We start from the raw sequence: 288,358 nt of genomic DNA, 5'->3' as shown, positions 1-288,358 counted from the left end.
TGAGGGGTCTTCCGAGGTGGGGTGCAAAATCAGTTGAAGAATGTATCTGGGGTGCTGGCTTGCCTTCTAGGTCATTTAAAATCTTTCTTTTTTTCATCTATACATATAAATTAGGAATTGCAATTTTAATGTAAAGTTGTGCCCATTAGCTTGTTCCCTGTACCCTGCAACACCCTCAGGTCACAATCTTAAGTATATGCATAAACAACTGTCCAGCTGACAGTAATGACACTTTATAAGTAATTAGCTGGGATAGGGAGCTATCAAAAAAGCATGCAGCAAGCATTCTAAACTGGTCTAGATTCCAAGGTTTGGGGCAAAGCATGGCTGGTATGCATTCTGTTTACACTAAGTGGGAGTAAAAATGTTCCGTTTTATAGATGTTCACTTTTGGCGATGTAAAAGCTCAAGGGGATTATCTTTCTCTGCATGCACAGTGGGACTTTATTCTTGCTCTCAACCTTCTGACAGCCTCAGAATTCCAGTAATTGCCAGAGCTAACATCATTCTTCATGCAGTAGTGCTCCGGAGGAGATGTCTAATGTTTCAACCATGAACGTCCTTCTCCTGCCCCAATTCTAGTTTCTCACACCTGGGATAACAGCACCTTTTGCTATCACTGAGGCCAATTTCGATAAATTAATTTGCACTGGACTGGATTGATTGGCTCATGCATGCAAAAATATCCAAATGTTATGGTTGACAGTGATCCTTTCACCCAATGTGAAATTAATTTCTAGGTCTATTACACACAACATTTGGGAGACCAATACTGGGTTTGTGCTCTGTATATGGGAAATTAGAACTGGCTGTGACCAAGTCTGAACAAGACTGAGACATTCCACTTCAGTCATGGAGGGGCATGCTTTTCCTCAATAGTTATGCTATTTGCCTGTGCTGGAAAGCAGTGTGCTTATTTGCTAGTAACAGGGTTAAAAAGCATTAACACTAAATCAACTATTATGGAACGGCAACGGCCTTTTCTATTTTTCCGCCCGAGATTAAGATATAGGATGCAGAGAGTCAAAATGCATTTGGTATCTTGCTATTCCAATCGCTGGGTATATTAACCAATTATCATGTCATACAGTACTGTGACTTAAGACGCTTGCACCAAGTCACCTTCAATTCCTTCGCTTTGCAAGAGACGCATACATATATTGGCTGCTCAGCATCAGCAGTTGTTAAAAAATTACTAGGGTTGAAAATTGCATGGAAGCCTTTCCCCTAAGCAGGAAGCTCTCTTATAGCAGGGCATACTATTTGGTCATCTAACTCAATATTGCCTATGTCTGGCAGCTGATCTTCACAGTCTCAGGCAGAGAGGTCTTTCCCATTGTCTGGAACCTGATCTTTACCTGCGGATGCTAGGAATTGAATCTGGGGTGTCAAGCAGATTCACAAGCACTGGCTACAGTTCTGCACTGATGAATGGTTCTCCTCTTTGAGGAGAGTCATTCAGAAGTCCAAACATGAAGATCTGGACAGGACCAGCCTTACTACAAATCAAGGTGCAGCAGATTGCAAAAGGCCACCATGTCCCAGTCTCCAGTTTCTCTTGCAGGAATCTCAGCTAAAGCATCCATGAAAGATGGCCATCCAACCTCTGCTTAAAAATCTCCAAGGAAGGAGAGTCCATCACCCTCCATGGGAGTCCGTTCCGCTGTCGAAGCGCTCTTCCTGTCAGAAAGTTCTTCCTGATTCCATGAACCCATCCCTGTACTTCTTTGCAACATACACAGTTCAGCAGCTCAGAAGCTTTGGGAAAACTAGGAATAAATCAAGAAGATTGGAGACTGGATTTGGAGACCTACCGCCTAAAAGTTTGCACTCTCAGTTTTCTGAAGAGGCATTTGTCTTATCTGCATGGCAGGGCTTTTTGATTTTTGAGAAATGGAGAAACAGCCTGCTCACCTGGAAATAACCCTCAGCCCAGAATATCTTTTCTCACCCTAGCAGTGAAAAACCCAGCAGGCTTGCTGGGTTCACACACACCTTTTCAACCACTATATAGCAAACATGGCAAAAGCAGGTGGAATTGTGGGAAACACTTCCATGCCCTTTAATTGTTGCACCGTATCTTGTAGTCCTGTTGTTTAGCGTAGCTTGGGAAGGTTTGCATCAAGGCAAGCAATTGCTGCAAAGATTTCCATTTGGCGACAGCAGTTTGACAGCTAGTGACTCTTCTCATTATACATTGTGTGTGTGTGTATTGTGTAAGGAGAATTGTTTGTGCACTTGCCTAAAACAATTCTTGGGGTGGAGGAGAATCTGAACGGAGGTAGGTTGTTTTTTTCAGCAACTTTGCAGACACAAATTATGATATGAAAGTGGTTTCCTCCCAACAGGTGCTAGACCAGTCATGTGCGCACAAACTTACGTGTATAGTTTATAGTCTTTTTGAATTATGGCATACAGCCTTGAGACTGATGTTGGAGGAAGACTGATGCATAGAAACATTTTAATAAATGACACATGAGGACACTTTACCAAATTTTTGTGCAAGGGCTTCAAATACTTAATTTACCTTGCTTATCTGGATAGAATGGACGGTAAATATTTCTGTTTTTTGCCATCTAGTTTTTGTTGTTGTTGTGAAATATGCACAGAAATAATTCATCTACCTATGTAACCAGAATAGTAGTTATTAAGACACTTGCAGAACAATCCTATTCATGCTTACTCAGAAGTAATTCCCATGGCATTCAATGGAGTTTCCTCCCAGGCAAAGGGCACCTAGGCTTGCTCTTGATGCATTACACCCAAAGGCCACAACCTGCATAGAGTTAGGAACCCTTAACGTATCTGATTTCAGCAGGCTTAAACATGCCACGCTCTGCTTTGGACCATGATCCAGCACAAAACTGTCTCCACCAGCTCCTCTAGAGTAAGTGCAACCTGGAAGTGTGTTGGGAAATTATGTGGGCCCTTATTTTTCAGGATCAGTTAGTTCAGCCTTGGGAAAACCTGCACACATCCATCTACTGAGTGAACTATAACAGCTATAATGTTCCGTGTGAATATACTCTTGGACTGTGTTGTTAGCTCTCCCTAATGCAAAACGTGAAAATAAAAATAAAATAAAATGTCGCTTTCAGCCACCGTGTTAGAGCATGAGGAAGAAAAGACGGAAGAGGCTCAGTAAAAAGCGCCACCTGGAGGCTTAATTCAAATTCCACACCTGACAAAGTGGAGTTATGAAAACTTGTTCCATAATCGGTGTGTGGGTCTTTTAAGATGCCATAGGACTCACTGTCATTGTCCTCCCCCACCCCCAACCACAGAACCTTTAGCACCCCAAAAACAGCAGACTTCAATTTCGTTCAGACCTTTGTAATCTCGTTGCTGCCCTGTTGATTTACACAGGAATGCTGGGCTAAGTCCACAACAAAACATCACAGTATTCATTATAGGAAGTGTTATCTATCACACATTATGTGTACAATATTAATTACTTTTCAGTGGATCACTAAGAAATTTTACTTTTCTTTGCTTTTTACATAACAAATTGTATGGAGGGAGACAATCTCTCTTATAGCGTACAGTGGTACCTCCGGTTAAGAACTTAATTCGTTCTGGAGGTCCGTTCTTAATCTGAAACTGTTCTTAACCTGAAGCACCACTTTAGCTAATGGGGCCTCCTGCTGCTGCCACTGAGTGATTTCTGTTCTCATCCTGAAACAAAGTTCTTAACCCGAGGTACTATTTCTGGATTAGCGGAGTCTGTAACCTGAAGCGTCTGTAACCTGAGGTACCACTGTATTATGTATTTTGAAAGATTTCCCCCTCGATGAAGAGCCACAGTTAGAATCTTAGAATTGTAGAGTTGGAAGGGGCCCCAATGGTAATCTAGTTCAACCCTCTGCAATGCAGGAATCTCAACTGAAGCTTCCACGACAGATGGCCATCCAATCTCTGATTAAAATCCTCCAGTGGATTGTAACTTGAAGCCATTGGTTTGGGTCCTGCCCTCTGTGACAGCCCTAAGATATCTGAGGATGGCTGTCATATCCCTTCTCAGCCTCCTCTTCTCCAGACCAAACATACTCAAAGTCCCTCAGCCGTTCCAGACCCAGAACCGTTGATCATCTTGGTTGTACTTTGGTCACTCCAAGTGCGGTCTGACCAAGGCAGAATATAGTGCCACTGTTACTTCTTTTGATCAGGACACTAGACTTCTATTTACGCAGCCTAGAATTACATTAGCTTTTTGTATTGCTGCTGCATCACACTGTTGACATGTTAAGCCTGTGGTCTGCTAAGACCCCTAGATTCTTTTCACATGTAATACGGGCAACCCATTGAATATTTTTGTAGCTGGTTATTCTTGCCTAAGTGTAGAACCTGGCATTTGTCCCTATTGAAATTCATGTTACTAGTTTTGGCCCAGTTCTCCAGTCTGTTAAGCTCATCTTGAGTCCTGATTCTGCCTTCTCCCAGTTTGGTGTCATCTGCAAATTGGATGAGCATTCCCTCAACTCCTCCTCCTGTCTCACATAGAGAAAACTAGAGCAAGAGAGCAAAAAAGGTTCATGTGACACCCACATCCACACACCCATAGATGTTCAAAAAGCACATGAGGGGGCCGTAGAGCCTTTAAGGCTAACCCTGGCCTCTGAAGGGCATGTGCACCTTCACCAGAAACTTTCTTTGTTAACCTCAACCTGCCAACTTCCACAGATTTCATCCATGAATAACCACCAGTTTCCTTGCATGCATCACATTCCCGCACATACCTTGACCAAATCCCATTCACACCCAAGAGCATATGCCAGCTAACATCATCACAACCGCCTCAAGGCCTTGTAATTGTGGGTTCACCTCAGCAGTAATTTATTTGTGCGTTTGTTTAGTAATAAAAGCACTTACAGAGCATCCTTCATTGGGTACCAATACCAGGGAGGAACACAGCAACAGCACTGCTTTAGGGGGCCACATTCCCTTGTAGAGGTTCCTCAAGGAGCTGCTTACCAGTGGTGGACAGGGGTCAAGAGACACAGGCTCTGCTGAGTTTCTCCTTTGCACTCATTGTTTTTGTCTATGGCTGCCAAATTCAGTCAGTTTGTCTCAATGGAGCCATCTTCTCAAGATGACTGAGGGAGCCCGACCCGACATCTTGACGTTGCAAGATGTCTTGACGTCACATGTGCAATGTTGGGAGGAGCCAGGGGGCGGGGCCAAACACCCTCTGAACATTGAGGGGGCCTGGCCAAAAGTGCCTTGGCCCCTAGGAGCGGGCGCCTATGGTTTGTTTTTTGATAGGTAGCATAATATAATATAATATAATATAATATAATATAATATAATATAATATATGTAATTTATATGGTTTGGGTGTTCGCCATCTTGGGGAGCTTTTTTAAAAATAATAATAAAATAAAACAAGACTGGATGCAAAATCTGAAAATGCATTAGGAAATAAAGAGTTTGCACCCGTCTTGGGAGCATTAGCAAATATGCTTGCCCACCTGCAGACTGAGATGGTACAGTCCCCAGGGGAAAGTACCACACACAGAGAGAAACCTCTCCTTGAGTTAATTAATTGGTTTAGATTTTTATCCCACTCTCTCCCAGAGGCACGGGGTGTCTTTCAATTTGAAAGCAAATTCTAGAGCGGGAGATAGAAAGAAACCAGCACAATGTTTTCAATTCTTAAAATTTTTTCCCCCTTAGGAAAAATAAATACAAAACCTAACCACAGAAACAACCCATTGAGAATGTTAAAAAGAGACTGCTGGATTAGGCCAATGGCCCTTTCGTTGTCCAGCATCCTGTTCATCATCCCGCAAGCAGGGCCTGAGAGCCACAGCACTCTCCTCCTATGCAGTTCCCAGAAACTGACACTCAGAGGCATGCTACCTCCAGCAGAGAAAGTAGCCCATCCCCACCACAAACAGCAGCCATTAGGCATCAATCTAATCCTCTTTCAAAGCCATCCGAGTTGGCGGCACCACTGCATCTGGTGAGAATGGCCCCCCATCATTGTGACTATGTGCTGCATGAAGGAGTGCTTTCTTTGGTCTGTGTTGAACATCCCGACATCCAGCTTCATCGAATGCCTACGGGTTCTAGCGTTGTGAGAGGGGCGGAAAGGAAACTTTTCTATAGCCACTTTCTCCACGTTGCGCATGTTATGTATACCTCTATCATTCCCTCTCTTGCTTGTCTTTTCTCTAAAGTTCCCAATTGTTCAGTTGGTTAGAGCGTGGTGCTGATAATGCTAAGGTTGCAGGCTGACTCCCCATATGGGGCAGCTGCATATTCCTGCATTGCAGGGGGTTGGACTAGACAATCCTCAGGGCCCCTTTGAACACTACGGTTTTATGAAATGTTGTAAGCTCTCCTCAAAGGGGAGCTGCTCCGGCTGCTTGGTCATTTTGGTTGCCTTTTCCCGAAACTTTTCCAGCTCTGCAACACCCTTTCTGCTCACTCCCATTCCTTTCCCAACCCCTTTCGGTCCCTCTCTCCAATCGTCTGCTTCAACCCACACAGGGAAGGAGAGCGACACCTCCTCATCTCTGTCCCTTCCGCAGGAGTGACACGTGTCCCTTCCCTCCGAGCTCAGTAACTTGATTGACGAGAGCAGCACAAGAGCAGGTGAGAGCACAACAATTAAGCCATCAATCAGCCTGTGACAAGCAGGGAAGGCAACGGCTGCAAACAGTCTGAACACCAGTGTTTTTATTCTATGTCGCCTGGGGCACGTACGCACCGCCGATAGATAGATCATCATTTGTAAGGACAACATCTGGGGTGCCTCCCAGACTGCCAGTGTTTTGCAGGAGGGATTCAAACGCACGTTGCAACTTAATGGTTTGAGTATTTCCAAGTGGATTAAGGCACTCTGTCGCCTTCGTGCGGCAAATTCGCTTTTAAAAACCTGCTTTTTGAAAACTGGACTTTTCGCAGTTTGGAAAGTGGTGGAGAAGTGCATTGATGGGCAGATGTGTGACCACTCTTCAAGTCAGACAGGATGGGTGTTCATTATTATGTAGCCTCTCTATAAACAAATCAGAATAAACGGTCGGTGAAGCCATAGTCTCACGGTAAAGGTAAAGGGTAAAGGGACCCCTGACCATTAGGTCCAGTCGTGGCCGACTCTGGGGTTGTGGTGCTCATCTTGCTTTACTGGACGAGGGAGCCGGCGTACAGCTTCCGGGTCATGTAGCCAGCATGACTAAGCCGCTTCTGGCGGACCAGAGCAGCGCACGGAAACGCCGTTTACCTTCCCGCCGGAGCGGTACCTATTTATCTACTTGCACTTTGATGTGCTTTCGAACTGTTAGGTTGGCAGGAGCAGGGACTGAGCAGCGGGAGCTCACCCCGTCACGGGGATTCGAACCGCTGACCTTCTGATCAGCAAGTCCTAGGCTCTGTGGTTTAACCCACAGCGCCACCCGCGTCCCAAGTAGTCTCACGGTACCACTGCAAAAGCTTAGTGCAAGCAAATCAAGAGGGATGCTGAACAATCTGGTCCCCCGAAAGAATCTTTGGCCTTTGCACCATTAAAAGGGAGACATTAATGTTTGTCAGTTGCTTAAGCATTATGCAGATTAGTTAACACGCCCTGGCATGCCGGCTTGGCCCACTCTTGCGAAAACACAGTTATATCCTCCTTCGCATAACTGTGTGATAAATTAGGCAACTTCCGAAGAGCTTTGTTCCTTTTTCCAATGTAGTCCAGCAGAGCAAAAGCTTGCCTAATCGGGTGCTACACTCCTTCACCATCTGTTTGGGAGCTAATTACGGATGCAAAAAAGAAACGTGCTTTACAATTGCACCCGTAAAAAAGCTGTAAATGATTTAAGCGCATGCATATGCTCCCTGCAGAATTCAGCATGCATCTGCGGCTCCTTCTCCTCACGTTACAGACACAAATCAAGGGGAAAGTACCCAATGCTGACTAGCAGAATGTCCCTTGGATAGCGATTCCCCCCCCCCCAAAAAAAAAATCCGCTCCGACTTTCGTCTTCTTGGGAATGGTAAACAGGGCTGCCTTGAAACGATCCATTTGACTGCATTTTCTTCGCTTTGCTTTTCAAAACCGTTCACCAGCATCATGTAAACATTGCCCAAATCATTCCATGGAACAGACAAAAGGAAACCAGAACCTGGAAGGCTGAAGGTGACTCTGCAGCTGGGCCAGCGAGATTTCAAAGCAGTTCCCTTCACACATCCTTATTCCCAAGGCTGGAGAAGATAAGCAACAACATACCAAGTGCCTGATGCCCAGGGACACCCCTCCCACCTGCCTCTTAATGCTCATGGAAGCAGTTGCAGTATCTGTTTTCTGCTAAAACAGGTGGGAATAACTCACCCTACAGCTACCAGAGTTAATAGCTATAAGGCTTATTGTTTAGGTTGGTCCTGCAAAGCTTCTGAATGCCCAGCTGAAGGGAACCCATCAGAAACAGACAATGACCACTAAGGGCTCAAAATCTTTGGTTCTCCCTGGTTGTCTGGGGTTGCTAAGAAAGGACACACCACCAACCACTGTCCCTACCATACTACAGGACAGGATGGTTTAGACTTGGCTTGGTGGATCTCAAGATGCATGTTTGTGGATCACGTAGACACAATGTGATTCCCAACTCCTGGCTAAAGTGTGAGCAACTTTAGCCACAGAAGGACCCTTCCAAGAATCACGTTCATTGCATCTCCTGCAAATGAGTGGATTTGATAATGGTCGAATAGTACACAAAAGCTGGCAGGCTCTGCCAAGTAATCGAGCAACTAAGGATGTTCCTGGATGATGTTGCGGGACTCCAACTCCCAACAGACCCAACCAGCATGGCTAATCATCAGAGACAATGGGAACTGTAGTCCAGCCTTGCCCAAGATGGGAGGGGCTTCCCCTTCCCGTTTATTGTCAGGCATGTTCATTAAGCCAGCACAACAGCAACATCATGCCAATCCCAGGCCAGAAACGTTTAGAAACCGGAAGGCAGGTGGAGAAAGAAAGATAGGGTTAAGCATGATACTCTAGACAAATGTTAAGCACTTCTAAATTCCATTGGTTTCAGTGGGGCTGTTAAACACATGCTTAAAACTCCTTCCACGGAAATTGGTGGGAACTGAAAAGTGATGGACTTTCATAGATGGATCATATTTGGGATAGCTCAGTTGGTAGAGCTCAAGACTCTCAATACCAGGGTCGTAGGAGGAAAAGTTGGGCAAAAGATTCCTGCATTGCAGGGGGCTGAGCTCGATGACCCTTGTGGTCCCTTCTAACTTTATGATTCTATGACATTCTAAGATATCCGAAGTGCTTTGAAATGTTGTGATTTTGAGGTCAGGGTCACCAGCTATTATCTACTGGTTTGAAAGTGACCACCAATAGTCTTCCTTCCACCTTGAAACTGCAGATAGACCTTGGAAGGGGATACAAGCCTGTCGGTCTCACTAAAAACCAGCTTGTTGTGAGCGATATCAATAGTAGGTAAAGTTTAGTTCAAAGTCACTATTCTTAAAGAGAATAATGTGAGTTAGATATTGCATCATTAAGCAGCATGAAAAGGAGGGAAGAGGGAGCACTGACAAGGAAATTTATGCTGCCGTTTCAGGATTCTAGCATCACGGATGTAGTCTGAAAGACTGATGCGAAAATAAAATCAGAATATTTAATTTTCTCTCACATCTCAGTGCAGGAAGGAATGAGACTTGAATGTTTTCTTTAAAAAGGTTAGCAGGCTTGAAGCCATCTTGAACTTTTTACCTTGCTCTTCTGAAGGCTAGAAATAAGTACATATTTCAAGCAAATCAAATGTTTGTGTACATTGCCACTCAGTAATTCATTTCCTCTAACAGCCTGTGGAGTCTCAGAGGCAAGTGTTAACTTCTCCACCCAGCCACCCCGTCTCAGACATTTAGCCTTAAGACCTTTTCACTCTTACGCAACACTTTTTCTAAGATGTTCAGTTGGGAAAGGATGGCAGAACTCCGATACCTTCGACAGAGAGGCAGAAGAGTTTTGGCAGCTGCTGTTTTGACCTGAAGAGACGGGAAAAGCTGTGCCAAGATGACTTCCTCATCTCTGCAAAAGATGCAGGAGCCTTGCCTGTCTTTGCACCAGGTTGTCTTAACTTGCTTTGTTTCTCTTTCCATTATCTGCCACTTGCATTTTGTATGCAGAAGACTATTTCTGTGGACACTGCCATCAACTTCCAATTTTCTAATTATCTGATCTTATTTACAATATAAGATTCTACTCCAAAAAGGCCACTAAACACTCAAGTCTACTTCTCAATTTCATATTAAGAGCAGTTCTCTATGAGTGAGATTAGACCAGCTGCTAAGGTTAGTTTGGGAAGCGAATTCAATGCCTTGCTACAAGCACTTTCTACGAAAGTACCTTATTACTATAAGACCTTCATCTAAGGGGAGATGAACTATCCAACCTTTTGGGGATCCAGGCTTGCTGTAAAAGACCTCTTTCTTTCACGTATAGTTGTAAAAACTGAATTTGTGACCCGGAAACAGTGACAGGCTGGAAGTGCTCAAAAGTAATCCAGAAGGTTGCTGCTGTGTTGGGAACCCCAACATCTAGAAAGCCACGGGTTCATTGCCCCTGGGCAAAGCCTCTTGACAGAATTAGGCCAATGGACCTTCTTTAGAAGGAGTTCCATGGTTAAGTCTCTACTACAGAAAAGGTCCTGTTCTTAGTAGAGACTGCAGGCAGTGGGGTACAGAAATGGCTCTTGTGGTGGGGTGGAGTTGCCCTCCCAACACTGGTATTGGCACAATTACCTTGCTGGTGTGGCAGAAGATTGGAGGCAAGGGTGGGGCTTCCTAGGTACATCAGTGGGAGTGCGAGATGAGGGTTGCACAGCAAACCAATCTCACTGCTGCCCTGCCCTGGTACGTTGCAGGGAGGATGGCTCGACCTCACCACTTGGGCTGTCATTGGGGATTCCCCTCGGGCGGTGCCACCTGCAGTATTCTCACCATCTAAGTTTAATGCAGACCAGACACCAAAATACACCAGCACTTAAAAAAATAATAATTCTCTTTTATTAGTATTACTAAAACGACAAGGTTGTGTTTTGAAAAAAATGCTGTTCATTTAGGTTTGACTAGTTCACAAAGAGTGGCTTGCAGTAGAACCCAAAAGACATGATTTACAAGCATATAGTGTTAAGGAAAACCTGGGTGTTTCAAGGCAGGAAGTGCAAGAGGAAGAGCTAGTGGATTTGGCCTGTGATGGGATGGGAGTGCCCATCACCTGCCAGGGATTGGGGGCAGGAGCTAAAAACCCACCAAACACTTTCAAACACACAGAGACATGTATTGGGCTATCTGTTCCAATTAAACATTGCAAAATGTTTCCAGGGTTGAGAGAAGGCTCTGTGGTATGCAGGTGCCAATGCTGTCAGCGTTGGACATAGCTGCCTTCTGTGGCAAACTCACAGGACCAGTTTGTTAAATCCAGGAGAGAAAATGATATACACTCACAGAACACGGTCAACACATTTCCAGGGTAAGCCAACAGCTTAAATGATGGTTACTTTGCACGCAGTCAAACAGAACTGTAGGTCAACCAACCATTTATCTAGTCTTCACCATCTGGAAAGGAAATATTTCTAGTGTTTTAATTTCCTGAAAGTAGTGCAGTCAAGAAGGAGAGTCAAAGCAGCTCTGTTTTCAAGGAGACCGGGCAACCACAAATGCTTGTTGCTGGCACTGTCCTCATACACAGGTCTCAATGCAACAGGTTGTAGAGGAAAGTGGTTTTGGCCACTGCTTGAGGGCTCAATAAGAACACTGAACAGGTTTGCAGACAGTCACATACTTGACAGCCAGTGATAAACAAAACTGTCTCCAAACAGTTAAGGTTGGTGGCTTTTTTGCCTCTTTCAGACCACAAATAACTAGCAGAGTTACACATGGACTGGTGGACTACTAAGAATAAAAGGCTTATGGGCTTGTGACTTGTGAACATCTGTAAATATTTGCTAGGCTGATGTTAAGAGTAACATCCTTACTGACGGTTGATGTTAAGTGTAAGTACTAGAGAGAGTATCTGCTACCTTATGCCACTGCTGCAGGGATCGGGTGATTCACTGAGCATTCATCCCCATCTGTTTGCAGGGAGATCAGACTGACACAGGCTATGTAATGTGCATTCGCCCTAGTTTGTTTGCAGGGAGGTTACACAGCATCATGTCACATCCCAAACTTTCCTTTGCTTTTTCCTGTCACTTTCCCTACTGCAAAGGGAAGTGGGTCTGTAGGCAAGACCTCCCAAACAACAACAAATATTGCAACCTCGGCTTGCTGGTATGTTATTGAACCCCACCTGAAAACAGTGACAGTGTGGAAGTGCTCATAAGTTCTTTAGCACTGGCTGAATCTGCCAAGGTGCCACCTTCAATGGTCCAATTAGATCTGAGCTATGCTCTCCAGGAATGAATGGGTGGTCTAGCATTCTACTGTAGCCACACCAGAAATTTGGGGGAGCTGGGAAGGGCAGAGAGAAACTAATGGAGAAAACACAGCTTTGGTCTTGTTTATATATTTCTCCACACACACAAACACACAGCTCATTCCAAAATGGATGAATGTAGGGATGCCTCTGAACCTTTTATCTGTGCTATTTTCCAAGTGGAAAAGCGAACAGGAAGTGTGAGACTAATCAAAGCCAGTCAGCCTGTGTCATAAATCCATGCAGCAAAGACCCAAGGATTTCCTAATGGAACAAGTATTCACTTACGATTTCCAGAGTTTACACAATGGCATATCACAAACCATAAAAGCTGCAGCCCCTCCATCACATGCCTAGTAAATTTTCTGCTCCCATCTGGTTTCATATTTATTTCTAAATCACCTATAAAGCTATACTCTGTGTGCATTACTAGTGATCCCAAGCTAAACACTGAATGCACACTTAGGGTGCTCCATCCTCAGTTACTGCTGTCAATCATGTCAGTTTACTATCTACTAGCTCTGTTCTTTCTTAGATCCAGTAATAAAAACCAGCAGGAGGGTGTGTGTTTTGGGATTTTTTGTTTTAAAACACAGCTATCAGATCTCTTAAAACAACAACAAGAACAACTTTCCTGCTCGTAACAGATGCCATCAAGCCCACATTCCCACACATGATGCGTGATATGGTCTTTGGTGACGAGGTCAGATTATTTTCCAATTAGCATTCTGTCAAGTGTTAAATAACAGAGCCACAGAGAGCTGCGCTTTTAAGTCCTTCTCTAATTCATCCCCCAGACAGACCTAGCATTTGACAAATCTGCCACATCTTAAGCTGTGCCAGTGGTTCAGTCGTACAAATCAGCCCCTGGGAATCTTTCCGGCGTGACTGACACCCTGTTGTTCTTGTGCAAGCAGAAAGTAATTCTATGGACCTTGCACAGGGGAGGGTCTTGGGGGTGGGGGTGGGACTCACAGTGCTTTAACTACACATAGAAAGAGGATGCCGACTTCATTAACAATGTCCTAACATTTAAAAGTTATGCCTGGCACCCTCCTCAGTCTTCTATTTGCTTCCCTGCAGGCATCACAACATCTTTTGAGCAGACAAATATCTGCCCCACCCCCACTGCACGTGCAATGAAACAGATGTGTTTGGATTCCTTACGAGGACCAGTACACACACAGGGTTTGGGGGGCATGTAAATGTCATGCATGCAAGACATTCTAAGATGTGAAGAGGTGCAAGACAGTGAAACCCAAAGCAAGTATTTTCCCTGCTTAACGAGTTACATCTTTGCCTGAAAAAATACATCGGGTGCTTACGAGTTACATCTTTGCCTGAAAAAATAACCCTCTACAACGGCACATTGCCCGAGTTCAAATGAGTACATACTTCATGATGTTGAGATATTAGACACAATTTTGAAGCCTACTGAATTGTGCAAAATCTCCTTCTAGTCTTCCTTTTTGGCTTATACATAGATTGGTAACTGCAGTTTTGCTTTCTCCCTCTCACAGCTCAATCCTATACATGTCTACTCAAAAGTAAATCCAGATATTTTCAGCAGAGCTTACTCCCAGCAGGCCTGTACATTCTAGAGGACCACAGCCTGAAGCTAAACCAACCAATGATGACTGTGATTAAGATAAACTTCAAGACATTGAGCCACGTCTGTTCTATTCTATAATGCCTTTTTTTTTGCCCAAACATTTCCACATATTTCAGAAGCCTTACTCTTCAAAAGCATCCAGTCCCTTTAGCTAAAGAAACAATGTTCACCAGCATGGGAACATTATTGTGTTATTTAACCACTGGCACCCTGTTGTGCGCTTTGAAGAAAACTTAATAACCATTTGCATTACTACTTTATACAAGTAGAAGTTAGCACTGAATTCAGTTCCAAAAGGTGTAACTCAGGCTTCCTCAAACTCGGCCCTCCAGATGTTTTTGGCCTACAACTCCCATGATCCCTAGCTAGCAGGACCAGTGGTCAGGGATTATGGGAATTGTAGTCTCAAAACATCTGGTTTGATGAAACCTGGTGTAGATCAAAGATGGGGAAACCTCCTGATGTTGGACTACAACTCCCATCATCCCTCACCACTGTACATGCTAGCTGTGGCTGGTGGTATTTGGAGTCCAATGACATCTGGATGGCTACAGGTTCCTTCCCCATCCCTGGTTTACATGGAGCAGGATTAACCTAGCAGTCACTGAGAGATCCTACAGAATTGCTCAGAGTTCAATGGGACTTACTCCCAGGTAAGAGGGTACAGGATTGCTGTCTCAAGTCAAAGTAAAGGGATGCTGTCAGATAATAAATGACACAGCCAAGACCTTACTTCTTCACCAGTTGAAATAAAAGCATGGGCTGTAGCGGCACGTCACTTTTGTCAGCTGCCATGCCATCCCTCTGTCAAATTTTGTTTGCAGCAATAAACCTGGCAAGCTGCATCTCAAAGGAAAAGGTGCAATGCAAGTGCTAGGATGCCTTTTCTTGTTGAAAGCATTTACTTGGAAACCCTAGTTAGGCTTTTCTGGCGTTTCCGCCTTCTTAACCATATGCCATGAACACCTTTCTGCGAGCCAGCGTTTGCCGAGATAATGTAAAGGAAGGATTGGAGAGTGGGAAAGAGGCTGCAACAATCTCCTGCTTGCTAAATACTTCCTCTACAAATGCCTACAGAGGCCATTCGCCTGTTGCCTTTCAAGCTGTCTTCCAGTTTCAAAACCTTTCACGTGGGGAAAATGGGTTAAACATGGCAGTGGGTTTTGATAGGTGGGGACATTAGGAATTGTCATCCTAAACACCTGTAGGTCACCAGGATTTTTAATTTTGTTTTTTTTACAAAAGCCAACCAGTCTGGGTAACAAAGGATTATTATTATTATTTTCCATAAGCCAACCAGTCTGGATTGGTAGAACTGTGAAACACCTCTCCCCTACCAGTTTCCTTCCCTTGCATTTACTTTGCAAAATAAGCCTCTTCCATTTCTATTAAAACGGCTGCTTCTGCCCTCAACAAACAAAGCTCGATGATGCAATGTCATCCCCCAACCTCCTCATGACGCAAGGAACAATGGCGTCCTGGACTAATTCTGCATACATTTACTTCAAATCTTTTGCCAGTGGTTAAAATGTAAGAAGAGCCTGCCAATAGCCCATCTAGTCTAGTACCCTGTTCTCACTGTGGACAAACAGAAAAACCGATGGCACGCCCACAGACAGGAGCCAAGCACAAGAGCAGCACTCTCCCTTCTTGCAGCTTCCAACAACTGTTGTTCAGAAGCCTACTGCCTTCAGCAATGCAGCTAGAACATAACCATCGTGGCTATTAGCTGCTGATGGCCTTAACCCATGAATTTTAAGCTTGATTTCCCTGCTTTAAATGGGGATTTCAATAGCAGCCATGATTTAGGTGCATTTTGAGAAGCTGGGATTGAGAGCGCATAATGGCTCTAAGGCCCCAGGCAATTAATAACCACACCTCTACAAGTACACTCGGTGACATGAGCAATTCTTACCCTGCTCCTCATTTCGGCTCTCTTGTGCTTTTTAAAGTTCTGGTCCCAGGATGAGGAGTCTTTGCACTCTCAGTTTCTGGATAATCAAGGTTCCTTGGCATTTGCCCTTCACTCTAGGGACTTGGCTAGAAGCACATGTTGAATGTTGCTTAATGACACCCTCTTTTCACCTGGCATCATTCCATGATTTCCCCTTATTAAAAACAGCTGCTGAGAATTCTTTCCACCTGGTATGTATATTTGCTACCTGTTCCTATAGCATGAATACAACAGAATCTACTCAAAAGGCATATCCCCCCCCCCAAGGGTTTGCATAAGATGCCTCTCAAGAAACATGCAGCAAGTTAACTGCTCCTTCGCAGAGTTTTTCCATAACAATTGCTATTATTATTATTTTTAACAATTTGTAGATTTCCTGCAATAAAAAAAGTCAAGAGTTCAGCATTTAATTTCCCAGTATCCTTGGCAAAATGTAAGTGGTTCCTTTTCCCATTGATCCTGTAAGGCAAAATATGTACAAGTACCAAAAACATTACAAACAAACACACTGTTAAACATGACACAGGAAATGGGGAAAGTCTCAGCGACACATCGCAAGCGTGTGAATTTGGCCCCTGTATTTTGTGATATGCTTCTAAGCATCTTCCCCGCTGCTACAGTCAAGAGAGTTCGGATCAACTCCTGAAAAACAAGGAAATGGTTGCTTTCTGAACATGATTGAAAAATAAAAATAAATAAAATCCTAGTACAGTTGTACCTTGGAAGTTGAACAGAATCTGTTCCGGAAGCCTGTTCGACTTCCAAAATGTTCAGAAACCAAAGAGTGGCTTCTGATTGGCTGCAGGAAGCTTCTGCAGCCAATTGGAAGCCGCGAAAGCCCCATTGGACATTCAGCTTCCAAAAATCATTTGAAAACCGGAACACTCACTTCCGGGTTTGCGGCGTTTGGGAGCCAAAACGTTTGAGAACTAAGCTGTTTGAAAACCAAGATACAACTGTACCCCAAAGCTCAGGGGATGGACTTGAATCTTCCCCTTGCTTGCTTCTACATGAGGTGGACAGCAAGAACCGAGAAGATGGATCCCAAAGCCAGCCCCAACTGCAAGAACATCATCATCAATACTCCAGCTGCCTCTGACAGCTCTTTTGGCGTGACTTTGGGGCCATACATCATGGCTAAAGTATTCAGGTAGCCGTTGCTGAATCCGAGCAACACCGTGAAGACCACCGGATAGGCATCCTGGGTGAAGAAGACCTTCGCGATGTGTTTCCGAGGTTGGAAGTTGCACAACATGAAGACTGGCACAAAGAAAGTTCTCAGCAGAACCAGAGCTGGCAGCAACTTGCTCTTTGGTCCAGGGGCCTGGATCCAGACGGTGATCTGCCGTCCGCACCAGTCGGCAAAATTGTACAGAAGGAAACTAGTGAGGGGCGTGAAGTACTTGTCCGTCCACAAGCTCCCTGGGACCTTGTTGACTGACTCTATGCTGGATGAGATTGCAGGGAAGATGATGATAGAGATGAAGTAGACGTAGAAGACGCAGAAGCCCAGCACGCCCATCTCCTTTAGGATGGATCCTAAGGGAGGGATCCTTCCTCTTTGGTTTCTGTCTGGGGGAAGCAGGCTGGTGTTGCCTGTGGCTGTATCACCATCCTCCAAATAGTCACTAGGCAAGACACATGGTGGCTGCGTGCCGCCCTGTCGCCTTTCCATATAGTACCTGAAACAAGAGAGGCACAGAAAAAAGGCTAGTGTCAGGAAGCCCAACAAAGATGGCAAAACTAGGGACTGAAACGGAAAGGAGATACTCATCAAAGATGACAACAGTGCCAGAAGCCACGGTTTGTATATGGTTTGATTCTTTGGCAGCAGCTGAAGGATCTTAGGCGGCACAACAAATCTCTGGGTTGCCACTGCTAGTCAGAGAAGACTAATACTTTGTTTGTGTTGTGAGTCATTTATTCAAGGTCCTGTAGCTTGGGGAGTGTATGAATGAGTCAGGAGTGTCTGAGCAGAGGCGACAAAAGAGGAGGCTGGTGGACCCTATTCCAATGATCCCTGTTATGGAGCAGCATGGAGATGGGAGGGCTGGATGTATGGGAGATCTAGACAGCCACAGACCATCTCTTCTACATCAGCCCCCTGCCAGCATGGTCAACGGTAAGGGATGATGGGACCCATAGCAGAGCAACATCTGGAGAGCACTACTTTGGCTGCCCCTGCTTTAAAGGCACATCAGCATTCCAATCCCTACCTTGCAGATCTGCAGTGAGGACTCAAGAGATAGTGGCCTGCCAAGCAAGACCAGAGATCTGACAACTTGTCCTCTTAGCCACTACAACACCAGCTGACAGTGAGTCTCTGGGTGGCAACAGAACTACCTCCCTAGCTGTCAGGCGGCTGCCAGCAACTCCCAAGTGGCTGGTTGCCCAGGAATACACAAAGACAAGGAAATGATTCTTACCATCCACTTTTTATTCAGTATTCACAGAGAGTGCCCTCTACCTTTGAGCTCTTTGCTCTCCTACATTCAAGGCTCGCCGGGTTCTGGGAGAGGGGGGTCTGGAATGCTTTCTAAAGACACTGTGTCTGCCATCTCGTCCCCCTGGTGTTTCCCCTATCTCTTCCCCCTTTCCCATTATTTCCCAACTTTCCCCCTCATCTGCCTGAGCTGTGACCTCCCTTAAACCCCTCTTCCTCTTCTCTGGAAGATTCAGGCTGGGGAGGCGGTCTCCACCATTCCTCCTCTGCCCAGTCCCTGATAATAGCAGAGGCAGGGAGGCGATATAGACAGGAGCAATTCTGCAGAGGTCAGATAAGAATCCACATAAAGCTCCTCACCAAGTATCCTGCATCATAGGAGACTACCTCTAAGGCAACAGCGGCCTTAATTGGTACCAGGAAATTAGCAGGCAATGGCTCACAAGCTTGTTATTTTCAACCTACAGCTAGAAAACACACTGGGACTGGCCTGCGTCACTTAAGCGAGAGCTACAAACCATAGTGATTTCAAGAAGTCTCGTAGCAACAGCGTGAATGCTAGATTCAGAAGCAGCTCTGCCACAAGGCTGATACAGCTTGCTGACCCCACGGTTTTAGGGTTAGAAGCCACAGTCACCAGCACTATCTAAGTGGTTCATAGCTTCTCAAGTAACCATGTTTGTGTGTGTATGTGTGTCTGTGTGCACAGTGGTAAATCCCACAGTTCCTGTTTGGTTTTCTTTTTAATGAAATCAGGAAGTTCAGCTAGAGAGAGCAAACAGGGGGAAAGAGTCAGCACATTTTCCACTTAGGGCAGAAGGGGACCTCCACCAAAAGGCAGGAAGCATCGAGAGGAAGCTGTTTTGGAACTCAGCCATTAAGGTACACGCTGCGTGGCAACCTGATGGTCCAAGGGGATTTACCTGGAATACTCCAGCTTGGGAAGGATCAAGTACATCCCAATACAAAGAATAACGAAGAGGTCTGCTGTCAGGAAGTAGGCCAAAGCACTGTCTGTAACATCAGGTGCCGCTGCCAGATCCACCACCAATGCCACGGCGCTCACTGTTCCTCCCATGGCCTGACCTACATGGCGAGGAAAGAGGGCGAGGAAGGAGAACAAAAGTCAACGAACTGTGAAATAAGCCCTGGCCTATACTGCGTCTGCCAGAGCCAGACACTTGCAGGAGGGAGTGGCTCTGAATCAGACAAGCTGGAACTGGGGAAAGCGACAAAAGCAGTAATTAGGGAAGTTCGCAGTTCAGCTGCATTTGCTCTGCAGTGTTATCTAGCCAGAGATCCTGTGATTTTGGTTTGTTCTGCTCACAACGGATTTACCTTTGGCCACTTGTGTCCTTGCTCTTGTTAACTTGTGGGGTTTTTTTCTTCATCCCAAGACCCTCTTCTCACATGCATGTCTTGGATTAACAATGGTAACATTCCATTGTGAGTTTTGGGAAGGGTTAGCTTTTGTTTCGCAGCAAAACCACACAGAGACACACACAAGTGTTGAAGGATTTCTGCATTTGAGCAAGGACACTCTTGCAAGAATCGTCAGATTCCCTTCCCCCCACCAAAAAACCCCCACACATTTATGTAAAGATGGCTTCATGTAATTGTTTTTTTCACACAGAAAAAAGCAAGTAAACCAACAGGGAAATGTCACCAAGAGACTCTCATCTGCCATGCTTAAAAACCACCCGAATTTCTAGAAGGGCTAAGCTTAAATTGTTTTGACTGAGACTGGATGAAAAATGTACGGGCACAATTCCACCCCGCCTTGCAATTCTGCGAAATAGCGTTTCTGTGGTCTGGTGGGTAAAGCCTTTTGGCCTCCTGGTTTTGTTGCCAAATTGTTTCTTTTATGCAGGCATAGTGTGGCTTTCTTGATCTGCACTAAAAATAAAGATATGCTCCAGTACTCTACAAATACTGGGAGGTTTCCAACAGGAGGTCTGGTGAAAGTCTGCACAGTGGGTCAACCCCCCTAATAACATTCTTTGCTACGGCCTTGGAAAAAAAAAAAGAAAACCTGAAACCTCTGTATTGATTTTAGCATCTCTCTTCCCACCTCGCCTCTCTCAAAGCACATTTCCAGTGTTATCAACGTCTGCTAAACCTCGAGGGGCCTCATCATTCATAGCTGCAAACTTGGAACTCATCAGTTATGGAAATGAATGTTAATGCTGAATTTGAAATGAGACAATGCAAAGTTTCATATTTTTTTCCCTGAGATATAAACAAACACAGAGATGAATGCAGATGTTTTCTTTTTGTACAAAAAGTTAACTCCGTTTTCCAAACTGAAATACTGAAAGGCTGGACCTCGGAGGAAGAAATAAGGACTAAGGAAAACGGGTGGAGGGGGGAAATCCACACAAACCGGAGAGTCGGCTTGCTTAATCTGCTGAGCTTCCTTCAAAACTTCCGTCCGACAACACTGTGCGGTTCTTTATTTTCCAAAAGTCATCTTCTGTTAACTTCGTTCAGAGTGAATGCATCGTCATGGGACTAGGAGCTGCCAAAACCTCAAGCCTAAAAGGCAGCACATGCATCCTGCCCATGAAGAAGATTAAAAGCAATTGGAAAAGCCCTGTCTCATGAACTAGTTTCCAGCCGGGGGCATCACAGGGAGGAGACTTAACCTGAAATCAGCGCTTGGGAATTCCGCATGGGAAAGCTTCCCGTCAGGCCGAAGACGCTGCTGCTGAAGATGGTGGCAGCGCTGCTGGAGACAACCACACAGACGATGGTGATGACGAAGAAACCCGAAGTCCAGGCGGAGGTGTCCACTTTCACCAGCACCGTGATCACCACCAAGGCAGCCAGCATGGTGACCAAGGAGGAGAGAATGCGCACGCTGACGGAGACCCTGGAGGAGAAAGGCAAGCGGGGTTATAGCATGTGGCTTCTGTGCAAGAAGAGCCCCCTGCTCTTTTCCTTCTCTCCTCCTGACTGGGTGTTGCACAGCAGCACCAAACAGAAGGACACACGAGGTACAGGAGACGTCCCAAGCAATGAGGAGGTGGGGAAAGGCAGAGGGAAGGGGAGGCACGTTGCACAAATCAAGAGAGAATACCAGTGGCAGAGGCAGGAACCGAGGAGCCCTGTTCTGGCTTCTCACAGCTGGGTGTGCAATGCGCCGTCTCCCCTAAGAGCCAAGTGCTCAGCCTAACTCATCAATTTGTGCAGAAACCTACATTAAGTGGCAAATATGCCAGTTAGCATTGAGATGTTACAATGAAAGGGCACGCTGAGCAGGTTCACCAAGGGAAAACGGGGCTTTTGAGATCTTTCCTACGTCCAAAATCAAAACAAGGCCAAGTGCATACCAGAATAAGACTGCTAATCTGTCCACCCCACCTGCTACCTGCTATAAACAAATGGGCCCTGCGTTTAACACTAAGCCTTCCAGCTCTTTTCCAGCTGAAAGTGCCACAAGAGGTGACTCGCCTTTACACCCAAGCCAAGAGAAGCAGCAGGCATGACGCTACCCTTCTCACATCAGTGTTGCTGCTGCTGGTGGAATGGGGGCAGTCACAGCAGAAGCACAGGACTGGCTCCTCTGTGCACCCACACAGCCCCAACCTCACCCCGCCCCATTGCCACACCATCCAGGTACGCAGCAAGAACTCTGGTGCTGGGGCCCTCACCTTGAAAGGGCCATTTTATAGATCACACAGAGAAAAGTCCAGGTTTGCTAGTAAATGCACACTCATTAGCGGGCTTCAGCCAACCACAATTCCATGAGGACCATACCTAGACAATGCAAATATTCGTCACATTTGCATTTCAAAGAGTACTCTTGAGCTTCACTCTTAAAAAGACAATGTGTGATATGCTTCACTCCACCTGTTGCCTATCACAGTTGCCATTTCCCCCATGTGAATCTGAAGAGGATTCTTCGTAGAATTGAGATTCTTCATAGAATTCTTTATAGAACTGTAGAGTTGGAAGGGACCCCATGGATCTAGTTTAACCCCCTGCAATGCAGGAGCTTGCAGCTGTCCCATACAGGGATTGAACCTGCAACCCTGGCGTTATCAGCACCACACTCTAACCAACTGAGCTATCCAGGTGTAAAGTATTTTTTTTAAAAAATAGGCAGGGCCTCTCAAGCAGGGCTGCAGGGTGAAATGGACCAGTAGCTTTGTTTCTGGGATGGACTTTGGCTTTTATGCATTTACCTTAATTATGGAGCATCTTATTATTACAGCGCCTGAATGCAGTCTTTTTGTGCAGGAAATTCAACATTCTGTCTCACGTCAAATGGAAACTTCCTTATTTTCCACGCTGCTTTGTCGAGTTTAAAAGAGTTGCCTGTGCTTCTCTCTGGCTGACTCCAAATCTGATACTCGCTTTAATCGGCGTTTAGTTGCAAAAAGGGGGAAACATGGCATTTCCTCCATGCCTCCCACAATGCCTTGCTACAAGCACTGTCCACGAGCCGCCTAGTTATGCCTCCTGTTTGTAAGGAAGGCTGCTGATACGAGAGCCCTGGGGAGTTCTCCAATGACTTAAAGGAAGCCAGGTAACTAGAGAGATGAACCAGAGTATGCACTGCTGCTCTTAACTAATGTTGCAGAGATGGCTGAACCACTTACAAAGAACTTAAGGCAAAAATGGGTGGGTGAGGAGGGGCTTGGAACAATAAGCATTTACCCCCCCCCCCATTTATATCAAATGTACAGATTCTACTTTTCTCGCATCAGTCTTTTCTTGATCTGTTGTCTTTATAAACCCTGCCAAGTTGGAAATGCCCATTTGCAACAGAAATCACAACAGCAACAGGCAGCAATAACAGGAATGAAGCCTGCCTGGGGAATACTGCAGCCTGGGGAATAGCAATCGCATGCTTATCACTACAAGATAATTAGCTGCCTGAACAGGGAGGTTACTTATTATAGACACTGAAGACTTGACTGGCTCCCTTTCAGCAGAGAGGGCAGGGAAGGAGGGGGGAAAAAAGGCAGAAAATGAGCAAGATTCTAGCAGCGGATGGGCACTCTATTTCTCTTTTAGGGATAAGAGACTGCAGTTCAAATATCCTCCTTTTAAGAGGCTCCAGATGGGATACGCTTCATGCCACGTCACTGCACAAGTTAGAAATGTTGTCTGCCTGGCTCAGGGACTCCCTGAGAAATGCAACCTGTTTGCATGCAACAGTTCCAGAAAGACACAATAAGGAAGCAAAATGGATTGGGCAAACAGAAGCACCACGCCTTGCACACTGAACATGCTAGTTTCTTCTTTGCTCTCTTCTCCCCTCAAAAATGTCACCTTCACCCACACAGTCAGGAAATCCATTTCAAAAGCATCATCATATTTTAGCCAAGAGAGCAGATGCCCTTAACAAGGGTGGAGCACAGAGTAGTCATAAGTTACTCTCTGGAGGCAACTGAACTACAGGGAACCGATTTGCTCAGGAGTTTCCATAAATGCAAGCCAGCCTCATGTGTATTTATGACGCCGAAAACTTAGCATAATAAAACACTTATTGATTATGGATGTGCCACTCAGCAGAATCAACAATGTGCCAAAGATAAATGAATGCTACATTTAAAATGTAATGCATTAAGCACATAATGGCTTTTGCAAAATGGTTTTCCAACCTGGAGAATATTTAAGAAGAGGAGGAGGAGCAGGCATTCCTATCTCTGGGTGCCCTTCCTTTTTTGCCTTCTGCTTCTTTTCACTTGCAAGGCATAATTTGGAAAACAACCACTGTCACCACCCGTGTTTTCTGTTTTCTGTATTCTGCAATAAAACAGCAGTAGCAATGCAGAACATTTGGGCATTAACATTCAGAGAGCTCCATTTAAGCAAACGAGGGCTTTCTCCACTGGAAGATTCTGGAGAACAAGTCTCAGACATACAGCAGGTGCATTGCGCGGCCACCCCTGGGATTTTCAGGTGGCTTTCCACAGTTTCATTGCTGAAGTGCGCAAAGAATAAGGAAGATGAAAAAGCATCGGCATCCCTAGAACATCACAGGCACAGAAACTACAGCTCCTGCTCAGCAGGGAGCTGAGGAGCTCCAGCACTGGAGTCCTAGTGCAAAGATTTTGACCCAGGAGGTGGGAAGAACTACATAGTGTTGTTTCTCCAGTTCTCTTGGCAGGGGGTGGTGGATATGAAAGAGGAATATCCCTCTGTGCCAGACCAAACCCTGGCCTCTGTTTACTAGACACAAGAAAGTCCGCATGCAAGAGAGATAGGCCTGATGTAGAAAAAGGGAATCGCAGGAAGTGGTCCCTCGAGGGAATGCAGTGAGTGAGATGCAAGCTTCTAGGCTATGTGAGAATTTGAGGTTTTAAGTTTGAACAGAAGGGCAAAAGCCTTGAAACTTTATGTGCAAACCTCTGTCTGTCTGTCGCTCTAGCTCTCTTCCACACCCATACCTGTGAACAGATGCTGAATAGACTGTACCGCAGTGGTGTCCAAACATTTTTCAAAGAGGGCCAGATGTGATGAAGCGAAGGGCCGTGAGGGCCGACCAAGGGGCCAACCAAGGTCGTTAACCTTTTCTTAGGATTGCAGTTGTTGAGCTTTTTTTAGGGTTGAAGTTGTTGATTTTTTTTAGGATTTTACCCCAGGAGAAAAGCTGCCACAGGGGCTGGGTTAGGTCCCCAAAATGGACGTTGGACATGCCTGCAGTACTGCAATTGCCTCATCCTGGGATAGCTTGGCTGTCTGCAATATCCTGATTTAGTGGCAGGGGGAGCTTTAAATTGCCTATCAGTGTGTAGTTAAAGTGTAATACGTGGCAATGGTCAGCTGTACGAGCTCATTGCTTGGATGCTGATCTGCCCATTGAAAACAATCTCAAGCTGCTAAACGTTTATCTTCCCTTCCCCTTGAATGCTGCTACCTTGGCTCTCATTCTCTTCCTACATTAGGCTACAGGCACATCTGTTCAGGATGAAGTGGCAGACTTGGAAGTCTGCTAGCCTCCGGCAACTGGAATCGCCAGAACAATTTTGGATACTGCCTGCCATCGTCTTGGGACTAAATTACAAGATGTGACCGCTCTGAGAAGCTTCTCTGCTTCTCAGGGTTTTCTGCCTAAACCGATTTGCCCATCAAGCATTTTTTAGCCCACTGCTGTGCTAAGGCTACAGCCTCGGGGGTGGGGGGTGGGGGGAGAGGTGGCGTGGCCAGGATTGCACAGAGGGGAGAAAATGGTCATGACTAATGCAGTTGCACTTACTTGTTGACTAGCAGGAAGTTCCCAATCAAGCACAGCACAGAAGGCACAGTGGAAGCCATGGAAATGTAGCTTTCAAAGAAGTCCTAAGGAAGGGAGGAAAAGTGTGTCAAAGAGGGTTGCAAAAGCTATGCCTCAGAAACAACAAAAAGACGTGACATGGCTTGTCCCCGAGTCTCCCTGTCACAAGTCGCAGGCACAGCAGCCCAAGGTCACGGCTTCGCAGCGTCCTGAAGCTTGCAGGGCTGCAGACTTTGCAAAGTGATTAACCCCACACCACTCAATTTGTTTAGCTGAGGAGCATGTCTGCTGTTGGGAACCTCAAAAACACCTCTTGCTGCATTACTGGCCACTCCACAGTGTGAATCTCATTGTGACCTTTTTCTTAGTTCTCATTAAGGAAGGTTAAAACACATGGGGGGGGGGAGGGCTCTTCCTCCTTTTTCTTCTATGAATCGTGCCAGCAGTCAAGATACACAATGTGAACCCTTTAATCTCCACATGGGGCAAAATTCTCCGCCACAGAAGGCCTGTAATTTAAGATGAAGCCTTTTGCCTGCGATAAGAAATGGCTGTCCCAGGTGAGGGCAAATGTGGCATTTTTTATGCAAGAGATTTCATGGGAGAACAAGAAATGAAATGAGACAGTGGGGACAGGAGTCAACGTTACTTGGAATCTCTGTGTTCATTCAGAAGACGCAAAGTTTTAGCACTTAGGAAGGTAGGTTTTAAACCATGTGGGCAAAAGCCTACAGAAATCCCATAGTATCTTGCCTGCCTGCCCTGCATCCACACTTGTGCCTCTTTTAGTAATTTGTGGCATGCTAAATTGCTGTTTAGGGGATGCGGGTGGCGCTGTGGGTTAAACCACAGAGCCTAGGGCTTGCCGATCAGAAGGTCGGCGGTTCGAATCCCCGCGACGGGGTGAGCTCCCATTGTTCGGTCCCAGCTCCTGCCAACCTAGCAGTTCGAAAGCACGTCAAAGTGCAAGTAGATAAATAGGTACCACTCCGGTGGGAAGGTAAACGGCGTTTCTGTGCGCTGCTCTGGTTCGCCAGATGCGGCTTAGTCATGCTGGCCACATGACCCGGAAGTTGTACGCCGGCTCCCTTGGCCAATAAAGCGAGATGAGCGCCACAACCCCAGAGTCAGTCACGACTGGACCTAACGGTCAGGGATCCCTTTACCTTTGAATTGCTGTTTACAAAGACTACCCTGTCTACTCATTTGGAAGTGACCAGGCAAGGAAGCTTTTACAGCCTGGGAAAAAGTTACCTCTCCTCACTTTTTCAGTCTTCCAGTGTCCCACAAATTACTAATGCGGGCATGTGTGGATACAGGCAGGCTGGCAAACACTTTTATAGGCTAGTAACTTGTGTGGACTTATTTATAGGAAGTGATTCAGCCGCCCTGCAAATCAAGACGGTCTTCTATTTTACTGCTGCTTAATTCTCCCAAACTTCTCTTCTCTCCCCGCATACGAGAGAACAGAGAATCCCGACGAGAGCTCATCACCTCGATGTGAGCTTGTGTGCACAGAATAGGCTCTGGAAAATTCCAGACAAGCTGGGTGCATTGATCTCAATCGCATTTTCAAGATGTATTTTCTTTGATCTCCTGTATCAGCCCAATAAGCCTTCGAAATCAATGAAACTGAGGTTCATAATGAGATGGTGGGTGGAGAGAGAATGGCCCAGTATTAGCCACAGCTTCTCCAGCACAATGCAATAATTTCAGGCAAAAATACTGGATACTTAAATATATACGTATTTGTCTTTCTTCTAAAGGGGGAAAAATTGCCCAGTGGTGTTAGCAAAAAGTCTGCCCGGTGCTGCCAAGATGCTTTTGCAAAGTGGCTTTTTATTCAGCTTAAACTCGGCAGCAGAAGCAGCTGGGTTCCTGCTGGGCTAAAAAAGCAGTTCAAGCCCTGGGTGACGGAGCAAGGCACTAGAGCGTTACCTGGATCACAGGGCATGAAATTAGCAGCAGCCAGCAGGTTGGAGCCAAGAATAGCTTGCAGTTGTGAGCTCATCTTCAGATAGCCGAGACCTGCTTCTAACGAGTCTGTGCGGGGCCAACGAACTCTCCCCCCCCCTTTTGCTGCTCACTCATCATACCCCAACACCGAACGCTCGGACAGAAGCTGACTCCCAAAGCAAGCTGCTCTGCTGGAAATTTCAATAGCTGTGAAAGGGCAACCGCACCCATCAGTTGCCCAGATTCACAGTTCTGTCGGTCGGATTTTGAATGATGGAACATCCCTATTTTGTTTCGTTAGCGCTTTTTAGGAGGTCATTATAGTCAAAGAGGCAGAGCTATGCATGCCAAGGTTTGTTATTGGCTACAGATTGTGGTTAGCAAGGAAAGAGCTAAACCATGAGTCTGGATTCAGGCAGCACGTTAAGTCAAACCTTGGCTTAGCTCAACCTGGCATGGGAGTAGAAAAGGCCAGGGAGGAGCAAAATGTCTGCGAGCTTCTCTCTTGGAGACCACCCACTCATGTGGTCCTGGGTTTAAGTCACAGTTTGGCTTAATGTGTCTTGAGACCCTGCTCTCTGGCTGCCAGTTTGTTTCCAGGCAGAATTCAAACAGCAGGTCTGGGTCTCTAGAGCACTGAATGACCTGGGATCGGAGTAATCAAAGGTCTGTCTGCTTCCATACTATAAACCTCCTTAACTGATGAGATGTCCGTTCTTCTGTGTGGACCTTGTGGTGGAAAGGTGGGGTATAAAATATTTTTGTGTATATATTAAAAAGTGGGAATCTTATTCTCCAAGGCTTCCAATATTTCATACGGGCACCACCCACATATTTCCTAGCTTATCTTTGCATCCTTGAAAACAAAAGAGCTTAAAATATAGCCAAAACTCCCAGACAGGCGATTTCAGCACACCATGTTCTATATATTTCTGTTCTGGCATGGAATCGGGAAAGACACACAGCCCTGATCACAAGGCAGGCTTAGATAAAGCAGGCCCTTGTGCAGGAGAAGGTTCATGGCTCAGTGAAAAGGACACATGCACTGAATTCAGATGGCCCCAGGTTCAAAACACAGTAACTCCAGGGCTGGAAACATCCCCTATCGGAAAACCTAAAAAGCCACTAGCAGACACTGCAGGCAATACTGATGGGCCACTGGCCTGATTTAGGAGAACAGCATCTTCCTATGAGACCCTGCTCCTATCAAATGCACCATGCTATACAGATACCCACAGTGTTACGATATAGAAGCAATGCAGCTGCAAACTGCTAGCTTGAAAAGTAAACATGATGGGAATGTTGTGACTGTCCGTGGGAAACAGAGGGACAGTCAGCTCAAAAGGCAAGCACCGGAATTAGCTCAGAGTGTAATATGAGCTCTTCCTCTTGCTCTTGTACAGGAAGTACAGGAGGTGTTTGTCACTCGACTGCTGGAGCTTGAAGAGAGCAGTCATGTCTTCTGTTATGCTTCAAAGACAGAAATAAAAGCATGTAAAAACGTTTCTATCTCCTTTTCCCTGCCAGGAGAGCAGGAGGGAGGGGTGTGTTCTTCTCACGCTGAGAAGAATCGCCTATCGCGACCTAGCCTGGATCTTGCTGGGAATGCAGCCAGGGAGGTCAACAGGAGACCAAGCCGGGTGCCTGGGAGTGTTGCAAGTTTCTCCTGATAAAGGCTTGATTTCCGACACACAGAACATCCAGCTTGCTATGTGCACCTGCCAGCATCACCTTTGCATTTCCTGATTCCAAGGTATATCCAGCATTAGCCTAAGATGCACCTGTTAAGCACCTGAAGTGTGCAACCATTGGCAGTGAAAAGAAGGGAGGGTAAAAAGAACAGACTCCATCACCCATGGTGACCAATTTAGCTTACTGTACAGGCTGAAGGAAGTTAAGGAAACACTATGCAAGGATGCCATATAGCACTCCAACACCCAAGTCATGACACTCTCCGCAAAAGGCCAATGGTGATGTGGTCTAAAGTTCAGGGGTTGTCTGACACCAGGTTAGGTTGGATGCCCCACCTTGTTTCCTGATCAAACCTTTAATCTCCCTGTGCCTTGATTTCTTCCTCTTTGTAGAACTGCGGCATTCGCACCAGTTCCCCACAGTCATTTGTTATTAGGAGAAATTACTGACTGTGCTGCACCCTGAGAAACCACCAGATGGAAGGAACTATAATTAAACAGCAGACTGCAGGAGATTGCTCTGCTTTGCAGGGCCTGGTTCCAACTGGTGCTTAATTTTTAGAAGAGGAGGCAGAGATGCCAGGGCTCCAGCCTCTCCAGAAGCATCAGGGCTTTTCGATCCGGAAGCCCTCCTTCCTAGCAATGCGCAGCCTGAGGGGGCTCTCTGCACTTTCTGTAGTGCTGAGGTTACTCCATGCCTGCTCAGAGATCTTTTCAATTATTCTTTTGCCACACGTTTCAGGGCCGAGCGGTTCAGAGGATGGTTAGAGACATGGAAAAGCAAGTCCTCTGAGGAAAAGGTGAAGGAACTGAGGTCGCTTCCACATCATACACCTGGGAAGTGTAGTTTGTTATGGGAGCTGACCTCACAGAGCTACAATTTCCAGGACTAGTAACAAACTACAGACCCCAGGATTCTCCATGAATGTGGTAGAAGAATGCTTCAAATATATGGCATAGATGTGACCCAGGTATATTTAGCTGGGACAAGAGAAGACTAAGGGGGAGGGGGATGTGATAGCCCTCTTAAAATCCCCGAAGGACTGCCAAACAGAGGGGAAAGCCTTGTCCACTAGGTACCTCATTGGATAGAACTAGATTTAACCTGCTCAAGTAGGGTAGATTTGGGTTGAACATTAGGAAAAACCTCTTGAGAGTAAGATGAGTTGGGCAAGGGAACCAATTACCTAGAGAGGTGCTGGGCTCTTCCTCACTGCAGGCCTTCTGGAAGAGGCCCGGCAGTCATCTCCTGGGCATGTTCTAGCTCTGTATTTCCTGCACCCAGCAGAGGATTGAACTAGATACCTACAAGGCCCTCTCCAACTCTATGATCCCATATGTAAGAGTGGAATGGCTGGTGAGCCATTAAGATCAGGCTCTAGTCTTGGACTCCTGAAAACGGGTTATCCGTGGCACCAAATCTGGGCTGCTATGACAATACATTAAAAGGCAACAACAAAATCTTCTGTGACTTTACTAGGCCATTAGTGCAAGCCCGTGCTTTCTCAAATAATAGGTCAGGCCTCCCCAGCAGGCTGCCAAGGCTTCTTGCTGTGCAATCAACTTGGCATGTTGGACATATATGCACATTAGGCCCCTTTTGCTGGCGTTTCATTTTGCTTGCGCATATCTGGCAATAACACCGGTGTTATTAAAATTCCTGTGCAATGGCAATTCAGCTACAACCATTCTTCAAAGTGTAAGTGCCGAGAAATATTTAAAGCCTCCATTTTCCATTGTTCTTTAGGAAGAGCAGACTCCTTTGGCTTGATCATTCATCCACTTCGAGGCAAATCATGCAAAGCAGAGCAGAGAACAAAGCTCTGGGCTCTGGGTACAGGGAGTTACTGAAAGGGCAGGCTTCCAGACCAGAAAAAAATGCTTGACGTTAAATGTTCTTAGTGCATTCCACTCAAGAAAACATAAGGAAATGCAAAGACTCAAATGATGTGCAGGTGAGAAAGGAACCCATCCCTAGTACAAAATAGAAGTTCATGGCATGACCCAAATTCTGCATAAAGAAAAGCCACATTGTGCACTATTGCATTTATTTTATTGCTTGTTGCATGCAGTGCATTCTGCTTCTCCTTAGACCAGGGATGCTGTCCAAATGTCTGCCGGCTCCAAACAGCATGGACCCCAATGATGAGACTTGGAAGGTGCCATGTCAGCCATATTTGTAGGGCACTGAATCCCTCATCCCCAGTGTAGCAGAAAACCTATACAGGAATAAATTCAGCTTCTGTGATTTACTAGACACCACACCCTTCATTTTCAAGTCTATCTTTATACCTATAAGGTTTAGAAACTTGTTTTTGTCACATACACACCCCTCACACCCCGCAAAGGTTTTGGAGATGCTTAACTCTACCTCCAATGACACAACCTGCACTCAAAAGAGTGTTACCGGCAGCGGCATACATATACATGCGACACCTCCAACAAGTCCCACCAAAGTGCACAGTAGACTTCTCTAGGGGGAAACGAGGCAACATGCCTCTTCCTGACTCTGCAAAGCGATCCTGTCTCTTGCATCAGCTAAAAACCTGTTCCTTCCAAATGTCAAAGGGCAGGAGAGGAGAATAAGGGGTTGTGTCACTGCTGACTTAGCTGTTTATGTCGCATGGATAAAGCATTCCGTTTTTCAGGGTTAGCAAGCCAGCACTTTCCATAAGCAATAAAATTCACTTAGTGGTTTCCTTAGCTCATACTTCTCCCAGTCCAGCCCCCTCAATGCCCTTGTTTAAAGTAGGCCATGTTGCAAGATTGGCTGTATTATGTAAACCTGAGGCCGGGGTTCCATATGTAACTCTCAGTAACAGCATTTCAGATACATGACCACATTTACTTCTTCCTGCGTATAGCCATAAAAGCTCCCACACAAAAATAAGTCAATTTTACAAAGATGCCACTCGGGAACATTAAAAACAACCAACCAAGCCCACTTGTGCTACTTTGGCTCATTCTCCAAGGCAAGCGTTATATATTCAAGATTGCACTAAAACCTAAAGACCTTTTCTGCACTGGTAAGAGTTGCCCTAAATGCAATAATAAACTAACAAACCTGACGCCAGCCGCGCTGATTCACGCTAGCCTGCTGATTTCAATGGGACTTTCTAAGCAAAAATAGTTAACATTGCAACCTGGGTTGCCTTTAAAAACAAAACAACTTTCCAAACTTAACACCTCAAATTCTAGGGGAATCATTAACAGCCTGACTCACTCATTATTTGCATATCTTAGCATTCTGAGACGGAAAGCATTTAGACACATCTCTGCTTGCAAGACAGTCACGGGTATATGTCACCCAACTCCCAGGCGAAACATATTCCCATCTCTCTCTTCTCAGGCACAAATACAAGATGGGTGACACCTGGCTTGAGAGCAGTACATGTGAAAAGGATCGAGGAGTCTTGGTTGACCACAAACTTGACATGAGCCAACAGTGTGACGCGGCATCTAAAAAAGCCAATGCAATTCTGGGCTGCATCAATAGGAGTATAGCATCTAGATCAAGGGAAGTAATAGTGCCACTGTATTCTGCTCTGGTCAGACCTCACCTGGAGTACTGTGTCCAGTTCTGGGCACCACAGTTCAAGAAGGACACTGACAAGCTGGAACGTGTCCAGAGGAGGGCAACCAAAATGGTCAAAGGCCTGGAAACGATGCCTTATGAGGAACGGCTAAGGGAGCTGGGCATGTTTAGCCTGGAGAAGAGGAGGTTAAGGGGTGATATGATAGCCATGTTCAAATATATAAAAGGATGTCACATAGAGGAGGGAGAAAGGTTGTTTTCTGCTGCTCCAGAGAAGCGGACACGGAGCAATGGATCCAAACTACAAGAAAGAAGATTCCACCTAAACATTAGGAAGAACTTCCTGACAGTAAGAGCTGTTCAACAGTGGAATTTGCTGCCAAGGAGTGTGGTGGAGTCTCCTTCTTTGGAGGTCTTTAAGCAGAGGCTTGACAACCATATGTCAGGAGTGCTCTGATGGTGTTTCCTGCTTGGCAGGGAGTTGGACTCGATGGGCCTTGTGGTCTCTTCCAACTCTATGATTCTATGATTCTAGGCAGCATGCTAAATCCTCCTCACGGTGCCACTTCAGACACTGCGCTCTCCTGACCTGAGAACAATGAAGTGGGTTTCTTAGAAAATACTGAACTGGAAAACAAGAGGACCATTCTGCTATGTGAGGAATCTGCACAGAGTAATTGTCAGTTTGTGCTGGGAAATTTTTTCTGACGTCCCAGCAAGTGATCTAAATCAACAAGCTTATTTTGCTTGCATTTAATAAACAAAGATACAGTGGTACCTCTGGTTACATACTTAATTCATTCCGGAGGTCCGTTCTTAACCTGAAACTGTTCTTAACCTGAAGCAACACTTTAGCTAATGGGGCCTCCCGCTGCTGCCACACCACCACCAAGCAATTTCTGTTCTCATCCTGAAGCAAAGTTCTTAACTCGAGGTAATATTTCTGGGTTAGCGGAGTCTAACCTGAAGCGTATGTAACCTGAAGTGTATGTAACCCGAAGTACCACTGTACAAACTTTGAAACTGTCTGATCTTGCTCAATAGCTATTTGCAGCCGGCATCCATTCATTTTTACTAATGAACTTGTGAAAGACACCCCAACCCCCCATGGAAAAAAATTAAGCACTGGAATGTTTTTCAGAAACTGTTCAGTCGCATGTCACTGCATGAGAACGTACTGTGGAAAAATGATACCACTTAATTTTCTAATCCTCCCCCTCCCCAAGCACCCCCACCCCCCCGTTTGCTGTTTTGTAGAAATGGAGCCTTATCCACTATGAGCCAATCAGCATTTTCTCAATCTTGCTCCATGCAGCAAACATGGATTAGACTGAATTAGAAACCTCTCATCTTGGATATAATTTAGTTGGGGACTCAGATATGTGGTCCTCACATACAAACAACATTACGTAAGTTCTAGATCAGGCTAAAAGCCCAGGAGTCCAGCATTCTGTTCTCAGCAGCTACCTTATCTTTCTCCTGAACAGCTCAGTCATTCCTCAGCTTATCTTAATGGCCCATTTCAAGTACTAGCCAAGAGATCCTTTTAGGACACCCAAATCAGAATCTAATCTTGTTTGTGGGGAGTTCTGCTGGAAATTAGGTATGGGGCAATGAGCTAAACGTTACATATTAATTGAGCCGAGCTCCAGATAAAGATAAGTTTATCATCCATCTGAACCTGGGAATCAGGTCAGCATGCCCCAGGAAACCACGAGTGGTGAAGTCACCTGTCTTTTGGAAGACATATAAACATGAAAAATGTTGGGTTTATTTTGATGGGGTGGGAACCTTCTTCTCCTCTCTTTGCTGATGAAAGACTGTCTTTTTGCTGTGAGGTCACAGAATGGGAGAGTCAGAAGAGACCCTGAGGTCTAGTCCAACCCCCTAAAATTCAGGATTCTCAACTAGATAATACATGACAGGTGGCCATCCAACCTCTCCTTAAAAACCTCAAATGGTGGCAAGTCCACCGCCTTCTGACAGTCCATTTCACTGTCAGACAGCTCTTACAGTCTGAAAGTTCCTCCTGTTTAGTTGGAATCTCCTTTCCTGTAACCTGAAGCCATTGGTTTGGGTTCTGCACTCTGGAGCAGGAGAAAAGAAGCTTGCTCCAACTTCCATGTGATAGGTCTTTAGATATTTGAAGATGGTTATCATGTCTCCTCTCAGCCTCTCCTCTTTTCTAGGCTAAGCATACCCAATTCCCCCAACCATTCCTCATAAGGCTTAGCTTCCAGACCTGTTATCATCTGTGTTGCCCTCCTCTGCACAAGGTTCAGCTTGTCGATATCCTTCTTAAATTGTGGTGCCCAGAACTGGACATAGTACTCAGGTAAGGTCTGACCAAGGCAGAATAGAGCTTGATCAGAACACCACACTTCTGCTGATGCAACCTAGAATAGCATTAGCCTTCTTTTTTTGGGCTGCTGTTCCAGACTGTTGACTCATGTGAAGCTTGTGGTGTACTAAGACCAGGGGTCAGCAAACTTTTTCAGCAGGGGCCAGTCCACTGTCCCTCAAACCTTGTGGGGGGCCGGACTATATTTTTTTTGGGGGGGGGAATGAACTATGCCCCACAAATAACCCAGAGATGCATTTTAAAGAAAAGGACACATTCTACTCATGCTGATTCCTGGACCGTCCACGGGCTGGATTTAGAAGGTGATTGGGCCAGATCTGGCCCCCAGGCCTTAGTTGGCCTACCCATAACTAAGACCACCAGAGGAGGTCAGGCAGCTGGTGGGGTGGGTCTCTGAAAGACAGCATTGCTAGGGGAGCATTTTACCTCAGAGAAGGGGTGTCCAGGGTTTCCAGACATGAAGCGGCTGTGGAAAATAAATGTTCAATCTCACTATTAAAATAAGTCAAGAGAAACAGGTTCAGAAAAGTGAAACCAGGTCAAAATTCACAGCGCCAAACCCTTCAGTGTCAGATCTTTCCTTGAGGGCACCAGGAGACAGCCTGCTAGTGATCAAATACTTCTCACCTAAAGTGTTACGCGATATCACAGGAGTGGCTATATTTGATGGCTCAGTACATTAATCCCTGCATATACCCCCACATCAGCTTGTTAAATCTGCACGGTGCTTTGTGACCCTTCACGACGAAGAACAAATATCCCCAAGTTGCTGTTATGTCATGGAGAGATTGATGCAGTGTCTAGAGTGGGTAAACAGCAGCGTTTCTAGGCTGCATGAGCTGACGTTAGACCACCATTGCTGCACTTTGTTGGACTAATGGCAATATAGCATCACTGCAGGGTTTCCCCGCCCCCTTTTCTGAGCAAAAGGTGTTTCCCAATTAGAGAAACACTTCCCAATATTGGGATGCATTTATAACTGTGGCCAAGTATATGTCAGGGTTCTATCCCAAACAACATTACAATGAATACTTTCCCCTCATGCCTACTGGTACAGAGCTTCCAGAAGAGTCACTCTCTGTATCACTTCCACTCATAGCTGTCAACTTTTCCCTTTCCTTGTGAGGAATCCTATTCGGAATAAGGGAATTTCCCTTTTAAAAAAGGGAAATGTTGACAGCTATGCTTCCACTATTATTGGTAAAGAAGTCAGAGTGTTGACATCTTCCTACATGTCCAAGTCAATAGGGTGGCAATAGTGAGAGGTGAGTTAATAGGTGGGCAGCTCAATGGGGCGAGTTGTCTTCTGACATCCATGTCACTACTAGCACCAGAATGACGTGTCAGCGTTGTTGCTTTGAAGTCAGCTAAGGTTGCAAGCATTTCAGCTGGGGCAATTAGAATAAGATCCAATATTTGACTATTGATTCAAAACCCTAAAATGTATTTTATATAATTGACTTTTTAATTTTTATTCTTTGTATATTGTATTGTTGTTTTCCTGCTATGGCCGATGGCTGACACAAATAAAGATCCATTCATTCATTCCCTCACTTCGGTTTTTGCCTCATATGCTACACCAGCTTTCGTAAATAAGCTCACTAAAGTTACTAGCCTGCAACTGTTTTAACTAGCTTGCTGCTGGTTGGGCAGAAGAAAGGTGGAGAATTCTGTCCCTTCTCTGGCAAGCTGTTTGGGTTTCCATGCTGGGCCCACCGCTACCAGCAGCCCTCTCACTCACGTACATGGTACTCCATGCACTTGCCTGAACTCGGGTCCTGGTCACCTGTAGCTAAGAGGCTAGTTCTTAAAATCATGGCTGGGCTCCAGCAATTTACATGGGTGAAGCAAGAGTTGCAAAGCGAGAGCTGCTTGCATTTCTGCAAGTCCTACATCAAATGTAATAATCAAAATTGGTCGTTAGAGTATACCTCTTTAGTTCTTCTGTCTGTGTAAACCAGTCCATGCCAGAAGCAGCCATGAAACAGAAGTGGTAGCATTTCTAAAGAGAGGAACTGAAATTATTTCCTAATTTTCCTGGTGGAAATAGTTGAGTTTGTAGGAATAATGGTATCTTTGTTTGTTTTTGTGAATGCATCGATGGCAATAATTCAAGCCTATGAAGGGGAATCACCAGCAAGAAAAGAAAGTACAACTCAAACTGATCATGCATGAAGTTTGCTGGATTGCCTTAGGCAAATCAAATCAGTCTCAGCTCCCTATTTGAAATATGGAGATACCAACACCGGCCTTACAGGGCTGTTGCAAAGACTGCAGATAAAAGTACTTAATATTTATATTTCAAACCCTTCTTCTTATGGTTTTATAACTGCTTTTAATGGTGGTTTCACTGCTGCTGATTTTTAGGGTTTTACTCTCTCCACTGAGTTATCTTAAATGTTTTGAAGACACAAACTAACAGAGCATTGGTACTCAAGTCTCATTGGTCCAATCTCAGAGCAAGATCCACTAGCTACAGATGCCACATAAGCAGAGGTCCACTGGCCCCTTCATACTGGAAACTCCGGTGAATCATTTTGTTTTGCAATCCACTTATATGTAAACTTGGCCAGCGAAGCACTAGGCCTTGTCGAGAAAGTGAGGATTTTCAGTGGAGCTGCAAAATCAAGCATGTTAATTTTATTCGTGCCGGAATTTCAGAAGCTTAACACTTCAAAACAGAAGCTTGCATTAAAAACAAACAAACATGGGAAGCCCAGTAAAATTTGAAGTTGCCCATCATAAGAGACGTGCCAATGTTCTCTTGGGAGAAGTTACCTACTTTGCTAAAGAGAAATAAAAAATCCAAGGGAAGGAAAGCAACTAGGAATTAAGGAGGAAAACAACAGTGCGGGACCAAGATGCCTAGGAGGCTTCCTCCACTGGAGCGTTCGCATCAAAACGCCAATCCTGTGAATCAAGAAGCAACAAACTTCTAAGCTTGCACGCCAAGACAAGAGGCTCCCTGCTGCAGCCGGCAGCCTGTTCACACCTGCCAGTGTTTTGGAAAAAGCCATAAAGTACAGCAGGCAGCTTGCAGAATTCCAAACAGGTGCTAAGAGGGTTTTCACTTTGGAAAAGCTGGACTATAATGGGCACCTGTAGACTTCTACTGCCATGCCTGCGTCTCCACTTTTTAAACACCTGCGTCATTGGCGTTGTGGCAGCACGGAATCCCGAAGTAGGCAGACCTAGGAGGGTCATACATTTCAAATTACTTGTCAGTAATTACTGTTGATTGCCACTGTGCCCTCCCCTTTCCTGAGCCCTCTAAGCACGCAATAGCAAAACAGCAAAACTAATCTTGCAGATAACATAGGCATGTTAAGTCTCTCACTTCATGCTGGGCTATGAAGAGGAAATGCAAGCACTGTAGTTCCCACTTTCTCCAAAACCCAAGCCAAACTGAGACAACAGACACACTGTCTTCTCCTGAGTTGTCTGCCATGGCAGAGGCACTGGGGACAAGCAGGGCTTCCCCTCCCATTATGCAAAGTGTTGACAAAGGCAAGAAGAAGCAAGAGCGTTTTTCACTGCTTATTCTAACAACCTCCAATGTCTGGAATTAAGCAAGGCAGGCCAGTGTTGGGAAGGTGGTGCTAGGCTTTGAGAACAAAACAGAAGTTTGTCTATATTTTGTATGGCTCATTCCAATTCATAGAATCGTAGAGTTGGAAATGACCCATGGGTCATCTAGTTCAACCCCCTGCAATGCAGGAATATTTTGCCCAATGTGGGGCTCGAACCCACAACCCCAAGATTAAAGAGTCTCGGGCTCTACCAACTGAGCTATCCCAGCAGTCACCATTACCACATTCATAACAAAATTAATGCAACTGTTGCATGTCAGCATGGGGTTGTCATTGCTTTGCAAAATTCACAAAGAATTAGAACCGATTCTCAAAGCACTAAGCAAAAACCTCTGGCGTTGAAAGAGAACGTATTAGGTTTGCTGCTCACCGTACTTCATTGAACATACCTCTGGGATGTCCTATCGATGAACATTCCCTCCTTCCCCTTTCTCACACTGATCCCTTGTGCAGAAACACCTGCACACAGACTATAAATAGCTAATATTTTCAAGTGACATTTCGATCAGAAAGCGGAGTAGGCCTTCCTGCTTTTGCAGTTTAAGGCCCTATGTTTACTCTGTTCCCTCTGGGGTCCCCTTTGCGAGATCAAGGTTTATTTATTTATTTTACACTTTTCTCAATGTAGTGTTTCCAGCAGCCAGCCATCATCGCTCAGCCTGCCCTATCAGAACTCTGTTTTAATCCTCACTATAGTACTTTGCAATCTGACAGATAGGCTGGTAAGCCTCTGTTAGAGCTTGATAGCACTTGCGAAAATTGGTTTTCCCAGACAGCTGTTGCAACCCATTCTGCAGGACCTGGGCATGTAGCAAATGCTGGAATCATCGTGACATTCAGAAAGGACTGGGGGAGAAGCTGCTGCTATGCAGTGGCAAGGCAACTTTTTCAACTTTGAAGGTTACAAGGGAAACAAGTGATAAGCCCAAAACACACAGCTAATTTGCAGGTGCCTTTCCCCCCCTTGCATGCAAAAGATCCATAGTGTGTTGAGAGGCCTGTGATATCTTGTTCTATATTGCTAATTTTTGCGGAGGTTTGTCTCTTAAGGTGTGCCTTCTCTTTTATGCAGGCTCCTTTGGTGCAAAAGATCTGTTGATCCACCTCCAGGATCTCCATTTAGGGCTGGGAAGGACTCCTGCCTGAAACCCTGGAGAACTTCTACCACTCAGTGCATATGACAAGAAGCTAGATGGATCAAGTGGCCTCACACTGAATAAGGAAGCTTCCTATTTTTATGTTACTTACCCTAAAGTGAGAAATGAGACAAGCGTCAGACAAAGTGGGGAAGACACGTGTGATTTTGGATGGAAACTGGCATTAAAGCCGAAACTTGCCAAGCAGTTCTAAAGTTAAGGCAAGCATCTTGGAGGCTATCCCTGTAGCAAAAATAATTATATGGGGAACAGCTCTTGACATTCACTGGAGCTGCAGGAAGCATCTTAGCCTGCAACACCCTAGCAAATCCTCATTGGGTCCCGTGAGAGGTTACTGTGCTAAAACCATTAAAAAATTATTTTTTTTCAAAGACAATGCCTAGAGGTGGGCTGCTACTGTTCGCACTTCACAGGCAAGTGTAAATGCCATCCATTCATCCATCCATCCATTTCTCATGTAGTACCAGAGTGATCCAGTTCTGGTTTTCCCTGATAGGAGACAAGTAAATACTGAGTCCATGCTAGCCCTTTTTACTTGATAGTTAATCAAACCTCCAGAATGTCATTCCTTCATCCTACTATTTCTGAGTTACAGTTTATACAACATGGCAAAAGTCTTGGGAGTAGTATGCACTGGGCTGCCAAGAGATGCAGCCATAATCCCATCTGTACCTTTTCAAAAAGGTGAAAAATTCCTAACTTGAGCTGCAATACTGTGATGTGTGTGGATCTTTCATTGGACACTAAACAGCAGCAACAATTATGCAGCTAGACAATTGTCATGCCATGCGCATTACAGTGAAAGTCCCTATACACCTGTGAGATTAATGCCATGAGATGCTGGCAAGTTTCGAAAGCAGCGTATTCTGTGTTATCACACACAGCCAAGCCTCTTATTTAGAGGTTCTGCAATTCATCCCCTTCCTTATTCCTCACATACCTTTACAACTATATGAATTAGAATTCCCTATGCAATGATGGAAATTTTTATCAAATTTCCAACAAAACTATTTAAAACTTTTAGGAGGCTGGCTAATTTATTTAAGGAATAAATTAAGCTGCCTAATTTATTTTAAGCACTGAATTGAACTGATTGACTCATAAGTTCCAGTGTTAGCTTTTTAGGAGCCCGGACAAGTACACTCTCAGGGTTTCCAATCTGCCCCCAGTTATGAAACCAGACTTTGAGTCCATCAGAGCACCTGGATAACAAAGGCCTTGAGAGAAATTGTGAAAAAACATTTGCTGCTCCCCTTGTGAGAGAAGTGTGAAATAGTCTCATCTCCCTCCAGTCCCAGCCTAGCCTGAGTGGGGGTGGGGGTGGGAGAGGGAAAACCACACATAAAATATCAGAGTGGCAGCGAAATCCAAAAATTACTTATGCACTGTGTGGTGAAGTACTTTCTTTTGTCTCTCATGAGTCCTGCAAATCATCAGTTTCACTTATCAAACCAACAGACGGTTGGAAGTACTGGGATCCAACTCAGCTTGCACCGAAGGCTGACATGTGCATGGAAAAGAGGAGAGTGAGGAAAAACCCTTAAAGCTTCCTAGACTGCCCTTTCTGACCTAACCTGTGCTGACCTTCCCTCCGGTACTAGACTGATACCCTTAGGGTTGCTGACCTCATTTCCTACTTCCTTCTCCTTCATCCTCACCTTGGAAAAGGAGACATCTACTTTTGGATCTCTCTGCATGCAAGATGCAAACATAGCTTGAGACGCAACAGCAAGCATAGCTCACTGCATCTCCCAGGTTAGGCAGAACCAGGATCTTTCCTGGTAATAAACAGAGCTTTCTTATTTTCCTAAACTCAGAATCTTAGTGTGACTATATCCAGGGTAAAGTGTGCTCCTCCAATAGGGATTCAGTATTAAGTTTGACTTCTGCTGAGTGTTTTAACTCCAAATGCCAAAATACTTAGAAACCTGATTCCCACACTGGACAACCACATGCCTCTGAGAAGCCCACAAACAGGACCAATATAGTGCAAGAGGGATGAAAAGAAGATGTCCGTATCTCTTTTCTTCACTGTCATATTTTCTAAACTAAAAAAGCACTAAATGCTGGATTATGGACACCACGTGCACAACGTATTTGCAAAAACAAACCAGAGCTCTCTTCCATAAGTGAAAGTCTTGTCCTCCATAAGGATTAAGACATAAAATTCATGCACTAAGCTCACAGATAAAGAGAAGGGTTAACACAGCCGAGTTAAAACCTGAATTCCCAACACTTACGCGAACATCCGAAGTTCCCTGCTCTGCTGGAGAGATTTCTTCTGAGCAGTTCTGAAGTTTGTACATCCAGTAATTCTTTGCAGTGATGATGAAGTTCAAAGGCAAGAGAGAGCTAGTCCCCAGAAGGAAGAAAATAATGTAGGTGCCATTGAAGTGATCTTTAGGCTTGTGAAAACCGTGTCTGTTTCCCTCTGGCTCCTCGAACAGGGGTGTCTCTTCTTGGGTAGTGACATCCACTGGTTTGTACAAAGAGTTCGCACTGTGGTGGTAGTCATCTTGCTCCTCCAAATCAACAGCCACTTTTAGGATAAATTGAAGATGTGTGAAAGTTATGGTCACATAGCATGACATTGTCACTAGCCCTTTGACCCCTATAATAATACCAGTCTCTCTTACAGCGATATGGTACACTGAGAGAATGTGCATCTGAACACTTCAAGCGAGCTATATAAATGCTTATTAATATTAAGAAATACAACCCATCTGGTTGCCACAGAAAGCTGCAGCAACCGTTGCAAGCATCCCAAATAAATCTGTGTTAAAAGGAGAAGAGTTCCTGAATTCAAAGAAACTCCTTCGGTGTTCCAGAAGAGAAGCAGTTAGTGTGTCCTTATGCATAATGGAACACTGAGGCCCGCTGCAGCCTAAACAAGTCTTTAGAAGGGCCTGTGCAAAATGTCCTTATTTAAAATAATGTTAAATATATTCTGAAATATTCACATGGTTTTCAAACAGTATTCATGGAGTTTGCTTTTGCTTTACTGTATGAAATAGTTGAACTGGTAGCTGCCGCGAGTCTTCAGGGAAGGCAGGGTGAAAGTTTGTTAAAATGTTTGTAAGAGAGAGAGAACAAAGTGAAGGGACAGAATCATGTGGAAGTAGTTACCTTAGAATTAAATTTTTGATCAAATGACTCTTGTTAAGTTTTTAAGCAATCTCCATTTTCTAAGCCCTCCTGTCCAGGTCATCAAAACAAGAATTAATGGACTGGGGAGAGAATAGAAGAGGTTCCCTTTTGAAATATGTGGCTGAAGCATGTTATTCCTAGGGGAGCTGGGGAATATTTTGAGGCCAACCCACAGTGAAGAGAAATGGCAAAATGACATCTTTCATTGGGCCAATCAGTCGCTCACTAAGATGTGGAAGCTTTTTAGTTACACAAAAGCGCTTTGCCAGAAAGCAATCGATGCTTAATGTATGCTTGGTATGATTAAAATAAAAATAAGATATGCCACATGGGCAAATAAACTCTGGGAGCCAATCCAGGAATTTCCTTTCCTTTCAAGAAAGGTGGGCTCTCACGGAAAGTCCCACCTACAATACAAACCTAGCTTCACTGCCTAAAAAATATGAATTATGGAAGACATCTGTAGGTCATCTCAGGACTTGGGATTTGCAAAACACAGCATTCTTCACACTGGCCTTTTGACACTTGAGAAACTTATTTTTTTTAGGCCCCACTCTATTCTTGCGACTGCAATTTGCTTTAAAACGTTTGAAATACTGTATTTTTAAATTGCTGTCACCTGCCTTGGGACCTTATGGTAAAGGATGGATAAGAAATGAAATTAGTATCATTAATACTCAGTGCCCTTGACCAGCCTTGGATACTGGGCAGCTGAGGAAGAGGCTATTTGCTGTTCTCTCAGAAAACACAATGTTTTGGCCTGGCTTTGAGGGGGACCCACAAAATGCATGTTGGGTCCCCCTCAAGCCTCGCAAACCCTGACAGGCAACAATAAGAAAGCCAAAAGTAAAAAAAAAAAAGTCTCAGTGAAGCCTCTCCGTGGGAAAAATCCTGGTCCCCGTCCCCCCCCCCCCCAAGTGGCAAGAGAGAGCGCCTTGCTCTCGACTGAAAAGGTGCATCTTGCGAACGGGAAGCTGCCCGGACCCTCCATTCCAGCAGTGCGTGGCAGGAAATGCACTCTGCACATGCTCCGTGCTGCCGCCGCCAAACACCCCAACCTCGGATTTCACGGCGAGTTTCCGAGACCGAGGCCGAAACAAAGTGCGGCGGGAGGAGGAGCAAAGGCCGGGAGGAAGAGGAGGAGAAGCAGCAGGCGGAAAAGGAGTCGCAGGTAGAGAGCAAAGGCGAAGAGAGGCGCAGCCGCAAAACCCCCGGCGGAAAGGTCCCCGTGGCCTGAGAGCCCCGCGGAAGAAGGCGCCACTTACTGTCGCCGGCCCTGCGCGCCTCCCCATCTGCTCTGAGCCGGGCCTTCCCCAAGCACAGGCTCCGCCGGCCCTCGCGCCAAAGCCACGCCCGCCGCCGCCGCCGCGCAGCGCCGCCTCCTCCGCTGCTCCCTCCTCCTCCTCCGCGGGGCTTCTGCGAGGGTCCAGCAAGCGCTGCTCCTTTCATCCTCCATCTCTCCCGGAAGGTGCACCTTAGCCCTTCTTGGAAATAGGCTAAAAATATATTTATAATACTACTAATGATAATCATTCCTTTTGTGCGCAATGGGCACGGATCACGACTGCTGCTCTGATTCAGGAATCTCTATCTGGATCTATCTAAGTTTATCAGACCAGTTCCCCCTAAAATATTTCAGGGCACCACAAAATTGATGGGCATGATATTGCCATTCTAATGGGGTGCGCGCGCGCGCACTGTGTCATGTGATCATACCTACCCCCCCCCCCGAATATTTTATATAAGTTGGCACCCCTGATTCATTTCCAAAGCCCCTTCCCCACTTCTTGCCCTCGCTGTACCTAATACTCAGTTCAGGAATCCCATGTATTTACAGTGAGACTTCCGGGTATATGACGATATAATAATAGTAGTAGTAGTAGTAGTAGTAATAATAATGAAACGGGTCCCGCAGATGCCTGGTGCCAGACTCCGCCTATAGATTCTTGGGTGCTGGGGACGGGGGTTTATAGAATCATAGAATCATAGAGTTGGAAGAGACCACAAGGGCCATCGAGTCCAACCCCCCGCCAAGCAGGAAACACCATCAGAGCACTCCTGACATATGGTTGTCAAGCCTCTGCTTAAAGACCTCCAAAGAAGGAGACTCCACCACACTCCTTGGCAGCAAATTCCACTGTCGAACAGCTCTTACTGTCAGGAAGTTCTTCCTAATGTTTAGGTGGAATCTTCTTTCTTGTAGTTTGGATCCATTGCTCCGTGTCTGCTTCTGGAGCAGCAGAAAACAACCTTTCTCCCTCCTCTATGTGACATCCTTTTATATATTTGAACATGGCTATCATATCACCCCTTAACCTCCTCTTCTCCAGGCTAAACATGCCGAATATTATTTATTCAGCGCTGGCAGGCTGGGCTTGTTTTTCTGCCAGGCAGAGGGAGGTGATGGCCCTGCCATTAAGTGACCTACAAGACAAGATGTGATTTGAAACGCAGCAGGGGAAAATAGGCTCCCTGCACTTTGGGCCACTACTGTGTGGATAGCCTTAGTGTCACCATTTACTGCAATCAATGGACTCTTTCAATACAGGTAGTACATGTCCTGCTTTCCCCAACTGCTTCCTCTTTAATCTTTAAGGATCTTAATAATTTCTAGACAACCTGCTGTGTAGGGTAATTCTTTACACATACTCTTACACTGAGCCCAAATGGGGTTATAGATGTTAAGAAGAAATCTTTGTTTTGTTTTGTTTTAAACCTATTTCTCCAGTCAGGTTCCCTTGGAGGTGGTAAAACTACACCTAGGCCATTATCACTTCAGATTGATTTTTTTTTAATTACTGCACATGGAAAATTAGCATCTCAAGGGAAAGGTTGGACTAGAACCTTCCTTCCTGAAATCCAATTTTCTGTCTAAAGAGGATTTTTTAAAATGCCGTGCCTGCAGTCTGATATGGTACAACCCAGACAGGTTTGCTCTGTGAGAATTAGGCCTCAGTCCACACTTTTTAAAAAAATAGCTGTTTCTCTTCCTCTTTAGGATAATTTCCTCTCTGCTGGTCAAATGATCTGAATCAGCACTGTCAGGAGGTATTAATATTTGTTCTAGATGGGTTGCCCAGCTGTGGGTTGATGACGCTCTCTAATGGTACAAAAAGAGGTTTTGTTCAAATCGTTGGGTGTTGATGGTGTTGGCCGCAGCCAATAAGAGGAAGATTGTGACTCGCATCTTGTCTGCAAACACTCCTAGGCAGTTCACTGGGAAATAAGTTGTTCTGATGTAACGAGACTGACTCCAGATTCTTTACAGACAGAAATTAAGGTTACAAACCTGACATATGCTTAAACCTACTGGTTTAAATGGGCTTGGGCGCCCCCTAATCTTCCATGAGATAGGACTGAAAATGAGTGAAATTTCATGGCATAGAGATGCAATGATGGGGAAAATTTCCCGTTTTAAGTTTCAGATACGAAAGCAGACTTAAGGTCGATAAAGGCACACACAAAGTTTGATTGCGATTGACAGCATATTTTTGTATGAGATGATTATACATACAAAACGGCACAGCTTGGAAACCAATATACTGTATATAAATGCTCTGTATATATTGTATATAAATGCATTGTTCTTTTGGAATTCCCCAAAGCCAAATATAGCTAAATAGGTTCAGATATATCTGTGTCATGGTTATTATTGTTTTTCATTGATAATTAGGTAGGGTGTCACAATGTCCTTCTAACATCTGGAGCGTACATGTTGGGTAGCCAACATGGTGCCCCTCCAGATGTTGTGGACTACAACTCCCATCATGTCTGGTCATTCTACATGCTGGCTGGAGCTAACAGGAGTTGTAGCCCAAAGCAAGGAGTGAGAGCCATAGCTCAGTGGTGGAGCATCTTCTGTGTGCCAAAGGTTCCATGTTCATTCCCTAGCCCTGACAGCGAGGACTGATTAGATGTACTCAGTATAAGGTAGCTTCTTATCTTCTTTTTCCTATCTGGAAGACACCAGGGTAAGAGACTGGGAGAAAAAAGGAATGCTCCAAGGTGAGGGCCCACCACTTTCTGTGTGAGACCAGGGTTACCTTTAAGAGAGGACTCTGCATTTTCTCTTTCTGTGTTTTGTTTTTATTTAGATTAGTTTCCTTTAACGTACTGCATTTTGAAATAGCTTTAATTAAATCCTTTTTTTTTTTAAAGTCTGTGTGTGTTGGTAGATTCTAACACTGAAAGCATCTGTGAACGACAAATACCAACATCGTCTGCACTGTACACAAATGCATAGTGGATCAATACCTGTGTAGAAAGGGTATAACTTGCCCTTACTCGCCTCCTTCTTTGTTGAAAAGATATCTGAATGATTGGCCTCCAGAGCTAACAAAAATAACTCAGCAAGGCTACACATGGTTTTTGTTTTCCATTAAACAGACAAAAGAGAAACTTCTGCATGCCCCTAAAGCAGGTTACCAAATGGAGACATGCGTAAAATTAGAAGAAATCCATAAGAGCACAGTGGCTTTCTTCAACGGCATGGCCAACCCAGGCCATGAGAGCACCCGAGGAAGAGATTGCGCGGCCTGTCCTGGCCTGTAAGCCATCAGCTCAGAAGGGACAAGTTTGATATTTCCAAGCTGCTGTGGTCGATCATGTCAGAAAAGGCACTGTTGAAAAAGCACCTCAGATCAGATTAGCACAAGAGACTGTGACAGCCTGCCAGGGTAAACAATACAATTAGGGTGGGTAGCTGGGAAAACCTGCATTTAGCTCAAGCTGTTCTGGTCCATCAAGTAAATATTACCCATTAAAAACTGCTTAGAAAGCCAAAAGCTGGATGTATTCAATCAGTAATACAGATTTGTCTGGTGGCCGGTAACAGCTTTTGCAGGCTTTCATACACTTGTAATATGTATTTTTCCACTGATAATTTGCTTTGGTTTCCCTCACATTCTTTTCCTTAGCCAGCTATGGCCACTGTTCACAAAGTGTCAGAGTCTTTTCAGTCTTACTACTGATTTTAATTCATTTTGGGCTACTTTGAAAAAACCCCAAAACTTCCTGGTTTCCCTCTCAGCAGATCACACACATTATAAGGCTGAAAGCCCATACAGAGGTTCGATAATCTGTGCTAAGGTTCTGCACACGGAGTAATGTTTGCCTAAGCAAACCCTATTTAGATGAGTGGGACTTACTCCAAATCAGGTAACTTGTGTTTCTCCTGAGAGCTGCATTCCCTTGTGGTGAACAAGGCCAGGGACAAAAGTGGGCAGGGCAACCATTGCAAATTCTACATTTCTACACCCTTCCTGCCTTTCATTCAGACGAGCAAGAGGTGTTATCAGGTCTTAAAGACACATTCCAGCCAGGCAAAAATTCTTGAGATACATAGCAGGGCCAGTGAGGGGCGTGACCTAGAGAGAAGGGGTGTGGCCTGGGGAAGAGTGCTGAGGGCCAGATGGAGGTCTGCATTTGTCTCCCAGGGCCTGACATTTGCCACCTGGTATACAGTGGTACCTTGCTTTACAACCATAATCTGTTCTGGAGGTCCGTTTGTAAACCAAAACAGGTTGTAACCCAAGGTGCGCTTTCACTAATGGGGCCTCCCAAAAAAATTTGTAATCCCCCAAAATGGGTTGTAATCCAAAAAAGGCTGCAAACCGGTACACACACTTCCAATGTTTCACGTGTTTGTAATCCAAGACATATGCAAACCAAGGTACCCCTGTATACTATGGGCAGGTTAATAGGACTGCAGCCAAAATGGACAGATGCAGTAGTACAAAACCGGCTGCTTCACTTAAATAACAGAAACAGGACGTGTCATGTCTGAATGACCTTGCTGTACCTGTTAGGAGGCATACAAAGGAAACCACTCATGGTTACTGTCGAATGAATCAGTGAAGAGGTGTTTGAACCCCCTCCCTGAAATCTAAAATGGCACCCCAGCATGCATCAGAGACTTGTTTCCTTCCCTTTTGCCCAAGGACGTTAGTTTACTGCCAAAGCCCCCTTTTGCACACCCAGTTCTCTGCCAGAAGAAGAAAACAGGCAAATGCCGTCCATTATTGCAAATGGAATTTGGCTATTTGGTCTAATAGCTCAATCAAGCTTAATTCATTAGGTACCATTCATCAAAAACGGACAATCTTCTCTCTTCCTGCTTAGGCCTACATAAGATGTTGTGTCCTCACCATATAGTTCATAGTAAAGGGAAGGAAAAACAAAGATCATGAGGTATTTGAATCAATAGGGCTGATCTTGAGGGCCATAAGGAATGTGAAGTTGTGAAAGAGTCTTTCACCTTTGCATTCTGCTGCAGCCTTTTTCCTAATTTTCCTCACTTTTCTCTTTTGTCCTCCAGACTTGTATTCGTACTCCACAAATTTCACCCTGAAAAATTGCTGAAGCACCTGTATACGTGTTCAAGCATTGCCTAGCCACAGACCAAACAAGAAGAGGTGGCACAAACTTAGGTTTCCCTTTATCTATAGTCACTGATTTATCCTTCACTGAAGAGAAATATGTAGGTAATACTTGCTGAGCAAATGTGCACTGGGGCCTAGTAGTTGTGCAAATTGAACTACGGGTTTCTGTCACACTTTGCCATGTTTGCATCGTATCTTTAAGTATTGGTGCTTAAGGGACATTTGGGTATTGCTGAAGATTCAGCCACTGACATTTTTAGCCACACTGTGGTCCACTGAGATACCAAAATTTATTTGGCAATTTATTGTTCGTGGTCCAGACCCCCCCCCCCCCAAGGCTCAGGGTCTGGGCCTCAGCAATTTTGTAGTCACCTACATGCAGAAGGCCTCAGGTTCAGTCTCTGGTGTTATGTACTGAAGTTCTCACCCTGGGCCAGCAGGGGGATACTGTAGATAGTTTTCACTTAGGTCCACATATGCAAATAAGGGATTGAAAGTGACGTTCAGTGATTGGATAGTTACAGAAAATGGTTACTGTTGCGTTCTAGTGGAGCTCTATATAAGCAGGCTGGCCGAACCCTTCAGTTCAGTTCTCTTCTGGCCTGTGAATAAACAAGAGCTGTTTGAAGAATCGCTGTGTCATCTGATATGTTCACCCACAACCTAACATCTGGCATCTCCAAAAAAGACTGGAGGAGACTCCTAACCTGCAGCCAGTCCGTATGGAAAGTACCAGTCTGAATGGACCAGTGGTATACTGATGGACTTGATATGCTGCAGCTTGATGCTGCTCTCTGCCTCCCCAGTATCTGCCGCCTGAGGCAGCTGCCCCACTCTACTGAATGGCAAGGCAGGTGCTGGGTAATGGTTCAGATATTCCCCAGGATCCTGCCCTCAGTGCTAGTAGTTAAAAGCAGTGCCTATAGCAACTTGTGGCTCAGAGGTTGTGAACCTGTAGCCCCTGCTCCAAATGCAGACTCTGTAACAGAGGCTTCCCCTAAGCTGCCGGTGCAGTGGAAAAAAAGAGACTTACATTGTTCTGTAAAACAAAACAGGGTTGCTCAAGAAGACAATAACCTTCTTGAACCACCATTCCCAGGGAGCTAATTTGAGCTTTCCTCAAGAGCTTGCTGTGATATCTTTAACACAAGATCATTGCACTTAATATTACAATAGTTGTGGCCATCTCTGATACATTAAGGAAGCAAATATGCTTCTCAGCCTCTGTTAAGAAATGTCAGACCACACCTAATGTTAGCCAAAGTATTAAGCAGCTGGGTAATATAATAAATGTTTAATAGATCTATGGCTGTGACTTCTGATCAAGCAGGAGTGATGGAGTTAGCCCCCTTCACCCTATCCCAGCACAATAAACTCACTGCAACTGATCAGTGGCGGAAGAGTAATGCTGCCACCTTATGGACCACTTGCATAATGGCAAACTGCAAAGTGTTTCAATCGGATCCTCCCTGTTCTATGAATTAGAAGGGAAACACCATAGGAGCTGATGGTGATATAGTACAGTATTCGTGTCCAGCAATACTTATGAGAAAACAGAAAAGGAAATTTTAAATTGCCTTGATTGAAGCATAAGTAAGAATGCCAAAGGAGAGAAAAGAAGGAAAGTTAGTTGGAGTTCAATAGTTAAGCCGGTTTTATTTATTTAGAGCTAAGCTGAAATTGCTCGGTTTTTTTAAGCAAACAATTTCACCAGTGCTGAAAAACAATGTGTACAAGCAGAGTTTATTAGGAAGTTCCCTATTTGCAAAGTCTAGCTGATTTCAGGAGAGGGAGAGGACTTGCACACTAGCAGAATTCATAGTTTGTCTATCCCTGCCTCCTGGAAAATCAAAATGGAAAAGTACTCAGAACAGTTCTAATAATACTATTAAAAAACTGCAGCCTTGAGGAAGTACCACTGCAATCCAGAGGTGACTTCATTGGAAACTACCTGTGAGAATGTTGGCTTCTGTGTAACTATGGCTTAGCTGATAATTATATTGAACACCAACAATATGAAAGATGACCACTGAGGCTGTTTAGGTGCTAATATTGCCCTCTGCCTAAACATATGGCTCCTGGCCTGTATCCCTCAGCCTACCTGTCAGCACTAAAAGTGCCACCCATGTCCCAAATCTTACCTGTGTAGCAGGGAGCTTTCTTTTTTTCTTTTATTTTGACAAAGTATTAAAAATAAAAAAATAAAAATAAAAATGTGCACCCCACCCCCGAGACCATTCCATTTTAATTATCCAACCTCCCAAAATTTCAACACCTCTTGTGATGGTTTTGACATCTTTCCATTTTAGCAGAACAAATTCTACAGACACCTTCCATATCTCCTCAAAATCATTTCTCCTGCATATTCCCCATCTTACATTAATCACACATGTTAATTTATCAGGGAGCTTTCTGTCCACTGGGAGCTAAACTAACGAGTCACACACAGTTGGTTTTAATTTTAAACTTTTTATTAGACTAGGAAATATAATTTATTGCATAAAAATTAATTTGTTACAATAGGAATGCTAAACCTTATTTACAGTTCTTAGTTTACAGAATAAACAGACACGTGTTTTGAGGATGCTTCCGGACCCCTCCCCCCACCAAAAAAAACCCCCACCTGGACGTATAAATATGAAAACAGAATGGAGAGCAAGAGAATGAAGGACACTCTTAAGGGGAGAAAGGAAACCGTGGTTTGCTTTCACCCAAACGATGGCATAGGGTGCCCATGTCACAAAGCTCAGTGTGACCACAGAGAGCACCTTAAGAGACAGTGCGGGAGGGAGAAAGACAGGCACAATTCTCCTTTGTGTGAGCAGAGGGTCCTTTCCAGGCAAAAGGGCTCCCTACTTGGTCAACATACACTCTTCTGAACAAGAAGCAAAGAGAAAGAGGGTGAACTCTGCACACTTCCTGACGCTGCTCCCTATTGCACACCCACGGATCCCTAATCTGTTATATAGTACTGATCTCTCTCTGTCACCCATACCAGATTTCTACTTCTGAATTCTCTCTCTCTTACACACCTGAATGCACATATCTGTACACCCAGTATCCAATTCACACAAAAGCAGGTTGGCCTCTTAACAGACCACTCTTTCCCCACCAGCTCCCTCAGTTTATATGGCAGGCCCACCCATGAGACAATGTGAGGTGACTGCCTCAGGCGGTAAGACCCACAGGGGCAGCAGATCTTGATGTAGATCTTCTTTCACTCCTTCTTCCCTGGCAGGGAGGGGGATGCCTTTTTGTGGTTTGTCTCAGGTGGCAAAATGTCTTAGGCCTGTCAGTGCCAACATGAATTTACATCACTATGTGTACAACTGAGTTTCATATATCTTCAACTTCTCCACCCACCCATCCCACAGCCACACGATCGCATCGGCTTGCAGAAGATACACAGTGAGCAGGAGCTAAGCACATTCACCCCAGATTTGCGTTAAAGGTCTTAAGGTACATTCAGACATATAGATGAAGTGGGCTGCTCACATGAACTGGTCTCTGGATTACTGCAGGGATATGCTTATGCGACTGAGAGAATTGTGAATGGGCAGAAACCTTCTCAGATTCCATGTGGCCACGTGACACGAAACAGTGACAACAACAGAATATGAGAAGCAATATTGGGTGGGGGGTGGGGATGCAGAGAGAGATGCATGCACTTTTAACACGCTCTGCTCCTGGAATCTAAAGGCAGGTAATTTTAAAACTTATCAGCCTATTTCTACAGAAAGTAGTAACGTTCACTTACTTAGCTAAACATTTCAAAGCCTAAGTGTCTAATTGTGTTTCCAGCCTGAACCTTTAACTTAATTGACTAAATGCAATTCTTAAACAAATCACCCTGACGTACACCAAGAGATCAGGCTAAAGACTGGAGCCTTCTTTTTAAATTTCTCACAAACTCCTAATACAATCTCCCTTACGGCCTCACTTTTATAAGTGGAATGTGTGGATGAATTTATTCTATTAAATTTATCAGCAAGCAGTTCAGTCATATAATATATAATATTCCAGCTAGCTGAAAATGTTACAAAAAAAAAACCTATCGTGCTCTCATCTGATGCCATGTTGAAGGAAAGCAATGCCTGCAGCTCTCCCCAAATACCTTGTGGTTAAATGATTACAGTATCTATTTTTGATTGAGGATTGATTTTCTTTTCTTTTACTGCCACACAAGAAACAAGCACTAATAACTTCGCTCTAAAAAAAACACAAAAAACCCCCAGATGCAATTCTCAGAAAGTTCATCATTTGGTTCCAAAAATCTGGATATTTTTCCAGATTTGTATATTGCATATGAGATCCCTGACAACTACGATGTGAAAAAGAAGAAAGCATGCCCTACCAATGGGTATATAAACTCTACAGACGAGAGAGTTACGGACCCTGCATCAAGCAGGTCTAGTCCTTTAAAAATGTTTGTCAGGTACAGGTAAAGATACCCAAGGTCTCCAAATCCATGGTCACTAGAAGCGCCATCAAAACCCCCAAATACTGACATGTTCTATCTTGTATAGATTGGACCATACTCTTGAGAGACCTGAGCTGCAACAGGAACGTTGCTTTGGTGTAAAAGAATTTGAAGAAGCGTATAGTTTGGACTAGGAGGTTCTGTGCACCTGAACCCTACAAATGACACAAATTCACAAAACATCCCAAAAGGTTAGAGAATAGGGCTGCAGAGCTAGCGAAAATGACTTTTTGTCTGAGGAAGAGAACGAGTGAAGAAAACTTCACACCTTGAAAACAGGCCCTGCGTTTGCAGCGCTTAACAAAACACACACACACACACACACACACACACACACACACACCATCCTCCCCCATGGATTTGCCTTCTGTGTAGATGTCCAGGCTCCAAGCAACAAAAATGTCTTCTTGAATTAAGAGTCCACGTTTAGCATTCTATTTGTTTTCTCACTGTAAGTGACCTCTAAACAACGGGGCTATATATTCTGGTTAAGCAGGCATTGCCTGCAAACTATTTGCAGTCTCTGGGTTCCTGTATGAAATGTTTACTGTCATTACAGGAACACGAGGCAGCAACTAGCTTTCGGCGCCTTCCTTGGGCACATAGATAAAAAATTGCATCCTGAGAAACGACTGCAGCGATGGGGAAGCTGCTGTTTCCAGATGTTGTTGGGCTCTCTGTGCCAGGATAGGCAAAGGTCAAGGACCATGAGAGTTCAGCCACATCTGGAGGATCACAGCTCCCCCCTCCTTGAACTACTGGTTATCAAACTGCCACATAAAGACATAACGTTCCAATCACGTTCCCGCTCCCTGAGTAGGTGTGCCATTCAATTTTTTGTTTGTCTTCAGCACCTGTCTTCCCCCAAGAGCATGCTACCGTTTAAGGAGAATGAGGTAATTGCGAGGGTCTTCTGGTGCAAGACTTGCTATGTCGTGCCATGTCTTTAAAGTTATTGCCTACGAACGTGTCCTCGTGGGAAGGGAGAAGAGTTAGGAATGAAAGGATCAGCATGATGAGGCAGTACTGCTCTTGGTGCCATGCTATGCTTTATGGAAGAAGACAATCTTTTTAAGAGGTAGTGACTATAAGAAAAATACCCTGCAACTACACAGTGCTTGCAACAACCTGAAGAATAACGGATAACCAAAGGCCAATGCAAATAGAAATATATACATATATAAATATATACGAAAGTAAGGTAATACGGGTGCATTTGCATTAGAATTTTACTGCTGGAACTACCCTTATACTGCAAGGTTTGTATCCCTTAATCTTGGTTCTGTACCAAATCTAATTTTCTCATGGTGGAAAGATCTGGCAAAACAGAATAGGCAGCAATGGCGAAACTGAGACCTACATTCCTACTGCCAACTCAAAAATCTGCTCCCTATTAGTTGTAATTAATATCCGAGTACACTGCAGACGTCTAGCAAACACTGCCAGCTGCTTTCTCCTGTGATAATGAGGGCTAGAAACCTCATTGAAAGGAAAGTATGAAGAACTACCTGAACTGGGCACTGTGTGCGCAGCAGCTGCAAATCTTTAAAAATATTTCCTGCTAAGAGGAAATGAACTTCTGCTGCATTTCCACCTAAGATCTTGTTGCCATACATTTAACAAGGTTTTTTTTAATCATTACGCCTGGTGGCTGAGTTTATTAATAACTTATTTCAATCTGGGGCTATTCAAACAATATCCTTTCCTCTTTTCAGTAAGCTATCACATACAAGGGAGCCATTTGCATTGTTCACGAATACTCATTTAACATTTTTGTTGTTGTGTAATTTACTTCTCTTCTAAAAGAATGCCTGCAATATAGAGAAAAAGGTAAGGCACTGCAAAGCATTACCGAAAGAAACAAAAATTATCACAACACCACCCATTATTAGCTTTGAGTCCTTGTGGAATTCTGTAGCTAAACTGTCCGGAATGAGAGTCACCTATAACAAGCTCAGAGATTCCAAATCTCCCTCCCTCCCTCCCCCACACGGATGGGCTGCCGCTGAAATTGCTGGCACTTTGCTCTTCTTCTCTGGCTGTACTGCCAGCAACCCACCACTGTCTGGCTTGTCATATCATCCAAACCTGGGACAACAGTTTGTTTTCCTCCTAGCAAATCACAGACAGAAACCAAGATTTGTTCTTGGTGTACCTCTTGTGGCTTGTTTGGAGGCAAGCAAACCATTATCCTGGGTTCGTATGTCAAAATTCAGACTGTGGCTTGTTTCTTGGCTGTGTGGTAGTAGCAGCAGCAGTGGTAGAACCAAGTGCTCACAATTTCAGCAGTGTAGGCTTGTTCACATTCAACTATGGCTGAATGTGGCATGCAAACCAGGTCTTTGAGATACTCCTGGGTAGTGGCTGAAACAGTTTTCTCAGATTTTTTTAAAAAATGTGACGCGAAACACAGCTCAAAACAAAATTGGTGGGAAGTTTCTGCTCCTCCAGTTTGAACTGTCACCATTAACATTTCTTATTTCTCTTGAAGAACTACACATTAGGCGTATCTTTGTTCAGTCCTGGATCCTGGATCCTGTCCTGGTCCTATCACTAAAAACAGTGGGACTTTTGCTCATGCTTTCAAAAATTCAAAATGGATGTGATGCAGACACTTGCAGATAACTTTATCCACGAGTGGAAGCAGTAGCACACATTCATCTCACCTAGCAGGTGTCATCTGCTTGATGCCTATTCAGACACTGCAGGGAAGTTAGTACAGTGGTACCTCTAGTTACGTACTTAATTCATTCCAGAGGTCCGTTCTTAACCTGAAACTGTTCTTAACCTGAAGCACCACTTTAGCTAATTGGGCCTCCTGCTGCTGCCGCGCCGCCGAAGCACGATTTCTGTTCTCATCCTGAAGCAAAGTTCTTAACCCGAGGTATTATTTCTGGGTTAGCGGAGTCTGTAACCTGAAGCGTATGTAACCCGAGTTACCACTGTACTACCTTAAACAGATACTATCTTTCCTACGAAGAAACCTGGAAATAAGGTGCCTCCTATTAGGAACAGGTTCAGAGCGCACAAGTTGTCTGAGGAATGTTCTGGGGCATATGAGAACATTGGCTGACATTCCCCAAGGAAGTGCCCGTGCGCACTAAGAGCTGTTTGACAGTGGAGCGGACTCCCTCGAAAGATGGTGGACTCTCCTTTCTTGGAGGTTATTAAGCAGAAATTCCTGCACTGCAGGCTAGATAACCCTTGGGGTCCCTTCCAACTCTACGATTCTATGATTCTATTATTTCATGACCTGGATATGGCATTATGAGGTGGAATCCCACCCAAAATTAGTGACAGACTGAACACACCCTTGATTGCTAAGCCTTCACCATCTCAGTTGGGATTTTTGAACTCCAGCTTCCTGGGCTGCATAGCATAGCAAGAGTCCTTGTCTCAACCCAACCCCCCTTTGGCCAAAAGTCATTCTGAGCACAAGAAAACCTTTTACACATTCCTCAATGGAGCTATCTTGATTCTGGCCTGAGACTTGTTCCTTGACTAACTGGACTTCATTCTACTGAAATGGCCCACACAAGGACAAGTAGGTTAAGCAAAGCAAGAATGGCTCCAAACACAACTGAGACAAGACCAGAAGCAAATACCAGTGGATATTTGGTCAGGCATATGTGGGCACTTCACCAGATTCTGAGGTGGGCTGGAAAGAGTGTGAAGGGTTTGTATTGGTCTGTCAAGAAAGCTCCCCAAGAAATTTCTCTCAGCTTCTTTTCCAGAAACAGGTTAGTTCTCCTGTGAGTGAATTTTCAGACTTATTCCCATTCATTCTGCTATAGTCAGAGAAAGAGATGCAAGCAAAATGTTAAAGAGAAGAAAAAGTTTTCCCTTTAAGACACATATGAGGCTCAGGTCAAATGATCAATCCTACCTGATCAAATTTCATAGGTTACCACATAAATTGATATTGTTTAATTTTCACTGAAACATCATTGCGTTTTCTCTCTCCCTCTCCCTTTCTCCGAGTGTCATGATACTCTTGCTCTCACATACATGAAAGATTCTTATTGAATTTTTAAAAAGGATGCATCCAAAGATCTGGATAATAAATTACTTGCGTTTCCTAAGAAACTGGTTTCCTTTTTTTCCCTTTTCCATTTTTTAAATGTGTCTTAAAGCTGTTTGAAGCTTTTGACAGGAGTAAGCAGTCTTTTCTAGATTGTACTCGACTCTTCAAAGCATAAATTGCCAGCAAAGAAGAAATAAAGGGAGAACAAGGCAGGGAATGGGAAGAGGACAGGAAAAGAAAAACAAAACAAAACAACCCCAACCCAGATTCTTAGCAGCCCTCAGAAGCCACACGAGGCAGCAGAAGCTGAGGAGACCACAACTGCCACAGGCTGCGGTCACGGAGCAATGATACACTGCTTTTGTGCCCCGGTTCAAAGGCTTTGAGGAGAAGGAGGAAAGGAGTCTTTAACACTTGGATTGCTTGTAAACTGCGCAATATGGATCTCTAAGGCTGATTGTGATTTGAGGAGGGAGAAGTGCGAGAAGGGAGAAGGAACCCCATTCCAATCTCTTCAGAGTTACGCTACGGCTCTGCTTCTTCCTTGCGGTCCTTTCCCCATCAGTTCCCAAAAGGGCTGCTCCCGCCATTTTCTCTCACTCCACCTTCCGCTCGGCCATTGCCAGAAGTCTTCTCGAGAGCTGCATCAGCAGTCCCCCTCTGTTGCCATGACAACCAGCATCTCGCTCTTGCCCATCTCTTCCAAGGCACTGGCCAGAGTATTAAGATCCCCGTCATCTTGGTGCTGGGCTTCCCATAAGTCCAGGATGACTCCTGTTGGGCTGGCTTTGGTGGCAAAGAAATTCAGATACCTGTGCAGGAAAGAAAACAAATGAGAGAGGGAAAGAGAGGGAGAGAGATGGTTGGCGTCAGTGTTTCCCCTTAAGATCTCTGTGATATCACGGGGCTCATAATAAAACTTGTTGATGTATTCCCACACGTGAGATTACAGATCCCATGAGAGCACATAAGGCAGGGATGTTGGGATTCCCATTAGCTCCAGCCAGCAGTCCATTAGCATCTAGAGAGCCACAGGTCCCCATCCCTGACTAAGGGCTAGGCCTTTAGTGATGACTGCGTATGACCAGTGGAAGGACGACGACACAAATTCAGAACAGGACTTGAGGGGGAAAGAGAGATAAAGTGCCTGATTTTGGTGAAGCAGCTTCTACCAAGTCTAAAACATAACATGTAAACTCACACTTTTAAAAAGCTCTTTGGAGCAAGGTAGAGCACGGCATGATTGTCATTCACCTAAGGACACTGGCCAGAACACTGCTGAAGGAGGGATATTATGTACTTCTTTCTGAGTGGATAGCTCAGTTGGTAGAGGATGAGACTCTTAATGTCAGGGTTGTGGATTCAAGCCTCATGTTGGGGGGGGGGACCCTGCACCGCAGGTCGTGGTCCCTTCCAACTCTATGATTCTGTGATTCTAAAATTAGGCACAACGCTTTTTTAAATAAAAAGAAAAGACAAACTTTTAGAGGAGCCTGGAATATACACGAGGAAACCAGGAGTCAGCAGGGTGGGGGAAAATAGATCTGCTACAAATTTTTACTGACACAGAGGAGCTCAGGGTTTTTGCTGACCTAGTTTCTTTGACCTTTTCTGGGATGGTACCCCAAGGGCCCCCGATATCTTTAAACCAAGGCCAATGACACTGACAAAGTCTCCGCAGGAAAGTCGCTCAGCAAATGAAGGCTGCTGCTTTAACAGAAAATGGATTCTCTAAGTTGCAGCAGTATGGAACTTACTGCTCACAGTGACCAGGGTGAAGCCAAGTGCCTTACCTAGGCTACATGGTATAGAAGCCCTTGGCTTGGCAGTGGCTTCCCAGCTCCTACATCTTATTCTGGGGAACCTCCAACTGGCACCCTTTTCACTGTTTGAATGAAATATACATCCATGACAATGTTTCAGCAACTGCTTAGAACACCAGCAGACACCAGTCATTTGGGAACTGGCAAGGCACCCAACTGTTTGGGCACATAGCAAGTTCTATTTTATTTTATTTCTGCTCTGAGCACCTGGGCCTGAAGACAAATGAGTGAATCAACCTGGGTGGCTTTCCTAAGAGAGTGGCTGGGCTCTGCCTCCCCAGCTAGAGACAGCAATGTTTCTGAATACTAGTTGCTGGAAACCACAGCAGGGGAGAGTTGCTCCTGTGCTTGCTGTTTTCTCTCAGGCATCTGGTTGGCCACTGTGAGAACAGGATGCTAGATGGGCCATTGGCCCGATCTAGCGGGCCCTTCTTATGTTCTTCTATCCTGCCTGCTGGAAAACTCTTCTATATTTTTAGTAAAAAGTAAAGGTACCCCTGACCATTAGGTCCAGTTGTGGACGACTCTGGGTTTGTGTGCTCATCTTGCTCTATAGGCCGAGGGAGCCGGGGTTTGTACGCAGACAGCTTCCGGGTCATGTGGCCAGCATGACTAAGCCACTTCTGGTGAACCAGAGCAATGCACGGAAATGCTGTTTATCTTCCTGCCAGAGCGGTACCTATTTATCTACTTGCACTTTGACATGCTTTCGAACTGCTAGGTGGGCAGGAGCAAGGACCGAACAACGGGAGCTCACCCCGTCGAGGGGATTCGAACCTTCCGATTGGCAAACCCTAGGCTCTGTGGTTTAGACCACAGAGCCACCTGCATCCCCTATATTTTTAGTAGGGCAGTAAAAATGTTCCCCTTCTTACAGATATTCGATACAGGGAGCGTTTGGCTGATAGTTAATGTTTAATGTTATTTATGTTTGCTGTTTTATGAGGTTTTCCCTCTCTCTTCTAGTGTATTGCACTATTCATTGTCTTGAGCAAGGATTTTGATCCAAGAGGCAGCCCACAGATATCAGAATAAAGAATTAAATAAGTGCAAACAAGCAGCTCCTTTGGCTCTTGTGTTTCCTGCAAGGATGGCTGATGGCAAAGCGCTGAAACAAAACCCACCGGTCCATGGAAAGTTTCTGAGCAAGGAGCCGCCAGTCGTTTCCTCTGGAGTTGGGGGCATCAAGGCTGTTGCAGATTTTCTGTCGTATCGACAGAGGGATCTTGAAGGCATACGGCCCCAGCTGAGTCGTCAGGGCACTGCCAGGATAGGAACGCAAGGCATCAAAGGAGTTGGAGTTCTGGAAAACAAAAAAGGGCGTAGGCTCACTGGCATCTGTCAGATTTAGAGGCAATTTTTTTTTTACTAATTAAGCAAATAAGTTATAAGCTGCCTTTTAGGGCCCAATTTCCCTCCCCAATGCGTTGTAACAAAATGGCAAATATACAACATACAGATAATTAGGCAACCCGGCATGCATGGATGGTCAGAAATAGAAACAATGGGAAAGAGAAGGGTAAATATCATGCCTTTAAAATATGTATCATTGACTTGCATAGTGGCATCACATTCTTCTGCTTCACTGAACCCAGAGAAAAATCACCCTTCGGATATCAACATGCATGCTTGAACAATAGCGGGTATTGGAGGGTCAGAGCATGTAACCAGGACAGAAGAATTAGGTTGTTTGCAGACTGTTGTTATTTTGTGGCTGGGATTCAGTGGCAAAATCACACTGTGCAATTAAAATAGTATCGGCAGTCTTGTTCTCTTGTGTAAAAGACCCCCTCCCCACAATTGAACTTTCTGTAGTAAGGGAAGTGATGGGAAAATGGAATAACGACTGCTTGATGCAACACTGTAGAACCTCCCTGCAAACAAATCAAAATGAATGTTCCATAAGCAGCGGATGCCATATGGCTTCCTCACAAGTGGAAGGAAGGTTGCATTTTCCTCGGTAGGGAACTTAAATGTGTGAGATAATAGGTTCTGCTCTACATATTCCTGCAGACTACAGTGCCACATCCATGTCAGAGAAAGCAGGCAAGAAGAATGTGGCCTTCTTTAGCAAGTTCTAGGAGTGAGCAATGGCTCACAATGTGTGTCAGGGAAGATTTTGCCAGTTAATTCTAGCCAATAGCTCAGAGAGGCCACTGGGATTCCTGTTAAATTTTATTCTGCTCCACTTGTCTTCTACCAACCAACCACACAGCCTGCTTGCTTCTGCAGCCTGGATCCCCTTGGCTCACCTCTCCAAGGGTAATGTGCAGCTGAAATATCTGCCCTTCTCCTTCCACTTGCCGGACACAAATCTTGCAGGTAAGTTCTGTGGAAGCTGGGCTGTGTCTCTCCAGAGTGAAGGTGCAGTGAAGTGCCCGCTGGCTGCCACTCCAGATATGATAGAAGGGGATTTCCTGCAGCAAATAGTAATAACAATAAATTATTAATAAATAATAGTAATAATGATATGTCAGCACACTGGGATGCCATCACACTGGAAATGTGACAGTTGCATATTTCAAGGAAGGAGGGGGAGTAAAGACTGCTAACAGAAGAGATCTCTGATAAAACAAGACAAGTCGGAGGAACAAGTATAGATTATGAGAATATACGCCAAGACTCGGTATGGTAAAGGGACTGATGACTGATGGGGGAGGTGGAAAAAAAACTTTCCTTTCTTTCCTTATGTGATTAAACAAGAATCCCCTCCCCTTACAAGTCAGAAATGTCGTTTTAAGGACTTAAGCTGTGGATTTAAGGCTGTGTGGAGATAAACTTTCGAACCAAAGCATGTTTTAAGAAGAGCGTGGAATGTATAAGGGCTTTGGAATGATGCAGTTAAAAATGCCGTCGCCATATTGGGAAGTTCTGTTGGAGGACTTAAGTCTGGAATGGAGAAATAGAGAAATAGAGCTGTTTTTATATTGTGGGTGAAACTCCTCAGAGGGACTTAAGAACGACAGTTCTGTAATTAACGATGGAAAGAGCGATGTTATCTATGAAGGTGATGATATATGGAAACCATCTCGATTTGAGGATTGGAAGAACGGAAAAATTCACACAGGATTATTATTGGTCTTTATCGGCTTAAGGAGACTATCAGAAGAGATCATAAAGAAAAAAGAGAAAATATATGAACAAGATGTGATGGGGAAACAGCAAGATAAGACTGGATAGAATTATGAACTCTGTTTGGACTGATTTGGACTGATTTGGACATTAAAGCAGTAGCAAGAAGATGATCAGAATCCCCCTTCGGATCTTGAAATATGGGTCCCCTCAACAACAAAATTTAAAATTCGGCTTTGTAATTTGGAATTTATGTGATGTGATTTAATTTGATTTGATTGGCCGGTTAATAAAAATTATTTTTTAAAAAAGGAAATGTGCCAGTTGGTCACTGTGGCAATGGAACAAGTCTACACAACCAGAACAGGTCTGCATGCCTTTTGGTCCTTCAAGTGAAACGCAGCCCACCAGCCAGCTCCTCAACAAAGCACGGATGCATCAGCAAACCAGTTCCAGGCTGGTGGGGAGAAAATGGATTAAGGCGCTCCTGGTGGGCTGTATTTGTTTGGCTCGATGGTTCTTAAGTTACAGCCTTCAAGTCCTGCTTGTGGGTTTCATGGAAGCATGACTTTTGGTCCGGCACAGCAGGAGTCTTCCTATTCTCTTAAGATGTTCAGGCCTGTTCTGGAAAGCATTGTTGCTTAGTTACAATGATGTGTGCGTGTTTAGGCAAAGAGGTCTGGCTGAGATGTTTTTGTGTGTCTGTGTGTGGAAGGCACTGTGGTCTATAGGTGCTATTCATATCTTTTGTAGGACTCCTAAGCACAGTGCACCCAGGGATGGGCCCATTTAGGGTCTTCCATTCATAGGATAATTTGGGTCTCACACCTGCGTGAGATGGGTACCACAGGAGACTGGAGAAATGAAAGGACGCCCAACCTTCTGGTGGAAATCATGAAGTAAGGATGTGGGAGAGGACAGAGCAGTCACAAAGTCTTTCTAAGGTATATGAAATGTATCTTCCCCAAAAGCCAGTGACATAATTCTCTTGTGGTACCATTTCACCAAGGATAAATCTGCAGATGAAATATTCTGGAAGAGAACAGTGATGAACAAAAGCAGTTTTGCTGGTGGTCTCATCGAGGCACTCCCTCTGTTGTTGGTATGCTGGCAACCCAGCCACTCACCTGGTACTTGGCCAGGAGTTTGCTCCTCCAAAGTGAATGAGGGATATCATGGATGGAGAGGCGCAAGTTGTGATAACTGTCCTTAAACAGCAGGGGCTTGGGCTCTTCCAACAGGTAGCCACCAAGAGTCCTTTCTAATTCAAGTACTTCCTGTGAGACAAGAGGGGAGGGGAGGAGAGGAAGGACAGATGTGAGGCCCAAGGACAAATGATGGCAATTTAACCAGCGAGCATCTCCTATGCTCCCAGATTGTCATATGCTGCCAGATGGGGCACTGATAAGTCTCTATTTTGCGCAGCAGCTCCTGAAGCAGAATTGCTCCTGGACAAACACTGTATCTCTTCCTTTATCACATTTACCTTTACCACCATCACTGCCACCAGGGCTGCTTGACATGAAGGGGAGAAAATATCACAGGCACTTTAAGCTGCAATAATAAATAGCACAGGCAACTCATTCTGAAAGGAAGCAACTAGGTTCTCTATGTTTCCAGGCTGCTTGCTGGTGGTGGCTCAAGCACTGGATTCCCTGACACTCATAGGTCTAATGCAGTTTACTGGTCATTTGTGGCACAACCCCAGATGTATCTTTCTGGCCATGGGAGCTGGACTTTGCCAGCATCTGGGCTTGGGTGCCTGGAAGCACCTTGTGCTTTCCTTGTGAACATCTCCTCTGCATCCCTCTAGACACTGTCAGCTGGAATTAGATGTAACATTGATTCAACCCAATGTACCGCTATTCCTTTGACTAGTGCCGTAACAGGTTGCGACTGATTGGTGCTATAATTCAAGCCAATCAACCAGAAAAAAAATCCCATCTGGAAACTCATACTCTTTTGACTTAAGTCATATACTCATCTCCGTTTTGGAATTCCAGTATTTTCCCCCTGTATCGTTTTCTGCAGCGATCCAGTATTTCAGCAGACAAACCAGCTCAACAATCCTTTCAGCCCTCACAATGACATCTTGGGGGAAAACAGCAACCCTCTACTTCCTGCACCACCCTGACAATAAACATGACAATGTGAGAAGCAGAAACGCAGAGTCTTCTTCCCTATGATTCACTGGTCATATCCTAAATCAAAACCTCAAAAAGCTGATTTCTAGAGTCCTCTTCTGGCTCTTTCAGTGTATGAAGAGAAGCTAGACACCAACCATGACATCAAGGTTAAAAACACACAATGCGGCAAGATCGGAAACACCAGCTTGATCACTGGAACTAATCACTCTTGTAGGATGAGGGCAGATGGAGATTTATACTTCATTAAGAATGATGGGTCGCTTTCATTAGTCATGCAAAGCAGCGCTACTATTATTGATAGGCTTTGGAAATAACCTGAAAAATAGATATTTTTCAGATTGAGAGCAAGCAGGCAGTTTTCCAGTGGGTCTTTAATCCCTCATATTTTAACTCTGATTGCAAGACAAGCTTGCATATGAAAAATAATGGGTAAGCCTCTAAGGCCTGTAGAATTTCTGACCCACTGTCAGAGCCAGGCAATGCCACGCCTGAACCCAGAGATGCTGTCCTGATGAGCAAGTGAAGGCCAAAGGCCCAGATCCTAGTACCTACACCAGACAGGCCAATCTGCAGGCTTTGTACTGCCTGCCAATCATAATGGGGAGCGTGAGCATATTGCACACCCCTGTCTGGTTGTGTGGGCTCTGAATGTGCACAGCATGCTAACATGAAAGCTTCCTTGGAAGTAAGCCCCACTGTGTTCAGTGTCTAAGACTGCAGAGAGATCATTTGCCATAGCAGCAATTGTAGGGGGCGGGGGGAAGCCCTTGTGTTTTATCTTCAAAACAGGGCATAGAACAGTCTCCTTCAGACACCCTTCCTTTCCCTCCGGGGACCTCCATTTAAAGCAAGGAGGCTGGTCTCTGAGGAATGGGTTAAGGGAACCTATTACTGAAACCAAACTGCAGGTCACTTTTCATGGCATTGCATCAGGCAGTTTTGCTCCCCAGAGCAACCCTTTTCCAAGTTGCATCGCACACTCCTTTGACTGCCAGCATGGCCATTTTGGGCAGCAGCAGTCCAAAGTAACAACAAATGGGGAAGTCGGACAAGTAGTGGTGAACATGCAACTTCTGTGCAGTTTTTCCTACCCTCTCTGAGGTATGGCCCCAGGCATAGTCCCAGAGCAGGAAAACAAAGAGGCTGACATTTCCGTTAGCTGAAGTTTTATTCCTAGACACTTAAGAGGTGCAGATTCCAAAAAGGTAGGTCATGTTAGCTCTGGTTCCTCAATGCCCTAGTGATGACTTGAATGCAAGGATGATACTATAGTACCAAAGCAAAGAATTTTCACACCACCTCAAACACAACGCTTCTGAGTGGAGACAGTTCACATGTTCAGTTGCATGTCCCCAAGTGTATAGTCAGCGCAGAGAAATCAAATGAATAAGGCTTTAGTCTGCCGCAGCAAAGAATTCCAACAGAGAATTAAAGATGAGCACACTTTTATTGTGAACTTAGTTTAATGTCTATGACAGCTTTTTTTAAAGGTACCGTAGGATGTTCAGAGCAAATCTAGGCGTAAAATATAAAATAGGAAACTGCCGTATATGAATCAAACCACTGATTTAATCTAGCTCAGTACTGTATGCCCTGACGAGCAGCAAATCTCTAAGGTTTCAGAGAGTGATCTCTCCAAGCTCTGCCTGGAGACATCTGGGACCTTCTGCTCGAAAAGCATGCACCTACCATTGAGCTACGGCTACTACCATCATTCCAGGGAATTTCAAGAAACAAGGGTGGTTCAGACGTGTATGTATATCACTTAATGGCTTGCAGATGGATGCCTTAACAACCCTCAGTGAAAAATACTGCTCTCAAAGAACTATGGAAGCCTGGTCTACAATACTTATTTGGTGATGGCTATTTCACTTATGCAAGGCGCCACTTAACTGCATTACTGTCATCGAGTGGTGATTTCACCCTTAGACGTGCCAAAGGAGAAAAGTGCTTCTAGGAACCCTTTGTTGTTGACAACTCTGGAGCATACTAGAAACATGATGGGTGTAGCCAGGGCAATTGATGCTTAATTGGCCACAGGTCACCTTGTCTTTGCTGAAGCAAAGACTATAAAAAAAAATGGTGCTGATTGCATCGCTGCCTCATGTATGACCCTCAGTAGCCTATTCCTTTGAATGCAGTTGGTTGTAATTGGTTTTAATTTCTGAAAATTAAATTGCTGTAATTCACCCTGGGACCTGCTGGTGAATGGCAGGTAGTAAATTTAGCAGAAATAATAATAATAATAATAATAATAATAATAATAATAAAGAAACATGATTTTTTTTTTTTTTAGTAAGTCTGTGCCAAAGTCTCAGCTAAAGTGGAGTGATCACTGTGAATGTTAGGATGAGTGAATCAACATTCAGTGTCATGAAGGAAAACGCCTGGGAGATTTTCTTATTGGGGCCGTGGAGTGCAATCTAAAGTCAGATGCAGTTTGCATTCAAACCTATCAAATTTGCACCTCCCAAAATAATATATGAACTGAAATGCAGGCTTTCTTCAAGATTTGCACTTAACCGAGTTCTGTGCTGCACTTCTCCAACCAAATGATGTTTATAAAAATGCACATGTTAAGAGAAAGCATGCATAAAAATGAACATATTAATAAAAATTGGCATACAAAGATGCATTACATTAGAGGAAATGGCTTCCAAAAAAAGAGTGTATATAAAAATGTGCTTATAAGGAGAAATTCACACTGCTAGAGAAATGCGGAGAACTGAATTTAAGATTGGTAAAATTGATTTATTTATGAAATTTCTATGCTGCCCTTTGTCCGAGGATCACAGGGCAGTTTACCATTCAAATAAATAAAACTGAAATGAGAAACCGAGAGAAATGAAACGGACATATTCCATTTCAACCCTACAAGAATCCCGCCGAATTTTTAAGTTAGCTACTGGGATCACGGAGACTATTCAGAATGGAAAGTTTTCCCATCAGAAAAAAAACTTATCTGCCTGATGAATGGTTTAATTAAGCAGCCAGAAAGGAGGAGGCGTGCAAGTCAAGTGCAAAGAAATTCAAGAGGGGCAAACTGAGCAATGTTACCTTCAGGGCATCCGGTGTGTCTTCCAGGCAGTATACTTTGACATTGTATTCCAGCGAAGTACAAAGGGTGGGGGCAAAGATGGCGAGCTGGAGTCTCTTGATGGCCGACCGGGAGTAGGACTCTCCCACGAGGACGTATGTCCCAAGCTGGTCTAGCAGAACATGGCAGCACTTAGGTTCCAACTGGCAGTAGCAGGGCGTGTTTAAAGTCTCTTCATCCAGAGTTACAACTTCCTAAAGGAGAAGAAAGGGGTGGGCAGAGCAAAAAACAGAAGTAAATTTCTTCCTGGTACCTACTTCCATTGGCTGGAGGCCAGTTGGTTAGCATGTCAGATTTTTATTGTCTGTATTCAATGTCCATTGCAACGTAACTCAGAAAAACAAAAACTATCCAAGAGTAAGTTAAACAAAAAAAATTCAGAAATACAAGTTGTCAAAATTTTAAATAGCAAAAGTCCCCAAATCATTTGCATAAAAAAGAAAGAAATCCCATTGGGCAGTCAACACTGTTTTGGATCAAAAGACAGTGACTTTCTTGCTGCTGGTGCACATGAACCAAGCTGAAATTATTATTCAATAGATATGTCTCTCTGTTTACTAGCACCAGGGTTGAGGGTGCTCTGTTTAACAAGAAGTAAAACTACAGTATGGTCACCTAAATTCTGAAATTCAAGAAAACTGAATCCTGCAGCTTGCATAAACTATGCCATTAAGCAAGATTGTTTATGGCTCTTCATTTTTTTGCACAATCTGTTCTGCAACTTTTAACATTGTTTAACATTTTCTGAAATAATTTTGCCCAATTTATTCTGCCATTGTCACTCATGGCAAGGAGGTGAAGAGTTACATAGGGCACTAAAGTCATGCTCTCTTGACGACTGGAAATCTATTGCTCATGTGAGTTCATCAGGCCCTTTCCCCATATTTTCAAGTATATCTTCCCAACCATAAGGGTTAACATTTATTTTTATTTTTTGTGTGAAAGCTGTGATTCTAGGCGAGTTGAATTCTGTGGCTGGTACAACATTCCAGGCTGCAGGTTTTCAGCAGAACTGCCATCACATACACAACCCTGATTTATAATACTTCCAGGAGGGCAGCAATGCAATACCTGCAAGGTCTCACCTGCCTTGCATAAATCTGGTGCTGCACTGGCATATATTAGCTTTTTATCGACTTTAAAAATGCTGCTATCCTGACTTTTCACTTCTGCGTTGTAAACTTCCTAGATCTCATGATTCTAGCAATACGTGTTTAAAAGGGGTTTCTCTATCATACAATTTTTGAAGGGAAAGTTCATCATTTTGAGCATAGAATCATAGAATCATAGAGTTGGAAGAGACCACAAGGGCCATCGAGTCCAACCCCCTGCCAAGCAGGAAACACCATCAGAGCACTCCTGACATATGGTTGTCAAGCCTCTGCTTAAAGACCTCCAAAGAAGGAGACTCCACCACACTCCTTGGCAGCAAATTCCACTGTCGAACAGCTCTTACTGTCAGGAAGTTCTTCCTAATGTTTAGGTGGAATCTTCTTTCTTGTAGTTTGGATCCATTGCTCTGTGTCCGCTTCTCTGGAGCAGCAGAAAACAACCTTTCTCCCTCCTCTATGTGACATCCTTTTATATATTTGAACATGGCTATCATATCACCCCTTAACCTCCTCTTCAATGGGGTTTCTAATCAGCAGAGACTGATTGACAGGAGATGTTATAGAGTTGTGTGGGGAGGGAGGGGTGGACGAGAAAAAAACCAACAGAAACCTATCAATCTCCTTACCTTAAAATGCTTTATAACTGATAAATAACCATACATTTTTAAGTAACTGGCTTGACCAACAGATTGCATGCGGTGCCTTCACCAATGGAACAGCTGATTCTGTTCCCAAATCATGTCTTACCTCCCAGTTTCCTTGGTGGGACTGGGTTTTCAGTTGCAGCATCCAGTCTGGGGAACTGACTTCTGCACAGTGGGGGACGGTGAGGATGACAGGGCGGCATAAGAGCAGCCCGGTGGGGCCACAGGTCACCATGGGGCTCAGCACCGTCTGTGTACCTTCGGATGGAAAGCTAGAGAGGGCAAGGAAAAGAAAGCTAAGTTGTCTCCAGTGACACAAAGGAAGTCAAAGAACTGGGCTGTGGCACCTCAGAGGAAATGGATGGCTTGAATGAAATGGGGAATGGCTTGAATCTAACCTGACGAGAGCAATATTTGCTGAATAAAGCCCCTGAATGCAGTCTGGCTAAATATTAAATTAGTTAGAATTATCCACCTGCCACAATCTCCCCTCCCTTTAACTTCAATAGGGTTTTAAGCAACTGAATGGTGTCCTGGATTGCTGTCTTGACTTAAAGAATAAATACTAGGAATATTTGGTGTTACGTTGGCGGGGATGCCAGAAAACCGGGACTTATGGTTCACATGTGGTGGGGGTGTAAATATGTACTTTCTTTTTTTTTTTTTTGGCAAAGGGTGTTTAAGGAGATAACAGAAATCACTCAGTTGAAGCTGATCAAAAGTCCAGTGGTAGCATTATTATCAATTTACGATGTGGTGGAAGGTTCACAGGCTATGAAGGACTTGCTCACAATTTTATTGGCAGCTGCGTGAGTTATTATAGCTAGGAAGTGGAAGGGGCAAGGTGAATATAAAATGGAAGGATGGCATAAAGAGGTGTGGGATACAGCTATTAATGATAAATTAACATGTGCTATTAAGGTAAGATGGGGAATGTGCAGTAGAAATGATTTTGAGGAGATATGGAGGGTGTTTGTAGAATTTGTACTGTTAAAATGGAAAGGGGCCAAACCATCGCAAGAGGTGTTGAAATTTTGGGAGGTTGGATAGTAACAATGGAATGGTCTCGGGGGTGGGGTGCACATTTTTATTCTTATTTATTTATTCTTATTACTTTGTCAAAATAAAAAAATAAAATAAAAAAGAAGAAATACAAATGGTAAGTCGAGTGCAGGCAGATAAGAAAATTATAGGCCTTGCGTAAGATCCAAAGCAATACGTCTAAGGTGGCTTTGGGTTGGATCCTGACTTACAGCAGAATCCTAACTGTGTCTACGTTGCTCTCTATGAAATCAATGAAATGCTTAAGTTGGTCATGACTATCATGACACAGTGACTTCAATCAGACATTAAGTGCAATCAGCGGAGTCTGGATGCAAGTTTGTAGTGTTTCTTGAACGAAACACAGTTTGCTGAAATCAAGGAGACTAATGAAAGCAGATTGTGGAATGAATGGGAGTGGGGTAGGGAGTGGGGAACAGTTTACACTGGGCATGCTCAAGCCTTTGACCATGCCTAAAGCAGATCTCCTGGATAACCTCTGATAATGCAGGCCAGATTGAAAAACACAGCACGTTTTCTGCTTTACTTACAGGGTGTTTTCTGCTTTGTTGATCATCAGGTACATTTCGTAGAATTTCCCTTGAGGAATTGCTCCGTGTGGCACCAAGAGGCTCACCCCTATGGACCAGAAAGGGATGGTAGAGGAGAAGAGAATGAATAAAGGGTTTTACTAGATTTAAAAATGATACAACCCTCAGCTCTGCAGTACATCTTCCCTTCTCTCTGATCTCTCTTCCCCCAAGTCAGTATCTTAGGCCGCAGGCACAGAGCTAATGAGAAGATGCAGTGGACTCACTCTGCATCACCAGCAACCCTCTGCAAAGCCCCCAAGCAAGCTCATCACCTGGTTTCTCACCCATTACCTCGAAAGCTGTGCCTAATTATTCCAAAAAGAAAAGATGGCATCTCTGGACATTGTTTTAGTAACTGTCAATACTGTATATCACTTGACCTTCGGTGCCCATTAGCTGCTTCTGCCCAGACGATGCCTGGGGAAGGTGCCCCTCTCACCCACTTTGGTTTTATTTAGCACTAGAGTTAAACCAAGAAGCTGCTTCTAGCTGTGTGCATTATGCGTTCCTTTTCGCTCCCTCTGCAAGAAAACCTGTGGCAAAGGAAGAGATGAGCCATCCCACAGCAGGTGAGGCCCATAGTCAGGGATCTTCCCCTTGTAATAATTTAAGATGATTGAAAATTCCCAACCATTGCATCCTGGAAGAACATCTAAGTGAACAGGAAGCCTCATTCCTGAACGACTGCCTGAGGTCAATAATAGCCTGGATGGGGGTCAATAACTTGAAACTCAACATAGGCAAAGATGGAGGTGCTTGTGGTATGTGGACTGTTGATGGCAATAAATATCTCTGCTCTGGATGGAATGACACAAACACCCCTACAGGAGCAGGTTCAGTGTTTAGAGGATACTAATGGATCTGGGCCTCTTTCTGGTATTCTAGGCGATGGCAATGCTTTTTACCAGCTGTGCCCCTTTCTAAAGTGCCTGGCATGAACAAGTGGAGAGGCGACAGAGCGTGGTGCTCTAGGACAGATTAATATCCCTTTAAGGTTCTCCACTCACCAGTGAGGGGGAGAAACCTGGAAGAGATGGTCACAACTAGCAAGTACATAGGAGCTCAGTGGGTTCCGAGACCTCCCTGGAGCAAGGTGTCAGCTCAGAGCTGTTCAAGGTGCTGCAACCCCAGCTTGACCTACTACAGACTATGTTTAGGTCAGCCTGCCCATAACCGCTTGGTTCAATAGACTCTCAGATAAAGTCAGGACAATAGAAATTTCCCTTCATGCTGACATTTACCTGTGCCAGGGATGGTGAGCCTTCCTCCCAGGCAGCCGAACGTCCCAGTGGCGCTGTTCCCAGGCTCCCGAGGCAGAGTCAAGAGCTGCTGAGACCCCATGGTCTTGTTCCTTAGGTTCATGAAGTGATTATCCCTGAGGTTCTCCCCTGGGAAGGTGCCTGAGGGCATGACTCCCAGCAGGTCTGTCCCCTCATGCATCCCGGGTGAGGATGATGTTGTGGAGGAATTGTACACTTTGATCTTGAGGTTAGGGAGCGGGTCAAGCAAGGGAGAGTTGGTCATGGGGATCTTATCAGAGGAATCTTGCAAGGCATACATGGGGCCGCGGTACACACCAGCATTGGCTGTCAGGTCGGGCTGCATTGAAGGGTGCAGCAATTGGGGGGTGTCTGCAAAAGAGAAGGTGGAAAATGCTGAATGGTATGTTTCTCATAGAAGGAAATAGACACAGACAGCACGGCTACTCCTTGAAAGCTTGTCTGAATGGTTAAAAACAAACTTTAAACATACACTAGAAAACATGCAGGGAGATTTTATTCCAAAGCGTGGGCCTCAACTTGCAATCTGAACAGCTTACAGTTCTACCACCTCTTCCTGTTGGATAATGTGTCAGATTTTGACAAATATCTGCAGGCTAACAGATGTAGCTTTCTTCTGAATTTAAGCCACTTTCTTCTGTTTATTTATTTGAAACTTCTACAGTTTATTTCACACTTTCCATCTTGTTTAGTCTCACAAATGATTTAGTTAATTGAGAAAAAAGAAAGCACCCAGAGAGTTCCAGGCTAGCCTGGATTTGAACCCAGATTGCCCTGGACCAAGTCCACCTCTTTCTCCACAATGGGTTCTAGCGGCCTTCAGTTCAAATGCTTGGTTGTATCTGTTTTCTTCTTCTGCCTTGTGAGGTTCAAGGACGTATGAAAATGGATGTGAACCTTCTGAGTAAGCTGGGGTCTTACCATGTCTGGAGGTCTTGAAATTGACTGGGTGGAAGCCTCCTGTCAGAGCAGCGGAAGAGTCTGTTATGTCAGTGTCAAAGTCCCGGCAGCTGCGCCTGTACACAACCACCCCGACAGCCATCAGGATAACAATGAACACAAAGATGGCAACCACAACACCAGCGTACAAGGCCACGTCACCGGTAGCCTCCAGTACTAGAAGGAAGAGAGAGAAAGATTAAAACAGAAACTGAAAAAAGAATTGCCACTTTCTGCTTGCCTCTTTCTTTATTTAAATGATGTTAGGATGCCTTTCAGTAATATTATCATGATGGCATGACTCTTCCATTCGGAATTCAAAACCAAAACGTTGTACCACATTTCCGCCACCTATTCTGATTCCTCCCCCCTCTGTCTCAGGATTTTTGGAAAGGCAAGGAGGAAACAAGAGAAAGTCCAGCTGAAGAGAACTTAGAAACAAAAGACAGAGATTGCCTTAATGTCTGAAGCCCTCTGGCCCTCAGGTTCCTTCAGTGAGACTAGTTAGGAAATGTTTGCTCAGGCAAGTCTTTGCTTTGAGGGACTTTGCATGCGACTGCCCCTCAGGAATGTTATCTCTTAGTAGCATGTTCCCTATTGTCATTCTTTACAGCAAGGGTTGGACACACAAACCACCAAAAGCCTTTCTCTTTAGGTTACGGAGGTTACGGAGATCAAGCTGGAAGCTTGACTGATTTGTAAATGGAATACAACACTGGGACAAAAGTTATGATGAGATCATAAAGTTGTAAAGTTGGAAGGGACCCTGAGGGTCATCTAGCCCAACCCCCTGCAATGTGCCCAATGTGGAGTTTGAACTCATGGCACTGAGATTAAGAGTCTCATGCTCTACCAACTGAGCTATACCAGCTACAATAACCACAAGTCCTTTTTTTCTTTTTGAATTGCTGTGTTGGGCAAGTGGTGCAAGAATTAGGCTCCCTCCCAGACAAAGGCAAGCTTATTTTGGTGGTCTGGAGAGAAGAAAGAAGATAGGCAGAAGCCAGAAGGAAAGAAAGGTTAGCATCAAAGAGGGAATGGCAGGAAGCAGGAGCCAGGGGCTCGCAAAGCTATAATCTGCTGTTCAGGAAAGAAATTTAGAGAAATTTATGGTATCCAGAGCCAGGAGCCAATGAGGAGAATAACTTTTATTGCATTAGTCCTTAGACCATACTAGCACAAAGCAAAACAGGAGCCCCTGAATTAGGATGGGGCAATGGGGGTGTGTGGGTGCAATAAGGCCTATGGATCTTTGACTCAGTGATAAGGGAAATGATCACCAGCCACAAGGCTGCTGTTTCAAGATCAGCAAGCCTGAATGCAATATTCTTAATGTACACCTGCCTATGCTTTAAATGACCTAGTCAGAAAACCTTGGGCAACCTTGGCACAGTCGCGGATCCCTAATTAACATTGCCTCTGGAGCTATCTATTTATACATGACGCGTGCTGTGACTCCTTGGTCTCCCTTGGTGCGCAGAAAAGAGGACCGTGATAAAAGTCATCTACCTTGAACTTTTAAAAATGTGCACACGCCTGAGGAAAAAACAACAACACTGCCGCTCTGTGAGACTGGATGCACAGAGATGATCAACAGTCCATGAACCGAGTCAATCTCTCCTGTAGGTTCGTTTTGGTAGCAAACAAGTCCTAGATTGCTCTGGACAACAAGGCAGCATCGGCTCCTGAGTGGCTGAGCTCGCAAATGATGTTTGCTGCCTAGTGCTTTCCCTCTGCTCCCAACCTCTGCTAACTATGTTGAGTTTCATCTTTAAGATCTTCTTGGCTTTATAAAGTTTATTTACGTCAAAAATCCTGGGCCTTGGATTCAACACTTCCAAAGTTCTGCAGATCAATTTGTTCAAACATGCCCAGGAAGACCTTTTTGGAGGGGTGGGGTTTGGCCATATAAGATGATAGAAAGAACTGAAGCCTCATCCCATCACTGCCTCCAAAAGAAATGCTGTATGGATTTGCTAATAAAAAAGCATGGCTTTTTTTCTTCAACGTGCAATGTTTAGTTTATTTTTTTTAGTTGCTGCTTTGTTAACAGTTTTTTATAGATTGTAATTGTTTCACTAATGCTTTCTTTATTCTGTATGATTCATGTTGTATTTGTGATGTTCTATTCTGTTCTATCATGTTACTGATTATTTGCAAGCCGTTTTGGGATTCATTTGAACGGAAAGAGGCATAGAAATATATCCAATCAAATCGAGAATTACTCCAGATATGCCAAGAGACTGGCATTTACAACGATCTCCTCCCCCAACCCCTGTTTTTGATTTAACTGTTTCCCTCTTCTCCAAGCTCCCCCCATTACCATGCCCTGTTGTCACAGGTTCCTTCTTTCTGAAAGGGACTATGTGGAACTGAATCACGGTGTTGTTGTTGTTGTTGATTTTTTTAAAAAAATTGTAATTATATCTGGACTACATGTACAATTGTGTGTGATCCACTGGGAATTTCTTCCCTGAGGCTACTACCGGAAAAGGCACAAGGAAGAAATAACGGGGAATTTACAGGCTTTGAAGTATCCAATCAGTGCCATTTCCCAATCTATAGGGATTGCTAGGGTAGACAGAGGAACGCTCCATGCCAAGCTTCCATCATTGCTTGCTACAGAAGTAATTTCCCTCCCTCTGACTAGAAGGTGAAATACAACAGCAAGGAATACTGCTAAAATAGTTCGGGGCTTGGGAGGGTTGACTCCCATGCTAATGTTATTTATTAAGGTGTCACCATCAATATGCATGGCACTTCAAAGCAGGAGCAACAGGGAGCCCCAGGGAGCTTGCAGCCTCAAGTTTCACAATGGAAATAAAACAGAAGGGAGGCAGCAGGCAAGGGATTTGCGTGACCAAGGCATGGAGGCTAAGGTGTTGAGATGCATAGGCTTTGCAAGAATAGTTTTGAAATATCTTTAGAATAAAAGGGGGGTGGCGGGGTAGAATAGAGCATTCTGGGAGGTCATTGTGGGCATAAGGAGAAGCAAGGGAGACTGAGCAAAGGTCCTTTACAACAGCAAGAGAATTTTTAGGTGGCAGAGAACGGCAGAATTGGAAGAGTAGCAATTACTCTGCCACCTTTATCCTCCCTTTATTTGATTTTCAGTCTGCATTACAGAAGATAAGCTATCACTGATGAAGCTAATAAATATTCTGCACTGGATGCTACTCATGAAGGAAACAGCTCTGCCTCCTATGCTTCACGTTCACAGACGTTATCACGTTTTATTGCCACGCAGTGCAGCAACTGATGGCACACTGCCGCAAGGAAAGGGGAGGGATGCGCAACAAGAACGCCCCCATCTCTGGCAAAATGAAAACAAAAACAAAACAAAATAACGTCACCGCTATAGCCCTATGTCAAGGAGTTACAGAAACACCAACAGGTTACTTGAGGGCGAGAGAGAAAGAAAGCTGGGAGGGGAAGAACAATGTTTGCACTGAGCAAAAAAACAAAAGCAAAGAGTTTCTCTTTCTCGCTCTTGTAGATGAATGGATGAACTATAGCTTTAATTTCCATTGAAACTTTACCCTGAATTTAGTCAAGGGAATAACAGGTGTTGGTGGAGCATAGTTTTTCATTTTATACAAAGAACTGATATTTGCATCATCATCATAATCATTAATTCATTCCCATGACCCAAAATGTTGTGTGTGTATGTGATATCCTAAGGTATACTGGGAGAGCTGTAATAATAGGTCAAGGCAAAACTGAGCAAAACAAAAATAAGAATGGCCTAATATTTGTTTTTTTACAGTGGCACGTGGCTGTCAGCCATCCCAGTGCGTTTGCCGCTGCTATCCACAACACTAGAAGCAGGTTTGTTTTACTGGGAGCAATTGGGTAGAAAATGGCCAGCACGTTTTCCATTATATCTCTGTAAACAAAAAGGCTAGAGAGCTTTCTTTAAAAAAAGAAGAAAGCAAGCAAGCAAGCTGAAATGTTCAGGGAAGGAGTCCAGAACATCACATCCATCTCCTTCCTGCTGGAGGCTACAAAGCTTTATTATTTAAACCAGCACTGAACTTAAAACCACCACAGTATCTTTCCTACTGAATTGGAAATAAACCTGGTTTGATTCTAGTTTCTAAAACAAACCCAGTTTGCTTTTCAAGGTCCACCAGGCGTAACAATGTCTACATTCCCCTTCCCACTGGCTTCAGCTCCCTTGAGGCTGCTAGAGTCACACAGAGATGGTCCTCCAGGAATGTTTTAATACTGAGGTAGGGCAAATGTCCATGTATAGCAGACAAACCCGAACCAAACCTAAAGCTTAAATGTACAACAAATGAAAGAAAATGGCTATGAAATGGAGACTTACGGTGACTTTTGGGCTCGCTTACAAATCTTTTATCTGTCGGGGAAAACAAAGTTCAAAAACAAAGGTTGAAAAATGAGAATGGCGACAATGAAGATGGTAACAAAAGAAAACAAAGGGCAGTTTAGCAGCTCTGGCAAACCGAGGACTTGAGGGTATGGTGAAAACATAAGCACAATGGAACAATTTGTACTGAAGTGACATGCAAGACAAAGCCACGTAAACTGCAGTTGGAAGGGGGGAGGAGGAGGAGGCTGGCATATTCACTCCACAAGCAGCACCTCTCAAATATCTGCACTGCTGTATCTGCCCACAGTATCAGGAGAGTGCCTGCGAAATGTAAAACCAACATCATGGTCTGGGATGCTGTGCTAACGTGCCTAAGAGCAGAGCAAGAGTCCATCTGGTCCAGCGGTCTGTTTCTTAGGATGGCTAGCCAGCTGCCTCCAGCAAGCCCGCAAGCAGGACACAATGGTGATAGCTGTCTCTTGTGGTTGCTCCCCCCAACAACTGGTATTCATTGCCATACTTCCCATGACCATGGAAGCCCCCCCCCCCCCCCACAGCTATGTGGTCAGTTGGTACAAACCACCCAACTGCACTACTATTGGTTCTTCACAACATGTGACCCACCAGTCCTCTCAGGCATAATTCTAGAACCAGTGCTTTTTCTGGGGGGACGCATACCCCTAAACATTTTGGGAGTCTTTGTACTGTTGTCCATTTACTGTATTTATTTTTCCCAATTTGAACTATAAAATGGTGATTTTCTTGAGTCAAAATGAGAGTACCCCTAAACATTTTTTTTTAAGAAAAAAAGCACTGTCTGCAACTCATCTGGACAGAAGCAATGAACTGCCATGTTTCTCAGTTGTCCTGTCCTCCGTTAGCGGCAGTTACCCCAGTCACCACAAAAAACACCCCCTACCCCCCAGTCAACATAAGAAAGTGCTGGAAGAAGCAGTAGCATCTAATTTATTTTCCTGTGGGGGAGCCATGCTGGTCTGTTGCAGTGAAACCCAACAGTGTTGTAGGACGTTTAGGACGAGCACATATATTACAGCGTAAGCCTTGAATGGTGCACTCCAGAGGTCAATGGACTCCAACTCCCATCAGCTCCAATTCCTGGCATGGCCTACGGCCAGGAATTATGGGAGTTGTAATCCACCAACACCTGAAAAGCGCCACGTTGACTGGCAGAAGCTTTCATGGGCCTGTGTCCACATCATCAGATGAATGAAGTACAGTGCTTTTTTCTTTTTTTAAAAAAAAAATGTTTAGGGGATACTCTCATTTTCCTACTCCTATTGAAATACTGTCCCTCAATGAGGTCAAACTTAGAGTCACAAAATGTTTAGGGGTATACGTACCCCTGCGTCCCCCCCAGAAAAAAAGCACTGATGAAGTATATGGTGATCCCAAAGTGGCAGGGACACATATATGGTTGGGATGGTGGAGGAGGAGGAAGAGAGGTATGAGGGAGACAAAATGCTAAAGAAGAACAGACTAACTCCAATTCATCTTAAAGTTCTTCAAACTTGCTACATGTTGAAAGTTCCCATACACTGGGAAGGTACTGATCCTTCTTAGGCAATGGGGAGGTGCACAGAGCACAGTGTTCCTTGCCTCTCGGTGTGTTGTTGCTTGGTTTTCTTCTCAGTACCATTTGCCTGTTTAAGTGTTAACAGCCAGCAGCAGGCTGCCATGGTGCGCAGTTTGACTGTGCCTGCAAACTGCACCCGACCTCGGCTGTCATGATGCCTTAATTTTTCCCAGCAGTGAGCTTCTCCAGAGCCAGCAGCTACTGGAGGGAGGGGGAGATGCTTTTTCCCTTTTTCAAAAAATAAATTGCGTCTCTGTACAGGACTCCCCCTCATCTCTGCTATCTGCCAACATGGATCAATCCAGTGATTCCATTTAAGATGACACACATACATTCTCATGCAGCAGCGGCATGAGGTTAGAATTATAGCATTTGAGGGGGGGTGAGCAGATTGCGGTGGGAGGACAGAATTCAGGCAGCAATATAAATTCGGGCAAAATAACGAGCCAGGAAGGTATCACAATGGAAATCAACATGACTACAGCAGGTGGCAGCACTGTCACAATTTTTATTTATTTTTTTAAAAAAGCAGGGCTGCTCTTGTAGCAAAGTTTGCTTTTCTGCTCATTAAGGCAATTTATCTGGATGCTCTAAAGCAGGCTTCTTCAACCTCGGCCCTCCAGATGTTTTGAGACTACAATTCCCAGCATCCCTGACCACTGGTCCTGCTAGCTAGGGATCATGGGAGTTGTAGGCCAAAAACATCTGGAGGGTCAAGTCTGAGGAAGCCTGCTCTAAAGAGAGGTGTAAATACAGCAATTTTCCCCAGCCTTGCCTCAAGTTTAAAGTAGAAGGGTTAAAACCAAGCATCTGCCTCCTGCCTTCCTGTGACCACCCAATGAGCACTTCAGATACTGGCTGAGCTACTGTGATGTCATGGAATGTTCATGAATGTACAAGCAGACTGGATTGAAGGTGTCGGCAAGAGAATACTGGCAAAGCAACATGCTTTCCTGAGCCGTCAATTATCCTAAAGGGCCGCAGGACAAGAGCTGTATTCTGCTGGCAAAATGACTCAGGCAAAGGTCCTTTGCAGGCTGCAGGACCGTTGAGCTAGAGAGCAGGTACACGTGGGGGTAGGGAAGCGGCTGATGGTTGTCATGTAGAGCCAAGGAAAATTCACTCTGCACTTGTATAAATATATTTTTCTTCATTATTGCTTCTTGGCTTCTGGGGCTTAGTCCTAGCACTAAAAGTAATTTCTGTAGCCTGAGAGATCTGGATCAAGTTTAAGCCAGGTGTTCATGAAAAGCAAAAATCCCACTGATACCATCAGCACCCATTTCTTTAGGGGATCACATTGTTGAACAAAATTCACTGGACTGCTTTCCCCAACACTAAGACAACTGATGGATTTCTGAAGGAAATGTCAATGAAATATAAGATTTCTCTCTCATTTCAATGGGAAATGACATGATCCACAATTGCTTTACCCTGCCCACCTGTGTTCTCCTTTCTTGTATGAAGAGGAGACCCCGTTCTACTTCTCATAGTTTCACTCTCTGAGCTCTACAGGTGGCAGAGGGATCCTGCCATTATGGGTTCTGAATGACAGTTCGTCCATCTTCTTCAGAAGATTCACATTCAAGATTAGGACTCAAACCTCATTAAGGAAAGGCTGGCATTTCACCCACTAACCTTACCATACACTTCTCAAAATAGTTCTCTTGATCTATCTATCTATCTATCTATCTAGGCAGCCAGCAGTTCATACAGATAATCCTTCTAACTGAAATATTCTGCTCTTCTGAATGACCTACATATCGTTTGAGTAATACAGGTGTCTACATCAATCAGCAGTCTCAAGTCGACTGTTGGCTGGGCATCAGCACAACTGGAACCCATTCAGGTGGGCTGCAAGGATCTGTAGCCCATTCCTAAGCAGGTGGACTCAGAAGTAGCTTGCACCTCAGTTGGGTTTGCTCGCCACTATGCCCTAGCGTGCTATCTCCATGCACCTCCAAGACTTGAAACCATTCACCTAGAAGGCTGATACCAACCAGAGGCAGAGGCAATGGGATGATCTACACATTACACAGTGTCAAATGCAGGTTTGCTATGGAGTGTGCACTCAACAGGGAGTGAAAAATAATCACAGTTCTGTGACAAGTGTACCCAGTAATTATGTGTGCAGCAATATGTTTGATCACATCCATACATCTTAGGTACAGAAGAAATATTTAAGAAATAAAGTTTATGGAAGGGAAGTTTTGTGTCTCTTCCTCCTCTCAGCAGCCCCCCTTGGTACTCCCTCCAACATGGTTCAAAAGGGAGCCCCAAGAGAGGCTTTCTGTGGGTCTCAGGTAACCACATTGGGACAGAGCGGAGAGGAAACTTCCATTCCTTAAATGACCTTAAGTTAAGTTTCAAACTTGTGAATTTAGGTGGCCAGAGAACTTCATTGGGACTGGTAACAGATTTGGGTAAGGAGCTGAAAGGATGCAGTCGGTGTTCTCCCCCTGGCAAAAACAAACCCCTGTGTTGCAATGAGAACCAATCACAGAAACAAAGACACAACACGTGGGCTAATAACTGTTACAGCATATGCAATAGAATAATGATATCATTCAAAAAGTAGGAATAAATCTATTAGAGTTCATATATATAATGTAACAGATTAGTGGCGCAGAAGGTCTTCTGCTGAAACCTTTGAATAGCCATTGTGAGACTGACCTTTGATGCCTATCTTGAACGCATGGCCTTGACATTCTGCACCACTAGTCTGTTGCATTGCATATATGAACTCTAATAGATTTATTTATACTTTTTGAATGATATCAAAAATATCATATAATAGAATGATATTCTATTATATATGCTCTAGCAGCTATTAGCCTACGTGTTGTGTCTTTATTTCTGTGATAGATAACTTGGCAACAGAAGTTTGTCACTGGGTCTTACATGCCCACCTGCAGAGCTTTTTCAGTACAACTGAAAAACCTGCCTCCCTTCTGTCTTCCCTTTCCCCTCTGCTTCTTATTAGGCACAGCAAATCGACTCACTTTGCATACAGAGCCCATCGGTGCAGTTTTTGGAGTCAAGCAGCACTCCGCTGCAGTCTTTGCCTCCGTTCCTGGGCGAAGGGGCTGTGCATTCTCTGCTCCTCCAGTGCGTGCATTCTGTGCTGCAGGCTGACCACTTGCTCCATTCCGTCCAAGCTCCGTCTACTGCATTTCGGGAGGGAAAAGACAGTCAGGGACTAATCCATCACCAGAATCACCACCATAAAGGAAGGAAACTAATTAGAGACGCACAGGCAGAAGGGGTTGGGGGGGGGGAACAGAGAGAGAGGAAACAATTTCTTGTAAGACTAGCTTACTAACTCCTGAAAAAAGCAGAATGCTGGGATGCCCTTGTGAAATCACCTACTGGCACCACCGGCCCTAAACCAAAAAGTAAAGTGATACTGGCTGACAGGCAAGATCAGACTTAAAACACTGCAACCTTCCAACACAGGAAGCTATTCCACATCGGAAACATGCACTATCTCCCACACGTAAGTGTTTTTACACCAAAATTTTGTTGTATTTTAAGTGCGCCTTAATGTGACGCATACTGATACAAGCAACTATTTTCAGGCGTGCATCTAGTTAGAATTTCTATGCTGCATTTTAGCAGTCCTCTGAACAAGTCTGCAATGTAGATCAGTATCATTAACCCCATAATGCAGCCAGTGAGCTAGGGCAAAAGACTGTGGCTTGCTAAAGGTCACCTACCAAAAAAATTAGGTGACATCTTGAAAGCTGTAGGTTCTAACTATTACAGCAGCTTCCTCTTTTTTAAAGCACCGCCTGCTTTCTTGCCACATCTGCCAGTTGTCATCCCAACCAAGCATAAAATGTAATTTAAAAAAACCTAAACTAAATGGAACAGATTTGACTAGCACATGCATTCCTAAATCTGCCTTTCTTAAGGTTCCAGCCTCCCATCATCACATGTATGATTATTTCTTTTTTGCTTTCTTTTGAAGTCTAAAAAGAGCAGCCAGACACAAAAGTACATTGAATTCTCACAAAACAACCCGCTTCTTTATTGTTTATCCTGTTTCGTCCCTCCAGGCCGCAAGTGTTAAGAGCATTGTTATTTTCCTCAATTCCTTGCAATAACACATCTTGCTGCTAGCAGATGCTGTGATGTTAGCAGTTCTTCCTGTAAATTATGAGTCTCACTTCAGTTGTGACTCAACATAAATATCATTGCACTATAATGTACACAGAACTTTCGTACAAAACGGAATATTGGATGCCTTTCCCCAAACCCTTGATATTTAAAGGTAGTTCTAAATAAAGAATGAGCTGTTTTAATAAATGACATTTGGAAACTGGTGGATTGTTTTCTAAAGCAGATATGGCTCCCAAATGCTCTGCTGCCTGGCTCCTGCTGCTTGAGATATTCTTAACGCTCTGTACAGGGTACTGAGTCTAAGTCAACTGGCTACATCAAGCTTTGCCACCAGATTCTGTGCTATACAAACAGAAACAGCCCTGTGTGTGAATACAGCTCACTGTGCAGAGTCCAGGAGTGGCTGTCTGAGATGCCCTCACCTGGGCACATAGTGCTGCAGGAGATCTTCTGCAAGGACTGTCCATCGCAAACGGAGCCACCGTTGAGAGGCGCAGGATTGGTGCAGGTCCGGGTGCGCTTTTGCCATCCTCGACCACAGCGGTTGCTGCATGGGGACCATTCTGACCAGGTAGACCAGCCACCATTCACTATGAGCAGGGAAGAGAAGCAAAGGATGTTAAAAACCATGAGGCTATCTCCTCAATACCAACCTAGCTGACTTCTTTCTCCTGTAGCCACTTCTAATGTTACAGCTGCCCACACGAAATGTGCTAGGAAATGCCCACATCGTGTTGGATTCCTGTGGCAGCTGTAACATTCAGTAAGTCCTCACCACCATGGCTGTCCCAATCATGCCAGTGTTGCACATTTTTGGTGGAAGCTGGCACCAGACTGGACACTCTCCATGTGCAATTACCAGAAGAGGGAAGCCCAAATGCTGCATCTTCTCCATCACCAATCAAGAATAATAAAATGTACCTCTGTAAGAACACACCTATTAAGGAATATCTGCCAAATTGTAACACCTGTGCATCAGAGACCTGCACTGGTTGTCAATTAACTGCTCAAGGTGTTAACTATTGGCACTTACAGCCCTGAACAGCTCAGGGCCAGTTTATTTGCGAGATTGCCTTACAATGAAGCAACCTATAACTTGTAAGAAATCAATCAATCAATTGATGGGGAAACTGCAAAGGCAGGGACTCTTATAACAACAACAACAACAACAACAACAACAACAACAACTTATTATTTATACCCCACCCATCTGGCTGGGTTTCCCCAGCCACTCTGGCAGGCTTCCAAAAAAATATTAAAATACAATTGCAAGTGCTATTAAATTCAGTGGGACTTCCTTTTGAACAAACATGCTTAGAGGATCAGGTTGTTATTTGCATTCAATGTGGATGTTTACATACTGCATGAACCAAGTATTTAATTACACATGCACACATATATATGTTGCAGAAAACTGTGTTCTCATCTTCTCCTTACCCACCATGTGAATAAGCCCCCTAACCTGCCGAAAGCAAAAAGTCTGTACCATAGACAATGACGGTGGCTGTGGTGCTCTTCCGTTTGGCGACAATGTTCTTGGCCACACAGGTGTAGTTGGCAGTGTCAGAAAGTCTGGCTTGCTTGATGATGAGGTTATGGTCAATGGTTATCAAGAAGTTGGTATCTTGGGCAGTGTCAACCACATAATCATTCCTCAGCCACTCCACCTAGAGAGAGCCACGGGGGGAGAAAAACAGGGAGGAAAGGAATAGGGAAAGAAGGTGTTGGGACAGGTAAAAAAAATAATGAAGGAAGGAGGAAGATGGAGCCACTGTTAACTACACACACAATACATGCAACATGTGATCTTCATTCCAAAGCAAGATCCATAACTATAAGTTTCTTTTTAAAAAAGTTGTAAGTTTCTCCAGCAAGCCATGGAACTTTGTCATCCAGAGCCTGGAATTCTGTTGGATAACCCTCCAGGGGTAGAGTCAAACTGCGGGAGAATCACAGTGCCTGCTGTGGTCGCAGAGACTGCTAACTCGTAACTGCTGCCTCCTGTGTTGTTTTTGCTTCATTAGCAACACCGAAGCAACCTCTCCAGGAAGCAAGCCTGGGCAGTGTGTATGGAGGTCCCGGGCTGACACGATTACAAGACACCCCCCCACACACACACTCTAGGCCTCACTGATGTAGTCCAAAAGAAAGCAGAGCGAAATTTGCCGCAGGTACCCATGACAGAAAACTCCATTGGGTTCCTGTGGCATGTATACGTTTGCCCACTTGCCTTGCACTGGTACATGCAATATCCTACGTAGAAGTAATACTAAGTAAGCATAAACAGGTCTTATTTATGAAGTATCCTGAATCTTGTGATGTTCAACCCATTTTTTAAATAATAAACAACCCTGCCTGTCACCCCAGGAGGCCCTAGTACCATAATGCACCTGGGCTTTGCTCATTGTTCGAGAAAGGACAGACTTTCTTACAGATAACCTTTCTATTTTTAATTTTGTTCCCATCTGCCACACCAGCTGGATGTGGAATGGCCCAGTTCAACCACCTCACTGTTTTGTTAGCAAAAAACAAAACAAGGCCAGACAAATCGCGGATTAATTTCTTACATTTGTATCCTGCCCCAAGTTGCTGAGACCAACAGTTTTAGCCCGACAACAACTCTGAAAAGTAAGTTACGCTCTGAGAGTGTGAGGCTGAAGGCTTCAGGCCTCATCCACACTGGCAACAAAGTAAAATGGGAACGAGATGGTAGAGTCCTGAAGCGGTAGACTAGACTGCAAATTTCGGGCTGAAAGTGGTGTTTTGCCATTTCAGCGAAAAACACAAAACCTTGCACATAGAAAACTAGCTCTGAAGGGGCTGGACTAGGATATGCTAGCATCCCCCCTCCCGTTTCTAAAACTTGCCAAACAGGGTTTTTGTTAAAAAATATGTGTGCACTCAAAACTAGTACAGTATTTTGCACCTGCAGCCTGAAGCAGAAATATCCATTCTGCCTCCTCATTCACCTGCATGCATGGACCAGGCCTCTTGGTGTTCTAGAGGCAGAAACCAGGTGCTACCCTACAGGACACTATGGTCTACCTGCCCTTAGCTTGGATTGACCTGTCTCTCCATCGGCACTCAGTCGCCAGGTATATGCATGTGTGTGCTTAACTGCCTGCACTCCATCTAGACTGAGCATCTTTACACCCCAGGCACCTAACATTAGCTGCACAGCCATATGATGCTATGTTGGCAGCGGTGGCGGCGTTACCCTGCCACTGCAGTCACAAGTCGCTGGAAGCTTCCTGTGGTAGCAGCAACAGCAGAAAATTTATGTCCCTGGGATGGTGCCACACACCCAAACAACTGCTCTGGTATGCGTGTTCATAAAGTGCCAGCAGGGAGGTGGCACTGCCCTCTGTTTGAAAGCATGCTGCACAACACTTGCAGAACCAGCAGATTTGGGGGCAGCTGTTTGCTACCACTTCTGTGATGCTCCCCAGGGGCTGCCTGAAGATGCAGCCTCACTCTGCCTTGTGACAAGGCTGCGACACCCTGAGAGCCTCACGGAAGGGAGCCGGGGGTTGGAGTTTCCCCAAACGCAAGCTAATGTTCCAGCCGTTACACCAGTTGGGCCGTTTACACGGGAAGTACCAGGTCACAGGGTGTCAAAGGCTAAAGATGACCCCTGTGCGAAGTTCTGCCACTGTCAGGGGAATTCCAGGAATGTTGATACGTCCTAATTCTAATTGCTCTCCCCCTCACTGGAAAAGAATTTGTTCTGTGTTTTCATTGCTAAATCCTGCGAGGAGTTAATGGCTGATCAGCCCATGCGGGAGGGAGGGAAGGCTGGGCTGAACAGGTGTTGAGGTTAAGTACATTATTAGGTGTCAGAATAACAGATCCGCTGCCTAAAATAAACACTTCTGCTGAATAATGAAAGCAGACGGCCTCGGTGCGAGGCTATCCATCACGGCCCCGATCCGGCTCCGGGAGCCGACTCATTTACCTCATGCTCACTTTTTTCCTCCTGGCTGTAAACTGGCATCTGCTAAGGTGCCAACACTCCCAGCTGGAATTTTATGGCAGTTGCTTGGAAGAAGCAGGCAGATGTGTGTGTGTGTGTGTGTGTGTGTTTCTGAGGTGTGCATAGTGGGGAGAGGGTGGCTGGGCAGATATCTGAGAGAAGTAACAGCTCCCCGTGATTTATTAATGGGCTGCAATGGGAAAAATTGCATCCTTGCCTACAATTATTCACATTCACGGTGTGCCTTCAGGGAAGGCGCAGATGTGCCCAGCTGTAGGAGGAAGGCAGGAAGTTTCTGGTTACCAACCGCCAGCAAATTTGGAGAGTGGTTGGTTGGTGGGTGGGTGGGTGGGGGACAGATATCTCAGCAACCAAAATCTATAAAACAAGTCTGCATGTCTGAGTTAGAATAACACCCTAAAATTGAAAAAGGAAAAAAAGCAGGAGACAGATATTTCAGGAGGCTTTTAAACATTTATTCCAGCATCTGTCTTATGGAACAGGGGAAAGTAATACATTTAATGGGAGGGCAGCAATCACTATTGGAGGCAATGCTACAGCCCTAGCTCATGAATCTCAAAGCATTCTGCCAGAACAAGCCTGGTAGGAAAAGATATATATCACTGTCAGGGAAAGTGCTCTAAGTCTCCAGGTGCAATCTCAAACCTGGGTCCTTTTGAGAGCTGGTCTTGCTTAGCAGCCACCTCTTTCCCAAGCAGACCATGGACCTCCTGGGCACAAGTATTTATTTGTGACAGCTCCCTGTCACTCTTGCTGCCCCCAAGTAACTTCCCCTGCTTTCTTGCCTAATTTCAGTTGGCCATTCACCACGTGATTTTATGCGTGTTAAGTTGCACAGCGTCTTCACCACCATCTAAGAAAATGTGGCAAGAAGAGGCAGGGTGAATTTTTGCCACACCCCTGATTGTGTCTGATTGGGTGCAGAAGTGTGGTAAAGTTCTCCTCACCACCTAATAGGATACAGAGGGATAACTTATTGAGGGGCTATGTCAGGTGTGGGGAACCCACTTGACCCTCCAGATGTTGCTGAACTCCAGCTCCCATTAGCCCCAGCAAGCATGGCCAACAATTACGGAAGTTGTAGTTCGGCAACACCTGATGGGCCAAAATTTCCCAACACCTGGGTTATGTGTTGATAAATGAACTCACACTTTAGACTCCATTTCAAGATGTACCCACTGTTGTGGCTGCTTCCTCAGTTAGTCTACAGCAACCTTTGCCAACATAGTCCCCCCCCCCCACCAAAAAAATGTTTTGTAGTACAACTCACTGCATCTCTAGATAGCATGGCTGCCCAAACCATCCATGGATCATCAACATCTCTGGATGTTGCCCTTTTGTCTGTTTGCGGGAATATTTGTCCCCATCATCGGTTTGCACCTACAGTTTGTTTATTTATTGCATTCTTTCCTGCCCTTCTTCCAAGGAGCTTGGGTCAGCCTTCATAGTTCTCCCCCATATTTCATTCTCATACCCTCTGAGATACTTTAGCAGAGACAGTTGCCAAGGGTCACACACTGAGGTTCGTGGCTGTGCAAGGATGCAGGTCTCACCTGCCCTAGTTTGACTGTTTGCAGACTCTTTCTCTCTCTCTCTCTGCTGTGGGCCTGAACTGTAATTGTGTCAGCCAGCTTTCTGCTCTGCTCAGAGAGGCTTGCAGCGTATCTTCTCTCTGCTTGTTGAGCACTGTGAGCCGGTTGCGCGTGTTGATGAAGTGGAGGGCCTGATCTGCTGGATGGATGCTTCCACCTTGCAGCGGGAGGTTGGGAACAGGATGATATTTGGGTGCTTTCCAGCTCTGCGTCTATGCCCTAGCCTGATAGCGGTACTGTAAAATAAAATGAGGCTAAGAAGAGTTATCTTCTGTGGCTTTTTGCATGAGCAGCCTCATCCTAATGGGTATTAGCAGCATCACACACTAATCCGTGTACTTCTTGGCAGCTCTGGCTATGTGCCCAGTCCACAGCCAGCACCACCAGTTTCGAGGAGATACATGGTGCCTAGCTGAAGCGACCTCTTCAGAAACAAGATTCGTCTGCCTGCCTCACCGCAACCCTCACTGAAGAGATCAGAGCTGTCTACAAGGGCAATTCCTGATCGGAAGCCATGATGAGCAGCAGAAATGCCAGGCCATAGTTGTTGTTGCTATTATGTTTTGGTTTATTTTTTACAAAGCGGAATAAACCTCACTCCACCAAGCTTCCTCCCCTTAGGAGAGACAAATATGCCACAAAGCCTTGAAAACTGTTTGTAGGGAGTGCAAACGAGAATTGCAGCTGCCTGACCTCCATGTGACATGGATAAAACTGTCCAAAGTAACAGGATAGAAGAAATAGGGCTAAAGGCGACACTGAGGTTGGTGGCGACGGGGGTGGTGGTGGTGTAAAACAAATAAATCCAAGCTCAATGGCAGGAGTGCATTGGAAGGGCAAGATTCCTTTCTGCAGCTCAAAAAACCGGCTGACTAATGGAAGCTTAGTATTTTCACAACCAGGCAGTTGAAACAGGTTTGAGAACTCAAGGCTAGGCTTCTTTTAGGGCCTGCGTGGGCCCAACTAAAGAACTACAGAAAGCAAAGAAAAATTAAAGCACCTGTTTTCCCCCTAAGGGTGTGTGGGTGCGTGTGGGTGTCAAAATGGCTAAATTGTGCAGTTCTCTAAATGGGGAACATCCCCCAAAGCCACGTAGCCTGGACAGTGCAACCCTACACAGGCTTACTTGTGTAATGGTACTTTATTTTGAGTAAACAACGCCCTACGCCTAGGACTGAAGTGTCAGTCTATTTTCTGCTAAGCAGGTACCTACAATGAGCCAGAGTGAAGGGAGACAGTTCGCATTTATGGGCAGAGGAAGGACTGAAACAAGTATAGAATGTTCTCTTTCTCAGTGATCTGAGATAAGCCCTGCGCATCCCTTGGCACATGGGAAAGTGCTGCATGTGCGCTTTAATAACAGTGATGCTAATCATCACGCAGAAACACAACATGAGCATGCGTCGCCTTGTGGGAATAATCGCAATTCAGTTCCACAGGCTCCTCCCAGCTGGAGGCTGCTGCCACCAACGCCCCCCCCCCGTGGCCTGCCTTGCTTACCTCGGCTGTTGGCACTCCTTCAGGAGGGCGGCACTGCAGAAGCACTTCGTGATCCAGAGGAACCTCCTTCCCCAAGGGCTCCTGGTCAAAATTCTTCCTCAGGTCTACGAATGGGAAACAAAACAAGCACCAGGCATCAGTCGAGGAGTCACTTGCAGAGCTCAGTTGCCTTGTCATACCAGCTGAGAGAGGGCGGCATGTCAAGAGCTCAGCATGACCTTAGGCTGGGTACGCACCAGAGATTTAAAGCACATTTTTTGCCCCTGCCCACAAGCCTAGGAACTGTAGTTTACACTTTAACAGAGCTACAACTGCAAGCGCCCTTAACCAAGTATGGTTCCCAGGCTTCTTTGGTGGGAGAAATGTGCTAAATGAGGTTCCTTACTTGGCAAGGCTGCCAATTCTTACTGAAATGAAGATGTGAGGAAATGCACTGCTTAAAAGTCCTTGTGGTGCCATTCTGTTGGTCTCACGGGTTATCTCAATAAGGGTTTTCAGAAGCACTCAGATGATCCCATCAAGGTAGTTAAAGGAGGGATGGACATGCTGAGTTTGTATTTTACACCCCATTCAGATATATTTACTTGGGAGTAAGCCACTTCTGCTTCCAGAGATGTGTGGGCTTGCAGGTAAAAGGAAGTCTCTGCTGCATGTGAATGTATGGACTGTATTTTCCAAACTCCCACAAATCAAATGGGTGAAACAGTTGAGAGAGGACAAGGTCTCAGAGCCCTGCATAGCTGTTCTCCATAAAATGTAGGACATGATATTTTAGTGTGTCTGCTCAGGGCCTGCCCTACCATTAGGTGGTGACAAGCTGCTTCAAGCGGCAGAATCTGGGTGGGCAGGTAGCAGTGGTGAAGTGTTGGACAACAGAGCTATGTCTGCTGTACATCATGCCTTCCAACATCTAACTAATCTAACCCAAGTGCTGAAGTAGGAGACAACTACAAGTCCAGCTGGCTTTAGTATATGGTGTGAAGAGAGGACTTCACTTTGTGCTTGCTTCAGACGGCAAAATTTCTTGATCTGCCTCTGCCTCTACTAACTCTACTCCCAAACAAAATATCTCCATTCCTTGCTATTCCTTCCCCGTGTATCAAAACCTTTGCTAAAATGTTGTGAATTCTGTACATCAACATTAGAGAATGATTGTATCACTTGCAGCCACAGGGAACAGGAATATATTAGCAATATTAAGCGGCTTTTCTTAATACTTGAATATTGCATCAGTTTCAAAGAACTTTGTGTGCTTAACTAAACTGTATTACGAGTAAACAAGCCCCAGTATTAACCAGTAGGTGGCACTAAAACCCACCTAATTTCTCTCAAGCAGTTTTGACAAACTGTTCCAATGAAAATAAATGCTGTCCAAAGTAATTATTTTTGAGGATGATTACGATGATGACAATGATGATAATTTGCTGTCTTGTTTTATGAACAAGACTTGATCGCTGTAGATCTTATCACAGCATGATCTGCTGGAACGAGAAAGTTCACTGGCTAGCATCCCTCAAACAACCACTGCTTCTAGAACTGCATATTGCAAGTTTATAGTGCCTGTTCACACAAATTTCTAATCCTTGCATTTCTAATCCTTGAGAATACATTTATTTTTATTTTTTTGTAGCATGGGAAGGGAGCCATGTAGAAAAATAAAGCCACATATTTTGAAACTAGTGTGGAGCGCCCGGATATATAAGCACTGCATATTTTTTAGAAATAAAAATAACATTGTGCCATTTGTGAGATTGGATGTGTCACACCAAAAAATGGGTGGAGTCAACCCAAAGTCATGTTTAGTCCACCACCTTGATGCAAAATGACACCTGGCATCTGAACATTAACAAAAATTGCCACTCCCACCACAGGTGCCATCATGCCAAAATTGGAGATAATGTACTGAAAAGCAGCCAAATCTATTCTATGCTGAAAAACAGGGGAAGTCATGCCAAAGGGACATTGCGGTCTGCCAGCTTGATTAAAAATGGCAGTGAGTGTCCAAATATCAGTGAAGAGCACTGCTCCCACCTCTGGTGTCAAGTTTGGTAATATTTTTCCAAGCGGCATCCGAACATAAAGAGAACAAACTTCCCCTGACATCAAAATAACTTGCCTCCATCCTCGATTATTAAACACACAGTAAGGCCTAATCTTTGCCATTCTGATCCCACCGTCAAGGGCTCTCCTTTTCTTCCATGAGAATGGGGTAATAAATATATGAACATATGTGAAAAGCCCATTGAAATCCTTAAATCAAACAATCCAACAAACTATGATGAAATGAATTCTTTTTTGTCTTGTTCTGCTCATTGAAACAAAAAAACAAAAAACCCCACAACCCTCACCAAGGAAAATGTAACTTAAAATTCTCCTTTCCAACAAAGGGTATCCCTCCTTCTTTCTCTTACACACACTCTCACACCCCAACGTGCCCAAAATATATAGAACGGCTCACATTTGAGCAAACATGAACTGCTTACAATGTGGCTCTTGGGGGGTATATTCTGTCCATCTCTGTCCCTACATACAAATAGACTAAGTACCTGGGAGAAATGCACAGTATGAAAAGTACCCATATGAAGGAGGGTTAAACACACTCAAGACCTACATGCTATCCTGACGTAAGCTCTTCGGCTTTTGGTGGTCCCAGCAGAGCTCCACGCCACACACTGGCACCAGTAGTCTTCTAAGCCAAAGAATTCATCCACTTGCTGTCGAGAAACTTCAATCTGGACTTCTCTTACAAGGAGCCCTGGAAGAAGAGAAAACAAGGAGGAGGGTTAATGATGAGAGCCGGGGGGGGGGGGGGGGATGAGAAGCTAGGACAGTGGACTCTCCGTCCTTGGAGGTTTCAAAGCAGAGCTTGGATGGCCATGGGCCATGGATGCTTTAGCTGAGATTCTTGCATTGCAGAGGGTTGGACTTGATGACCCTTGGGCCCCTTCCAACTCTATGATTCTGTGATATGGGAGGGAGGGAGATAGAAAGAAACGCCTTCACGGAAGTGAGAAATACATACACAGGGCTGAAGCAAGGGTAGAAGGGGAAATGGTGGCCCTACACACCAGAAAGAAGGCATGGTTGACTATAACATCTATGGTTTCCTCACTACCTACGAAAAGAGCTTCAGTTGATTTCATGATAGCACTCGTCAAATATCTGAAGAGCTGTCCTGCAGAAAATGAAGCAGATTCCCCCCCCCCGTTGCTTTCAAGCTCCCCACCTTGCATGAGACTTGACTTGTGCAATTACATATGGTTGGAATTAGGGTTGAATCACCACCACACAAGTCAAACATGCGTAAGGTGAGGGTTTACTGCAATGTAGAAGGCAGCTCCCAGTCTCTCTTTTGGGCTAGGTAGCAGATTTGGCAGGTCTGCCTCATGTGGCACTTCCTTGGGGTTGTAGGGTTGGAAGCAGAAGTAAGGTGTTGGAGGAGAGAGTTGTGTGTGTCATGTGGCTGGCTCTGTGTCCCCTAAGATGGCCTGTTTTTTGTTTTTTTTTAAGTGATATTTATTGAGAATTTAAAATTACAGAGAAAAAAGGAGGAAGAAACAAGAGAAAAAGAAAAAGAAAGAAAAAGGTAGACAAAAATAGCAATTAAACAATACAAATCAATAAAAACCAAAGTCAAAGAGAGAAAACAAAACACACAATACATCAAAAGCAAAAAGCAAAAATAAACAAAAAATTTAAAAACAAATCCAATATTCCCAAATCCTTAACTTTCATTAACTTATTTCATCGACCTCCTCACACCTCCCTTTTTTGTATTCTAGTTATTAATTATCTCAGCAAATTCTTTCCATCTTTCACAATATTCTGTCATTAAATTACCTTAATCTATTTTAACCTTATCTTACCATAAAAAACCCTAAAGCTTAAAACTTAAGTCTTATTTATACCTAATTCTTTTAACCATAACATATTCTTACATAATTCTTTTTAACATTTCTGCTAAAGCCAAATAATTTCATTCCAACATTTTTCTAATACTCATTAATTTTCTGATAATTTTCTAAATAAATTTTTAAAACTTTCTTCCAATCTTCATCCATCGTCTCTTCTTCCTGGTCTCGGGTTTTGTCAGTCCTTTCTATCCCATCCATCTAGTCCATCAACCTGGTGACCTTCTATCCGAGGCTCTTAAGTCTTTTCCATGTCCCTTCCGCAGGTCTTCTTCATGTTTATACCTGTACTTTACTTTGTCTTCTGCTGATCTTATTCTTAATTTCCTTCCTTTCTCTCGGGGAGACTCCAACTTGACAATATCTTTGTCCCTTCTCGACAAGTCAGCCCATTTTCCATAGTCAACACTGAAATCCATGTAATATTTAAAGGCATGTTTCAAAGTCCCTCCAAAGTTAAGGGCCCCCACAACTCCCATCTCCCCCCAGCCCAAAGCCAGACTCGAAAGGTCAAAACATCCCTGCATAGGGGGATCCATCCAGCCCCCCATCTCCAAGCCAAACAGAACTCCATCTCTCCAAATCTGACTTTTTCCAGGTTCATTCGTCAAATCCAACAACTCATGTTCCTGCTGGACCGCAGCTCTCTCCATTTCTGCTACTTGAGGTTCAGCAACAACCTCCTCCTTTATCTGATCTGTTAAAGCACATTCCTGGATTAATTCCTGAGTGGGTTCTATATAGGTACCCACTGCCTGTCCAAAATTTCCAACCGCAACAGTCATCTAATCCATCTTCTCATGTAACTGTTCCAATAAAGCACTTGTCTTGCAAAGAGCAAGCACCAAAGCCTCCTCTAAGCACATTCTTGTTCAAGGTCAAAGTCTGGTCCCACGATCTTTAATCTCTACAGCTGCAAAGCTCCCCAGTTCGACTCTAATAACAGTTTCACAAGCTCCCTCTAGGGGAAACAATTTCTATTTGTATCCGTCTTTTTAAAAGCAGATCTAGCAACAAAGTTCCTTTCCTTTTTCGGATATTTTGTTCCTTTTAAATGCAAAAGGGAACAATGGAATCAATATGTTTCTCTTCTTTTGACTATCTGTCAAAAATGTTTGTCCACAGTCAATGAACTTCCCCAAAACGTCTGTCCTGACACCTCGCACCCAGGTTCAAGACGGTGGAAATTTACCTTTCTTTACTCTCTCTTCTGCAGGTTTAGACAGTCTAAAAAAGATTCCCCCCTCTTCTCCTGCTTCCAAGGGGGGTTCAGTAATTTTAAATGATGAAAATTTAATCCTTTACAAACGACTTTCCAGACTCTAGCTTGCCATGTCTTTGCTTCAATCTATTTACAAAAGCGGAAGGCGGACTTCCTGTTTAGACCTTCCCGCTTCGGTGCCAAATTAAGAAATTTCATAGTCCAATTTTTCGTTCTACTCACGGGCAGTTGTTTAAAATCCAATTGTCCACAGGAAAAAGTCATCGCTCTCTGGCAACAGCAATGCGGCTTCACTCCGTGAAAAGAGCAGTCAATTCGAAGCATTGCGCCATTCACCCCACGTCGCTCCGGATCCCCGAAACCAGGTTTCCCCGCGAGTGGGGGAGGCGCGAAAGGTGCCAGCCGAATCCCACGTCCACAGGCTTCTCCCGCCTGTGGTTTTTAGTGGGTCTCCGCCTCGCCGCAGCGGTCCAGACCCTAATTCTCACGGAGCGGATTCCTCCCGATCAGAGGAAATCCGCCATTGCCAGAGGCGCTAACCCGGAAGTCCAAGATGGCCTGTTGCCCTCTAGTGGAGGATGCTGACCCACAGCGAGTGTTGAAGTAAGATTCAACTGTCAGTATGGTGGAATGTGAGTTAGGGCGCCATCTTGTCTTTTGCCTCAGGCAACAAAATGTCTTGAGCTGGTCCTGCCTCTTCCAAACGACGACCAAAGATTCAGGAGCCGTTTCTCACTTTTTCATCTTTTACCTCCACAAAGTGCTTCTTAAAATTAAGTTTGGAATACCTGCTTTGCTTGAAGATGGCCCAAGGTTTAATCCCCAGAATCTCTGGCTACGGGGCTGGGGAAGAGACTTCAATCTCAAACCCTGGAGACCTGCTGCCAGGCCATGTAGACGAGAGTGAGCTAGATGAACCAAAGGTCTGACTTCAGTATAAAGCAGATCTCAATGTCCACACATAATTTCTTTAACTGGCTAGGAGGCATGTACAGTCCAGGACAAAAGCCCAATATCTTGATGGGCCACCGCCCCCCTTTTAAGTTATCTACAGTTGGTACACAGTTTTCTTGGTCCTACTAGGCCACATAAGGGGGGGGATCTGGTACTTTCATGTTATAGGGAAGATAAACTTCTACCAACCCTAGAGATAAAGTGGGGGAATAATAGTTGGCATGTGTGTCTGTCTGTCTGTCTGTCTGTCTCTGTGTGAAAAGAGGCAGCTGCAAAAAGAAAGAAGTGGAAGGAGGCGAGAATTTTAGACGATTAAGAACTGAGTACCAACAGGCTGAGCAAATAAAATATGTTTTGAAAGAAGAAGCTCCTCAAGTCATAAGGGAGGCTGTTTCTGGTCAAATGAACTTCCCATTGAGGGCAGAACTCTAGAGTCACCCAAGGGTGATAACTCTGATAGAGCCATTATCAACATTCAGCTGTTTTACGAAAGAGCCGCTATTACTACTGGCTAAGATATACCCCATTACTCCTCCTGTTTTAGTGCAACCTTAATCGCTTCACCGTCGCATTAAAAATCACAGCCTCAATTCAGCAAGGCACATAAACATGTGCTTTAATCTTATTGCCTTAATATAGTAAAACCTCGCTGCCAATTGTCTACAAATGAAGAGCAGAGTGGATTCAGCAGCAGTTGAAGCAACTGTTTCTCTTGCCTTTTCCATTATGACAATTGTATTTCATTTGCTTATAAAACACACACACACACACACACACACACACACACACACTAACGGTGGTACTAAAGATATGCAACGTGAACTGAAGATGTTTATGCCCTCAATAAAGATGGCTGCTACTTTAATGAACATGGTAGGTAGAGGCAGATAAAGGATTTGAGCCTGTTATGGCTGACATTTCCAACTGCTTTCTGTGGGTCTGGGAAGCTGCCATCTTATTAATAAGAATAGGTCTCAGAAGCCTCTTTCTTTATACTTTAAGGCATCTGCTCAAATTCCAAACTACCAGGACTGACCCGTTCTATAAATAAATGGTATATTTGCTCCATGACCTTCAAATCACTGCTGTTTTTCAAACCCAAACTTAATTACCTGTAGTGTTCATAAGCTGAAGGGTGACCATGCTTCAATTGTTATATCCACAGACAAAGTATGTTTACCTCAAACCCTTTCTGGTGCTCTTCCCTGGTTTTCTCACCAAAGAATATTGCAAATTGTAGCCTGAATGCATTAGTCTGTTCAGAGATCACTGAACACTCCTCACTGAATTCCCCGGGGAAGAGGGCATGTCTGTTATAGCCTGGTGCTGCTACTGAGAATCTGGAGATCTCAACCCTCTTCACCAAACTACAATTCCCAGAATTCTCTTGAAAGACAAGATTGCTCGTTAAACCCGTTTAAATCTGCAGGATATAGTCACAGTGTTCTCTCATTCTCTCCTAAGACTCAGCAACTATCCGAAGTCCCAGCTTTTGGAAGAAAGTACTTGGGAAACCTGGGTTCAAATTCCCATTTGGTCATGAAGTTCACTGGGTGATGTGGGACCAGTCACTATAGGGTTGTTGTGAGGATAAAATGGGAGTGGGAGAACCATGTATGCAGGGCCGTCTTACCAATAGGTGCTAGGGGTGCGGGGCACCTGGGAGCTGGGCTCTAGGGGGCACCAGGCCAAGAGTCCGGGGCCTGAGAGTTGAGTCCAGGGAAGAGCCCGCCTCTCGGTTGGAGTGCTGTGGCGGGCTTTTCTGCTGTGGGCGGCTCTGCGCTGCAAGTTGGGTGGCGACCGAGCCAGCGAGATGCTGAGGTGGCCAGCTGGCTCCGCCCTCCTGCACGCCTGGGACTGGGCAACTGGAAATTGGCAAATGGGTCAGTTTCAACTGATCACTGACAAGAACACACTCTTGTGTGCTATTTGCACTAATAACGCATGCATTTTATTCATGCTTTGTCCTAGTAGATGCATTTCTATACACATTGGTTGCAAAATTTGGAGAAGTGTGCATTTTGAAGAAGGGTGGCGGCATTTCAGTCCGAGTAATGTTTGGGAAACGGCAAGTTAGGCAGGTTCACCTATAAATGTGAACGGAATTTAAATTCCCCTCCTTCCCTACCTGCAACCCGAGGACAAGACTTACTTTTTTTTTTGACAATTAAGTGCTTCTTGAATTCTGAATGTAAAGTAGAAATGGTATGATTGTGTGTGTGGCTCCCTACGCCAAGTCCTTTGAGAAGGATGGAATGGTAACCAGTTAAAATATTTAAAAAATATTAATTCCTCCAACTTTCTCCTTTGCTATACAGTGCCTGTGGATCACATCCTAACATGTCTCGCTCCTTTTGCTGGTGTGATGGTAGCGCAGGCAGGATGGCAGGAATGTGTGGCAAGTGGCCTCCTGGGACATTAAAGCCTCTTGCCCGCCTGTTGCAAATCCATTTGCTATTCATGCTGGCAACCTCAATCCTAATTAAATAATTTAGCCCTCGAAGGCATTTAATGTGGACTTTTTGCGTGAGTTCAACAGTGCAGCGCGGACTTGTTTAATGGAAGCTTTAATTACAGTTATATATTCATTTAAAATTGTTTTACAAAGAGAGATTGCACTGAGCAAATGGGAGAGGGAGAGAGAGAGAAAAAGAGAGAAAGGGGAAGAAAAGAAATATTTTCTGCCTGTTAATAATATACATTGCAACCATTTCTCGCTAATGAAAAAGAAGATGATGGGAGCCCAATTCATACCATGGCTTTTTCTTAAAACAAACAAACAAACAAACAAACAAACAAACAAACACCCAATACAGTGGTACCTCGGGTTAAGAACTTAATTCGTTCTGGAGGTCTGTTCTTAACCTGAAACTGTTCTTAACCTGAGGTACCACTTTAGTTAATGGGGCCTCCTGCTGCCGCCATGCCGCCGGAGCACGATTTCTGTTCTCATCCTGAAGCAAAGTTCTTAGTCTGTAACCTGAAGCATCTGTAACCTGAAGCATCTGTAACCTGAAGCCTCTGTAACCCGAGGTACCACTGTATAGACAACCTCTTGCAAGATCCCTATCAGCACGACTAAGAAGGTGGGGAGTTTTTACAAGACACTGGCCCAGTTCATACATAATACTACAGTTTGTTCTTGGCGTACCACTCATGATTTTTTTGGGGTGAGACAAACCATAAACCTGGTTTCATGCACAACACTAAGCCAAACCATGGCTTTTTGCTCTGGGTAATATGGCAACAGTAGGACTGAGATGGGGGGAGGGGAGGAAAAAAATTCTCATGCTGGGTACCCCATGCTTGCTCATTCATGCAAAACCACTGGTTGTTGGTGGGTTGGGACCCACTACCGTGGCCTGATCTAAGGTGGGTCACAACAGCAGCATCACCACCATGCAAACATATGGCAAAGGAAAATCAACAAATGAGTCTCTCAAATGCATTTTTGGGCCCTGGCTCTGAAAGGATTGGGACTACTATGCTATGACATAGTTTGGCTTGGTGTTGCATGTGAACCAGGCCATTCTCTTGTGGAGAAATTGCATGGATTCATTGGGGAATCTTGCAAATGCACCAGCTCAAATTGACTATTAGAGTTTTGTTTCTGTGGAATGTAGGGAACTTATCAAATATTAAGCACACGGAAACACGTCTCCATGTGTGTGCATGGACTCTTCTCCTGCGATCATTCTTCGTGCATGTGAGTGCATTATACATGCTTATGGTGACCTTTTTTGTCTTTCACACTGCAGGTCTCTAGAACGGTTTCCACAGTTAACAGGGGGGTAGGGTAGGAGTCCTTGCTTGCAGAGAACCAAATCTTTTAAACCTCTGGTCCCACTACCCACTGCTATCCCAGAACCTCTTCCCCCCATGTTGGCCACTGCTGCTAATATACCTGCCACCACTGCTCTGCTTTTTTAAAATTTCAGCGTGGATGTACGTACATGCATTTGCAAGGGGCCACTTCAATACACAAAGAGGGCAGAACTCTAACAATTAAAGTACAGCACGCATAGAAGACCATTTTGTTTGATGCTTGCACAAACTTAGAAATAAAAGTGATGGCCGCTGATGTGTCAATGAAGGAGGATGCCCAATACTGAGTCTGAATGTTGCTACATCTAGCTCAGTGATGTCCACATGGACCGGCAGGATTCTTTCCCAGCCCTGTTTGGCGACGCCGGAGCCTGAACCTGGGACTGTTTGCCTGCAAGGTACGGGCTCCGCTGCTGAGCTACAGCACCTCCCAAACAAAAGGGTTGGGGAGCAGGAGTGAGGAAAAACAAGAAGGCACCACAAGGATGAAGGATCATGTAATGGAATTAGCAACACCTCTCTGAAATTACCAAGATGGCCACACCTGTTTAATCAAGCCTGTCCCCTGGCAAGGATGCACACTCAGCAGTATAAGACATTTACCAATAAGTGCAACCAGCCACCCTCTCAGTCTCCTCTGCAAGTTGGCTGTTGGTACTTGTTTGCCATTTCCAAAATGGATCTTATCTAGGGCAACAGGGCAGGTTATATTTGCATCTTCAGCATAGCACCCAAGTTCCATTGCTGGTAAGTAATGGGGGTGGGGGGAAGCAGCTAAATGTGAAGCTGACTGTGTAGGTAGGTGATATGTCAAAAGCCGTCCTGCATTTCTAAGGGTGCAGGGATTGCTCATTGCTCACAGAAACTATCCTTTGGCCAGAAAACATAGGCTGCGAAATCAGCCCTCAGAGATGATTTCATGAGATTTAAATTATGGTGGTGCAGGTCACACACTTTTCTGAACTGGTCATAAGTTGACTCTGTTTCTGACGTGTGTAAATTCAGTGCTTGGCCACAACGAACTGATCAGGCCTAGGTTGTCAAAGTGTCATCAGTACCCACACTAAGCACCTCAGAAGATTTACCATGTGCTATTACACTGCTGAAGCAATTAGCATACTAAGGAGCTTTTCTTACATTCTAAAGGAGCAGAAAATGCCCTCAGGTGGAAACCATACAATGAGCGACCTTGTAATGAGTTCTTGGAGTGAAACTGACAAGAGTAGTTTTAATGGGCAGAAGTTATAATGCTATTTATAAGTAGTTGGCACTGTATTAAAATCCATCCCAGATTATGCCACCCATTTAGCTACCTCTGTTGTTTAGAATATTTCCTCACTTAACAAAATGACCCAAACCCTAAAAACCTCATCTGGACCATTTTGTTTACAGGTCTGGCCCTTCTACTAGTGACTCCCTTTTCACAATGGATCTCGAAGACTCTTCATCCATGACTGAGGAAAATCTAGAGAAGTGCTCTAAGCAGAACATGACTTAGGATCAAGCTGGGCTGAATATTCCCCTCTTTTGTGGAACCACTTGTCCACAATAAGGGGGGGGGGGGCATATTAAGCAACTTTAAGACGGGGTTGGGGAGAGAGAGGCAGGTGAATGTTAAGATATTTTCAGACCTGTTTTAAACATGAGATGGCTGAGGGGTTATCAGCTGAAGTGGTGACAAGTGTTTTTTGTTACAAGAGAAATGGCGGAGATTTTTGAAAGCTAAGATTAAATATTACTTAACATTTGCTCCATCGCCTGAAGTCAGAGAAAAATAGTACTTCAGCCCTGGATCGGTATGGAACAAGTACTTAAACTGAGGCCTACCAGAATCTTTCACATCTGCCTAACCATGTCTAGTTTGCCCGTGTGTGTGGAGAGAGAGAGAGAGAGAGAGAGAGAGAGAGAGAGAGAGAGAGAGAAATAAAGAAAGAGAGAGAAAGAAAGAGATCTCTCTCTCTAGATTTTAGTATGCTAGAATTGATCAGAAAAGTTGGTATGAAGATATAGCCAATACAGGATCCCTTACTGTATTTCAAAAAGTATAAGAACATAAGACTAGCAATCCTGGATCAGATCAAAGGCCCACCTCGTCACATCATGTTTCTGGCAGTGGAAAGTCAGGTCCCTCTGGGAAGCCCACAAGCAGGTTACAGGGACAGTCAGTGCTAGTTTGGGGGTAAGCCAATTCCATGCACATGTAGCCCATTTCCAGGGTTGTGCTAGGACTCCATGACTTAAATGATGAAGCTTGGTACTGGGACATCGCCTGATGAGCTTGTTTCAAACAAGACTAAGACTCAATTTCTCCTGGCACTGATCAGGTGTGGGCACAATACCCTTGAACTGAATTTGAACCAGTGCGAGTTATCTGAGGATCTGTCTGTCACAAAGCCAAGGAGACCCGGTTCTATGAAGTTCAATCGCAGCAAGGCTTCTAACGTCCTGAGGCAACAATCTATAAATCATTCACTTTGGTGGGCTAGCCCCATTCAAGTTCACAACAGAAGGCTGCTGGAGGATGGCTGTAAAATCCTTGAAAATCCTCAGCAGCATCTCAGCATAAAACTGAACTTTCAGTCTGGATTCTTGTGGGGAACCTACTGCTAACCTCTTGCCACAGTAAAAATTGACTACGCTTCCCTACTGCTTGCTTTCTTGTTCTTAGCAAGTTTCTGATCCATGACAGAATTTTACCAACCCTCACTTTTAAGATTATGTGATTTTCTTAAGAACCTCTTGTGAAACACTTTACTGGAAAATCTAATGAAAATATGCCTAAAGAGTTGTTATTAAATACTAGCATGAATTTGCACGTTAAGAGTGGGACTTTGTTTCTTCCACCACAGACATGTTGATACAATTCGCCCTAATAGGATGTTGAAATTAATTACACCATGATTCAGTGTTATCAAGGGCTTATCTAAACAATCGGGTGTAGTACATTACTACTACTCTGGCTTGCAGACATTTTACCTCCAGGAAAACCTTTCTATATTAGTCTGCTTTCAGAGAACCATGTGAACTGCAGATGATTCTGGGGGTTCCTTTTAGAGAGAGAGAGCTGGCCAGGCCAATTCATGAGCTGAGTGCGTCCCCTAGAACAGTATCTGTCAATCTTTTCAGACCTGGGACCCTCCTTTAACCCCAAAAAACAATTGCAGATCCATCTGTGTCTATGTCTACCTCTATGTCTCACGCCATATATTTCTATGGTGGTAGAGTTGCTCTGTGGTTTAACCCACAACGCCACCCGCCACAGAGCCTAGGGCTTGCCGATTAGAAGGTCGGCGGTTCAAATCCCCAAGATGGGGTGAGCTCTTGTTGCTCGGTCCCAGCTCCTGCCAACCTAGCAGTTCGAAAGCATGTCAAGTGCAAGTAGATAAATAGGTACTGCTGTGGTGGGAAGGTAAACAGAGTTTCTGTGTGCTGCTCTGGTTCGCCAGAAGCGGCTTAATCATGCTGGCCACATGATCCAGAAGCTGTACGCCGGCTCCCTGGGCCAATAAAGCGAGATGAGTGTGGCATCCCTAGAGTCTTCCGCGACTAGACCTAATGGTCAGGGGTCCCTTTACCTTTACCTTTAGAGTTGCTCTGCTTTTGTGCTGTTCTACTTTAGATAAGGCTATGACCCAAAGGCAGGTCTTGACCCACCAGCTGAAGACCACTACCCTGAAACACACCCAACATTATCAGGTGCTGCTCATTTCAGGGGGCAACACTGGTGCACAAGATGATTGTCAGAAAGGCTTGGCCACCGTGTCTGGTCTCCTCACTGAGGAACCACTGCTAAGCTTTCATAGAGACAGGAGTTTGGAGAGAGAGAGAGAAATCACTTGCTTTGGCCCAGTGCTCTTCCTCTGACCAAGCGTCCCAGAACTGCTCTGAATGAGAGACAGGCTAGGAGAACTTTTGTCAGTTTTAATTCTCAGCTATCAAAAGAAGGCAAGTCAACGTATTTTTAAAAAAATATATTATATAACATATGGGGACGTGCTCTGCGGCATATGCCTCAATGGAGAAACAAAAATCTAAGATATAAAATCTCATGCTTGATGGGTAGAAAAGAAGAGTAGAGCTGACACATAGAGCCGGCCCAGGATATTTTGGTGTCTGAGGTGAAGGTATCTTTCTTCAGTACTGGCAATGGAACAGTCCTCTCCTCTGCACCTGAAGGCAGCAGGCTAACCTAGGGGGCTAATTTAGGCTGGCTTATGGTGTAGGCAGGCCCTGTGGCAAATACAGTTCTGTCCTCTAACTTCCGCACTGCCACTCCCTGATCTCCAAAATGTGCTGTCTGAGGCAGCTGCCTAACTCTACCTAGTAGTAGGTCTGGTCCCGGGGGGGCCTGAGAGATGGTTCGATTCTCTAAGCCTTCTCACCTGTGATTTCGTCCAAGCTCTCTGTGATGATGTGATCGTTCTGGTTCACCCACTCGCCATTGCACTTGAAGTAAATCTGGGTGGCAGGGTTGGCTCTGCAGATCAGTTCCACTGGCTTGTTCTTCACAATGTAGGAATCTTGTGGCTCCAGTAGGAAATGGGGAAGGGACTCTGCAGGGGCTGATGGGAAGGAATCTGGAAGCACCTCTCCATACTCACTCCCTGCAATGAAAGAGGAGAAATGTGAGAAATTTAGCTGCCCGTGCTTCAAGCAGCAATGCAGACCTCATAACCCGACATCAGTTCTTGGCTTTGAAAGAACGGTGTCTGATGGACAACAACCTGAATTTCATAACTTTTTGACTCCTTGTCAGTTGCAGCTTCCTTTATTCTTACCCCCATAGTCATTGGCCCAATTCAGATATATACCCTGTGGTTTACAAGCAAGGACTGTAGTAACTACTGTTTCCTCGTTTGGGATTCTTGCATTAAGGCACTCAAGGGAAAAGAAAGAGAGGATAGAGAGTGCAAACACAACTATTGTTCTCAGTGCAATGCTGCATGGTTTACTGGGTCAAGAATATCATAGCTGAACCAGGTCATTGTCACTTCCTTTCTCTTGGGACACCAATCCTTAACAGAGATGCAAGCAAGGAAGCATACTTCTGAGTGGGACAATTTCTACAGAACCAGCAAAGCGTACTATTTGAAGACCCATTTACATATGCTTGCTCATAACTAAATCCCATGGACTTCAATATAGGTTACTCACGGGCAAGTCATGAAAGCTACTATAACACTGTGGGAAAGAGATAGAATCTGGAAGTCTCTGGTTCTGCCATGGACCATATAGATGGCTTCAGACAAGACACTATTGCTCAGCCACCTTCCTCCTCCAATCAACAGTATGGGGATACCACCCTGCAGGATTAATGAGATATAAAGTATTTGGATGTCCTAAAGCACAGGTGGACAATCCAGAGCTATGGGGGGTCAACTTTATTTTAGGTAGCCCCCGATGCCCTTCTGAATCTTCCCTGGTAACTGGTTAAAGAACAGAAAACATAAAGTAGGGGTAAATGGACAGTTCTCACAAAGGACATGGGTTCCTACAAAGATCAGTGTTGGGACCCATATCCCATAAACATATATATATGACATTGGGGTTTTTTTAAACTTCTTCATAAATGATGTAGAGTTATGAGTGAGCAATGATAGGACAAAGTTTGCTGATGACACCAAACTGTTGAGGGTGGTAAGAACAAAAACAGGTTGTGAAGTGCTCCAAAACGATCTTTCAAAACTGAGTAAACGTGCATTAAAATGGCAACTACAATTCAGTAGAAGCACAGTGCGCACTAGGGCAAAATTAAAATAAAACCCCAATGTCATATATATATGTTTATGGGATATGAACTTGTGGTGCCTGACCAGGAAAGGAAGCAGATCGATAGCTTGCTTGAAATGTTGACCCATCGCTGGCATGCGGCCCGTGTCAGATTACCCCTGAGAGAATGAGATCTTCAACAAAAGAAAAAGTTGCCTGCCCCTTTCCTAAAGCATCATACAGATGCTAAACATATTACTGCCAAGTGGAGGTAGGATTGCATCCTTCATGTGTTACAGCCACATGGCAGGGATCTCGACTGCACTCCAGTCACTTAGCAATACAGTGAGAGTTGCATGATAAAACTGGAGCCAGACTGGCAGGCCCTGGGAGACACAGGGCACCCAGGTCTGGGTGCTTCGCTCCTGGCTTTGAGCCCTGAGGAGATATATGTACTCAGACTCTTGGGAAAGGGCAGCTGCATACACAGAAGAGAGTATGTAGGGGGAGATACTCCAGGGGATATTCCTCTGAGATGGGCAGCCCTGAAGGATGAAGAGTGGGGAAAAGCCTCTTAAGTATAGAATATAGGACAGAATATAAGTAATAAGCATTTCATATTCAGAGAACATTCTCCACTAGGCTGTAGCAATTTTGAAAGGGATTACAACACAGATCGACCCTGCCTGCCAACTGCACCATATTTCTCTCTCTCTCTCTCTCTCTCTCTCTCTCACACACACACACACACACACACACACACACGCTAGGCACTGTGTGCTGCTATTAAACCCTCTGAGTACTGGCAGAGCTAAGGCAAGCATGGTGTTCCTATGATGTTGCATGGTTCAAGCATGCTTTGCGTCCAGCCTGCTTGGCACTGCCAAGGGTCTTCCTGGGCACTGCAGGATAAAGACCAAAAGTAAACAAACAGTTGCAATGAAGCAAAAATCTAGGATTGAAAGATACCAGGCAAATCTAGGCAGTCTTGGGGATGAGCTTCCAAGTTACACAGAAGAAATGAGGTCTTGGAGAATATATTGCCTTCAGCTGCTGGGTCATGCCACACAATTGAGATGCACAATCATTCACATACACACCTTTTTAAAAGGGGGGGGGGGTTATTTCTTAAATAAAGAAAGAATTAAGTAAAGAAGAGAAAGTCAGAAAGGCAAGAATGGAAGAAAGAGAGCAGGAGAAAAGGAGAACGAAGATGGGCGTATATTTTAATAGCTGAAAAGTGGATCCCATGGTACAGATTGAACTTGTGAGATTGGACTAAAGGGAAATGCATTGGTAGTAGAGTTGCCATATTTTGAAGAGCAAAAAAGAGGACACATGTGCCAACTTCTGCTTTTAACTATGGATCGCTATGACGACTCTCGTTTTACATACCCATGGAAAAGAGGACATATGGCAACCCTACAACCCAAATTAAGTACCAGCCAATCTTCAATCTTGAGATTGCCCACAAATCACCAGGGCCTGCCATTTTGAGTCCTTTAGAAAACAAACCCCGAAGGGAAATAATGATTAGGCCCAAGGAAGCCAGATGCCAGAGATGTATCCTGAGGGCGGGGGGGGGGGGAAATCAGCCTGTGAAAATACACACACACAAACATGCACACACACAAGGCTGGCCATTTAAAATCCATTTAGGAAAATTGACTTTCCATTTCCATTTTAACACAGCACTAGGGAAAGCAGTAGGACATTTGTCATAATCCATTAACTGCTCTTTTGGAAACAACGAATTAAACTCCAGGCTAATCTCTCTTTCTCTCTCATGCTCCCTGGTTTCTTTGCTGCTGCTGCTGCTGCTGCTGCTGCTGCCAGGCATCCCCTTCCTAATTTCATTTGCAGGTCTGTAATTTTCTCAGCACCCAACCAATTGCACAGGGATGCAGAGTGTAATTAGGGCACACAATGTCCTCCTGGCGAGCCCTTGTGAGCCTTTGCACAGCTGCAGCCCAAAGCAGTTCGCTGGGTACCCAGGAGCGTCCCAGAGCGGAACGGAGGAGGCAGGAAGTTGCAGGGCAGGCAAGATGATGGTTTTGTGATGAATGGGCCTTTCTGGAGCTAAAATTGAAAAAGGCTCAAGTCCAAGATGATCATTTGGAATAAAATGCCCTGCAGTGTAGGTCCCATAGCTTAAAGACAGCAGAGTGGTGATTACAGATTGTTCTCTCTGACCGCCTGTTGTTTGAGCTTTGAATAAAAACCATTCACACACACAAGCACAAACAACGACAACCCCCAAAACAGAAGAGAATGCCCTTAGCAGAGAAAATAGCTAGCATTCAAGTTTGACAAAAGCCAGGATCATCAGAATTCTCTGGTCCAATGAGAATAAGCTAAGTTGTGAAGGTTTTGTTATAAATAAGGTCCCCCCCCCCAAAAAAAAAAAAAAAATTGCTTGTGAATATTCTGGGCACAATTTGGGCTCAAAGCAGCCTGTACTGCCATATCTCAAATATTTCCCAAAATATCATTAGCCAGGACCAAAATTAAGCACCATGCTTTTAAAACAGATGGGGCAACTTGAATGATTTTTCTAAATCAAAACCATTTTTTGAATCAACTGTCTTATGTTTTTGAACCCAGCAAACAGGCAGCTAAGAAATAATGCACGTGGTTGATCAACAGAACAACCTTCTAGAACACCTCAGATGGTTTTTTGCAGATGATGCTGCAACCACAACTATCTAATAGCTGTATTTGGCAATTGGGCCTCAGACAATAAAATGGAATCAGATGGTGACGCAAATCCCAGGGTCTGGTCTGAAGGCATGGGAGTCTACCACCTTGCTGAAGCTAAGCAGGTCCAGGTCTGGTTAGGCCCTGGATGGGAGCCACATGTGCACCACCTTGGGGACCATGGTGGATGAAAGGCAGGATATAACTGTGATAAAATACACTAATAAATAAATGTCCTCTGGCCCAGGGGAAAAGAGGAAAAAGTGGTTGTGGTCATCAAAGCAAGGGAACTCCATAAGTGACTCTTGGCATATGTGGTTCCAGACATGCCACAGGCACCTATCAGGAAGTGGTGGTTGTGGGAAAAAGTCTCAGGGCCAACCCCAGAGGTTGGTAACATACCTAAGCCTATGCGCCATCTCCCTGACTGCACCACGGAAACACAGATAAGGCCCATAAATATTGATTGCTCTCCACTCTGCCTCTCCTTCATCTGCCTGAGGAAAAAGGCATTTATGCTCTATGCCTGAGCTGCAGGCTGTTTTTATGACTTTGTTTTACAGCTATAATGCCACGATCATTTATAAAGCAGGTTTGTATATAAAGAATGTAAACATTAGAAATCCATTAGTCTCTTAAAGTGCGTCTGGCAAAGTTCTTCTCCCCCAAGTCACTCCTCTCCCTCCGCCCCTTTGGTAATCTCCACGTCCTCTCTCAGGCTGGGCTGAGGGGAATTTCAAAAGATTACAAGTACTTAAAGATATATTATCCCTGGCCAGGGTTGTAACACAGGCCTGAAGCTACCAATTAAGTTTTCTCGTTGCTGTTTGCTTGTGCTGATGTGTTTCTGTTGCTGGAGTTTTTATGTTGTTGCTGGCATGTGTGTGTGTGTGTGTGCGTGCACATAGCATCCGATTTAAACCCCAGGATAGAGGACTAACCTCACAGCACTTTGCAAAGGAAAAATGCCCGCACCTCTGCCATGGAAGAGACATCTGGAAGGAGAGCACAATTCATCTTCCAGCTCCTGACATTCCTTCATTGTCAGCCTCTAACTCAGGGCACCTGAGCTCATGCTGAAAGATGCCCCTCAGCTAAAGGGATGTCCCTTATTCCTGAACATGACAGCTCCATCGGACATAATGGATGCCCCGTATTTCAGAAGCGCCTTGCTCAATACGTGGCACTTCGCAGAGCAAACTCTTTGCTGCTTTTCTCAGTGTTAGCTGCTGTATTGGTCCCAGAGAACAAGGCTCACAGAGCCTGGAATGTCAGGATGTGTCAGGATGGTGCTGGGGGCTGCTATCGAAAACAGCAGCAACACCTCCCCACCCCATGTTAACATCTGGGTTACTCAATGCATGTTGCAACATCGTTGTGCTGTAAATTTCCCTGAGTCTGTATCAGGCAATCAATGAAGCGCAGACAACGCTTGCAACATTGCAATGTCATGACCCTAGATGTTATGGGGCTGAGGAGAATGAACCGCAGGGCTGCTGGTTAGGACAGCACCCCCCACAACTTCTGTAATCTCTAGTTCTTGCCTGAGGTGGCACATTTTACTTAAAGCGTTCAAAATGTTTGCATGAAACATTGGAGTTACAATGAATTCACACTTTGTGCCCTCCAGATATTGTGGAACTAAGAATCCCCAGCAAGCAGGACCAGTGGGCAGGGATGACGGAAGTGATAGCCTGGGTAAGGTTGACTTAGATGCTCAGATTGTGGGAGGGGAAGAGGGAAAGATTGATACTGCACTGCGAGACAGATGAAGTTTGAAAGAGAAGAATCCTACATTTACTACTATTTATAAAACATATAAGGTTGAACTTTTATTACAACAGGGTGCTACAGAACTGTAAGAACATAGAGCAAGTCAGACACTCCTCACCTTTGCACTAACTAATGTTTAAAATGCAAGGTCTGGAACCATAAAAAGGAGTGCATTTAATTAGTCTGGGTTTCTTGCAGCTTCATAGCACCTCACTATTTTGGGACACTTGATCTGCCAATGCTATCATGAATGTCCACAGGACAACACCCCAGGTTAGTATGCAGTACTCAAAAGCCTGCTTTCCCCCAGCAAAATAGTTTAACACTACTGGGTAACTGCCCACACTCTCTGTTTTATAGGTATAATAATGATAGGCTTAATCTGCTTTGGCACTGACAAGGTAATTTTTTAAAATGTATACAAACTCAACTACTCTAGATTTCTGGATGTCTGAATCTTTTTTTATTAGGGAGCAATCACTTCTCCACTAGGTAGAGCAGCATGAAAGGCTTAAAAATTAACCAAGAAGTTCCTTCTATAGACAATGGACGTTTCACTCTAGGCTTCTCTTTGGCTAATTGGCTTTTCTAAATGTCAGTAATTACTATGAATTCTTTCATTGGCTAACACACTGAAAGGCAGGAGCAAGCTGGTTTCTCACAAACAAATGAGCGGAAGAGTGCCTCCATATTTTGCCACATATATTGGGTTCTACAAGGGCTAAATGCTTCCGAAAGAAAGAAAGAAAGAGAAAGAAAGAAAGAAAACTGGTAATCTAGAGACTATAGTTTATGGTATTTGTGTGGGCTGTTCCTTCTTGCACCTATTCCTTGACACTCATGAATACTCTCCTGAGACCTGTGGAAGAGAGGAGGTCCATTTGCAAACAAGAGTTTATTCACATAGCTATCAGGAAAAAATGTAGAATTTTCCTTAAATAATTTTATCTCCAAGTCCTGACTCGCCTTCAAAATGCGACAGCTTCCTGCATGTTGATGCTACCCCACAAAAGGACTAAAACCAGCACACATTGCCATGAAATATGGGTGCAGAAAGTCACTTGAAATAGCCTGCTCACTTGTTTCGCCTAGCAGGAAAAGAAAAAAGAAGTAGGTGACAGACTGCTCCACTTTTGCACAAGGCAATAAGAACAGCCTCCTGCGGGGGTATGTCAAACGCTCACTATTAATCCAAAGGAAATCAAGGCCATTTTCTTTAGCCAACTAGACACTTGCTGCTTCTTTGCTGATTATAATTAAGGCTATCTGGTCATCAGAAGTTGGGGTTCTGTGCTCTCTCTCTTTTTCGAATGGAGAAAATCACAGATGAGTCAGAACTTAATTTGGAGAAAATTGTGGGCTTGTGGGTTCATTCCCAATTATGGTTTTCCTTCCCCCTTGGTGATCTGGATCCTTCTCTTAACATTTCTATCTGTTCAAAACTCCCTTTGGACCACAGGAAGAGAGAGCAAGCTACTAAATAGGGATTGATGAGAATCTAGAATGGTTCCCCGGAAAGCATGGCATGGACTCTTGAGATAAGGCACCATTTCTGCTCTGGAATGAGCACCAGTCTTCTAATGTGAGAACATAAAAGAGGATCAGACTCACTTATGGAGGACAAGGCTATCAATGTCTACTGAACATGGCATTTAGGTTCCACTCCACTGTTGGAAAGCACATGCCTATGTTACACTAGTTGCTGGAACTCACAAGTGGGGAGAGCGACGTTGCACTGAGGCAGTGCTTTGGGGCTTCCTATAGGTATCTGTGAGAACAGGAGGCTGTACCAAATGGGTCTTTGGGCTGGCTCAGGAGGGCTCTTCGCATGTGCCAATGCTATTAGCCCTTCATGCCCTTGCTCAGTTCATAGTAAAGCTATTAAAAATCACTGCCAAACAGGGCAGTCAGCTCCCCAGGCTTTTTCGTTTAAAAACATGCCCCTGTTAAAACAAAATAATAATTGGCTGCTGCTCAGGACCTTAAGCTGACCAAAGGTTATCGAGGAGGCAGCAATGGTTGCCTTTTTTCTTCAAAAAACCAAAACAAACACCTAAAACACTAAATACTGCCTGGTCCAATAATGCTGTGTAAAACAGATGAAGCACTAGATGGATAATAGAAGTGACAACGGGGGCGAGGGGAAAAAATTGCCTCTGCCTTGCAGGTTGTGCAAGCTGGTGTCCAAGTGAATCACGGGCGGGGGGAGAGAAAGAGATGTTGGGCTGGAGAACGAAGGATGTTTTTTGGGGAGGGGAGGTGGGGGGAAGTAACACGCAGAGCACATTTATCATAAGTAATCAAAACAGCCTTTCAGACCCCTCGTTCCCAACCCTTGCTCATTCCAGCCAGCCTGACCACCCACCGCATGGGAAACCTCTTGCATTTTCACCACTCAGCTGATGCTCTCAGTGGGGGGAAAACCCCATTTATTATTTTGGAGTTTTTTGGGGGGGAGGGTTGCAATGCACACAAAACAGCCTCTTTCTCTTTCACACAAGTTGCATTGTAGGCGAAGGGATTGATGGTCTTGGCTTTTCTTCATGGGGGTGGGGGGAGGAAAAGCAAGAAGCAATCTCTGTTAAGGGGGCCTTGCATGAAGGAAAAAATAAAACAAAATCCGGCATCAAACGAAAGCTGATGGTGTTTTTTTTTGGGGGGGGGAGCAGTTGTCACAGTGGGCAACCCCTTATGAAGAGATGGAATCCGTCTCTCCCACCAACAGCAGATAGTTTATGGGTCCCATTCAACAACCTGTTATTTTCAGCTGGTTTAGCGGGGAACATACCATTGGCCCATGCCTTTTAAAATACATTGGAAGTAGCACGAAGGAGAAGAGAGATTGTCAGAAGGAGTGGGGGAAAGGATGGCAAAACGAAAACAAAACAAAAAGCAGAGCAGGTGCAGGGCACCCAGACCACACCTGCACAGCTTGCAACCTAACAAGTCAAACATTAGTCACGTTTGCCCATGGCCCTACAAAGCCCTTGCCTGCTACCTGCTGGGAACTACAAAAGCAGGGATGTGGTCAAGTTCCTAGTCCGGCACAAGGCATAGCTGGTGGGTTGTGAGTTGGGTAGGCCTGGTCTGAAAATACTGCACAGAGCAGAACCTGCAGTGCAGTGTTGGGGAAGCGCAGAAATTTCTCATGAGAAAAAGCTTTAAGGAATGCAGCAACAGTGAAAATATATTGGGGGGGGGGGAGATGTAGTCTGCAATATAATCAATTGCAATTTCAACCTGAATTCATCCAAAGGATCGTCCTTTTAATCTTTCCATGAATCTGGCCCCCACCAAGTTTTCTTTGTCCCTCGACCAGTGTGTGCACAGACACACATACATATACGCACTGAGATATGCTTTCACACAAACACACAGAGGGCTAGACCTCTGTTCTCTTTGTGCTCTATTCTATGGCAATTGAGGTTGCAAAGAACATGCTTGGAGAATGAGAGAGATTCTGATACACACACACACACACACACACACACACACACACGCCAATCACTCCCTGTGCTTTTTCAGACGTACACCATAAAACTATTTGAGGTGACACACACTATCAAGTATTGTAGGCCACAGAGGGACGCGCTCATTCAGAGCGCTTCTGTCCTGATCTGAAGAAGTCACCGCAACATTCTGTAATTTCAGTCAGATAACCAAGAAAGTAATGTCTGCCTTGTCATCATTCAGCCCTTGGAACTAACTCTCTCTCTCTCTCTCTCTCTCTCTCTCTCTCTCTCTCTCTCTCTCTCTCTCTGTCTCCCCACACCCTCAAAATGGTGTAACTGCATGAACACAAAAATATGTACCGAATCAAAGACATCAAGAATGAAGGGCAAAGTCCTGCAAGGACACAAGCCTGTGGCAGTCAGGGAATCTGATTGTGGGTCACCTCATGACAGTGCAGTTCTGGGAGAATAAAAACACATCCTCACCTCTGTCAGGGCAATCCTGTGTTCTCAGGCCCAACTTTATGTTTGTTTATTTACTTGATAAGTCACTTTGCCTCCAAACATTTTATTTTTTTCCTGTTTCATAAAATTTATAGACTACTTGATTGTAAAAATTTTTCCTCAAAGCAGTTTACAACGCCCCCCAATAAAATCGGGGGGGGGGGGGATCACAGCCATACTTTGAAACATGCAAAAGCTAAAATACTAAAGCAGATTAAAATTACCTTAACTTTCTAAGCATCTGGGGACAGTTGGTACAGCATGAGGCTCTTGTTCTTTGGGTCTTGGGTTTGAGTCCCATGTTGGGCAAAAGATTCCTGCATTGCAGGGGGTTGGTCTAGACCAGGCATCCCCAACCTTTGGCCCTCCAGATGTTTTGGACTACAATTCCCATCATCCCTGACCACTGGTCTGTTAGCTAGGGATCATGGGAGTTGTAGGCCAAAACATCTGGAGGGCCAAAGGTTGGGGATGCCTGGTCTAGATCAGTGTTTTCCAAACTTGGGTCTCCAGCTGTGTTTGGACTAGAACTCCCATCATCCCTAGCTAACAGGACCCAGAGGTCAGGGACGATGGGAAGCGTAGTCCAAAAAACCCAGTGTGGGAAACACTGGTCTAGATGGACCTTGGGATATCTTCCAACTCTACAATTCTAAGTTTCTATAGGAAGGCTTGTCTAAACAATAATGTTTTTAGCAGGCACCAAAAAGAGTACTGTGAAGGTGGCCTGCTTGATCTCAATAGGCAGGGGGTTCCAAAGTGTAGGTGCTACCACACAATGAGACACAGAGCAGGTAGTCTGTGTCACCTGTAGAAGTGCCAGTTCCACCCACGTGCATAGTGGACGCATGTGGGTTAAAGCAATCTCATAGGTAAACTGCTTCCAAGTTGTTGAGGGCTTTATATGCTAATAATAAGGCCTTTAATTTGACCCAGTAGCCAGATGGCAACCAGTGTAGTTCTCTGAGCACAGGTGCTACACTCCTGTCAGCAATTGTACTGCAGCATTCTTGTGTTCCTATGCGACCCTTGGACCTCTTTCCCTCCACTACAGTGGTACCTCAGGTTATGTACTTAATTCGTTCGGGAGGTCCATTCTTAAACTGAAACTGTTCTTAACCTGAAGCACCACTTTAGCTAATGGGGCCTCCTGCTGCTGCCGCGCCACCGGAGCACGATTTCTGTTCTCATCCTGAAGCAAAGTTCTTAACCCGAGGTACTATTTCTGGATTAGCGGAGTCTGTAACCTGAAGTGTCTGTAACCTGAGGTACCACTGTACTCACTTGCCCTGCTTCAAACTCGTAGTGTTTCTGCCTGCCTGGAATGTGTCTTTGAATTCTGACAATGCCTCCTGCTTGCCTGGATGAAAGTTAGAGAGAAGAGTGCATGAGTCTTTATAGTCACCTTTATAGAGACTAAAGGTGACATTTATATTTGTTGCCTACCCCTTTTAGCCTCTAGCCCCACCCAGCCCTCAGAAAGTTGCCCCTGGGTAGCTCTGCTGGCAGTGCTCATCCATTCGCCGGAGAGATAAATGGACTTCCCTAGCAAGACAACAACTTATAGGGTTAGCTAATGAACGCTAAATGCCGAATAGCGGTCTAAGCAGAAACGAAAGCGCCGTGTTTGAACAACCTCCGACTCGAAGCAAATGCAGAGTTTAGAAGGAAAGACAAGTGGCACCAGGTTCCTACCCTATTTGAACTCGGTGGGATTTTCCTACTTAAATACCGAGTGCAAAAACACAGCAGATCTATTTCTCAGCAACTGTCAGAAAAAAGACCCCTACACCACAGCCATGGGCCCCCTCTCCTCATTGTGCCGAAATAAAGCAACACCATGTGCTAGGGTTAATAACTTGAGTTTCCAAGATAATAAACTGTTCCGCTGAGTCAAAAGAAATTGTTCCCTCTCCTTGTCTTCCTTCAGGACTAGAACAATGACTGCCTAACATGACTAGGGCTTAATAATGTATGGGACTTAATAATGCACGACTCGGCAGACACCCTGCGATCGCGCTATTGAGCTCGTTTTCAGGCATCACCAGAAAGTGGATTCATGTGGCTTCCTATCTCCCAACTTTGAAAAGCCGCGGAAAAAGGGAGAAGTCTTTTTTTTTTATTAACCTTTGCTGAATTTTTGGCGTCATTTCTTTGCAGATAAATAACGGGGTTAGGAGGGGAGAGGTGATAAAATAAGAATAAAAAAGAATAGAAAGTTATATTCTTCTTCCCCAACTCACCAAATCTTTCCACACTGGCTCGCTCTCATCACACGCACAGCTATTGAGCGAAAGCTAAAGGATGACAAAGGCCCTCTGTAGCTGTGAAGTGCTGATTGTTTTGCCCTACACTGTGTTTTTGCATGGCTAGCATCCATGGGTCAGGGCCTCCGTCCCCCTTTCGCCTGGCCCTATTCAGCACACGGGACAATTCCCTCAGCAAGGGGTGTCATAGAAAAGAAAAGAGAGATAGAGAAAGCGGGGCATCTCCTCCAGGGCTGCTCTGAGGGGTGGAGAAAGGAAATGAAAGAGAGAGAGAGGGCAACAGATGAGAAGCAGGGAGCCAGGAGTGAGGGAAGGAGAAAGTAGCTCAATACATGACACGTATCAAAAGACAACACAGCTCAGAGCTCCCTTCTACTTCTGGTGATTTGGGAGCTTTCTCTGTGATGACAAGCCCCTTCTTGCCTCACTAACATGTTCAGCGACCAGCTCTAAAGGACAAAAAGTGCAACACTCCCTTCTGCCAGGTTACCTCCTCTGCAGAGGCATTTGCACACTCCCATGCTTTCCCCTCTTTGCAATGGTTTCGACTTCGCCATCACCCTGGTGCCATGAGTTTTCCAGGATGGGATGGAGAAACGCAACGCCGCCAGACACAATGCACTGCAAAACCAATACCAGACTGAGATGGAGCAAGAAGCGGGCTTGAGAAATAGTCCTGTCTTCCCAGAATCAGTTTCTTAAGGTACCTACCCTTTGCGAAAGAAAGAAACTGGGAGCGCTGGAGGAAGGCTAACAAGTGCTTTTGCCCAGAACTGGGCAATGAGCTTTGTGTATTATGCAAATCACTTGCTAATAATGCAAACTGGGCACATTCATTGTTGCACTGCCTACCAGTTGCTTTGTGCCTGCCCTTGGCAACCACCTCAAAAAGTTGGAGAAGGGTTCAGAGGAAGCGTCTCATTCACCTGCCTATTGGCTCCTGCCAGGATCTGCTTAGGCATTCTTCTCCGACAACAGTGAAGCGTTTGGGGGAGAGATGCAGCCAGACGATGTGTCCCATTGTCTCTGATGCGGTTGCTCCTGTATCACATGGGTATATACCCAATTAACGGGCAACTAGCAGTTACATGCGTGTGTGCTCAGAGGCAGGAGCAGGCTTGTTTTGACAGGGCACAACACAGCTTTCACATTTTTGCTCCTATCTCCAAATCTGCAAGAGCTTTTAAGTGCATACTGAGACTCTGGGCCAGATAGCGTCCCAGATAGGCGGTACAACGCAAGCAAAATGTGGTGATTTGGGTCACATGGCAACCCTAGACATAGACAAGCATGAGCCCCCTTTCAGCAGATAACAAAGCAGTTAGTAATATAGTCACATAACAAGGAAGTTCGACTTAATTTTTTTGTTGCGGTCAAGTCCACTGTAGAGTTTATTTCTCCTTGACTTGGTCCCCTCTAAGCAGCATGTTATGGAGCTAATCACTTCTGTGCCATCACTCTCTCAGCAGTTTGTGAAAGATGCCCTAGGTTTCCAGTAATACCTAGGACTCTCAAGACAATATAAATCTCAGAGAAAGATTGCAGCTCAGTGGGAGAGCATCTGCTTTGCTTGCAGAAGGACCCAGGTTTGGTCCTCAGCATCTCTAGGCACAGCTGGAAGACACTCCTGAATAAAATTCTGGGAAGTTGCTGCCAGGTAATGTAAACCAGGCTCTCCCAAACTTGGGTCTCCAGCTGTCTTTGGACTACAACTCCCATCATCCCTAGCTGGCAGGACAAGTGGTCATGGATGATGGGAATTGTAGTCCAAAAAACAACTGGAGAAACCTTGGTGTAGATTATACTGAGCCAGATGGCCTGATGGCCTGATGGCCTGACTGCATATGAGGCAAACCCCTTTGTTCCTATGATCAAGCTGTCATAAATGGGAGGCCATGTCCTACATTCTTTTTCTGTTAGCTCTTTTCTTTTTGTTACAGCGTCTTGCTAACGAAGGACAGCTACAGAAGACAATGTTGCTAGGTCAGAAATCCATTCCTTAGCAGGATGGGCAGGGCAGAAAGGGAACTAAAAGAAGGGAAAGCCACTCTTCCTCCTCCCCACCCCACCCCACCCTCTTCCAGAGAGTCGCTTTTTTTCTCAGACTTGAAGCAGGAAAATGGTTAGTGCACAGCATATTTGATGGGATGCATTATTACACATTTTAATCTGATGTTCTTGATCCGGATTACCCACAACATCTGTTTCCCAGTGACTTATTTGCAGATGTCTGCAGCTAGCTCTCTCGACTTGTAAAAGACGGAAGACGTAGAATGTAACAATGGGATGGAATGTGTTTTTTTTTTAAAAAAAGAAGAACCCGACAACAACAACAACAACAACAGCAACACTGTTTAAAAATAAAGGCACCGACGTAAAGTATTTCTCCTCACTCAAATCCTTGGCCTATCTGTGGTACTATATTTATAGTAACTGTCACCTAGCCACAAGCCATATATCTGCAGAAGAGGCATTAAAAATCCCCTCTCCTGCAATTGTTTCCCATCAGAATGTCAGAGCATTAGTAACCAAAAGACTGGGAGTATTAGTAAGCATTAGAGACCAAGATGGGTGCTGGGGAGAATAAACAACATTCACTCCTCCATTCCTATGTACACAGCTTACATATACAAAGCATTTACAGGTCACATCCGTACCATACATTTAAACACACATTTAGAGCACTAGGCTTTGCTCAAAGAATCCTGAGAACCACAGCCTATTTCTTGCAGAGCTATAGTTCCCAACACCCTTAACAGTTCCCATATTTTCTGGCTTGGGGGGTGGAGAGCCAAGTGCTTTAAATGTGTGTTTAAATGTGCTGGAAATGTATTGTGTGGATGTGACCACAGAGAGAGCTGGGGTTCTGAGAATGCACCTAGCAGTCAAGGTAGGATGGAATTGCAGATTATAAACACACACATGTCATTTTCACTGGCAAGTGTCCCTGTTCTCTCCATAAAATTCTGTTCAATTTACCCCATGTTCAGGTGCCATTATGATTTGCATTTGCTCACTCCTTTCAGTGGCAGCAGAAACATTCACCAGAATGCTGCTTTTCACAAAGGGGAACGATTGGCACAGTAGCTCCTTATTCCATCTAGCAGGCTTCCTGCTAAGGCCTTACATGCACCAAACTCATAAGTTTGGGTTTGTGTGCCATGCTGGGGTCAGGGATGGTGCTACACATCATTCCCTCTATACCAGCAACTCGAAACCTGCTCAGATATTATAAAGGCACAGGCAAAAGGGGAGCCCAACTGAGCTGGTACTCTGGGGTAATATCTAAAGTGACATAATTTCAGTCTTGGGGGATCTCACCATTTTGATGTTACAGGGAAATGGTGTGGAAAGCAGAAGCCGGAGCCGGGCATTCCAACTGGAACTTGAAACCACCAAGTAGAAACTGCCATTTGGCCCAATAACAGAAGTGTGAGACCTATTGCTCCCTGGGCATGTTATGTGTGGATGCAACTGATGTTTGAAAACATGTGTCCCAAGGAGGTGCATTGCTTCCAAGAGCCAGGGTTGGCTGCAGCTTCCTGCTATGCTTGCTGCTGTATATTGTGTGAATTGGCCCCATAAGCACCATCCTGGGGTTGGCAGGCACCTCAGAAGGCATTTTTTCCCACAGTGCATGTGGAAGGAAAGTCTGAAGCACAACTCTCACCTGTTCCCCTACGCTTCCTCTAGAAGAAATATATAAACAGGCTCATTTGTGGATTGGTGCCTGCTGCCATACGTTTCACAGCTCGAGCAAATTATAGTGGGGAAACCACCCATTTCATGTCCCCTGCCTTCTCCGAGCTAAGCCATTGTCTCCAAGGGAGACAGAGACAGATAGAGCCTTCCTTACGACATCACCTGGTGTTGCCACCACCATCATAACACAAAGAGACACTTTGCTGTGGAAAATAAAGGCACACTGTTCAGTGGGACTTGGGTTACAGGTCCAGATTAGCAGCATGGACTCAATACCAAAAGGGAGGCCGCAGGGAGTCAAAGGAAGTAGGGACTGGAGTCTTTTGTATGCATGTTTTGGGATGCTGCGCCAGACAACTGAGCCAAGGAATCCCATCAGGACCAGACCACACCCACAACTCTGCCAGTGTTCTCCAGGCTCCAGTTTTTCCCCATGGAGTTGCACACAACAAAACCGTGTGGTGGGAAGCGCATGTGTATTGCTAAAGCAAACTGTGCCATATCGAAAAAATGGAATTTCCAAGAGCATAAAAGCACAGGCTTGCCATGCAAACTTACCAAGGGCATCCTGCTTCCACACTGGGATAACGTACACCTGTTTCTTCATGCCAGCATGAACTCTGTCTGCTGACTACTCTGTCTGCTGTTGCTTTGTGGAGGCTAGGGATTGAGCATAAATTTTATGCACTCAAAGCCAAATCTATCAAATCTGCAGGTTTCTGAAGCAATATGCAAACTGAAAATGGCTGTTCTTCGAACTTCACACTGATCTGAATTTAGCAACCGCTTTGGGTTTCTCTTTCTTTCTTTCTTTTTTACAGGGATGCAGTGTATAACTTTTATGAAAGAGATAATAGTTAAATACACAGTGTTTACCAAAATGAATATATCAGAGGAAAGTATGCACAAAAATGAAACTGCATGCAAAAACGTGTTCATTAGGCGGAAGTTACGCTAAAATGCTGAGGAATTTTCATGATGATTTTAAAACAAGCAAATAAACAAACGACTGCAAATTGCTGCAAAATGTAGAGAACTGAATTTATGACTACCTTTCCCCATTTTTCCCCACTCCATATTACCCCTCATAGCTTTCCTTCCTTTGGGGGGTTTCAAATGTGTGTGTTTTCTCCGACATTTGAAATTGCACAGAGGGAGAAAACCCAAGCGGGTGATTTGGAGCATGGGAAACAGGGCACCTGTTTCCTCACTTCCAATCTCCCTTGCTAGAAGCAGCTTTTTCCTCTTCGACAATGGCCATTTAGCTACCAGTAGATGCATTTGTGCAGTGTGGAATTCAGAAACCGAATAAAAACCAAAGTGATCCTAACTATGGTTGCCACACGCCGAAGGGAGAGGAACAGCCTGGTGCCTTTAATAGAAGCTTGACGCACCGGAATTAGTAAGTGCAGCTTTTTTTTCCATGGCACAAACCTGCTGTTTGTTGCACTTACTAAAGCAGGAAGCTGAGAAGTCCCCAGCTTTGACATATTTGCTTTTGGTGCTGCCCACTCCACCCAGCGCTGGAAATCCAGAGAGCAAGTTCCCAGCCTCCATGCGGAGCGAAGCTGATATTGCCTACAGGTCTGATTTTAGGACCCCTCTCTGCATTAAAGCCCCCTGCCTCCCATCATCTTCAGATTGTGTTAGAAACAGTAGCTAATTAATGCAGGCATCCCCATTCATCCCTCACCTTCCTCACAGGGGTGTTTTGAGGCTTAATTAATGTTTGTTCAGTGCTTTGAAATCCTCAGATGAAAGGCCTTATAGAATTGCAAAGTGGTGTTGTTAGACTCTGCTAACCCGCAATGTTCCCTGCCCCGTAGGCAACACCTATTATGATGCCATCCTGCTGAGACATGGCAGCATGAAGTGGCTCCTGGGAAATTTTCTGAAGCTGAGCCCACAGCTGCTGGGAGATTTTATTTTCCAAACACACACAGAGAGAAGAGAGAGAGAACGCATGTGTGTATATACATGCCAATAGGCAGCATATATTAAATGTTTATGGACCTTTTCCTTGTTTATCGGTATAAGTTGTTGTTTTTTTAATCGTATCCATACTTTGGAAACCCTGAATGCAAAACTGAGCTGTGCGAAGCTGCCTGCACGCCATACAATGGGAGTGTTTGAGAGAGAATGTGTGTGTGCAAAAGCAAGGAGGCAATGTGTGTGGCATTTGGAAGATAAAGAAATTATTTCTTTATGAAGAAATTGGAACTTTTAGGATAGGATGCCAGCTCTACAAACATTTTAAGAGAGACAGGGTGCCTCAAGAATGTTGCACACTTATTCACATCCCCTGCCCCACTAAAGGGGCAACTTGGCTTGGTTGTAAACTAAAGGGTGGAAACCAAAACTCAGCATGATGACATTCTTTTTTGTGCTTTTTGGCTGGGCACGGCCTCATCAAACTTTGACCATTGCCGGGCTGCGTCTTTCAGCTTCTATCTTTCTCATGCTGTTGCCTTAAGGGTGACTGCGAACTGTATCTATGCAACTCAAACTCCGAAGATGCAGGCAGATATTTATGTGCTTCTCAAAAGCAACTTGCCAGGAGGCCTTAAGTTGCTGTTGTTGAAACTGAAAGAAGAGAATTGGTCAAGGAATTGAGCTTTGGGAGTTGCAAGCAGACCACTACCTTGCATAGACTTTCAAAGCCCCAAGCGTCAGTTTTGCCCAAAGTTGCAAAATCTCAACAAACATTTTTTTTTTTACCTCTTTTTAAAGGAATTTCACCAAAATATACACTTCCGACATGGGTTGCCATACATCCAGATTTTCCTGGACATTTCAGCATTTCCACTCGGACACTGTTTCTGACCGCCAAATCCCAGCAATGTCTGGGAAATTCTGGATGTATGGCAACCCTACCTGCCATCATGTCTGATTCCTGCAACAACTGTGTACTTCACATTGTCGTCTGTAAGGAAACCTCAATGTATAAGCTTTGGGTGACAGAGCCGCTGCATACAATCAGGGCCCTTCACATAGCTGCCTTTTTACAGAATACTGCAGAAGAGCAGCTGTGACATTGGGGGGTGAGGCTGTCAGCCCTGCTCCTGCCCTACACATGAGTAACACGTGCCTCAGGCTCGAGAGACTTGAAGCCAGAAAGTGTTTGCAGTTATTGGTAGCATAAATGTGAGCTGAGTATGCTTTAACATCAATCTCTATCTAAGTTGCATCCTGGCAGAATAAAGGAGGCGCTTACAAAAGTTTATTGCATTTGCAACTCTCCTGTGCCTCATTAGATTTCGTATTATTATACATCCACGATAATGCTTTGTTTGTTTGTTTGTTTGTTTTTAATTACTTTGCCCCTCGTGATTTGCACCAACGCATACATTTAAGTGGACAAGAATAAACACTTTTGGTCAAATGTTGTAACGCACGCTTATTGGCCTACTTTTTCATGCACCTCTGGGCGAGAGTCAACTCGGTTTACTCAGAGTAGACCCACTGAAATTAGTGGACTCAACTTAAGTCATGTCCATTAATTTCACCGTGTCTCTTCTGAATAAAACTTAAGTTGAATACCACCTTCTGTTTCTGCTTCGTGGTTGGGTCACACATAGAATTTTTGCCTGCAAAAAGTATCCTTGCCTGGCTAGGCTCTGAACTATGCTCTCTGTAGCCTTCAGGGTTCTGTCAGCGTTAGGGTGTGGTTTGGCAAGAATCCTTTTGCTACATGGTCTGGCGCCACTGAAGTGTTGCTAGCAGCGGAGCTCATGGAGCTATTCTTAGTTCTCACAGCCAGGGAGTATAAATAATGAGGGGAAGGTTTATTGATCTTCAGAAGAGCTTCGAGTGTCAAGAGGAACTTGAAGTGTAACTAAGAGTTTCAGTCCCTGATTGGAAAGAGAGTAGACAAGGAGGAGGAGGAGGAGGAATGGGAGTGGCAAGCACTGAGATCCCATCTAGATATATCAACCATGCAGGTGTCATGAGGCTTGAAATGCAGGAGAGGAAGCATCATAGCAAAGTTAAACTCCACAGATGTGCCTTTTCATGCAAAGTATAACTGTTTTGCATTGGACTGAATTTCCTTAGATTCTGACCCAATTGACAGGAGATGTGTGAATACAGCCCCTGAATGGCCCCAAATACTTTTGTTGCACTCTGTGGCAACAACATCAAAACCCTCCAGACTTTTCGCAGTTAGGAAAGTGACAGGGAAATGCATTTTTTTAAAAATAGGATAAATGACTGATTAATAGGCAAAAGTACAACCTCTACAAAAGCAAATCGAGATGAGCGGCCATTTTCGTATAACCTCCCTGCAAACAAATCAGAACAAATGCTCCCTAAAAACCAGATATTGTACAGCCTCTGCATAAGCAAAACAGGACGGGTGCTCAATAAACATGGCATCTGGAGGAAGTGCCAAGTGGTGTGATGTCATCAGACATTGCCCAGCCCTGCTTCATTGGCTGCCACTTGCAGGTGGGTGGAAAATGCTAATGCAGTGACATCATGTAATGTACCTGTTTCAAGCATGCATCAGGAGGGTTCACACAGAGTCATCTATGCACTGAAAAGAGCACAGGGCAGGGCTGCACTATCTAGTATTGCCCACCACGGTTTGCAGTCACTCTGCTATCTGTTGCATGGCTGCTCCTGGGTTAAACCCTCCTAATAGGCAGAAAGTGGGGCTATAACGTTAGCACAGCGTTAAGGTATTTAAAGGCAAAAATGCACTCTTTTGTTAAAGGTGCCACTGTCCCAGAGGAGGAGCTGCTAACAACTTTGGTGCTGTATAAGTAATGGCATACTTCTGGGTAAATTCAGAGAAGCCTCTTCTATTTTCAAAAGCAAATGCTTTTGAAAATAGGGAAAACCTGAAGTCAAAGAGCTGGCATTTTGCAACTAACTTTAATAGGATTTTTTTTATTAAAAAAAATGCAAAGTATAATATGCATCTTTAGTAGAGCAGGTACAGTGTAGTGGTTAAGATGAGTGGGGACTGACATGTACCTGCTTCAGTCTTACTTCAGCCACAAACTGACCAATTGGTAAGTCTCTCAACCCTCTGGGGATAGTACTAGCATACTATAGGATGCAGGTGGTGCTGTGGTCTAAACCACTGAGCCTCTTGGGCTTGCCAATCAGAAGGTCAGCAGTTCGAATCCCTGCGATGGGGTGAGCTCCTGTTGCTCTGTCTTGAAAGCATGCCAGTGCAAGTAGATAAATAGGTACCACTGCAGTGAGAAGGTAAATGGTGTTTCCGTGCACTCTGGTTTCCATCACCATGTTCCATTGCGCCAGTAGCGGTTTAGTCATGCTACATGACCTGGAAAGCTGTCTGTGGACAAATGCCAGCTCCCTTGGCCTGAAAGTGAGATGAGCACTGCAACCCAATAGTCGCCTTTGATTGGTCTTAACCATCCAGGGGTCTTTTACCTTTTTTATTTTTAACCTTAGTACTAGCATACCATGCAAGGCTTTGGTAAGGACATCTGAGAAAATGGATAAGAAGTGCTTTGAACACATGACAAGTGCTATAAAAAATAGATTTTTTTAAAAAAGTGCTATAAATATGCTAGTGAACAATGAATCATTTCTTGAAGTAGGATGCTGGAATATTTACTTCCTCGATTCTGCAAGTTCACTTTTTGCAAGAAATGTGCATTGACAGCACACCCAGTCGCCAGTTTTAATTTTAACAGCATTTAATATGCACAACCGAGGAGTGAAACAATACCTATTTAAACAATAGGCGCAGAAATGTTATGTTAAGAGACTCGCCGCGGTAAACTGTGAAAATACATAATGAAACAGAGTAAGCCAGAGTTGGCTGTGAAAATACACAAAGTAAACATTCTCAAACCAATGAATCCCACTCACATTTCCTATTCATTCAGTTTTAAACAATGCAGTAATATGTTCCTTGCAGAGGATTAATTACGTTACCTGTCATACATTTCCCTGATTTTCTATAGCCCTTTCCCTTTATGTTTGCCTTTGCAAGCTGATGCAATTGGCGTTTACTGGTAAAAGTAAAAAGTGAGAACTTCTGTTGTTGTTGTTATGGAAGAGGGATATTCGGTTATATATTTTAGTGGGATATTCGGTTATATATTTTAGCGCTGGCAATTTTCCTCTTTGAAATAAACACCTAGCAGATCTTGGAAATAGAAGGCAGACACGTAAGTACTCTGAAGGTGTGTACCTTGGGGGGCGGGGGGCTTTAGAGTTGTGGTGGTGTTTTTAAAACAAACAATGAAAGAGTTTTCATTTACAACACTTTGCACAGAATGAGAGAACCCCCGCCAAAGAGAGTCCAAGTTACTTCCTCCTAGCATAGCATCACTAGTTATACCAGGGAAAAACAACATGTACCCAATTATGCATGAATGATGGCGAGCCTGTCCTTTTTGGTACACTTCCCAATGCATATATCTGGACAAAAACTAGACACCCAGGAGTGGCCATTCACAAATCACGAGGCATGTCTTATTGTCATTTTCTCTGAGGGAGAGGGCAGGGAGAGTGTGAAATTGCCATATGACCATCACAATGGAGAGTTTTCCCATTGGCCTGGGAAAGCGTTATCTGCTATGAATCCATGCTCTTATATTCACAATCATTTAATGCTTGTTAAATATTCATAACTGGCCAACATCGAAACACAGTGCAGGTGCTGTCCTCCCCAGGAACAGACAATGAGAGCGGAAGAAGGAGCAATGAAGTTCTACTGTGGTTGGTTTCCATCTTGAATGACCCAGAAGCAATTTGGCCAGGGCTTATAGGCCTGCTATAAGAGAGGCACAATGAGATAAACTCCCTGCTTTTTCGTAAGTTGTGGTTGCGAAGAAAAGCTCAAGCAACCTGGCTTACTCTTTCTTTTACTTACGGCATTTCCACACACCCCCACTGGGTGGTATTCAACTAGATTTTACTCAGAGTAAACCCACTGAAATGAATGAACATGGCTAAGTTAGGTCCATTAATTTCAATGAGTCATACCCATTGTTGAATATCACCCAGTGGGGAAAATATATTCCATCTCCCCCCTCCACGCTTGCCAAGGCAAAAACATGAGGCTGTGCATATTCCCCCATCAGCAAGTGTTGCAATTTAATACTAACTGGCCCGCTCAGGTGACTCCACCTTTAAACTTTGATCTGGCTGCAAACCTGTTGGCATCTATGGTACGGATTTAAGCAGCCTTAATGCAGGCAGGATTGCCACCTTTGTTGAATACCCTTTCAAATCGTTCAGGCTGCCTCAGAGCGTGTTGACTCCTAAAAGCCAGCCCCATGGATTTCAACAGGAGTTATTAGGGACTAAGCTAGCTTAGAATTTCCAGCCAGAGTTTATTTCACCAAGGCAGGCTGCAAAGCAAATATACCCCGCTTCAGTCCTGGTAGAATTCAGCGATGGTTCTGTGTCTACTAGCATCCCCACCCCTCGAGTACGTGTGCCATTCCTTGCACACGAAACAGAAGCTGTCCCAGTTCAAGAACGACTTGGCACAACTGTTGTCCTAAGGACTGGGAAGAAAGAACACCTCTCTTTAGCAGGGCTGAAGTGTTTATAAAGCCGCCTCGCAACGGTAGATCACAAAGCTACAGAGCAACAAACCAGCCAATTCCTCTCTCTGTCCTGCGATTCCAGCTCTGCGGGAAGCTTGGGAAACGAAAGATGCTAGGGGTTCGCTTTTCTGCCAGACTTGCATTTGGAAAGCCAAGCAGTGTGAGAAGTGAGTGAGGAGGCAGGGTAAAGGAAAGGGCAGCAACCGGCAGGTTTGTTGGTGTGCACTGGGCCTTTCTTATCCTCCTGATAAAAATCAAGTTCTGCCAAAGACATGACAGCAATCTCTGAATGGGCAAAAGGCCCCAGGACGGACCTGTGTGTATGTGAGAGAGAGGGGGGTGGCGCTTGACCCCGTTCATTGATGACAAGGAGCTGCAAAAGGCTGATGCAAGTTGGAAACAGTCGATGAAACCGAGACACAGAGGATATAATGGGGCCCTGTCAGCGGCCTCCTGGGACGGCTGCTGTTACTTGCTAGCTGCTGTTTGCAGCTTGCTGATGTAATCCCTGGTCCTCATTAACTCAGTGCGCGGAGTACATTAACCTCTTTTTCTAAAGTGAGGAGTGGGAGGGCAAGAGAGGGGGGGTGCGCGCGGCAGTGACAACAGTGTCTTACTAGGGTAAACAGACAGGCCTGCATGACAACCGGGGTGGCGGGTGGGGAACAGGAGAATCACTGGAAGTTTGGCTGCCAGTCAGAACCACATGTGCACTGCAACTGGTAAGTTCTCAATGGAAGAGAATTAACAGGAGGGAAGGATGTGTGGGGGACGGGGACAGAAGAGAATTGTTGCAAAAATGCTTGCAGAGTCATGGCTGACAGCGCATAAGAGGGTGTGTTTGTGTGTGTTGAAGGAGCTGTGCTTAGATCGCCCTGCATACATATTTATACCACACTTGTCACCATAGCACCTGAAATACCTTGGTGTATATAAATGTGTGCGCACATGTTGCACCAATTCCCAACGCTCATGAGGCCTCCATATTTAACAGGAAGGCAGCAGGGAAGGAGATAAGCTGGAAGCTGGGTTGAGTGTATTTCTGATGGCAGCCATCACCCCTTTCAAGCTTTCGTAAAAGGAAGGTGGGAAAAAAGTTCCAACGAGACGTTGCCCTGCATGAATGTACTTTCGAGACCGCAGCACAAAGAGAACTGTATCGTTTTCTGTGGCATCAACAAATTGAGTTACGCTGGGGCGAATCAGGGATGAATCAAGGCAGAACCACATGTATTTAAAACTGGCCTTCAAAGTCTGTGGCCAGAGACTGGTGCCACAGAACAGATCTACAGATGTCTAGCAGGCCTAATAAGTAGGTCCTGTATGTCTCTGCATGATCTGACGAATCCAATAAAAAGATGTCACAGCTTCGCTTCACAACTGGCGTGGGGGACAAGCAGATGCACCTTTTGTTTTCTGGATGCCCTCATCTTCCCTCAGCCATGAAGGTGAATTCCCACCATGACCACACGGCAACTTTTCTCAGTCGCCCTACAGTGAGATCCAATGGAAATGGGTTGTTTGCAAAGAGCTCAAATAGCTTTCTTTCCACTGCGTAATAAGACTTTTAAACTGGATATCAGAACGCTGTATTAAATTCAAACATGTTGGCCCACAGGCCACAGAGAGCAGGCAAAAATTGCACAGCAAGGGGGTGGAAATGTCTTGTGAATCAGCCGCAAAAGTATATAAAATAAAATAGCAACTTTGCCAGGCAGTTTTGTTGTGGGAATTGCTACTGTGGGCAGAGTCACTCAGGAGACAGTGGGGGATTTTTAGTGTACTCCTCTTCCTTCTAGCCCAAGAATAAAAAAAAAACCCATTACATCAATTAGTTGCAATGCCTTTGCTTTCCAGAGCTTCAGGGAATATTACTGGAGGTGTTTCATGTCTCAGGGAAGAATGCACAGGAAATCCTTCCCAGTAGACAGGGGTGGGAGCAATGAGAAATTTCAGGTAGTGCTATTTCTTTCTAAAACAGTTGCCATTGTTTATGTAGCCTGATCAATGCACACATAATTGACACAACACCATTAGGGTTAGAACAGTCTTCCCCCAACCTGGTGCCCTCCAGATGTTTTGACTACAACTCCCATCAGCCCCAGTATTATATGTTGTAGTCCAAAAACATACGGAGAGCATCAGGTTGAGACGAAGGCTGCTTTAGAGGGTAACATAAAGCTCCGGTTCTAAGAAGCTTACAACCTAAGTTTCTATTTGTAGTGGGATAAGAGAATCAACCTTGCTCCATACCAACCTGCATAGCTTTTTATAATGGGTTCATCCAAACAATTTCCCCAAATGGCTTACAAAAATAGGGAGATACTGAATTAGATCATTTGTCCGTCTAGTTCAGTACAGTCTATACCAAGAGGTGGCCAATACGGAAACCTCCAGATGTTGGATTGCAACTCCCATAAGCCTCAGCAATTGTGGCCAATGGGCAGGGATGATGGGAGTTGTAGTCCAACAACTTCTGAAGAACCACAGGTTCCCCATCACTGTCATAAGCCTGGCCTTATAAGCTGCCCGATGTAGACTTGCACAGCATATGAATTGAAGTCTGCAGAGTACCTTAAGGATCCTAGATAAAAGGCATTCTACAGCTGTGCAACAATAGCTATTTCTTTATTCAGGTTTTTCCCCTTCCTGCAGGCATTCCTGCATCAACAGTATCTACTCAGAAGTGGTAGTTATGGGAAATATGACTGCCAGGTCACACAGCAAAACTAGCAGGTAGGATCTTGCACAATTCAGCCACTCAAGTAAAATGTTTCAGCTTCGCTGCGATTAAACATTCTGAAATTTCACTCTCTCAAGCACATGTGTTCATCATTTTGTAAAAGCTAGATAGAGCCACACAGAAGTGACTTTGTTCATAAATGTGGGTTTGCAGATAAATACATGATATCATAAGCCTCAGATACTATTACATACTCTCCAGAAATATCACATTTCCTTATCTTCAAGGCTAACTCACTCAGTACCCTGAATAATGTCCAAGAGGGTTTTGTGTTGTTGTTTTTTTAAGAAAACAACACCATATTTGATTTAAGGATGAAACACTACCCCAGAACACCGTTCCCTACACATTGGCTAGTTTTGTGTCCATCAGTTGCCTTCCTCCTGTGTTGCGTTTCTTTTCTTGTCAATGGCCGATTCTTCTAGCTATCTGACAAGCTCCCAGGTATATTAACAACTTGGGTCCAGGGTAGCTCAAGGACTGCCTAATCCCTTGTATCCTTACCCAATCACTGAGGTCTTTAGGAAGGGGGGACTCAGATGCATGGCTAGTAGTAGTAGTAGTAGAAGAGTTTGGATTTGATATCCCACTTTATCACTACCCTAAGGAGTCTCAAAGCGGCTAACAGTCTCCTTCCCCCTCCTCCCCCACAACAAACACCCTGTGAGGTGAGTGAGGCTGAGAGACTTCAGAGAAGTGTGACTAGCCCAAGGTCACCCAGCAGCTGCATGTGGAGGAGCCGGGAAGCGAACCCGGTTCACCAGATTACGAGTCCACCACTCTTAACCACTACACCACATCTGATCCTTCCATGAGAATCTGCGTGGCACCATCCAGTACGACGGCTCATCCTTGGACACCTTCCCTCCAAAGAACGGAGGGAAGTACCCATCAGGAGCCATGTGTGTGCCCCATTTCATGGCAACCCTTCCAGTTGAGGTTGGACAGGCTCTCTTCCCATCCTCAAAGCAGAAATCTCTCCCCCAACCTCTTAGCCGTGGCTAGAAGATCAGCAGCATTATAACTGCAATGGGCAACTGCTCAATGGTAGAACACCAAAGCTCTGCATGCAGAAGGTCCAAGGGTCTGGTCCCTGGTGGCTAACAAGGCTCCTGCCTGAAGCCCTAGGGGGCCATTGCCAATGGCCTGATCTGGTGGAAGGCATCTTCCTGTGATCCTACATTTATATTGGGATGGGACACAGGGTATTTTGCTTCTTCCTACCTCCTATCGTCTTTCAAATACTTTCCCTTAAATATTTGAGGAAACATTTTGTTCTTTTCCTGTACCTTGCTGACATCAAATAATATGATCACAATAGCAATGAAATAATCCTGAGCAGCTGTTGCTAGACTTTCCCCTGTTTGCTCTGGGTCATTTGGGGCCCACCACAGCTACAAGTGTGGGGTGATGTGAACCAACACTCCACTAAGGCAGAGCTTTCCAAACTTTTTGTGTTGGTGACAGACTTTTTGGACATGCATCATTTCGCAACACAGTAATTCAGTTTGACTAGCAAACCGGAGGTTAAGCTAACCCCTTTCCAGCTCCGGGAGGAGCATGGGGAGCATTCGCACAACACACCTACACACTACAGCCAACACACTAATGTGTCGCAACACACAGTTTGGAAAGCTCTGCACTAAGGTTTTCTTGGCAGTCTATTTGGAGCTGATTAGAGCAGCAAAGGGTCCCAAGGACACCTAGTTATTCCATGGCTAAACTGGAATTTGAGTGCACATGAAGGTCAATGCTGGATCTCCATTTCAGGCATTATCCAACTTGTGCAGAAAGTTCATTGGGCTGTCTTTGGTTTCTCAATAGTGCAAGAGGCCTTTCGCACCAACTCATTCCACTATGGCACCTTGATAATGCACTAGTGACAATTTGCCTGCGCTGTAGCTTGAGGAAACTGCAAACGGAGAGCTCCTGTCTGAACCCCATGCTTTTCTTTATTTAGGGTTGCCATATTTCAAATGGTGAAAATCCAGACAGGAAAGTTACTGGGTGTTTTGGGAGGGGGGAACTGCCAACATGGGCTGCCATACATCTGGATTTTCATGGATATTTTGCTGATTTCCGCCTGGACACCGTTGCCGACTGCAGTATTCCAGATATGTCCAGGAAGTTCCAGACGTATGGCAACCCTACTTTTATTCCTTTCCTTTCATGCTGGGCTATAAGAAAATTATGGTTGCTGTTAGTGACCTTTCTGTTGATGGGAGAACTTACTCTGGGATACATTATTTTCACCAGTGTGGAGAGTCATCTCACAGCTGGAAAGTGTGTGTTCTCAATAACGTTTGAAAGGTTTTCCCTTTCCTTTAGCCCATGCTTTGGGGACTCTGGGGGCTTTGCTATTTGATACATATTTGCTATTTAACTTCCCATGTTACCGAAGAAGACTCAAGAATAAGAACTCTATGGTATGGTGCTCTGAGAGATCACAGTAAAAGGATCTATTACCATCATAGTATGTTCCAAATTTGCCACATTGCAAGTTCCCTGCTGAAATATGGTCTCAGCAGAAAACATGGGCATGTGTGTAGATAGTTTGCCAGTAATAAATGTGCTCAGGATTTGTTTTTTTCTGTGATCCAGTTGGCTGAGAACTGAGGGAATACTCACCTCCTTTTTTTCAGTAGATGATCCTCTGGCTTTTGAGACCCAAGAGCAACAGATCCCTTCCCTTTGCCCTCGCCTGCCTCCCCCCTCCCCGCAGCTCTCCCTCCCTGCAGCAGACAAATGCTGTAATTACACAGCATTCCTTCCAGGCTCCGGTAATGAGGGGGTGCTTTGAGCCAGCAGTAATTATACAGTTTTAAAATAAGCAGATTCTTCTCCAAGCAAAATTAAAAGTCTGCAGACGGACTCCCTTGCTGTGCACCTTTATTAAACAGGGACTGAGATGCAGAGGAGGGGAAAAAATAGAAAAGGGAAGTCTATACAAAGAGAGAGGGGGAGAAGCAGGGGTGGGGGTGGGGGGGAAGAAACTTTCATCAGCCAAGCAGGGTGGGATTTGGGGCTTAGCAATGCCGGCTTGTGTGGTGGCCTCTGTTATTTTATTGGGTTGAGCTCTCCCCATCTCACTTACTTTTAAGAGTTTAATGCTGAGCTAAGCGAAGTGTAGATAATAAGAACTGCAGTGGAGCTTGGGGGGGGGGGGCTTGTCTTATCCCCTCCTCACTTGCAACAGGCTTTTGTGCATGTAAACATTGTGCTAACCGAGGAATGCGGTGGAAATGTCTCCCAAGAAAGAGGCTAACTAACACACTAACACACACACACACACACACACACACACACACAGCGCCACATAACAAGATTCACTCTAAGTACTGCCAAGGACACACTCCCTGCTCAATAGAAAGTAAAGGTAAAGGGTAAAGGGGACCCCTGACCATTAGGTCCAGTCGTGGCCGACTCTGGGGTTGCGGCGCTCATCTCACTTTATTGGCCAAGGGAGCCGGCATACAGCTTCCGGGTCATGTGGCTGGCATGACTAAGCCGCTTCTGGCGAACCAGAGCAGCACACAGAAACACCGTTTACCTTCCCGCTGGAGTGGTACCTATTTATCTACTTGCTCTTTGACGTGCTTTCAAACTGCTAGGTTGGCAGGAGCAGGGACCGAGCAACGGGAGCTCACCCCGTCACGGGGATTCGAACCGCCGACCTTCTGATCGACAAGTCCTAGGTTCTGTGGTTTAACCCACAGCGCCACCCGCGTCCCAAAGGTAAAAAAGAGAGAGGTTTGATTCCGGGGCATTAGCAGTTCTCCTCCTTTCCCAGCCCTGATGCCTACTCGTTTCACATCTCTGCATTAATATCTTTGAGTCCCCCTCCTGCTGTGATTTTCTAAAAACAAACACCTCCTTTAGCAATTCAAATGGCACCTTCCAATCTCCAGCTGCTCCATTTTCTATAAACTCTTTCGTCTCTCTCTCCCCCCCCCCCCGTCATTCTCCTTTCCCATAAGTGGTGTATTAAGTTTCACTGAAGTCTGAACCAGCCCAGTAACCAGCTTTCCTCCCATACCCAGCTTCTATATTATCCATTTCCTCAGCTCTCCTCTTTGTACACTTGCCTCCCATCCTTCCCTGCACTGCTTTCTGGATTTCTCAGGTGTGCCTTCAGGTAAATTGTAAGTCAAATGCAACACACAGGGGAGGGAATTCTGCTTCCTGCCAAGGCTTCTCCCATGATGCCACTCTTATAGAATCGAGGGAGAGAGAGAGAGCAATAATTACAGGCAGCTGAGAGGAGATGGAAACCATGACTTGCAAAAGGAGGTAGTATTCATATTTACATATGCACAGTAACACAGTTAAAAGCTTTTTCTATGGGATGAGCAAGAACAGCCTCTTCTTACATGAACAGCCCAAACAGTAGTTAAATAAAACACACCACGGCTTAATCCCTTTCACTGCAGCATTGTCCTGCTGAATTGTAGGAACTTGGACTGCTCCAGATTAAACAGCGTGGGGGCTGCAGCCAAATATTTCTCTGTAATAGTAGCCATCGTAAGACAGTAGATTAAGCTTGGATTCCAAGCATGTTGTAAAACTCTCCAGCTGCCTTGAATGCCCATACGGAACAAGAGTAATAAACATGGCAGAAATACTACTGCTGTTATTAATCAGCACAGAACATTTGTGCAGTTCTCGGTACACAGTAAAGAAGGCAGACACGACCGCTGCCCAGAGATCTCTCCTCTCTGACTCCCTCTCCTCCTTGACGTTCCAGCTTTTCTAAACAAGTCGGTCTAGCAAGCATCCGTGTCCGAGGTTTTAGGAACAAAATAAAAATAGGGAAACAGGAAAAAAACAAGGTAGGTTGATGAGACTGATCCTGGCTTTCAAAACCCAGTAGTAACGGAAGATGTACAAAGGTAGGGAGACAAGTCTTGCAGGGGTCATTTATCTAAATTATAAGCTGAGCTGTTCAAGATGGCCCTATGAGTCATCATCCCTGGTCAAGGTGAAATTGGAGCAAGTTGGCACCAGGATTGCCTGGTCAAAAACATACAGAAGTTGGGGATATGATGGAGCTGCAGAGTCTTCTTTTCAGAATTCTACAGAGCTAGTCAAAGGAATACCTACAGCTCCCGAACTCTTACAAAGTGTGGTTTTCGACCCAAAATCTAGATCAGTGTTCTTCAACTTCAATCCCCAGAAGCTGCTGGGGTTACAATTCCTATCTTCACTGACAACTAGCTAAGATGGCTGGGGATGATGGGAGTAGTAGCCCAACAACATCTGGATACCCAAGGTTGAAAAACACTGGTCCAGACTATATAAACCAGGAAAAGGTGGACTTTTCTTACAGGATCTACTTTGCTTTTTGCAAAAAAAACACCCACAACAAGCAGTTCCTGGTGGAAAAGATGTAAACACAATTAAGGAATTATGAGCCCATAGATTAGATTTTGTGTGTGTGTGTGTTTGTTTGTTTGCTTAACTTTTTCATTTATTTCCCATGTGATGTGTATGAGTAAATCACTGATATCCAGTGCAGGAAAGTTATGCAATGAGCATACAGCTGTAAATGCTTTTATGGAAGCAAACATATACTGTTGATATATTTTTTTTATTAACTCTGTTTTATCTTATGCTCTTCAGCATTTTATCTTATGCTCTTCAGGCTGGTTTTTCCGGCTGGGTTGTTATGGCGGTCTGCTAACATAAAAATAAACTTTCATGTGACGTTGTGGTTTACTTCTCCCACATACAGGGTTTGCCCACAAAGTTTCTCAGCATGGGAAGTTTGAAATGTTGTACATATACAGATAGCTTGGGGCAAAAAAAAAGTTTAATATGAGAATAAACAATTCTTGTTGGTGCAAGTAAGACACATGAGCAGGTGTGTCCAGAAAAAAAGGCAGATGTAAGAAAGTCTGGCTCGGGAACCAAAAGCGAAGGGATTGCAATATCCAGCTCTCAAACAGTGAAAGGTCTTTCTCCTACATGTGACCAGTTTAAGCCTAGAGTCTGACCTTGTTTTGATTTCATCCTGGGCAGGAAGAATAAGCAGTGGCTGTCTGAGAGCCTTTTGTGTTAATGAAAGGGGTATATTGATTACGTATCATCCGCTGTGCCCTTTTATCTCACCTTCCCCCTCCCCAGCAAGCCATTAGCTATTAACCTCTCCAGTAGCAAAGAAGTACCTCTGCACTCCCCCCCCCCCCGCCCACCCACCACAACCCAATTGCTGTAGTCCTAGCCAACTTTCCAATGACGCTCTTCTGCAAACATCAACATGAAGTCATGGGGTTTTAAAGATACCGGGATAGGGGGTTGCTCCCAGAAATAACTTACACCTGTACCTTTCACACTCATAATAAAGAATGCAACGTGGTCATGAATGGCCAAAGAGGGTAAGGGATAGACATTCTGCTTTATAGAGTATACATCTCTCTTGATCCTCACCTACAAAGCAATCAAAGTGGACAGAGAGATTAACATTGCAACTCCTAACCATGTCTACTCAGAGGCAAGTCCCCATTGAACTCAAACTGGTTTTACTTTTGAACAGACAAAGCAAAGGATTCCACTCTGCCAATACCGAGCAGTGCTATATGATAGCACCGCTTCCTTTCATTTGCCTTTGCTTTTGAAGCAGTCTAGGCATAAACATTTACCAATCCGTAGCACTGATTAAACAGGAAGCACTGTCCAACTGATGTGATCAACTAAGCATGATTTGAATATCTGTGGGCAACCAAAACAGGGATCCTACAGCAGGGCATGATTACTGACGCAATCATCTTATTAGAGTCAGAAAAACTCTATAACGGTATTGACCAAAACCCCAACAGAAACCCTGTACCATGGCAATTAAAATTCCTCCAAGAAACCTTAATTGCATGACTTTTATATATTGTGCAAATCTGAAGCAAACTTGGTTTTATTTGCATGGTTTATTTTGCAATTTTTACTGTTTACTTGAACTGGCACTAAAGCCCTGCTTCAATCAGGGGAAATCTTACTCCACTATCCTGCTGGCTTCTGGGGTTTCAGCAGAATTGTAGAGTTGGAAGGGACCATGAGGTTCATCTAGTCCAACCCCCTGCAATGCGGTAATCTTTTTGCCCTATGTGGGGCTCGAACCCACAACCTTGAGATTAAGTCTCAGGATCTATTCACTGAGCTATCATCACCCTAGAAAGCAGTATGGAGACGTGCAAGTGGCCTCACCCCCGTTCTCCCATTCACCCAGTTGCTCTGAATTCCTGAAGATTGTGTCTGTGAATGTCCTGCAGCAGTAGGAACAATTCCCACAAACCTAGAGTGGGTGCTTTTAGAGAAGGGGTGGCTAACGTGTAGCCCTCCAGTTTCAAACTCCCAGCAGCCCCAGCCAGCATGACCAACGATGAGCAGCAACTGTAGCCTAAGATCTGGTCAGCCAACCCTGATTTACTGCCAGGTAAGCTTACCAGATAGGGACGCGGGTGGCGCTGTGGGTTAAACCACAGAGCCTAGGACTTGCCGATCAGAAGGTCGGCGGTTCGAATCCCCGCGACAGGGGAGCTCCCGTTGCTCAGTCCCTGCTCCTGCCAACCTAGCAGTTCGAAAGCACATCAAAGTGCAAGTAGATAAATAGGTACCCCTCCGGCGGGAAGGTAAACAGTGTTTCCGTGCGCTGCTCTGGTTCGCCAGAAGCGGCTTAGTCATGCTGGCCACATGACTGTACGCTGGCTCCCTCAGCCAATAAAGCGAGATGAGCGCCGCAACCCCAAAGTCGGCCACGACTGGACCTAATGGTCAGGGGTCCCTTTACATTTACCTTTACGGTTACCAGATATAAATGCTGAACTTTACAATGCTGGAATTATTGTTCTGTTTTTAAGGATGGACTGGGGAAGATAAAGGCAAAATATGCACCTAAATCTGAAGCCTTTGGAGCCTCTTGGTATTTCTGGTGCTCAACTTCTCTCTCTCAGGAATGAACCCAATGACTAGCTTGCATTATGCATTCTGTCATTGCAGATGTTTTTGCAGCCCATGCCCACACTACAGCTGCCACATCTTATGGCAGCTGTCAGGGGTGGCCCCAGCTGTTTTGGCACCTGAGGCAAAACACAAAATGGCCCACACGTCCCTGCCAGGGAGGAAGGGATGAGTGAAATATACTTCATGAACAAGGAGGGGAATGAAATCAACCTTACCTAATGGTTGAAGTAGGAATCAAAGGTGGGGCAGCCTGTTCTAAATCATGCCAGGTTGGTGCAGAGCCCAGAAGGCAGCCTCCACCATTTCATCCCTAGGGGTGGGAGGAGTCTTGCAATGCCTCCTATTCACCAAGAGAACACTATAGAGGTGGCCGTGGGGCGGTGGCTTCTGAGGAGGCAGCAGATCTCACCTTCAAGGAGCATGCGGCAGCAGCAGCAGCAGCAGCAGGCAATGCATTCCTTGGAAGCTGGATCTGCTGCCTCTATGGATCCTGCCGCCCAAGGCAGTTGCCTCACCTTGCCTCATAGGCAAGCTAGCCCTGACAGCTGTGGAACTGGATGAAATATGCTGGTCTTATAAACTCTCCAGCCTTGCTGCCATCCATAGGCACTGATGTGCCTCCAAGCATATATTCCCAGTGCCTACTGCTTAACATCCTGAAGTGACATGCTAGGTTCTATGAGACACAAGAATTGGCAAACGGCATCCCTAGCAAGACTCTTGAGAGGAATCTTGGCAGGAATCGGAAGATGACTGCATAGCCGAGAGACCATATAATGGTCTTGCCGCTACTTTAAAAAAGTCTTCTTTGGACTGGAATTGACTTCACCTTGCAACTTTGTCCTTCCAAGCTTCTATGTGCCAAGCCAAAATAATACCCAACTGGGGATCCCCCCCCCTCCTCCTACCTACAGCTTTGACCTTCATTGTTCCAGGGCTTCCAAGCTACATTGAAGGACAACACAATAAACTGAAGAACTCAAATATAGGTTTCCCCAAAGATTTGCGGGGGTGGGGTGGGGAGAACGGAAACCAGAAATCAGCATGTGATTTCTTTTTACCAAGCAAGTAAAATGCTTTCCTCTGATGAGCAAACAAGATACAGCAGTTTTGAGCAATCCCCAAAGGACTTTTTTCTTGGCTGATCCCAGCTTGTTGGTGCATCCATCTGTATAACATACAGGTTTAATACCTTGTATTTTCTTGTGCTTTCTTCACGTGTTGAAATTACACAAGCACTTTTTTTTTGGCCACATTAGGAACATGAATCAGATCGCAAATCCATGTAGCTCAGTATCAACTACACCAGATGTAGCAAACCTTGTGTCCTCCATATGTTGTGGCCTACAATTCCCATCAGCCCCAGTTCACATGGCCGGTGGAGAGGGAGGTATAGTTAGATGTGGCTAGTGTCCATTAGGACGGCAGGGCAGAAGTCAGGGAGACCAACAGCAGTTGGTCAGAGTCAACAAATGGCAGAACCAACTAATTTAATTTTGTCCCCATCTTCTACCCTGCCAAGTTCTGCAAGGGTGACATTGAGACTAAGGAGGGGAAGCTGACAGGCAGTGCCACCCTCTGTGGTTGGTGGAGGGGCATGGTCCCCTATTCACCTGTAAGGATCAGTGTATACCAACCTGGATGGTTTTAAGGATGAATTCATGGAATATGGGTTATCAGTGGCTACCAGTCACAATGGCTATGTTCTACCTCCACTTTCTGAGGACCAGCTGCTGAGAATCTTAAGTGAGGAGAGAGCTGTTGCTCTCAGGTCCAGCTTGCAGACTTCCCTCAGGCATCTGTGAGAACAGGACATGGGACTAGATGTGCTGATGTCTGATCCAGCAGATCTCTTCTTATGTCTACAGTTCCCTATAGCACCCAAAATAGGGAACAGTGGCTTCATTTTGGGTTTACAAACCAGGATCAAACTGTGCTTTCAGAGACTGGTTAGTCAACTGACATTAATCTGCAATTCCCCACTTTGGATGTAATGGGAAGCTGTGGTTTAGACTCCAGAACCACAGGACCAAAGTCAATGTGTGATAGCGAGGAGCAAGAACCCCGGCACCCTCTCTCAGGACAGCGAATGACTCTGTGGGTTAATCTAGTGAAAATATTCCTCTATAGTTCCATATTGACGCACTGGGAGCTAATAATTGTGATAAAGGAATGCATTTTATCTCCCATCCTACCTCCAAGGAGCTCACAAAAGTTAACAGATTTTAGCCTAAGTGTTCCACAAGCTAGGTTAGACTCAGAATGTTACTTGTTGTTATTAAATTTATATACTGCTTACACCTCAAAATGGTTTTTAAAAAAACACCTGAAGTCAGCCCTGTATAGAGAATGTTTTAGTGTTTGATGTTTTATTGTGCTTAATGTTTTTATCTGTTGGAAGCCACCCAGAGTGGCTGGGGCAACCCAGTCAGATGGACGGAATAATAATAATAATAATAATAATAATAATAATAATAATTAGAAGTGTATGAACCTGCCATTCAATCCTGACTTCATGGTTTTAGAATAAAGTTGCAGTGTTTGGGGGCAGAAGGGAACTCCAATCTCTTTTCATCTCCTCTTCACTTTCCCAGCTGCATCCCTTCCTCCCTCCCACTTTTACCTTTCATGTTTTCTGCTGTCATCCAACACGCCTTGATGGGAATTATCTCCTCATGGCTCTGTGCAGCTTGCCCATTATAACATAAATATACATCTGGATGGCACCAGTGGGGAATAAAAGACATCAATAAATCACAGCAATTCTATATTTCCTCCACCACCACTATTGATAACATGAGCAACTGCACTGATAGCAAAAGAAGGTTTATCCCTGTAGGTGCTCTTCTGCAGCCCGGCTCTCTGGTGTGGAATAAATGGAACACGTGACACTGGGCAGCACGACAGTCTGCTAGCTCTGCTGATTTTAACAGCTACCTCTAATACAGTGTTTCCTAAACCTCTTTCAGCCAAGGCGTACTTCCCCACCCCTTTCCAAAATTAACAACAGAGGCACACTTCACTCTTGCAGGTTTTACTTTTAGGACACACAGGGGAAAGAAATTATCCTCCATCAGAGAAGCAACCCCTTATGTTTATGTACGCATTGCTGTTCTGGAGCTATCTCCTGAATTGAAGGTGTGCAGTCCAGATCAGCAACTCACGCAGAGATGCAGCTCCCCTAGAGGACAGGCGAGTCTGCTCATCTGAAGCGACTGAGTTATTTCATCCCACCTGATGCTGACATATAACAGAATAAACTGTTTGCATGCATTGCCATGCACAGGATCTGACTTTCAGCACATTTCACCCAGTGCTTGAAAAAAATAATCAATGTTTACCCTGCCAGACGAAACATTCTAGTCTTCATATCATTCTGGGTGGATGCACACGACCAGCTCACCACAGGCTCTTCCAGATTTTATCCTGTGGTTACCATGTGCCTAACTGTTGTGTGAACAGGCCCCGAAAGGGGCATAAATGTGACAGTGATGATGCAGCATTCTTCCTACATATTGTTAAACAGAGAAGATTGTCCAGTACATAACAAATGCTTTTGCAGAGTTTCATGCTGCACCTCCCATCTCCTCCCTTGTTTCTCAGCCCTTCATAACTGGTCAATGGGATCAATCCGTTCTGATGGATTTACATGCCAAGAAAGAAAGGAAGGAAGAAAGGAAGAAAGAAAGAAAGAAAGAAAACTGCTTGGCAGGTGCTAAACCTCCTGAGGTGCTATTCCTAGTGGACATTTTTTCAGGCCTACCTGTAAACATTTAGTAACAATCTTTGAGGATGGCTTATGCTGAATGATTTAACCCAGGGGTCGGCTAATTTTTTCAGCAGGGGCCACCTTGTGGGAGGGGCAGACTATATTTTTTGGGGGGGGGGGGGAATGAACAAGGGACAATGAGCTCCAGAGGGAGGCTGCCTTAAAAGGGCTCCAGAGAGGGGCTGCTTTAAATGGTGGCCGCTTGAGAGGGGTGCTCAGCCAATTGTGGCTCCTGTGTTTTGTGAGCGGCAGGGGCTGGCGGCGGCGGCGGGGGACGATGAGCGGCGCGCAAAAGGGCTCCGGAGAGGGGCTGGCACCAACAAAGCCCAGTCCCCTTCCTCCTCTAGGCAGGGTGGGGAGAAGTCAGGAGGAGGGAGGGAAAAGGCACCGTTGCGGTGTATGTGTGTGTGTGTTTGGGGGGGGGGGAATGGCGCAGCCCGAACGATCAGAATCAGATCCACGCCGATCTACCCGGACTGTCCATAAGCCAGATCCAGAAGGCAATTGGACCGGATCCGGCCCCTGGGCCTTAGTTTGCTGACCCATGACTTAACTGGTATTCAGTGTTGGCGACCCTCAAACGAGCTAAGAGGGAAACTCAGCTGAAATTGAAATGATTCAAAGTTCAAAGTTCAAGGTTGACTCATGGAGTTTGAATATTAAAAAGACACAGAATTCAGCACAGTTGGCACAGTTCTAGTTTAAACGGCAATACAGGCTTCTGAAAACTGAGCATTTAAAAAGCAAACCCACAATGTCAAGGTGACCCCCCCCCCCATCTTCCCTGAAGTAGGTGCAACACTCCCAGACGATCATTTAGAAATTAAAAGCTAGCTGTTACGTTATAATATGCTGACAATGTTAATATTTAGTCTACATCACATGTACTAGCAGAATATTTTCTTTCATATATATATATATATATATATATATATATATATATATATATATGATATTTTTAAAAAACTAAAATGAAATGAATCAGGAGGCAGCCACGTTAATCCCACGAGTTCCAGGAGACATAATGTAAACCACGGCTAAAATTGGTGCAGATGTAATCTTTAATCACGCTTAAGGCTGCAGGGAAAAGGATGGGGAGGGATTAATATGTGAGAGGGGGAAGAACGTATGACCCCGAGGCCCACCCCCAAGCTGTTGAATCATGGATGCCCTGGACCACCCTCCGACTGAAACAGGGGTGGTTAATCTGTGGCCTTTTCAATTCTCTTGGTCTCCAACGTCCATCAGCTCCAGCCACAACACCCAATAGCCAAAAGTGACAGGTGATGGGAGTCCCAAGAACTGTAGAGTTGGAAGGGACCCCCAGGGTCCTCTAGTCCACCCCCCTGCAATGCAGGAATCTCAACTACATGACAGATGGCCATTCAACCGCTGCTTACAAGCCTCCAAGGAAAGAGAGTCCACCAATCCAGGAGCAATACATTGACTGAATTACTGTGCAATCTATAAACATGTGCATTACTTTTCCTGGAATTACTGTGTTTCCCATGTTATACCATTGTTCCTTAGAAATTTTCTGAACAGCAGCATATTCTAAACAGCAGAAAGCTTATCTTGCTTCTCACCCACCTGCCCCTCCGGGCACTCAGTTACACACACACACACACACACACACACACCCCCCCCTGACTCTGGGGCTGGCTTCATCCCCTTCTCTTGGCTACCCCATACATTCTGTCGAAAAAGCTGGTTTCTCAGAGAGCCCAGTTGCACCTGCCACTGGAAATCTCATGCCTTGCTGTTATTGATGTTTTCTGTTTGTTTGCAAGACAGAGGAAGCGGATGAGAAAACCCAAACGTTTCAAAAGGAAAGGAAATCGACATTGAAAACCTGACCCTTGCCTCCCCTTCCATGCCCATTCACTAGGAGCCAGTCACATCCTCCGATTCTCCCGTGTTTGGTGGGAAACCTTGCAGATCTCTCCCCACCATCCCCTCCGCTCCCACTGCTGTCACACTGCGTTGCCTGGATCCTGCTAAGTTTCCTCTGGGAGTTTCCTCAAATTGTTCAGGTTGCATTCGCGGTAGGCGACTCTCCCCTCCCCTCCTTCTCGCCCTCCCTGGGAGCAGCTGGGCGATACGTGGCGTCTATGCTTTCACCATGTATTATTAACACTTACAAACAGGATCTGACTCCAGGCAGTGCTTGTGCCACTGGATTACTTCCTAATCCAAGCTGTAAAGGGCTGCCCCTGTCTGCTTGCCCCATTTTATTATTATTTTAGACAGAGGAAGCTGGTGTGTTTTAATTGGTGATTTTCCAAATGACTGCCTCTATTCCTAGCCTGCAAAAGAAACATGCCTCTTTAACCAGTATCAATAACCCTGGGTCCGGCTGCAATCCTAACCCCAATTTACTTCAGGTTGAACCCAACTGAATTAAACAGGATTTACTTCTGAGTAAAACATGGTTAGGATTGCTCTCTTGAGTTTTCCTTCAGGAAAACAACAACAACAACACATACACCTTTTTTCTTTCAAAATACCCTACACTTTTCCTCTGTCGATTCTTTTTCAGTATTCCCTAAACTATTTCTGGTATCTGTGAAACTATTTCTTCTTTTAAAGTAGTTTTTTCCCTGAGCTTTTATGAAACACATTTTCACTTGGACTTTTTGAAAAGAGCTGCAACGGATATTGCCACAATGTGAAATGACAGCAACCACAATGAGGATTGTGATGATGATGATGATGATGATGATGATGATAATAATAATAATAATAAATAATCTCCACTGTGGATTGGGAAGGGGAGGGAAGACAGTGATATTCCTGGGAGAAATTAGGCAGTGAGAACCAGGAACTTGCAGACAGCATCCGCAGCTGCAAAAGAGAAGCACGTGCCAACAAGACAAGTGTGTACACACACACACACACCCTATCACTGCACCATGAAAAATGTCATCTCCATTTGTATATTGCAGCACAGGGTGTTTGGGGAAAGGGATGTCATTCAATATGGGGCAGCACCAGAAGCAGATAACAACCCCCCAGATATTCATTTTATGGGACACAGCTACTGTGTAGCCTCAATGTGAAACTATAATCCAGTTCACATAAGATTCTCTTATGTGCTCATGGAGGATAAGGCTATCCCACATGGATTTGAACTGCTTGTGAAACACACACACATACCAATCCATTCTTCAAGGAACTTAAGATGAATTATGCCCTGAAAGGTATGGCACCGCCACCACCACAATGTGCAGGAGTTCTAGCAAGTATGGAAGTGCCATGCATCACCACTGCCACGGACTCCTGTGGAATTATTAAACACACCTGTCCTTGAACCATAGCACCAAGTAATCTCCACGTGCAAATACAAGAGCAGCAAGTTCCTACCGGTACCGATCAGCCATGCAAAATGCATCTTCCACCATCCATCGCCACCACCCCGCCGGGGGCTGTAATAGTGTTCTTTAATAGAGCACTCTGTACATAAAACTGCAGGAGCCCTTTTACTTCCTAGAGGTGCACTGTAGGTAATGAAGCTTTTGGAACCCCATGCCTGCTGGGCTCAAATCTATGCCAGCTCTGTGGAATGACACTCCAGAGAGTGACTGAGGACAGGAAATGCAGGCTCTGGCTTTCATCCATGTCATTGCAAGGAATGAACATGATGGCATGACCATGTTGCACTTGTGCCCAATAATTCTTCTGCACACCCACCCACCCACCCACCCTTGTTCTCAATCAGGTTTTGTACACTCTGATGCTTAAATGCTTCCAAGCTTATAAAACATGAAGTAGCGCTGGCTATTGTAATATAACATAATGGCAGCAATCACAGCTTGGGAAACGTGAGTTAAGAGGTTTCTGAAGGGCCCATCAAGCTGGCGAGGTTGCTATTTTCACACTACGCACAAGGTTACCAGGAAAAACAAAAGCAGCCCTGCTCTGGCCTTCTCAGGAGCCTAGCATAACATGAAAGTAACCTTCCTCCAACTCCCTTAGGAGTGCACAGAGAACAGGGGAGATGGGGTGAGATTTCTCCCATCCCACCGGGAAACTGGGAGATTGTAGGAGTGTGATGCAAAGGTGAGGAAGGGTGCTGGGACACCTGGAAGGGATAAATAAATGTCCTCTCTCCCTAATATCTTTCACTGGGTAAGGGACTGACTCCCTGATGGATCTTATCTGATGCCCCCCACCACCAAAAAAAAAGAATCTTGGAACCAGCCTTTCAGTTTCATAAAGGCAGAACAACATACTCCAAAGCCAAGGACTGAGAAGCCAGCAGATTCCTGGACAGTTTGGGCACAATCAAGGTTTTGCTTTTCCTTGGCAGTTTGAATGTTAAAAGGCTTTCCAGCCCATGGTAATGAAGCCAGCATTTGGAAACCTACGTGATCAGGAGATACATAGCCATACCTTCAGCAGAGACTGAAGTAACATAAAATAAAACACACACAGTAAAAGGGGAAGCAAAGCTGCCTGTTTGCTGCAACCGGTCTCACTGGCCAATGCCTGCATTTGGAGCCTTTTACGTTACTGTTGCAGATATTGCCTGCACCAAGGGAAGGAAACCAGGCTGCCAGGCTAGCTTCTGCCCATCGTTACTCCACATTGCATCAGTAGCTACACCTCCCAGAAGGGACCGTTTCACGCTACCAAAACCACACAAGTCTGGTCCAAGGGATTTACTAAAGGGTGCAGATTCCCATTTCAAATATTGCAACTGTATACAGAGTGGAATGGGGGGGGGGGGGAGAGAGATACAGGAGAGAGGTGGCAGAATTGTGGGGGAATAGAATGCATATCTACCTCATGGCATAAACTGGTGCAGAAACATCCAAACCTTTTATGTAGGGTTCCATCCCAAGAGCTTCTTAGCATCACAGAGCAATTGCAAGGTATATGTCACATGCCCTTCCCACTAAACACACCAACATTTTAATTGTGTTCTGCATGAGTTTACTGCTGCTCCATGAAATTTGCATGCTATATGTTATGTACTGAGTTGAATAGGATCCAAAATGCAGCAGTTTGCTCGGTCCTAGAACAATAGGCTTCAGAATGCAGCAGTCTGATTGGTCCTAGAACAACAGGATCCAGAATACAACAGTCTGATTGGTCCTAGAACAATAGGATCCAGAATACAGCAGTCTGATTGGTCCACAGGAGCCACCCAATCCAGCTCCAGGTGGAAGTGAATCCTCAACCTGATTGGCCTACAGGAGAATCCCGGAATTAGCCAATCACGGGGGGCCCATTGTGTAAATAATGTATATAAAGCAGACATCCTGGGGGGGGATTCCATTCCTCCTCACCACTATGAGCTGAATAAAGAGCATGAAATCCACTCTCGACTCTGAGTATATTTCACTATACTAGCAGAGGGTGCATGGGCATCTTAAATTTGACATGGCAAGTTAGCAGCTGTCCATGATGGGTGGGGTCGCATCTACGATGCAACATTAACGAAGAGCAAGGCCGAACATTTTTTCATCTTGGATACAGATAAGGGGGAAGCAGGTATGAACTAATTAGAGAACACTTCTTCGATTAAATGAACACCCCCCCCCCATGTTTTGCAATTATTATTTTTAAATGAGAAGGCCAGGCTTCCCATTTGAATCTCGGAGCATTGCTAAGCCATCTGTCTGCATTTATCCAAGGCGCTGCTGACTCAGTGCCTGCCACTCTTGATGCTTCCCGTTATCTGCCTGCCTCCCCAGCTTCACTTACACGAGTCAAAATTAAAACGGGTAAGTGTCCCAGAATGAAGAGGAGGAAAGACAAGCCTGATGACAGACACATTCTTACATACAAGCCTTATCTGGTGCTTGCATCCTCTCCCCCAGCACACATGATGTCCTTCCCATCAGCACTTAATAATAATAATAATTCAGAGGTGGAAGTGTGGGGTGGAGGAGGAAGGGGTAGAGAATGGGAAGAACAAAACGTAGAGATGCCAGATGTCCCGTAATGCATTGGGCCAGATAACTTGGCAAAAGCAACAAAAAGAAAACAACGAAAAGGGGAGGATGGTAGATCCTAGTCCAAGAGAGAGAATAGCATCCTTGTATTGCAGTCTGTGGGTACCTAGCAGTTCGAAAGCACATCAAAAGTGCAAGTAGATAAATAGGTACCGCTCCGGCAGGAAGGTAAACGGCATTTCCATGTGCTGCTCTGGTTTGCCAGAAGCGGCTTAGTCATTCTGGCTACATGACCCGGAAGCTGTACGCCGGCTCCCTCAGCCAATAAAGCGAGATGAGCGCCGCAACCCCAGAGTGGGCCACGACTGGACCTAATGGTCAGGGATCCCTTTACCTTTTTAAATGCAGTCTGTGGGTACATCTATGCATTACTTGACCATCTGTTCTGATAGTGTGGCACAGGGAATCTGTGCTACTGGACAACAATGTACCGTCATTCCAGACCATTGGCCATTTTGGCTAGAGGATGATGAGAGCTGGAGTCCAACAACATCGGGAGGTCCACAGTTTCCCCATCCCTGCAAACTACATATGAGATAGTGTTTTTCCAACCTAGCCTTTTCCTTGACATGCTAGTTTTCTGAAAGTGAGGACAGCTTTTATTTTTTTTGGTATGGAGACAGGGATGGTTGGGTCTGGCAATTTCTAGTCCATGCAAATTTTGCATCTTAAGTTCTGTTCCTGCATTAAACTGCATTTTAAAAAAATCCAAACAGAAAATAATATTTAAATACTTGTCTATCTCAATGTATTAGTTCCAAACTTAATTTATCCTAAAATATGCATGTTAGGATGTTAAACACATGCCTGCGTATTTTTTTGAATGGAGAACTATATTGCGAAATTCAGACAAATGGGAAATCCAAAGGATAATTGTGCTTCAGTCTGCAGATTAGGAGGTGGCGATCATGCCAGTTTGCCTTGGAATTCACAGAAAAGTATTTTCTCAAGCACTCCCAATGTGGAGGAGCATGGGGAAGCATGTGAGCTCCCACCCACCTGAAGTGACAGACATTTCACACTTGGGCCAAAGGTTTTGCAGAATTTTTAATAGCCATTCAAGCATTATTGATTCAATAGTGGGGGTTGTTGTTTTGTTTGTTACTATGGTATGCATTTATGTGTTTTTATATTGTACGCAACCCCGTGATCCTCAGATGAAGGGCAGTATAAAAATTTAATAAATAAATAAATTTCAAATGCAACAAAATTGCATACATATCTGATTTTTTTTTACCACCTCCAGATCAAAGTGATCATGATAAGTTGATCAACGAATTGTTATGATTTTATTTTATTTTATTTTCAGAACTATAAACAAACTGGACAGTGATCAGTTTTGCAAGAAAGTATCAGGAGCAGAAATGGGGCTTGCAGAATAGGTTCAGGTATTTATCATTGAAGAGCTAAAATACCTGGGACACGGTCTAAACAACCTTCCCCCACCTTGATATTTTCCAAATCCTTCAGCCCACAATGTCCAGAAGTTCCAGCCAACATGGGCAGGGATGGTGGAGTGTACGCATTTTCAAACATTTTTGGTAACTGCATCTATGCACATTGTTTAGTTGAGAACTAAAAACGGTAATACAGTTGTACCTCAGAAGTCGAATGGAATCTGTTCTGGAAGTCTGTTTGACTTTCAAAAAGTTTGGAAGCCAAGGTGCGGCTTCCGATTGGCTGCAGGAAGGTCCTGCAGCCAATCAAAACCCATGGAACCCGTGCCGGGCGTTCGGGTTCCAAAGAACATTCGCAAACCAGAACACTCACTTCTGGGTTTGCGGTGTTTGGGAGCCAAAACGTTTGACTCACAAGGTGTTCAATTTCTGTGGTACGACTGTACACTCATTCTCCTAAAATACAGAATGGTGTGATTTAACTTTCTCAGGCTCATGTCTCTGTATTCAGTTTTAGCTCCCATGTGAATTCAGGCCTGTGTGTGCCCCTTCTCTAACAGGAAACCTAATTTGGACCAGTCTGCCTGCTCAGATTACAGCCTGTGCCTGCGAGTACGACAATAATGAAAAGCCAGCAATGGTTGTCATTTTCTAGTGGACATTAGCCATTAAGATCTAATAAAAGGTGATTTGCCAAGCTAAATCTGCCTCCATAGAGACAGAAGTCTCTGTAGCAGTGAAATAATGGGTGACTGGCAAGTCATGAAATTGGGTGTTAGTCCGTGACAGCGAGGAGCCTGTCAAACTAGGACTTCATCTCACAATCATTCATATAGTGAAGAAGTCAGGTTAGGAACTAGATAACATAGATGATTTTTTTAACACAAGTTAGCAAACTCTCTCCAAAGGAAAAGGAAAATTGACCCTGGCACCGCAGAACTCAGGAGAAGCAACATTTTGATTTGGTTTCATTCACAATGGCTGCAATTTCCAGCAAGCTGACATGTCCGCGCAATGCAACAGGATCTAACCGGGGGCAATTTTCTGATGTTCTATTCCATGCCAAACCTCGGTCTAAATCGGTTTTCCAAGCTGGGCACTTTAAAAAAAGCAGTGGATAAAGGGGGACAAATCAACCAAGATGGATGCAGGGATATACAAAGTACCAAAAGAATCAATCTGCTCAAACAATGTCTGGCTTCTGATCTTTTTCTCTTTTTTTAACTACCTGCTGCCCTAAGAACTAGAAATATATTTTTTGAAGTAAAAATAAAAGCGGAGGTTCCAAAGCCCAACTTTGTGCCAGACACATGGGATGGATGTTTGTGGTCCAGTTCGGAACCTGCAAAGTTATCCCTGCTGAGCATCCCAGTGGAAGTGGTCGCATGGAGGAAGCAATGTCTGACTCAGAATGACCACACTGATGGGTGTTTGGAAGACTCAGTATGGAAAACATTATAGCATCTGAACCAAGCCTATAAGCCAGACAGTTCAACTCCTGCCCCAAGGCAGGATACCCTCTATTTAAAGCAGCCACCTAACATTTATGGCCTCCCCCTGCTAAAGCCCACAATGGCTGATATTTGCTTTCTTCAGCATGGTCCCCTTTGAAGCCTATAACTCTGCCGATCTGTTTTGAGACGGAACGCAAATGGCACCACAGAAACCTCATCCTATTTTAGCAGCCTCTCAAGGAATACACGAGGCCCCATTTCCTCTGCTAATGCTATAATCTGGCTGTGGCTGTATGACATCGTATTGATGGCTCTTGATCCAGAATGCTGGGTTTTATTGGAAGCATAAATGCTGATTGGCTGGAGCTGAGGTTTATTTTGTGTGTGTGGCGATGAAACTATTACTGCTGGAGCTGAAAGCAGGGCCAGCACCATGACAAAATGGCCCAAGTCATAGGTTGTATATATACGTATATATTTATTACAGGGGGACGCAGGTGGCGCTGTGGGTAAAACCTCAGTGCCTAGGACTTGCTGATCGTATGGTCGGCGGTTCGAATCCCCGTGGCAGGGTGAGCTCCCGTCGTTCGGTCCCAGCTCCTGCCCACCCAGCAGTTCGAAAGCACTCTTAAGTGCAAGTAGATAAATAGGTACCGCTTTATAGCGGGAAGGTAAACGGCGTTTCTGTGTGCTGTGCTGGTGCTGGCTCGCCAGCTGCAGCTTCGTCACGCTGGCCACGTGACCCGGAAGTGTCTTCGGACGGCGCCGGCTCACGGCCTCTAGAGCGAGATGAGCACGCAACCCTAGAGTCGGACACGACTGGCCCGTACGGGCAGGGGTACCTTTACCTTTACCTATTTATTACAGGCACACAAAGCTTCTATCAAAGGCCAACTCAGTGCCAGTTCTGTCTAAAACTGTTTGCAGCAAGAATATACCTATATATCAAAACACACATGCATAGCACTCTTTGTCCCCTTTGAAATATCATAGCCACAATTTTCCAGGCACATAATGCCCTATAGAAAGGAAATTTGGGATGACTGTACACACAGACAAATAAGAAGTAGGAATGAGAATGGTCCTCAGTGTGCATGTGTGATCCCATTGTTTGGTTTATCCCCCCCCCCCCCCAGTTACAGTATTAGACACCTTTCTGCTAAATAAGTTTTTAAAGGGACTTACAAAAACAATACAAAATATACATGCTCCTCCCATGTTAATTAACTTGGGCTCACGCTGCTACTCTTCAGAGGCCTCAGGAGGAACAGCCAGCTGTTCAAGGAGTGCCCTGACTTCCTAGCTCTTTTGGAAGGTGGCAGAACCCAGAGAGTCACTTGCAGTCTCTTCAGCTGCCTGAGGTTGAATGCCTGGCCATTAAACAGTCATGGAAGAGAAGTGCACATCGTCTTCAAATAAATAGTTCTCAGCTGCAGATGAGAAGAGACAGACTGGCAACCACTCTGGAATCTAATGAGCACGAACGAAATCACTTCACTGCTGATAACACAAGCAAGCAATTATATTAATGAACAAACCAAAAAGCCAGCCCCGACCTCCTGTGGTTTACACGGCACCGGAATCAGCTGTGTGTCACAAGCTGCATCGAGTAAGTCCCTGTCACACTCACACACAAAAAAACCACATTTCTGTTTATGGTTCCATTTCCCAGTGTGCACGTCTCCTCTGCTCTGCTGACCTGCTTCTGTTCTATTCCATCTCCAGCTTTTCTTCTTCAGCTGGTCCTCCAATTATCTTCAACAGACCTCTTCTCCCTTTACATTTTCATAACACACGTCCTACGATCTCCCATGAACATGCATTGTGTACCTCTTCATGTAAGGACATTCTGGATCCCTCCTAGATCAGACCAAAGGCCTGTTTAGTTCTGCATCTTGTTCTCACAGTGGCCTATATGTTGCCTACGGGAAGCCCAAAATTAGAGCTTGAGTGCAACAGTGCCCAGCAACTGCCTCTAATAACTTCCTTGACTTTGCTTGTTAATCATGCTGCCTTTTTCTTGGCCCTGCAGGGACCTTTCCTGATCAGTGGTATACATTCCAGCTGAGTTTCAATAACTGTGGTTTTGAACAAGCATTCTGGAGATATAATACATGTCATCCTGGCAATCAGTTCTAATGAGACCTTCCCCAATATTTACTCTTGGACGTGGGACACCTTTTTCACAACTCTCAGATGGTCAAAGACTCTGTGGATTCGTTTGCTGGCCCCATTAGATGTTCCTTCCTAGATGCCTCTTGTTCTACTGGCATTCCATCTTTTTCCTTATTGGCATTCCACCTGAGGTCACCTTCTCCTGCAGGCTTCTCTCACAATCCCTTTTGCAATTCACCAAGCTCCTGCCATGAACATCCATCAGCCGCCTTGCCCCTTTGTAGGCCATTCTGTACCATCTCCAGCTGCCTCTCTGCACTTTCCTCTCTGGTTCTTCTGCACAGCTCAATTTTAATTGTGTCTTATATTAGTTTGCCTGTTTTATTGACCCGTTAGCTGTCCTGGGAACAGCAGTGCTGAAGGGCAGCATGTACATTTAATGCATAAAAAAACCCCTGGCCTCTCCAAACTCTGACTCACCTTTGCAGCATCCAGCTGTCAGTGTGGGGATGAAACACCTCAATATGCCACCCACATGTAAAATCTACTGCATATAGGCCAGGAAAAGATCTGGTAATCAGCTTCCTCATTTTGGCCTATACAGATTGGATTTTGCAAGCAAGGCCACTTTTGAATGTGATGTCCCCCTCCATGTTGGTAGCTCGGATTGTGGAGGTGGGTCCAGTGTGCTGGTTAGGTGGGGGTGGGGTGCTTGTGATCCCCAACACACGATAGGTCCAATCAGGGTAAAGCATCATCCAATTCATCTCTGTTATATAAACAGAAGGATATACAGGGTTAAGTACTTAATTCGTTCTAGTGGTCCGTTCTTAACCTGAAACTGTTCTTAACCTGAAGCACCACTTTAGCTAATGGGGCCTCCTGCTGCTGCTGTGCCGCTGGAGCACGATTTATGTTCTCATCCTGAAGCAATGTTCTTAACCCGAGGTAATATTTTTGGGTTAGCGGAGTCTGTAACCTGAAGCGTATGTAACCTGAAGCGTATGTAACCTGAGGTACCACTGTATACAAAAGAATGCACAATCAGTTTCCTTGTTGTTAGCATAGAAACAAGAAGCCTGCAACAAGCAAGGACCTCATGTGCCCTGTGGAGACATTAAAGTTCTGAGGCTGAGTTTACACAAGGCCTGTATATGTGTTCTTCCTAACCCTGAAAGGGTGCCACTGTTTCCATGCTTAAAAAGCAGAGACCAAGACCCAGCTCTTGGCCAAGATTAAATAAGACAAGGGCATCCATTCAACTCATTGTTTTCTGTAAAGCTCACTGCAGAGCAAGGCACTCATATTTACACAGCAAAGGAGGGTGGGTCAAGATTGGGGTCAACAACACAGAACGCAATTTTCCCTACCTTATAGAAACAACTTAACATATAGGGATGTTTTTGCTTCCATTGCTAACCAAACTTTAAATCTCCAAATACAATTGGGATAGTATAGGACAAGGTTTGCTAACCTGGTGCCCTCCAGATGTTTTCGACTACAACTCCCATCATCTGGAGGGTGCAAGGCTGCTGAAGGCTGGTATAAAAGAATCAAATCCAGTTCTCCAGTGAGAATTTGGTTGGCTTTCAATCCAGGCCTTTCCCCCAAGTACTTGAAAAGCTGCCATCTTTCTATGTGAAGATGAAGATAAGACTACTAGTCTGTTTTCTCTCCCACTGCCCCAACACACACACTTTCCCACTCCTCCTCTGCCGCTGCCGCTGCATGGAAAGAGCTTCTACAGGCAATTAGAGGAATCTCAAGTAAGACAGTGTCAAAAGCAGGCAGGCTTCCACTACATTACAGCTATAGAGTTGCTGTGGCAGAGATAGCAGATGACACACAGGCGGACAGGATGTCAAACGAGGACACTGCCCAGAATGAGGCTTCCTAAGAGCTATTTACCAAAAGCGCAGGAGCCTCTGGGAGTCATTGGCAAAAGCAGTACCTGGAAGGCAGTTCTTAAAGGAGCGGCTTCAAGATTAGGATCCTCAGAATGAAAGAGGCAGGCATCCTCACCAGGGACCTGGAGAAGAGAGACACTGCTTCTTCAAATCTCACCTTCCCAGGCTAAAGTATCTTCACTGGATAGATTAACTTTATCCTAATCTGTTCAAGGGTCAGACAGGATGATAACACTGGCATAGTATCTGTGCCCTCAAGTGCAGGGTTTGGTGGTTGTTGTTCTTTTTAAAAAAAAACAACAACCTCAAATTGCCAGCACAAGTCCCGTGATCTGAATCAGGACCACAGTCCCACTAGGGTTCAGCGAATCAGTCCATTTCAGCTTCTGCCCATTTCTCGTTTTTGCAGTCTGAAGCTCAGTTCCCCACATACCCATGCCAATCTGAGAATTTGGTTTTAAAAAAGAAAGAAAGAAAAGAAGTCCTTGCGAAAATTCACCATACCTTTTGCAATTACCCCCAAATAATGCATTTTTGCATGATAGTGAAAACATGATTATTATTTTTTAATGGTCACTTTACCCAATTGACACACATTACTTGGCAATGTAGAATTGCATTGCAAAATTCAGAGAACTGCAAATTTTGAAGGATGGCTGTGTTTTGGTTGTATCGTGTGTGTTTTTATGGAACTATGAATGAAGTAGGTTGCCTTTAAAGATGAACTGAATTGAATTTCTCACACATCCCTATCTCCCCTACTGAGGCACTGATCTAAACCAGGCCTCTCACAATGGCAAATCAAGAGCGGAAGGGGGTGGAACCCTGAAGAACTTGTGTACCTTTAGCTTCTCTTTACTGGTTTTATTTATTTCATTTTACTCCCAATAAAACCTGTTACCTGCTTTTCAAAATCCAAGATTTTATCCAAGGTGGCTTACAACATCTGGTAGCTATTGTTGATGGGACACTGTAGCATTATGGCAGAAAACCCCCTCATCTCTACACACAAAGGCCAAGGTATCCACCTTCAATCTGAAAGCAGACACTTTCCTCTGAAAAACATACCCAGCCCCAGAACTACTTACTGTGAAAATTTAAACACCAAGAAAAAGCTTGCCACATGAAACTTCAGCTATCCTTGTTGCGCTGTCCTGGGAGAAAAGGAACGTGGCGGAGTTCTTCCATAAAGCAGGGGTTGGGGAACCTTTGGTCCTCCAAATGTTGGCCCATCTATCATTCCTGGCTATGGGCCATGATGGCGGGGCAAGCCACACCTGCTGAAATCTCTTCCACACAACCATTAAAGGTACAGGAGCCTTGTCTTCTTTTTCACCTGACGACCCTTACCTATAGTTCAAGCAAAACCAGATTGGATGGGTCTAGCAGACCACTGAAGCCTCCACCCTCACTGCGATTTAGATTCCTTTTTTAAAAAAAATACTGAAGAAGCAATAAATATCCTCTTCTTTGCTGCCCCTACTGCCAAGAGAATGATCTCAAGGCCTGCAGTGGACTGGTGAACAGGATGCAGTTGTCAGAATTTGCACATGAAATAGGCAGGTCGAGAAAGATGGGCTGCAGGCTTTCTAAAGGAAATGTTGAGAAGGGGCCTTTTCTGTGCAGCGCAGTTGAAAGTGCAGGAACCTGATGGCACGACACAAAACTTGAGAATATGAGTGTGAGAGAGTCGAGGGCTCTTCTGCGTTTCATTATTCTCCATGCACCCGTTTGTGGAAGCAATAAGAATGCAACTGTGCACTTGCGTGGCACCGAGGACATGCAGCCTGCACATGCTTTTCAGTGCACAGGCTGGTGTGCATGTGCATGCAGCCGAGTGCCTATCTGCCTCGCTCTCTCTGTGTGTGCTTTAAAAAGCTATGAAGGTGTAAAGAAATGGATCATATTCCAGGAAAATGCACAGCAGTGTGGCTTCTGCCAGTCCACTGGGGCCCATTATACTAACAGCGTGTCCATTCAGTCTGATATATAAATTACTAATGTAAATTAATGGATAATTGAAGCCCTTTAGTCCTAAATATTTAAATAATTTAATGGGCAATTAAGAGAGGGGAGGGCAGGAACAAGGGAGAAAGAGAATCTTTAACTCCATAAGTAGAAGATGCTGTCTTGGGGTTGGAGGAGAGAAAAACAGCTGTCATATGTCTTGAACTGATCCTGTCTGTTGGCATGCTGATTGCCAGTTCTAGAAAAAGCATCTTGCACCAGGGTTGGAATTTTAAAAAATAAAATAAAATAAAAATATTTAGGAGCTATTCAATGACACCACACTGAAAATAAAACTGTATGCTTTTCCTAGGCACCAGCAGCAGAGTTTTAGAAGCATACACAACCAGATAGTGGGGGTTTGTTTCTCTTGTGAATAATATTCAGCTCCCTCTGAATAATAATAAAGATTCCATCCTGCACACAGAGAGAAGTTTGGCAGGTGCAACTTTCCTCACAACAGCAGCAGGATGCCGTGAGAAGATTCACCTGTGACATTACCCTCCCTCTTCCTGCTTATGTAGGAAGGTCTTTAAGAAATGGCAACACTTTCTGGGATGGATCCAGTCCTCATTATACATACACTTACTGCAGCTGTTCACAGAACACATTTTTCATATTTGTTAGCTCCTTTTTATTATATTTCCCCCCACCTCCCTGTATTCTGCATCTAAATCAAAATAAATAGGCGGCAGATCATATTCAAAGCGCTATTGTGACTTGCGATTCATTTTCTGTATCATTTCCCACCCGCCCCCTTCTGTTCACCACACACAAAAACACACACATTCACTACCATGCTATGAGCATACAGCGGTCTGTTTTGAACACTGTTAACCAAGCCATTTATTCATTCAGAATATTCTGATGTCCTGGGCACATTTTTGTATACATAAGGCAGTGCTAGATACTGTACATGCTCATACCTGCACAACTACATAATTATAAATCATGAGTGTGTGTGGGGGGGGGGAGTGCTTCTTATAATGTCAATCCACAGACCTCAGAGTGCTCTGTAAAGGGAGGAAGTTTTGGTGAATGTGCATTCGCTTTGCACACACATACACGTGGGCTGGTCACGTACTTTCTAAAACTAAACCTGTCTCTATGATGCTGCCATAATTTCAGAATTTGTTCCCAAAGATACAGCATTGGGAGTGCTCTTAAAACCCTGGGACACCCACAAAAGGACAAAAAGGAGCCCTGTGTTACCTGGACACTGAGTGAACAACGAGGCAATGTGTCTCTTTGTGCATTTCATACACACCTGCACACCAACACAGATCGCTGCAGTAGACGTGTCTTTGCTACCTACCTACCTATAGACCATGGGTAGGCAACCTAAGGCCCGTGGGCCAGATCCGGCCCAATCGTCTTCTCATTCCGGCCTGTGGACGGTCCGGGAATCAGCATGTTTTTACATGAGTAGACTGTGCCCTTTTATTTAAAATACATCTCTGGGTTATTTGTGGTGTATAGGAATTCGTTCATCCCTCCCCCCCCAAAAAAAAATATAGTCTGGCCCCCCACAAGGTCTGAGGGACAGTGGACCAGCCCCCTGCTGAAAAAGTTTGCTGACCCCTGCCATAGACAAACACAGGCACGCACACACCCCTTGCCTGTCACTACGAATGGTATTTTCTCAGTAAACAACAACTACAGCTTTTGTTGACTAACCAACTAGTTAATGCTTACTAATAATAATGCACAGGCATGTGCCATTGGGGGGTGGCAGTGGTAGGATGCAGCAAAGTTGCTAAAGTTTCTGCAAACTCTGCTGTGGGTTTTTCATTTGAGAAAAGCTGCACTACGCCATTCCCAGCCTTTCACCGATGGCTGGAAGAGATCACAGCAAAGGCCTGGTGACACAATAAGAAAACATGTAATGGTGCTGTGGGGGGGGGGGGGAGAGAGAACAGAAGACATTTAACAAAAGCAGGGGGGAGAGAAACAATAGTTCCTCAAGAGCATACAATAGTGAATAGAGTTCAAATTGCATCCTGAACGATCTCTCTTGGGGAAAGGATTATAAAAGACACCCCCTCACTTTTTGTTTTTGTTGTTATTTTTTCTTTATTTGTAGTCCAAAGCAAACATGTTCATTTTTATATTCTAAAAAGGCTAAATGTGGAGGAGCCAGACAGGAAGCGAAAACCATATGGGAAACATCTGGCGCTGCTTTGCTGCAAGACATACAAGAGCAGTAGTTCTTGAGATACCTGCTGTTGTCTCTACAAATTAGGCAGGGAAACAGTATTGTCAAATGTTTGGTGTTCCTCCCCGCCCTCCCCCCATTATTCCCCCCTCCTTACTTTACTTTCTCTGAAAATGCTGCTTTACACAGGGCTCATGGCTAATTTTCCTTTTTCTTTTACAGCAGGGACTATCCATATCCTACGCTAAAGAGCAGAGCAATTTCCAAAAGAGAGCCCTGGAAGTGTACAAGGTTTCCCTTCCCATACTGCCCCCCCTACCAAAAAGCTCTCATTTTGCTGTACTAAACTGGAAAGCTTACTGGGCTATAAACACACACTTGCCTGCACCTGCAGAAACATTTTCATGCACAAAACAACAGCAGAGGTGAATGGCAACATCAGTCCCCCCTCCCCGCCATATTGCTGCAGTAGCCAATGACAATGGATCCATTTCCCCCACCTCTAAAATAACTCATCCCAGCAACAGCCCACAGGAGACGAGAATGAAAGGCACAGGGTATATCTGTAGCAACCAGAGGGACCCCTCAGGACGCTTCAGGCAATTGCGACAGCTCTGCGGTGGCCCAGCTGAGAGAGGCAAGCCACATGCATCGCCTTGACAAGCAGCCTTAAAATCATTGCAATGGTGCAGGTAATGGGATACAAGAAACATATGTGCCTCTGCGATAAACCGAGACGGCTCTAACTATGGCTTCTGAAGAACGCAAGGTTCGCACATGGCCTTTGTATTAGCACAATTTGTGCGCACCCATGAACGCTGGGCAAAGCACCTCAGTATTCTGTTTCCGACATTCTTTAATGTGAGGCATACAAGGAACTGAGGAAACTGGAAGGAAGAGAAAGAAGGGCCGGGATGCATTTTGTGTCCCCACTTTCATTAATTCCCACCGTGGTTCTTCTGTTCACATGCGACTGCAGTTGTGTGGGATTGGTTTTCCCCGGGGTATCACAGAATCATAGAGTTGTAGAGTTGGAAGGGACCAGGTGGATTATCCAGTCCAACTCCCTGCAATGCAGGAATCTTTTGCCCAACGTGGGGCTCAAACCCACGACCCCGAGTCTCAGGCTCTGCTGACTGAGCTATACAAGGCAAAGCAATATTACAGCAGCTGTGGCTGGAATGAATTGCAATAATCTTCCCTGCTTGCAGGACTGTAGCTAGGGGATGGTGAGGTGGGCCCCGGCCAGGGGTGCAGACAATTGGGGGGGGGGGCAAAATTGGCTTAAAAACATGTCCATAAATATAAATATTGATTATTGCCTCACAAGAAATTGCTTTAAATAGAGGGTGAACTGAATGGACAGGGGTGGGGTGTTGGAGGATAGGCAGAAGGAAGAGCTAATTTGTCCGTGACTAGGGGGTGCAATCTGGACGGTTCTGCCAGGGGCGCAAGATCACCTAGCTACAGCTCTGCCTGCTTGATCGTCACTCAGTCAGGAGAAAGAGTAACAACTGAGGGGAGAGAGATGCAAACAATTGGTTCCCACCAGCATGGTCCCAATATTCACATACATTCTACAACACTGCGGACCCGTACAACAGGGAAGGCAGAGCCTCTGTGCGCGTTTGTGTCTGAAGGAGGAACAAACTTCAGCTAGCATGTTGGGTAAACACATGGGGGAGCACCCAGGGACAGGTGTGCTGGCTCCACTCACACATCACTGTTCTGGTTGTCTCCCATCATGTGGAGGATGACCACATTCAAGAGGGGACTGCCCTGTAATCACAAAGGGGTCTCACACTTCGCCAGGTCCCCTTCATTGGTTGGAAGGTGTCTGGACTGGGGAGCAGAGCTAGCGCACCGATCCCTGTAACTCCCCATCATGCACTCCCTGAAGATGCCAACAGAATGCCTGAAGCTGCTCTCAATTATGTGCAGAGCTACCACCCTCCTTGAAAACATCTCAGACACCAGACCCTGAAGACACAGAGAAATTGCTATTGGATGGGAGAGGAAGCGCCACAAGGGGAGCACCAACCTTTTAGGGGACAAGAAGGGGCAGGAAATCAGGCCCGCATTCTCCCAAATTCTCACCAGAGTAGGATTCCTCTCCAGAGTAAGCCTAATTTGGACAGGCCTTAAGTCTCTTAAGTTGCCTCAGAAATCCTCCCTTCCCACGCTGCTACTTTCCTGGAATTTCTCTTTCAAAACTGTCCCCCATATGACCTTAATTTCTTAAGCTGTCCCTCAGTATTATCCTCACAGAATCCCATATTCTCCCTGATGAGCAGCCGGTTTGCCTGCAGCTGTGACTAATGGCTAATTGAGATGATTGTGCGGCCTGCCAAACCAGTAGCAAAGTGGTCTCCAGCCAACTGTTCTCCCCGCAGAGATCCAGGGAAGGGAGCAGCCTGGAAAAGGCAGAGAGGAGGGAACCAAAGGGCACCTGTAGCACTGAGGCAGGGGAGGTGGGAAGGATCCAGTACCAGGCAGGTTTAGTCACCCAGTGGAACAACTGCCTGTGCTTAAGCTCAGCATCGGCCGTCTTTCATTCCATGGCACCGCAGTGACTCCACTTTGGGGCTTTGACGTTGTTTACCCTCCACACCCTAGTAGGGCGTGTTGGATTTTTCAACACTCCAGTTCCAAAAAATGAGGGTTGCGTGTGAAATTGCATAGACATCACTACAAACAATTGCCAGATTGTGGACAGAATGAGAATTAATTGCCTCTTCCTGCTGTTTGGCTCTGGCTCAACCTACTGCTGGTCCTCCTGCTTTCTATCCTACCATTCCCAATGGACGTTAGCCAACATGGCAGAGAAACTGCACATACCCTCCAACATTTCTCCGATGGAAATAGGGGTGTCCAGTGCTATTTTTCTAGAAAAAGAGGTGCTGGAACTCACCACGAGCACCTCCCTCGTTCTCTTAGAATGGCAATGGTGCCCACCTGAGATGTGCTGGAACTAAGTTCCAGTGAGTTCCTGCTGAAAAAAGCCCTGCCAATAACTTTTGAAAGGCAACATGTCCGATTCCACACCTTCCAACATTTCTCTGATGAAAATAGGGACGTCCTAAGGAAAAGCGGGACATTCTGGGATCAAATCAGAAACCGGGACGGCTTCTATAAATGTGGGGCTGTCCCTGGAAAATAGGGACACTTGTGAGGGTCTGACTGCACTCCCTTCATGCCTCATAGTATAAAACTTCCATATTTCACACCTTCATTGTGCTTTCAAAATCTTGAATTGTCAGACACTGTGCCATCAGGTTCCCTTCTATAAAAGTCCTTAGCCCAGGGAAGGCGATGGCCTCTTGGAAAGCTCTCTCCCAGACTGTCAGAACAGCCAGCAAGGGGAAGTCAAGAGTTGGCTTGATGTCCCCTCTACTTTGCCTGCCCCCCGACTTCCTTCTTTGGAGGAGAAGATCCTGACCAGAAGGTCCGGGGGCAGAGCTTTAGGGTTTTGTTTGTTTTGCTAATCTCCATTAGCTCTTAACATTTAGACACACCATCAGAAATCTCTGGCTGCTGTGGAGATTACGGACCTGATTCTTGGGCCTGTTCCCAGCGGACAAAGCATCCAGCAAGCTGGTTTATCCGGCTCGCAGAGGATTCCCTTTTAGTAAGGGGAATCCCCAGGTGGCAGCCAGCCAGCTTACTGTCAGCGTTCAGAACATACGAGCTGCTCCACAGAGAGTGAGAGCCGAGATGGACAAGTTGCCTTCAAAACTGGGGCCAATCTGTTCTCCTCAAGAGTCAGGTTCCGAGACAAAGTCTACTGAGTTGTTTCACAATTTGAACCATGACGTAAAGCCAGGCTTGCCTCATGTGAAGCCTCACAAATACACTTTATTTCCTACAGGAAGACATAACCCATTTATTCAAGTCAAGTCACAGGTCTGAAGTAGTTCTCAGGGCCTGGGAATTAGCAGCAACTGAAATCAACTGGGCCAGAATCTAGAATGGGGATAGCTGACATGGCATCCTCTCAAAGTTGCTGGACTACAACTACCATCATCCTTGGCCTTTGCCCATGCTGACAGGGGCTGATGGGAGTTTGAGTCCAACAACATCCAGAAGGCCACAGGTTCCCCATCCCTAATCTAGAGAACCAGGCAATTCATTCCTGCCGCGTAGTCGTATTGACTATGGAAATGTATGTTATTATGTCCATTATGTACTGACAAAATTACACACACACACACACACACACACACACACACACACAGAATCTATCCAGTAGAAAGTAATATGAAAGACCCTGGAGAGCTGCTTTCAGTCAGAACATGACATCCACACCATATGTTTAAAGCATATGGCTCCCCCCAAAGAACTCTGGGAGTTGTGGTTTACTATTCACAGAGCTACCATTCCCAATACCCTTTAAAAAACTACAGTTCCCATGATTCTTTTTTGGGGAAAGCTATGCACTTTAAATGCATGGTGTGGATGTGGCCAAAGCCCACGTGGCCAAAGAGTCTGAACTGGTGGAAAACAGTTTCCGGTATAAACAAGCAGCATATAGACAACTGAGGCCAAGGACAGTGAGTGCAGCAGAGCAGCACAGAGGAGAATGGCACTGAAACAAACCTAAGCCTGTTTGCAATGAGTGCAGGAGCAAGTTTCTGACAATTTTGAAAGTGAACAACGGGCCAAAGAAAGTGATGGGCCAAAGTGCCACTGACGCACTAACAGTCCTACCCATGTATGTTGTTTCTTAACATGTGTGGTGCATGATCACTGCTTGTGGCTTATGAGCACATCCCAATTATACAATCTGAGGCAAAGGAGAAAGTGGGGGATTTGTAATGCACTCTTTGCTTCATTTAAATTGGAAACCAAATTACAAACAATTCAGCAGATCGAACAAAGGACGAGATTATTTCAAATCAGCCTTGTTGGATCAATTGCCTAAAAGCATTTTAGAAATGAACCACCCACCCCCATATCTATTTTCCGAAGTGGGAGAGGTTTTCCACTCCCTCTTAAATCTGGAGATTAGGGCTCTGCATTCCCTAACAGTGAAGGGGTTCTCTCTCTCCAGCTCCTTCAGCCACAGCTCTGCTGGACCCAACAGGTGTCAAACTGATAGCAGCTCGCCCGGACAACGGAACATCTGGTGTCCTGCTGTTCATTTGTTAATGCCTTGCATATGTGTGAGGGCAATGGCTACTTTAGGCTTCTGTTTACAATACTCAGAGTATTAGCACTGCAGGCTAGCTGGCAAGCTCTTCTAAGACAAAAGAGGTTTTATAGCCCTTGACGCGGGCTCTCTCCAAATCTTAGCAGCTGGCAAATCTGGGGGGAAATGCACATCATCAGACTCTCTGGCTGTGTACACACCATACATTAAAAGCACCCCTCTCAAAAGAACCCTGGGAACTGTAGTTTGCCCCCTCACAGAGCTACTATTCCCAGCTTTCTTAAGAAACTACAAATCAATGGGGTTTTTTTTTTTGGGGGGGGTGCTTTAAGAAAAGTTCACTGCAGATTGATTCTGTACACAATGGGAGAGGGGTATATCCCACACCTGACCCATAATGTTGTGAGTATGCTACAAGTACCATTTTGTTCTTCATTCACCTAGGCCATGTAATGGGACAAAAAGGCATGGACAACCTAATTAAGGGGAGCATTTTCAAATGCATATACAGTAACCCCATGCACTATTTGGGGTGGCAGAACCTAGACTGAAAGAGGAATGTTGAGGATGAGCATGAAATAATAATAATAATAATAATAATAATAATAATAATAATAATTTATTATTTATACCTCGCCCATCTGGCTGGGCTTCCCCAGCCACTCTGGGCGGCTTCCAACAGAATATTAAAATACAGTAATCTATTAAACGTTAAAAGCTTCCCTAAACAGGGCTGCCTTCAAATGTCTTCTAAAAGTCTGGTAGTTGTTTTTCTCTTTGACATCTGGTGGGAGGGCGTTCCACAGGGTGGGTGCCACTACCAAGAAGGCCCTCTGCCTGGTTCCCTGTAACTTGGCTTCTCGCAGTGAGGGAACCACCAGAAGGCCCTCGGCGCTGGACCTCAGTGTCCAGGCAGAACGATGGGGGTGGAGATGCTCCTTCAGGTATACTGGACCAAGGCCGTTTCTAGCTTTAGATTCTAGCTTTTGAAAAACCACACATTTCCACTACAAATGAGTTAGTGGGTATGTACACAAGAAAGGATTTTTTTGCGGGGGGAGGGGCAGAATGAAGAAAAAAGCTGCACCAGGCTACATACCAGAGGAGAAGGAGCTTTAGTAAAACACAACAAATTGAAACAGTGACTGCTAACATGCAACTGAGAGAACAGATGGATTACTGATGCTTTTAAAGACTTAAAGATCAGAATTTTCCAGGAGAAACTGGAGGGAGTGGATAGAGCACCATGTGAATGGGATTTCAATGTCTAAAGTCTGCAGGCACTTTGCAAATCCCTGCCTAAATATATGCATTTTATTTTTTTTCTCTAAAATGAAATGCCAAGCTGATTATAAAGAACAATGCAAGCCAGGAGACGGAGGCTGTTTCTTTTTAGCTCCATTGTAGAGAACCTTTCAATTTATTAGGTCACACATGTCTGTCAATGCACAATGAAAACGGCCTCCACAGGAAGTGGTGCGAGCTCCTGGGACATGTAAAGCTAGCTGGGACAAAGCGCTAGAACAAATGTATAATCCCACCAGAGGTAATGGAGACTCTCTAACAGGTCTTTTCTGATCCACCCTTTGCCACCCTTTTTAAAATACAGGCTTGTGGACAGCGGTCCCTACAAAGTCACTGAAAGAAAAAGTTCGACTCGATTGACAAGTTGGAATCTTAGTTAGAAGTCGGTTCTGACAAAGCATTTCCACGATGGGAGTATTTCAGGGTTGATTCTTTTGGAAGAATTAACATCATGTTGCAAACTGAAAATCCACATGGATTGAGGCGGTGAGAATAATTTAAAGTTGAATACAGTGGTACCTCGGGTTAAATACGCTTCATGTTACATACGCTTCAGTTTACAGACTCCGCTAACCCAGAAATAGTACCTCGGGTTAAGAACTTTGCTTCAGGATGAGAACAGAAATCGTGCTCCAGCGGCACGGCGGCAGCGGGAGGCCCCATTAGGAGCCTTACGACCCAATCCCCCCTATCCCCACCATCTGACATTATTATTATTATTATTATTATTATTATTATTATTATTAATTTATATACCACCCTATTTATTACACTTATATGCCACCTTTTCTTCCAAAGATCTCAGTGTGGTGTACATGGTTCTCCTCCTCCCCATTTCATCCTCACAACAACCCTGTGAGGTAGGTTAGGCTAAGAGATGGTGACTCGCCCAAGGTCACCCAATGAATTTCATGGCTGAGTGGGGCTTCAAACCCTGCTCTCCCAGGTCCTAGATCAACACTCTAACCCTTTTGCCACAGTGGCTCTCACTGTAGCATATTAGCGGTTTGAAAATCTTTGGGAGGGTATGTACAAGAAATAGTTTTTAACTATGTGAACAGTTTTAGCAGAACAACCCACAATTCATTATCCCAGGCTTTTAAATGTATTATTTTAACATGCTGTAGCCAAATTATGACTTACTTTGATCCCTGAGCTTTATCTTAGTTTTGTCAGCTGCCTTGGAAACATGAAGGGCAGAAGAGAAATATTTTAAATAAAGTGTTCTTTCCCTGTGGTTGCAAGATTGCATGGGAATCTGCTGCAACTACAAAATCCCAACTACAGACCTAGTCCTTATGATCATTTTTGATCACCAGGGAAAAACTTAAGACTTCCAGAGGCCCATTTCTGCATGGGTGCGGAAATATTAAAGAAGCAACAACTCTCTATTTCTTGTCACTGCACACCTGTTGCCATTGCAGAAAGAGAACAAACTAAAGTCCTGAACTCTGTGCAGTTAAGAAATTGGCCCCTCTTTACAGCCGTTTGCCAATTACAGTGTCCCAACTCAACAGTTGCCTTCTGCTTGTATTCCAGCGTCCCCTTCTGTGGACCACTCCTGAGTTGCTGTCTTTTGCTTTTTTAAACCTGCTTCTTTTTGCAGGTAACAGCAGAGAGAGAAAGCTCCAGAACAGCTGTGTGAAGCAATCACTGCTGGCCTTCCTGGGGAAAAGTGTGCATGCATGCACCTGGGGGGAGGGAACCACGCAGCAGGATCCCCATCTCAGAGCACATCATCCTTAATTAAGTCATTTTACCTTTCCATTGCCGTGCATAAAATCTGTCTCCTCTCCCCCTCCTCTTTCGGGTTAATAAAACAAGAGAAGCTTCAGCTTCTTCAGTTAGTTATTTTAATGTGATGCACATGATGGCCATTATTTTCTTAAATGCTGCAGAGGATTTAATTGTGGGTACCTGAGCTTCCTGCTGCAGCACTTCTGTCTTGTCACCTCAGGAATACCATTACATCCAAGGAGTCACCCTGGCTTCCTTCACATCATTCTTTCAACATTTTCTACAGCCCAAATTGGCCTAGGATCTGGCTATGAATGGCCTTGTGGCTGCTCATCTAGCCCTGTTCAGTGTCTGCAAGTCAAATCAGTTGCCACCTAGACTTTTTTTCCCCATTCCATGAAGCCTAGACACGTTACAGATGATTATGGATTCTCTCTTCCAGAGCACTAGGACTTGGAGATGTCCAATGAACAGTAGAAGATGCCGCACAAACAAAAAGGATCTACTTCTTCACACAGTGCATATCTAAATCACAGAATTCAGTTCCACAAGAAGTAGTGATGGACACCAACTTTAACAGAGGGCTAGACAATTTCATAGGAATCAAGGCTATCAATGGCTACCAGCCATGATGGCACTGTTGTACCTCTACTGCTGGAGGCAGCATGCCCCTGAACACCAGTTGCAGGAAATCACAGATGGAGAAGAGTGTTGTTGCACTCAGGTCCAATGTTCAGGCTTCCTCTAGGCATCTGGTTGGCCACTGCGAGAGAGCAGGATGCTAGGCTAGATGGATCCTTGGGCTTGATCCAGCAGGCTCTTATATATTCTGAGGTGCACACTCAGTTCAGATAGAGCACTCCTCGGGCCTTGTTGAGCCTTGCCTCTGTCTTGCTCGAACTCAAAAGAGTGTGGCTTAGGAAGAATGGGAGTGCTTGGCAAGCTCTCTTCCCAGGAAAACCTGTCCATCATGCCAGCTATTCTCATTCAGCTACCCCTGCTATAAACCTCCAAGGCTGCCCAGGATTTATCAGAACACAGTTGGCAAATCGTAATTTTGTGGGCAATTACTCAGCAAAACCTGGAGTGATCATCTACACCTGTCCCTCCAGCTGCACATTTATCGCACCCTGCATTGCACACACAACTGCTTGCCAAGGGACGAGAAGAATTTTAACACTCCACTGGTCCTCAGCATTTCTGCTCTGGAGTGGAAGTCTGGTAAAAATTCTCCTTGTCACTTGGCATTTTTATCCCTTGGCACACAGCTGTCTATATTCATCCATCTTGTTTTGCATTTCTAGCATAGGGCAGATTGCTTTCAATGTCTCTTGAACACTTGGCCTTGCCTACGCCCAAAGTCTACCCAAATCACCATCTGGCCACATGTCGCGTGGCTAATTAGTTACACTTTGGTCACATAATTTTGAGTTGTAGCCACTCCATCGTGAGCCGATCCAGGATCCGATGACTATAGCATGGGAGGAGCCTTAAAATCTCTCCACGGGAAGCAGAGGAACTTCAGTGCAAGATAGGTAAAGGTACCCCTGCCCGTACGGGCCAGTCTTGACAGACTCTAGGGTTGTGCGCTCATCTCACTCTAGAGGCTGGGAGCCAGCGCTGTCCGCAGACACTTCCGGGTCACGTGGCCAGCGTGACGAAGCTGCTCTGGCGAACCGGCACCAGAGCAGCACACAGAAACGCCGTTTACCTTCCCGCTATAAAGCGGTACCTATTTATCTACTTGCACTTAAGGGTGCTTTCGAACTGCTAGGTGGGCGGGAGCTGGGACCGAATGACGGGAGCTCACCCCGCCGCGGGGATTCGAACCGCCGACCATGCGATCGGCAAGTCCTAGGCGCTGAGGTTTTACCCACAGCGCCACCCGTGTCCCGCGTCAGTGCAAGATACCTGTAAACAATTAACCATTAAGTAGACAGGAAGATAATACTGCTTTGGCAAAACGTACAGACAGGCGACAAGACAGAGCCCCATGGGAAGTTTTCCTTCGACGCAAACACTTTATCGGTCTTCCTTATTTATCCGAATGGTTCCCTAATTTCCATATGTAAGAAAGTTATGAGCGGCAGAGCCAAGTTATTAGTAATAAACTTAATAAAGCGCCATGATGCCAGGATTCTGTGCCCTTGCTTTTGGTTCCCACCTCTCCTTGCACAGAATAAGTATGTGAAGGCTGCCTGTCGTAATTACTTACAAGACCGTAAAAACCCTAAACAGATTCGGAAATCAAGTTCCCATTAAATGTTCCACCTACCCAGCCTCTTCATCCCCCAGCTTCTCCCCCTGCTCGCTTGCATACATATAACTAACCCAGAGCTCCAAACTCACTGTAATTAGGAAGAACTAATCTAATTTCAGTTTCTAGTATCCTTTATCACTCTAACACAGGCACTAAAAACTTTATTAAGAAAGCCAAAACCATCATTACAGAGTGTAGGGAGGCAACAGCAGCCATAGAAATTTCTGAACCAATCACAATGAGGAAAGGAACAGCGATAGGAAGGGGATGTTTTGATAGGCATTCTCTTTTAATTCAGCATGCAAGCACAACACTCACTGCGGCGGCAATCGTTACTTGTGAGTAAAGTCCACAGAAACATGCTCAGCATTTGGCTGCATGGTTGAAACCATATTGATTACATAGACAACTAATGAATCATTACTGTAGGGCTATAGGGCTGCAACCCAATCTAAAATGGGGTCTGGCTGCAATGACACTGCTATTTTTTGTGTTTTAATAAAAAGAGAAAGGAGAGGGAGGGAAAGTGAATGATAGATCTATTATTCCCCCCTATATTTGCAAACATGATAATTTTATGTGCAGACATGTTTGGCAGGAGAACATGGAACAACCACAAACCAGGAGGGTTTTCCTGCCTGCAAGGAAGAATCCCAAGTTGTGCGGGGGGGGGGGGGGAATCAACAATTGCTCCTTATACAAGAGGCCTCAATCTCACAGAGAAAAGCATCCTGGAAACAAGTGCCACTCGGTTGCTTAACCTCAAGGACAGCCTGTCCCTTGAGCTAGTTGTTCTCTGCAAAGAAACCTCAGACCTTGCTCCTGCAGAGAGAAACATTAAGTACTATCCCTTAGCAATGCTTCAAGCCTATCTGGATTTCAATACTCAGTGAAGCTTCAGATCATTGTGACTAAAAGTGTCAGTGCTAGAAGCTGCATCACAGAGTCATTACATGTTACAGGCAAAGCAGTTGTGGCCCTTCATACAGATGGAAGTGGAAATGTAAACTGGAAGGGGGTGGTTGGGTCTTTATTGATAGATACAGCCAGTAACAAATGTCCATTTTCCCTTTCTCCATTGGGAAGAGCTGGGCCTTTGAACAGCCTACTTGCCAAGAGCCAGGTCAGTGTTGCTTCCCATTTTTCAGATGGGGAACTGAAGATTAAGGGTTCAGACACTGATGTAACTCAAAATTAGTTCATAAAATTAATCTACTACACTGTTGCCCAGCTTTGGGTTCCCAGATGTTGTTCAACTGCAACTCCCATAATCCATGACCACTGGCTAAACCAGCTGGGTCTGGGGGGAACTGTAGTCCAGCAAGATATGGGGACCCAAGGTTGAAGAACACGGATCTAAGTAGGTACATAATTCTCAAATGTATGACTAGCCCTGACTTTTGGTGAAACAAACTTTTAAATTTTTTTGCAATTCAAACCAAGATTGATTGTGAGTTATCTTTCCTGTACTTGTGTGATGTGTATGGTGGGCAGGATTCAGCGGCCAAATTCTACCACCTTTGTGCATGCTTGCCTGTTTTCTGCTGTCCGAATGAAATTCAAAATGTACCATTTGCAAGGCACGTGGAATGGTTTTACTTTAACCCTTCAGCCTTCTCAACAGCATCAGCAACATGCAGATTCCTCCAATGAATAAACAGGCCTTTTTGTTGCTGTCGTTCGGTCTGCTTCAGTAACCACTGCCTCCACCCATTGCTCCTGCTCCATGAGTATCAACTATTGTAAATAAAGCACATGTGATACCAGCCATAAAAAGGATGTGCCATGATCGTATTACGCCTGCCAAAATATTCTTAACATGCACTTTGGTGATGCTCAAATGCAGAGTTAGTTTGAAATTTCGTAGTAAAAAAAGGGAATGAACTTTTTGTCCCGGTTGGACTTGTAACTTGACAAGAAAGTTGCTAATGATGACGGGGTCATCACTAGTCGAGAGAGATATTTTGTGGGGCTTTAGACAAGCAGCAACCCATCCATGGCAGTGGTGGAGCTCAACCCCAGCATCTGCTAGGTCCAAGTACCTCTCTCCATCCACTTGGCCTTGAAGGAAGATGCTACGTTTTTTCCAGGATGCAGAGGCACCTTAATCCCAGGGCCAAGGCAAAACTGCTGCTAAGGAGAAACATTTACGATCTTCTGAGCCGGAGCCTGCTGACAGCTTAATGACCATTTTGTTTTTCAAGCAGTGGTTTTATATTTACGACCTAAAAGGGGAGAGATATGTGGAGGCAGGCAATCAGAAGGCCATCAGCCCTTTGCTCCTGACCCACTGCTGTCCAACTGCATCCAACAGCAGCTCCAGGAAGTCATAAAAAACGATTTTGTTTCCATTTCCCCCCCAAACTTATTTTTTGGGGGGAGGGGGCAGGAGGAGATGGGGAGGACAGAGGGACTGTATATCTTGAATATTCATCCCAGGAAACAGTATCAAATATTAATGCCAGGAAGCGTCACAAGAAAGCACACCGGAAACCAGAGACCATGTATGTTTGCAGTCTGTCTCAGAGGAAGATGTCCTGCCATAACACATAAGTTTTTCCCTACTATTTGGACAGAACGTAAGTTGTTTTCAAGAGGGATAAAAGGAGTAGTCTTTGGCAAGGGATGCAAGATGGGCTGGCAACAATGCTCTGAAGCCTAGGGTTAACTTGAAGGCCTCATTGGTGACTTTGGTGCTAAAAAGAAATATTCTTTCTGGGCAATAAGCAACAACACAGTGGGCAAATCAATAGGATTTAAGCTTTCTATATATATAAAAAAGCTTGGCCCCCAAATGAGTGAACTTAATAACTTGGGGGATTTTTTTTTGAGGTGGTTGGTTGCAGAGTCTCATTCTGAGGATGCTCATCAAATAACGTTCCATTTAAAATATTCACATGTTGGGGCATCTGTGTGAAACAGGCACCATGCACTACAAACCCTCCAACTCCATAAATGCAATGTCCAGTCTTCATAAATGCTTCAGATAGGAAAAAGTTTATTTCACAGTAGGACATTATATTATAATTATGATTGATTTATATCAATGCACAAAGTAACATTGTTTCTTTATTTCAAATATATATATATATACTCCACTTGGTTGTAAAAACAAACACACAGACAAACTCAAAGTGGGTTTACAAAAGGATAAAACAAAAAAATTGATGAAAAATTCACAGCCGCACCTGAAAACATACAAAAGTTAAAATAACTAAAAATGGATTAAAAATACCTCAACATAAGCAAAAGAGAAGGGAAAACCCTATCCCAAAGGAGCTTACAACCTCAAGTTAAACAATACAGACAACAACAGGAGAGAGGAAGAGGAGACGAGGATAAAGAAGGGATGAAAAAGAACAATTGTGTGCAGACCACATCACTTATTTAAGAACTTCAACGGGTATGGGCTCCCACAAAGAATCTTGGGAACTGTTGTTTGTTAAGAGGTGCTGACAACTGGAAGGAGATACCTCACAAAGCTACAGTTCCCAGAAGACAATTCCCAGCTCCTAGGACTCTTCGAGGAAAGCCATGGATGTAAATGTGCTTTAAATGCTTGGTGTGAATGTGACCAAGTTGTGGATGAAGATGACTAAAAGGATGGAGAGTGGTCAAAGAAGTAGGCTTTGGGGATCAAAGGGAAAGAGAAAGAGCTGGCACCATGACTGTGTACTGGAAGCAGGTGTTCTAGGCCTAAAGGACAGGGAGGGAGAACGGGTCCAACCATTTAAGACCACCAGAGATTTGTAGCTGACGGTGGTAGGGTGAGTGGGGAGCAACGGTCATGGGGCAAAGATATGACATGAAAAGCTTTGAACTGAATGGCCAAAAGGGCTTTCTGTTGCTTGAAGAGGAATATGTGAGAGTCAGTATAGCAGGGATGGCACACTTACAGCCTTCTGGGAGTTGCTGGGTTCTAGCTTCCATCATCCCTGACTACTGGCTATACTAGCTAGGGCCGATGGGGAGCTAGAGTGCAGACATTTGTAGGGTCACCAGATCCTCAGCCCTGTTAGTACGGGGGGCTTGAGGAGGTGTGTCACCCCCATTGTCTGAGAAGCCCAGAGGTACAGGTGAGTGTGGCAAACAGTAAACAACAGGGATACCCTCGAAACCTGCTGCCCCCTCCAAACTTAGGCTACTGCCACACACTTTTGCTAGCAGGTTCTTTTGTGCACCAGCGGAATGGTGGCAATTTAAGCAAAAATATATATTCATCTTTGCTACACAGGTACTTCGCAAAACTGCTTCAAGGCTTCGCTGGATGGAGCTGTATTGCAGGTGGAATAAGAAACTGAAAGAAGCTCAAGGCATTCTTTTTATCAAGGGTTACATAAATATTCATTTAAAGCAAAGAACGCTTAAGAATCAAAAATGAACAAACATTAAAAAGGCATGCCCAGCATTTCTTTACTACGACAACAACAACGTGGCTCCGAGACAATTTCCCAAATGTCACAGAGGTTTTCTCTGGGAAGCAAATTGCAACCATTATGGGTGGGGTGGGCAAAGGGAAAATATCCTCCTCTCCCTTAGCTTGCGTTGTCGGTAGTCTGGGTGCAGGAGATGAAGACAGATGGTCTTCAAACACCCACGCTTCCCAAGATCCAGTGTGCCTACAAAGTGCTTCCATTGGTCCTCTTACCCGCCCACAAGGATTTGGAAATCTGAGCTGGATTTTGTCCATCTGCCACATCAAGAAGGGGCAAGGCTGAAAAGGGACAACACACGATACCCAACCCACAAAGGCTCTTTCAGGGGAAAGACAGTACAGCACACCTAGCCTTCACTAGAAGAGGGGGAGAGCACACCAACCCACAGTTGAAGGGGGGAACTGCATAGAGTTTAGAGCGCAGCTTGGTGGCCGAGAGCTAAAATCTGAAAAAGAGAGGTGTGGGGAAAATATTTCTACTGGAGTTTTTAAGGATTCATGCCACCCATTCCCACCTTTTCATCAAGAGATCGACATGCAGAGAGAGACTTAACAATAAATAATTTGACACTATTTCTGAAGCTATGCATGGGGCAGGAGGGGGGTAGAGATGGGGCTGTGACAACAACGGTTCAGATCATTCCTTGCAAGCTCCAATATTTACCATTGCAATGAAGTACTTGGAGCTGGAAAAGCATTCTGGTTATTAATATGCAAATGAGCAGCGGTGAGCGGTGGGTTGGGGGGGGAGAGAGAGAAAGGCTCCCTTTGCTGCAGGGAACAGAACTGTATGGGCTTTAAATAGCACAGCACAGTTAATGGGTCAGGACTCTGCGCACAGCCAGGGCAAGGCCAGGGAAGGGCCTGCCAGCCTGGCTCAGCACTTTGCCCTACAGCAGATGATGCAGTGAAAATATATACAGACTGGCCTGGACTTGCAGCCTCTGTGCCTGGTGTTTATTTACCCAGCATGAAGATGCGATCGCGTTTTACAACTCCTGGAAGCTGAATTACAATGTATTTAAAAACCAGCTCCACCTTGGCTTTGGTTAGAATGGCACTCTCTTCCTTGCCTGCAGTGTTAGCCCTGAATTTGGGGGGAACAGGGGCTGGGAAAGATGCATGTTTTATGTGGTCTTTGAGAGGGAAATCTCAGGGGTGCTGGGCTCCTCTGGCTGCTGCCGGACTCTAGCACCCATCATCCTGAGCCACTGGTTGTGTCTGATGAGAGCTGGAGCTCAACCTCACTTGGAGAGTAATAGTTTCTGCAACCCTGACTTCAAAAGAACCACGGACAAGGAGAACAGACAGTATCGGGCTGGACTGACCAACAGTCTGACTCAACAAAAGACTCCTGTGTTCACACTAGTCTCTCTCGCACACAAAGAGAGAAAGAAAAGCCTCAGAGAAAGCCTAAATATTACATTGCTGGCTTCGTTTATTTTGGTCCGACTTCAAGGGAACCAAACCAAGCCCACAAAACTGCAAACTGGTTTGAGCAGCTTTCACCACATTGTTGAGATTCGCCATTTGTAAGCCCCATGAGCAAGTGAGCAACTGTTGCCTGTACAATCCTCTCTCCCTCTCGACTTCCCCGTGCAACAACCTTGCATTCGCTCGCCAGGCTTTCCTCTCTGAGATTTACACCAAGCGATGGGGTGGGGTGGGGGTGGGGGTACCCAAAAGGCCCCTCTCGGCCCGACAGATCTGAAGTCCCTGCACTGACGGCAAGCAGTCCAGCAGCTGTCTCTCATTAGCACGTTGGTTTCCTCAGTTCCATCATGGAAGAAACGGCTCAGCAGGAGAAAACTGGACAGTGTTACACTTTTCTTCTGCCTTCATTCCACGACTTAATTTGATGAGGGAGGGGGAATGCTTCAAGGGACGTCTTTTGTGCTTAATAAAGGCATTCATCCCACCTAGGCCTTCCCCAGGATTGCTGCCCTCTCATTCCACTTCCTGTTTCGATCACCGCTGGTGAAGCCAGTTAAAACTGCTCCTTCTAACAGAGGTGAACTCCCCGCCCCTCACCACAGTAGCGGCATTAATACATCCCAGTAGGGTTTTGTCCTGCCCCAGCGAGCAGAGCAGACAGGCCATGGGGTGGGGGGTGGGGAGACTGGCTGTGGCTGTGGGCCTGAAGAATGCCTTCCTTCTCTCTTTATCTGTTGCCTCGGGCTCTTCTACCAGGGCGTCTGCAGATAATCAAGGAGCAGATTTGAAACCCAGGCGCCAGACAGGATCTTTATCTCCCTGTAAAGAGGAATTGGATCAAGGCAACAAGTACAACGTCTCTCTTTTTTTTTCAGAAGGAGAAACACACCCTCCAAACAAACAAAATGTAATAGGAGGAGGAGATGGAGGAGGGAAGCTGCTTTCTCAGTGGGTGAACATAGCCAAAGCTGTTCATGCTACTGGCTAGGGAAATCAAGGGGAGAGGGACAACTCAGCAAAGTTACCAGAGGTAGGCCAATATGGCAATTGCAGCAGCGAGTCCATTCCCTTTTGAGTAGCATGGCTTCCTTCCATAACTCCACTCGCGTAGTATGGAGTGTTCTGCTGTACGAAGCATATTACGACCAAGCAGTCTCCACTCAACAATTCCCCTACACTCCTCCCAGATCAAATGGATTTGGTTTCCTAATTAGGCATGTCCCAATGCAATTGGCTTGTGGTACCGGTTTGATTGAACTGAACGGCAATTTGTTGGCAATATATATTCTGCATATATAACTCCACTCTCCCACAAGGTCTTCTGCCATGCCCCTGAGGGTTATCTCCTTATTTCCATCATCTCCTGGTCTTCATAATGTTTGCAGGGACATACATTGCTCAAGTTCCAGTGCCTAAACATCCAAGGTTGCACAGGGAGCATCGTGAATCCCAAGTAATGAATCTGGTCACAGTATAAAATTCCCTGGACTCTTTGAGCAGATGTCAAAAGGTGTCCCTCCAGTACGGAGCCCAGTTGGTAGACTCTTAATCTCAGGGTCATGGGTTCGAGCCCCATGTTGGACAAAAGATTCTTGCACTGCAGGGAGTTGGATTAGATGATCCTTGTGGTCCCTTCCAACTCAACAGTTCTGTGATAGGAAGCTGCCTTTCACTAATCCACCTAGTTCAGTAATGTTTCCACTGACAGACAATGGCTCTCCAGGGCAGCCGTCTCTCCCAGTCCTACCTGGAGATGCTGGCGATTGAACCTGGGATGTTCTGCATGCAAAACAGTTGTCCTGCTCCTTTGCTAGGGCTCTTCCCCATGGCCTTGATGCACCGTTCAGACACCAAACTCCTGCCTTCATGTACCAAGCTTTACTCAAGCTTCTTCCTTTTAAGTAAATTAAATCATCAAAGGTTGGTGTAGAAATGGGACAGACAGACTTACAGACACATGTGAAACTGGAATGGTCTAGAAACAGGTGGAGCCATCCCTACTCCTGCATAAACATGCCCTGGGTGCCCTGTTGGAGATGGAATAAATTAAACAGGTTTGAGGCATCTGAGAGTAGAGAAGGAAGTTAAACAATCTGGGAAACTCAGTAGCTTGATGGAAGAGCACATGCTTTGCTGGTGGAGCATCAGATGAGACTCTTGGTTTGGACAGTAAGCTACATACAGTCGCAGTCTAAAGCGCAGAAGAAGAAGAAGAAGAAGAAGAAGAAGAAGAAGAAGAAGAAGAGTTGTTTGGATTTGATATCCCGCTTTATCACTACCCAAAGGAGTCTCAAAGCGGCTAACATTCTCCTTTCCCTTCCTCCCCCACAACAAACACTCTGTGAGGTGAGTGGAGCTGAGAGACTTCAGAGAAGTGTGACTAACCCAAGGTCACCCAGCAGCTGCATGTGGAGGAGTGGGGAATCAAACCTGGTTCCCCAGATTACGAGTCTACCGCTCTTAACCACTACACCAAACTGGTACACAGGTAATACTGATGATTAGGTGTGAGATCTGTCACATAGTTGACTTTGACTAGTGGGACCAGGCCAAAGAGTTGGAGGTGGCACTGTAGAGTTTGGCAGCTTTCTTCCCATTCCAAATTGTAAGCACAAGGTGAGGTGGGGAACTTCTGTTCAGGACTGTGGCAGTGGCAAAGAGTTAAACCTCTCCTCCCCACTGTGCCTTGGTCCCCATATGATTCAGGGTACCCTGTGCCAGATATTGGTTGAAGAAAATCCCACTACTCAAAGGCAAACTATGACACTCCAGCATAGCGCTAGGCTAGATGGACCAGCAGTGTGACAATCTGCAGAAACTTCCCACGCTCCTTTTGAGTCCCCGGTTTGGTGTGTTTAATGCAGAGACGGCAGAGGCAGAAATGAAGAGCTGGAAGTATTCTGGCAGAGGAGTACGTGACTAAGTTCAGAGGTAGAAAACCTCATCGACTGGTTCAGAGACTCGCATGCCTGTACATGCCCAATGGGTGTGAATTAGGAAACTGAGCATTTTTAGATGTATGCAAAGTAACGTGAAACAAGGGCAAGGAACTTTCAGAATCTCATATTAATGCTCTATGCAAACACTTTTGCAGAGAGAGTGTAAAGTTCTAAACAATTTCTGCAGCTTAACCTTTTTGGCACCTCAATTCAAACCCAATTTATACATGGAGCGAGAAAAGTCAGAGACACTTTTTTTTAAATAACAAACTGGAAAATATGCGATGATTATTACTTTTAATTAGAAACCGAGACCTTTAACCAGCTTTGCAGGAGCCCATCACTCTAACACATACAGAGTGTATTTATGCAGGTGATTCATTCATTTCCAGTGCTATGCAGAGGTATTTAGATACGCTGCTCCCGTTAACAAGACTATCTGTTGCCCAGTCTCAATTTGTGTTAGCAAATGGCTGTGCAACAAATCTATGTGTTGCTGGGTTTTTTAAAAAACACACACACACAAAAGAAGCCAATAGACATGCTAGTGGATTTCATGCAAATCATTCTTTAAAAAAATAATTTAAAAAGAAAAAAAGGTTCTTATCTGCGCTTTGGGACTCAAAGGGATTTTGCATTCAATTAAAGGGGAATTTGCTGAAATAATGGAAGGATGATGAAATTTGGCAACTTCAGATATACTCAGCATAGCAGGTGCTTCAGTAATGCTTTAGGTATGCAGCACGTATATATAAATTGGAGAAAAGGGGGGGGGGAGAAAGTAGCCTGTTTTTGAAAACATTTTCTTTTTTTGAAACTAAACTCCAGTGAATTAAAGGAAGATGCAATCCTACTGCAGGATAAAAGGAAACTCCAGGGATTGAAAATAAAAGGTTTTCTTGAATGCCCAAAGGTATAATGCTGGAAGGCCACAAATTGAGAAGTCCTTTATATAGGACCATACTCAACTTTCCACAGTGCTAGACAGACAGAAGAAAACAAACAAGATAAAAATGGACCAGTGGGTTCTTAGGCACACCTCAGTGAAATATGCTTTCTTGGCTAAGTGCACTCCACTGAACACTCCTTATAAATTGAACTCTGGACAAGGACGTTAATATCCTATAAATAGCATCATAATCATCAGCCTACTACTACTATTATTATTATCATTATTCATTCATCACCACATATTCAAAAATGGTGATTTACAACAGGAGTCACAAATTGCACTCAGTTATATCTACAAGTGGTGGGATGTGGGAGCGCTGTGGGTTAAACCACAGAGCCTAGGACTTGCCGATCAGAAAGTCGGCGGTTCAAATCCCTGCGACGGGGTGAGCTCCCATTGCTCGGTCCCTGCTCCTGCTAACCTAGCAGTTCAAAAGCACGTCAAAGTGCAAGTAGATAAATAGGTACCGCTCTGGCAGGAAGGTAAACGGCGTTTCTGTGTGCTGCTCTGGTTCGCCAGAAGAGGCTTAGTCCTGCTGGCCACATGACCCGGAAGCTGTACGCCGGCTCCCTCGGCCAATAAAGCGAGATGAGCGCCGCAACCCCAGAGTTGGTCACAACAGGACCTAATGGTCAGGGGTCCCTTTACCTTTACCTATATCTACAAGCAGGGGCTGTTTCTTATTACAGAAAAGCCTGGTTGGTGGTATCCCTGCATCTTGTAAGAACATAAGAAGAGCTCGCTGGATCAGGCCAGTAGCCCACCTAGTCCAGCATCCTATTCTCACAGCAGTCAACCAAGATGCCTGTGGGAAACCCTGCAAGCAGGACGTGAGCACAAGAGCACGGTTCCCTCCTTGTTTCCAGCAGCTGCTATTCAGAAGCATCACTGTCTCCAACTGTGGTCATCACCTTCATGGCCCATGGAGGAAGAGCATAGCCTCCATTGTGGGTAGCAGCCACTGATAGCCTATACACTGTGCGAATTTGTCCAAACCTCTTTTGAAGCCGTCCAAGTAGGTGGCCCATCACTGTTCCCTGTGGGAACGAGTTTCACAGATTAACCACACGCTGCATGAAGATGTACTCTCTTTTATCTGTTTGGAATTTCCCAATGTTCAGCTTCTTCGGTTTAGGTATTATGAGAGAGAAGCTTTGGATCTATTCATTCTGTCCAGTCTACTCTCTCAAGAAACTACAAGCATGCAGATTCCCAAACTGTGGGCTGGCGGCCCCAGGAGTGTATTTGTAACTAGGGAGGCTGAAATGCACCATTAAAATTGTATGCCACCCATGTTGAAGTTTAAGTCCTCTGGAGTGGAAAGGCCCTGTGCAGAACTGATTCCACCATGCTACTGGCACCCTGCAATGGCATCCCCAATGGAAGAGGGATGAGCCAAGAGCCCTTGGTGTGGCCCAGGGTAACCCTTTGGTGGCACAAACGATTGCCATTGTTCTCTAGAAGATGATCAAGAAAATAGGATTGTATTTTCCTGAGTGCAGGAATAAGATCCGCACCCCAAGTTTTAATCGGGGGGCGGGGGTGCCCTAGGTTTGGGAAATGCTGACCTAGCTTTTCATCAGATGCCACTGCAGCTTCTTAGCTATGTCTTAAGAGCATTTAACATCCCCAATTAAACCCGTTTTGCTAATTGCCATTTGTCCCAATTCTCTGCACTAATGTGGGCTAAAATAAGGGTTGGGGGGCAGGGAGCCAAACAAACAGACAAGAAGTCAGCAGGACACAATGGGCCTGCAGTGATTTTGTTTCTGACTTATTTATTGAAATGCGATTTACAGATTAACTTTCTTTGCTCGGCATTTATTATCTTTCCACCAGCCTTGAAAATGGGAGCTCCAGGCACTTCAGTTAATGAAATAAAAGGCTGCTTTGTTTCTGCAGAAACATTATTTTGTACCAATGCCCAACGAACCGCAACAGCTATCACTCTGGTCTCCCATGGAGAGAGAGTCAGGTGTGTGTGCCAAGTCCCTCTGATGCACTGTTTCAGTTGCCACATTATTACCTCTAAAATAACACCAACAGGTGTTCTTACTTGGGCTTTTCGTGTTAAACAAATAGGCCAAATATGCTTAATTTTCTCTATCATATCTTCTTGAATGAACATTTCAAGACTCACTTTCTTGTCTCCTTTACTCTGCCCTTCCCATCTTCCACTGCTGCATTTTTAATGTTATTTTTTTAAAAATGCCTTGTTTTTAATAAATCTTTGGTAGCAGAGTGGACATTTGGAAAAAACCAATGCAAGCATCACTAAAGAGTATGAAAGTTTTCATCATCATAAAGAATGTAGGTTCTCGACACTATTCCACATCAGGTGACTTTGGCATCAGCCTGAATAAGAATACACCTAGCTAGGCTCGAAGAATTTTGTCAATGAAGCACAGCATAGCTACACATGCACATTCTCAACAGGCAGAGTGATCCAAACTGCTGCAGCCTGGCAACTCACGCCAGCTGTGGAAAGGAAGGTGGGGAGGCTGGCTGGTTTGATCCCTGTACCAATTTCAGGATGGTGCAGCAATCAGGTTGGTACCAGCTGTGAGAACAGTCTAGGATTCACTGGCTCCCAGGCTCACTCAGGCTCGCTGGGAGGCCCAATTTGGAGCATTCCATTGGACTCTGCCAGCAGAGATACCAATGGCAGGCTTTCCACTTGCCCATTCCACATGTGGAGGGGGTAGTTCTGCACTGGCAGAGCAACACAAGCCAGCGGAGCCAGAAAAAGCGAGCGGAAGGATGCCTATGCCCAATCCAAACTGTCCACAGCCTGGCATATAAGAGGGGTTTGGATTGCAGCCCAAATTCCCCACCATAGCTGAAACTTACAAAGCAAACTTAAAAAAAAAAAAAATCCACAGCAGGAAACATGGAGGAAGCTGAAACTGGATACACTACACCCCCCCTTTTGCAAGAAGAAGTGTTTTCCAAGTGCATCAGACTCCTTGGGCTGAAGCCAATATTGTTTGCCACTTCAAAGAGTTTGAAAAGGAGACAGCACATGATGTTGAACTTTTGCGGACTATGTGTATCTCCCCCAAACTTTAAATTATACCTTTAGGCTTTGGGAAGCTCTGAAATCCCATTTCAGCCCAGAGTATGTGTTTTGGGAGAGCACTTGTTGTTCATTTACTGCACTAGTTTCCCATTAACAATTTCAGATTGCAATTCTATCTTATCACTGGCGTTCCTATAATCAGGCCAGTGAAAAGGGGAGACCGATTTTCTCAGTAATTCCACAATGAACATCCATTCCTACCCTTTCTTCCCCACCATTTCCTGGGCTTTAAGTAACAATTTTGTTTTGTCATTACTTCTCCATTTACCATAACTAGGCAAGCTACAGGGTTTCAGTGCCTTTTGTGTCCTGTCCCTACCAGCCTCTCTGCCTTTTCCATGCAATTTCAGCCAACAGCCATTGTTCTAAACACACACACAAGTCTGAGAGGTTTATATCGTGCTTTTCTTCCTCTGTCTCATTTCTGGAGTTATTTTTGGTCTAAACAAATCAAATCAGATTCTTCGCTGTTGTTTAAGAAATAACAGTGCTGGGTTTTTCTATGTCTTTATCTGCAGTATTAAGCCAAGTGAGAGAGGAAGGTTCAATGTTGGATGGGCCCATTTCTTTTCCCTTTTGAGTTCCTCTCAAGTATCTGTACACTGTGTTCCACGAATGCTTTACCAAGTCTCGCTTGCAAAACTTCTGAAATCAAAAAGTGTGTTGGTCATGAATGGTCCAAAAAAAAGAAGGGGGGGGGGAAGAGGGAGAATCAATTTTCCATTGCTTTCCTTCCAGTGGCCCCAAGCAACTGAGAGGTTGTTTACAACAAGCCTATACAAGCAACTATTCCATGGAAGCTCAGTGACACTTGCTTCTGAGTCGGAAGGATCACAACTGAAAGGTACCAGGACTTGCCATTTCATAAGCTGCAGCCAGTTAAGGGCAATTTGGAATTGCTGGTAGGAGACTGCTATTGTTTTTGTAGAATATCTTCAACCACAAGAACAAACAACCTTTTGTACTTATAAATTTGTGCCCCAGAGGGTTTTGCAAAGAAAGCACAATGTGTTAGCATAGTGAGCAGGGAAGAGCCTTTAGTCCCATAACAGTGAAAGGAGGGAGACTTGGCTCGTGGTCCTTGCTGAGAGAATAGGATTGTCACAAGTTACACATGAGCATCCCTCCAGCTATCCTTATGCTGGGAGACGATGGAATAGCACAGTTTAAGCTCCAATGAATCTGTTATACGGTCTGCTTTACCAAGAAGCTACATGAAAGGCTCTCTCGTGCCATGGATTCTGGAGACAGCTCTTGCTTCTGCACCTTCAGGTCAACAGCTGTGTGCTCATGACATTTAGAGCAGTTCCAGTCCACAGCACATAGAAATAAACCACCGGAGGAAATGACAGTCTTGACTGGTGCCCTCCGGACATTTTGAACGACAACACCTTTCAGCCTTGTCTGTTGGCCATGCTGATGGAGGCTGATGAGAGTTGGAGTCCTAAGCATCTCAACTGTACCTGGTTGAGAAAAAGCCTGATCTAGAGGATGAAGCATCATTTCTGTCTGCAGTGTAGGGGCAGAGGCTGCATTTGGGAGAGAACACAAAAGAGCCATGGAAGAGCCATTGAAGTTGGGTTAGGAAGCAGAAGGCTGCCTTTGTAAGAGTTTTTGTGTTGGAAAAAGGAAAAAGGTACTGCATTTGAGATCTTTTGAATGTTTGAGAAGGATCTGCCTCAAGAAGTCCCAGCTATCTCCTCATAACTAAAACCACCTCTGGAGAGCAGATGACAGTATTGGTGGAAGCTTTAAAGGGGGTTCGGGGGGGGGTCAGGGTCTCCATGGTTGTTGCCTGAAGACAGAAAAAAACTAGAAGAAGTAAAAAAAACAAAACCCTGAGAAATGTATCCCTCTTCAGAGAAGACTCAGTGTGAGCAAACAATCCATTTTTAAAGAGCCAGCAGAAAAGGTGGGCAAATTACCTGCAGTGAGAAGACAGCAGGATCAAGATAACTCATGAGGATCTCTCTCTCTCTCTCTCTCTCTCTCTCTCTCTCTCTCTCTCTCTCTCTCTGCTAAACCCAGATTGCAATTCTGGGTTGTGCCCTCAAACACATTCCAGACTGCGTGACCAAATATTTATTTGTTTTATTTATTATAACTGACATCTTCATACCTGGCGTTGCTCAGAAATTATGAGAACATTCCCCCCCCCCAAAAAAAATCTGTGCAGTTATAAAACCAGCAGTGAAAATCAGTGCAGTTATGAAATCAGTCATTAAAACCAGGGTAGCTTTGAAAGGTTTGTAATTCAAAACTGTGTCCAGATGTGCTCAAACATTTATTAAAGCCTGCTCCTTGGTCTCAGGAACAATCATGCAAAAATTTGGCTCTGGTATCGTAAGAGGTGTCCAAATGCATAGTGAACAGCCAAACAAACTTTCCAAAATATATAGCAAATTACATTTATACCACACATTTCTTCCAAGGAGCTTCTCATGTCATCCTCACAACAACCCTGTGAAGCAAGTTAGGCTGAGAAATGATGATGTTGGGCCCAGGGTCAACCAGTGGGCCATAGCTAGTGAGCTTAATGACTGACTGGGGATGCAAATCCTGGCCCCCCAGGTCCTAGCCTAACACTCTAGCCCAGGCATAGGCAAACTAGGCCCTCCAGATGTTTTGGGACTACAACTCCCATCATCCCTAGCTAACAGGACCAATGGTCAGGGATGATGGGAATTGTAGTCTCAAAAACATATGGAGGGCCAAGTTTGCCTATGCCTGCTATAGCACACTTGGAGGAGAACACCCAGGTTGCTGTGCTACCACCTGGGTTGCTGGAGCAGCTCTCTTGAAAGAAACACACAGACTCTGAGATACCCAGGGGGGGAAATAAATAGCTCTTATACTGTAGTAATCTAGTTTCCTCTTTAACAGGCAGAAGAAGTAAAGATATGGTTGATATTATACTCCCTTGGTTTGAAAGCGGTGCAGCAAGTTGTCCAATCATAATTGGTTTTTTGTTTTTCAGGGGGCGATTAGGTCAGTGAGATGGGGGTGCAGGAAATCCTCACGCTCAATGAGCCCAGACCCTGGGTGGCCCAAGAATTACATTCAGTGCAATATGAAACAGCGCACAATTAACTGAATCAGATTCTCTCTTAAGAACCATTGTTTACTTTGTGGCGGCAATAGGAAGATCCTCTAAGGAAGAGGTCATATACAACAAGATTCTGTTTCTTGTGATGTTTCCGTTTTCGGCAGTAATCGCAGCAGCAGCAGCGAGAGGCAGTAAAGCTTTTTTATGTACTGAAAGATTTCTTCGCTCGCCCCGTCCTGAAGTCTTTGGGAAAGTAACAAGCGGAACAAATTTAACAGCCACCAACCAGTATTATCACCGTTATTCTCAAAATGCAAAGAAAGCATACCTCTGTGGAAAGCAAAAGGGAAGAAGACAGAACTTGGTTTCATTTGCCAGCGGTTTTATGTTCATGCTGATTTCTTTCTAAACAGGCGTCCATGAAATTTAACTGCACCCCAAATGACATCAAATGTTTCTGGCAACACAAGCATAATTCTTTCCAACCTTACCTAATGTTTTTCAGCTTGCAAGTTGTGTTTTTGTGTGTGTGTTTTTTGTTTCCATTTCCTTGTCCAAGGGTAGTGCTGCGGAGGCAGACCAGGGGACTACAATTCTTGCTTCTACGCAAAAGGCACTGACCAACACAATAATGAATGTTTATTAGCTATCCTACTTCAAAGCTCTACAGGTTTTGTCCTGGCTCACAACACCCCGGAATTATTCCATTCTATTTTGTTAACTGTTCCCCACCCCCTTTAAATTTGGGTCCAAATTCACTTGTGGTTTTCTCACTGCCTAAAGTGGGAAGAATCAGTACAAGCTCTTTACAGAAATCAACACAGCCAGAAATCTCAGCTTTAAAACACCTTGAGGTCGGCTCTCAAGAGTTACTGGCTCTCTCCCCTCCCCATGGCTACATGCCATGCACTAAATAAATAGCATTTTAGCATTCTTTCCTTTAGACTTCATAACCTGGCATCCTTTTTAAAGAAAGTTTCTCAAAGAGTTGTAGCCCAGGACCATTAACATGTCATCTGAACCAGACGATAAGCTTACAATTTAAAAGAATCTGATATACTCAGTTTTATACTATAAGCAAGGACACTAAGTACTCTGCAGAAGAAATTTCGCTATCTCAGCACACAAACTCTTAAATTGTTTCCCCTTTCTCATATACGTATTAGGTATAAACATTATTTAAAGGGCTGGTTTTCTGCAAGTGCACACTCCAGTACATTTGAGACAGGTTAGTTTTTCGGGATCTTCTCCAGTCTCCAAAAGTGGTAGTGCTGAAAGGTCTGCCAAAGGTCCAAGACACCTGTGCCCACCTACTTTCTGTGCTCTCTGCTCTGTCGTAATCCTAGAAATCAAAAGGACCAAGGTCCCCATCCATTTTTTCTAGAGTAAAATGGGAATTAGGTCAGTTGAGAGCTGTGTCTTCAATCACACCTATAAGAGCGATGGATCTGAAAAATGTGGTTGCCTTATATGCAAGTCAGACCATTGACACATCTAGCCCAATATCAACAGAGACTGGGATTAGCCATGGAGAAGACATTTAAAGGCAAACCCACCTAATTCACATTTTCTGAAACAATTCACGACCCCAAAACACAGACATCATCATACACCATGTCTCCAAATTTTGCAATGCAGCTCTCCAACTGAATAATATGTTTTTAAAAATGAATTATTTTAGGGTAAAGTGTCAATAAAATGCAAATGTTAGTGAAAATAACACAGAAACATGCATTTCAATGGGGAAATTGCTTTGCAAAAATATATATGGGGGGGGGGGAATAATACTAAAATGCTGGTGAATTTTCATGAGAACTCTAACTTTAATTCCTGCCCCCCCAACTGATATGGGAATGTGGAGAATTGAATTTAAGACTGAAAAAACCAGAAATGGAAAAGGGTCAGATTCATCCATCCTTATCCTTTTAACAATGGGAAGGAATCAAACCTGAAGCTTTCAGAATGCAGGCATGTGCTCCACATCCCTGAACTATGACCCTTCCCATTTTGGGGTGTGTATATGTATGTGTGTGTGTGTGTGTGTGTGTGTGAGAGAGAGAGAGAGAGAGAGAGAGAGAGAGAGAGAGAGATTAAAGAGGCATTTTGTGTCCAAAGCTAGAAGACTGGAACCAGTCCATTGAAAAAATGCTGAAAATTACCTAGAGAAGTGGAGGACTGGATGACAATGCCGTAGTTGAAAACTAAATTCTATAGAGGTTGACAACACCCAGGTAGGTGTGTACAAGATTGTAGCCTAAATGTGACAGCTTTGGTTTAAATATAGAATGAGATCATGAAAGGCAAGACAAATTAGACAAAAGAATAATTTCCTAGAATTGTCAGAACAGAGTGAAAAATTAGTCAAGGCTAGAAAAACATTTATGGATTTCTGTGACAAATACATGAGGAATTGGGGGGGGGGGGAGCTATGAATGCCTGGTGTTGAAACATGGGTGGCATCCTTATTTGAACTACAGGAGAGACACACTGCAGCAGGTGCAACTTCTCAGCACAAACTGTGATTTTCTGGATCAGATGAATGGCCCTGAATAATTCTGACGGAAAAGCCTAATTCAAGAGACCCGCTGGCAGAACACTACTCTGATGATCCATTAACCACTCATACTTCCACAGAGATGCTAAAAAGAGATCATTTCATTGTATTACTTTTCCCTTCTTCGGTAGTAAGCCACTGAATATTGCTGAGTGTCAGGAGCAAGCCAGCAGTAAATCACACCGTTCACGCTGGTGATAAACTCTTTATTAGCAAAAACACAATACGCACAGAGTAGGCGGAATGTCAGGCCTAATGGGCACAGCAGCTCATCCTCGGTAGGTCAGTTGCTGAGACCTTACCTCTCCACAGCCATCAAAGTTCCCTCCTCTCCAGGGCTTTTCCCAAGCAATCAGAGATTCTGCATGCATGAACCCCTCCTCTGCCCTTTTCATGCCTCTTCTGGTTCTGGGAGACCAGAGGGGAATAGAGCTCATCACAGCAGGAAAGGGAGACACCCTTGACTCTTCACCAGCCTGACTCATCTCTGCGTCTTGACCTACCTCCTTCTTTAATCCTGTTTCAGCTTCTGCCTCTGATTCTGGACTCCTCTCTGCCACAGACTCTCCCAGCTCACTAAGCCCCATTACCTCCTCAGCTTCCAACACCACCTCTTCCCAGTCTTTTCCCTGTGACCAGTCATCATTGTCCCACCACCACTCCCCAGGCTTCTTCCCTTGGGGGTTCCGCAGCTGGTTCCTCCCACCATTCCTCTGCGTCCAACCAGTCCATGACACCAAGGTACTTCAGGGTGTGCAGGCTCCCCGGTTCAGCTCAACTCCTACCCTGCTTCACCTAAGACAAAGCCAAAACCCGTCCAGGCAACGTCCTCCACTTCCTCTTCATGGGATTCATAAAAACCCCTGAACACTCTTGACTTATTAGGTCATATTATGTCCCACCAAGCGCCAGTCCTGTTCTGCTGAGACTGTTCTGCTCCTGGCTACCTGCATCCCCTGTACTGATAAATGCAAAGCCTGCATCAACTGATGTGTTAACACTTGATAACCAATGGGGATTCCTACTACAGGTTTGAATCCAAGTCATGGTGCACTTGTGAATGCACGCTGAAAAATGTATTTACCTCCTTTTTTAAAAAAGGTATGATATGCAGGCTGTACTCTGATTCATATTAACAGCTGGAACAGTATACGCAGCAGAGTGGTTATTCTGTATTAAAATTAACCTAATAACTTTCTCAGCATTTTTTTCCCCAGTTTCCCTCCACTTAGTATCGACAACACATTATTGTTTGTTGTACTTAGTATTGGCAATATTTTGATTGCACATGCCTTCAGAAATGACAGGGGCTGCAGCACATCCATCAATATTTATGGTTACTTTTACAATAACCCAACATAAAGCAATGGAGCACCATTGATCTTTTACCTATAAGTGGGTCTAAGAAGTGTATGTTGTACAGCTTCCAAGGATGGAAGATTCTTTCCACCACACCCACATGATCCACGTCTTAAGTGGCAGTGTTTACTAAAAAAAATAAAAAATTCTTGCATGATTCAAACGTTTTCTTTCCTTCAATATTACTACTGTTTTATTTGAACATTTTGAACTCTAGTTTCAAGCAGAGTGCCTTCGCCTTATCCTAAGTTTCCTTTCTAGAGGCAGAAAGCAAAGCTTCAAAACCTGGTGTGGCTTCCAGGTATGTTGATAACCCCACTATCTTACACATTACAGAGCAATTCTAAACAGGTTTACTCAGAAGCAAGCTCCTAGTAAGAATGCTGGGAACTGCAGCCTTGGTGCATTAAAAAAATATTATGAACAATGGAGAGACTGTCTGCTTTTGCACATAACGATGAGCCAGACTTTGTGGCTTACTGTGGTTTACTGTGAATGAACTGTGTGTGCTTGAGTGCTACAGCTTCACTCTTCCTCTGGTGCAAGTAGGAGAAACAAGCCAGGAATCCTTGGATTCCCCTTTACATCTGAACTAACAATCATGGTTGTTGCCACAACCAGCAAACCAACAACAAAGCATGGCCAAGGTTGGCTAACCACCATGCTTCATTAAGGGTAAACAAATTCATGGCACCTAGCTTGGAAGCAACAGAACTCAAATTGCCCTGGTTTGTTTATCCTGATTACACCAGGGGCATGAAGTGGGAGCAATGGGTCAGCATACACCAGCATGCTGTTTCTTTAAAGTAAAGTCTAGCTTACCATCAAGAGCTCCTAATAAAGAGAATACCTCTGATGCACATGGAACGTTTTCACCAAACGCGCCAGCCACTCTTGAAAACCAATGGTGGGCAAGGAGGGAGCTGCTCACAAAGAAGCTGCCGAGATTATTCAAGCGTCCTTTATTCACCTATCCAGATCATGGCTGACCCTGTGCCTCTTTCACTTGCCGCTTACAGGAGGAGCTTTCTTGAACAGAACAGCATGTTCCTTGCTTCAGTGGCTCTCAAGTGGAGACTTTAGTCTTGCCATTATGAGAGCTTTGGCAGTGGGTCACTAGGTTGCCAACAAAGGTTGCGGAGACGAGAGAGACTTGCGTCTCTTAAACTAGGACAGATTCCCCCCCTCTTCCTTTGGGGCTGGAGTATGTAATAGCAGAGGATGGGGGTGAGGAGGAAGAGAATCAGAGTGATTCTGACTAGGAGCCCTGTTCCAAAATAATTTAATAGTAGTGCCAAGAATGCGTGACTATTTAGTGGGATCCAGCACGGCAAGGCAAATGCAATAAACCGTTACGCAATGGAGGCAGGCAGGGCTGTCAGGCTATGAGGGGCTTCCTTTGGTAACCTATTGCTCAGAATAAAGAGCAGCAGGGATGCCTGGTATTTAAAGAGGGAGAATGGGAGGTGGCTGCTGCTTTAGAACGCTGGGCTCTCTGGCTGCAAAAGGTTCTGGCCAGAAATTTGCGTCCGCTGGCTTGAAGGCCTCTACCTCTCCACCCTGGCTCCATCCAGCTGTCCTGTGGCCAGCTGGAGCCAGCACCTGTCTCCACAGTACCTAACAAGCCATCCCAGTTTGCTCGACAGTCCCAAGTTCCTCCAAAAATACCAGTATTTCTGCGTGACATACTTAACAACTGCAACACGTTGGAATATAAAAATGCACATATTGCTAAATATATCATGGTGCAGGGTAGCCTGGGCACGCAAGTCTAGCTAAGCAGCAGGAAGTGTCTCATTTTCCTTCCCTCTTTTAAACTGTGCAAGCAGAGCCTTGTGGGAGCCCACTTTGCATCCCATCTTCGAGTCTATGTACACACCGATATATTTCTTCCCCGCGAAAATCATACACTCATCTCTTTATATCACTCTCCAAAGGCATAAGACAGACTGAGGCAGAATTAGATGGAGAGGCTGGCAGTAAAACTCCTCAGCTGAGACTACTAAGTGGTCTTGGCTATTGCATGGAGGGGTCATTAACAGCCAAGCTGGAAAGACTGCATTCCCTTACAGCTAGTACATAAATACTAATGAAAACAGACCCAATATGTCATTTGTATATACAGAAACAAGAACAGGCTAAGTGAATACCAGATGAAATACCTGACAGGCCAACATCTGCCCTGAACACTGAACTCCAGCTATTTACAAGTTCGCTAATATATTACCTTAAAAAAAATGTATGTGTACTTGTAGTTCTTGGGGGCGGGGAATAAAAGGCCCTGACCAATACCAATCTAGGACACAGATCAATCTCCCGAACCTGTAGAAGTTATATAGCGATACAAGGATAAAGACTGCTATTTGCAATATTTGGACATTCAAGATATACAGCAGTGTAGGTTTTCATTTATTTACAGACTCACAAAGTGGAAGAAGCAACTGCTCAGAGTGCAGTCGCTGCAACAATCTCTGCTTTCATATGCACGATTAAGGCCTGTATCCAGCGCTGCTGTTCCACTCGTGCAGCAGACTCCCACTTGCGCAATGGAATTTCCCCCTCCTTACTTCTGCAGCTCCCCTTGCACCCTCAAAATCTGATCCAAAGAGCTGATTTTGAGAACTCTTGGGAAGACAAAAGGAAGACGTCCTGTTGCACATACTCTGCTCATGCAGCACTGGGTAAAACTCCAAGGCTTCTTTTTAAATTTATCTAAAGCCATTTTGACTGAATTATTTTAATTACTGCCTGCTGGTCATATTCTGGTGTTGCCCTGTTACTTTAATTGTATTATTGCTGGTGTAATAATAATAATAATAATAATTTATTTGTACCCCACCCATCTGACTGGATTGCCCCAATCACTCTGGGCGGCTTCCAGCATATATAAGAACATAGTAAAACTTTAAACCTTTTAAAAGCTTCCCTATACTGGGCTGCCTTCAGATGTTTCCTAAACGTTATATAATGACTCATCTGCTTAACATCTAATGGGAGAGCATTCCACAGGGTGGGCGCCACTACCGTTAATATTTTTTTTATACTTATATATTTTATACTTTTTTTCTGTGCACCACTCTGCTGCTTTATAATGTGTTTTATAAATATTTTAAAATAAATAAAACAGAAGAATTCAAAGCCAAGAAGCCTCCAGAGAGCTTTGACGTGCAGAATTTTCGTAGAACTAAACAACAGCCTATATTACAGTAGGCATATCCTTAAGCTGTACAATTACATCACTGCTGCATCATCACTCAGATGTTACGAAGAGTGAAGTTAGCAACAACCTCCATGCCATTCCAGGCTTCTCCCCACTGCAGCTGTAACATGTAGCGTTGGCCATTGGCCCATCCTGGTATCTGGCGTGGAGACATTCTGTGCTCATGCTATTGGTAGTACTTCTGGTTGACAGGCAGCAAACACTGGCATGGAAAAATCATCAGTGCCCAGCACTGGAATGACAGGATGGCCAGCCCAGCACTGTACGGTAAGTTATGACCACAGCAGGTGGCGTTAAGCTATCCTGCCTATTCCCAAGCGTCTGTGGTTGTATCTGCAGCACAGCCAAGACAGCTCGGGGGAGCAGGGTGTGATGAAGGCTGGGTTAAAAGCATTTAAACAAACACGCTTAACCTGGCTACTTTTATTCTGGTGAAAAAGCGGCCTAATGCAATTTAATGCCCAATGCTGCTTTACTGCTGAAAACTGCCCCATATTCTACTTACCCTTAAAGGGGCACTTTCAGAATCAAGCAACAAAAAACAGTACAGGACCCTAATCTGGACACACAAACATGAATGTTTTTACTACAAAATAGAAGCAGCCAGGTGAGAGCCAGCTGACATGCGAAAGTGAGGTGCAAATAGTCAATTAAGCTAAACTGTATCTGGCAGTTGGAGAGAGGGGAGACTAAACAAATATTCCCCAAAGCAATTCATGATATACATATGAAAATCAACAAAACTTGCATAAAGCCACAATAAAGGACCAAACCCAAAAACAAGCATATCCAACCCACTTCCCAGTGATCTGCTCCTTCCCAGATGTAGTGGTTCGAGAGTCAAACCAAGACCTGGGAGACCATGGTTCAAATTCCCACTTGACCATTAAACTCCCTGGGTAACCTTGGGCTAGTCGCTGCCTCTGAGCCTAGCCTACATCACAGGGTTGTTGTGGGGATCCAGTGAAAAGTGGGATATAGATGCAACCAACCAATCAGTTGTAACCCAGGAAACAGAAACAGGAAAGAGAAGATTGAAAGTGAGCTTAGGGAAGGGAACTGTGGCTAAAGCAGGGCAGCAGTTCCAAGTCTCTTATCCAACCAAGTCTAAAAATCACATCTAGATCCAAATCCAGGGTATCCCATCTGAATTAAATATATTTATTTTATTTGTAGGTCAAATGAAAGTCCTCTGTTCCAAGTCCTGCTGTTGAGACTTTCTTGGGCATTCAGCGTTATGATTATACATTTAGCTACCAGGGCAGCTTTAAAATAGTATATTCTTCATCATATTCTGGGAGGCCCTAAACTGCAGGGCTATGGCTCAAGATAAGATGGTTGAAATGCAGAATTAGGTTAAGCTTAGGTCTGCTGCTGTGAGGCGGACTTCACTGCTGACAATCATTTTCTAAAATCGTATTTGAACCTGAAATGTATTGGTCAATTGATTCAGCGGCTGAGTGGCAAAAAAAGAGCTCTCTGGTCCTGTTAGACTAGAGTATCATGTCACAGCATCAACTTAAGGCTACAAGTCAGTTCCCCCTTTGTGGGCAGGAGTCCGGGTCCTTGCAGCAACCCTGAAGTGGACAGAGTATTGCAGCAGGAACCCCAGCTGCGTCACGCCCCCTGGCCGGCCAATCGGGTTTGCCGGGAGCGTGGCTACGACAGCTTAAATTGTGGCACGGCCAGGTAAACAGCCTCTTTTGCCTCCATTCTTGGGATTTTGCTGCTTGCCTCCGAACTTGGCTGCATTGCTGCTGCTCGCTTTTGCTTCTGATGACCAAGAAGAGGAAAAGTATTTGCATTGCCTCACTTTACCCACACAGTGGTATTTTTGCACCTTGTTAAGAGAAGTATCTTCAAAAGCATGTGTGAACATCTTAGCCATCCCTTAGTCTTCTCTCATGGGACTTCAGCCATCTTCTTGCAAACTCCATCTTTTTGCAAACTCATCTTCTTGCAAACTTCAAAATCGTACCCACAATCGCACAGATAAGCAGTAGTTTGAAAGGCTTAGAGGCAATTTCCAGCCTTTCAAGCTAGTCACACCGCATGACCCATGGAATCATGGTTTTGTTTACACTGCAGCTTGGAAATCTTTCACCAAGAGGGGCATGCTGACAAGCTTAAAACATATGTTCCTTGATAAGACATAACAAACAGACATTGCTGTGTAACACTCATGGACAACATCCATACTACTTTGACATGCTATGGCTTTGGTCCTTCATCGTTTAGAATGAGACAGAGATCAATTCTGGGATGCCAAAAGGACTGGAAGCCCATGAGGGGCCAGCACAGAGGAGGACCCAGGAACTAAAAGCTGCCAGGTGAAAGCTGCCAGGGTAAATGAATGACCCGGGTACCATAGCTGCTTGCTGGGGATAGGGAAGAAAACTGGTACCTAATTTACACTTGCTCCAAAAAATATGCAACCCATGACCTATGAAATCCAAACTTCTCTGAATGTTGTGGCAGGAGTTTTCCAACCGAAAAATGTGTATTAGAGGAATTTGTATAAGAGGGAATTGTTTGTTAAATTGCATACAGAAACGCATTAGAGAAAACTGCTTGCAAAAATGTATATATAAGGGGGGGGGGAATACTAACTAAAATGTTTATAAATTTCCATGAGGACTTTTTTTAAAAGCAAGCAAGCAAACAAACAAACAGAAAGCTGAAGTGAAAAGATGAGAAATGGATGAAGAGAAAAAATGAGAAGCTGGACATGACAGATTTATCTAGCCTTAATAGCTACAGTTCCAGACTGTTCTGAAGTCGCTACAGAATTTCATATGACTGTCTAAATTCTCTCATTTAAGAATATCCCTAAGTCTCATGGTATTAATAGATAGGTTAGAATAAACTGATCACCCAGAAAGGTTATATTTTTAGTGTGCACTACATGTATATTAGAGACAGTGTGGTATAGCGAGTAGAGCAAATTACAGTGTCTGCTTAACTGAGAAGTTGCCTTGGGCAAGCCACAGCGTTACTGGGAGGAAAAAATTAAACAACCTCAGGCGTGATGGCATGGAAGAAAGGTGGGATATAAATGTGACAGGATGCATGATTTATTCAAGAGTGAATGAGGAGAGTAACCCAAAAATGCCAAGTGGTGAACAGGATGAAATCAGCAACTATCTTCAGACCAGCTCCCAATAGTAGATCATATGCCCACATTAGTGAACCCACCATCCAAATAGGAGTTAATTAGCATGCTAATTGGGAGCTTTAGCAAAGCATGGTCCACCTCCTAACCCTACAGGTTGTCCCTCTTTGGGAAGTTTGCACAAAGGCTTGCTTGTGTTACAATCCCCCCCCCCCCCAAACAGCTTGAGGGACACAATCTGCTACTTTCACAGGGCAAGGTACGCACTGTCCAGTTGTTTGCCTGAAGCACACATTCTGGTTTGTCACTGCCATTAACGTCACCAAGTAACCAATATTTTACAGTGAGCAGATTGCCATAGCCAACACTTGAGCAATCTTGCATCCCAGAGTATGCGTTGGCGGACAGGCTGGTATTCTCTCTACACACCTCTTCAAGGCTGTTTGTACGAAAACAAGCCGCCACATCTGCTGCCTAAGCCAATATTGTCTCCCCTGTTTTGTCAGTGTATGCTGGAGCCTAGTCAGGTTTAAAGTGCAATGGCCATGTGGATTTTGATTACCTTTGAACCCTACATGCCTCCAAAGAGTGCAAAGTTGTATGCATGGGATTATCCCTTTGCATTCACACACTGGGCCTGTTAACTGTGTTACCAGCTTGTGACCTGGAGAAACAGCTTTCTTCTTCTTCTTCTTCTTCTTCTTCTTCTTCTTCTTCTTCTTCTTCTTCTTTTTTACAGTTTGCAACTGCAGTGGGAGACAGTGCAGCAAAAGTACCTCCTACCTAGTGCTTACTCCCTGGTTCTTCTCCCCACCTTTTTCCTTTGACTTCCCAGCAAGTGAGACACTCAAAAATGCCCTAGAGCAGGTAGCATGGTGAGTGGCAGAACTCGTTCTCCAAGCTGCAACATGGCAGCCATTCCTGTGAAGTGGATTAGGCACAGCGAGCAATGGCGACTTGCCCAAGGCCACCTGGTGAGCTTCGTAGATGAGCAGGTAACTCAGCTTCAGAGCTAGCTCATGTATAGTTTCAAAATCCCACACCTGAAACTGAATTTAAGAGCACATGCGCAGGTTCCACCTCATACCCAGATGAATGGACTGAACCAGGGTATCCCAAACTTGGGTCTCCAGATGTTTTTGGACTACAATTCCCATCATCCCTAGCCACTGGTCCTGCTAGCTAGGGATGATGGGAGTTGTAGTCCAACAGTAGCTGGAGACCCAAGTTTGCGAAACCCTGGACTAAATCCTTAGAGTGATCAGGTGAGAATACAAATGCCCCATAGGTTTGCTTATTTACAAGGTGGTGCCAAATTCCATTCACAGGTCATCTTTCTTGATCTAGTCTTTCCACATCAGTAGCAACATCTTGGCTTATCTTGCCGACACCGGTGGCTGCCATTCGACACAATGGAATGACTGTCTTGGTACAGAACAAAGTCACAGGATCTCTGTCTCCCGCTTTGATAACAAAACAAAAAATCCTTGGCTCGACCAAGTGTTTATTTGCCCACCCATCCCAATCACCTGCAACCTGAAGCTTAGTACAATACTGCATTGAAGTCAGCAGTAGGTGGGAGAGGCAAACATTTTTATGACATCAGCGCCTTTTGTTTTCTGTATTGTTTGGAGACAATAATGTTCACCAAACATGGCCGTGTTCAGTTATTCGTCGGGAATAGTGAAATCATGAGAAAAAACTCTCTCCCTGATCCCACCACCACCGCTACCTCATTTGGTTCCAAGAAGTGTCAAATGGAAGACCAAAAGGAAGAAAAAAGATGCAACTGAACTAGGTCAAATCAAATGAGAGGATAATTGGGGACAAGTGGAAAGGTGAACAATTGTTGCAAAGCTGAGTCATTCACAAGCCCAGCACGGGGGGGGGGGGGGGCAGGCAAGCTCAATATCGAGAGAGGGGGAGAAAGGGAGGGAGAGAATGCATACAGCTACAACGTTTAAGTATGCTTATAGAGTTGGAAGGGATTCTGAGGGTCCAACCCCTACAATGCAGGGATCTCAACAGAGGGCCATCCAACTTCCAATGGAAGAGAGTCCGCCACCTCATATCCACTGATCCATGCCTTTTACTATCAGAAAGTTCTTCCTGATGTTTAGTTGGAATCTCCCTTCTTGTAACTTGAGGTCGTTGGCTTGGGTCTTAGCCTCCGAAGCATTAGAAAACAAGCTTGCTACAATTCCAGGAGACTTGCAGCCAACCAAAAAAACCCAACCATGTTTGGAATATAAAGCAAAGTTTGATGTTGCTTGAAATATTCAGATGACATGGGGTGTGGGGGTGTAGGTGGTGACCAAGTGAGAGAAATTAACAGGACTCACGTTTGGCACCTGACATCCTAGGTGTGAAAGCATGTTGCTTGGGACCTGAACACTGAGCCCAAATGTTTTATTTATTTTCACTTCAAGAACAATTATCTTGTGAACATCTTTAGCTCCTGTCATTGGGTGCTGGTTATGGAACGCTGCAGCCCCTATGCCCACCCCCAAAGGAGTGAGCCCAATTGAACATATGGATTGTTTACTGTCAAGTACAAGAGTGGGCTGACAATCTTTTAATATATATATATATATTTAGATTCAGTCTAACGTACCCCTTTTGTATACCTAGCTTTCTTCTGGAGTGACAACCACCTCCTAATCTATTAAGTATTCCACCTGCCAGATTCTGTTCTCAGATACAGAGTTCTACTTGAGCTCATTTGTTAACTGGCAACAATCAGAAAATGTTTGTGCTTTGATCACACCTTTCACCATACTTCTCATTAAATTATGGTGCAATATAATAGGTCAATTCTTGAGTAAGACCAAAACCTTTGTATAATCCCGCCCCTTATGTGCAATAAGTATCAATTGATTATAAAATTACCTTTCCGGACAAATTGCTAATCTTATAATTTATAACTTTCTGATCAAATTATATAAAAGATCTCACTATAGTAAACTCCAATGTGGACTATTCTTCAGATTTTTCCTGAATATCACTTTACGGGAGGGATCGGGATCATTTTTTAAAAAATATGTCACCCTTAAATGATTTCAAAAAATATTTAACTTCCTTTAATGAATAACCAAGTTAATAAAGGAAATCAACTAACTATAATTGATTATCACCAGTAAATACTAGAAAGTTCTTGAATCAACATCTCTCTCGTATGAGAAAGTTATCAACCCTTAAAAACAGATTAAGGGAATCCTGTGGGATAGCTCAGTCGGTAGAGCATGAGTCTCTTAAACTATGGGCCGTGGGTTCAAGCCCCACATTGGGCAAAAAGATTCCTGCAAAAGGTCCTCTCCAACTCTCCAACTCTATGATACTCATCTATTACAATGTAAATGCATTGTTCCTTGCACACACACATCATTAAAGAGAGATGAATAGCACAATCCTAACCATGCCTACTCCTAAGTAAATTCCACTGAATTCAACTCTCAGGCAAGTGGGACTAGGATTGTAGCCTCAGTTAATGAAACAATACTTTCCTACCCATAAATGGCATATATCTTTGTCTAAATACTGCTGTAGGGTTATGCTTTGAAAGACTCGTGGCAAATGAAGAGGCCTACTTCTCAGGAACTACAATTCACTTAAACCGTTGTGAGATCTTTTGCCCACATTACCTCTCACTGAAGAGTGGTGTGTGTGTGAACATTTCCCCTGTCTCCATCTCAGCCCTGTGCCTGTGTCGGATTATTATTGTGCTGGATTCTGGAGGTCTCTCCTTCTCCTCTTTTCGTGGCCTCAGCACCAAAGAAAAAGAGAACTCGCCCTGGAGGCAGATGGGTCTAATAAGCATTAAACTTCTCCAAATGAGATTTTTCACGCTCTTTCACAAGGAAACAATCCCCTCAGTTTTGGTATTCATCAAATGCATGTGAAAAGAGGAACAGGGAAGAAAAGGATCCTTGACACATACATGCGCGCAAACACACTAAGAAAATAAAATAAAAAAACATACACCCCCCCACCTCACCGCCCCAGAACACCTTCTGCCCTGGAAACCTGGCTCTTTGTTCCTGGAAGGATGGGGTGTTTTTTTGTAATGGCCTTCCCTTCTGAGGGGGCTGCTTTTTCTCTCCCAGCTCCTCCAGAGGGCTTGCTGCCATTGACATGCACACTCTGCTTTTAAGAACCGAACAACTAGCGTGAAAGTCCGCAGAGGAATCTTCCTGCAAGGGAGCCTTTGGAGAATAGAGTGGGGTGTTACCATCTGCAGAAGACAACCGATCACTTCCCACAGCAGGTTTTGCTCTGGATGGAAATGCCACCATTCATCCCAGAACAATGCATCCCCCCCCCCAAAAAAAAACCACACACAACAACAGCAGGCCTGTTGGGTCGAACTCAAGCCTTCCCCAATCATGGATAATACAAAGGACAGGAGCACGGTGGCCCAGTTTTAAGAACAAAAAATACTTAGTTGGGGAGGAGAATGAACCCTCCCCTTCTCCACAGCTTGCCTTCCCCACAGTCCATTGTCTCTGACCTCTGCCAGGCTCCTTTCCAGCATCAGAGGCAAGATCAGAAACGGGTGGAGATGAATGGTGGTCTAGTGATGGACTCTGAAAAAGAAAGCTGCACTACAGGGGAGATTTTAGATAAACTCTGGTCTGCACATCCTTTCTACACTTAAAGGCATTCCCCACCTGTTACTTTATATGGAAAGTGGCAAGCCTAGCTTGATACCAGGTGTGGTGAACCTGAGACCTTCCAGATGTTGTTGGATTCCAGTTTCCACCATGGCCAATGGCCAATGGGGTTTTCATATTGCATTTTGATGTTGTGAACTGCCCTGAGAGGGCCACAGAGTTCTCCACCATTTCCAACCAGTAAGTACTTAATGTCTCACTCTGTACCTTTGGGAAACCAATGGAAACGCTTCCTGTTTCATTGATTATATATAGTTTTTCTTTTGCTTGGCCTGCATCAGAGATCAGGCTCTAAGCAGCAGAGATGGGGGAAGAACTTCTTCCTTTCTTTTATACCTCTGCAGGTTTGATATTTGCTGACAAAAGAAGCAGAACTTGTCCTGGAAGAGACAGGGACAGCGCAGATGTGCTGTCAAACTTATTTCACAGCTTACAGAGTCATACATGCCAGAGGCATTTCAGATTTTTATAGCTAATATGCAGCTCGTTGTGCTACTTTTAAATGTGTTTCAATCCACAAATCCTGCTGCCATCCAAAGTTTGAGCCCACCCACCTTACTGAAAAAACCAGGGTTTAACTCTACTGTTCCAGTGGGTGGAATAAATTCAGTTGCCGGTCGGAGGGAGGAAAGGAGTGGGTTCAAAGTTCTTTAAATATATTACCCCAACTGAGCTCACTGCATTTAACTAGCTGTCCCAGTGGTTTCCCATGATATTAGCTGATGATGCAGCAATATGGCAATCTGTCTTTGTGGTCTCCTCCTCTTCCAAGTATTCTGTTCACCCTGCTTCTCAATGTACATCTGGCCAATTGGCCCTGACTTGGGGGACAGGCTTCATCACAAGTTCCCTGGCTTCCAGTGGCTTAACTGCTGTGATGTCATGAAAGGACCAACCAGGTTGAAGATTGAGGACTGTGAACATTCAATGAATTAACATGAGAATTTTAAAATTCTGGATTTCAATATTCAGAACCAAAGGTCTTATTATACATGCCTTCAGTTATCTGCAGATTCCTTTATAACAAAAACCCATCTCAAACTTATGAGGTTCTCAGAGTAGTTTTCCATGTTCTTTGTGAACCAATAATGCTTGTATTTTGTGTTTTGGCTTTCCAAATTGCACTTTAATAGTTCCTCCAATATTGAGAAGGTAGCATAAGAAGAAGAACAGTAATTCCCATAGCTTAAGTAGGTTCACTGCAGGCCTATCAGAACATGATTAGGCAAAAGATGATTGGCCTCTATTTAGAAAAGGGTCAGGGAGTGTTTTTTGTTTTTTTCAAAAGCCTGCCAGTGATGAATAAAATAGGCTTCCCCAAACACAGAACACCCAGGAAACTAAAGTGACCCAACAGGATAGGATAGTGTAGATTCCCAGACTATAATATCAGTCTCACAGGACATTTGTCACAGTTAATGAGAGGGTGTGGATTTCCGAGGATCAAAAATAATGGGATACTAAAATGGACGAGCTTGTGCAAGGAAACATTTTAATACTCACACAAAACTTGCCCTTTCTTCCTAGTTCTCTGTTATTGAACTTGTCCAAACCTTGATTCTCTTTTGCCTAGATTACAGACTCCCCCCTCCATTCTCCTGGGGTGGGGATCCCACTAACAATATCAGCCACTTTTTTCAATCCTGCAGTCGGGATACCAAGTCATGTCTTTGGTAAAGGATGCAAAATCTCACCCAACCCGGCCTCCCTGTACAGTTAAATACACCTCCCCCCCCTTAAGACCGACACTGTACAAGGTGGTAGTGTTGGCAGCAGAAGGGCTGGAGGTGAGCATGCAATAAAAATGCCTTTGGACACCTTTGTAATGAATGATGCTAATCATAGGGAGGGGAGGTGACCTCACAGGAGGGGGCGTGTACCCTGAAACACCTGTTGGGGCAAGAAGCAGATCTGTCACACAGGAAAGTCGCCTGACCTAACAGCACAGGGCGTGGGGTTCGGAGGAGAGAAGCGAAGGAAGAGAACAAGGGAAGGAATTTTAAAAGGCTTGCCGCAGCAGACGATGAGAAAAAGCACAGAGGATTAAAGTGACTCAGTAACATAGGGCGATATGGGACAGCCTGCAACAAACCCAGAATTAAAGGCTTAGTTTTATTCCTCCTCCCCCTGCTTCTTCCTCCACTGCACTTATACCACCCACCCCCGAGTTTAATCTTTTAGCTTCGCACTAGATCTTTAGGCCATAGCATTAAGTGCTAGTGCGCTAGTCCTCTTCAGCGGCAGGTCTCTGCCCAGCGCCCGTGCCCACGCATGCCCGGAATCCCCAAATGGAAGGGAAGGAGCTGCAACATATGGCTGGGGAAGAAGAGGTGGGAGACTTGTGTGTCGGCTACTACCGTGACCTATATCACAGCCAAGCAAGCTTCCCCCGTGGCTGGGTTAGCCAAGTCCTGCAAGAGTCGCAGAGACAGGAGCAGTGCCAATGGGAACCCGGATGTTCCAGCAGCACCAGAGGTTGGCAGCAGTCCCTGGGTCAAATGGAAGTGTGCTTTGTGCCCAGACTTGCCAGAACCAGTTGGGAAAACAGCGAGTCCTACAAAGCCCAAACTCCCTGCACCCAAAGCGATGATGGGTACTGTCAAATTATATTTTATCATCTCAGGTAAGCAGCATCCCTGGCAGTTCTGTGTATTCCAGAGGCTAAAATATAAGGTCACTTCATTTCCTTCCCCTCCAAGTTATGGTCCATGGATATGTTTTATCCCTAAGGCATCTTTGATGGTTGTGAGCATCTTTAATCCCAAAAAGCGAAGAGAAAGGTGGGGGAGAAATACTAGAGGGGAAATCTCCAAATTAATGTATTTTGCCTTACCTTTTTTAAATATCTAAATTTTCTCTTTTCCCCCTCAAGTTCGGTTAAAGACCAGACAAGCCACCAGTCAGCAGAAGCCTAGTTCCGGCCATGTCAATGCAAATTACATTATTCATACGAAAATATTGCAGGTGAGATATGCAGGTGAAAGCTAGGGCTGCAACTTTGGCTAGTTGGCCTCTGGTGCCTTTGGCATATTGATTTCTCGATTTCTGCACCTCAGTGCCCTTAAAAGCCTGCATCTGCTGAACCTCTGCCATTCAAACAGCTGTTACAAAGCATAGGAGGTCCAGTAGCAGGTGAGGGGATACAATAAAGGCAGCATCATAAGCAGGGAACAGCGCTTGAAAAGCTTATCTTCCCATATTATGAATAGGAGAGCCCCTCTTAAACCAAACCCTAAATTTCTACAGAGCAAAGTAAAAAACACAAGGCCTCATGGAGTTCATTGCAGGTGAGGGAATTTACAGAAGTCAGCGAGAATCACAAAGGGTGGGGAACTGCTTGGAAAACTTTATAATGATACTGAATTTTAAAAGCCAAAACTGCAAAGGGGACCTTTGGTCCCATTCCATCCACCTTCCTTTACTGCTGCATATTCTCCTCTTGTGCTTTTATTTTATGGTTGTGGTGGGAATTTCCTGTTTCCTCTTTTTGCAGAAACTCGTGTGTGTGTGTGTGTGTGTGTGTGTGTGTTTTCTCCCTTGCGAGGCAGCCAGCGGAGGGGTGTCAGTTTAATCACGGTGGAACCTAGAAAAGCCTTTGGGGGAAACAACCTTTTTTGGGGACACAAAACACAGGTTTTCATTAGCAATCAAATCAATGCGATAGCTCGGCCTTAAACTGGCAGAGTGAACAGAAATCAAGGTCTAGCAAGGAGGGTAGGGGAGAAGAGAGAGAGAGAGAGAGAGAGAGAGAGAGAGAGAGAGAGAGAGAGAGAGAGAGAGACTCCTGCTCGCTCAATACCAATACTTCATTTCTGAAAAAAATGCCACTTTCAAAGTGCAACCCTCAACCTAAAAAGAAGCTGCCATCCCCTGGGGCTATACAAGTTCATTATTTTTTGTTTATGTTTGTGTGTAATAAAACAGTTATTGTCATAATGGTCAAAGCGAATGAGATACCGTATTTTTCGCTCTATAAGACGCACCAGACCACAAGACGCACCTAGTTTTTGGAGGAGGAAAACAAGAAAAAATATTCTGAATCTCAGAAGCCAGAACAGCAAGAGGGATCACTGCACAGTGAAAGCAGCAATCCCTCTTGCTGTTCTGGCTTCTGGGATAGCTGCGCAGCCTGCATTCACTCCATAAGACGCGCACACATTTCCCCTTACTTTTTAGGAGGGAAAAAGTGAGTCTTATAGAGCAAAAAATACGGTATGTGAAACAGAGAAAGTGGCATATTTGAATGGGCTAACTTCTGTTGGCGGTTGCAGCATCCATGCTGCTGTGTTCCTCAATGGCCCTTTGTTTAATGAAGAGTTCTGTTGAACTAGAAAGCTTGCATACTCCTGCACACAGAATCACACACAAAACCAGCCCAATAAAAACTTGGCCTTAACAGTTTTATGCTGCCTGTTTTATGTGTGTGTGCTTTTGCCTTTTAGATTATGCGGTAGAGAATGATACAAGGTAATCTTATAATTGAAGATCAGAGCATAACATACTGTTAACACTAAATAATTAGTGAGGAGGGGCAGATTATAAAGAGGTGTGGTCATATGTAGGGAGGGGGTGGTGGCAAGACTATCTTTTCACACTAACATTTTACAACTTGTTTATGTAAGCGCCCCACTCCCTTTGGATTTACATTTCTTGAAAGCAAGATTGGCGTCAAATCAAGTGGTGAAAGATAAAATGGTAGTTATTTCCATACCAGGAGAGCTAGCAGGAATAGAGAGCAGGAATGGTTCTGCAACAATTTTTGCAGTTGCCTGGAGCACCACTAATCTAACCCAGCATCCTTTAATACCAGGATGAAATAGTAATTCGCTACTTTAAAAAAAATCACCAGGCAGTGCATCATCATCATCATCATCATCATCCCACACTACTCCAAAGTTACAAGGATTGCACCACCAGATCTTAGAGGGAACAGAAGTCTGCAAGCGTGCAATTCTGTGTGGTGCAAAGGAGTCTGCTTGGGAAGATGGGGCAGTGAGTGTCAAGAGGCAGAAAAAGCCTTGCAGAGTGTAACAAACTAGTGTTTGCTGATCCTCACTGAATTAAATCCACAGTGCTAAAAAGATGCTAATGAAGTCTCTTTTGTTTCAAGGAGGTTTGGGGGGGGGGAGAGGAATGTGCTGGGTTGCCAGTGATTCCCAAGTGCTGTTCTATGGGAGTGAAGAAAATAGGCAAACAAAGTGAAAGATAGATAAGAGAAGGCAGACAAGGCATGTGGGGGAGGGGGGGAGACAAGAGGGAAAGAGGACCATGATTTATGTCTCCACTTCAGCAAATGTTTTCACTAACATTAGCATTGCTAAAGCCTAAAGGATGTAAGTGAATAAGAAACAGCAGGAACCTGTGGCTTTATGGCACTAACATCTGCTCTAATGAACTCCTTGCAGACTATGTGCAGCCCTCTCCATCAGTGCCTCCATGCTCAGGGCTTCCTGCCAGTTCTCCCGACAGACTTCCAGCAAATCATGGAACCCAAATAATAGCAGTGTGGAAGGACCCTCCTGCTTAAAGGCATCAGCCCACCCAGTAAGCCAGGGAGACATTAAAATACAGAAGTGCTTGTGCCATATTGTTTCTAAAGACTACATGGGAACAGCTGTTGGGTTGAAATAAACAAACGCTCAACTTTTCCCCCTCTCATTTTTAAACCGTATTTCTAGCCATCCTTCCTGTGGTCAGGTGAATCGGAACTGCAATGTTTGAGCCTGTGTCCTTCAAATATCTGCTTCTCTCAACACCTCCAGTCATTATTTTTTACCAACTCAGCCCATGCAATCCATTTATCTTTTTGCAGCAAGCAGCATTATTCCTTTCCTTCACCACCCACCTACCCACCCACCCCAAAAGGGACCAAGAATCAGCACCTACTCAAATGTCAGGTTCAGAATAAAGCCCTGACACTGAGTAGCAAGTTCATCCATGTCCATTGAATCAAGTGCAAAATCATCATTAGTAGGACCCTACTGATATGGAATCAGATCTCAATAATCTCCTCTGGATATGCTGAGACAAACCACTGCTAAGCTAGTGTCCTCCGTAAAGCATTGTTCTAATCAAAAACGAATGTTGGGGTTTGTCCATTAAAGGAGTCACCATCTGCAAGAATGCCTGACCTATTACAGTCTAACAGAACGATTCCTGTGAGCCACTGGCTGCTTGTTCTGTAATACTGAAGAGAGTAGGTATCCATCCAGTCAACCCTTGACAAACAAATTAATAAGACCATCTCTGAGGATTTATCTGCCGAAGCAATGTCATCTGATGGACCAGGTATACTCAAAATTACTTAAGAGCTGATCTATATATAGATCAGCTGTAAGTAGTCTTGAGTATACCAACCACATACACATAGGGATTAGCTTCCTTGTGTTTCATTTCACACACATACATAGCTATATTGTTTGGCACAAATCACTACATATATGGGAGCTACCATAGCACAGTGAATTTCCTTGTACATGACATGCTCCATGGCAACATTATTTGCTAGTAGAGATAGGGAAACTCATTATGAGCAAGCTGCCCTAAATACTGTCAGGAGATACCAATTCCCAGGGTATGTGTTCAAGAGCAAGAAAAGCTCCTCCCCACCCTTGCTTTCTCTAGTCTTAAAATGATTACATTGATTAGTTTTGCCAACTATGTCATGGACACAATAATGTGTGTCTCTGCAGCCAACAGGGTAAAGAGGCAGGAATGAATTGCTTCATTCCCTTGACCAGGGATGGGGAACTTGTGGTCCTCCAGATGTTGTTGGACTCCAGCTCATATCGTTTACTAGACAGCATTGTGAATGACCAGGGATGATGGGCGTTGGAAGTCCAACAGACTCTCTGGAGGGCAAACTATATTGGCACAAAGTACAAGAATAAAAACACAAGATAATGCATAAAATGTATAAGTTGATGGAACGAATGCCCTTAATAAAGGTTCACTAAATCAGAGGTAATCCAAGTTACACTGTTTAAAACAGCATACTGTATGTCTAAAAGGATACAAGCATGGAAAAATACAATCAAAATGATAACAAAAGTTAGCTTTCCAACGAGAACACCCCACATTTTTAACCTTATGAAAATAAGAGTGAGTTCCATATCTACAACCGGTTGTATTTTGTCTTGAAAATTAGTATTCCATGAATTTATAAACAAGGCCCCTTTTCAACAAAACAGTTAATCTGTTTCTTTGGGCAGCATTTTGAGAAGTTAAGTCAATTTTCTTGATAATGCCATTCCTCAATTTCTTTTTATCCAGTCTGAAAGTGTTGGAACTGTGTAGATTTCCAGTATGTCACTACAGTACATAGCTTTTATCAGTGGTTAATTCCAGATCCACTGTCTCCATTATATTAATATCAGCTCTTAGTGCAGATAGATAACTACCCTAAGCTGTGCTTATAGCAAGACTTACAAAAGGCTGATTTATGATGGATTTTACCCACCCTTTGCAGGTATGGTAATGAATACTCCAGGATTCTTGAGAGTCTGATGTTCAAGTCACACCTCAGCCATATTTTGAGTGTCATCAACCACCATCCTTGGTTCCCAGCTTGTAAAATGGGAGTAATAATGATTTCCTACATAGGTTTATGGTGAGGGAAAAGCATAGTAACGTGTATAAAGAACTCACCAAACTGAAACAAGTACCAGTGATTCCAAATAAGGAACTATAGGGCATGAACAAATGAATCATGGAAGTCTCAAGGATGGTAAAAAGAGGCTTTGGCGCCTCAGATACAAAACCCTGCAAGCCAGGGCTGTCTGGGCATGTGTTGGCCATCCATCTTCAAATGCCAGTGAAGGATCCTGGGGCAAACATTTCTGATTCCACGCTGTTTTACCAGTGTCCCAGATATTGCTGTCACAGCTCCCAAGCAACAAGTTGAGTTTCGTGTGCAGTCATCAAGTCAGCCCTACTGCCAAAGCCACCTAGCACAAGGATGGAGAACTCTTGGCCCTCCAAGATGTTACTGAACTACAGTTCCCATCAGCCCCAGCCAGCATGGGCGAATGCCAGGGATGAGATGAGTTGTAGTTCAGCAACATCTGGAGGGCCAAAGATTCCTCACATCTGATCCAGCCAGATGCAAGTTTCGCCTTTCAAAATAATCTATAGCTGGTGGCACGAAGACAAGCAGAATCTGTGCATCATTATTAATTAGTAGCAATGTATTATTATTACCGTTGTTGTGGTTAGAGCACGTTCCCAGAAGTGGTGAACAAGGAGAAAGTGGGCACATCTCCAGCAGCAACACATACCAGTGTGCAAGGAGTACTTTAAAGTTCTGACAATTATGGTATATAAGAAACTGTTTTATACTAAGTCAGACCCATTGCTCCATCTAGCTCAACAGTCTACCCTGATGGGCAGCAGCTCTCAAAAGTTTCAGGCAGTGGACATTCCCAGCTCCACCTGGAGACACTGGTGATCAGACCTCGGACTTCTCTGAAGGCAAAGCATATGCTTCAGCACAAAGTTGCAACCTTTGCCTAAGAAGTTCCCTTCTTGGACCGTTTCTGACCACACAGGTCATTCTGGTTTCCTTTGCTGACATGACAGCAATGTGAAGGGAGAGGCATCCCTGTTGGATTCACATGGACGGACCTAGGGTGCACTAATAGGAGATTCCCTCACCAGTTAGTTAGAAATGAAGCTGGCAGTAGACCGTGGTAGGTTCCTTCCCCAGCCACTTGCCCACATGCTGATCTCTTTGCCCTGGGTTGCAGCACACTGCACCAACTTTCAAAACAAGCTGGTGATGTAGGGTGAAAAACAGCAAGTTCCTAAAAGGAAAGCTGTATCTGAAGTCACAAAAACAAGTTACCTCTTGCTGCCATTTCATCCCCAGCTCCCCTCTCCACACACCCAATTCCTCCTCAAGCAGGCCTTTTTCCCCATTTTATTTTTAAGCCCACTGCACCAGCCCATATGTTCATCAAACACAAACAAGAGTACTGCTTTGTAATCAGCCATCGCAGGTTCACACTTCCTCTGGCAAGAGCATGTACACTGCTAGTCACATTCACAGCAGCATCCCATCCCAGATTTTAACAGCTGCTCAAGCAGCCCACATGGCAGTTGCCAAGGTGGGGAGGGTGTGATGGGAGGGGAAGGCGAGAGAAGGCAAAAACATACCCAAGAGAGGCTGTGATCCTTGCACTGGGCTGCTTCACATGCCACTCTTAATAAGAAAAAAACATGTAATCTAATCAAACATGCAATCAAATCAGCAGCACTCAAGCACAAATCTTATCCCAGGAGGTGAACCCCAAAGACTTCCCTGCTTCTAAACAGCATCCTGCCACACTACAGGCAAGACAAAGCCTAGGAGCCACCAAGCTTGGAAATCTGAAGTTTAAACACAGTGTTTGGGTAATAATACATAAACATGTGTCCAAGGGATCAGACAACTTGACTACATCCCTGGAGTTTGTAGGTATGAATCTCAAAGGGGTAGGGTCACATCACACAGGAGCCCAGCTGTTTGTTAATGGAAGTTGAGACCCCTTGTGTCAAGATGTTAATGAGACCCTTAGGTGATAATTATTATTATGCTTTCTTGTTTGGCCTGATTTGTCTTCATGATTTATTTAATCTTTTTGTGTTTTATAAATGTATATGTTGCCCAAGAGCCAAAGTATCTCACACTAGTTACAAAGTTGCTATGATAAGTTATCAGTCTTCCTAGACTAGCTTTCCTTTCCAACTATCCTCTGCTGATACTGCTCCTAGCTATTCCTTATATAGTACCAGGCATGGAGAATCCATGAACCTCCATCTGACAATAGGTAGGGATGAAGGAATTTAGAGTCCAACATCACCTGTAAGGCCACAGGTGCGTCATTCCTGTTATATAACTTTCAAATCCACATCTCAAATCAAAAGAAGGTTACCATCTCCCCCCTCTTCTAACAGCTGTGTAACAAGTAAAAATGCAGTTGGCACAGCTTACTCCATCCTGATATTTCCATGGCAGGGAAAACACTTTTGCTTGTCCCATAATTTCTAGAGGCATATAACCTCTGCCAGGAGAAAGGTGGTCGCCCAAATTTCACATCAGAAAAACCCTATACAGCATTATTATTATTATGAAAGTGCCATTGACTTTTGCAACTTTAAGTACTCCCAAAGAAAGTCATTAACTTTTAAAACAGTCCCCTCCAGTTACTTGTCTCTCCAATTTCTTCCTACAGAGAGAGAAGGATACCAATACTTCAATAACAGGCTCCTCACATGGAAAAATTATTTTCTGGTATCATCCTTAATAACAATTTATGGAGTGGATTCAGTTGTCAGCAAGTAAGGTAGTGATTTGGATGGACCACCATGTTTGCAAGCTTAAAGCTACAGGAAATCAAGGAACTTCTTGCACACACAAAAACAGCACCCGAGGGGCAGACCAAACTAGGATCCCTTCAGTGTTCAGTCATTAAATGCTCAGCTTGTAGACTGAAGTAGTACACATGATTCCCCGGCATGTGTAAATCAGCCTCAAGACCACGAACCTTATCCTTTTCGTACTCTGCACAGTACCTATCCCTATACTGACAAGCAGATGAAAGTAAAAACAATAGAACCGGCAGCATAGTGCCCCCAATGAGTGCTACAGACGCATACAAAAGTGAACAGTCCAGACCTATTAGCTCTTTTAAGTTCAACCAGCCAAGAAAGCAATTATCTCTTTGGTATCTCTACTGTCCCCTGCTTTCCTTACTAGGAAATGGCAGGAAGGAAGATAATTTTAGGATTAATCATTTCAGTAGCAACGGACTGCAAACTACAGGATCTGAATTGGTAGCCGTGAACATTAAACATGGGAGGGAAAGATTCAGCAGTTGTCAGTTACTATTTCCACACTCTGGTGCACACCCAGTTTTGGGATAATACCTGTGCTGAAAGCATTTCCTAAGCAAAGCATGATATATAGCTAAAAATAAAATAAAACCATCCTTCCCATTACAACAAGAAGACAGACGATAGGAAGCTAGGAATGTGGAGCTGGGGCGGGGGGGACGACACTGCTGATTGAGGCATGTCCTATAAGCTTTTCCTGAACTTTTAATTGCACTGTAAAAAAAATGAATGCCTCCCTTCAACATGCTTGCAAGGCATGCTTGCCGCAAGACGCTTTTGGCATTGATCAAACAAACGCCACAGGCATGCCTGGTGACACATCCCCACACCTAGTGCATTACGCAGGCCCCCTCCAGCTTTACAAGGTGGAAAGAAAATGACCAGTTAAGTTAAAGAGGCTTCAAAGTCTTTTTAAAAGGAAAGACCTGCCTGTCACTGCCTGCCGGGGCACTCCAAGCCCCTAACAGTTTATAGCAATGATCTTTCCCAAACTCTGCAGCCATCAAACTTTATGGTTTCCTGACTTCTGAGATGCGCAGCTAAAGACATCTCTTTATAACTGCACTTAAAAGAGGGGGAATGTCTCACCGGCATCTCCATGTCTCCCCTGCTGGAGCTTGACAATGGATATATGGGACAGTATCCTGGATAAGAAGAAGGGAATTGGTCTGAAGTCATGAAAGAGTACTTTATCTCCAGTGCTCTGCTTATTAATCCCAGACATGCATAAAGGTAAAGGGACCCCTGACCATTAGGTCCAGTCGTGGCCGACTCTGGGGTTGCGGCACTCATCTTGCTTTATTGGCCAAGGGAGCCAGTGTACAGCTTCCGGGTCATGTGGCCAGCATGACTAAGCCACTTCTGGTGAACCAGAGCAGCGTACGGAAACGCCGTTTACCTTCCCGCCGGAGCAGTACCTATTTATCTACTTGCACTTTGATGTGCTTTTGAACTGCTAGGTTGGCAAGTACTAGGCTCTGTGGGTTAACCCACAGTGCAAGCAGAGAGAGAGAGAGAGAGAGAGAGAGAGAGAGAGAGAGAGAGAGAGAGCATTCTGCATGTGCTTCAGGAGCTCTGTTAGTAAAGTCACAGGGCTCAGCTGTGACACTGAAACTAGGTTCTCAGGTCATGTCTCGGCTGAAATAATACCTCTCCCCAACAGTGAGAAAGCTGGTGATGTTAGGAAAAAAGGTGTATGTGTCACCCCACCCCAATGCATGAATTTATGTGGGTGAGGCATGCTCTTTGGTTACAGCATGGAGTCACAATTGCACACCAGTTTGGAGTAGTGGAACCTCAAGTCCAGAGGTCAAATGTGGCCCCAAGTCTCTCTCTATAGAACAGGCATCCCCAAACTTGGCCCTCCAGCTGTTTTGGGACTACAGCTCCCATCATCCCTAGCTAAAAGGACCAGTGGTCAGAGGTGATGGGAGTTGTAGTCCCAAAACAGCTGGAGGGCTAAGTTTGGGGATGCCTGCTATAGAATCTTCCCGAGCTGGGATAGCTCAGTCTGTAGAATGTGACACTCTTAATCTTAGGGCAAAAGATTCCTGCGGTGCAGGGAATTGGGAATAGATGAGTCTCATGGTCCCTTTCCAACTCTTCAGCTCTATGATTCTATAATTCTTTTCTCCCCACTCCTAACCCATCACCAGTCCTTCCTTGTGCCCTGAGTGCCTTTGCCTGGCTGGAATGTATCCTTGAACCGTGATGATGCCTCTTGCCTGCCTGGACAGAAGACAGACAGTGGTGTATGTGTTTGTGTGGAGAAAATAATGCACCCTACCCTGCTCTGCCCACTTTTGCTCCTGGTCCCACCCTCCACTGTTCATTTATAGACCACCTTTTTCTTCCAAGGAGCTAGAGGCCGTGTACATGGTTGTCCTCCTCCCTATTTCATCCCCACGACAACCCTGTGAGGTAGGTTAGGCTAAGAGGTGGTGAGTGGCCCAAGGTCACCCAGTGAGCTTCATGGCTGAGTTGGGATTCAAACCCTGGTCTCACAGGTCGTAGTCCAACACTCTAACCATTACGCCACCACTATGCATGCAGCCTTCTGAAGTTTGCCCAGAAGGGAATACAGTATGGCTCTTGGATTGGAAAAGGCTGCCCCACCCTTGGTGTAAAGGGTTTAAGCTTCCATATCACATGCTCACCATTACAGTTTCTCTTGGCTGCACAAGGAAAACTGCTGGAAAAGGCTAAGGAGACCTACAAGCCTGTCCCTACCTATTAGTTCACAAACTTGGAGGGAGAGCAGCATGGGGCGGATATAATTCAAGTCAGTGTTTGACGCAATGGCGGGGAACCAAAAGGTCTGCAATTAAAAGGTAATTCTCCGAGTTGAGATGATTATTACCTTCACTCATCCCATCATTCCCACAGTACGGAGCCCCCGCGCCTGAACTTTTAAGCCGCACTTCCAGCTATCATGGTTATTAAATGAAAGAATGGAATCCTCAACAGGGTTATCATTTGCTCAGCTAGCAAAAGAGAACATCAATAAGATTCAAATGCAGCGCAAAGCTGGAAGTAACAGCGGGACCAGCTAACAGCTTCACTCCTACCCTCAGCTGGCTACCAAACTACACACACACACACACCCCACCCTCCCTCTCCGCTGCTGCCTATCTCTAAACCATCACATTCAATGCAATACAAATTTGCTATAAATATTATTATTTTTGCAAGATGACAGTTCCTACTTCAAACCAGGGTCTCAACATATTTTCATTGCACTCTCAAACCTTCCTTTATTCCAGCAGATGTTCGGAATGCTTAAGGAATGCAAAACAGTGCCCCTGCTTTGGAAAATTCTGCTCCTTTGGTTGAGTCCTCTTTAATTTTGTAGCAAAGCATATCTATAAATGTACTCTCTGAGAAGCCCTTCAAGCAGCGCTCCTATTTCACATTCCAGAATCCCTTTAAACAATGTCCTCTGTTCACTATAGGCTCTTTCTCCCCTATCATTAACTGCAACTTCAAAATACATCTTTAAAGCACCAGACTCTGAGCAAATTATAATTTGATTCTGGTTAATTACAAGCAAGCTCTTTGGAATGAGAGCATACTGCACCCTAAAAACAATGCACTCAGTGTACTTATTAGTAGCTGCGCAACATACAGAGTTGCTATTAGCAATTATGAGCATTCTGATCCATCATCAGCTTTCACCCAAATCATCGGATACCAGGTTCTAAGGTTTTGGTTTTGCATTGAAAGGGCCACCCAAAATAAATCTTTGGTTTTATTTTTATTTTTATTTTTTAAAAAAATCTTAGTTCAAATAGCACTGTCCTTTACAAATCTACATAGCCCCTGCTGAGTTTCAGGAGGACTTGCAGCAAGCAAGGATTACAGATCTCTGTCAAAACAGCCAGAGATAAACAGGAAAACATAAAGGTGTGTGGATTAGTTCACCCTGTCAGGCCTGGAATGCAGCAGGGGTCTGCTGTGACAGACCCTAAAGCAAAAGGATATTAAAAGAGGATGGAGTACATGAAAACAAGTATCAGTCCAACAGAATATATTTAGGCCACAACTCTCCAGCCAAACCAACTGAACAGGAGACTCTTCCCAGGGAAGGCGGTGAGTGTGTTTTTCCAAGTAGAAATCTCTCCCTAATAAACACATGATTACGGCTGCACAGACCACAGAAATACTTAACAATCCTGAAGAAAGACAGAAGCCCACATTACCTTCCTCAAACCAGCTCAGATGTCTTAAAACTTCAAGGGTTAGCCCCAAACACACATGCAGACCCCCTTGCAGTTTCCTGTTAGAGCCTATTTTGACAATTAGAAAGATTCTTCTTTGACCTTTCAGCTTTATCCTGGAGAGAGAGAGAAAACCAGCCCGATAATCACTCTACACTTGATTCCCCCTTCCTAAATGCGCTACATAGATGTCCTGTTGAACTCTGTGGAACTTGTCTCCAAATAAGCTGGTCAGGAAGATAACCAACACCTCGCTCTGGCTTCCTCCTGCTGCAACAGATTACTACAACATATCCTAAAGTGATGTGTGGAAACAGACAATCAACAGGACTTACTCCCCATATAACCTATTTCAGATAGCAGCTTAACAGCACAAACACTATGGTGTTAAATTGGAAGCAAGCCCCACTGAGTTCAAGAAGACTTCCTGCTCAAGCGAAAGGGTGCATTAGGGATGGAGTCTAAAACAGTAAGGCTGTGGAAGAGAGTTCATGCAGGAGTCGCCTCAAATTAGCAGCCTGGTTTGAAGTAGGTGATTTACTTTGAATTGCAGTCTCTCAGGCCAGCAACTTACTCAGATGCCACTCAGGGAGGGGCGGTTACATCCCAGTCAGTTAGTTCCTGTCGCAGGAGAGAATCCAGATTGCTTTTGCACAGATTTTTTTTTTAAAGCATTGCTTTCCAAGGGGTAATTCATGCACAGTGACTATTCAATACAGATAGTCTCTGAAAGAGTCAGGCACATTGCTTTAGGGCTCTGACAATTTACTTTTTTAAAACGTTCAGATTTCCACCATGGGCACCCATGACAAAGATTCAGAGCAGTATCACCCACTTCTGCTTGAATTACGAGTGGAGTCAGTCAACCCCCATCACCTAGCAAAAAGTATAAGAGTTATTGCTGTCAATTAACCAGGAACCTGGATTTCAGGGGAAATGTGTGCAGTTACTTGCATATATATAACAGATAAGTGCATTTACTCAGGTGCAAGTGTAGGTTCCATGGGGTTTACACCCAGGTAAGCGCGCACTGGCTGCCAACGTAACGCCACAAACTTATGCACACATGCATCACGACCCTGCAGAACTCACTCCTCCGAAGTGTGAATCCCAACGCTGCCTTCCTCGGAGTAAGTGAAACGAGTAGGCTTTATTCCCGAGTTAATCGTACACAGAGGACGAGCATCCTTCACATGCACCTGCCCCGAGATCGGGGATCCTGCGTCCCCCTTCCAAGCAAACCTTTTTTTGCAAGGTGGGCTGGGTTATATATTCACCTTTCTGGGAGGCAAGAAGAAGAAAGAAAAATCTTTCCTAAGGAAGGTTGGAAAACGCTCCTCCGACCTGCACTCAGAGGAAAGGCTGCGCCCTGAGCACCAGTGCAGCTACTTCCGAGCATTGAGGGGTGGGGGGCTGTGTTTGGGAACTATTCCCGATGCACTTGTGGAAACCTCTCCTCTTTGGGTCCCCCTGACTCAGGCAGCACCACGACGACTTCTTTTCCCTGACTTTCCCCGTCCCTCAGACCGAGGCAACCGCGCCTCTCCGCCACCCTCTCTTCAAAACCGCGGCGTCTGAGGAGAACAGCGGGGGGAACCGTCCCGTTGTCCTACCAGCGCGGGGCAAACTCGGCCAGCCGAGGCCCCCGCCCTCCCCCGCTACCGCTACCGCTTACTAGCAACGTTGTTTGGGGTGTTCGATTACTAAAAGAGGGGTGGGGGAGAGCGAGAGAGGGCGATAGCGCAAAACAATTATTTTCGTTTCTTTACTCCCCCCCCCCCCCCAGTAATCCAGCTCCCCTTCTCGACGCCGCCGGAATAAGCGCGGGCAGAAGAATCCATATGCACAAGCGGCAAAGTGGGAAACGGGCTCGAGGTAGCGGTGTGGGGCTGTTTGAAAGTCTGAGGTAACTTTTAGGAAGCGGGTGGGAAACCAGGAGAGGATACAAGTCTCTCTCCACCTCAGCAAAGTCCTGAAGAGACGAAGCAGCGCTACCCGCCTCCCCCCCCCCCCACCACCCTCAGCCCCGCTCGCGTTCCCACGAGCCGCGCCGAGTCTTACCTGCGTGGCAAAGCCTCAGGTTGCAGATGCCCCCCAGCAGCAGGAGCAGGACGATCCCGCCGGGGCCAGAAACTCCCCGGCTCCAGGCAGGAGCCATCGCTGGGCGCGGACGAGGCTGCCGCGTCTGCCGCTCTCCTGCGCCTCCTCCTGCGCCGCCGCCTCCTCGCCCTCTCCAGAGGCGCCCTCCTCTTCTGCTTCTTCCCTCGGCAGCCCTTCCAAAGCTCCAGCCTCCCCGCCCGGCGCCCCAAGACTGCCCTGCTCCCGCCGCCTCTCGCAGCCACGCTGTGGGGACGGGGGTCCGCGCAACTCTTCCTCTGCCCACAGCGGGGAAAGGGGAGACCCGCCGCCGCCGCCGCCGCCGCCGCCACGCGAGGAAGAGGGTCGCCGGTGCCGCCGAGCCGCTCCTGCGGTGCCAGGCTGGGCAGCTCCTCCCCGCTCTCCAAGTTGGTAGGAGCGGCGCTCAGAGGGGCAGCCACGGCTGCTGCTGCTGCTGCGGGGCTCTCATCGCCGGAGGCTCCTGTCGCTGCTGCTGCTGCTGCTGCTGCTGCCGGCGCGGCGCTGCTCCTCGCATCCTCCCCGCGTCCAGCCTCCTCCGACAGTGCCAAGGTGTCCCGCGCGCAGGGGAGCCCAGCCGCGAGAAGGGGACGGGCTGGCGGGAGGAGGAGGAGGAGGAGGGCTCCGCTGGAGGGGGCGGGCGACAGCCGCAGCGACAGCCGGAGCCGGGCGAAGGAAGGGGGGCGCCAGGGAGCGAGCGACGGCCCACAGGCCGCGCGGAAAACACGGCGGCGGCGGGGATCGGCTCCCCAATCACGGAGCTGGAGCCTCTCCAGACGAGTTGGCGGGAGCCCGGAAGAGCAGCAGCCCGATCTCGTGCACGTGTGTACTCAGAAGTTTCAGGCTGCTTTCCCCCTTCTCTTTTGTAAACCGCTGTGGGGTTTTTAAGGTGCATAAATGTTATGAAATGGACGGATACGCGCTGCCTTGGTTGAAGAGCATTTCCCTTAACGCACGACATTCTTGCAATCCCCACTTTTCCCCACTTCAAAGTTATTTCTGCAGCAAAGCTCCGGCGCCGTGGACCATAAACGCGCGCTCTTAACCACCGGCTCAGAGTCACTCGGGACACGGGTAATGTTTGGATTTGGCGCGTCAAAAGAGGTTCTCCGAAGGGTGGCGATTGGCGAGCCTCTCCACTGCGCCTGGGAAGCAATACGTCCCGTTGGTACCTAAGGAATGGCTCCGTGTACCAGGCTCTTCCCCTTCACCCTACGTGCCCATGTTCCGTGCGTGATGCTCTGCTTCCTAACTTGATTGAATGTGGCCTCCTCACAAGTAAGAGATCCCATTGAAAGTCAATTTCACTTCCAAGCATAGGTTGAGGATTTTGGTACTGTTAGTTTGGCCACTATTCCTCTGCACCTTCACTTGACTAGCTTTTCCTATTATCAACTCTGGTGCTAAGGTAAAAGAGAACTTATTCCCAGGTAAATTTAAGATGTGGGCTGTGAAGGTGACAACATGGAGATGGAATTATGATTTTTACCTTTGCATTCCTCCTCCCTGACTGAAATCACTGATTTTTTAAAAAAACATTAAGGAAGCAGTGCCGATAATTCAGAGCTATGCCCGTCCTGTGTAATATGAGGCAATGGTTTCCAAAAAATGTGATCCCTGGGCCAAATAGCTCAGTTGGTAGAGCATGGGACTCTTAATCTAAAGATCATGGGTTGGAGCCCCATACTGGGCAAAAGATTGCTGCATTGCAGAGGGTTGGACTAGATGACCCTCATGATCCCTTCCAACTCTACAATTCTATGAATTCAATGATATACAAGTGTCTGGTACAGTTTCAAGGGGACCTTGAAACTATGCTGCAAACAAATGTTTCTTTGAATTTTCCACCACATGCTAAAGAGACAAGCCACTTTCCAGTTCCAACTTTATAGAGTGGTTTGTCTCTTCAGCTGTGCAAGTGACTGTGCAGCCTTAAACTTCATTGATGCAACTCAATAACCCTGTGATGGTAAACGCACTGAAAACTCTCCCTGATGTCAGCAATCCTTATTTCTAAGCAAACATAGGATTTCATTGCACATGGGTGCTATTGTCATTTGTCGCACACTTTATGAGCGGGTGGGTCGTAGAATCATAGAATTGTAGGGTTGGAAGGGACCACAAGGGTCTTCTAGTCCAACCCTCTGCAATGCAGGAATATTTTGCCTAACTTGAGGCTCAAACCCACAACCCTGAGATTAAGAGTATTGTGCTCTTCCAGTTGAGCTATCCCAGCTGCTGTCACTTCTGCTCTATGTACAGCACCTAACACAAGGATGGGGACAGGGCCGTCTTAAGTATATTCAGCACCATGGTGCAAAGCTCCCTCCGGCGCCCAGACCCCTGTTTCCCAGAGTTTTTTTAGGGAGGACGGCGCTGCCAGCGGGGCTGGAGGAGGCAGGCAGCAGCTGGAGGGCGGCTCCTCCAGCGGGGAAGAGGCAGAGGCTGGACACGGCACCTCCCGGCTCAGCTGGCCACTTCGTGCCACGGTGGCCACGGCAGACGGAGGCTCCGGGCGTGGCGCTGCTTTGATGCGGCATGGCGAGGGCAGCGAGCTGATGCTGGGAAGCACCGCGTCCAGCCTCCGCCTCTTCCCTGGCGCTCTCCAGAACCTGGTGCCCTGGTGCCCCGCTCCACTAGCCTCTATGGGTAAGATGCCCCTGGATGGGGAACCTGCCCCTTGGCCATGCTGACTGGAGCAGATAGGAGTTGGACTGCAACAGCAACAGAGGACCACAGCCCTCCACCCCTGATCTAGTATGTAGATGCTAAAATAAACATGAAATACTAGTCATTGTTCTTTGGCTTCACTGTACTAGTCTTCTTGAGGGCTGATCTATACATAACCTGAGCAACTGCTTCCACATGTGGCAATTTTTGACTATCTCTATAACATGTAATAGGAACTACTACCTACATTTAATAACAAACAAACAGTGCAAGAAGTTTCTACGTCACTGCTGGGTGTACCGAGAAGAGTATGTCACTGGTGTGGAAACTTCTCTGGGTCATCGGGAGTTGTTGCCGTGTGAGGAATGCTGCTGAACCACAGGGAAAATAGCTACTGCACAGATCAGGTACTATGTAGATCCGCCCTGTGATAATGACACAATCCTTAAATCAGTGAGACTTGTTTTTAAATGAAGTTGTAATCTTAAGCAAGTTAAGAAGGAAGTCACACCAACAGACCTAGCTGTGCTTAGAAGGGCAGCTTTTTTGTGCCTTTTGCTGCTGGAAACTGATAGGGTCAGAACAGAACTCTGTGTAACCTGGGAGCCTGCATGGTTTTCCTAGCGGCAGAAGTGGATGTACCATTCTACCTCTTCTGTATGAAAGGACTGGTTTTTATTAAAGAAGGGCAGGCCTACAAAATTAACTGCCTGCAGGGGACTGCTAACAGGGCTGCCTCACACAGGGCACATTTCCTTCAGTAATCTTAACGGCTGCATGCAGAAAAGCACCAGAAAATGTTCTTTGTTTGCCATATGTGGAAAAGGAGACAAGAGGACTATCTCAACCCATTAATGTTCAATATCCCTAAATAAACATTCCCCTCCTTCCCCTTCCCTTCTCAAAGATGAATTTTGAGTACAGGGCTGAAAGTGTACACTTTGCTGGCTGCCCCCCCCATTCCCTGCTCCTTTTCTGGATGCTGGGCACCCCTCCCCCTCCATCCCAAGCAAGTGTGCGTGTTAAGGGGGGATGCAGAGACCACAGAGGTCTCAAATGTCCAGGAAGCATCGCTGGTCTTTCTGATTTTTGTTTTGTCTGTGACAGATGAAAGCAGGCAAGATTAGACTTAGAGGGGTGAATAAAGAAACAACCCCCTTCCTACCTCTCCACAGCACTGTTAACCCCCCCCCCCAAAAAAAACAGCACCTGATAATCTCAAAGAGATAAGGAGAAAAGATGGACTGTTTGCACTCTGCTGATGGTTTTTAATGCGTCTTTCCTCCTGTCTAGAAAAAAAGGAATTATTGCATTTTTACAAAATGGGATTTGGACAGTGGAAGAGGCAACTCCACTCTCCACAGCTCTGCGCACACTTTTCCCACCTGCTTCTGATGGTGGGTGGGTCAGAAAAGCATACAGCCTGCTCCATAATGTGCATTTGTTTCACCTATATATAACCCACTCTGCCTCCAAGAAGCTCAGGGCCAATCTATGTGGAAGATCCACAAGAATGGCCTGTCTTGAAATGCAGCTATGTGAGGGAGAGAGTGCCAGCAATTTTGGTCACAGTCATGGCAATGGTGTTTGTGTGTGTGTGATTTTATCCTTCCACTATGGTGCTTTCTCAAATACTGTACCTCCTCCCCAGCCCTCAAGCTGCAGTTAGCTTGCTGTTTATTTATTTGTTTGTTTGTTGCTTTTCTAGTCCACCTTTTTCTCCAAGGAGCTCATGGTGGTATACATGGTTCTCCTCATTTAATCTCCACAAGAACCTTGTGAAGTAAAGTAGGCCGAATAGCAGTGACTAGGCCAAGGCTTCATGGCCATCTGGAGATTGGAACCCGGGTCTCCCAGGTCTTAGTCTGACACTTTAACCACTACACCACACTGGCTCTGTGGGATGCAGATTGCGCTCTTTTATTACCTCAGTCACATTGGCAGCCCTCCCAGCTGCATTTCAGTAAGATAGACATAGAGGTCCAATCATGGATTTACTGCATGAAGCTTACTTTGGCTCACACAAGGCTCCCGTGGTCTCTCACTCGGGCAATGACCATGGCCACCATTTGCTTAGGAACAGCATGCACCAGTGCATTCTGGGTTGGCATTTGGGGCAAGAGTATGTGGCCCTGTGCAGTAGAATGAACAGGAAGACCCCCAAACACAGCTTACCATTGAAAAGAGTGAAACAATATACATTCCTATCTAAACAAGTGGAGTCCTTCAGACCATCAAGTCCAGAGGCTTAAATTAGCTTTATGCACCTTTCATGGATTGGTTGGATGCAGAGGAATGGTGGGAGGAACTAGCTGGGGAACCCCCAAGGGAAGAAGGCTCAGAGCCCAGTGATTGGGGGTGGGACAACAGTGAGAGGTCAGAGGGAGAAGACTGGAAGAAGGTGTTGGAAGCTGAAGAGGTACGTAACAGAGCTTAGTGATCTGGGAGAGTTTGTGGCAGAGAGAAATTCAGCTGCCATTACCCCTGGCTATTGACCATGCTGGCTGAGGCTGATGGGAACTTGAGTCCAATAACATATGGGGGGCACTGTGTTGCCTATCCCTGCTTGACTATAGCTGACAATGAAATGTTTAGCCAGAAATTCACTTCCAAGGAGGGAGGGAGGCAGGGGGGGAGAGAAACACACAACCCTATCAGCATATAGTATGCAAGCGACCAACTCTCTTTTACTGCCCTATCCTGAGATTTAGTAGTGACCAACTGGACTAGAGGCTTGCACTTCGTTGGGAGGCAAGGGGGTCTTCAGATATGAGTTCCACCATAAAGTTCTTAACTCCACCACAAGCACATTTCTCTCATGTGATCAATGAGAAGTTATTCAGTGGCTGAGTCCTTGTTGTCCAATGAGTTTTGGACTAGTATTCAGCCATGAACAGCAGCAGCTAGAAGTCTATCCTGCCCACCAAAAAGAGTCAATAATGAGCAAATTCACAGGGTTATTTTCCATTGACCAATCAGGGGTGGGAATCTCAGTCCAAGGGACACTTCAAGGGCAAACTTCAGCCACATGGCGGTGGTGGGCGGGGTCAGAAGCAAAAGTGGGTGGAGCCATGGATGAGCTGCATTGGACATTCCAGCCATGCAAAAGGGCAGAGGTTGCTGCCCCCAGCCTCCATCTCCTTACCCTCCTCCAAAGCAAACGAGGCACTATCACAGTTCAAGAATACGCAGTCCAAGAGCAGAGGAAGATGAGCAGGTGCAGTCTAGAAGCACATGGGCTGGGAGAGCCCTGAGGGGCCGACAGAGAGGCCCAGAGGTCTGTATTCGGTCTCCAGGTTTCTCACCCCTGCAATAAGGCAACCGTAGCACTGCGCAACATTGAAGGTCCATGTAACCATATGAGTGAAGATAACCATCTTCACTAATCATCTGGCAGGTGCAGCAACCACGCCTGCCAGACGTCTCTGTTTTAATAGCCCCGCGACGATTAAAGAGGCCCTGGAATGCTTCAGGCCAGGAGAGCAGAGTTATCAGATCTGCACCGCCTAGGCCTCCTCCTCCGGGCACCAAAGATTGCACCGAGGCACCTTTCTTCCTGGGTGGCTGTATGACTTTAGTGGCTGGCAAGGGGATCACAACCATCCAGCTCTCAATCTGAAGCCTTTCCTTGATATCCCTTCAGCTTGACTATAGCTGCTTGTGAGCTGGCGCCAATGGGGCAAGCGGAAAGGGAAGCAGGCAGGCAGTCACTTGGCGGTGTTGCTTTTCGACAGTCCCATTCATAGAGTGCTTCCACTGCCCACTCCTCTGTGCAGTCTTTGTGGATGGGGGGAACACCTTTCATTGTGTTGCTCAGGAAAACAGCACCCTGCACCGACCTTCTGAAATTGAATCACCATCACCAGCATTATTTGTATACCTTTATGCGTGCAAATGGGATGCGGCTGGCGCTGTGGGTGAGCCTAGGACTTGCTGATCAGAAGGTGAGCTCCCGTTGCTTGGTCCCTGCTCCTGCCAACCTAGCAGTTCGAAAGCACGTCAAAGTGTGAGTAGATAAATAGGTACCACTTCAGCAGGAAGGTAAACGACGTTTCCGTGCGCTGCTCTGGTTCACCAGAAGCGGCTTAGTCATGCTGGCCACATGACCTGGAAGCTGTACGCCGGCTCCCTCAGCCAATAAAGCGAGATGAGCGCCGCAACCCCAGAGTCGGTCACGACTGGTAAGGGGTCCCTTTACCCTTTACCATGCGCGCAAATGTCATAGCAAGTTACAGTCGGGATGGGGAACCTGTGGCCCTTCAGAGGTTGCTGCACCATTGGTCATGCTGGCTGGGGCTGTGTCCCTGACCATTGGTCATGCTGGCTGGGGCTGATGGGAGTTGGAGTCCAGCAACATTTGAAGGATTCCTCAACCCAGCCTTACAACAAGCCTGCAAGGTATATTTTCACTTGGAAAACCATGTTAGTTTGCTGCAGAAAACATCTGACAAACGAGTCCCATGGCATCTTAAACACTAACTAATTTTATTATGGAGTAAGCTTTAATGGATTAGACCCCGCTTCACAGATACAAGATGGTGTGGCTGCTGTTACATGCTGACAGCTTGCTTGTAGGAGCCATAGGTGAGAGCTGAGGGTGAGGACCAAAGGTGGACCAACTACCCCAGAAAGAGCATGCTGTGTTCCCCACCAGAGGTACTACCCCTCCCCTAACACCTCAAACATTATAAACTTCCAGTTAAATCTTTCCACAACTTCAGTCTAACACCTGGAAAAGATGTAAACTGTCTTCATGCTTGCCCATACAAGGAAAAGAGCAACATTAGCATCTAAGGCTCAGATTGCCTTTTTCTCAGGTGCTTTTTCTCGAATGTCTGAGCTATACCCTAGGGAAGAGAAAAGAAGGCACCTTCCACTGCCCCAAGGCTTTCCACTTGACTCCAGCACTGATCCTTCACATACTGTATATGAAGAATGGCAGCAGAGCACATTGTGAAGCTTGAGGGAGACTGGTATAGTTCGGTCTCTAAAGTAACAACTATATGTTATGGTAGGTACATACCTAATCTGACCACCTTTATTCTTTTATGTGTGGGGAAATACAGCCATAGGCCCCATAGCAGGAATATGCTCCTGATACAGCACTAGTTTCCTGCAGAAAGTCCTCCACCTTCCCCAGATGTGCTGGTTATTGCAAACAGCACATTGAGGTGCAAGTAGCAGCCAGGCAGGGGGCAATTTGCACCAGGAAACTGGTGTGAGTTTCTCTATTCTAGATCAGGAGCACATTCTGGAGCAGGGGCCCACAGCTTTTTTTTCATGAAATGAAAAATGCCATTTAAAAAAAATCATTATGAAGTCTAAACCTAAATTGCTTCTATAAAAAAGCACACCCACCATCATCCTGAAATGGAGCATCATCTTAATCAAATTTATTCAAAATCTCCTTCGTACACCAGATTTGTTTCTTTTCTTAATGTCTGAGATCAAGGCTGTTGTGAGCAACAAACCAGGCTTTAAATTGAATGTACGTATTATTTTGGCCCTCTTTTTTCAATCATGTCATGGGTTCACCTAAAATACTTTAATAATGCAAATAGAATTTCAAGCAGAAAGACAACATGAGGCCAACATGATGAGCATGGCACCAAAGATGACCAAACATTAGCCTGTCCAAATGGAAAGGCAAGGGGGATGGGCTTGTTTCTGGTTCTGTCACACAGAGCTAAGAAGCAAATAGAGAAGTTCAGGGGCCAGCACTGAAAAGGTCAGTTCAGTTGTAGCCACTACTTAATAGAAGGCCTTCCTAATCAGAAGCCTCTTATCCCAATATCGTGGTCTTCCTGAAAGTCCATCTGGAGCAGGGTTTCCCAACCTTGGGTTGCTAGCTGTTGTCAGACTACAACTCCCATCATCCCTAGCTAGCAGGATCAGGGATGATGGGAATTGTAGTCCCTAAACAGCTGGAGACCCAAGTTTGGGAAACCCTGATGACTTAAAAAGCAGGAACTTCACTGCTAGACTACATTCCTGACTGCTGGGCCATGCTGACTGGGGCTGAGGAGTGCTGGAAACCAATAAGTTCTGTTTCTTGCCCCTGCTTTACAGGAAAATGTAACTGATTGCTGTGACAATGGCTGACTGGACAAACATCACTCTGAAATGCTGAAAGCTATCATAATGCTAGAAACAAATGCTGAAGGTTCTACGATCCCCATTTTTAAACAAAACCCTTGGCTACTTTACAGATTGAAAGATACTACTGCCATGGGCACCCACAGGAGTTTTTCTAGGGGGTGGGGGAAGTAAAACACTGAAAATGGGGAGCAGGCTAATCTCTCAGGGGAAAAAAATGAGAATAGTACCTCTACGTTTTGTCTCATATCTCAGGTTCTACAAATGACAGAAATAAACTCTTTTTAAAAAAAGCTTCCTGCCCCCCCATGGGTGCCCATGATTCTCCCTAAATCTTGCTCAGATTCGTTTTTTTGAATCCTATATACTATTAACAATCTCATTCTGCAAGTGTGGATCTTTACGTAGCCCAAACAGCACCACTGTTTACTGTTTATAAGAAGGAGGGATCAGTAGGTGGAATGCCAAGGTTTGCAGAAGTAAAAATAAACCAGCTCAGCTGGTTAGAGTGTGATGCTGATAATGGCAAGGTTGCAGGTTTGATCCCCATATGGGACACCTGCATATTCCTGCATTGCAGGGGACTGGACGATCCTCAGAAAACCTGTGGGGAGGGGAAGACCTCAAAACATGCCAGCGAGGACTGAGCATGCTCATTGGCCATAGAATGCTGACTGATGAGGCCAAGGAAGAACACTGGGAGGGATGGAATGGAATGGAGTATTGGAGTGAGGGGAGAGACATGGCGGACTTTCTGGAACTACAGAGCAACATGTTGTTGCAGATTCTGCTTTCTTGTTAAAATCTCTTTTCTGCATTCTTAACAGCAAAACCCTCTTTCTATCCTCTGCCCAGTATTTCATGCTGCTGCAACGTTATGCAACGTACAGATTTTCCAGCGCTTTAGAAATAAACATCTTCCCTCCTGTTTAAATTCTAGCTCCGTAACATTTTGTTCTGATTGCATATGGGGTGGAAGTCGTTAGATTAGTTAACTGCCTAGAAACTCCCGGCGTCGATGGCTAGTTTGGCATCGCCGTTTCTCATTCATTGCTGTGTTGCAACGGGGGTGGGTGGGGCGGAATTCCAGCTCCCTTTTAAGCTCCTTGCTTTCCTCCGGGTTCTTTCCTGACACAGTTATTAACGAAACACAGAAAACAATGATGGACCTGAATGATCAATGGAGCGTGCAGGGCCAGCAGCCCCCCCCCCGTTACACACACACACACACACACACACACACACACCGTGCTTTCTGTACTGTGCTACTTCAGTTTAGGTCGGCCTCAACTGCAGGAACAACGGAATTTACTGCTCAGTTAAAAATAAAGGGGATGGGGTGGGGAATTCGACAGAGGAAATAAACGCCGCTTTAAAGCTCCAGTTTCTCCCAAACTGTCCTGCGGCAGTAAAACAAGTGAGCACAAGGGGGCGCTGTGCAACCTTAGCCTCAGCCAGGCTAGGGACACAGCAGCAGCAGCTGCAGCAGCACCCACGACCACCGTCTAATTAAGATCTCTTGTTACAAAACGCACACTTGCTTCCTGGTGACCTCGGAGGAAAGTCAGGGGGTGGCTTGGCCGCGTAACCCTCAGATGCCCAGCAACGAAAGTCTTAATCAGCAGCAAGGCCAAGGCTTGGGATGAGGCTGCGGTCAAGCAGCGGCTCACGCTGTCAGGCTCCTAGGACGTGCGAGGAACACCAGCAGCCCGGAAGCAAAGGGTGTGAATGAGAGCCTGGGACTTGGGCAACGGGGAATCGGCCCATCAGCAGGAGACATGGAAAAGCACTCCTAACACCCTACAGGTTTGCTTCAAGTTCCTCTTTTAAGAGCCTCGGTTTGGCTAGGACATGCCCTGGGGAGATGGCAGAATGATGGTGCTCCCCCCACTACAGAACATTAATTTATTGCTTCATCCTCATGTATGCCTAGCAAAGTGCTTATGAAGGGGAAACACGACTGGTGGTGTGGTTTTGTTTTTTGTTTTTTTAACACATTAGATCACATCCGTCTCTCTCCCCCCCCCCCCCATTTCCTATCATTAGTTGATGTTAGCACCAATGGATTAGGGAACGGGCCATTAATTCTCCCAAGTTTTGAACATCCTGGCAGTTAAGCAAACAGAGGAGCCAAATCACATGCACAAGGATGTAAGCAAGCCCAGTCTGTTTGTCTGTTTGCTCAGAAGGAAGCCCTTCCAAGTTCACTGGGACTCAACTCTCCAGTTGGTTTGCTAGGACTACACTTTGTATTTTCGGGTGCGATCACAGCACCCAACTGCAACTCTTCCACAGTTACCCCAAGGCCTTTTCTGAGACAGATCTCTCATGCCAAGAGACCAGGTAGCAACAGACTGTAGGGCAGGGCTGCCAAATTACTGCTCCCTTTTTTCCTGCACCAGAGGAGAAGTCCCTTCAGACCTGGCTGGCTCCTTTTTCTAATGCAATAAATACAGTGGTACCTCGGGTTAAGTACTTAATTCATTCCGGAGGTCCGTACTTAACCTGAAACTGTTTTAACCTGAAGCACCACTTTAGCTAATGGGGCCTCCTGCTGCTGCTGCGCCGCTGGAGCACAATTTCTGTTCTCATCCTGAAGCAAAGTTCTTAACCTGAAGCAATATTTCTGGGTTAGCGGAGTCTGTAACCTGAAGCGTATGTAACCTGAAGCGTATGTAACCCGAGGTACCACTGTATAGAGAATATTTCTTTCAAGGTTTCCTTTTAGGCCACCAGGAATAAATGTCTCTGGTTGCTCCCGTTCTCACAACCACGTGCGACGGATAATAAACACAATCCGTATTCTGCTTTCAAGCCCACTCTTCAGAAGTTAGTGACCCTCAACACACTTGAACCATGCACTTGTCCTTTGGTAAAGACAAGAGTTTTGCACTCTCCCGATGAATATATAAATGGGGAGAGGCTTCACAATCCAGTTATGCTCTGTGTCATTTATTCTGAGCATATTAATTGTTCGCGTTCATAAAAGCCCAACAGAGAATTAGACTCTTTTTAATGGCTCTCTGAAAGACTGAAAAAAAAAGCCAGTTCTTTAATTGCTCTCTAGCAACACCAGCTCTGTTATTAGGCAGAGGAAGGCAGGTGCCTCACGCAGCAGGTGTTGAGGGTGGGAAGTGTCTACAGGTGTTGAAGGTCAGAGCTGTGTGTGCCATTGGGTCTGCTCTGCATCGCCCAGGTTAGCCTGCCAGCCTCAGGTGAGCCTTGAGATGCTGCCCTGTCACCAGCTTCTATATGTGAACTGGATGGGGGAATGCGATCTTGTCCTTCATCTTAGGCAGCAAAAGGACTTGGACTGGCTTTGTTCTTTAGCCATCATGAATGGACAGATATTTTTGTTTATTGATTTAGCAAGAATATTTACCACACACATGCACACACAACTTGTTATAGAATAATATATGCTATTAGATAATATAGATGATAATGATCTATTATTATTCTGTTATAAATTATAGGTAATTTATGCATCACCTTTTACACGTGTGCCAAGTCAACTTACAAGCATATCAGAAACACAGCTAAAGTAGTTCTAAAAACAGTACAGAAATAACCAAATGTTCATTCTGTCTTGTTTTTTTAAAAGCCAAGGCAGAGATATTTTCTTCCAGCTGCTCTTATTTCTGGAAAGTAGAGATAGCGGGAACCTGCTGTTCCATAGAACCCCACTGAAAGCCCTGTTCCGAGTGACTGTGGAATGGGCTTCTGATATTTTGGGCGCTTGCTGGATAAACCACTTGCAGAATGTAGTGGTTCATGTGGCATGTGAAGGATAAGGTGGTCCCCCAAGCAGCCTGACCTTGAGCTGTATAGGGCCATAAATGTTAGTGAGAAAAACCTTGAACTTGGCCTAGTAGCAGATTGGCAGCCTCGGCGAATGCTGCAAACAAGGTGCTATATGCAACCTAGCAGTTGCGTTCTGCAGCCTCTGAACCACCCTCAACAGTAGCCCAAGATAGAGCGCATTGCAATGATCCAAGCTTGACATTACCAGTGCATGGACAACTGTGGCGAAGCTAATCCAATCCAGGAACAACCATGTGTTAAAAAGGAAGGGAGAAATAGTTTTCCAAGTGCTTCTTCAAGGCTAATTCTCATACACAGACACACACACACGCTTCCTTTCTTGTTTTTTGTAATGGCTGTGCTAATGCCCCTCTATCTTTTTGTATGTGTTGGATGCAGATTGGATCCCCAAACATGTCTATTAGAGGATAAATAAAGCAGATTAGCACAGCCATTCCCTTGTTACTGTATTATATTATATTATATTATATTATATTATATTATATTATATTATTATATTGCATTCCCATACTGAATATTTGGTCTGTATGTGCAGTGGGGGTTGGTCAGCAGTTACCTGTTTAAAGAAACCTGAGGCACCTTGAGAGGATTCATATTATCATTGGGAATGATGGGAGTTGTAGTCCAACAACTTATGAAGGGCCGAAGGCTCCCCAGCCCTGGTATAAAATATTGCAAGTAGCGAAGTAGTTTCATTCACTACAATAATGAATAGTGAAGATGAAGTACAATGCAATTAATAAAATGATACCCAAATTACCCAGTTATAATGTCCTTAGCTATAATACATTTGTTGTCAATAAAGTGGCCTTTAAGGCTATAGTTGCCTTGAAATTAGATGGGCTTTGCTAAACTAAATGCAATAAACTGTAATGGCGATTCTCTGATATCATCAGCTGTAATGGTTATTCTCCCATATAACATGCAATAAGTAAAAAAGATCCATTCGCTTTGATACTGGCCAGGGTATTTGTCTAGATATATTTTAGCTTTGTTCCTTTCCGTGTTCCTGTTGTGATGACCTTCAGTCTGAACAATTTATGACTGACAATAATACTCAGCTTAAAAATCTGCTGTGAGACTGAAGTCCAACTGTGATGAAATCCACCTCAACAGGAAGTCTCTGCAATTGCCTGTTTCAGCTGATATTATAAGCATTCAAGTGGAGGGGAGGGGAAAGAAATAATGGACACTCCAGACAAAAATATCCATAGTGCAATCACAGATTGCCTTTATATAACATTGGTAAATCTCAATACATTGGCATGTGTAGCAACCTTCAACCAGTTTCTTAAAAAAACCAAAAACCACCAACCAACAATTTTGTCACATTTCATTGCTTTCCTTTTAAGTGGAATGGTATGTTCCACTCCTCATTTTTTAAAAGTGAATCTGAATAGGAAGGCAGATCAGGAGAAATCTCTATTGTTGGCATGTTTCAGATCTTGAAAAGTTCAGTTTTAAAAAGGAACTAGTTCAAGTTCAACACGTCTCAACAGCAAGTAATTCCAATTCACATTCATCCCTTTACAAAATGAATGAGTTCAATTCATGTTCAGTTCACAGTTCTATTCAGTTCATCCAAATGATCCTTGGCCATTTCCGGCCCCCCCCCCAAGTTTTCAGGGATTTTATGTGCTTCAAAATCTTAGTCCAGAGATGAAAGTTGGACCAATGAAATGAGTGCACAGACTCTTAAGAAACAATAATACCTACTCTCTGGAAAACAACAACAATCTATTGTCTATTTCAAGACTGGGTATGCACAGCACCTGGTGGTCCTTCTGTAACATGCTTTGGTTCACCCAAGCTTCTCATTATGAAGCTTTTAAATCAATGGGTTATCTTTTAAAAAATGGCTGTTTCCTCATTTTCTGTGATAAACTCAATTTAGTGCACCTGCTTGGTCTGCTTTCTGATGCTCTAAGACAGTGTTCCTTAAAGTTGGGTCACTAGCAGTTGTTGGACCAAAACTCTCATCATCCCTAGCTAGCAGGACCAGTAGTCAGGGATGACCAGAACTGCAGTCCAGCAACAGCTGGAGAACCAAGTTTGAGAAACACTGTTATCTAACAGCATTAGAAAAAAGGAAAATGGCACTATGCCTATTTATCTTTCTGCAAGAGATGCATCTTGCTTTCTGTGCAAGCCCATGCTGTACTAGACATCTCTTAGCCTGCTCATTCTCTGCATGAGTCTTTTTATGTCTCTCCCCACACTTTATGCAATGCTGCATAAACCAACAATGCTCTGAAATCCACAACAAAATCAGACCAGAATAAATCCTTTAAAAAAAAAGAGAGAGAATAAAAAGCAGCTGCAAGGTTTCAAGGACATCCATTGTTTGATTCAAAGCTGGGGCAATGAGTTCTTCATCACTGTTGAATGGAATACTTGGCTTCTTTGGAATTAAGTAAAGTATACTTAGCCTGGAGACAGAAGATAGTTTCTGAGAGAAACGCTTCTCATGAAGCAAAAGCAGGATGAGTATGGACACCAGTGGCAATGATTCCTCTTTCAACCCAGCTCTGTGAAGGAAGGGGGGGGGGGAGCAATCGTCTTCAGCTATAGTTGTGTAGAATCATAGGCTGCTTGAGTGAGACATATCAAAACCAGCCCCCAGCAGGAAAGAGCGATCCTTCACATTTCAACTGCTGAATCATATTACCCATATCTTGTGTCACAAGCAACACCACACTGCACCACGCCAAAGGTGCCTGCAATGCAAGGTTTTGTGTTGAGGGTTAGAAAGTGTAAACAAGGCAAGGAGGGCTGTGAGATAACCGAATATATGACAACAAGACTCTCAGACTTGCTCCGGCTGCACAGAGCTCCCACCCAGCTTCTAACCATGAAACCTTTTGCCCTTCAGATCCTTGAAAATAAGAATGGTGACCAAAGAGATTAACCGAAAGAGAATCGTGAGGAAAACATCTTCCCAACGAAGCTATAACAAGTAGCTAAACGCAGCATTTGGGGGTCAGAGAGCTGCAATCCCATTGGCCATGAAGAATCGCCCATCCTATCTAATCCTCTCTCAGTGGTGCAGCAGAAAAAGGAGGTTTTCTGGAAAAAGGCATGCATGATAGCACCACAGCACATTTTAATCTGCCCATGACAAGTCTGTATTCTTGTCAGCCACAGTGCCGTGATACCACTCCTGCAGCACTGCTTTACTGGTAGGCTAGGGTGAGCATGGTGACTCGCAAGGCTATGACTGACAGTTTCACTAAGCAATTCCATTGAATTTAGGGCCATTCACGTAGCCACTTTCGGGTGCAGTGACCCATTTGTCAACTTGCAATGGCAAGTTCAGCCTTCCCTGTGTAACATTCCGAACTGAATGGTGTGGTTGGTCCAGCATGTTCCACCCAAACTGTGCTGAATGACAACCTTGTTGTCTCTGTGTTGGCCATTATTCTCTGCGTTCCAGTAAGCACCAAGGTAGTTCCATCAGATCAGCATTGCTCGAGGCTGAAACGTGCTCCTTTTTTAAGCAACAGAGGCTGGTCCATGGGTGCAAATGGGACAAATGGCCCTCACAGCCTCAATCAGCTCTTGGCTGCCTGTCTTCTTATTTATGAGCAAAGGGATGACTGTACCTGTCACTGACTCTGGTTTCTGTCTTCTCCACTTCCAGTCCCTACAGGCACAATGATACCGTACCATACCTCAAATACATTGCTCTGCAATAGCTTTGTGCTACCATTTCTGGAGTATACAGAACCGTGCATGTGATGTCCTAAACATCAGTATATTCTTTATGAATTCGCTTAAAGCTTTTAAAAAGCAAAGTAGATGTTGGCTGTCTACCATTTTCAGCAATGATGCTGGATCCGCCTCCCGCCATGTAAGATCTTGCCAAAATTACCCATGTCTCAAAACCACATTCTGCATTTGTCTCCTCCATATCATCACTGGCTGTGTGAATGGGACAGAAATGTGGGACGAAGGGGCACAGAGTAAGTTCTACTAGACATTACTGCTGCTGGTACTGGACAGTATTGTAATGCTGTGGGATGGACATGTGGCTGTCATTTTAGGGTTGTTCAGTCGTAATCCCCTAGTTGTCATTATTAGGGTTGGTTCGGTCCTTAGATGTCTTAAAAAAGAAGTAGACAACATTATGGAGTATTAATCTATGACATGCAATATATTTCTGACTACCAGAAACTGAGGTCAAGTTATCTATCTATCTAATTTATATTTCCACCTCTCCTTCAGGGAGCTCAAGACGGTGTGTACGTGTTCTCTTCCTCTACATTTTATCTTCACAACAACCCTGTGAAGTAGGTTAGGCTGAGCGACTAGTACTGTGAAACCCAGTGAGTTTCTTAGCCAAGCAGCGATTTGAACCCTGGTCTCTCAGGTCCTAACCCAGCACTTTATAACCACTAGGCCACACTCCTCTGTGGGCTTCCCAAATGTATAAAGGTGGGGTATAAATATCTATATATATAATAATAATGTATGTGGCCGGCGGCTGTTAGACTGAAAGAAGTGGACTCAGCAGGCTAAGTTGGTTTGATTCATCATCGACGGTTCTTACGGATCAGAGTTTTCCTTTGATTCAACGGGGTCATGGAATGCAATGATACAGTACTAATGGGCATCACCAGGACCAGTGGAGCAGTAGTGCAACTGAAAACTGCAGTACAAGAGAGAGCTAGAGTTGGATTTAATAGTCATATAGCGCACCAGCCTATTATATGCAAGGATAGTTAGAACAAATCCGGCCTCACCTGCCTAAATCTGGGCTGGGGAAAGGATCATGGTGTTGTTTCCTGCACATCATAGAGACCCTGCCTCGCAGGGCAAGCGCAATGAAGATTGCAGAGCGCTTTGCAAATCAAAATACAGTATAAATTACAAGAATCAACAGCAGCTTAAATTGCACCAAGTGCCCTGGCTAAACTAGTCTGGCCGGTAGGTTGCAAGAGAGAAGCTGAGCCCTGCTGCTTGAAAATGATGAAGGTTGCACTAGACAAAAGCGTTTTAAAAGCCTGATACTGTGTTTTCTGCTTCTTCAAACAACCACCACTGCTTTTTTCTTTCTGGCAGCCTCTGTCTTAATCCAGTTTATCACTTCAAGATGCAGCTGATGGTTCTCAGGGAGATTAGCACACTCTGGATTGTTATTTTCAGCCCTGGTCAACATGGAAGGAGCCTTCGGTAGGGACACACTAGGTTAGCTAGAGGCCCTTGTCCATTCTATTCCGAGGCTGCTTTGGTCTTCAAGGCAATCTGCATAAATTACGCATAACTACACTATCGTGTCTGACAGTCACTCCAACCTAATTAGGAATTTGCGAGGTGAAGGAAGAAAAGGAACATGCGCTGAGAGAGTAAAATGGAAAGGCTAAGTAAAGATATTGATACATTCTATGGCAGCTACATTTGGAATGGATTGGATAAAGAAAATGACTCCCCAAGAGTGTGTAAAAGTGGTACAACGTAGGCATAGGCAAACTGGCTTCAAAACCTCCCTTAGCTTTGAAGCCTAGGGCGAGTCACGCTGCCTCTCTCAAGTTTGCTGTGTGAGGCTAGACCATCGCTTTGAGGTCCTTGGGTTGTGTATGTGTAGGGGAAAGGTGTGATACAAATGAAAGAAGCCAATTCCATAACTCTTGTAACCAGAGCAACGTCCTCCACAGACTCTGGTTACAAAGCAGTCGCTTGGTTCACTGCCCCTTCCCCACCAAATCTGTACTGAGGTATGGCATTGACTTATGGGCAGACCTACCAACCTAAAAAAGCCATCTGCTCACATAAATGGAGACTGGAACACCAATAGGACAGTAGCTCAATGGTAGAGCATCTGCTTTGCATGTAGGGGGTCCATGGTTCAATCCCCAGCATCTCTTGGTAGGACTCAGAATTTCTCTTTTCTGAAATCCTGGAGAGATGCTGCTTAGACAATACTGATCTGGGTGGACCAATGGTCTGAGTCAGTATAAGGCAGCTTCCTGTGTTCCTGTTATACCACTTAGTAGAGTTAACCTCAGATATACCAAACCCAGACGTGACCGTTCTTCAGCCTACCAAGTACTTATTTGAGTCACATTGAGTCCTGTTCAACCAGCTGGTCTGTCAGTCCCACCAACTCTGTTGCTGGGGCCTTCAAACAAGGGTTGAATCACACAGAACTGAGAGCAGTCTTGTGAAGGTTCTGACACCAGTCAAGATCATACCTCAGCCTTGGGAAATCTTTAAAACATGAATGGGGTGGACGGGGACCTGTGACTCTCCAGACAGACTTCAGCTCCCAACAGACCCAGCCAGAGGATTATAGGACTTGTGGTCCAGCCGCATCTAGAGGACCATAGTTTCCTCATCTCTGCTTCAAAGCATAGTTTGGGCCAGAGGGTCACCAACAGTGGAATCCTGCGCAGGTTGACTCGGAAGTGGAGTTCACTCCCAAGGAAAAGGGTAACAGATTGTAGCTAAAGCCATTGCTGAGGAACATTCTCACCAGTCATCCCAATTCCACTCCTCCCCCATAATGTCAGCTTGTGATGACTTCATGCAATTGCCCTGCGAAAGATGATCATCCAAACTGTCTCTGTGTCATAAAACCCACATGAACAACCCACATCTTCCTGGGAGGAGGAGAAAGAGGTGGAGTCATATGAAGCCTTGGCACACACCATGATTGCTAGAATAGGTATGTGACCAGCGGGGTGAGTGTCAGAAGACAGACTTTGCAAATGCAAATGTTTCGGAGTCATAGGAAACCCTAAGCTGACGCTGTACTCTTGCCAGAGGGTGCCACCTACTGGGATGAAAAGGGAGGGCATACACATCCCCAGCATAGATTTCCTGTAGTTCTGCATTCTGCACTTCATGTCTGCAGCGTGGGACTGTTGTTCCAAGGAACTTTTTGTATGGTCGAGACATTTCTATCCCATTCTTCATCAAGGATGTTCAAGGGATTCATGATACATTTTAAAATACAAATAATATGCATTAAAAATGATATCAATAAAACAAGCAGATTCTCTAAAATTAAATAGAATATTGTAATGACCTAGCTATGTTTAACGCAGCATTTCATAGCTGATTGTCGTCCCCCCCGCCCTTATCCCTGTGGTTGTAAAGCATTCTGGTGCTAATTGAATTGTCACTATCTGCATTTTGTTGCATTTCTGTTCCTTTGGACCTCCCCCAAGGTAGGGGTGTGTGTGTGTGTGTGTGTGTGTGTGTGTGTGTGTCTATCTATCTGTCTATCATCTGTCTATCTGTCTATCTGTCTATCTGTCTGTCTATCTATCTATAAATCAATCAATCAATCATCTATCTATTTATCTTTATCTACCAAATCCCCTGTAACTGTGGATTGCACTTCAGCCAACTGATGGATTCTAGTCCATGAAAACTTGTCACAATAAAGCCTTTAAGGTGCCACAAGCCTCTTTATTGGCTTTGCTGCAACAGAATAACAGAATGCCCATTGGGAAATGACCCAGGACAGTCAACCACTGTCCAGGGGAAATGTTCACCCAAGTAACAGTGGCTTGACCTGGTGCCTAAAAACAGGAAAGGAGGGAGCCAGGTGTGTCTCATGGAGAAGCCACTTCCAAAATTTTGTGCCGCTACCAAGAAAGACTCTTCATACGTACCCACCCAATGCACTTCAGATGGCGGTGTGACACTGAGCAAGGTCTTACCTGAGCATCACAACACATGGGTTGGTTATAGGCAAAGGTAGTCCTTCAAACTTTTGTGATAAGGATACATGACCACTTAACAGAAGGCACTGCAGATCAATGCACAATTACTAGTAATGAAGCCCCAGTGAACACAGTGGACTTTCATCCAAGTAAACACGCACAGGTTCAGGCTGCAAGCCTAGCAGTTTTCACTTTATTGCATCCACAAATTTACAAGGAGATGGAGGGGGAAAAAAAACTTTTAACATCTGTAAATGATTACCGCCAGACACAAAGCAAGTCATTAGATCTGCAAAGTTCCATCACATTCTAACTCTAAGGCAAACCCTCACCAAAGGAACAAAACATCAAGGAAATAATTTTCACTGTGTTTTATCTGTCATTGGATGACATAAAAGCCAGTGGTTTAGCCAGCTGAATGCAGTAGAGACTGCATTTAACACACTTCTCCTTGGAAAAGGGCATGACAATAAATTCTGGGGCTCATAACTTGACCCAGAGGAAAATTCTCAGAGTCAAACTCTCCCTTAGTTCAACCATCGAGGCGCTCCAAAGTACTCTGGGAACCTTCAGATGCCTTGTGCCTAAAGGCATCTCTTCCAGCCCCCCACTTTTTTTTGTAATGGCACAATATTTGATGAGAATCTAGAGCTTATAAGCTTCAGCACAGCTGAAATTCTATGACCAGATCCAGCAACAGATACTCTGTGCGCATTTGAAAACACTCTCTTGAAATAACCAGACCCACAGTCCCAGTATCTGACATTATGACTTCCTCTTCTCTGCATTACAAAATTTAATTTGACGCAATTACCCAAGTTTTAATTTGGAAGAAAATGTGATGCTTACGAGATAAAACTCCTTATCGCATTCACCTGTGCAGTCATTATCTTTCACCATCCCTATCCACTGTTTTTATTCCCTCATTTTGGCTTCCTTTTCTCTGTTCGTTCCTTCAAATGAATTATAGCATCTTCAGTTAAATGCAAACCTGGGTATTAATATTTTAGGTTCCCCCTGACTGGCAGATCGAGACCCCAGAATGTTATTTTTTTTAAAAATGATATTTATTATGGTTTCAAATAAAAGAATTACATAAATAAAAAGAAAGGAAAAAAAACAAAAATAAAAATAAAAGAAAAATACAAAATACAAAAAAAGATTAAAAAACACTTTAAAAAATACATCAATCTTTCCATGCCTTACATTCATTTCCTTGCTTCCCTGACCACCTCACACCTCCCTCTTTTGTATTCCAATTCAGTTAGTTAATTCAGCAATTTCTTTCCCTCTTTGTTTTTATCTTAATCCTTCAACTTAATATATTATAACTTTGGATTCTCACCTGTTAACAATCCATTTTTACATACACCTTTATAACATTGCTGCTTAAACCACTTAACTTCATTCTGACATCATTCTAACATTCATTAATTTTGCAATATTTCTGTAAATAGTCTTTAAATTTCTTCCAATCTTCTTCCACCGACTCTTCTCCCTGGTCTCGGATTCTGCCAGTCATTTCCGCCAATTCCATGTAGTCCATCACCTTCATCTGCCATTCTTCCAGAGTGGGTAGATCTTGTGTCTTCCAATACTTTGCAATAAGTATTCTTGCTGCTGTTGTGGCATACATAAAGAAAGTTCTGTACTTCTTTGGCACCATTTGGCTGACCATGCCCAGGAGAAAGACCTCTGGTTTCTTCAGAAAGGTATATTTAAATACCCTTTTCATTTCATTATAAATCATCTCCCAGAAAGCCTTAATCCTTGGGCACGTCCACCAAAGGTGAAAGAATGTACCTTCAGTTTCTTTACATTTCCAACATTTATTATCGGGCAAATGATAGATTTTTGCAAGCTTGACTGGTGTCATGTACCACCTGTATATCATTTTCATAATATTCTCTCTTAAGGCATTACATGCCGTAAACTTCATACCTGTGGTCCATAACTGTTCCCAGTCAGCCATCATTATGTTATGTCCAACATGTTGTGCCCATTTAATCATAGCAGATTTCACCGTTTCATCCTGTGTATTCCATTTCAACAGCAAGTTATACATCTTTGACAAAATCTTAGTTTTGGGTTCTAGCAGTTCTGTTTCTAATTTTGATTTTTCCACCTGGAAGCCAATTTTCTTGTCCAAATTGTATGCCTCCATTATCTGATAATAATGAAGCCAATCTCACACTTTGTTTTTTAATTTCTCAAAACTCTGCAATTTCAATCTATCTCCCTCTTGTTCCAAAATTTCCCAATATTTCGGCCATTTGACCTCCATACTGAGCTTTTTCTGAGCTTTCGCTTCCATCGGTGACAGCCACCTTGGGGTTTTGTTTTCCAGTAGATCCTTATATCTTATCCATACATTAAACAATGCTTTCCTGACAATACGGTTTTTAAATGCTTTATGTGCTTTGACCTTATCATACCACAAGTATGCATGCCATCCAAATACATTATTAAAACCTTCTAAATCCAAAATGTCTGTGTTTTCAAGAAGCAGCCATTCTTTTAACCAGCAAGAAGCTGCTGATTCATAATAAAGTTGAAGGTCTGGCAGGGCAAATCCACCTCTTTCCTTTGCATCTGTTAGTATTTTAAATTTTATTCCAGGCTTCTTGCCCTGCCAGACAAATCTAGAGATATCTCTCTGCCACTTCTTGAAACAGTCCATTTTGTCCAAAATTTGCAATGTTTGAAACAGAAACAACATTCTAGGCAATACATTCATTTTTATCGCAGCAATACAGCCTAGCAGTGAAAGCTTCAAATTTGTTTACAATTAATTTAGCCTTTTGTTCTGAATAAATTGCACTTATACCGTTTTCAAAGCCTTGGCCTACCCCCACCCCCTGTAGATTCTTCTTCATAAAACCCCAAGAAATATTGTCAAAAGCTTTCTCCGCGTCCACAAATATCAATACTGCCTTAGTATTTATGTTCACTTGTAATTTTTCTAAAATGTTGATTATATTTCTCACATTATCAGACAAATGTCTACCCGGGAGAAAGCCTGCTTGGTCTTTATGAATCTCTTCCATTAACACTTTTTTTAGTCTTTTAGCCAAAACGTCTGCAAAGATTTTATAATCCACATTGAGCAATGATATGGGGCGGTAGTTCTTAAGCTGCATCTTTTCAGTCTCTGTTTTCGGTACAAGTGTAATATACGCTTCTTTCCACGACTCTGGTGCCCTTTTCCCACCCATTATTTTGTTACAGACTTCCTTCAAAGGTTGTACTAACCATTCTTTTAAGGATCTGTAATATTTAGAGGTCAGTCCATCCGGTCCTGGAGATTTACCTAGTTGCATATTCTGAATGGCACCTTCTATCTCCTGTTCAGTTATTTTATAATTCAGCATTAATTTATTTTCCTGAGATATTTTTTGTAATCCATTTGTTTTCAAAAATCGATCTAAATCAATTTCTTTCTGTGGTCCTTGTGTATATAGTTGTTTAAAGTACCTCTGGAAACAGTTTCTAATCTCAGCTGGGTTCTGTATGTTCCTTCCTTCCACTTCTAAATTTGTAACCGTATTTAATTTTTGTCTTTTTTTCATTTGCCAAGCCAACAATTTCCCACATTTATTAGCCAACTCAAATGTCTTTTGTCTCATTTGTTTAATTTTCCATTCTATCTCCTGATTCATCATTTTCATGTATTGTACTTGATGTAACTTTATTTCTCTCAAAATCTCTTGCGACTTTGGTTTTGCTCTCAATTTCTTTTCACTTTCTTTTATTTTCTCCAATATTTTATCCTTCTTCTCATTTTGGATTCTCTTCTTTAATGCGTTCTGTTGTATCAAGAACCCTCTCATAACAGCTTTGCTTGCGTCCCAGATTACTCTTTTTTCCACATTGGTGTTCATATTTATCTCAAAATAATCTCTCAAGGTTTTTTGGGCCTTCTTAAAGACTTCTTCATCTCTAAATAAGGTGTCATTCATCCTCCATCTGAAGGAACCAGTTGGTGTTAGTTTCATCTCCATCTTCACAGCATTATGGTCGGAGCAGGTTTTTGGGCAGATTTCCACTTTTCTTGTCTTTGGTGCCATTCCTCTAGTTATCCATATTTGGTCAATTCTTGTCCATGTCAGTTTGGCTTCAGAGAAGAAGGTTCCCTCTCTGGCCAAGGGATTCTTTGTTCACCAGATATCAACTAAGTCCAAGTTGTCTGTCATTTCAAAAAAGGTTTTCGGTAGTCTGCCGTCCTTAGTGACTACCTGTCTTTGTGCCTTGTCCATATGTGTAGATACCACTCTGTTCATGTCTTCCATCAAAATCACATTATAATCCAAATAGTCCATCAAGGTCTCATGCAACTTTTTAAAGAATTCAGATTTCCCCTCACTTGGTGCATAAACTCCTACTATCAAAAATTTCTCTCCTTGTGTTTGAATTTCAATTGCCACAAATCTTCCTTGGTCATCTTTGAAGATAAATTTCGGTAATAGTCTCTCCTTTGCATAAATCACTACCCCTCTTTTTTTAACCTTGTCCGAAGAAATAAACTCCTGGCCGAGTCTTTTGTTGATCAATACTTTCCTGTGTAGCCTTGTTACATGTGTTTCCTGTAGACAAATCAAGTCCAATTGTTCCTTTTTTAATAAATGAAACACAGTTTTTCTTTTCTGAGGGGAGTTGAGATCATTACAATTCCAACTTAATAGTTGCAGAGCCATGATGTAGTTACTTTACTTCTCCTCCAACTGCACCAAGTGCCTGTTCCTGTTCTGTCGGTGGTATCACCTTCTCCAGGCGGTCTTTTAATTCAGGAGGTAGTTTTGGTATGTCTAAAATTCCTCTTTCTAGTGCTCTTAACTCTTCTCCAGCTTCTTTCTGCAGGTCTTCTCCATGGTCTCTCAAAAATCTTTCTTTGTTGTCCTCTGATCTTATTTTTATCTTTCTCCCTTTGTAGCTAAAGGATAGGCCTTGGGGGAATTCCCACCTAAAGATGATTCCGTTGCTTCTCAGCAGGGCGACCAAATCTCTATAATTGGACCTAAGGTCCAGAAGATATTTTGGAATGTCCTTAAATATCTCCACTTTTGACTGATGTATTTCCAAAGTCTTCTGGAAGTGCAGACTCAAGATTTTATCTCTCTCCTCTTTTGTTCGGAGGGTTATCAAACAGTCTCTCACCCTGTTCTTCTTCCCTCCTCTTCCAAGCCTAAAGGCACTCACTATCTTAAAGTTTTCCTTCTCCAAATCTGGGTTCCAAAAGTCTGCAAATTCCTGCGTAAGAAAGTCAGTCAGATTGTCTTTCTCAAGTTCAGGTACAGTCCTGATCCTCAAATTCGTTTGCTTCTCCTTCAATTCAATCATAGACAATATTGACCTGTGGTCTTCAAGTTGTTTGTGTATCGGTGGTATCTTCTCTTCTACAGCAGTTGCTATTTCCTTTGCTTCTTCAGCTGTCTTTTGGGTCGAGGTAGATTCCTGTAGTAATTTCTCAATCGTTTCTGTGTTAGTATTTACCTTCTGTCCCAAATTGTTAATACTTGTGGTATTTTGATCAATTTTAACTGATGCTTCAGCTACTTGTTTACTTATTCTTTCCAAAGATTCATTAATTTTACCTAATGCCTGAGCCAAAACATCTTCGGATGCCATTCCTTTGGGTTTAGATTGTACCAATGCAGCTCCTGTTGGTAATCCAGAAGGACCAGATGTTGATGCTCTTCGCTGCAGCCCAATGTCTGGACGAAATGATCTACCAGACCTCGTTGTTTTTACCTGAAGCAAATCTATTTTCTCCTTTCCATCTGCCAGAACACTCTAGATAAGGCCCAAGGTCAATCCCACGATCAGAATTTGTTTTGAAGTGGAAAATTCCCCTGGCCCAGCTGTTATTGTAACAATTTCAAACTTCCTCTAGGGGGACACAGTAGCAGTCAGAAATTGTTGCCTTAAAATAATTAACCTTTTTTCTTTTAATCCCCCAATTCACAAAAAAGACGACAGTTTCAATTTCAGTTGTTTTCCAGTTACTTTAAAACCAGGAGAAGCCAGCCAGAAATATTGTATCTCACTTGTATCTCACTTGCAGAGTTAGCTGTCAAAGAGTACTTTCACCAACAGCGCATTTCACAGTACGGCATTCTTATTGTTCACTGGCAACCCGTTCCCAGGTTTTAAGCGGTGGATTTTAGCTTCCTTTTCTCTCTTTTTGCAGGGAAATACAGTTCAGACCTTTCCCCCCTCCTCTCCTGCAATCAAGGGGGGAAATCGCTTGTTTGATGTTAGAATTATAGTCTTTTTCAAACGTCTTTCAAGGTTTTCGCTTACAGGTTCATTGCTTTACTCTATTTACAAAGAACGGAAGGCAGACTTCCTGTTTATGCCTCTCCGCTTCGGTATCAAATTACTTCTTTGTTCCTTTGTTTCCCAAATTAGCCTACTCACGGATAGTTGTTTTGTAGCCAAATTGTCCCAGGAAAAAGGCAGCGCTCTCTGGTAATGGCTGTGCGGCTTCGCTCCACGGAAGAAGCAGTTGACTCACAGCACCGTGCCGCTTCCCCGCTCCGCTCCGGAACCCGTAATCGGGCTCCTTTGCAAGTTGGGGGGGCGCAAAAGGTGCCCGCCGAGTCCCACGCTCACAGGCTTCACCCGCCTGTGATTTTTTCAAGGGTCCCCGCTTCGCCGCAGCGGAACAGACCCGATTCCCGTAGAGCTGGTCCCTCCGGATCAGAGGGAGTCCACCATTACCGATGGCGCCACCCCGGAAGTCTGAGACCCCAGAATGTTAAACCCAAATGACTAGTTTATAAAAGCACAGTAAAGAATCATGGGAATTAATGGAATTTCTAAGCTTTCTCCTTCCTTGAGACTATCATTGTGTAGACAGCAAGAGCACTAGAGTTTAAAAAAAAAGTTTGAAAATTGACACCCCACCCCTTTCTGTAATCCCTCCCCTTTCATCCAACCATTCTTCACCTTCTGCAAACATGGCTGTAAATTTATTAAGTCCCTCATTCTTCCTTTCCCCTCCCCAACATCTAATGTCATCTGTGTGCTTGCTTAAAGCACATTCAGTGCACATTGAAAGCACATGGATTCCCCCAAAGAATCATGGGAATTGTAGTTTGTTAAGGATGCTGAAAATCACAGCTCCATGGTAGGGGTAAGTACCATTCTCAGGTTTCTTTGGGGAAATCCATGTGTTTTCAATGTTTCTTAAATGGTCCTGGCATTGGGACACAGGATGGATTCTGCAGGTATATTGCCCACTTCACTAACCAGCAGTCTTCCTCCCTGAGCTGGTCTCAGAGGCAGGGTTGAGAACTTGCATGTACACAACATGCAAACTGAAACACAGTCATCCTTCAAAGTTCGCATTTCTACGAATTTTGCAATACAGTTCTTCAGCCGAGTTCTGTGGACAAGAATGCATATATTATGTTAGAGTGTGTACATACTTGCATATATCAGTCGGGTAAATATTTTAAAAACTCATTGTGTTGTGCAAAAATGTGTATTTTAGGCACAACTGTGTAGACTAGAAGAAATTCGCACCAAAATGCTGGTGAATTTTCACAAGGACCTTTTAAAAAACGAACTGCAAACCAATGTGGAAATGCTGGTTCAGAACCATGGTTTGTAGCTGAGCAGCTGAAGGAAGGAGGACAAGCCAGGTTTATCATTTCAACTAGGTAGTAAAAATGGAAGCCCTGTGCCCACACTGACTAGTGAAAAGTTTGGAGCCTTTTTCTGCAGCCACCGGGTTTTAAGTGGGGTTTTAAGCTGTGGAGAGAAAGCTGCTCAAGGCTTTTCTGATCCTCCAAGGAACCCGTGGTCCAGTTTTCAAGAGGCTTTCAGAAGCATCCCTCAGGGTTCAGGGGACAAGTCGCAAGCTCTGATGCCTATGGATTCACATGGGTAAGGCCAGGGAGTTGACCAGCTTCTCATTTGTAAGACTTTGCACTGGCAGATTCATAGACTGGGGCCATGACGCCAACATATTGAAACTTGTGCAGAAAGATAAAATATCAAATATTTTCTTTACGCTCTTGTTTTCCTCCTTTTCTTCTTAGGTTGCTATGCTATCCCGGGTGTCAGTTCTGTGGCCCCAAACATTTTGAACCGAATAGACTCCTCGCCCCCACCGTCCTCCCAGGAGCAGCACCAATAATTGCCTCCTGGCTCTCAGCGCACCAGATTCTCCCAGTGTGTTTGTCCAGGGGATTTGAGACCCCATTCCTTTGGCCAGTGTGGCATTTCTAGATTTCTATTTACCATGAGATTTGGCTGCCAAATTGCAGGAAGCTGAGCTGCAGAGATCAAGGCGAGGGTAACGTAAGGCAGAGAATGAGCAGCAAATGCGTATGACTGGCTGCTTTTCCTTCTCTCAAAGCTTGTTCATGGTGGGAAACAAAATCGGAAAAGAAAGGGGGAAATTATATATATTTTTAAAGAACCCAGGAAAGGGTAGGAGGGAGTGGTTTGTGGTTCAGTAACTTCAGAGTTCTTTCTGCTTTGCAGAGCTTCACAAGTGACACTAGCGTGTGATTCGATTAGGGAAAGCACTTCACTTTCTACTGATTCCAAAAATCTATTTGGCTTTCATTTGAGATGATGATATAAATCCAGTTCAACAGCCGGCAAGAAGCAGAGGCTCTTCCTCCCTAGATCATTCCTGTAAATCCAAGATCTGTGCACTTTGCTTTCCTAAGATAGCTGACCCTGTGGAAGGGTGACCGGTTGACAGGGAAACATACATCAGAGGGCACTGGGATCCCCCAGCATCACAAGACGAGTGGTAACTCAGCATCCGTAAGGGCAGGAGAGGTATCCTTCTGTTGTGATACTTGCAGTTCTACGCAGGTACGTGTGTCGGAGAGGACTGGAATGAGATAAAGTCACGTGAAAAAGAAGAAGAGTTGCAGCTCTCCTATGTAGGCCAGGCCTGAAATATATTGGTACCTGAGATGGAAAATCCAAATGGTGCTCTCTACCAACTTCAGGAATTATACTGCTACACAGTGAAGGAGAATATATTTTCTTTGAATGGCTGCCCCTTTTCATAGTGCCTGCTTCACTCTGCCTAATGGTAGTCATGGTAATGGCCTGATTGTCTTCTTGACTCCACCCCTGAGATCATTCAACATAATGCTCAAATTATTATGCTCAAATCTGTTCTCCCCATCCTTTGACATCCCACTCAGCCACCCCCCATTTTGGTGAAACCGTGGGCTTCTGAAAACAGCAACTAAGGGGGCTGTCAACAAATAGTATCCCACCCCCTTGTAATTTGACGACCGATTCAGTGGGCTTCTTTGGAAAACAGATGCCTTGAATAGAGAAGCTGAGGAAGTAGGCCAAGAAAGACATAGATGGCTTGGGTTCAGGAAGGCAATGTCTAGGACTCCCTCAGTTGATCCCCTTTGGGGCAAAACCTTCTGAAACCCAGCCAAACGGCATTCTCCTTCACAGAAAATGTCTGTTAAGATGACAAGGATCCAGCCTTGACTTCCAGGGAGACATGCCATCCTATCAGTAGCTTGATGTGCTGTAGCTGCTGCTGCAGGGTAACACTTCAGGCTGCAGGTACGAGATGGAAGGTTTAAACGCCTCCTTGCAAAGAGCAAATAAACCCCAAATGCCCTACAAAAACAACATGTCAGGGGGAAGGGTTTAATGCTGACTATTCACTTCAGAGCCAGCAGATCTAAGTAGCCATTTCATTACACACACATACACACTCCAAAGAAAAAAGCAGAATTTGGAGAAAATGAAGAATGTGGGGAAAAAATCCTCTTTTGTATAGGACCTGGTGAACAGAGGCATAGGACAGTGGAAAACTGTATGCATTGTCATAAAGGGACAATAGTACAGAGACTATAAAGTGACTTATATAACCGTGTGTAGAGAGCTGAACTCCATGCTTTGGGCAATAAGCAATCAGCACTAGTTACCTGTTCCCTTTTGAATCTGATGTGAAGAAATGGGCTGGAACAAAACCGCATAGAAATAAGATTGTGCTTTGATTGCAGTTGAAGAACCTTGTGGCCCAGATCTGGCAAGGGGAGTCCCCATGCACAGCTGATGAGCATTTGAACATCCTTCTGCACTGAATGCTCGTAATGGTCCCCACTGGATTTAATGGATGAGTCTGATGAGGATGAGGTTGGCACCTCCATTTGGAGTCACTGGTGACATGCAATGAAACATGTCTAGAGCTAGATTAAGACCAATATCCTTGCCACTGTTTTGAGAAGAGGTATCTTATACCAGGGATAGGCAACCTTTTTATGTTGTGGGCCACATGCTGGCAGTGATTGGAGCCCGAGCCAATGATGGACAGAGCCTTGGCCAAGCACTATTTTGGAGTAACTCATCCTGAATAAAAAAAACTACCCTGCTTCATGAGAGGTATAATGAAAATAAATAGAACAAATGCAAGCTCTTGCTGACTGCAGGATGCAGAGATCCCTACTGAAAAGGGGAGGGCTGGAAATAATAAAAAAGGCTTTAAGAAATGTCGTTTAGAAGAGGGAAATATGCCAATTTATAAGGGAAACAAAGAACATAAGAATCAAGTCAGACCAATGGTCCACATGGACTTATTTGGTGCCTGAGTTGCTTAGGCTTTAAACCCTATTGTGAATTTGTCTGGAACTGAACTGGGAGCCACTACAACTGTTTTGAAAAGGAGTTCTGTGTCATCTGATTGGAACCCCGGCCAGTAATCTGGCTGCTGTGCTTTGGACCAATAAAAGTTTCCGAGTCATCTTCAAGGGCAGTCCAATGGAGAGCACATTGCAGGAATCAAACCCTTACGCGAACTGAATGACTTAGTAGTCCTTCAGTTAGCACAAGGAGTGCTAAGTAGTGTGACGGTTGCATCCACACCACACATTGAAGGCACATGGCTTCCCCCAAAGAATCCTGGGAACTGTAGGTTGTTAAGGGTGCTTGGGCAAAAAAAATGAGAGGCACAAATACAAGATGGGGGACACCTGGCTTGAGAGCAGTACATGTGAAAAGGATCTAGGAGTCTTGGTTGACCACAAACTTGACATGAGCCAACAGTGTGACACGGCAGCTAAAAAAGCCAATGCAATTCTGGGCTGCATCAATAGGAGTATAGCATCTAGATCAAGGGAAGTAATAGTGCCACTGTATTCTGCTCTGGTCAGACCTCACCTGGAGTACTGTGTCCAGTTCTGGGCACCACAGTTCAAGAAGGACACTGACAAACTGGAACGTGTCCAGAGGAGGGCAACCAAAATGGTCAAAGGCCTGGAAACGATGCCTTATGAGGAATGGCTAAGGGAGCTGGGCATGTTTAGCCTGGAGAAGAGGAGGTTAAGGGGTGATATGATAGCCATGTTCAAATATATAAAAGGATGTCACATAGAGGAGGGAGAAAGGTTGTTTTCTGCTGCTCCAGAGAAGCGGACACGGAGCAATGGATCCAAACTACAAGAAAGAAGATTCCACCTAAACATTAGGAAGAACTTCCTGACAGTAAGAGCTGTTCGATAGTGGAATTTGCTGGCAAGGAGTGTGGTGGAGTCTCCTTCTTTGGAGGTCTTTAAGCAGAGGCTTGACAACCATATGTCAGGAGTGCTCTGATGGTGTTTCCTGCTTGGCAGGGGGTTGGACTCGATGGCCCTTGTGGTCTCTTCCAACTCTATGATTCTATGATTCTATGAATTGTATCCCTCTGAGGGCCAGAGTGCAGTTTCCAGGATGCTTTGGGAGGAAAGCCTTGCACGGTGTGGATGTGACCTTAGCACTACTTTGGATCCAAGCCTTTGTGCTTCGTTCCGTGGTTGTGAGCACTGGAGAAAATCTCAAGCTTCTCCACTTCCTGGCTGGTGTTCTGCCCTTCATCTTCCACTAATAAACACAAATAACCGGATCCCTGAACCGGAATTCTGTTGGACGCTTAGACTCAAAGCTGGTTGCCTGGGACAATGGCGTAAACCAAGGCACTGCGATCAAAGGTCATGTTTTAGGCACTATCAACACAGCCCTATAGGTGCCAGCTCTGAACCAAGCTCAGTGGGGCTTACTCAGACAGGTAAGTGCACCTATCATTGCAGCCTATATACATCTACATTTGACCTGGGAATGGAGTCTCATGTCCTGGGGAGGAGGGGAGGAGAAAACAACAACCCGGATCTGCAAGCTGTAAACAGAGGCCACAAATCCCTGTCAGTATGTTACCTAAATTATTTATTGTCCAGAGGGTACAATAACTATCAAAAATTCATCGGCAATAATGTTCTACAACCTCACACTGACAGTTCTGCTATTTTGAGTGTGTGCAGCCTTCCTGGGGTGTCAGCTCTCAAACGTTTGCTTCACAAAAAACACGCACAAGGCATAAGCAGGACGACATGGAGACTTGAGGCCCTGCTTTCGTGTAGGAAACGTGACACCAAACTACTGCTTGGAAGGGAGCGATTCATTTATTTACAGCCCTCCTGACTTATGGCGTTTCCATGTGACCTCTTTATTTGGCATTCCTCCTCTGCAGGGAGATGAGAGGCTGTCTTTAATTCTGACCTGTTTGCGAGGATGTTAGATGACGTTATGTCAAAGCAGGCATTACCAACACGATTTCCAGAACATTTCCCCCCGTCACTTCCCTTAACACAAAAGTCCCGTCTTTGGGGAGGTGGGTTTGTTGCTCAAGAGCTTCCTAATCAGCTATGATTGTAAACCTGAGTTTGGTAGTAGGAGACTGAATCCTGCCCCCCAAACAGTGGCAGTCTGGAAGTCCCCCGATGGTAAGGTTCTAACAATGACAGCTTATTGTATTTCACCAGGTCTGCCGAAATTTCAGAACTTCAGTAAACACTGCAAAGATGTCCAGCTTTGACCTGCAATGCAGTGTGCACACATGCAGGCAAATGGATGAGGCACACTCCAGTTGAGGGAGCACCCTAATGAGAAAACGCTCCATGCCTCACCTTTGTTGCACGTTGGGTTTTTATCCCCACCCTTCAGTTAAAGGAAGATCACTCTGGGTCTTCTCTCTTTACATATGCAGTATAATGCCTGAACAACAGCCATCTGCAGCTCCTCCAGAGCCATTAAGATTTAACACGTAATCTGACAATCAACGCCATTTTGCAAACACTTCATGGGCTGGCCTCATGAATGGAGGACTGAGTGGCAAAATCGACTGCAGCACTTCAGAGTATGGGTGAGAAGATGCTTAAAAAAATAAACACCTCCCTTCATTAAAAACGACAACAACTCAACAACACAGCAGATAAAGGACTGAACTGGAGCTTTCCCCCATAATGTGGAAGTTTCCAATTTGTAGGCTTTCTATTAATGCAGAAGGACATTAAAAAGAAGATCCCCTCTACTTATGTTTATTTGTTTAACGAGAATGTCGTGCCGATTAAATCAGCAAAACCTCTCTAAATGGTTTTACATAAAGCGATAAGAAATATTCAATAAGATTACAAATAAAAATCAAACCTGGGAAACAAGTTGATCAAAATGTAAGCAGTTTTAAAAGAAGCATATGTCCTCAAAGTACATGTGGGAAAGTACATGTCTGGGTAGGCTTTGCCAAACAATTCTCTCTCTCTCTCTCTCTCTCTCTGGCATCAAAAACAATGCAGTTTCTAGGGCCCTGTCTAATATTAGTGGGCAGGGATTTCCAAAGTGTAGGTGATACCAAACTGAAGGTTTGATTCCTTGCAAGCATAGAATGAACATGACATGGCACTTGTAAAAGGAACACCTGTATACTCCACCCAGGCAGAGGGCAGAGGGCCTTTGTGGTAGTGGCGCCCACCCTGTGGAAGGCCCTCCCACCAAATGTTAAGGAGATGAGTAATTATATAACATTTAGGAAACATCTGAAGGCAGACCTGTATAGGGAAACTTTTGAAGGTTTAATGTTTTGCTATGTTTTTATATATGCTGGAAGCTGCCCAGGGTGGCTGGGGCAACCAAGTCAGATGGGTGGGGTACAAAAAATAAATTATTATTGCTATTTCTGCTGCCTCAGTCTGCTTTAGGTATAGACCAATGCCTTCTTCAGATATTCATTGTGGACATGAGAAGGTAAAAATGTGCAGAAGAAAAGAGGTGCAGGCATTAGCCTCACCCTCAAAATTGTGGGGCTCAGCTCTTCTACTTGCAAGTTTTGCATGTTTAGTACATAGGTCTGAAGGGGGCCTTGTAAACAAATGTGCTTATAAGCATCTTTGTGATCATGTGCTAAGGATGCGTGGAACTGTCCATTTCAGTTCTCTCAAGTTCCCATTTCCCAGTGTTAAATCTAGTTCTCTGCATTTTTGCAGTGATTTTTGGTGTGTGTGTGTGTGTAGCGCATCTTCATCAAAACTTCCCTGCCTTTTAGTGAGAATATATCTTAATAAAGACACTTCGTATGGCAATATACGGATTTTTGTAAAGACACTTTCGTTAATGCAATACACTTTTTGATTATTTCCCCCTATATATTTTATACACAATTTCCTCTCCTAGACACACTTTTGCACACGTTATGCGGCTGGAAATATGCACTGCAAAATTCAGAGAAGTGCGAATTTCGTGGGATGGCTGTGTATGGTTTCAGGCAGTGTGAGTTTGGCAGGTACCTCTTTCAGTGTGAGCTGAATCAAATTTCTCCCCCACCAGGAACCTTGCTTTACCAGGATTCTCAACCAAAAGGAGACTTGTAAATCCATTCAGGCTAACCTCAGAAACCCCTACCAAACCTTTGTGCTAAATATACAAAGGTTAGGGACTGAATAGATACACTGGGGTGTGTGCTTGATGCATGTGTCCCCAGCCTTCTACACATTTGCCCCCCATGTGCCCATGCCATGCCTGAAAAGGGTGCACGCTTTGTGGAGTGGAAGGGAGATGCTACATGCGTTTGTGTGTGTGTGTGTGTGGAGATATGAAGATTGGGTGAGAAGAATGGCAAATCAGGATTAGGAGAAGCAATGCAGGCCAGCCTTTGCTAGCCTGGTGCCCTCTGGAGACTTTGGACTACAACTCTCATCAGCCCATGCCAGTAGTGGGCTGAGGCTGATGGGAGTTGTAGCCCAAAGCATCTAGAGGGCACGAGGTTGGCAAAGGCTGCTGTAGCCAAAGATGGAAAGGCAATAATCCGAGCCATGCACTCTGTGTGACTACAGTAAGGCAAATCTGCCTGTGCTTACAGTTTGTTGCAGGAAATGCCCTTTACGAATTCATTGCGTTCTTTCCGAGTGGCTGTTCGCACAACCGACACTTAAATCATTTTTGCCGTTTTCCACATTGGCACATCCCTTTATTCTAGAGCGGCGAAATAAATCAGCAGTTGATTAATCACCGAGAGCCAATGCTAATTGGGGGGGACAAATTTTAATTGGTGGATCTGTGAGTTAAGGGCACACTTGAATTTTGCTTCTGGGGCTTTATTATCAAGTGGGAATGAAAAAGCCTTTTAGTAAGACACAAAATTGGTAGGTTTTGTTTATTTGTAAGTTAACACACCTCTTTTAGTATCTGTAAAGCTATTTATTGTAAGGCTTTGGTAATATATGCAGATTTTTTTTTGCAGTTAACCGTTTGATTAATTAGTTAAGGTGGCAGTCCTATACACAAGTAGCAATAAGTCCCATTGAATATAGTGGGACTTACTTCTGAGCAGGCATGCATAGGATGACACTGTATACATCTCCAGTTAGCCGACAGCCTCACTTAATTCTTAAATCAATGCTAACATCCAACTCAGAAATGCTCTACCTTGAATTAAAGACATTTAATGACTGAAAACTTACCACTTCCCATCTAGAAACAGGGATGGAGAGCGTGCAGGCAGGAACAGCATAAACAGGGTTTTTCTACATTGTCTGGGGTACATGCATGGTCTCCAAGGGATTTTGAAGGAAGTGTGCAAATGGTCAATGGCAGTTGGGTACTCAAGAAGAGCCTGCTGGATCAGACCAATGGCCCATCTTGTCTACCAGCCTCTTCTCACAGTGGCCCACCAGATGCCTGCAGGAAACTCATGAGCAGGATTCAAGCACAAGGGCAACCCTGCCTCTCCGTAGTTTCCAGCAGCTGGTATTCAGAAGCATTTACTGCCTCCGACTTTGGAGGCAGAGCTTAGCTATCATGGCAGGTAGCCATTGGTAGCCTTATCCTCCATAACTTTGTCCAATCCTCTTTTAAAGCCGTCCAAGTTGGTGGCCATCACTACCTCCTGTGAAAGGAAGTTCCATAGTTTAACTGCAGTGCATGAAAAGGTACATTCTTTTATCTGTGTAGTAGATTCTCCTTCTCCTTCTCCTCCTCCTCCTCCCTTCACCCTAAGGTCCCTGGGTTACAAAAGCAATTTAAAATACTATGCACTGCATGAAAAGGTCCATTCATTTATCTGTGTAGTAGAGTCTTCTTCCTTCTTCTTCTTCTTCTTCTTCTTCTTCTTCTTCTTCTTCTTCTTCTCCTCTGTTCACCCTAAGGTCCCTGGGTGAGGTACAACAGCAATTCAAAATACAACATGAAAAGCAATGGGAAATCTTACAATTAACAAATACAATCACAAAAAATAGGATGGTTCCTGAAAATATACATGGCAGGTATGAAAGGCCAGGATAAAGAGATATACAGTTGCCAGTCAATATACATATCCTCCACTGAGGGGCAATGCAAATTGCCCAGGTAGCGTACAAAATTGACTTAGAAGCTACACATATTAACTGGTCCGTGTACAAAAGGTATTCTGCAATCACTTAGTTGGCTTATCCGTCTCTGTTCACATTCTCCATACCTTCATACCTCGTGAATCTTTGTGTGCTGAATCTTTGTTTGGATTCTGTTCTAAACTGATCAAGCTTAGACTTCTGTCCTCCAGAGCTTGCCCTGCCTTTGTTCAGCGGATCAAGCACTCTCGGCTCAGGTTTTGATTCAGCCTGTGCGCTTGGACTCTGCGACAAGGCATCCCTTTGCTATTTCAGAAATTGCCCTCTCTCTTTCCACTCCCCCCCCCTGCCCAAGCAGCTTGAAAAATCGCTGAACTGCAGTTCAGGGCATCATCACTCAATCACGGCTGAACAGCTTTTGATCATTTCCAAAACAGACAGACTAGGGAGCGCATTTGACCACAGGTGTGACATCACTGATAGGCAGCCAGGAGGTTTCGCGGGTGCAAAGCCCATCTGCCAACCGTGATGGCTAGTATGTCAGCACAGGATGTCTGCAGATATGAAATACATCACACAGCTGGGTGTAAATCAGCACTGATTGTGTGCAGCTGAGATAGGTCCTATGCATGGCACACAGCAGGAGTTCTTCATCAGGAAGAGATATTATGTGGCCCATCTAATGGCAAACTTTACAGGAGTGCAGGATGCATGACAGATGGTTCAGGTGGGAGTTGGCAAGTTCTGGGAAATATATGAAGGAGCAAGGGAGGGCTCAGGCAGTTAGGAAAATGGAAACGACAACCAAAGGCACGTCCAGGTGGTATCGTGTTACGCTGCTGGTTTGTACCTTTAGCACAAAACCACAGAGATGGGAAGCCAGACCAACAACAACAAAAAGAAGGACAAAACTGCAGGATACTCTTGAACTGTGCCACCTCCACTAACCCTATTAGCATCCAGTTTAGTAGGTATCAGATAGTAAGTATCACCTTAGGGATCTCCACATCCCTCTTACAGCTTGTGACAATGGAGCTGGAGAACATGCCACATCCCACCATTCCCATGTCCTCAAGCTAGATACATCCAGTTCAGGGGTGGGGAAACCTGGGGTCCTCCAAATGTTGTTGGACTTCAATTCCCTTAAACCTGAACAAGCATGGTCAATGGTCAAGCATGGTGGAAACCCAGTCCACCCATCCCTGATCTAAGTTATTCCTTCTTTACCATCAAATTTTCTACCCCACTTCAATATAGAACGATCAGTTATCACATAAATTATTTTGTTGCACCCTCCCTGCAGAGTACCTACCACCTGCCCTCATATTGCTGTAATTATTGCCCCCATATTGCACATAAGGAGCTGAGAGCATAGCAGCTTGCCGAAAGCTACCAAGTGAGTTGACGTCTTAGGCAATATTTGCACCACACTCTTTGCTCACACTCTTAGCTGCTCTGCCACCGAAGCACAGAGCAAGAGAGCAGTCAGGAGATGAATCGCTGGAAGTGGTAGTGGACGTGGGTGGTGCTGTGGTCTAAATCACTGAGCCTCTTGGGCTTGCTGATTGGAAAGTTGGTGGTTCGAATCCCCGCAATGGCGTGAGCTCCCATTGCTCGGTTCCAGCTCCTGCCAACCTAGCAGTTTGAAAGCACGCCAGTGCAAGTAGATAAATAGGTACCCCTGTGGTGGGAAGGTAAATGGCATTTCCGTGTGCTCTGGCTTACATCATGGTGTTCCGTTTCACCAGAAGCTGTTTAGTCATATGGCCACATGACCCAGAAAGCTGTCTGTGGACAAACGGCAGCTCCCTGAAAGCAAGATGAGCACTGCAACCCCATAGTCACCTTTGACTGGACTTAACCGCCCAGGGGTCCTTCACCTTTACCTTTTTATTCAGGATGTCCAGGACCAGCCAACCACACCCACACAATACATTTAAAATACATGGCATCCCCACAGATTCCTCAGAAGGGTAGTTTTCCCCTCACAGAGCTACCATTCCCAGCATCCTTATAGTTCCCAGGATTCTTTGGGAAAAGTTGTGTGCTTTAAAACTGTGGTGTGGACATGACCACAGAGTAGGATTCAATCTACACCAGTTCTGTTCTGTTTTATTGTTTAAAGACAGATGGGGAGGAGGCTTTCTGAGGAAATGCGAGGACAGCTGCTGCATCAGTTCCCCAGCACCCTTCCAGACTGATTTTCCTAAAGGGAGTTGGGATTAGTGACAGGATGATAATTGGCAACTATTCCAGAATGAGCAGGTATTTCCCTTTGTGCGCAGAGGAGAGAGTGTATGTGGAGTTCATAGATGTTCTTTCCCCCCCTGGACTTTTTCTCTCCTGTCTCTCTAGAGCTCATCCTGTTTTTGCATTGACACAAACCTATTAATTAGATTTGAGGGGCTAAAAAAAGAAAGCATTTAAAGTTACTGGGCTCTAATGCCAAACCGGCATTCTCATGTCATAATAAATCATGGCTACAAAGATGTCACTTGACGGAGCTGTGTGAAATTCCCCGGGCAGATAAAGCCTTTTTCCCTATGAACGTTATTATAAATAAGAATCGCTCCCTCTGTTCCAGAAGGAATCCATTTGAGGGAAGAGCTTTTCAAAAGTTGCATTCAAAATAAAGTTCAAGCAATGCAGATTTCTCAAATAAACAATCAAAACATGCAGAGCAGACAATCCAGAGGGCAACCTTGGGCTATCTCTAAATGTCACTGAAGAGCATTAGGCCTAATGCCTGCACAGATACATCAGCCTGGCCTCTCTGCCACTTCCCCTCTGGTTCCTTGCTTTATTTCGGAAATGAATTACAGAGGTGGGTCAGACCAAAAAGGCCAGTTAGCCCAACTCGGGACTATGAGGCAGAACTATTCACCAGTCATTCAACCTGCACAATCTAGGTCAGGGATGTCCAACCGGTTGACCACGATCAACCACTTGATCCCCAAGAGCTAGTGGTCGATCGTGGACTCTTCTCCCTTCATGGGGGGAAAAGGAACTTCTGTCCCTGCCCCTCACTTTGTCCTTCATTCGTACATAATCAGAAAAACAGAAGACGGAGTTATCGCTGTGAGGTTTCTTGTTTCCTGAGCGATGGATCGGTAACCGACTTTCCCCTGGCCCCATATAAAAAGCTCCACAACTCTCACCAGGCCCTCTAAAAAAAAGCTTTAAAACTTCAATCTGGGCCCTCCCCAAAGCTCAACAACTTTGACTTGCCCCCCCCAAAAGCTCAACCACTTAGGCTCCCCCCCCAAAAAACCGCGTAGATCACTGCCAGTTTTTTATCACGGTCTCTTGGGAGTTGGACGTCGCTGATCTAGATTACAGAATTTCACCAGCCAAAAAAACAAGGCTATCAAATGAGGGGTACCTACTGAACAAAGAAGACTCAAGCAAGATAACTGAACCATGTGTTAAAACAGTGGAAGGTAAACTCTTGCTAGTCTCAACAAGCCACTACAAGCAACTTACGTTTGACACATCATAGTCTTTCCAAAGACTACAATGCATGGAGAGAATGATGGTTTGAAAGTACCTCCAAGTCAAAATCTCCTGGCAAATTGAAAGCTAACTCATCAGAGACATGGCTTCTTTCCCTGGGTGTATAATATTCTTCCATGTTTGTTCAGAGGTGATACCATCCCACACGAAAGAGTTGTGCCATGGATACAGCTTCCCATTGGGACCAGCTCTCGGATCCTGAGTGTGAGCAAATTAGGGCAGTTTCTGGGAAATGGGGGGCGGATCCAAAATAAAAAGTGGAGGAGTGCGACTTTTTAAAAAACAACAACTGGAAGTATCAGGAAAATCAAGTACCAACTGAATTGGAATTGAGTGAGTGAATGAAGAATTAAAGAATGAATGCAAATTTAGCTTGTCCATATTCCTCTGGGATGATCAAAGCCAAACGGGGATGTGAACAATGGTAGTTCCTTGTCAATTACATTTCTTCCATGATGATCACCATTATCAACCAAAGGATCTGATAAATGTTGCAAGCTTGAAATACGTAGAGTAACTAACTGATCCAATACCCAATATTATCCAAATTTCATATCTTATCTCTAGGGTCTGATATATTGATATCAAAAGGTATTGGCTCAGGGTAGCTATAGTGCCATAGTTCTCAGTTTTCATGTACCTCTGTTTACATTCAGTTATGACCAATAGAAAGAAACACACACACACACACACACACACACAGGCTTTTTTCCTGATTCCTCTCCAAAATCAAGAGTTTGTCATGACATATATATAGTTCAGGGAAACATGAATTTTAGCAGCTCTGAGACAAAACTATTTGTGTGTGTGTGAACAAAACGTATCAGCAGAGACATCTGCAAATGGTTATTAAATATCACATGAGATTATAATTCAATTCCACCTTCACCAATAGGAATTTGTTTTTTGGTTTGTTTTTTTGGTGAAGATAAATATAATGTAGAAACTAAACCACCCCTAAACTCTCTTTCATACAACACTTACTGCCTGCCTTACAAACAAATTAATAATTATGTGTAAACACACCTTTCAAGGTTATCCAACACCACTTAAAGATTTAACAGAGATGCCACAAAACATGTATGGCCTCTCCTGAAATATTAATACACCACTATCAATGTTTCATCAGTTTGCTATCATATATCACCCTTGACAAACTTCAATCATTTTCAACCAGTTCATGAAAAATAGATATGTTTTCTTGCACACCATACCAAGAATTTCTATACACTGCTACCTTAATTAATAGCAATTATCCCACCCAAATAGAACGTTCTTTATGATTCCTAATCCAAAAGCATCCCTATGCTAGAAACATTTATAACAAATGTGGCTGGAATATGAATGTCAATTTGAAACATGTCAAATACTGAAATACTAAATGGGCTCAGGATATTGAGGAAACAGAAATCCCTGTGGAAAATATATCTGGGTCCCTTACATTCAGCGAGTTAACAACTCCATTTTATTGTCTGAAGAAAAAGAAAAGTCTGGAAAGGCCTTTGGGCCCAGTTCCGTTTACAAAGACAACAGGGGAGAGAAAAGCTCTTTAATGAAAAAGTAGTTTTGAACTGTAAGGTTTCTGCAGCTCATATGACTAATTGGGGTTTAAGAGGCTTCCCTCCCTTTTAAAAAGAAGGATCCAAGGTATTTTAAACTCTCTCAGACTGCAGCCTTGGTGCAATTCCATATTATGTACCACTGCCAGACAGAGAGGGAGATGGAGGGAGGGAAAAACAAAGTGCCTTTTTACTTTTAATTGAGTCCTATAAATGTCAATCTTGTTTCTGAACTCTCTGAAATCCCTTCTTTTAGTGTGGAACTCCCTCTGGTTCAGGATGGGAATTGACTTCTTGTCACGAATAAGGTAATTAGTTCCTTCTTATCAGCGAATATGGCATTTTTATCTTATTTTTGGCTTGTTGAGAAACAAATACTCTAGGCCAAATTAAGCAGGATGGCAAATGTGACAGCTGCTACTGGAGAGAAAGGAAAAAAAAAACCCACAAAATAGCCAGGCAGCTAGCTCTGGAACACCCAGTAGAGTTTACCTCCAGCATCTCATTGACTGTCTCCATTTGCAAAATGTGTACAGGTCACAAAATTCTGATCTCCTCCCCCTTCCCAGCCTGGGATTCCCCTCTGATTTGGTGATTCCAACCTTTGTTCTACTGGCAACATAGATAAGGGGCTTGTTCACACTTCCACTTGCCCCTAGAAAGCATGGTTCGGAGAGGTTTTCTGCTTGATCTGTGCTTTCGAGGCTGAGCAGTTTTGACCTTGCCCTGCTCTTTTCCCAGGGAAAACCTGCTCTTTAGCTCTAATCAGAGCAATCGTCAATCCAGAGAAAACCTGAATTGCCATTCACTCCGATTGAGCACTAAAGAGTGTCTTTCCCTGCGGGAAAGCAGTAAGAGAAGAGAAAATGTGGATAAGCTCCTGGTCTATTTATGTGGCAGAATGAAGTCGTAGAATCCTGAGATAGTTGAATGGACTGTGCCACTTTGGGATGCATGGGGGGATTAAAAAAAAACAAATCTAACTATTTATATTGTAAAAGATCACTGCAATAAAGGGTACTGGCTCCATAATGGGGCACATGATTTGCACAGTTTCGGGGTGCTCCTGGATCCAGCTCTGAAGGTGCAGGTGCCTTTGGGGGCTGGGAACATCCTTTTACCAACTTCAGTTGGCAATGCAGTTATGGCTGTTCCTAGATCAGGATAGCTTGACTGCAGTTATCCATGCCTTGGTAGGATTACTACAATGCAATCTATATGGCGCTACACTTAGAGTTGGTCTGGTGCCAAATGCAGGACCTAGGTTGCTTGGGCGGGTGAGGAACTGCCAGCATATAACACACCACTTGTTGGATTGGCACTGGCTGACAATCTGCTACTAGGTCAAGTTCAAGGTGTTGGCGTGAATATACAAGGCCATATACAGCTTAGGACCAGGTTACTTGAGAGACCACCTTATCCCTTACACACCCAGGAGATGGCTGTGGTCTCTAGGAGAACTTCTCCTGCAAGTTCCAAAGATCTCAAAAGCTTGCTGCACTGTAACTCAGAGAGCAGGGCTTTCGATACGGCTACCCCATTCTGTAGAATAGCATCTGTGTGGAGATACGACTGGTGCCCGCTCTCTGCACTTTCCAGAAACAACCAAATATATTTTTGTTCTGACGGGCTTTCCCCAGCTTGATGAATGGGCCTTTGGCATCTTGTAGGGTTTCCATTTTGTTTTGAAATGTATTTGTGGTTGGTTTGTGTCCCATACACCTGGCCTACCTGGTGGCAAGTCAGTATGTCGATTCCCTAGTCCAGGGTCAATCTATGTTGCCCAAAGTGCAGTCCCACAGAGATCCCGGTGCACCCAAGCTGAGCTCCATCAACGTGGGCAGTTGAGCAGACACATCACCTTAGCTCTGCATCCCTTTTGTACTTTGCCTGCTGATTGCAGCATCCGGGCTTGAAGAGGCAGGTGACTCTCATCTGTTCTGGCCAGGTGGGGCTCGCTAGCTCTGGGAGGAAGTGTGTGATTCCTCAGGTGGAGTAGGCTCAGGACAGTACATTATACATAATATCTTCTCATAAGGTTGCAATTAATCCCCCCCTCTGCTTAATATTCCAAAGTTCTGTAAACATTGCTCAATCTTGTTCAGATTTATTTTTCTCTCTGTTAGAACCAAAGGATCCAGGTGATCTTACTCAAAGTTGCTAGTACCCATAATTTAACGTAGTATTCCCTTCGATGGTGAAGTCCCTATCTGTATGCAACAACTGGACAATTAAACGGTTAGAATTAAAGCCCTATAAAATCTGTTTAAAATGCTTCCCCAATGGTATTTCTAGATATTTATTGGAATGGATATCTCAATAATCTCCTCTTATTCTGGAACATAATTCTTTGGGTGATTGCCACACAAATAAGTAGCAATTTCTTATATTTTGAATATATATTTTTGTGTGGCAAAGCCACTTATCCCCTTAATCCTTCTCTATGGCTCCTGAGCCAGTAGTTTAAGAAATCTCTAATTTGAAAATATTGATCTAAATTGAGCTGTATATTCCTCAAACCTCACCTCATTTGATCAAGGGTCTTTACTTGATTGTTAGTAATCCAATCAGTGAATTTCTCGATTCCTGCTTCCTGTCAGTTAGAAAATTGACTTATAGTGCCAATTTTAAAAAAGTAAACTGTGGATGAAACAAGACTGGGGCAATAAAATCAGTTGGTTCACACAAATTTGTCCCATATTTTCTAGAAAATATACAGCTAGACCCGTTATCTAATATTCTGTTTCCATCCATAGCAATGCATTTGGTGGAATCCTCACAAAGCATTGTTCCGGTTCTCTTATATAATCTTGACTCAACTCATGATACCAGTTGGCAACGAGGAAGAAATTAATTTAGTTTACATAGGAATCTACCGAAGTCACACTTCCCAAACTAATACATAACTTACCTTCAAAATTCATAACATTATGGTGTCATTCTCTAACCAAGGAATGCACAAGGAAATGTGCATATTGGTGTAACCTGCACAGAAAAGAGCATATATTAGCAAAAAATTATAAAATAAAATGCCTTCTTTTAGTGGAAGGTTGTTTGCAAAAATGTGTAAACTAGTGGAAACTGTATAGAAAAGTGTATGTGTTCCTGAAAATGTATATCACTTTCCATGAGTTCTTTTTAAAAAGTTTGCAGAAGTATGTGGAAATGTAGCAAACTGAATTTAAGATTGGGAGAATGAAAAACTGAGACAAACCAGAATTGGCAGAATTTCCATTACTAATCACGACAGTTTTACCTGTCTCAGGAGGAACAGCCAATGCTGCTGACCCTTTAGGCCTTCCTTAATCCAAAATAAGTGCTGATTTTGACCTTTAAAGCCTTAAATGGCCCGGGACCACAATACCTCAAGGCCTGCCTCTCCCCATATGGGCTGACGTGGACTCTGCAATCACCATCTGAGGCCCTTCTTTATGTTCCTCCTTAATGAGAAGTTTGGAGGGTGGCAACGTTTTCTGTCATGGCGCCCTAGTTGTGGAATGCTTTCCCCAGGGAGACTCACCTGGTGCCTTCATTACATCTCTTTAGTTGCCAGGGAAAAACATTAAAGGTTACAAGGCCTTAACTTTGACTTTGGCTGATTCACATTCTATATCTTTCTAAATGTTTTTTTTTGGGGGGGGGGTTATCGGTTTTGTTTTGTTCGTGTTTTTGTTTGGTCCGTCCTTTTGTTGTGTTCACGTTTTTTGTTCATGTTTCTGTTCTCATTTTGAATTTTTGTCTTGTGAACCGCCCTGTTATCTCTGGAGGAAAGGCAGTATACACATTTAAAAAACAAAACAAAAGAAAATTTTTGTTCCTTAGCATGCTCCCTGACTTCCAGTAAAATAATAAGAACTTCTCAACCATGGTCATAGTGAAAACGGTTGTTGCAGCTGATCTACTATGCCAGCAAGCGTTGTCAGTGCAATGGTGCAAATTACATTTGGGTCCGTTGTCTTCCACCATCCCTGCCTGGGGCCTCTGCAGAAGCTAGCCTATTCTCCTCAGCCCTGATATGTTATATCCATGCTATTATATTCCAACAGACCTCCTAGGAGGAAAGCAATATAACTGAGCTTATTTAGTTGTGGGTTTTTTACACTGGGAGCCTCACTAGCCTCCACAAGGAATTAAGTTGAGAAACTAAACTCATTTTCATTTGTAACCAGACAAAATTGGAAGCCCGTTCTCTAGGGTGATGAAATAAGTACATTAACCCTCCCCGCCATTCACCCCCAAGTCGTACCATTTAATGTGAAATCTACGTTGGGCCTTTCTCCATCCTGCTCCCTCTGGTCCTTTAGCTAGCGTTGTTGATCACATACTCTACGCAATGCATATACGCCACTGAATTGCATCCAGCCTCTTACACAGAAGAGGAAGCTGGTGCCCAGAGTAATGAAGTTATTGCCTTTTGTGTGGTTAATTTGCCTTCCGTTGTAATGAATGCTGAATAGGGTATCTCATCAGTAATTAAGCTTTCTATTATTTTGTTAGTAAAAGTGTTTGGAGAAGAAATCGAGCAATTTAAATTAATATTGAGGTTTTAAAAGAAAAGAAAACCCTGCGATAAGGGAGAGAGAGAGAAAAAACACATTTCTGGTTGCTGCATTCTTTGGTAAACAGTGAGCAAGAAAATATTTCCTTATTCTTCAGCTAGGAGAAGAAATAAATTTGTTCCGTTTGCAGTTTGATGTACACCAACACAGGTGACCATCAAGAATAAACAGTAACACAGAGTCAGGCACAGAATTATGGATTTAAAATTGGCCATAACTTTATTGAATAAGGCTAAGCTATAACTCAGGGCTGCCAACCAAGTGCCCACAGGTTCCAGTGCACCCATGGGTATTCCTGGGCCATGCTTCCATGCTCTGAGCTTTGTGCTATGCCACAATTCCCTTCCAGATCCACCTCTGGGAGGAGGTTGTCCTTAAATGCCATCTAAACCCATCTAAACCCTTCTGTGTCCAGAAACAGACAAACAGACAGTGTAGCTGTTTAAAGAACTGGCGAGATGTGTTCCTTAGCAACTTAAACTGAAGTTTCTGATAAACCTGCAAAGGGAGCCCCACATACAACATGTTGCAGTAGTCAAGTCTAGAGGTTACCAGACACTGCAGAGCAGCCTTTGCGTATGAAATGATGCCACTTGGGCCTCTAGTGACATAGCTGAGTTAACCAGAACCTTCAGACTGCAAATGTATTTCAAGTGGTGCACACCTATATCCATAGCAGGTTGAATGTCACTTCTTCAGTGAGACCAACCACACTCCAACAGGAGATCTGTGTTGCTTGCATTGAGCTGACATTTGTTGGCGCTCCTCCATTACTGATCCCAGAAGCTGAATAATCAGACACGATATAAAAGCCCTATTGGCAAGTCAGTCATTAGCTTTGCTTCGTTTATGAACTTGACTCTACTCCTCCTGAACCACTGGTGAGTTTGTGGTACTCACAAGAGAACATAGTTTTCTCCACAGTGCCAGCTTCAATAGAAATTTGAATAGGAGTGCTGTGTTTAGATAGGAGTGCTATCAAAACGTGAGTGTGTCCCAAGCACACTCTGCAACTCATACCAGTCTGACTGAAGCCTGAGTCATGCAGCGAGGATCTGGTATGGAAGCAGTGCCGGTAGAAAACATGGAGTAGCAAGCTTCAGATAACCGAGAGATGGAGATGAGGTATGCAGAGTCTTGGAATAAGAGGGGGACATGACAGAGGTTCATAAGATGGTGTAGATATGGAAAAGATCTCCCTTCCTCACAACTCAAGAATTCAGGGGAATCCAAAGAAGCTAAATGTTGGAAGATTCAGAAAAACCAAAGGAAGTTCTTCTTCCCACAGTGCGTAGTTCAGCTATGGAATTCACTCCAACCCAAAGTAGAGATGGCAGCCAACTTAGATGGCTTTGAAGGAGAATTAGACAGATTCATGAGCTGAAGACAGTCAATGACTATTAGCCATGATGCCAAAGCTGGGAATCACAAATGGGGAGAGCTCTGTTGTGCTCAGGTCCTGATTGAAGGCTTCCTGTAAGTTGGCCACTGGGATAACATGATACTGGCGTAGATGGGCCTTTTATGTAGCCTGCTGCTTGCTCTTCAATGGCCTGATCCTCTGGTTCTTGTTTGAGTTCTTTACCACAGTGTGGAAAATGCAAAACTCTTTCTTTCCCCTCTAGCTGGCTGGTAAAAAAAAAAAGGGGGGGGGGAATCCACATGGCCTTTGTTCTCTTCCATCAGAAAACAAAAATAAAGCATCCACTATTGATCTGAGTACTACTCAGGGAAATGGAAAAATTATTCCATTCCCTTTTTGTGTTTATTATTTTGCTAAAGGGGGACATGAGTATGCTCCTTTCCTTGATTAACTGTCAACGTATCTGCAGCAAACAGCCATCAATATTCCTCTTACCAGGAGATCTGAATTCTGCAAAGCAGTGTTATCACCATCAAGTAAGCCCAAATTTCCAGATTAAATTATTGCATGGTTTTCCACAAATAGTTACATATGATAATATCCTGAATGAGGCCTGACTCCCTTTCTCTGTCTACCATCTGAGGCCCAAGTAAGTTCATTACCTAAGAGCATTTCAACTTCACAAGCAAAACTTGCCCACTTCTTAGAAATTTTAATGCTTCTCTCTATTTCTCTTGATTCAGGGCTCTCTCGGTTTATTGAATTTTCAGCATTTATGAACTGACCAGTAACAAAAATTCTCTAGGAGAATATTTATTTTTCTTTTTTTTTAAAAAAATCAATAAAATACAAAAATACAACATGAGAGCAAAATCTAAAGCAGAATAAAACCAGCTGCAGATTAAAATAAGAATAGAAGAATGAGTACAACAGGTTTAAAAAGTGCTAAAACGTTATTTAAGAATGAAAAGCCTGGGAATTTAAAAAAAAAGGTCTAGCTTTTATTTTTAAGAGTTTGCAAGAAACACTGGCTCTACTTCTCATTCTAACTCCTCAGGTACTGCAAGGGTTAAGACAAGCCTATCCTGTTTCCTTGTTACTTTGTCACAGATCTAATGGCCATCGATAATAGTTGAATAAGAATTGATGGAGAGATAGATTTAATTAACCCTGGTGTCAGCAGCCGGCATTGCCGCCTGTTTGTCTGTTAATGGAGAGATGCGGAAAAAAGTCCTCCTGAGCTTTGCAACGGCTCAGCCGGAGGCGAATCAAAAACAGTTCTCTTCATCAGCATCGCCTCCCTGGTACACCCGGGTACCACTGTGTACAAACCGCCAACCTTCCCCCCCCCAAGGTACAAAGCAATCACCTAACTGCTTGCAATCACATGCCGCTCTTTGCGCCGTCTGCAAACTAGCTGGGGGGAAAGGAAAAGAAAACAGACCGCGGTGGCACCTTGGAGGCTGAGTGTTAGCAAAATGACAGGGAAAATGAAGGCAGCTGCCAGATGCAGAGAAGAAGCCTGGGGAAGGTGGCAGAATGGGTCAACGTGAAGAAACTGGATGTGGAGGGGGGGGATTTCTTTATTTTTATTTTTATTTTAGTTTTTTGCTCATAATACCTATGCCAGTCATGAAGACTAAAGGCCTGCATACACACACACACACACACACACACACACACACTCTCACACATACACACACTCTCTACATGAAAGTGATATTTGTGTAGAGAAATCGACTCATGCAGAGCAACCCAGAGTATTCTGAAGAACCCGTCCATTTGGGACTCTCACTTTGACTTCATTCTGAATACACGGAGGCAGGCAGGGTGGCTTAACAATCTGCTTAATTGCAGTTGGATAATGAGTCCGGTTTTATTTTTCATCTTACTGCCTTGTGCCTGTTTCCCATCCCTTTTGAGAACTCGGAAGTAAGGCAAAACGATTCAGCAGGAAGGGGCAGAGCTCAGCGGAAGAGTTCCTGCATTGCCCTTCTCCTGCCAGCCCTTCTTAGGCTTAGCAAGCCAAAGTCAATGTAGAACACAACCAAAATGACATCTTGGCCCTTTGTGGGCTGCATCTTAGCACAACTGTAGAGTGGATGCCGTTTGTGGATGTGAAGGATCGTGGTTGGCCCAATATATTTTGCTGCCTGAGGCAGAGCAGTAAATGCCCCCACTCTAGCAAGGTGCATAATACCCAAAGCTAGTCAGTATGTTTTGGCACCTGAGCAGAAAATCCCACAAGTGCCTCCCTATCAGTAAATGTACTTTCACAACACCCAAGACACCCACCCCTCTCTGCCTAATGGTAGGGCTGGCCCTGTAAAGGATTGCCAGTCTCAGCTTGGCCAATAGCAGCTGCACAGCTACAGCTTTCTTCAACTGGCTGGTTAGCTGAGGAAATACTAGGCTTTCCCAGGGGAACAAAATTAAACCGGAACATTTCTGCTATGGAAAGTTACAGGATTTCATCAGGACATGCACTGGTTGGAAACGAAGTAGTATGACCACCCCAAATCTTTTGCAGACACCAACAGTATCGGAAGCAAGATCGTGTGTGACTGCTCCAAAAGCATCATGAAAGCACAATAGAAAGGATGCCTGGAGGAGTTCTGTGCTCCAGGGCAACAGAAGAAACAGAGGCACTATGGAAGGGCCCTGAGGGACTGCAGAGGAAAAGGAGGTCCTCTGTATATAGCCTTTGAAATCCTGCTTATATTGGGGCCTCCCCAAAACAGAGCATTTTCAGAAGGGGCCTCCTTATGCTCAAAAGAGTTTAGTGGAACACCATGTCCGAGCTGTGCTCTCTTGCCAAAGTGGAATATGGTTCTAATGAGTTAACACAAGATATCCTTAGTGCTGCTACAAGCCCTGTTTTAAATTAAATAAGACAGGTGCGAACAGGCTTACACAGGAATGGAAATGTGCAATGCCTAATAGATCGCGAGCCCCCCTGCCTGCTCAGTTCTTATGGGGTAATAATAATCACTCCTCCTGATCAAGGAAGGAGATCTGGTGATTCAGTGGCAGGAGAATAACCACAGAAGAACACAATGCAGGACTATCATGGTGGGGACAAACCGACACCATCCAGTCCTTCTTCACACCTCATCTTCTTTTCATTTGCAGCTGTGATTGGTTTTCTTGTTTAAACACGTGCCCCATTCTTTTGTCCTTGACCAGAGTGATGGATTCCCTGCCACTCAAGGTAGTTCTGCCTGGCATGCAAGTTCAGATCTGTCCTCTGCATTGTTAGCTGCAGAGGGAAGAATGGATGTCCCCGTGTACATTTTTGTCACTTATAAAGATGGGTAGATTTCCTTCACCTTCATTACAGAAAGAGCAGTGGGAAAGGACTTGCACCAAAGCTTGTGATCTCTGAAAACTCCACCAGCAGGCAAGTGCTTATGTTTGCATTGTGGAAGCCAAGTTCAGTTCCACAACAACTGGGGGTCATTTTCACTTAAATTCAAAGGTCATAGTGACACAAATACCGTATTGGCCCAAATATAAGCCACACTTTCCCCCCCCAAATTCCAACAGTGAATTAAAGTGTGGCTTATATTCTCGACCTTATGCCGCCAGCAAAGCAGTGCGGCTCCCCCCCAGAGAGCAGCCCAGGAGCGTGGGGCAACAGCACTCAGCCTGCCCGCTGCTCCCCAGCCTCCTCTGAACTGCCTAAGGAAGGGGGAAGGGGGGGAGGCTGCTGACAAAGCGTTGCAGCTCCCCCCCCCCCAGGAAGCAGCCTGGGTATTGTCTCCCCCCTTCAATTTTAGAGGTGCGGCTTATTTGTGGATGTGACATATTTGGACCAATATGGTAATATCTTACTTGAAACGGGCAAACACTTCCACGTAATTTTAGAGCGCCCCCTCTTTTAGTTCATTAAATTGCTTCCATACAGTTACATGAAAAAACACCCTTTCAGCTCAAGGCACTTTCATGCTGTCACTATTTTGGGGTAGGATACAATCACACACCAGCAAATTAAGGTGGCGTCATTATAGTTGATTAAGTATTGCGCAAAACCCCTACTTCCCTCCAAAATCAGACTTTTTGCAGTAAGGAAAGTGAGGGGAAAGTGCAATGGAAATTGTGGGGGGAATGCTTGCTGTGGCACAAAGTCATCTAGCTGCCCTGCAAGCAAACCCAGACGAATGCTCATTAAATAGCTAATGTCATCTAAACTCTTTGCAAGCAGATCAGGATGAATGCATAATAAAGAGGTCAACTGGAAGCAATTTAAGTCTTTAGTACAAGGGATAAAATGTATCCACACCAAATGCTGTTAAAAATACACTGGTGATTTTTTTTTTTTAAATGTATTGATTTCCCCCTCTTCGTTCTGTTTTTTTCTTTCTTAACAGCAGATGTATAAAGTAAGCACTTGAACAACTTAACCTAAGAACAAAGAGAGAAGAAGAAGAAAGAATACACAGGGCAAAGGGAGTAAAGGGAAGAATTTCAGGCATCCTACTTTTCAGTGTTAGATCAGCGTAAGAAGAGTGAGAGCAGGGATGAGCATGCTAGCTCCACTGCCCCATCACCACCCTGCCGTCATTCACAAGCTGTAGAGTGGCTGTCTGCAGAAGGGAGATTGATCTACTTGTATAGGTGTACAACCCTGGGAACTCAAGTTTCTACATTGCAGGAGCAAGTTGTACTGCAGCTTGTAGATAGCAATGTGGAGAGTAAGTAAAGGGGCACTAATAGTATTAAATTTAGCTAAATTTAGCAGTGGGGGTTGGGGGGGATGAGGACAGATATGGCATATGTTCTGTGATCAGACATATTTTGACAATTCTGCTGAAAGGCCTGACAGAGTTATGAGCCAGGAGGAGGAATAACACAGACAGGGGAGTGTCATCTCCCCTCTGCCTCGATTCAGGCTGTTCTGCTAACAATGAGAGTCACTGCCCAGTTCTGGGAAACATCCTTTCGTTGGCGTCTCCAAGGTAATGCAGAGCTTCCTGATGCAGCAATATACCTGCCAACAGCAATGACCAAAAGCAGATGAGGCCGATTAGTGGCATCCGCCAGAAATGCCAGCCCTGTGAATCGCAGAAAGGGGAAGAGGGTAAATGTTCAGACCACTCACTCCTCACCCAAAGAGATGTTGACCCCCCCCCACATCCTCCACACCTTGTACCTTGTTTCTCTCACTCAGCACAATAAGGAACCTGAGGTCATTCCGTACTGTTTCCAGTGAAAGCCGCAGCTAACATTTCCCACTGATTTCATTGGGACCTGTTCTCTCTGAACCAAAGCAATTATATTCACTGAAAGTGTTGTGCTGTCTCCTGCCCAACCAGAAGAAGGCCCTTTTGGGCACATTATGAGGTGCCTTCTTTTAAATTATTGGTTCACGTGTTCTGGGGTTGGGTTGGGAAACTTCTGACTCATGGGCATAAGTTTGGTTTGGTCCCTGAGGCCATTTTCCCAAATCCATGCCCAGTTGTCCCACACCTGATGTCATATGGGATATCATCACAGGTGGGGCAGGTAGAGATGCTGTGGATCCCTGCATAAAGCAAGGCTGAAATTACCACTCATCAGCTGGTGGGCAGGGACTCCAAGCCTGTTGCATTGGTTGGAACTGTAGGGATAACCCACTTTCCAAACACTGTGACATCAGGTGATGGGTTGGTGGGTTGACTTTCTCAGCATTCAAAACTGGCCAGCAGGGTTGGGTAAAAATAAGGATCTGACCTGTTGGGCTAAAAAGGTCCCCCACCCCTGTTCTAAGGTTTGAAGCATGGCACTGTAAGCAGGTCCCATTGCTGAGGAAACCTGGACCAACTGAAGCCCAGACCATTTTGATCACTGTTAACTACTATTTAGTATTTTGTGCTAACAGTGCCAGGCACTGTATGGTATAAAGAAGCAATATTCAGCTAAGGTTTACTCAGGCTACACCCATTGGCATTAATTAGTTAGGCTCATTGCTTTCAGCCAGTCTACTCTGAGTAAAACTTAGTTGAATACCACCCAAAGACAAGGCTGAAGAGATGTGTTTTCAGGATGTGATGGAAGCTAGGCACTTCTGTGTGGAGGATATTCTGCAACATTAAGGACTGCCACAGACAAATCTACCTCCCAGGCCGCCATGACCTGTACTTCTGAGGGTGGTGGAGCTACGAAGAGACCCTCTACCAATCTTAACACCTACAAGCATCTGCAGGGATGCAGGCAGTTTTTCAAATATTTGTTTCCCCTCTCCCATTTTAGGTTCAAACCAACCATATGAGGTAGGTAGGTATGTAAGGAGGCAGCAATTTCCTGGGTTCAATGCCATTAGTGCTGTTTTCCTTTCACTACGGTTCAGCCTCTCCTAAAACAAACATTGTTCGTCTCACCATCAGCTATGGCTGAAACGTACACAATTAATCATGTGGTTAATTTCAGTGGAAAGGAAATGCCGAGAAAGATTGAAAGCAGTATAATGAAATTATTTACGTTAACACTTGCGAACTGAAACACCAACAATAGTGAATACTGCTTGTGTTAGCTTATGTCATTTCTGTTCCTGACCTTGGGCAAACATGTCGTTGGTCTGGATTTCTAGTCCTGTTTCTGCTTCTGTCTAGAGGTTGGTGAGGCTGAGAGACAGCGACTGGCCCGAGGTCACGCAGTGAGCTTGAGAGTTGAGGGGGGATTGGATCCTGGGTCTCTCCAGTCCTCACCTGACACTCTAACCACTGCACCATACTGGCACCCGGCCTTTTGAGTGAAGATCAGTGTGACAATATTTGTGGGCGAAGACAGCAAAGGGCATTGAGGCTGGCTGAGGGGACTGACACAGGAAAAGGCAAGACAAGGAGTGGACGAACCAGAGGTTGCCATGGGAGCAGAGAGAGCAGACAATGGCTTCTTCAAGGAAAGCTTTTCCTTGCCAGCCAGAACATCAGGTGCCTACTGTGGCCATAGCAACACATTTGATATGTGTCATCGGAGTAACCTGGCTGTATTCACTGGACCATTTTTTTAAAAAAAATTAGCATTGAAGTTCCCAGAAGTAATATCTAACATCGTTGTTGTTTATTAAAAAAAAAATCATTTCTAAAGAAATCTACCAGATGGATGCAAACACATTTTCGAGGTAGAAAGTCATCTTAACCTGCACGGAACTTATTTTTTTTAAAAGGTCACTTAATCTCACAGCTTCATGAAGCTGATAGAGAAGTTAAGGGGGCACCACAACTCCTACCTGGACCAGTAGTGATGATTCCTTAGGAGCGCCTACATTTCCATCCAGCGCATCACCATTGCAATCCAATGACCCCATGACCTCCAACATTTCTCTGATGAAAATAGGGACGTCCTATTCCATAACAACAACAACAACAATTTTATTTATACCCCATCCATCTGACTGGGTTGCCCCAGCCACTCTGTGTGGCTTCCAACATATATAAAAGCATAATAAAACATCAATCATTTAAAAAAATTCCCTTTTTTGTTGAATGTGTTCGGGTTTTCATGGAGTCAGGCTGGCAGCTCCAAGTCAAAACGACTTTATATTTGTGCTCAGTTTTTAGCACAATAAAAGTGCACAGGTTACTAGATGAGTTTACAGCCAAGTAAGATGTAACTTTGATTTCAATTGCAAGTCTCTGTATGCCACTATTGGCTCCCTCCCCTTTTCTTATTCATTTCCCAAATAAACTTCCTTTAAATACATGCCCTGCAACTCCAGATTCATGTTGAAAATCCTGCGCTTCCAATGCATCCTGTTGCCATTTCCCATAAGCCAACATCCCTGTTGAAAACATGTCACTCAGCACTGCATGGCTCATAAAAAAGAAAATCCTAGTTGAAACAGGACATGACTTCACTGATCTATACCTCGTGAGTAGCCAGGCCAGGACATCTGTGCAGACAGCTTGGGGAGGAAGCCGAAAGGATGAGTCAAGCAGAATCAAGTCTGAACCAAGAGTAATGATAGAGAGGAAGTGTGGATTGAGGGAAAATTGGAGATTGAATTGTCCCACATCAAAATGCCACACCCCAATGGGAGGTAAACATGGGGTCCAGCTTTGGATCTGGGCTAAATATTGCTTTGCATAGGGGCTTACCCATCACCTGCTACTCCTCCCTCCCTGCCTCACCTCACCTTACCTGATGGCAAGATAGAGTGGTAGTGGGATCAAGGCCCTTCTTCCAGCAACTGGATTGCTGCAACAACAGTGTACCTGTTGTAAGGAACTCTGGAAAGTGTAGCTTTCCAAGTCTCCTGATATTGCAATAGGGATTCAGAGGCCCTAGGAAGCCACATCTCCTCCCAGGTTATGAATGGCCTGGAGAGAGTGGATAGAGGAAACCCCTCCCCCCCCCATTCATAACAGTAGAAATCGTGGACATTGAATGAAGCGGAATGTTGGAAGACGCAGGCTAGATGCAAGAAACGGTTTCTTCATTCAGTTCATAAAACTATGGAACTCACTCCTGCGGGATGGCTTTACAAATAATAATAATAATAATAATAATAATAATAATAATTTATTATTTATACCCCACCCATCTGGCTGGGTTTCCCCAGCCACTCTGGGCGGCTTCCAAAAGAATATTAAAATACTGTGATACATCAAACATTAAAAGCTTCCCTAAACAGGGCTGCCTTCAGATGTCTTCTAAAAGTCTGGTAGTTGTTGTTCTCTTTGACATCTGGTGGGAGGGCATTCCACAGGGAGGGCGCCACTACCGAGAAGGCCCTCTGCCTGGTTCCCTGTAACTTGGCTTCTCGCAGTGAGGGAACCGCCAGAAGGCCCTCGGTGCTGGACCTCAGTGTCCGGGTAGAACGATGGGGGTGGAGACGCTCCTTCAGGTATACTGGACCAAGGCCGTTTAGGGCTTTAAAGGTCAGCACCAACACTTTGAATTGTGCTCGGAAACGTACTGGGAGCCAATGTAGATCTTTCAAGACCGGTGTTATATGGTCTTGGCGGCCGCTCCCAGTCACCAGTCTGGCTGCTGCATTCTGGATTAGTTGTAGTTTCCAGGTCACCTTCAAAGGTAGCCCCATGTAGAGCGCATTGCAGTAGTCCAAGCGGGAGATAACCAGAGCATGCACCACTCTGGCGAGGCAGTCCGCGGGCAGATAGGGTCTCAGCCTACGTACCAGATGGAGCTGGTACACAGCTGCCCTGGACACGGATTTAACCTGTGCCTCCATGGACAGCTGTGAGTCCAAAATGACTCCCAGGCTGCGCACCTGGTCCTTCAGGGGCACAGTTACCCCATTCAGGACCAGGGAATCCTCCACACCTGCCCACCTCCTGTCCCCCAGAAACAGTACTTCTGTCTTGTCAGGATTCAATCTCAATCTGTTTGCCACCATCCATCCTCCAACCGCCTCCAGACACTCACACAGGACCGTCACCGCCTTCACTGGTTCTGATTTGAAAGAGAGGTAGAGCTGGGTATCATCCGCATACTGATGAACACCCAGCCCAAACCCCCTGATGATCTCTCCCAGCGGCTGCATGTAGATGTTGAAAAGCATGGGGGAGAGGACAGAACCCTGAGGCACCCCACAAGTGAGAGCCCAGGGGTCTGAACACTCATCCCCCCCCACCACTTTCTGAACACGGCCCAGGAGGAAGGAGCGGAACCACTGTATGACAGTACCCCCCAGCTCCCAGCCCCTCAAGACGGTCCAGAAGGATGTTATGGTCGATGGTATCAAACGCCACTGAGAGATCCAGCAGAACTAGGAAACAGCTCTCACCTTTGTCCCTAGCCCGCCGGAGATCATCAACCAGTGCGACCTAGGTAGTTTCAGTCCCGTGATGAGGCCTGAATCCCGACTGGAAGGGATCCAAATGGTCCGCTTCTTCCAGGCGTGCCTGGAGTTGTTCAGCAACCACTCGCTCAATCACCTTGCTCAAGAATGGAAGATTTGAGACTGGGCGATAGTTGGCCATCGTGGCCGCATCTAAAGATGGTTTTTTAAGAAGCGGTTTAATAACCGCCTCTTTCAGCAGGTCTGGGAAGGCTCCCTCACGGAGGGAAGCATTCACCACCCCACGAAGCCCATCGCTCAGCCCTTCCCGGCTAGCTTTTATAAGCCAGGATGGGCAAGGATCAAGGAGACAGGTGGTTGGTTTCACTCGTCCAAGCAGCCTGTCCACATCCTCGGAGGTAACAGATTGGAATTGATCCCACGCAATTTGACTAGACTACAAAGAGAAATATGTGGAGAGCGAGGCTATCAGTGGTTACTAGCAACGGTGGTTCTGTTCTGTCTTGACTGCCAGAGGCATCAGGTCTCTGAAGACCTGTTACTGGACACCACAAGTGGGCGGAGTGCTATTGTCCTCATGTCCAGCTTGCAGAAATCTGGCCAGCCACTGTGAGAACAGGATGCTGGACTCAATGGGCCTTGACCCAGCAGACATGGCTTAGGCCATCATGTGCTTTTACCTGCACGTTTGCATTAGTGACCGTGCCAACAACAGCTGGCCTGTAAAAGCTGCCATGGCTTCAAATATGAAGAAGGTCGTTCAGTATGGGCACATGCCAAGGGCTGCTTCTCGTGATTTTCAGCTTTGAGATGGAACTTGGGTTAGTCTTGGATTGCTGGCACAAGCCAAATTAATTGCACCCAAGGGAAGTGGGTGACTCAGACACTTGAGACGAACTTTTCCATTCCCCTATACATGCGTAACCCCATACAAATAAGGTCTGACTCGGTCCCATCAAGTGTTAATTGGTCTAGAGGAAAACACATGCGCACACAGATGCGGGGAGCTTTGCCGTTTTTACAAAGCCCCCCAACACTTCTTTGCCGTCGTGGGGGATTGAAGGCAGCCTTGGTCCTATTCATGCTCCACTCTTCATCAGCTGCTCTGCGGGAAGCAGACCCTGTTAGGATGCAAAATAATGTAAAGATGCAGAAGGGGTTCTGGCTGGTTAAACAGAAGATGCTTCAGTGAGAATTATCCAATTAAACCTTCCTACCCACCCCCCTCAACCCCCCCGCTCCCGCATCCCCCTATTTGCACCAGGAACTCTATCAGCAAAACCAATATAAACCAGCCCTGCTCAAATGAATAGCAAATGAAGTAATCATAAGGTGCAGTGCACATCCCCATATGGTGCTCGCTGTTGGGGACTCTTGCTGCTGGGCTGCTGGGGGAAAGCAGCAAGCGCACACAATGAACCTTCACGGGGCCGTGAACTCCCTTAACGCTATCAGCAGAGGCAACAAAGGGGAACCGAGCGAACACGGGCAGGTGCCAGATGCCAATATGGCACTCTTTAGCAGGGATTGTGAGTGCAATGCAGAAGGAAGATGGAATTCTCATGGGCTAGGAAGGGAAACAAAGGCAGAGGGGCTGTCTCCAAGTGCCAAACCATGTTTGGGTTATACCTGGGGTGTCACTTTATGGGGTATTTCTTGTACTTCCTAGTTCATTGCTGCAAGTCAACCTGAATGCAGTGACTGCAAACAAACAAACAAAAACACAAAAAAACAGGTGGGTTCAGAGTGCCTCAACTTAGTGGGTCTTCCTTAGCCTTTAGAGCATGGGTAGGCAAACTAAGGCCCGGGGGCCGGATCCATCCCAATCGCCTTCTAAATCCGGCCCGTGGACGGTCCGAGAGTCAGCGTGTATTTACATGAGTAGGATGTGTCCTTTTATTTAAAATGCATCTCTCGGTTATTTGTGGGGCATAGGAATTCATTCATTCCTCCCAAAAAATATAGTCCGGCCCCCCACAAGGTCTGAGGGACAGTGGACTGGCTCCCTGCTGAAAAAGTTTGCTGACCCTTGCTTTAGAGGCAGCCATCTCAGTCTAAATTTTAACCAATGAACTTTCCCCAGTGAGAGTCCTGTGATTTCCATTCAGATGAGCAAGCACTAAGCTTGGCATGAGATTTGGCATCTGCTGCAAGGGAGAGATTACAGTCTAGTAGGCAACCAGCCACACACTTCCCAAATGCCTTTGGGAGGGCGGGGGCTGGTCTTGCTGAATGTTGGCACTGATATTTGCAGAGAGTACTGATGGCATGAGATGGAGCAAGCTGCCCAGCCAGTAACTGCAGAGTGTTTGCCACAGATATTCCTCTGCCCATGTGCCAACAGATTTTTCTGGGCATTAGGCAGCAGCGCAATTCTCTGCATTCAGAGCCTAGGGATATGGACTGACAAAAGAATCCAAAGGGAGATATTTTCAATTTTCAAGATGTCCACATGGAAATTCCTGTGCAGATCCAATAATCTGGCCTATTCACAAGGCTGTACCAAAAGATATCAAAATTTGAGCTGGATCTCAGGTTTCTAAACTTAGAGCAAAGTTTGAGAGGTGGAGAGGCTTGTGATGGGCTTCACTGTTTGGGAATTTTTTGGTGGTGTGTGTTTTCTGAAACTCCCACATAAAGTTTGCATGTTTTTAAACACCAGTCCTCCTGGTATACGGTAGTATATAAATTCAATAAATAATAATAATAAGTAAAAAAAGCATTACATTGTGCGGTGGTGGTGTGAGGGGAGAGGAATACATGCTATTTCACTATGCTAGTGGAATGACCACTGTGCCACTTACATATTCAGAATCAGGAGAGGAAGGGAAAACACCCTGCTCAAAAAGGTAAGAAAATGATGCAAAAATGGCATACACATCCCCAACGTCTCTGGAATCACCAATACCCATCGATTAGGGATTATGCAGACAATGACACCCACATGCTGCCTACACGATGAGCCCACAGCACACAAAGCACTGTTACAGAGACCCCCTCTCCCCAATCCATCAGCCCCAGTGGCTTAGCCAGTAACAACCCTAGCAAGGCATATCCCCAGGTGATCCTACAGACAGGGGTTCAAGTCCTCTTATGCTCCTCATAAGTACTGCTTTGGAGAGCAACATGTATTGGGTGTGTAGACGTGCATGGGGCTGTACTATGACCTCTGGTGGGGCTCTTGTAGAACATTCCAAACCTCTTATTTCAGTAAGGCTTAGGCCCGTGATTTTGATTTCGTTGGTGGTCCAGTTTCTAAGATTGTATCCCAGTGCTTCCCTTTTTTGGCTTCTCTGACCTTGCAGAACAAAAGAGTGGCTGATCTATATAGGATTGATTCCCTTTTCTTTCTCTTTCTAATGATGACTGACTTTGCTGATTTTCCACACCTGCAGCTTTCATCCACACTGCTGTGAACCCCAAGAAGTTTGCTTTTGTTTCCTCCATTGGAGCATTTAACGAAGGTTGCATTCGTGTACACACCTTCCTGGGAGTAAGTCCCATTGAGCTTCTTTCTTGAGTGGATATGAATGGGATTGTGCTGTGAGAGGAGAATTTGGCCCACTTAGACTGCTTTCTCTCTGCATGGCGTTTGCATCCCACCTCTGACTTTGTCCTGAGTTTTTGCAGTACTTATCTCAAATGTCTATTTCCTCCGCAAAGTGTTTTTCTACTGTATTGTGGGTTTCGAGCAAAACACAAGCAAAGGAAATCAGAGCAAATATGTGGTTGCCAGACCCCCTGGAGACCAAAGTATAGACTTAGAGATCAGCTGGGGTTTATTTTATTAGACATAATACTAGGCTATCTGAAAAAATAGAGACTTTAAAAGTGAAAAAAAGAGTTAAATACTATTGACCCATTTAGATACAGCCCCTCTCCGATATAATAATAATACACCTGAAGGACTATCTAGACAGCTCTCTAGTCAACACAACAAAATTACTTTAAGATTATGGAAGTCCACTGGGGCATTGTGCATGGTAACTGACATAAGTTCCATGCATTTACAAGATGTAGGGTTGTATTATGAGAGGAGACATTGTTTCCAGGACACAATCATGTGACACATAAAGATTAAATGTCTGGATTGTAATTGGAGAATATTACTGCTACTACTATGAAAACCACACCAGATGTTCTTTTTGTTTGATTTTATAAAATCACAAGTATTGCACTGGGAATATATTTTATCTCAAACCCCCCCCCACCCATTGGGAGAATGTTGTTGGGTTTTTTTTAATCCTGCTACCACAATTGTCCAGGGCATATGTTTGCATACATGTTCTCACGTTACTTTCAGACCCTCCAAGTGTCCCTATTTTCTAGGGACAGCCCTGGATTTTACAGAAGCCATCTCAGTTTCTGATTTGATCCCAGAATGTCCCACTTTTCTCTATAGGGTGTCCCTGTTTTTATCGGAGAAATGTTGGAGGATGTGGAGTTATGTGACACCCCCCCCCCCAGCCAAGGAAATAAGTAGCTATACAACCTTTAGAAGACATCTGAAGGCAGCCCTGTACAGGGGTGCTTTTCTAATGTTTAATGGGTGGCATATAAATAACAACAACAACAACAACAACAACAACAACAACAACAACAACAGGATGTCTCTATTTCCATCAGAGAAATTCCATCAGGGTATGTACTTTTCCAAGTTGAAGGAATCAGAATCTGAGTGACTGACTGAGGGAATCCAGTTCAAAGGGTGTGTAAGGGGAACTACATCTCACTGTGACTGCAGACTCTATTCTGGTGGAGAACAGGTTGTCGTCTGTCTGGGAAATCTGGCCTCAAACCTAGCACTCAAACCAATCCCCAGAGGATCCAAGTGTATGTAATCTTAACCATGCTTACTCAGAAGTAAATGCTATTGGATTAAATGGAGCTTAGTCCAAGCTTCTGCCAACCTAGTAGTTCGAAAGCATACCAGTGCGAGTAGATAAATAGGTACCTGTCAGGATGCTGCCAGCGGTTCCTGACTTGTTGCACAGAAAAGTATAAAGACAAGGAAAAGTTTATTACAGTCCTTTTTTATTTCAATCTTTACACAGAGAGGCTATAGAACCCAACCTCTTGGATAATGGCATTGTCCCGAGTGAATCTTCACCCCCCCCATCTCTCCCAGTTCCTCATTCGTCATTCTCATCGTCTCCTCTACGGGTGCTGCTACGTGCCCTCTGTCTTCCGGGTCTTTGCTCTCCTACTTTTAAGGCTAGCTGGGTTCTGGGAGATGGAGGGTCTGGAATGCTTTCTAATGACAGTGTGTCAGCTGGGTGTTCTGGCTCTCCCATAATTCCCCAGCTTCTCCCCTCATCTGCCTCTGAGCTCTTACCTCCCTCAACCCCCTGTTTTAAATCTATACTGTCTTCCTCTTCCTCCTCCCTGGAAGGGTCAGGATGCAGAGGCGGTCTCCACCATTCCTCCTCTGCCCAGTCCCTGGCAGTACTGCTATGGCCTTTCCACAGTGTCCCATTGCACCAGAAGCGGTTTAGTCATGCTGGCCACGACTCAGAAAAGCTGTCTCCAAATGCCGGCTCCCTTGGACTGAAGCAAGATGAGTGCCGCAACCCCGTAGTCGCCTTTGACTGGACTTAACTGTCCGGGGGTCTTTTACCTTTTTTACCTAGTCCAAGGCATCTCTCTCTGCCTGCCTTCAGCCAGCCAGACAAGATCATACTTCCCTTACTTCAGCTATTCCAAGTGCCTTGCCAAAGGCCCTGAACTCTTCCTGTGACATCTAGCCCAGTTACCCTGGCAACCTTCCAAATCTCCTGCCTCTGTTCACACCTCAGGGCAGTGGGGAAGGACAACAGCCCCCAGTGCCCTTGTACTGTTTCTTAATGGCCAGGTCGTTTTGTATAGGCTAGCCCAGAAATTCTTCTGCATCTTGTATTTCCCCTTCCTATCCCAAATAATCAAAATCCTACAATTTATTAATTTCTACTCTTCACTAAGAGATTCTGTTACTTTATATCTGTAGCAATATATATGTATAGTACAAGCCAGCGTCCTATGTTCCTCAGAGTTGAAGAGGGAAATAAAACTATTCTTCCTTCAGATTCTGTTCAGCAACCAGAGAAAGTGAGTAATGATTCAGAAGGAGAGAAGCTCAACTGGGACTCTGGGCAGAGAGGCCTCATGGACCCTGAGCGAGGAGGGAATACTTAGGAAGGAGGAACAAGGCTCAAAAGAGGCTTGTGGGAAGAAGAGAGACCTAAAGAGGGCAAGCATTAACTCAGGGGAAGGACACTGTGGAATTCTGGCATGCCAAGACGCTTATAGACTCCGAAAACACAAAAACTTCGTTGAGCAAAAGGGCAATCCTGGAAGGGAAGATTTCCAGGTGGATTCCTTAACAACAGTGAGACATCTGGACTTGCAGTATAGTGTACAGTACTTGTGGGAAGAGACACTTGAGGGGTCAGGGTTGCCCACTGGTCATTAATGAGGTGGCACAGTGAGGGTTTGATTATATTAGAACTGGAAGGTTTTGTGACTGTGGAAATAGATCTGACCCACATTTGGGTAATTAACAAAAGAATCAACAGGGTACCTAGATTCAATACGCAGGGCTTTGCACATTCTCCAGCAGGAGAGAGCCCCCAGCAGAGTTAAGGATACTCTCAGAGTTAACCAGCAGCACAGCATGGAAGTTAGGTTGTTTAACCCTTTTACATATTCTGTTTAATTTGCTTTAAAACTCTTGCCTGCCTTTCTCTACCCCTCTAGCAATGAACAGACCACATACTCTTTAGTAAGTTCAAAATGTTTTCGTTACTAAATCCAAAGCTTTGGGTTATGTGTTATTCCATGCAGCAGCAAGGAGAACGCAGGTAGATTACTCTTGGGTGCAAAATACAGGTCACAGTTTCAAACATGAGGTGGATTACATGGCAAGAAGAGAGAGTGAGGAAAGGAAGAGAAGCAGCTTCATTTCCTCCCTCATGGAGGTAAGGGGGCGTGACCTAGCTGAGTCTAGGAACAGAACTCTCTGGTCTTAACCCCTTCATGAACTAACTAGCATTTATGCATCACTATGTTTGGCATTAACAAACTCCAGAGTTTCCATGCTAGCTGAAGAGAAGGTGATATTCCATTGTCCATGTCGACAGAAGCTTGCAGTGAGAAACTTACAGCACAATTTGCCCTGGTCAGCTTTGTCTCTGCTAACTCAGCCTCCCTGGCACAATGAACCTTTCTGAGCTAATGCCCTCATAAAGAGACATATCGAATGGTGTTGGATTCTTGCTCTCTGGCCATATGGCATTCATTCTGCATCATTTCCTGTTATTTCTTCTTTCTGCTTCCTAGAGATCCTAGCCAATCATGCAGTGAACACGATGATGTCACTATTCTGTGCAACCAAGTGTCCTTGGCTATACCCCAAGAGCAATAGGCAAAACATTTCACCTGCTTTTCAGGCCATCACTAAACTGCTTTGAGGTTTGTTTTTTGTTTTTACAACCAAGTGGTATATAAATTTTAATAAATAAGCTTAATTTTAAAAAACCACCCAAAATGGCCAGACCATTTTTTAATGCTGAAAAAATGTTTGCAAAAGACACACACCCTCCTCTGATAACTGCCTTTCTTCTTCTTGTTACAATAGGCACAATGTATGCGAAGCACCTTGAACACTTAATTTGTGCAATATAAATGCTAAGTTTTATATTATCGCTATCATCATTCTCTCTGGAGTGGGAAGACTGAGAGACGGGATTCGCTTTTCATTACTTTTGCAGCTGAGTGAACACTGGGTTACCAAACTTGTTTGAACTGCAAGTTGTGTTGAATTAGAAATTCTCAATGGGTTTGGAAAAACCTGCCTTTGTCTGGGTTCCCCACAGGACGTACCTGCTGGGTTACAAATACTCTCTTTCTCAAAGGTGAGAGCCTGAGCCTACGGCTTTCCCGCATTCACATTTTCTCTCTGTGTGCGTCTCTCTTTCTTGTTTTGTTATTAATACAAATCCATCTCCACTCAGGAAACAGGGCTGCCTGAGAGAGCAAAATTAAGTTCTAGGCGGGGGATTCCCCCTATCGCCGGGGCCTGCTCTCTCCAGCATCCATTTTGTACCGCCGCCAGGCCTCCCCCTGCAGCCACAGTTCACTCCAAAGGGAAACCGGCAAACGAAATTGCGTTAACCTCATAAGCCATAGTGTTAATTTGTTTCCCCCAAGGCCATCTGACACCCTCATAATAAAAAAAAGAAACCCGTCTAGTCCCTTTCGGTGGCAGGCACAACCTGTGGGGAAGAAGGAAGGGCCTCATCTCAAGCAGAAGATTTGTGTCTTGCATCTTTCCCTCCAGAATCATTGATCGCTTTTGAGCATTCCCCCAGCCACAGATGGGGGATAAATTATGCTGAGATGGAACTTCTGATGGTCGGTGGGCCTTGTGATTTAAGGCTGATTCATTGAACACAGATAAGGAGAGAGTTCAGTCCAGAAATAGGCAAACTCAGCCCTCCCATCATGTTTTGAGACTACAATTCCCATCATCCTTGAGCACTGGTCCTGTTAGCGAGGGATGATGGGAGTTGTAGTCCCAAAACATGATGAAAGGGCCAAGTTTGCCCATGCCTGGTTTAGTCCTTTGCTGGTCACAGAGCCACAAGCACTGTATCCATGGTTGTATCTGAAAATCCCTGAGTCCGTGTCCTGTAGGTTCAGATAAGGTGTCCATCTAGGCCCAGCTTCACAGTCTATTTTGAATATAAGGAGTCAGTTCCAGAACATATGAAACAATAAAAATGGAATCTTTGATCATGCAGAGTGTTCGTTCTCACTGTTTGGTGGCAGTTCACACTCAGGTGGTATGATAGGACATCTAACCCCACTTCCAAGCAGGATCGAGCCTTTTGTGTCTTATAGAATTTAACCAGAGCTAGCAGCTTCCTCCGTCTGCACAGCCTGCTGGGTTTTGGTAGCCAGTGTATCCCTATAAAAGCTGGAGCTACATAGCAATCATGATGCTCAAGCGTGGGACACATTAACGGGGGCATTTGCAAAGCTGTGCAAATGCAACTTCTTTGGGATGAGTGTTGCGGAATTAGGATGAAAATGGAAATCATTGCCAATATCAGAATCTTTAGGGGACTCATAGAATCACAGATTTGGAACGGACCCCAAGGGTAATCTGGTCCAACCCCCTACAATGCAGGAATCCCATCACCTGGTCCACCTTCCATTTTGAAGCCATACCAGGCCCTGCTTAGCTTTGCAAATGTGCTAGCAGTTTTATTGCTGCACCAGTGGGAGCGGAAACTGCCAATTCACTGCTGTTGCTGCTTTCAGTCGGCAAACAATACTTAATCATATTTGCATTGCATTTCCCTTGCACTGAAATGAATGGGGTAGACTAACATAACGGCAATGCAATCTACACAGTTCATTATGCAAATTGTATAAATTTCGTAACATTGCAGCGGTGGGCAGTGAGATTGAATAATAGAGTTTTTGGTGGAAGATGGACTGCAATGGAACCGGAACAATGCTGCATGCAATAACCGGGCTGTTGTTGTTGGTCGTTTTACTCATAAAAATAACTCAAAGCAACTTACAAACACAACAGAAATACTAAAACCAGCTACAAAAAGCACATCAGTACAAACCTAAGAAACGCACCCATCTATACAAATAAAAGAGAGGTTCAGCAGTTCCTGCCCTACCATAAGAGGCAACAAATACTTAAAAAGCCTTCATACTAGGGGCCAAAAGCCTGGAGAGAAAAAAGGAAAGTTTTTGCCTGGCATCTATAAGTAGACGAAGAGGTGGCTCATTTCTCAGGAAGCTAGATAATTCACTCCTAATTAATGGCTGCATTAATATGTACCCATGATGAGCAATATAGCTTTCCTATACACAACTGAAATGGTGGCCTCTTCTCACAGTTCTTAGGAACCTGCCTTTTATGAGTCAGACCATTAGTTCTGTTGGGAAATTTCTATTCCACCTTAAGGAGCAAACATGGAACTGTTACGTGTCACATGTCTGTTTACATTCCAGCACTGTTTTGCTGGTGTTAGTGGAACTTCCTCTGTGTTTTTGCTTTTGCCTCCCTCACCAAGAAGGCAAAGAGAGAGATGACATGTTTCTTTGTCCTGGTTTATGATTAATAAATCCGTAGTTGTAGTATGTGTCCACAAGCCTCACACCTATTCTGTGTGCGCAGTTTGCTCTGCTGATATAGTGTGCCCTGGCTTTGAAGCCTGGGTCGCTGATTTACATTGGAGCAGAGGCTGATGGGTCTTTGCAGCGGGACGGCTGGAAGGAGATGACCCAGCTGGGGCTAGCCAGCTGGCCTTTCGCCCCTTTGCATGCTGACAACTTCCTCTGGCTTCCCTGTTGACTAGCAGCTGTTCTTTGTGGCTTCAGACAGAGGTCTTTCCCTGGGAGTCCTGGGGTGGCATGGGGGTTGAACCTTGGACCTTCTGCATGAGAAAACATGTGCTCCACCGCTGAGATGGAAGCAAGCCAAACAAGTGGCAAAGTTGCCCACTGTGTATGAAATGTGCAGATCCAATGAGCAGAGTACAGCCCTGGTTGGAAAGCGCAAGTGATGAAAATTCTGCCTCCCTCATTATTTCTGCTCTATTTGTAGAGATCTGCAAAGGCACCTAGAGAGTGTACTGTGGACCCAGGCTGGGATTATGTAAAGAAAGAGCTTTTGCATCAAATGCCCAGAACCTCCTGAAATTCAAGGGGATTGTGACTGGCCGCGTCCCCTGCTGCTCCACCCTGAAGAAATTGAGCGCTGAAATATGGCCCCCCTACCCCTGCTATTATATGTGTGTGACTTTTGTTCTAATTACGTGGACACTTCAAGAAAAGCACACGATAAGGCTTCCATTTAGTTCTAAGTCTGTCCAAGGAAATTTGGTAGGTCCCTCCCTTCTTTGTGAGCTGTAGGGTTCGTATGGCAACAGAGAGATTTTCTTCCTTTAAAACAAAACAAAACAAACAAACAAACAAACTGGGGACAGAAAATAAAACGAGAGCCAATTCCTTCCCCCTTAAAATAAACAGTTTTAATAATATTGTTCCAGGCAGACAGGGATCAAAAAAATCCATTAAGCAGGAAAGTGGCTTTTGCCATAGGAAAAGTGCTGGCACTTGTCCCCTTCTTGTCACTGCCTCTCCTGCCCTCCTGAAGGGTAACCTTTAAAAGACACACTGCCATGTGGTACTTAAACCTCTGGCATTTACCTTCGTTTCTGCCTGGCTTTCATTCCAAGCAATGGCGAGGAGGGTTTTCTAATGTGATAAACAGGCGGTGGGAAAAGGGAGAGAGAGAGTGAAGCACTGCTTCTTGTGGCTTGACAGTTCCCTTTCCTCTGTGTCGGGATGCTCGCTTCCTCGGTTAGCGCTCAGCAAATGAAATCCCTGCTTGCGTGCACCCTCATCGTGTGGCTTTCAGATATCCTTGTCCCAAGCCGCTGGGCAAGGCGGGCTCCTGTCTGAACTGGAGAGGGTGGGGGGAAGCAGTGGGATATGAGTTTCTGTGGATGGTATTTGGACAGCTTTAGAACACTGAAAAAGGAAAGGAAAGAACAGCTCCTGACTAACAAAACAGAAGGATTTCATTGTTTAAGAAATAGGCAGACTGGTACAGTGGGAGGGTCATAGTCTCTTGGCAGCCAGCCCAAAGCTGTTAGATCCAAATTTCACCTATAATTAAAGGATAAAATTACCAGCATCACTTTTCAGGGCTACTGTATTGGGGATAGCTCAGTTGGTAGAGCATGAGACTCTTAATCTCAGGGTCAGGGGTTTGAGCCCCACGTTGGGCTAAAGATTCCTGCATTTCAGGGGGTTGGACTAGATGGCTGTCGTGGTCCCTTCCAACTCCACAATTCTATGATTCTATGTGATAAAGTCTATGGAACACACACACACACATACATACACACAGAGAGCGATTGTTCCTTGGACCCTGAGAGACGTTATTGGAGAGAAAGCTTTCCATCCCCTCTTTCTCTCAGCAGCTGCCAGCAACCTCAGAAGAAACATCTCCAGAGGATCAGGGGGCCCTCCTGAAAAAGTTTCACACCTCTAGCCATGAGAACGCTGATGGAGAGCAATAGTGGATGGTGTCAAGGCAGCAGGAAGGTTGGTGTGGTGCAAATGCACCAGCAGATCAAAGCTGGCAATCCTGGTGGTGCGTTTTCACCGTGCTGACCTCCACACTGCTACACCTTTCCCACTCTTCTTGCTGGTGAGCAGCATTGTCTCAGAATGCCACTGCGCCACCATGCCATCTGCTGTTGCTGAACTGCAACTCTGAATTCCAAAGGAGGAAGACTCCTATCCAAGTAGCTGAATGGGTGGCTGAACTGGACCTGGGAATTATTAAATAACACAGAGGAGACAAAATGAACTAGGATATAAAGATGAACAACAGCATATAAACACACTCTAAGAGGAAACTGATACTTTTTCAGGCAATCAAGATCTTCCCATGAATGTTCTTCCAGATCTTCCAAGGCACCTTTCATGCAATTTGTGTAAAATAGTGATATTTGGGCTACTGTGTGAATGGCAGCTCTATCAAAATCCATGCTTGAAATGGTTGTCTGCTTGCTTGCCCAGATAGCAGCTCATTGTGTACCCTGAAGGAGGGTAGAGTGGGAATATGTTTGGTGTGGTATATGTATTTTTGTTACCCAGTAAGCATGTATTTACTTGGCAGGAGAACTGTGTTGCAAAATTTGGAGTGAACATTTGGAAAGGTGGCTGCATTTCAGTTCGTGTATCATTTTTGGAAAGGATCAATTAGGTGAGTTCATATTTTAATTGCAAACTGAATTGTATGCCACCGCCCTCTATCCCTACTGATTATGCATGAGTAGCTCAAATATAAACTGGTGCTTGACCCAATAGGCGATTGAGCAAAGCTA

At 44.8% G+C, this 288,358-nt stretch overlaps 2 protein-coding genes and 1 long non-coding RNA gene across 7 annotated transcripts; 1 reads left to right on the top strand and 2 right to left on the bottom strand.

The window, feature by feature from the left end:
• Positions 1–10,987: 10,987 nt before the first annotated feature.
• On the bottom strand, positions 10,988–44,461 carry SLC29A3 (solute carrier family 29 member 3; the record flags this gene model as incomplete). 3 transcript variants are annotated; one of them, XR_013986111.1, is made up of 6 exons in its annotated part: positions 10,988–13,721; positions 13,762–17,669; positions 19,354–19,516; positions 21,076–21,302; positions 25,641–25,723; positions 42,190–42,540. XR_013986111.1 is itself a non-coding variant. In XM_081004733.1 (6 exons), coding segments are annotated over 6 exons (1,449 nt in total). In that variant the 3' UTR covers positions 10,988–16,993. The 3 variants fall into 3 exon arrangements, 2 of the variants coding, with proteins under 2 accessions (XP_080860859.1, XP_080860858.1); XM_081004733.1 differs by adding an exon at positions 44,362–44,461 and having other exon boundaries at positions 10,988–17,669; positions 42,190–42,488; XM_081004732.1 differs by having other exon boundaries at positions 10,988–17,669.
• A 7,468-nt stretch (positions 44,462–51,929) lies between these two features.
• Positions 51,930–218,369, bottom strand: UNC5B (unc-5 netrin receptor B). 3 transcript variants are annotated; one of them, XR_013986109.1, is made up of 18 exons: positions 217,778–218,369; positions 105,161–105,382; positions 93,478–93,621; positions 90,867–90,970; positions 85,267–85,447; positions 84,203–84,370; positions 82,661–82,825; positions 78,059–78,091; positions 73,711–73,905; positions 72,751–73,140; positions 71,468–71,555; positions 69,979–70,147; positions 68,080–68,313; positions 64,003–64,152; positions 62,056–62,220; positions 60,928–61,106; positions 56,915–58,792; positions 51,930–56,686 (listed from the first exon to the last, which is right to left on the bottom strand). XR_013986109.1 is itself a non-coding variant. In XM_081004668.1 (17 exons), exons 1-17 carry the CDS (start codon positions 217,872–217,874, stop codon positions 58,627–58,629), a joined length of 2,850 nt encoding a protein of 949 aa, XP_080860794.1. In that variant the 5' UTR covers positions 217,875–218,369; the 3' UTR covers positions 51,930–58,626. The 3 variants fall into 3 exon arrangements, 2 of the variants coding, with proteins under 2 accessions (XP_080860794.1, XP_080860795.1); XM_081004668.1 differs by having other exon boundaries at positions 51,930–58,792; XM_081004669.1 differs by lacking the exon at positions 78,059–78,091 and having other exon boundaries at positions 51,930–58,792.
• Positions 218,370–218,572: 203 nt separating this feature from the next.
• On the top strand, positions 218,573–227,830 carry LOC308476848. Its single transcript, XR_013986134.1, has 3 exons — positions 218,573–219,109; positions 225,319–225,512; positions 226,571–227,830. It is a non-coding gene; the product is annotated as an uncharacterized lncRNA (long non-coding RNA).
• Positions 227,831–288,358: the final 60,528 nt, after the last annotated feature.

The sequence above is a fragment of the Podarcis pityusensis genome, assembly GCF_964106645.2.
Source record: "Podarcis pityusensis genome assembly, chromosome: 5".
Taxonomy (NCBI): domain Eukaryota; kingdom Metazoa; phylum Chordata; class Lepidosauria; order Squamata; family Lacertidae; genus Podarcis; species Podarcis pityusensis.
The sequence above is the reverse complement of the archived record's forward strand: the minus strand, read 5'-3'. Positions and strand labels throughout refer to the sequence as shown.

Excerpts from the sequence above, each read along its gene's own strand:
- UNC5B (XM_081004668.1), bottom strand. The coding sequence starts at position 217,874 with ATGGCTCCTGCCTGGAGCCGGGGAGTTTCTGGCCCCGGCGGGATCGTC. Across the intron at positions 70,148-71,467 it reads AACAAAGCAGAAAACACCCT|CTTTCCATCCGAAGGTACAC; the intron begins GTAAGTAAAGCA and ends TGCCCTCTCTAG. Across the intron at positions 58,793-60,927 it reads CAGAAACTTTCCATGGACCG|GTATCTGAATTTCTTTGCCA; the intron begins GTGGGTTTTGTT and ends TTTCCTGCACAG.